This window comes from Centruroides vittatus, unplaced genomic scaffold (genome assembly GCF_030686945.1).
Source record: "Centruroides vittatus isolate TY-2023 unplaced genomic scaffold, ASM3068694v2 contig_3127, whole genome shotgun sequence".
Taxonomy (NCBI): Eukaryota; Metazoa; Arthropoda; class Arachnida; order Scorpiones; family Buthidae; genus Centruroides; species Centruroides vittatus.
Genome location: NW_027122015.1, coordinates 1 through 239,221, shown reverse-complemented (window position 1 = coordinate 239,221; position 239,221 = coordinate 1). Strand labels below are relative to the sequence as shown.

General features: G+C 29.4%; 6 protein-coding genes across 6 annotated transcripts; 2 read left to right on the top strand and 4 right to left on the bottom strand.

Annotated features, from left to right (window-relative positions):
- Positions 1 to 1,799: 1,799 nt before the first annotated feature.
- On the bottom strand, positions 1,800 to 10,701 carry LOC136973280 (uncharacterized). The gene is made up of 4 exons (XM_067267997.1): positions 10,618 to 10,701; positions 4,787 to 4,877; positions 4,297 to 4,472; positions 1,800 to 1,954 (listed from the first exon to the last, which is right to left on the bottom strand). Exons 1-4 carry the CDS (start codon positions 10,642 to 10,644, stop codon positions 1,832 to 1,834), a joined length of 417 nt encoding a protein of 138 aa, XP_067124098.1. The 5' UTR covers positions 10,645 to 10,701; the 3' UTR covers positions 1,800 to 1,831.
- A 6,220-nt stretch (positions 10,702 to 16,921) lies between these two features.
- LOC136973271 (protein GPR107) lies at positions 16,922 to 78,213 on the top strand. The gene is made up of 16 exons (XM_067267982.1): positions 16,922 to 17,069; positions 41,718 to 41,828; positions 43,442 to 43,492; positions 44,728 to 44,825; positions 46,011 to 46,177; positions 48,849 to 49,108; positions 51,298 to 51,408; positions 52,541 to 52,674; positions 57,360 to 57,435; positions 58,493 to 58,566; positions 58,643 to 58,760; positions 60,333 to 60,463; positions 63,878 to 63,971; positions 66,225 to 66,272; positions 73,787 to 73,944; positions 76,952 to 78,213. The coding sequence occupies exons 1-16, from the start codon at positions 16,989 to 16,991 to the stop codon at positions 77,064 to 77,066; spliced, it is 1,827 nt and encodes a 608-aa protein (XP_067124083.1). The 5' UTR covers positions 16,922 to 16,988; the 3' UTR covers positions 77,067 to 78,213.
- An 8,976-nt stretch (positions 78,214 to 87,189) lies between these two features.
- On the bottom strand, positions 87,190 to 114,632 carry LOC136973294 (frequenin-1-like). Its single transcript, XM_067268024.1, has 8 exons — positions 114,472 to 114,632; positions 103,222 to 103,246; positions 98,027 to 98,075; positions 97,867 to 97,956; positions 97,683 to 97,761; positions 89,195 to 89,283; positions 89,042 to 89,122; positions 87,190 to 87,799 (listed from the first exon to the last, which is right to left on the bottom strand). Exons 1-8 carry the CDS (start codon positions 114,533 to 114,535, stop codon positions 87,707 to 87,709), a joined length of 570 nt encoding a protein of 189 aa, XP_067124125.1. The 5' UTR covers positions 114,536 to 114,632; the 3' UTR covers positions 87,190 to 87,706.
- A 28,735-nt stretch (positions 114,633 to 143,367) lies between these two features.
- LOC136973293 (frequenin-2-like) lies at positions 143,368 to 203,903 on the bottom strand. Its single transcript, XM_067268023.1, has 8 exons — positions 203,641 to 203,903; positions 169,434 to 169,458; positions 160,612 to 160,660; positions 160,454 to 160,543; positions 159,510 to 159,588; positions 156,260 to 156,348; positions 144,591 to 144,668; positions 143,368 to 144,103 (listed from the first exon to the last, which is right to left on the bottom strand). Exons 1-8 carry the CDS (start codon positions 203,702 to 203,704, stop codon positions 144,011 to 144,013), a joined length of 567 nt encoding a protein of 188 aa, XP_067124124.1. The 5' UTR covers positions 203,705 to 203,903; the 3' UTR covers positions 143,368 to 144,010.
- Positions 203,904 to 222,610: 18,707 nt separating this feature from the next.
- Positions 222,611 to 226,009, top strand: Ttc19 (tetratricopeptide repeat domain 19). The gene is made up of 2 exons (XM_067267993.1): positions 222,611 to 222,817; positions 225,004 to 226,009. The coding sequence occupies exons 1-2, from the start codon at positions 222,669 to 222,671 to the stop codon at positions 225,884 to 225,886; spliced, it is 1,032 nt and encodes a 343-aa protein (XP_067124094.1). The 5' UTR covers positions 222,611 to 222,668; the 3' UTR covers positions 225,887 to 226,009.
- A 358-nt stretch (positions 226,010 to 226,367) lies between these two features.
- Positions 226,368 to 238,223, bottom strand: LOC136973277 (uncharacterized). Its single transcript, XM_067267991.1, has 5 exons — positions 238,173 to 238,223; positions 234,920 to 235,645; positions 231,037 to 231,151; positions 230,119 to 230,264; positions 226,368 to 227,018 (listed from the first exon to the last, which is right to left on the bottom strand). Exons 2-5 carry the CDS (start codon positions 235,564 to 235,566, stop codon positions 226,883 to 226,885), a joined length of 1,044 nt encoding a protein of 347 aa, XP_067124092.1. The 5' UTR covers positions 235,567 to 235,645; positions 238,173 to 238,223; the 3' UTR covers positions 226,368 to 226,882.
- Positions 238,224 to 239,221: the final 998 nt, after the last annotated feature.

The window sequence follows — 239,221 nt, the reverse complement described above, 5'->3', positions numbered from 1 at the left end:
ATACAGTGTGGTCGTAATTAAGTAATGTGTTCAAAGCTTTCTGTAGAAAGATTAAACGTATCTCAACCAAATTTGATATAAGATACATATTATTCTGAGTATGCGGTGTCAATTTTCGGAAAAAATTTTACTTTAAATCTGCCTTGTGGGCACTAAGAGAGCATTTTTATCAAGTTCATCGTGGGTTTGGCCGGACCCTTTTTGAGCTGATAGCACACCAACGAGATAGTGTCGCATGTCTCTGCATGTATAAACAAAACAAGACGTTGAAGATCTGCAAGTTTCATATAAAAAATGTATAAATGATATTTAAAACTTAACCTTTTTAAACGATTTTTTAAAAATAGTGTGGCATTCTATTAAAAATTTTAAACGAATTTCTACGAAAATAAAAAATTATTTGAATGTTGTTATTTTAATTATTTTGTATTCAGTAAATAATTTTATATAACAACTAGCAAATATTTATTGTGTCATCGTCACGATGCCGGGCTGCAATTTTTATATTTTTAATTTATTTATTGTAAAATATATGCTCTCCATCTCAAATTAGTAGTGGCTTGCCCCTGTATATCATACTTTTCCTTTAACAGTAGAGTCGTGCCGGTCATCTATCTAACACTTTTCAGGGGGAATTTTTGAATTGAAATAACGTAACTTCCGGTTTTCATTAGAAGTTCATTGGGGCTTCCTGTCCCTAATGTTTTCATATCTGATATCATCTTTCATCTAGCTAACTTTGTTCTCGAGATTATGGAAGGACAGACAAACGAACAACAGTGGGAATTTATAGGTTACAATTTTTTCGAATTGGAGCCCAACAACATTTAAGGTGAGAATCAAACAACAGAAGTTAATGACATATGAATGTATCGTGGAACACCGGTTGAGAACCATTAGAAGAGGCACGCTTTCTTTGATGATCTTTAAGATACAAACTGATAAGCTCATGGTGTTTAAAGTTTCAGAAATATGTTTAAAAAAAATTAAACAACTTACAACTAAACATAATAAATGTTTAACTTAAATGTCTTTGTCCCGCTGTTCCTGTTAAATATTCTTAATTGCATGATATTGTTTGAAGATATATTTTAAACATTTATGTAACTATAATCTATTTAATTTAAAAAATACAAATGTTTAATCAAATAATACTTAGTTACACTTACTTTCTCTTAAAAAAGTACAGTACATGGGATGATGGGGATGCCAGAGAGAAACATTTCATCGTACTTGCTTTAATTGGATTACTTGTTCTAACAATTGATGCTGATGCTTTCCACGATATAATTATAGTTGTTTATTTTATTTTTACATTAGATAGTATACAGCCAATTCTAATTTCATTTCTATATTTTAATTGCAGAAAGTGGCTTGAAATAAAATTTAACTCAATAAAATGCTTTTATTATTAACCAATTACTATTCACTTTCTTTTAGTACGTGGACGCTTATTGGTCAAATTCTAAGGACGTAAAAGTAACAAAGAATGTTATGAAGTGAATTTTTGTTTTTTTTTATATCATGAAAATGTTATAATATAAAAATATAATTGATGTAAAATATGTTTTTAAATTTACTTTTATTATAACAATGAGTTAAAGTGTCAATACTTCATCATAATTCAGTTCAAGTATATTAACTTATGTCACTTTTATACTTACTTAATCAATGAAGATGTGTCTATTATAGACTTAAATTTTTTCTATGTAAATGTTTTAAACGTATAACTTATCAAATTTAATAAAATCGATTTTAAACTATGGCATAAGAAGAAAATATAATTTACAACAGAGAAATATAATTAAAAAGTATGTAATAAAAAAATTTTTCATCCTAGTCGAATTGTTCCTGTTCGAAATCTGCAGATGATTGTCTTGATTTCGTCACCTTCTAACTCTAAAGTTGGGTGATATCTTATATGAAGTGTGTTGACGAATGTTCCCGAAGAACACTATAAACATAAAAAGAAGTATTTAAATTAATCATTATTAGAATTATTATTACGATCAAATAAACTTAGTTTATACATGATTTTCATTGTTCATTATATTTCTATCAAACGATTTTATTTTATTTACTTTTTAACGTTAAGCACTATGGCCTGCAGATGACCGTAAACTTGGTCAGTATTAGTGAGGACGTACATCAATGAAATCACTGGGCGTGACTTTGAGGTGAACCATATCCTGACTCGAGCTTCCCATGTAAATCAACCATACCAGACAGGATAATTTTCGAATTTAGAGGTTAGATTGAAACCTTTACTTTACTATATTCGTCCAAAGAAAGGAAATTGAACATACTTTTTTTAAATCTAAATAAAGTTCTCATGAAAATTTACTTGTTCTACTTCAAGGAAAAAAAGGAATTTGTTTTTTTTTAAGAATACAAATGTCCTTGTTTTAAGTACATGTCCTGTTTTAGATATATAGCTTATATACAAAGATGGTGTGTAAGGCAGACTTAAAAAATTCATCAATATCTAACAATGATTTATGAGATTATATGAGGGAATATTTAACAAATTATTGTATGATATACAAATTAGTTTGTCTGCCCAAAATCCAGTTTTGACGTCATTGTTCGGCACACCTACTGTACCATTATCAACTGTGATATCATCGACTAAAAATCATTGAATGATTCACTTTACAGTCTGAAAACTGTCTCCACTAATGTAATAACTTTTGACAGTACAGTATTCAACTTTTTTGAAGTTATCAATTTTAAACTTTTAAACGAAAGTTAAACAAATGTCCAATAAAAAGCAAAAATATTGAAATATAACTGAACAGAATACAATAGATTAAGTGCATTTTGTTGAAATATGCAAAAATAGCTTCAAGGCATTAAAGCGTCGAAAATTATTTAATTTAAAATGTGAAATCTGTTAATCATAAGATCATAACCACTAAATTAGATTTAATAGCTAAATTACTGATTATATACAGGTTTTTCTTAAATAATATTTCGCTTAAATTCTAGTATAAAAATGCGAATAATTTTGAACTTATTCATTCTGTGTCATACATTAAGTATTTTATAATGTGGGTTCTGTGTGAGGGTCACCCAGCACTGCGGTCGGAATTGTGCCGAAGTCGATCGGAAGATCAAGGATGAGGACCGAAATATCTGATAACCCAAACAACTAGACAATATTTGGTGCTTGTTATAGTGGTTGCTGAATACAATTAAATGCAACAGCCACGATAGAATTTGGCATAGGCTACTGCCCAAGGAGCCTGTTCGAAATCTGCAGATTCGTCCTCATTTGAAGTTCTGGAAATCTCCAGCACTCGTAAAAATCCAGGCATTAACAGCTAAGATTCAATACTGGCTCCAGAGACAAGAAACGGGAGCTAAACCGTCGCCTCGGGAATTTCAAAGAAAAAACTTTTTTCAAATGGCATTAGAAATTTAACACAATATCAAAACTCGTATAATTTGTATTTATTCCTTTTAAGTTAATGTAAACGTTCACAAACAGGAAGAACAATAACTACACAGTACATTCTGTTATGGCATAAGATTGATTACATTGCCTTAGGCAAAAACTCTGAACCTGCAGTGCGGGTTAAGTCAATGAGAACAATGCGTTAAATGTTATCAGGAAGACTAATAGCGTGTCTTTACGTTATTTCCTACATATCCATCTCAATCTCGTAAAAATTGCCATAGCCTTTACTCTAACAAACATTACGATCTTCATAGCAGCAACTTCCAACAATGATAAAGAATTTTATTCCATTTTTAAAATCTTATCTTAAATTTTTCTAATTTTCTTGAAATTTCCATTAGTCATCTTATCTTTCTTATGTTTTAAAATCACCGATTAAAATTCCTATACTTTGAATCCATTTTGAAATTCGTTAAATCCATTTTTATAAGTTCAAACTGTCCAACGTTTTCATGTTAGAACAATTTATAAATAAATTAATTACAGATATTGTAATATATAATTTATAGAAAAGGGTTTCAGGAGAACTTTTTACTGGTATGAGGAATAGGACGCTCATCGTCTCTGAATGCGTATCGTGTTATTCGATCTCACTGCAGATCAGGTTATATTGTCCTTTGTAATAGAGGAAAATGTGGCCATATTATATTGCTTCAATGTACTAGGATATAGGTTAACAAAGCAATCAATTCATCGTCAGTTGTATGAATTTAATGAATGTAAATAATATCAGAAAGAGGAGGTATTGCATGTGACTTAACACAAATCCTTACAAGTCATGTAACTTATAATCATCTTATTAAAAATTTCTTACGATTCATATTTTAAGTTCTCACCTGATGATTTACGCAGGTTTCGCAATCATCTAATGGCACTCGAAGAATATAAAATGTATCTCCAGTTCCTCTCAATCTGCAAGAACTTTTGGGAGGTCCAGCGTAGACAACTCCGTGAAAAGGTTTAGTGAAATTTAAATTTACTGAGATGACATCAGAGTCGCAAGAGAGTGAAACTATCAGAAAATAACGAATAATAGTAAATAAAAATTAAATGATAATTAATTTAGTTTTTCCAACTTCATAGCAGAAAGATAAATTGATAAATAATTAAAGAGGATTTGGGAAAGTGGGAAAGAATAGAAGATTGAACTGTACATAAAGAATTATTATAGGAAGATATGGAAAGAACGAAGACTTTGACCATCTTGTCCTAATAAGATGTTGGAATGATAGAAAGATGACGACGTTAAATTAAAATTTTAAAAATTCTTAATTTACGATTTTCTTAAACGATTAATTTAAATATTTTTTAAAAAATGTCACTTACCTCTCGTTTTATCGGATGCGAATTCACTCTTGTTATCAGAAAAAGATGTAACATTTTGTGAATTGCCTTTTGTTACTAGGAAAATTCCAATCTAAAACATTATAATTTATAAATTTTCTTAGAAATATCAAAAGAAATTCTCTATATATTCATAACATTAATTAAAGTTCATATAATAAATATATTCAAAAATTTCTAACAATTCGATTCCTAAATACACCATCATGGGCAATCGAGGTTCAAATCCCATTCAGAATCTGTTTATTTTGAATTTTAATTACATGTATATCCGAAAGTATAATGAACAATATATTTATTAAAAAGTAATTAAATTGTTTTAATACATGCTTAAACAGAACGTAAAACGAATGAATTTATATTCATACAACAGAACTCAAATTTCGAATAATTATTTATATCAAAAAAATTCAGCAACAAGTTGCGTAACTTTCCCGGCTGTTACGAGATTTTATTTAAAAAATAACTTAGATTTTTAATTATAATAAATAAAATTGTGTGTGGCGCCATCTGTTACAAGATTTTGTTACAAAAATCTTTTTATATTTTTAATTATTATCGAATAGTAAGAAGCGTAAATTTGAGGGTAGTGATGAGTTTCATAAAAAATTGTAAACGCTGATAAAGAATAACATCACTAAGTTCGACCTCTCTCTCGAGATATGACACATGACACACCTCCACCTCCTCACCCCTAGACCACGAAAATTTAATAGTATAAATACCCCTTATACAAGAGCAACATGCCAAATTTCGTTTCTTAATAATTAACTCATTCAGAGATATTAAACTAAACACACACACGGAAGTTTTAGCCTTATACCAAGATTTATTCACATACAGTATTATTGAAATCTGTGAGGACCAAGTTGTAACCTCTTCAAGTAAGTTGTTTTATGATTTTATTTTTGACTTTCCAAATGTATATTGATGGCTAAGAATTGATACCTCTTATCTGTAAACTTGAAAATTTACAAGAGAGAGAAAAACCTGATTTAAAAATTAAATTTTTTCAAAATAGACAAGCATTTTATTTATTTTTCTGCCTTTAAAAGTCTCAATAATGACAAAATATTGTTGGCTGTCTAATTTTTTAACATAATAATATAGTAGTTAGAAGTTCTCGCTGCGATACGAGGTATCACTTCTTAGCCATCGATATTTGTGTTATAAAAATGAAAACAAAGACAGTTTTTAACTCTAACGGCAACTTACCCAAAAGAGGAAAAATTTGAACTGTAATAATAATGATTAAATATGCATTTTATATTTAGAAGGCCGATGCTATTTTCGGCGGCGCACACTTCTATTTCGGCACAACGACGTCACAAGTGTCTCCTATCTCATTTACAAACTCTCGTGGATCTACAATTTCCACTTTCCCTGTTGGCAGTGGCTCTACTCATAATAAATCGTTCAAGCTGTATTTATTGATAAATAAATCGGTTTGCAGTAAGTTGGGTTCTTCGATATTATTTCATAAGATTGCCACAGACCGATTTTTTTCAGAAGTCACGTGATAAATGACTTCTCTCTCTCAATTATATGCCTTTGTGTCCTTATCTTATGTTTAGTACGTAATTTGTCTACAAGAACTTATTTTATTACTAGGACTTATTATACTGGTGACTTGGTTCTGCAATTCAAAAAAAAAAACATATCAGAAAAAACAGTCTTTATTTAAAAAAAATAATAAAACTAATGTTTTCTTGAATTGCAGAACCAAGTCACCAGTATAATAAGTCCTTGTAGACTTCTCTCTCTTGGAAGTCAGATTGAGAACGGTAAGCTGCTTTTTCAATTTTTTACTGTTTACGAGTGTAAAGTAGTCTATAAACGAAACAAAATCCCCAAAATAAACGTTCGAGAGCAAACGAAAGTCGGGTCCCCTCTCTTAAATTTACAACTACTTAATAAGTCCTGATAATGGCATAATTCCAAGATTTACTACAATTTTTGTTGTACAATTATATTTGTAATTTTCTCTTACTCTTTCCACTCTGTGGACACTAAGATCTTTAATAATACCCGTCGCGCGTTCGGCCAGATCCACAATGGGAGAGACCAGATGGTGAAGGACGGAACTCAATACATTCGGAACTCAGCAAATAATTATTAGACTATCAAAACCTTATGTTGCCGAGATAATTTATTGAAAACAAACTAACGTTTTCAGCCTATTCAATAGGCCATCCTCAGGTTAAGCCAGAAGATTGAAATTAAAGTACTTCAGTTTTTAATTTATCAATGCTTCTAATTTTTAAATAGCGTAAATTTTGATATTTTTTTAATTTCATCTGAAGTCTTCACACTTTTAGATTGTTGCTGGTAGTTGGAGCGGTATGAAAATACATAGATTATTTTTCATTTTTTCCTCTTTTGATGATCCCTTTGTTTTTTTTTAACGTAGTCTGTTCTTCAAAATTACTACATAAAAGTCGAAGGTTTTCTCATCCAATGAATTCTTCTCCTCTTTCAAAACGTCATTCGATTCTTTAGATTAACATTTTGTATCAGTGTGAGGACGATTTCGTAAAGTATAGATGTTTTTGCAGAATTCTTTTGATAAAACTCTGTTTTCTTCTCTGTTACTTCGTTTCCATTTCTTTTTGAATATAATCCGAAATATGTTATTTGCTGGGTGAATACAGCAATAGCGAAATAAAATATGATGACAAACAAATAGAAATAATCATCGGAATTAATTTGGATTCCTTAATGTTTTCAATTCTAGATCTTCGACGACAATTAAATTTTTATATATAAACTTTATCTGTTGCGTTCTAATTACTACTGTCATTGTTATTTTTTATTGATTGGAAGTTGCTAAATTTCTAATGTTGACAATAATGAAACATTCTGCGATTTTATTTTACCCTATTTTACTTGTTTTCAGTTTACACTTACCTGAACTAACTATTGTTTTCTAACCATTAAAAGCCTTATTTACAACCAAAGATCAACAATTCGAGTAAGGAGTTAACCCAGTGTTTTTTAATCTTGTTTTAATAGTGGCACTCCAACTTGATAATTCTTTTCTTGCGACATCCCTTCTACTTTATCAATGTAGTCATTGAGCTTTGCGTACTTTTAGTAATCAGATACACATAAGAAGTGTAATCGCGCTGCTCAGCGCTATACTTCGCGGCACTCCCGAACTGTCGTTGTGCCGCGGCACCCCGATTGAAAACCACTGACGAGGGTACGGCATGACACTGGACCACGTATCTAACACATGGGGTCAGCTTCCCATAAGTCTTCCCGGGAGGAATCTCCCCTACGTTGCCTTGCCGTTGCTAACGCTACAATCCTTTCCATAACAGAAGTCAGTCACAATTTTATTATCATTCGAAATGAAAAAAAATGTAGCAACGAGTTGCGTAGATAGATGGCTGTTATGAGATTTTATTTTAAAGATCACTTTTTAATTATTATTCATAATAAATAAATAAAATTATATGTGGCGCCATTTATTATGAGATTTTGTTATAAAAACTTTATATATTTTTAATTATTTTAAAATAGCAAAGGACTTAATTTTAAGCGGGAGATGAGTTTTATAAAGATCTGTAAATGCTAACAAGTAAAATCTTCATTAAGTCCAACCCCACACGAGATATGACACGTGACACCCTCTATCTCCCCTCCCTCTCGACCTATCATTACCAAAATTTAATAGCATCAATGCCCCTTATATACAAGCTACCGTGCCAAATTTCGTTTCTTAATATTCACCCCATCTTGAGATGTTAAACGAAATAGACGTCACACACACACACACACACACACTCATAAACACATATCCACAGAATTTTTTTACAGTTTTTGTTTTTAGTTTTTTGAGTTCGGGGGATCTCAAAACGTGGAGATTTGCAAAAAACTCGGAAAGTCAAACTTGACACGATTTCAATACTTTCCTTTGTTATGTATATATAACAGCCGGGAAAGTAAAATGAGTTTGTATAATCATTCTAATGAATTAAAATTCATTTGGAAATTATTAACAATATAAATAAATAACAGATTAGTCGATTGATGTGCCGCAAATAATATTTATTTATATTTATATAAACGGGACTTCATAGTATCGCATTTTTCAGAATACAATTAAATAACTGAAAGTACTAGGCTGACGTTAAATAACTGAAAATATTAGACTTAGCAATTAGTTAATAATCAACCAAACATGTTCAATTATTTTAATCTGTTACGCTTTATAATACGGATTTATCAAGTTTTACAGTTTTTCTATTTGATTTTTCTTGCTAACTGCCATTGATTACTATTGTTTTAAACCTAAAAGACTTTCTTCGTAACTTTTCATCTCGCTATTATAGTAACTACTATAAAATCTTACTGAAGCAGATATTCAGTTAATTCTAAAGACATTTGAGTGCTTTTGTTATTATTTTAATTATATCATAATTAATTATATTGTTTAAGAATAGCCAAATTAATAGAAATAAAATATATTTAAATAATTGAAATGCGACCTTTGACCTTTCTATATAGGCTACATTTTAATAAAATGTAATAACTTTAAACGATGTATTAACATTGAATTATTATAATAAAACAAATTAATGATACTTATTTTACGAATATTTGTTCATCAACATTAAAGTACAGTTCTTAGAATTAATTAATTTCAAAGGATAAATTGAATATTGCGACAATTAAACAAGAAACAGGATATTTGAGTAGAATGTCAGTTTCCTCTAACGAAGTACAGAATTAGGAGGAACTAAGTCAAAATTAAATATAATTAATTTATGTTTCTATTTTGTAAGTACATAGTCTAACATATATTTAAGAGTCAGAGCCTGAGAGGTGAAAAGAGGCTCGAGATAGTCATAGATATAGGGCTCATCCATTCCCCAAAAGTCAAATGTTATATAAATAAAAACAATAAAAATAATAATAAATTTTTACCAACTTATTAAAAGAAACGTTAATTTATATGTTATTTTACACCAAAAAGCAAATTTTAGGGTTCTCTCCCTCTTTGTCTGGGTCTGCACTAAAGGACCCCTCTGACTTTGCGATGAATTTTGACTGTTAAAAACAATATTCAGAAAAATAATCCTTATTTTTATTTTTAAATCCTTATATTCGATCAGTCTACCCTATATTTCAATAATCGATTTTTTTTAAAACAAGTTTGGTGAGTTTTCTAATCACGTTGATCTTTAGATATAAATAAAATTTTTAAATTATTTTTAATTTCCCGTTTTATAGTTTAAGTTAATAGGAATTCCAGCGTTCTTAGAAGAAGCTTTGGTATAAATTTAACAGTTATTTTATCCAGAAAAGGTGTTACACGAGTGCGACCTTTTCGATGATTTTACTTCACCTTGGCCCAAACCGGTCCACCTGCGCAGTATCTGGCCAGGTAGGTTTCTAGGAAATGTGAAGAGCTCAAAAATTCCTTTGTTTGAATGAAAAATCCAAGATTTTCTAATGAAGACAATTAAAAAATATCTGGATATATAAATCTATATTAAACTTATTTCTAAAGATAAATATACAACTAAACTTTCACCAGTGCAAATTTTCTTCACTATAAATATAAAATCAGTAAGAATTATTAAAAATTTTGATGTTTTAGACGCATTTTCTATGTGACACTTTTTTGACTATCAATTTTCTCATTCAGAAAAACGTTGTAGATAATCATCAATAATCAACTTTTTTTTTTATTTAAAAAAAAAAGAGAAAAGGACCAAGAAAGGTTAATAGCTGTTTATATTATTTAAGCGATGATTAATTATTAAAAAGGCAATTGCTTTATATGATGACACATAATTACTTACCAGTAGAAGAAAGTGAAGCTTCTCCATCTTGCCAGCTGACAGGAAATCTGAGAAAACGCGACATCTGGCGAGGGCTGCACATATTATCACTAGTTGACCCGTATACGAGAGAGTGTTTCCTGATCAGGGTTGAAAGTGCATTTTATAAACACATCACATACAGGTAGCAGACAAGAAGTCAAACCTGTTTTTTTTATTTATTAATTCAGTACAGAAAAAATTTAGTTATGATTGAAAATATTTACTGATTACCGACACTATAAGCAAACAGAATTTTCATAATTTTGATGGAATGGTTACAAAACATTAAAAAATTATATACCTATATTAAATAATACCAGGCCATTTTAGATGCAAAATTTAGATAAATAAAAAGTAGTTATTTAGATATATAATATCAGATATTTTTAGATGAGATTACATAAAAATATTTATTTTATTTAATGATGTTATCAAAAGAAAAAAAATGTAAGATAATATCATTAAAGAATTTCACTTTCTAAAAAATCAATAATGAGTGTAATTTTCGGAGAATTGTAGAATTATTTTTAAATATAGCTATTTTTATTGGATTAATGAATATAATTAACCAAACTAAAAGGTTTCTTTGGCTTTTACTAAAAATAAAATTAAAAAAAAAATTGCATAAAACTCAAGTAAAATGGAGAATAAATTATAATTTACATTCATTTTATTGTAGATAATGTACAGAAACAAATTTAAAATAGTTTTAACTCCATAAAAGTTTTGTGAAGGTTAAAAAAGTAACAATTTTTCTTGTTGAGTAATAAAATTGATTCAAGTTAAATGAGGTGTAAAATTACAATTTGTTAGTTTTTGCCAGAGAGAAATGAGATTTGCTATATTCTCCTGTATGAAGGCCTTCGGTTCTATTATAGTTGGTTAACAGGATCATTTAACCTTGGTCTTAGACACAGAAGTGTCTCTAAATTTATTTTGTATATAAAAGATAGGAAACAAAACTAATAAAATATCTTATGCTAAATGGCTAATTTTATTTGTGTTTTTAATTTTTAATAAAATTAATATTAATATAATTTGATGTATTTTAGGGAAAGATGGCGCCCAACATTTGTGACCAGTCCAGATCTCATTCAGGACCTACATATAGCTACTGTATGTAAGATCTAAGATCTCTACATACCATCATTATGAATAAGTTAGTCAAACCAATATTTCAGTCAAGTAATTAGTCAATGAATCAGTTAAATTCTAATTAAATTCTAATAAAATTTTTAGAATTATAGAAATATTAAAGACTACATAGATAGAAAATGTAGGAAAAAATTAAAAGGTAAAGCTAAAGCCAATCGTGATTCGATTTATATATCAGCAAACAAGAGCTACACATCAGGGTTTCACGCTACGAGGGTCCTCCCACCATTCTTAAAAAACTAATATGCACTGTACAGGCTATATGTGTATGAAATCATTTTATATCCCTAACAGACTGTGAGTGACTAATAATTAAACTATTTTCAGTAATTATGACCTGGATAATTAATTAATTATGCATTCATATAAAGTGAATTCAATTGAAAAAGTGTTACTGTATATTCTAAGAATGAATTATGTTTTACACGCAAAGTACATTTTCATTCTTTAATGCCATTTAGATGGTTACGTATAGAAGAATTTCTCTTTATTTGTGAAATTCTGAGATCGAATTCCAAACGAATTATCGTAGTTTTTATGGGTAGCTTCGAATAAGGACTTTATTCCCTGTTCCTCTGTATATTCCTATATTTCCTGCCCTCTTCCACTTTCACTTGAATTCATTTTGATTCGGATCCATCTCAACTGGAAAATAAATAAATAAATGGTTTGCCCATTAGTAAAACCGACTGCTCTTTTTTATTAAATTGGATTCACATTAACATCGCAGACCGGAACTATCACGATTAAGATCGGTTCGTTTCTTCTTATCTGGCCTGATACTGTTGAAGTGATAGCAATTAACGTCACACGTTACATACTTTGTTTCGTTTTTACGTTTACGCTCGCTTAGTACGATTAATTATATTTTACCTATTTTATTTCAATTACGACTGTCATCTTTTCTCGTAAGTTTTGTACATTTTTATACTTTATTATAAATTATAAAATGTCTTTATAAATGATAATAAATAATATGTAGCATATCACTTGAGAATAAGAATATTAGTTTTATGTTTGATATTGCAGTTGTCAATTCGTATATATTCTGTAACTAATACATTCATCCATCAAGTACATTTAATGGTATTTCTTCTATATCATTTATAAATAGGCTAATAACTATAGAACAAACAGATGTAAATAATTACAAAAGTAAATATAGTTATATTTAGCCTACACGACATATTGTAATATTGTAGCCATATTATAATAAATATATTAAACAGTTTTGAAATGAAATATTATTTAGCTATATCCGTTTTAAATTAAAATAATCCAGTAAAATAAACTTTTGAAACAATGTTTTGAAGATATTTTAACTGTAAACAAAAGCTTGACTGGTTAATAGCCTATGTATACTTTTGTACACATGATTACTTTATTCAGCAACAAAATGAGAAAAAATACTAATAAATATCACAGAATAATAATAAAGATTAAAATAAAGTAAAAGAAGAAATTTTGGACGTCCACATAATTAAAGAGCAGGACCCTACAATATTAAAGATAATATTTCGAGATATAAAAATGAATATTTAATATTATGCATGAGTTTAATAATAATAAATCAATTAATAATGAATTTTCACAGACGTTTAAAACAATGCAATTATTAAATGACTTAACTAGAACCTCCAGGAAGTAAGAAATATTAACTTAATAAGCAAATATTGAATTGGCCAATCGTGAACATACAAGGGGAAAGATCAAAAAATGGTTTAACATTGTTAATTAAGAAAATGATGGAAATACAACGTTGATGAAGAAAAATGCAAATTACATTCTAAAATTAGTAAAATTAAATGAAATATACAATTGCCTTAAATTAGAAAGATAATGATACTGCTGGTTTACTTTCTTCCACATGTTGAAATGAATAATAAGTTAAGTGAACTAAAAAAATAAAATAAAATAAATAAATAAATAGTAGATATTGGCAGTGTACTAGATGGTAATGGGTGATTTTAATGCTCGTATTAAAAAAAATAGACTCAATTTATTATGGTAGTAATAAAAATGCTTTAAACGAGAGATCTAATAAAGATCTGATTTTATTCTTCTGAACTGTGTTGTTTAATTCTGTTGATTCATAAACACAAGGTGAATTATTGTTTCGACACTAGGCGATATTCCATTTTATTTAGTTGATCAACTAAATAAAATGGAATATCATCTAGTGTTGAAACAATAACGCACCTCGTGTTTGTGAATCAATAAAGACCTGATATTGAATAACAGAGATAAATTGCTATTGCATTTGGCTTTAGAATTGAATGTATATATACTAAATGGTAGATGTAAAGATGATATTTCAGCTTTAACTCTACTTATATTTCTACTAAATGTAAATCAGGGATAGGTTATATGATCTGTACACAAAGCATATGATGGCATACAAAAGTTTAATCAACTAAAGCACTTATAGAAAAAGAATAAAAATGAACACGATAACTAGTACAATCAACTTTCGAGTATGGAATGTCAACAGAATTTTTTCATATCTCAGGATAATACAAATTGGAACTTAAATACTTTTCTCGAGTATTTAATGATTGAGACATGGCAAAAATTTTGAACAGAAATTAGACTTAATAAAACTTATATTAACTTTGAGGATCGATTTTAAAATATGCTTAGATGTCTTTTTTTTTTTTTTTTTTTTCAATCAAGAATCAAGAAATAATCTTAGTATTGTGTTTGTTAATTGATTAACAAGTTACTTTGTGAAGATTAGGAAATAATATTTTACAAAGTTAATCACATGGATTAATTATAATTATTGGCTGAACACTACTAATATTACAAATATTTATATAACTTTTTCATGTTATAAGTAATTGTAATGAATATAGTAATTATAAAGACTAAAATATAAAGTTGCTAAAAGAATATTAATTTAAATAATATTTTGTTTGTTATTAAACTAAAAAACAGGTGTTATAAAATATAATCTTATAATTTTATTCGTACCAAATTAATATGTCGCTAAGTATCTCTTTCTTATAACAAGACTTGCCTTAATACAATAAATATATTATCATTATTATTATTAATTCTAATTTATAAATTAGTTACAAAAAATTTAACTAATAGCATATACATTTTTTTCATTTTCATACACAAAGTTTAAAACTCCAGCGACGAGTTGCGTAACTTTTCCGGCAAAAATACTTAAAATTGCAGTGGCGCCATCTGTTATGATAATTCATCAAAAAATTCTTGTATTATTAATTATTATAAAATGGCAAAGAGCTTAACTGTTGAGGGTAGAGATGAGTTGAGCTACATTGTCGACTGCTGACACTACGTGAAAATCGGGTTTTACGCCGGCTTAGCAGACTGTTCTTTGAACAAATTGCCAGATAGATGATCAATATCCCCAAAAATTAGTTTCAAAATTTCCCCAAATTAATGAATTTATTGAACTGACTATATACACTTATTGACACAAAATTAGGCATCAAGAAGACGTTAAAATTGAATGAAAGTACGAAAAGTACGGACGTGATGACGATGGTAATAAGTCATTATAAAATCTTAGCAAAGAAATAATTTCCTGTGGAACAACGATAAGACCTTTAGTACTTTATATATCTCCACTTGCATGTACACTTGCGGCGATATGGTCGGGCATAAAAGCTTATAAGTAACGTATGTTATCCCGAGAGATTGGTTCACGTCGTTGCGACTGCCGCTTCAGATCACCGCTCTCGTAAATGGCCGAAGTTGGCATCCTACCTAGTGCCACAAATGCTTGAAAGGCGACATATCTGAAGGCCGGACAGGCTAATGAAGTATTAAAATGTGACAAAAACACCTTGGCTGTGTGTAGCTGAACACTATCTTACGGAAAATAGTTGTAGGCCTATGTAGCCCTGCTATGAAAGGCGAAATATGAGTGAGCAAGACTTTTTTGAATGCACTGCTGTGCTGCCAATATTCGTCGCATCACTACTATGGTGACCGTCATACGAGATGGGTCCTCAAAACAACAGGCCAGCAGTGGAGGAACTGTGCTGTTCCACAGTAAAGACATGATTGAAGCATTCACCAGCGTTCTTCCACACGCCAACACGCTGATTATCCATTCCCAAACAGATTCGTCTCTAAAGACGATACGCTGCCAGTCAATCAATACAATCTATTATAAAATTTCTGGCATTGCAGTGCGTAATCAGGTAGAATACAGAATTAAAAACAAGTTGAAAAACACGGTAAAAATGGACAAAAGCACAATAAGTTATGGAATAAAACAGTAAAAATATATAAGAATATTGTACAATATGATAAAAAACACAAGGACGATAAAGATAGAATCACAAAGATTATTGAGAATTGTTCATATTCCTGAGTTGCCTTCCTTTGATTTGATATGTATTTATGAGTTCTTCAAAAATACGATGTAAGTGTACAGTACTTTATCGTTAGACAAGAGTTGGAATTCGCCTGGCCAACTATTGTTGTAGGAGCTGAGTATAAGATTTAGCCTTAGCCTAACATCATTAATATAGGACGATAAAAAAAAAAGCAATGCCGCACACTGCTTTGAAATTAGTGCAAACTTTTACGACACGAATGAGGATTTCCTGCTGCAAAGACATTTAATTATACTTATATTATTATTATTAATTAATTAATTAATTAAAATAATATATATATGCTCCTTAATGAAAACCGAGTTACATAGTATATCCCTAGGTCAAAAATAAAATTTCTGGAACTACTATGATTTTTTGTACAGTACACCTATTCTAGGAAACGCGCTACGAATTCAAATAGATTCAAAATTTGTGCTTACTTCACACGTTCTTTAAATATATTTTCTTATCGGCCCCGGCGCCAGAAGAAAATGTAAATAGTTTTGTACATTTACCGGTACGATTGCAGTAGCACCAGTGTGAATCCAGCCTAATGCCGTATACAGAGTACCGCATAGAAAATCTAATTAAATTAACTCTAACGTCAAAATAATTAAGTTTATAAATTAAATAATTATTTGATTTATATACAGTTTTAATCTTCCAATTAAAAACAGAATTTAATGGATGTCAATCACTAGCAGAAGCAATAATTTTATTCCTCTTAGCGTTTGTTGCGGTAGTGCAACCAGAGCCTCCATTGAAGCGAAGTTAATGTAGTAGTGGCTCCATCTTACGGTTTTAGTACAAATTGAAGCGTTGCATGCTGGCAAGATGGCGACCTTCCTAGTTGTTTTGTTGCTCGGGATTCTGGCAACGAATATTGACGGAAGGAAGCACAATTTGACTTTAATCGTAAGTTTTATTGGCATTTAATAAAACGTAAGATCATAGTATACATATTTTTAAAACATTAGATACGTAATTTATTTTATATAATTGCAATTATGCATTTTCATAAACGTGAGTCATACTTTAGTAATAACACGAAGAAAAAGTGGAATGATTTAAATTTTAAATATAAATTTCCTAAATTTTAGTCAAATTATATACTTTCGGGATTGATAAATATTTAAAGATTCAGTAAATTTTAATTAAAATTTCGAAATTAAATAAATAAATTTTTTAATATGTGAAGCCATTTATTTACACAGATGTCATACATTTATTTGAAATGAATATTGTAATTAATACTGAATATAAATTAATGCAAGTTTAATTCATTTTATAATTCAGTTTTATTGATTGCTAATGTTGATAATTTAGAGGAAATCTGAGCAAGTTTATGTATTAAAGGAATACTTTTTATGTATTCCTTTATTAAAGTTCCTTTACATACACTTATGTATATGTAAAGGAAATAGCTTCATAATCAAAGGAAGTATTTCATAATTATAATAGAAAGTAAAGGTTGATAAAACCTCTCCCCCACTGTCTTTTCTTTTTTATCAAGTGTTGATGTTAAATCTTGTTTTCATTATAGATAATATCTTTAATACAACAGATTTATGTTAATACAAAATTTTTATGTACTGTTTTTAGGAAGGATGTTTTCATATACTGTATTGTTGTGTGCACACTGTTTTTTGTACAAATTTAAATATTTCTTTACGTTCTTGTGAACATTATCTGATATATTGACAGTTACAAATCATTACAGGAATAGCTCTTTCAAAACCTTTTTATTTCTAGTAAAATATAGTAATATTTACTTGCATGAACGAATGTTTTCATATCTATCGAGATCTGCTTCAGGTTTGATAATATTCTAGCAATGGAATACCTAGAGTTCAAAAATCAGGAATCCTTAACTGTTTTTTAGGACTGACTGTTATAAGACAGAGCTGATTTTAAATGTTTTCTTTCGCAGTACCTGAAACCAAATGTTCACATGTCAAATCTGGACATCAAGGAGACCTAAAGTTCGGCAAAGCTTAGCTCAGCTTTGCTATTTGTTGTAGCAAAGCCCATTTTTGAAATTAAATTGTATCTGTAATAATAATGGATACACAGTATGTCAGATATGTTTTCATTTATCTCTCATTAAAATGAGAACATTCAAATAAAAACTACTTGAGTGTTAAGCAATTGAATTATAAACAATTTTTAAATTAAGAGAATTATTAAAAGTAATAAAGGAAAATATTTTAAAATGATACAAATAAGTACAATAATTTCTAGCAAAAAAGTCTTTATAATTCAAAATGGACAAGACTAAAATAATCTTGAATTACAAAACAACAAAAAAACTTGGAATATACAAAATAACAGGAAAAATCAAAGATGATCTCTATAATCTAAAGATCTAAAGAAAATCTCTTGTGATGAAATGTGAATTCAACAACTGTGCAATAAGTTGAATGTACTTTAATGAATATTAAGGTGCCGTACATCCAATTAAATATATTGTAATGAATAAAAAATTGTCAAAAATTATCAAAACTACCTGTACATGTGAAAGATTGGACTGAGATTGAAGCAAGTTTTTATTTTTATGTATAATAATAAACATATTTTTTGAAATGGTATTGTAAGGAAAAGTTATATCATGTTGATACTGCATTATAGCTGTAGCAGAGACAAAAGCAGAAATTGAAATAAAATGTTGCAGATCACGTAAGTGTAAGGTGAAGAAATTCACCTCAAGGTGATTTGTGAGCCAGTCTGCAATTCTGGACTCTAGCTGAAACCTTAAATATGTTAATATAAGGAAAGAAAACATCTTTAGGTATTACCAAAATTTTTTAATAGTAAATAATTGATTTTTTCAAGTATTTTTATTAAACTTTGTATTTAAGCTTAATGATGGTTTATGAGAAACGATCAGTTAAAAAAAATTCTTTTTAATAATAAACAGAGATGGCTTTCTTTAAATTAATGTAAGTGGTATGATTTAATAATCTTATACTGAAGCTGCCCATAAATTTGTTTATATGCTATTATATTGATCAGTTTATACACAAAAGTCTGAATTTGATAATTTAATGAACAAATTTTTATCTTTATTGTAATACATCTATTTAAACTTGCAGCTGTTACATATGAGTATAAAGGTAATTGCTATGTGCATATAGCAGAAATATGAATTTAAAAAAATTATTGCAATAAAGAAGAGATGATTAATGTTATTTAGTAAATAGTATCTTTGAAGAATTATAGAATGTAATTATTTATAAAGTAATAATTATAGTAGAAAAATTAATACATTAATTATTAAAAATTCATGATGTGTTTGCTTACAAATTGTAATAGCATATCAAAAATTCCTTCTTAGTGTATATTCTCTTGACGTACCCTATTAAAACGCAATCAAAAACGCATCTAAAATAGTATAATAAAAGCCGAGTTCTTCACAGTAAGCCTTAATCCCGTCACTTTTCCCGCTGGGGAATATCGAAAAATCCCTTTTTAGTGTATATTCTGTTGACGTAACCTATTAAAACGCAATTAAAAACGCAAAAAACGCATGTAAAATAGTATAATAGAAGCCGAGTTCTTCACGGTAAGCCTTAATCCCGTCCATCTCCCCCCAGTGGGGGGAATTTCGACATGTATATTATATAAAAACACGTGCGTATTCGAATGCAACGTTGTGTCAAAATTTCAAAGGAATCGGTAGGAACAAACGAACGTTATATTTTATTTATATTAATATTTATATTAAGTAATAATTTTAATAAAATAGGAATAATTAATAGTTATTCTCCTAACCTCACTCAGACTCTATTACACTGTAAGACAACAACACCTTGATGCTGAGAACCTTTAACTTTAATCATAAACAAACGTTTTCGGCCCATTCCATGGCCATCGTCAGGCTAACAACATTCGAATACTGTTCCGAATAACCAATTCCAAATTTAAATAAAATACAAAAGAACTCACGCGCGATGCTAAACAACGTAAACTAAAACTAATATAAACAACATAGAAAAGAACAAACGAACGTTATATATTATTTATATAGATAGATAGAAAATGATCTGCTTCAGTCCATTCTCACAGAAAAGCATAATGCCTGACAGAAAAGCAAACTTAGTTCGTCGGAAGGTAGCGCCATCTGTTGGACATAAAAGCCTTAATTTATATATAAATATATTTTTGAAAGGGGGGAGATGGTGTAGGGGTATGAAAAATAGATAGTAGCCGATTCTCAGACCTACTGAATATGCATAATAAAATTATTGCAATAAAGAAGAGATGATTAATGTTATTTAGTAAATAGTATCTTTGAAGAATTATAGAATGTAATTATTTATAAAGTAATAATTATAGTAGAAAAATTAATACATTAATTATTAAAAATTCATGATGTGTTTGCTTACAAATTGTAATAGCATATACAACTAAAACTCAACATTATTAAATCTACACTTTATGGGATGAAATGATAAATACACTGGAGATTATAATGCAGGATTAGTTGGAAAGGATAGAGGAAGATATACAGGAATGGCATAAATTAATAATAAATTGAGTGATATTTATCCTACTTAGCTCACTGTTTGCTTACTACTAGTAACTTTGCTATTAGTATTAATTTTTATTCTGTTAGCACACTTGTATATGGATTCTATGGACTATAGAATTGCATTACCTCAAAATATAAATCAAAATGAGAAATTGCATGCCAAATATTCAAGTATTTGGTATATAATTTTGGACTTTGATTTTATATTATATAAGATACAAAATTATGTATTATAATGTTGTATAATAATAAACTGGGCTATATTTTATTTAAATTGATATATAGTCTTTCATATACAGCATGAAAATAAATCCAATTATATTTGATTTTAATGAAATTTTTTTTAAAAAACAACGGTAGCTATCAGTAATTGTTAAGTTAAAGAACAATACTACAGAGAGAGAAATATTTTTATAAATAAAATAGTAACTATATTAAAATATAGGGTTATAATTGTTAAGTTATTTTTAGTAGTTTTTTATCATTAATTTTTCTGGTTAAACATTTTAATCTCATTAAGATGTATAATATGCTAAGAATTGATTATAGCTAATATATATAATAAAGCATTTGTCATATGTGTGATAGATTGGCAGTTCCCAATCTTTTTTGGCTTGGCAGTCCATTTTTCTAAATTTATTTCACATGTTCATCAAACCTTGGTCAATTATACAGCACTGTACAATTACATGTACAAAAACAGTTGTTTTTTTAAATTGAATAGCTGTGGAAGAAGGATACAGATAAATATAATAAAAATATAATCATATTTTTATTTAAAACTAACAAGGAGACCCTACGGCTTTGGGGAAACGGATTTTGATGGTTTTCGGTGTGGAGGTAGTACACCGTGTGAGTGTACTACCTGTAAAATACTAAAGTGCAATACTCAAATGTAATCGAGAAAAATGAACTTAAAGTTTTTTCAGCACTTTATGTATAAGTTATGCGTATTATCGCTCGAGCACGCTGTGGCGTGAGTGGTAACGCTCCTGACTCGTGCGCTTTCGTTCTCGGGTTCAATTCTCTTGTGTATAATTTTTTTTATTCATAAATTCTTATAATGTATTTATTTTTTATTATTTATTTATTTTAATTTAATTTCTACTGTTCCAAGCCTAATATTTTTACTTCGAAAACCCACCTTTTTCAAGTTGAGAGAGAACTATTAACACTTATGCCGGGTTTGAACATGGGTCTAGAGTCTTTTTCACTCACTTTTTAACTCTTTGTTGACCAATTTCCATGACCCCTTGTTTACTTTTAGTTTGTAAAACGACCGAGGGCGATACTGGTCAATCAGGAATATTATTTTAAAAAATTCACCAAAAATCAAATCATTATATTCGTATGAAAGAAAATCGCGTACATTTATTAATATCTTTAGTTTTAAATACGACATTTTTCAATATATTTTATTAGAGAAATTAATAAGAAAATATATATATATATCTCAACTGACATTTAAACTTGATAATTTGTAACTTTTTGTCAAAATAACATTGTCTAGTTATTTTTAGCACTATGCTAGAAAGACATAGAATATTGTTATGTACAGCTCTATATAACAGTTCATTTCTGAATTTCCACACGAATAGACGTATTTATGCAGTGAAATTTATTTTGAAAAGTTATTTTATAATTACAAAAATGTCATCAAGAGAAGCAAGTTCTTCACGTTGTGACGAAAAAACTGTAGATGATCACTCTTTATACAGTGATGTATCGAAGCAGCGGCTAAAAGATGGAGTAGTATATTATGAGAGTTTACTTTTTGAAAATAATTTAATTGCAACAACATCTTCTGATACACTATCTGAAGATGCTATGCTGATAGGCACAGAATTATACAATAATACATTGGATGTGTTGAATGAAAAAACATTTATAATTGATAACGAATTGATTTCTGCTCAAGAAGAGTGTATAGAAGGAAATTTCGAAGCAGTTAAAGATGACTCATCTGATGACTATGTACCTGATGAAAAAAAATATAGAATGAAGGAATATATTTCACTGGAATATAAAATCAAAGTTTTAAAAGTAGCAAAAGCCCACCCTACGTGGAAACTACAAACTTTACAAAAAAAAACGGATGTAGTCATTTGAAAAAAATGGATCATTTAAAATTATGGGAAAAAGATATTGAACGTGGTGGAACTATTTTTGATAAATATCATTTGATTGATTCTTGGACGTATGACCGCTTTGTCGAAGCGAGACAAAATTATAAACAAGTGACCACAAGAAATTTACAGCAATGGGCTTTAGCTGCTGCTAATCAGTTTCCTGATTTGCAATTTAAAGCGTCAAACCAGTGGGTAGATAAATTCAAACGAAGACACCACATTTGTCAAAGAAAAATTACCAAATTTGTATCACAAAAAGAAGCATGTACCATGGAAGAAATCCTGGCCTCTGCAGAAACGTTTCGTATTCAAACAAAACGATTGATATCAAACTTTGATAGTGACTTCATCATCAATACAGATCAAACAGGTAAATAAAAATTTTAACTATAAATCAAGTACTTTATATTCCATTATTACGTTTAATCAAAGTAAAACATAAGACATTATAATTTTGTTACATTTTCAGGATGTCAATACCAATCAAATTTAAATAAAACATTAAAAGATTGAAACAGGAAATATATTAAAACAGTGTTTGTAAGAACACAAGACATGAACAAGGTTTCACACACATATACAGCACAATACGGTATAACATTATCCGGAAAATTATTACCATATGTTTATATTTGTTTACAAGAGCCTACAGGTAATTTTGGGCCAAGAATAAAGAGAAAGGTGGAAGAATATATAAAAAAATATACAAATGTTACTGTCACATCATCAAAATCAGGAAAACTGACCACTGATCTCTATACTAATTTTCTGACAAAATGTTTGATGCCATATGTTCAGAAGAATAAATTTCTTCTACTCATTGACTCATGGACAGGACAAACAAAAGCAGAATTGTATGATGAAGTATTCCAAGATGATGAAAAAATGCCTACATGCACAATTAAAATTATACCACCAAAATGTACTCCGTTAGTCCAACCATGTGATGTCTATTTTTATAGACAAATAAAAAATTTCATTAAACGATTACAAAATAACGCTGAACTACTGGACAAAAATTATGAAATTCATTCTCGAGAGGATTGCCTGAAAATACATTCGATTATCCATCATCAATTATCAGCACCAATATTTTGCGACATGATAAAATATGCTTGGTATGCCAGTGGACTCTGTGATATAAGAAAGTTTTTTACAAATGTAAATGAAGCGTGTTTCTCATCAGACCGTTTACAAATACCTTGCAATTGTAAAAAAGCAGCATTTATTTCTTGTTCTTGGTGTAGACGGAATTTTTGTTTTGATTGTTTTTACCATAAATATCATTCAGGATCATGTACTGTACCTGACAATGATATGTAATTATATAATATTGCTTCAATAAATTAAAATTATCAAGTTTAAATGTCAGTTGAGATATATATATATATTTTCTTATTAATTTCTCTAATAAAATATATTGAAAAATGTCGTATTTAAAACTAAAGATATTAATAAATGTACGCGATTTTCTTTCATACGAATATAATGATGATTGATTTTTGGTGAATTTTTTAAAATAATATTCCTGATTGACCAGTATCGCCCTCGGTCGTTTTACAAACTAAAAGTAAACAAGGGGTCATGGAAATTGGTCAACAAAGAGTTAAAAAGTGAGTGAAAAAGACTCTAGACCCATGTTCAAACCTGGCATAAGTGTTAATAGTTCTCTCTCAACTTGAAAAAGGTGGGTTTTCGAAGTAAAAATATTAGGCTTGGAACAGTAGAAATTAAATTAAAATAAATAAATAATAAAAAATAAATACATTATAAGAATTTATGAATAAAAAAAATTATACACAAGAGAATTGAACCCGAGAACGAAAGCGCACGAGTCAGGAGCGTTACCACTCACGCCACAGCGTGCTCGAGCGATAATACGCATAACTTATACATAAAGTGCTAAAAACACTTTAAGTTCATTTTTCTCGATTACATTTGAGTATTGCACTTTAGTATTTTACAGGTAGTACACTCACACGGTGTACTACCTCCACACCGAAAACCATCAAAATCCGTTTCCCCAAAGCCGTAGGGTCTCCTTGTAAGTATTGAGTACTGTGATGTTGCCAAAGGCCACAACGCAGAATCAAAACATTTTTATATAGTACATCTGCCATTATTAATTTTTTTTTCACATACTGCTAAACCATCAAGAGTGTACCCCTAGAGCGGGGATTCTCATTCTTTTTTTCATCATGATACACTTTTAATAATTTAAAAATTTGGTGGCACACAAACAGTGATTTTTAAACGCAATTGGTTATTTAGGTCACATTTTCTAAATGCCTTGGTAACTAACTACAAGCAGTTACTGGTAACACCAGTTTACAATTTCCAAACGTGCCCTAGGAAGGTAGAACTGATTGAATTACTTGTATGACATTGCTTATGTATGGTGGCACACTTCAAAAATTTTGCAGTGCAGTGGTTGAGAATCACTGCCCTAGAGGTATATGTACGTACCTCTGGTTGAGAATTTCTGTGATAATCATTATTTTAAAAGCTGGAATTTTAGAATAAAAATACAAATGTACATTTGTCTTTTTGAAGGCTGCAGATTATGCTGTAGCCTTTCTAATGCTTTTGTTCAAATAACTAAGAAAGTAACTTAAATGATGTATCAAACAATAAAATATATTTAGCTTTAAAGTATATGATGCATATTTTACATTAAGAAATAAAATGTAAATTAAAATGAATGTTTGGTGTCCCGGTGTTCAGTTGTGGGTTCATGCCCATGCTGCACCAGGATAGACTGATCACATGGAGTTTTCCAGTTTTTCTCCATGTATGTAATGCCTGAATAGTGGGCAGTTACCCTTAAAAAGACCTCCCAGATGGCATTTTTTGTTGTGTAACAACAAACATTCCAAGAAGGCAATGCGAAACCACTCTGGTTCTCAATTCCCAGGAATCACTATGGTGCAAAAACAAAAATGAGATCAGCCTGCATTGAGATGATCGCCAATGTCGGGTACTGGACATGACACATGAAAATAAAATAAAATAAATGCATAATAATGAAAATAAATACAAACTATATAAAGTACAGGATATAGTTTTTGTTGAGAGTGTATATTATTATAGTTACAAATACCTAAATTAATTTTATATAATATTTAAATCAATTAACAATTTACAGAAGTTGAACCATCACCAGTAGTATAATGATCCCTTCATTAACACATTCTGTAATTCCAATTAAAAATAATTTTCTAGTTTTATACTAAAAATATATATGTTATATATTACATTTTATCAATTTATATTTACATAACATAAAACTATGGAGTTATAATTACAGATTTCATGTACAGTATTTTTACTGTATAAATATGGATTTTGAATTTACAGGAAGGGAAACCAAAGTTCTGAATATTTGACATATTTCTTACCTTGCAGGGTTTTTTTTTGTTACTGTATTTCCTCAATTCTGTATTCTAAGACCATTTTTTAAAATCTATTTTTACATTTTCAAAATAGAAATGTCTTAGAATCAATGTTGTCTTACATTCAGTCCAAAAAAACAATCATAAGTCATTTTACAAGCATATCATATAATATCTTAAGCATTAACTCCACAAAACACACTTGAGGAGAAAAAAAAATCCATCAAACTTTTGACTTTCCAGAACAAGCATCAAAGTTTTTGTTTTTATCAGTCAATTTTCTTTTGATTTTGATTTTGATAATTTGATGTTCGGGATTAAATCCTATTGATTATACATCTAGATATACCAATTTCATTAAGTTGCCTGGTAAGACCCAAATGTCTTTTGCAAAAGATTTGGGTCTCACCAGGCAACTTAATGATTGGAGATGCCAACAATGTATGGCATCATAATCCAATTATAAAAGCCATTAGTCTAGTTGAAAATTTAGTTTTGTTTTGTTTTTGAGTAGATTTAGTTTAATTAAATTTGTGAGAATTCTAGATTCTCACAATTATCATCTATGCATAAAATTTCATGTTTTATAGAAATTTGTGCTTAACAGGAATGCACTGAAAGTTCAAACATATTTCTGAAAATTTTAAACATGATAGGATTATATTTGTGTGCTACAGTAATTTTATTTATATCTAATATATTGTAATTGTGTATGTAAATTCTATATTAATGCATGAAATGCTACCATTTGGACAAGTAAATGCCTTGATTTATCTAAAGATAATATATTGATTTTCTAAAAATTTTGTATAGATTATCATTTTAAATTTATATCTGTATTTAAGAAACATTCACTTTCAAGTCTGATAAACTATACTTATGACTAACTTGTACTGACTTCATGAACTTAGTACAAGTTATAATGTACTGTACTTACATTGTGTGATATGATTATCAAATCTGTAATAGCCAAATTTTATAACAGTAATTCTAGAATTATTGTTATTGATATCAAATTTGGCTGTTTTGGTGTTAAAGTGGCTCTACATGTTACATGTTTGGTATTCTTTGAATGCCAAATATTTGCTTTTCATAAAAGTATTTGCTGAAGTATTTGTCACTTGGTGACCACACATGATTATTTGTTGAGCAAAGGTTTGTTGTGGGAATGATGAATGTCTGAGATATAGAAAATGGACAATTCTCAAAAAATAATTTGTGCTGTTGCTTTTGCAGTTATGAGTAGTCCATGTCTCTAAAGAGTTAAAAAGTAGTCACTTAATTGCATCATTACTGATTTTAAAAATCAAAAAAATTTATGAAAGATTGGACTGACTCTTGTCTGAAACAGATTGCAAAGAATTAAAAGTAAATGTTAGCAAGTACTAAATGGGGTAGAAGGGAATATGCTAATGTAACATCATACTTGGAAAATATAAAGCAAAGGAGCTTGCACTCAATATCTTCATCTTGTCGGTCTTCTAGATGGGATGAAGCTATTGAGTGCAAACGATGTGATATTTTTGAGTGCAAGGTCTAGTGAGTGTGAAGAGATAGGATTCTTTTGGTGTTCTTGGTATGTCAGTTAGGTTGTTCAGATTCCAAGAGTTTTGTAAGTAATTTGAGTTATACTAAGTGCATACTTTTAAGTTAGATTTAAGTTCCCTAATTGTCAGAAAAGTTTTTTTTTTAAATTGGCTGCACTTCTATGTCCGACTGGAACTGTTGACCTTTCAAGGACTTCTTTAAGAGACGGAAGGCATGAAAATCGCATGGGGAGAGATCAGGACTGTAAGGTGGGTGCTCGAGTGTCTCCCACTTTAGTGTGCGTAACTTCTGTGTTACGACATTTGTGGTATGGGGACATGCGTTATCATGAAGCAGAATCACTCCATTTCACAATTTTCCTGGATGTTTCGCCTTAATTGCATGTCGTAATCTCTCCAGTATTTTGCAGTACCGTGTCCCAGTGATGAAGACACTTGGTTCCTTGAAATCAATAAGCAACGGGCCCTGGTGATCGAAGAACAGGGTAAACATCACTTTTTCAGCAGATGACTGGCTCTTGAACTTCTTGGGACGAGGGGACAAAGGATGACACCACTGCATGGTCGCTGCTTTTGACTCAGGTTCCTAGTGGTGGCAGCAGCTTTCATCGCCAGCAACAATGCGCTCAAGGAATGTGTTGCCTTCAACATTGAAATGCATCAGGTGCTTCAGGAAAACAGCCATCCGGTTTGACTGTTTCAGAATTTAATGTTTGGGGTATCCACTGGCTGCAAACCTTATGGTAGCCTAACTCCTTCCGGATTATGTGTTGCACGCTACTGAAGCTTTTGAAAGCGCACATATGGATATGCGATGATCTGCCCTAATCGCATCATCAGCTGCCCGCTTGTTGTTGTCTTATTGGACGTGGCTGGGCTCCCAGATCAACCTGCATCTTGAGTTGAATCGCGACCAGCTCTGAACTTTGCGCACCATTCCACTACAGTGGTTTTTGACAGGCATGCTTCTCCATACACATTCTTCATTTTTCAACGAATGTCTACTGGTGTGTTTCCTTCAGCAGCCAGAAAAAGAATCACAGCATGTTGGTCCTGTTTGGACGCATGTGGTATTAATGTAGTCATTGTTCACGTTTCAAATGTTTTCCACACAATAATCCCACGCCTCTCTGTCGGTGCTTATATACTCCACATCGGCAATGTGCTAATTTCCATATATATTGCAGCCACGTCCTTAAAAAGAAACTTTTTATTGCCCCTTATATAAGATAAGGACACAAAGGCATATAAAATTTGAGAACTAACTAATTTTTGATTTGTTTGTGTACTTTCAGTAGTAATATCATTACTAAATCTGTATAAAGTGCACTAAATATTGATTTTTTAAACAGTAATAATTCAAGTAATAAATACAAATAAAGTATAGTTTTTAAATAAATCTTTTACTACTATTTAAAGAATTATATTAATAAAACATAAGAGAACAATGAAATTATATAATTCAAGTGAATCAGCAGTAATGTTTATTTTCAATGACTTGTTCTTTGGCAAAAAGTACTTACAACAACAAGCAATTATTTATTGTGACATCATCAAATGCCAGGCTGCAATTTTTAATCATATTTTAAATTTATTTAATTTAAAATATATGCTCTCCATCTCAAATTAGTAGTGGCTTGCCTCTGTACATCACACTTTTCCTTTAACAATACAGTCGTTTCGGTCATCTAACACTTTTCGGGGAAAAAATTTTTGAATTGAAATAACGTGACTTCCGATTTGCGTTTAATATTTGTATATTATTAATCGTGACCTCCTGCCTCTAAAGTTTCCATATCTGGTCTCGTCTTTCACTATCTAACTCTGTTCTTGAGATTAAGGAAGGACAGACATACAGATGGATTTTATAGGTCTACAATTTTTCAAATTGCAGCCCAATAACAGCAAAACATTTATGATGATAAATTTTGAAAACATTATTTGCATATATTTTGTACAGGGTTCCCATGTACCAGTACCTGGAAAGTCAGGAAAAATCAGGGATTTTCATTAGTGTTTGAAAAAAGTCATGGAGAGTTGGGGAATTTGTCAAAAAGTTAGGGAATTTTCTTCCTTATCTGCCTTGTTGATTTTTTTGCTGTCAATGTGCTTGACTAAGTGTAGCTGTCTGTAGGCAGCAAGAAGTAATGTGGTGCAATAACTTATAAAAAAGGAGTGCAGGATATTTTTAGTATCCAAAATTTCTCCCAAGCATACACAAAATTTCCCCAAAAGTTTGCAAATTACAAAAAATTATAAATAAATTTAATTTAAATGGTATTATCATTTTTCATTTTAATAATTTTGATTGTGTAACAAAACAATTTATGATTTTTTTTTCTAGTTTATTAATATTTTACAAAGTTCAGGAAATTTATTAAGGGATAAATTTAATAAATATATACTTTTGTTCATGGATTATACAGGATTTATTAATGAATAATAAATAAATAATGACTTTTTTCTTTTTTTAAGCCATGTAATTTATGGTTGTGGATTAATAACAGAATAAACTAGTTTAATTTAATAAAACATTTTATTTTTAGTTTTAATAACTTGGCAATTATAAAAAATATATAACTGTTAATTAAAAAAAATAACTAACTAAAAAGTTGGAGAAGCAATAATATATGTGCATAATAAGTCAAATGCTGTTTTATTTTGTCAATGTGTCATACTGTAAGGGTCATGAGGGTCAGGGAATTTGTACAAAGTTGGTTGGGAAAAGTCATGGAATTTAAAACAAAAATTTGATTAGGAACCCTGATCATATCATCACTTAACATTTCTACTTGTCATTACTGTTAAAAGTATAGTATTAAAATTTAAATTTCTTTTCAAATTCTATTATTTCTCTTTATTATAAACTCTTTAGTAACAAAAACTTTTTCATCAGGTATATGTAAATTATCAGTTTTTCAGTTCATTATAATTTTCTAAATCAAATTTTTGCTGTTAAACTAAAAATGATATGGAGTGTGACAGTAGGGATACAGTGTATGCAGTGGACATAGTCCCATAGGCCATTAGTGTCCATGGAAGATCTAGATTCTCATACACCATTAAAGGCTATATAAAATTTAAATTTTAAAAGCACTTATACAACCAAAAATCCAGCTTGTGAAACATTACATTGGAGAAAAATGAATGTTTTCAATTGCTTTTAGCAATTATCCTCAAGTTAAAGAACTTATTCAGAAACTTATATCAGAATAGAACATATAATGGAATATAATAATTTAAAATATAAAATGTGTATGCCTGATGGCCATCAGATGTCATGTGTTTGAATTGGGATGTAATTATCTAGATGTAAAAGTAATATTAAGTATCCAATAATGACCTTCAAGCTGGGGATAATGTATTGTTATTCTTGTAGTTGATAAGTGTGTTGTTTCCATTGGCCTTATACATTTATAGCATTTTTAGATACTTAAGTATAGAAAGCTCCTGTGTCTGATAAGTGAGACAGGCATTATCAATGTTCACCTGCATATCCTCATCCAGGCACTACATCCTGGACTGTCCTATGCTGGACCTGCAACGCCAACACCTTAAAACTGTCATCATGCAGCATGGCCACAGCTGGCCACCCTGCCTTAGCCACCTCCTAGGTAATGAGGATATCCATAAAGTCTTCATAGACCTCATCAGTGCATACTTTAAAACCACTACTGTGCCAAACTATAGATAGCATCTGCAATGCTCCTTCTGCCTTTGGCCATAGTGCCTAACCATTTGTTAAACTATTTGTATTTGTATTATTGTTATTATTACTTATATTTTGTGTTATTGTATCTTATTTTCTCTTAATGTTTTCATTTTGCTTTTTAATATTTTGTATTGCTATTATTATTCCCTGTATTCTGATTTATTGTATCTAATTTCTTATTTATGTATCATTATGTATCTTTATTGTTGTATTATTATTTTCATACTTATTTTTATTTACTATATTCTGATTATTATATGTTATATTTCTTTTACTCTTATAGTAACACTCTGTATTTTAATATTTGTATTACTGTTATTATATATTGCATTTTATTCACTTTTAGTGTATCATTTGAATTTTAATATTGGTATTATTACTGTTATTACTCATATTTTGATGTATTGATTGTATTTACTTGGTTGTGCCCAGCGGTACCAAGTATGCACTGTATATTATGTGTGTTAAATAAAATGATTGATTGATTGATTGCATATCCTCATCCAAAGCATATATAGTTTGCCTTTTATTAATTGATATAAGATGTTCTTGCAGATGCTCTTTTAATGAATGTATTGTAGCCCCAGTGTATTGTAGGTTTTGGCCATCTATCTGTTGTCCTGAAGTGATATGGAGTATACTAATGAAGGAACATCTTATTATGAGGGTCTTTGGAGTTTCTAAGAAGCATATAGATGGTGGTGTTTCTTCTGTAGGCCAAGGAAAGATTGTTGTCTCCTGCCACTTCTTGGTATATAGCCATCAGGATTTTGTTATACTTCACAACCTTGAATTTATGTTCTGTCTTTTTTGTAGTTTGGTCTTGCTCCCCAGATTTGTTCACTATACTTTTTATTAATTTAGGCAGGTATCTGTGCTGGATAGCAAGTTGTTTTATGTACTGCAATTCATGAGATCTCTCCTTGAAAGTAGAAGAGTTTGCAAACACCCTTTTTACTAAGGCTCTAAAAGCTGTTACTTTATATTGGGAAGAATTATAAGAGGAGGATGGGATGAAAATTGGATTATACGTGAGTTTGCTGTAAACTGCAAACCTTCATACAATCCAGTTACGGTGGGTTTGTTTCATGAGCTGGATTTTTGGTTGTGTAAGTGTTTTGAATATTATCCAGTATTTAGTGCATTTATTATTTAGTAAATTTTAAATTCAGTAAAGAAGATTTCATGTTTGAAAACTGTCTTGTTCACAACTAGAAATGATAATATAAACTTGGAAATTTTTAATTTGTTTATTTTATTAATTAAAATTACAAAATGTTAATAATGAATAGTAGAATGTTTTATATTGTAAATAGATCTAAGGATGAATGGTTCAAGTAGCATTTCTACTTCTGTTGCATTCATTTTGCTTTGATCACTATTTCTGTGCTGCTTGCTTAGTTTAGTACTGTTGACTGCATTTTGTGATTCTAATATAACAGATTTTGGAAATGATAAATGTTTGTTTCAACACATCTGTTATAGTGGAATTACAGTATTTGTGAATATCAGACTGCAGCTGTTAGTATCAGGAATGCCTTTTGGACAGTGTGTCTGCAGTTATTCCTTATGAACTTGGTTGGAAATGTGTTTGTTTTCCTTACATTTAATACAGTTTGTTTCTCTCTCTTATCTTGCCTCATATAGTTTTTGAATTGAACATGACATTTTCAATGCAATAAACAACTAATATCAGAACATCCTTTATTAATTCATTATATTGAGATTCAATAGTATTTGTTTATCATAATCATTACTTAGCAAATGTTGAAAGTGTTTATCGACATTCAGATTATCACCTAAATTTTTGTGTCAATGTTATGTATATTGTTTACAAAATTCATGAAGATAGTGTTTTGTTTATAAATAAAATTATGATACGTCTGTAAACATAGTCAATATCTTCAGAACTAACTTACTCTTCATATGATGAATTGTTTTTCAGCATCATTTTTTACATTATTTTTGAAATAATTTTCAGAAATCTTTACAGTTTCAATCAGAACTTAAACTGATAAGGAAATTACCCTTTATTTGACTAAATTTTCTGAATGCTTAAAATCCAAATGCTTTCAAATTCTTGCTGGCTCATCTTCAGACAAACAAATTCTTTCCAATAATAAAAATTTTATACATTGTACATTCTAAAGCTTTTAGAATAATTTAAAAGTTAAGTATTTTTTTTTCTATATATTTTTTCAATGTTTTTAGTATGTGTAACAATTAATAATTTTTGTCTTTAGAAAAATTTTATAATGCTGAAGATGAGTTAGCAAATCTGGAAAGCATAAATTTTTTTATTAACTTTAATAATTTATTTGGATTATTTATACAATATTTTTATATTTAGATCAAAATCTACAAACAGATATTCTCCGGATACAATATCAATTACAGGATTGATAAAAGCTGTTCTGTCATATGTTATATATGAGGTGCAGTTAAAAAGTTCCAGGAATAGTGATGTGATGCTACAATAGCAAGGTTGCAGCCAAAGTTTTCATCTCCAAAACGTGAATGTCTAACGTTGAGTGCCACTATCTTGTAAGCGGCACTCAACGTTTGACATTCATGTTTTAGAGATGAAAACTTCAGCTGCAACCTAGCTAAGAAGCCACATGCTAAACTTGTGCAAACTAGAATGCATAACAGACATTGTTATTTAGTTTTCCACTAAATTTCGTGCCCTTATTGTATATACAGTGGTGCCTCATATAACGTACTTAATCCGTTCCAGGTGCACGTCCGTTAAGTGAAACGTCCGTTATACGAAACGCATTTTCCCATAGAAAAACATGTTAAAACATCTAATTCGTTCCGCAGCATAAAATAACCGTACTGTATCATTAAAAAAATGAAAATGGGGTGCGTTCTTTTATTCCTTCGCGTAACTCTGCGCGAGCGACATCTGTTTAAAAATTCCTGCGGAACGCGTTCCTAAATTCCGGTGGGAGTGCGCGCCGTCGAATGGCAAAAACGGCCGCTTGTAGCAGTAGTTTACGGTGGAAAGCAACATGGCGTCCTCCATGGCTCAGATAGTTTCGTTTCCGGGTTCATTATGTGGTTTTATGAATGAGAATTTAGAAATTGTGAAAGCGCAATTTAGCGCACGCGGTGATGTAAGTGTCTTTATGAATTTTTTTTTGAGGCTATTTTGAATGCTCTTTCAACAAATAATCCATTTTATGGTTAAATTTTACAATTGGGACCCTTCTTTTGCCTTTTAAAGCTCATATTTTAGAATTGTAGATTCCTCCATCACGACACTATCGATAGCACGGGCACCGCTATCTTTCTTTCTTTCACCATCGTTCCAAAATGCCTACAAACAGCAGCGCACTCCCGTAGTAGCGGAGACGCAGAGCGACTGCTATTAAAGAACGCACCCATGGAGCAGTCACCAATTATGCCGGAAAGTTCGTTGTTCGCAGCCAGTCCGTTGCTCGAGTCACGTAACGGCCAAACAGAAAGTCCGTTGTTCGCAACGTCCGTTATTCGAGGCGTATGTTATACGAGGCACCACTGTAGTTTGTTTCTTGCTATTTAGATTAGATCCATGTTTTGTCAATTTGTGATTTTCATTGCTTTGTAAAATGATTTTTTTTAAGGAACAGCATGTGTGCATGAAATTTTGTTTTAAAACTTGGAAAGTTTGAAACAAAACTGCAACAGAAAAAGTGACTACAGGAGACAAAACATGGATTTACAGCTATGACCCTGAAACCAAACAACATTTGACTCAGTAAAAAACTCATGACTTGTCCAAACCAAATGAAATGCAATCTCTCAAGAGCATGGTTGTTTTTTTTTTGATAGGGAGAGAATTATTCTTTGAGAATTTGTTTCACAAGGTCAAACTGTGAATTTAAAATTTTTATGTGGATGTTTCAAGGCACCTGTGTGATGAAAATGTCAGACAAAAAAGACCAGATGTTTGGAAAGCTTAAAACTAGTTGTTGCATTATGACAATATCTCTGCTCACACAGCTAGTTAACAGTTTCTTGCCAAAAATAAAATGGCCATGGTTTCCCACTCTCCTTTTTCACCAGATTTGGTGCCATATGATTTTTTATATTTCCACGGCTGGAAAAAGGTGCTGAAAGGACAGTGGTTTGACAACATTGATGACATTCAAACAGAATCTCAGTAAGTGCTTAATTAATAATGTCAGAAAAAGAATTCCAGGAAAGCTGGAAGAAGCTTGGAATCTACAGTATGTATAGCTGCAGAAGGAACTTATCTTGAAGGCAAAATTCTCAATAAATTAACATGTATGTCAGACATTTTTTATTGGACCAGTCCCGGAACTTTTTGACTGCACTTCATACATGTTAATTGATGTGATATTACACTGAAAAATATTGTCTGAATATTACAGCAGAACATTAAGAAATAATTAGATTTTCAAAATAGGCATTATAGAGAGAATATAACATAATTACATTAAGACAACCAAGGCCAAATTATTCCAATAACCAAGTGAAAATATAAGATAAACTTTTGGGACTAATTAATTACATTTGAAGTTCTGAAAAGTTAATCTGGCATTATTATTTGGTTATTACTTATGAATTAGTATGTTCTCCAGTTAAGAAAGAAAGAAAAAAATTATTATTCAATTTTAATTCTCATTTGTCAGTTTAGTAGTTTTGATTTCATTACTTAAAATCACATTTAAGTTAATAACATAATGAAATAGACTATGGATTAAAACAAAGGGAGGAAATGATAACTATTATAATATTTTTTTCATATCACTGTTTTATTTTGCATGGATGAAGCCATTTCTTGTATTTTTGTTTATAGTGAATATTAATCTAGTAGAATATTTCTATGACAACTTTTCTCAATGACGTTAATAAATGTGAATGTTTTTACAATCAATAATATAGCATTTTGCTCATGTGTTATGTAGTAACTATAGTAGGGAGACCAAAATGTATGTCATTCTTGATTGTTGTAGTGACATTCCATCTAGACTTAATATATTCAACAAAAGTTAAGCTATCTACATAGTAAAGACTTGGATTATAATGGCTAGTCTAGCATTCTTAAATTCTTCTTGTTATCTAATTACTATTTAGAAAACTGTGATAAAAAATCTTCATATAATATCTTCTAACTTGAAAGTCATTTAATAATTTTTAAAGTTTTATGTGATTTTTTACTTTAATTAATATAAAACAACATGTGCTTCAAATTAACATGCACATGATTGTAATGTCAAGCAGTGCTTGGTAAGTAATCAAAATGGCAAATATAGCCATGTATTGTTTTCCATATTCATATCCAATCTGTGTTACCAGAACTGTTCATATCCAGGGTTCCAGTAAATACTATTATACTCAATGAATAAGGTGACCAGACATCCCACTTTTGGTGGGACAGTCCCTATTTTTAACAATTTGTCCCTTGTCCTGCGGCATTTTAAAAAATCCCAACTTTTTGGAAGGATTAAATTTTTGTCAATTATGTGTAATAAACTTGCATCTTATGTTTAAGATTCAGTAAAGATCGTTTCGTATTGTGGCTGTATGCCATATTAGATATATATTTTGTCCCTTGTAGAAATTTCCTTCCCAACCCTTCTGGTGACTAATCCCTTTAGAACAAAAGAGATGAATGTGACCCTGAAAGCTGTATGTGTGAACAACAGGCATTCTTTGCTGGGACATTACAATGATATTGAACATTTTCATTCGGTCGTGTTAAAAGAAGAACTTAATTGGGAAGATGTGCAAAAATCATTCAATCACATTTGTCAATATTTTCCAGATAGCAATATTTCCGAAAATGATCTTTTTAACAAAGTATTATTATTAAAAAATATATTGATAAGGAAAAGGTTAAATCTTGGGCATCAGCAAAAATCTCAACAGAGAACAAATGGCTAGAAATATTTCATCATTTTGAAACAAACTATGTTCCATACAATAATGCATTAAAAATTGTGGAATACACACTGTCCTTACCAGGAACAAATGCCCCCACTGAATGCATTTTTTTTCTACCATGAATAAAGTGTGGACATCTGACAAATCACAATTAAGTGTTGAGACTATAAAAGCAATATTATGTGTAAAATATAATTTAACAAATTCTTGTGAAAAATTTTATGACATTTTAAACAACAGCAGCAATTTATTAAAAAAAATTCACTCAAATGAGAAATATGTAAAAGAATAGTTTTTTTAAAAATTTATAATAGTATATATATATATATATATATATTTATTAAATTTGTAAATTTTACATATGTTGAAATTTAAAAAAATACAATACAATTTATGTGTTTTTTTTAATGATAAAATTTTGTTGCTCTAGAACAATTTTTTTAAACAAGACAACCCCTCCCCTCCCTGTGAATTTTGTCTCACTTTTCCAATGTTAAAATCTGGTCACCTTATCAATGGACCATGAAAATATTTCACAGCCTGCTGTAACAGAAGAGTTCTACATTTAGGCCGCAACTCCACCTCCACTAACCGTAAAACCCCTTGCCGTAAAAGCTTTTAATCACATGACCTATTTGCGTTTGCGCTCGGATTGCGGTGGAGGTCCAGCTAGCGAAGCTTTTTACGGCGACGGTACTATTACGGTTGTATACATGATATATTGATATAAAGACAATGATTATATTCTACGAGTTTTTCTGTACCATAATTACAAATGTAGTAAAAGTAATATCTTTACTTTCATATATTGACTTTTATTATTGTATTATTAAGATAATATACAGCACTTATAAGCTTAGCTTTTTTATTATATACTCCTCTAAATTGAAGGATTTTCCTTTGGCCGTCCATATCGCGTGTTTTAGGCATTCATTATTGTAATCGGAATACCTCTTGTCGTAGATATATGAATACTTTCGGATGTTTTCGATAAATCTTTCCAGATCTTCTAGAGTAGCCACAAGAGAACATACACAAAAGCTTGTTTTCCGCCATTTTCGCATCGTCACAATGACCTAGATTTCACTGACTTTTGATTGGTGGATGGTACCGTTTTACGATCATATTTGCTTCGAAAGTTGAACGCTGCTCAACTCGCTTTTACGTTGGTTTTATGACCTGCTCAGGCACAAAATATCATGGTCACGTGATTAAAAGCTTTTACGGTGAGGGGTTTTATGGCTAGTGGAGTCGCGGCCTTATAATGTTCAAGCTGACACTCGGAATCTGTTAATAATTATATATTAACTATTCCTAAACAAGAAAATTTAAATAAGAATTGATCTTCAGAAAAATTTTTTTTGAAAATGCAATTAATAATTCAATTTTTTTTATTTTGTAAAAAACAATTTTTATACTTTTTTAGTACATATTATTGATATGATCATAGAATTAGCAGTTATTAAAGATTTTTTATAATAAATAACTTCATCAATTATTATTAAACTTATTTCTTTGAAATCAAACCAAAACAAAATTTGCTTATTTATTCAATAACATCCATCTTTTCATAGCTTATTTGTTATGCTATGGCTAATCCCATAAGTCAGATAATGCTAGAATTAACTGGCTAATGCAGACTTTATACAAGTCTTTAAGTAAGTTATTCATTTTGAACTCTATCTGTATAAAGTGCACTTTATTTGAATCACATGCTGACATTATTCAGAAAAAGATGATGAAGCAATGATAAAATTTAAAATTTGGGCTTTATTCACTCCATTTTGGATAAAGCAAGGAGAAAAGTTAGTGTTTCACTTTAGCCAGATAATATGTGACCTTCCCAATGCAAGTTGGATGGGCAAAAATGGAATTTTGTTTTTTAAATTAACTAGAATTTATTATTTTCCCATAAACCATTTTGCAATAAATCAGAAATACAAATAAACTAAACAAATTATTTATACATACATGCATATCAAAATAAAACAATGAAAATTGATAGCATTATTGAATGCAAGCAAAGTTTATTTGTTAATTCTTCAGTTTTTATAAGGATAGTTTCTGACCTAGTACATATTAGAATAATATCAGTATAATTCAATATTTGGGGGCGTCTGGTAGTTGAGTCTATGGGTGACTTTTTTTGTGCACTTTGTTAACTTGTAAGAACCGCAGTGTTGGCTATTTTTGTTCAATTAATTTTACTAAACAAAGTTTTATTTCAAATTCTATCTAATATTTTTGAAGAAATACTACTACGTACTAATTAAAATGCAATGTTTGCCGGTCAAAAGAGGGAGACCACCACTAAACTGTGCCAAACAGGGTAGTAAGAAAAACTTGTCTTCTCCATCCACTTCTAAACTTATAACGGATTATAACTTGCTTGGTGATAAAGTTTCACAAGAATCATCTTTGGCTGCTATTGATTTGTTTCAAGATATAACTCCCCATAGCCCTCAAAGACAATCAGGTTAGCCAAATATTTCTTTAAATAATCCAAACATTTTGCTGGACATCTCAACGACAGTCCTATGGGACAAAATTTCTGACTTAATTCTTTCTTCTAATGAAAAACTTTCAACCCAAATATCATCTATTAAGGAAGATCTGGACCTTATACATGAAAGTATCTGAGAAACCAAAGAGCAATATAAAGATATCCAAGGACAAATTAATAACCTAAAACAGCAAATTGAGACTTTAAAATCAGAAAAAGAAATGATGCAATACAAAATGGATGTTCTAATTAATGAATTTCATCGTAATAATATAATTCTTTATAATTATTCGACCTCAAGGAATATTTCAAAAGTAGAAATACATAATTTTATTACTACAGTATTGAATATACAAAATGCATCACATGAAGATATTTTGGAGATTACTCAACTGACTAAATCAATGAACCCAGTAAATAAGATTAACTTTACAAAACAATCAAATCCATGATAACTTTTTCACAAAATTCATAAAAATGAAACAACAAAACTTTCTGAATGAATGGACAGATATGCAAATCTTCCATGATCTAACAAAGGAAAACCAGAATTAGATGTAAATTATTACTCCCAATCTTTCATGATATTAGAAAACAAAACCAGCAAGTAAAATTACGCAACAATATGTTAATAATAGGTCGAGACAGACTGACATTCAGTGCTGTTTTGGGAAAACTGGTTCATGTAGAGACTTTTCTCCCTTTTTCCTTGCCAGGGACAACTACAAGTTGATGTCCATTAAGACAGAGTACATTCCATTAGAAGAAACCTATTTTAATTAATCAGCCCTTTGTGATCATAAACTGGAACTGCCAGGGACTTAAAACTAAAATACCAATACTCAATTTTTTACAATCTAAATTTAATCTAGATATTATTGGAATAACAGAGACATGGATGATATCTAACTTAGTATATAAATCAAATTTCTTTAACCATTTCATAATTGAAACAGCATTAGCATGTAAACCAACTGTGGTGGGTTATGTATTCTATTAAAAAAGAACCTTTGTACAATTATTTACACGGAAAAATCTGATAACTATATACTATTATTAATATCCATGAAAGAATCTATACTTGGAAATGAAGATAATAAATTAATTATAATAATGATTACCTATATTTCACCTGATTTCTTGGAAAAACTAAAAGTAATTTTTAACATTATTGATATCTGGCAACATATTACTCCATTTATTTTATTAGTGGGAGATTTTAATTCGCGTATTTCTAACTTGATGGATTCTTGGTATGATGGTCCTAATTCCCACATTTGGAACATTCGTCTTTCTAAAGATAAGTATACTAATAGACTTGGAATCAACTTAATCAAAATAATAACTGATAACAAATTATTCATTCTTAACAGATGTATTAAACCCAATTATCTGGCTAAATTTACCTGTCTGCAGCATAATAGAAAATCCACCATCAATCGATGGTGGGTTTTCCATTTCCATGGTGAATTTTCCATCAATTTGTTGGATTGATTTCCAGATATTTGTAAATGCAAATTCAAAAGAGTTTATTTCTAATTAAATTTTACATTGTTTATACTACAACACAAACATGATTACATTCAGCAATTTAATTACTTACATTCAATCTTCTGGTATGTCAAGGAAAAGAGAGCTTTTTCTTCTGGAAAAATCAGGAAAATTTGATTGCCACTTTCACTTGTCACTATGTAATAGTATGAAATTAGTTGTTTGAGTTTAGAAATTAAAATTTATTTTAAATTATATTAATTATTGTAATTATGAATGTAATCTTTGAATTAAACAAATATTTTGTTATTGTAGATGATATATTTCTTAAAGTATATTTATTTATCTTTTTTTTTCTTATAGAATGATAATAGAAGATATTTTACCATTAGTACTTTTGGCTTCTTTAAAGATGGTTCCTTGGAAGTTAAAGTGGACAAATTCATGATTCCTCCAACAAAGAATAAAGAAATAGTAATCTTTTAATATTATGTTATTTAATAGAATTTATAACATTACAGATATCTCTCAATTTACATGGTTTCAGTTTGATGTCTCTTCAAATATAATAAAATAACTTTTCAGTATTGTCTATTATGAATAAAAATCTTTGCAATATTCACTTATTCTTTGTAGAACATCATCTTGCAAATGTTTTTATTCTCAATCAGTCTTTTTTGAACAATATTTTAAACTCGGAGTTACGGGGAAAAAAATACCTTGGAACGTTATCATAAGGAATTCAAAAAGCATTTTTCTCTCTTTCTTTTATTGTATTTTCATGAGGAATGTAACTTAACTTTTTCATATTAAAATTTTTTCTTATGAGCGAAGATTGTAGAGTTGCGTAGCTTTTAGTCCTAATTTAAATGAATTAAATTTACATAGTAGCTACTGCAGTTGAATTATATCATAAATAATTTTTGTGTAGATAAAGGGATAGCTATATATTAAAATTTTAGATTTACTATTATGTAAATTAATAGAATTAATTACATGGTAATTGCTATGTTTTCATTATATTAGATTAAGTTTTATTGTTGCATTAACATTTTCTTGTACACAACCACTGCAAAAAGCTCTTCAATACAGTGCTGCAACATTGTAATCATTCTGATAAGGTTGATACTGAAAGTGACATATTAAATGTTTTGAAGATGATGATGATTAAAATCATTGCATAAAAATAATCTAATAATCTGTGAGGTAGATTTAGCTTAGCAATTTTAATTAGCAAGTTGGGTGAAGGGATTGAAGAACTCCCTATTTTATTAGATATTTCTGTTCTGGAATGTTGCAATAATGTTACAGGTTCTTAAGCAGTTAAAAAAGTCTTAAATTACTCTGAAAACAAACAAAGATCTCTATATAAAAATTTCTTAATTGTTCTAACTGATGCAGCTCCATATATGATTAAAGCATGTTGATGCTTACAAAAGCTGTTTCCAGAAATAATCTGTATAACTTGTGTCATTCATGCAGTTGATTGAGTAGTAGAATTAATTAGAAGTGCCTTTTTTCTAGTTGACAGGTATGTGTCTGAACTTAAAAAATATTTGTAAAAGCAGAAGAAAGGCTTTTGTTGAAATCATAAATGTTCCTCTTCCACTTGAACCTGTCATTATGTGATGAAAGGCATGATTACAGGTACCCTTTTATTACTGCGGCAATTTTAACAAAATTAAGCTTTTTATTTAGTCCTAGGAAGATATGCAAACTACTGAAAATATTAAAATTCTTTTCATAAATTTAGAATTACAACAACAGCAATCTTATCCAACTTCATCAATCCAACTTCAAAATTGGATTTCTTCAATTTACATAAAAACTACAAACTAATTCACATTTTAAAAAACTATTTTCTGTTTTTACTAACTTCTATAATTACTTAAATGTAAGATTATCATCAACTAAAATTCCTAGTCTTAGTGATTACATTAAGCAGCATTTACTAAATCTCTTCTTTACTTATATAGTTTATTATGAATAGTAAGAGTAATTTTTTAAAATTTAATATTAATTTATGATTTTGTTTTTTAAATGATATATTTTTCAATAGTTTTAAAATTATTATTTTATGTCTACAGTTTGGATTTACTTTAACAAGAACAGTTAGTGACAGTGTAACGCCATATTTGGTAAGAATATACATTATTTTATATATGGATAATTTCTCAATTTCTTATGGATTCTTTCTTTAGTATCACGGAATAAAATAATATCTGAAAAATAGATTCAGTTATATTTCTTCAGTGACATGACGTAGTAAAATCTCATGATCACTTTCAACTCAATTCTAGAAATGATGACCAAAAAAAAGTGTTATAAAATAAAATAGAAATAATAGAAGAGTCAAACAAAAAGTTGGAATTTAGTTTAAAAAGAAAAAAGAAAATAGTATAGAGAGGAAAACAGCAATAATCTTCATTGTTTAAATAAAAACATTTTTATAGAACATATTAAGATGTGTAATTATAAGATCATTAACAGGCATAAGAGATTACATACAGTATCATTAAACCTGAAATTCTGAGAAGTTCAAAAACCAATAACTTTTTTATGTAGGTTGTCTTCACTTCACATGGGTTATGGCATGTGACTTCCATTCAACCTGTGCTTTGCACTTATGCAGGCCTGTTGCATCAGTCATATCTTAGCACCTGTGCTTTTGTTCCTTGTTGATATTTTGTGATTTTAATATTACTGTGAAGGATGGTGAGAAGCAGAAAGAAGTTCATGTTATCATTGATAGTGTTATTGCAGAAGTTTAATCTCAGTATATCTATGATAAGATTCTGATCTTACTATTCTGATAACAAATAAACATTGTACTAAACCCAATAACATTAAGCCAATACATTGCCAACTGCTGTAAATAATCGGGCTAACTTTTGGATATAAACGATTAAAGATTAGAAATAAATTTGGCACTTGAGGTAGGCGTTAGGCACCATCTCTTATTAAAATTAATAATTATAATAATTTAAATAATTTTTTTAATAATTTTCTTCCGGTTTAATCTAAATTATTTAAATTATTATAATTATTAATTTTAATAAGAGATGGCGCCTAACGCCTACCTCAAGTGCCAAATTTATTTCTAATCTTTAATCGTTTATATCCAAAAGTTAGCTGATTATTTACGGCAGTTGGCGATGTATTGGCTATTCTGATAACTGAGAAATTGTTATTTCTGAAACATGTTATGTCCCCAAATGTTTTGAATAAGAGATTGTGTACCTCTATTACATTTAAAGAACATTTCAGATTTTTTAATTTGATCAAAAATAGTTTATAAATATTGTAAATTTCAAAAAAAAAAAAAATCTTATTTGTGTTTTAATAGTAATGTATTAATTATATTTTAATACAGGATACTCGTCAAGATCGATGCTTATTGAAAGAGGACGTTATGACTACAGATAATAGTATTGATCTTGTTAGTTTTATTATGGATTTTGCTAACAACAGGTATAGTTATTAATTTTTATTATATATGCAATATACAAAAATATTTTTTAAAGTTTTGTTTATTGAGGTGAATGAATGAGTAGCCTCTAATAAATGATTGGCACCGTAGAATTGTTAACTTTCTGAGTTGTTTAGCAGGGAAGTACAAGATATGGAAAGTTTAGACACTGGAGGCTCTGATTAACTATATATGAATTTTTGGTTTGGACTGGAAGTTACATTATTTCAGTTAAAAAATTATCTCCTGAACAGAGTTAGTTAGATGACCAGCATGATTCTATTGTTAACAGGAAAAGTATTGCATACAGAAGCAAGACACTACTAAAATTGAGAGCATTGTGATGAAAGATTACAGCCTGGTATTGTGACAATATCACAATAAATAACTGCTTATTGATAATACAAGTATGGAGAAAATAAAGTAAAAATTTTCTTAAAAAGAAAGAGATTTTTTTTTCAGTCAGAACATATATGATGGTAGAACAGAATAGTGTTTTCTCTGCTATTATTCTTTTGTCGTAAATATGCTAATTGAATTATGAAATACATGAAAATTAATTTTTAATTTTTTTTTGCCATAGCAATCACTTTTGTTTATAAATCTGCTTGTGTACTTCAATGAGAAGAGCATTCAGTTTGACTATTTCCATACATTCTTGATGATGAGTCATGATAACTCAAAAACATTTGAATTGTTGTTTCTAACTTTACATAATTGTTATTTATCAAAATATGTTTTCTTTTTACAGAAGTCAATTGCTCATGAATTAGTTAACATGAAATCTGTATTAAATACCTTTGTGTTTACTGAGAGTTATCTCTCTCTCTCTCTCTCTCTTTTCTTTCTTTCTTTCTCTCTCTCTCTCTTTTCTTTCTTTCTTTCTCTCTCTCTCTCTTTTCTTTCTTTTTTTTTTATTTTATTAAACAGTCAAGAGAATACACACTATTAATCTTTTAATATGAATGCTTGAATGTCAAAAGAGTAGAATGCTGCTGACTGATAAAATCTAGATTAAAATACAACAATTTTCGATAATATTTTTTGTTTCTCAATAATAAACCATTTCAAATTATAAGATATTTTAAACAGTTTTAAAATGTCTTATAATTGGCTTTAAAATGTTTAAATAATAACAAATTATAAATTTTTGAGATGATTATTAAAATTAAACATTTGAATTTCAGAGTTACAGTGAAGTGCAGCAAATTATTTTCTAATTTAGCAATTGATCATGATCCACATTTTTATAAGAACACATCTGAGGAGTCATCTCGAAAACGTCGTAGTATTGCAGAATTAACAAGTGATACCTATTTGTTATTAAGGAGGAGAAGATCCATTTTTAAAAGAGGTAATAAATAGAAACAAGGTTTGCTGTAAATTAATGAAAAATTTAATTTTATGAAATATAGTAGCATCTGCTTATTATATTGGTTGTTCAGAAAGTAATTTTGTTTGTTTTTTTTGTGGGGGGAAAAAACAATTTTCTTATAATATATAAATAGTTTATTGAATTATATATTGACCATTTTGGTCAAATACCTGTTGCCATCTGTCTGGTAGTAGCATGATTCCACATTCATAAAAGTTTTGATCTTTGCTTACAAAAAACTGATCAAAGTGATTTTTGACATCCTCATTTGAAGTAAATGTTTTACTGTTTAAAAAATTTTGTAAAGACCGGAACAAGTAATAATCCAAGGGTTCCAGATCTGCAAATATCGTGGGTGTGGTAATACATCCCATCCAAGCTGTAACAGTTTCTGAGGAGTTACCAAACTTGTGTGAAATTTAGCATTATCATGGTAAAACACTACACCTTTTTTTGTTGATCAATTCTGGCCTTTTCTGTTTGATGATATTACTCATTTTTATTCCAATTTGTTTACTCAATGGCAGTACACTTTTGAATCAATTGTAAAATTGTCTGGTGAGAGCTCAAAAAAAAATTTCTTTAAAATCCAACCAAAGAGAGCATCTCTCTTTAAGAACATGTGGAACCCATTTATCAAGCGTTGAAACGAAACCAATTCGTTTCAAGTAATGATGAATGATTCAATTCGACCAATTTAATCTCTTAGTGATTTCACGTGTTGTTATTCAGCAGTTTGCTTCAATCAGTACCTTAATTTTGTTTTCATTGGCTTCAACTGGCCATCCAGAACGTGGTGCATCTTCAATATTGAAATTGTCAGAATGAAATTTTGTGAACCAGTTTTGGCACTGTCTTTCTCTCAACACATCTTCTCTATACATGTACCACAGTTTTTTTCTTGCTTAAACAGCATTTCGATTTTTTGGTAATAAAAAAGCAAAATATGCCAAAAATGATGCTTTCGATTTTCCGTATTTGATGGGACACCGAAAAAAAAAAAAAAAAACAATTGTACAGAATCAAACAAAATTTTTACAAATAAGCTTTAAAATGTCAGCTGTCAAAATGTCTAATGAAAATGTAGTTTAAAATGAAATTAGCTGGTAAAAATACAACTAATTCCTCTAGTAATAAAAAAACAAAATTACTTTTCGAACAGCCCAATAATTGGGGATATTGTCATCAGTTATCTAATTTTAATAGACTTAGCATGTTTTAAAAAAAATATAAATTAAAATACACTTGTCAGGCTTGAATAAGAGGATAATATTTTTATGGGTTCTTAATGTAAATATTACTGACTTCACTATGAGTGGTCATGTGTTTTTCAAGGGATCAATGTTGGGAGATTTTTAATTCAATGATGAACCAGGACAGGAGAGAAGTATAAAGAACCACAAGTGAAAGAGGACATGATTAAAGAGGCTTCTTTGTGTTGGATGAATAGTTTTAACAAAGACTTTCTATGTTTGACTATAAACATTTATAAAACTTTGTTTATTGTAATCAGAGTTCAGTTACAGAGTTCAGTTCAGATATTGTCTTCAGATAAATGTGTGTTTATTTTTTGTGCTATCAGCCTCAACACATGGCTGATAAAACATGCAATTATCATCAATGATAAATTTTAACCATTTTAATTATTATTTTCTTATGGTACAGTAGTATAAATTGTTGGCATTTCTTCAATTACTGTATACGTAAGTTGTTAAAGATACTGTGAAAAAAATTTTATTGGATTCATTTCATTGTGTACTTGGTCCTTTGAAATTTTGTAATATTCTATTGTATTTTCAGTTATTTTAAATGATATAAGTATGGTATTATATATATATCAGTTGCTAGTAACATATAAGTTGCTAAATATATGCTAGTAACATTGATGATAATGTGATATTTAATTTGCTTATTTTCTTATAGTATTAGCCTATTAAAACTATTATAATAGCACTATTGAAAAAAATTTAGAATTTTTTTAAAAATTAGGATATTAAATTATCAGTTTTAAATTAATAACTAAAATAATTTTAGATTATAATAGCATTGCTGTGGTTTGTGATATTTTATTCAGTGTTGAACTAATTATAAGGAGTTTATTATGAGTGGATCTTATTAAACATTTAAAGATTATAATAAAACAATATAGTCACACACAATTAAATATTTATATACCTACAAAATTATCTGTTAGCTTAAGAATCAAAAAGTCAAATCAAATTGCAATAATTGATTTTTACATAATTTCTGTTTTACAGTATCATCATAAACTAAAATTGCATTTATTTTCTGAATGGATCTATGTTTAATTTTTTTTTAATAAAGTTAATTTGCATACAGAATATAATAATTCATTATTGTTGTGATATGTATGAAAATTTTAAAATTTCTGTAAAAGTTCTTTACTAATATCTGCCTCATTTTGATATTAAATTTGTTTGAAAGATTTTAAAATTATGAATAAATTATTATTATTTTTCATTCATCTGTATAAGCTTGTTATAGTTGCAAATTATTTTATTAAATTATATTAATTATTGATACACCAAAGTTAAATTTTTCTTATATTTATATATCATGCGTACAATTTGTTTTCAATATTTAATCAAAAACTTAGCTTTGCTAATTAAAATTTGTTATATTTATTTAGATGTTTTAACAGAAGAAATAGTAGAAGACTCAACTAAGCAAGGTACTAAAACTGAAACAGGTGAGAAAAGTACACAAGATGATAGTTCTAAAGGCACTATAGAAAAAACCAAGAACGAAAATTTGAATACAGCTGAAACTAAAGAAGATAAAAAGAGCACTACACAGGCTGAACCAGTTGTGGATACTTGTTCATCTAAAATCATCCCGTTGTATAAAAATCAAATTGATAAAGCTTCAGAGCAATTTTACACATTTGAGGTAGGAAATAATTTATAAAATTTAACAACCACAGTCAGTTTATTACATTTCAAAATGATTAAAACTGATATATTATTTTACATTATACAATATCTTCATTGAATTTTAAGCTATATGTCCATTAAGTATCAGATGACTGATTACATTTTATTAGGTTGTAAAGATGAAATTTAGACATTTTGAAAAAAAATTCATTGACAACATAATAATGATTTACAGTTTAGCTGGTAGGTAATCACCATCAATATCAATCTCATCTTGTCACCTTTGCTGCAAAATTTTAATCTTGTGAGCATAGAATGATGGGGTTTACTTAAGGTGGATGAGGCAGAACCTTCTAGCTCAGAATGGCCAGCTTTTCTAAGGTTATCTTTGCTCTGTGTGCTGGCAGCAGTATCAGACTTGATCAATTTTTGGAGAAAGTTCTTTGATCTTGATGTTCAAATGATTCAGTTGTGTACATTAGAGTTTTTACATGACAGCGATATTGGTTGGAGTAGCTCCGTCATGATGCCAAACAAATGGAGAGCATCTCCTTTTTCTTCACTATTAACTCTTTGACATTTGCAACAGCTGGTTGACTTTTGTTCATCCATGAACACTTAATAAATGCTTTACAAATGAGATCATGAGTTGCTTTGTGCCCACTTTTGAAGTGATAGAACAACAGCATATGAATGTGTTCTTTTGAGAATCATTGTCAGATATTACTGATGCATCTATTTTCAATGAAATATGTGAAATGCTTTTTGGTTACTCATATACCCACATTGAACATTCTAGAACTTTTTTCCAGTCATTTCTAGAAAAAATTGAAATGTCTAAATTTTACCTTTATTACCTGATGTATCTACTACTCAGATATATGGACTATTGTGTTACTCTAATACATTTAATTTAGGATAAATATAAATATTTTAAAAATTGTACATAGCAAATTCCTTTTTTGTTCTTTTCATTAGTCTAATGAATTTTTAATGGTGTATAAAAACACACATTGATTCTAAGTTTGTCATAGAAATTTTAAGGTAGTTTTAGTTCCTTTATACTGTACGCACACAATGGGAACATGCATGCCCACAGCCCTACCTCATTTACTGTCATATCCATTCCTGAAAATCAGATGTTTTTGACAGAGAGCCTGTTTCCCATTATTTCAAATGGAAAATAGGCTTCTGATAATATATAACAATTGTGTGTTACAAAATTTACTCAAAATTTCTAATTAATATTTTAAAACAACTAAAGCATAGTAAAATACCTATAAGTAAGAAACAGACTATCATATTAGGATGTGAGATGTTTTAAACCATCACTTACTGATTGCCAAACAATTATTGTTAATGAACATTTGCTTGTATGCAATATATAGTCCACCTTATTATATTAAAATATTACATGGTATTTACATCAAACTTATAAGTCATGGCAAATAATATAACAATAGAGAGATTTCTTATAAAAAATGCAAACAAAAATTTACAGTTAAATATGGAATAAATTGGAACACACTTTTAAAAATGTTTCTAACACTTCTAAAAATTGTTGAATTGATTGACTACTATTAATGATATCATAAAAGTATTATGGCTTTCTGGCTTTTCTTTTTTAATGGTGGTAATTATTACAAAAACTACATTTAATTTATTAACATTTAAGAAAAGTTATTGTAACATATTATAGAATTTGTTAATTGAAATCTGCAAATTCTTTTCAAATTTGATTCTTTTTATTAATGCATCATTTAAAATTTTGCATTAATAAAAAGAATCAAAAAGAATATTGACATTGTGGTATTTATTATTACCTTTTAACTTCATGCTTTCAAAAAGCACCATCCATTTGTTATGCAAGGTGTACTTTTCATTCAAATCATCTCTACCTCTGAGTAGCTGAATTGTGGAAGCATGCCACAATTCAGCTACTCAGAGGTAAATTTGTTATGTCATCAATCTGAATAGATTATAAATGTTATAAAAATTTTAAATTTTATCTCAAATTTTGTTAATAAACCAATATATGCTTTAATGTTTAAAAGCAATTATGTATTTAAGTAAGATAGTAAAAACGTGTGTTAACATGAAAGTAATTGATTTATTGAAATTTAATCTTTCATATAACTTTACTTATTATTTTTAAATTGATCTGAAAAAAATCATTAAACTGTGTTTATATCGTACTTTTTCCAGTTCAGAGTGACAATAAATGATGATAAATATGAAGGTCTTTATAGCTTGTATTTTCATAATTGTGCTAATGAAGGAGAGTTTAATGAAATTGTAACAGCTGTCAACCTTTCTGTAAGTGATCAATAATATTTTATATATTTAAACTTAATAATAATAATTTTTACTTGTTTTTATTGATTTATAAATTTGGAATTTTAGATATTTAAGATTTTCTAACTGAATTATGTTAAAAATCTTAAAAATATCAGAGATGCCAACCACTACAGATTTTTTATAGTTTCTATGGTAACCATATGTAAATTATGGATTTATAGATTAATCTGTAAAAGCTATAGAATGATCTTTTATACTTTTAAATAAGTGCACTAATGCACAAGATGTGTAAATGTTACTTAACACTTTGTCCTATAAAATCACTATATACTGAATCTCAAACCAGTTAGAGTATTCAATGACATGTTCAGAATGCTTCCAGTTCACAAATGGCTGATTAAGAATCTTGTATAAAAATTGTTCTTGTGCATGACAGAATTGCATAGTTCTAAAATCTGTCCAAAAAAATTTGCACTTGCTAAGGTGATGCTATTCTGACATTACAACTGAGCATATTGGAAAAACCCAAGCAAAGAAATCATGTAATGTATGCATAAGATAGACAAAATGACAAATTCTGTCAATAATACAAATTTTATTCTATCAAATTAGAAATACAGTATCAATTTAAATTTATTTTAAACATTTTTTATAAAATAATTTATTAATAAATATTCAAAATTTTATGAATGTTATGATAAAGTAATTTTTTTTTCTATGTAATTACTTAATATAATTAAATTTATAAAATTAATAACATTATATATAATTTGTTTTGGATGATACTTTGGAAACATTAGAACTTATTGTAGAATAAAATTAAGATAGTTTATGAATGTTTTAAAATTGTAGGGATGTCATATTGAAAGTGGGATAGATGGGGACTTTGCTCTCCACACCTTTTTCTCATCATGACACATGATCCTATGCTATTCTGACAGCTCTTTTCTCAGGTTGGCATCTAAGAAACAAGCTTGAAGGATAAATTATAAATCAGATAATTTTAATCAATTTATTATTTGATTAATCTAAATTGTCGGATTATTTTCAGGCTCTACAACCTGAAATTAATCAAATATTTTAGAATAATGATTGGTTACATAAGACTTTTAATATAAGAAAACTCATCATAAAAAAAATTTTTTTAAAGCTTTCTATTATTGAAGAAAATAATAATAATTATTTATCTGCTGGAGAAATACCTTTACCAAGATTATATTTCACAATGTCCTTTGTGTTCTTTTTGACTGGATGTGCTTGGATTTATGTACTTCGCATGAAGAAGTAAGTTTTCTGTTTTTTTTTTAAATGTATTTAAAAGTTAAACTTTTAAATGCAAATTTTCTAAGTATTTTGAATCTCTAGATATAATTATTATTTTATTGAAAATGCTTTTAATAGGATATTTATAATATTCATAATTTAAAGTATTTTTGTCTACTATCTCTTAAACTAATCATTATTTTTTATAATCTACAATGCTACTTTAATCAATTATTTTAAAAAAACAAAAAATTATCTTGGAGTTTATATATTTTAATTATTGAGTTAAATTAGAATCCTGAAATGTTAAAAGCACTCCCATCAAATTATTTTGTAATAAACTCTTATTTAAAGGAAGTATAAGTACATTACAAAATAGTTTAATAGAAGTTATAAAATGTTATTACCCTAAAATTTTTGGTCTCTGCAAGCTCATGAGAATGATCACTCAATATGAGGAAACTGAATGTCTTTAGAGATCATTCCAATTAAGGGCAAACTTATCACTCGTGTATAGTAAATAGGGACAACTTTATTTTGTAATATTGGCAAGTGCACTCATAAGAGGCAACTTGGACATTGTAATGGTCATTTTCTTTTTAAAACAGGCAAAAACATCTTATAACATTAATTTAGTTGGAAAGAAATGGCAGGAAAGGGTAAAGGAATGGAGTCTGTTGCATTCTGTACAAGTGGCAGGCAATACAACCACCATCAATGCAATGATTAGTTTTTATCACTCTAATATATATTGCAAAATAATGGTATATTGCATGTCCTTAAGGTTTTTCTTACCCAAAGGCATGTGATTTCTTTGACTTCTCAAAAATTTGTATTTATTTACTGTACATTTTTCTTTTATGATTTAAACAAAGACGGACTGTTTACAATAAGAATATTAAAACCAATTAACCATCATACGATATAAAAATTAGTGAAATCTTGACAATGTGTGAGCATGATTACCCAGATTTACATTCACAAAAGTGTACATAAGTAAGAATCACATGGCTTAGAAACACATTAAAATTCCACAAGATTTGTTTTAAAAAATATAATTTATGTCAAGTATAAAGAACTAAAGTTAAATAAAATTTGTAGCAAAGACTTATATGCACTGTATGAAAAAATTTTTTTAAAAAGTCAGCCAGAAGCTAGTTGCAGAAGTTAATAGAAATGTAAATAATATACAAATGTTGTTCACTAATTTTTTTTTCATTGCTGTAGTCAGAGACTAACTTCATATGCAGTTTTTAAATCTTCCACAAATGTAGCTGGTGAGTTAATTTAAATTTTCACACCTGAAGTAAGACTTATTTATTGTTTTTTGTTTTCGTATTATGAGATAGTAGTATTTTAAAATCACTTAAAATTGGACCATATAAATCATGATTACTCTATGTTTATTTTAATGTTTTGACAATTAGTACAGATGCGCATTCAGTTGTAGATCATTTTTAACATTATATGCTTTTGCATTTTTATTTTTCAAAATATTTTAAGAAAAAATTAAAACTAATAATATGTATACAAGGTGCATTCCATAAGTAATGCGACCAACTTTTTCATGACGCAACGATACGCCGTAGCTAGTTCTAACCTGCTGCACTAGGTGACAGGGGTGTTAGTTTCAAAACTCGCTCAGTCTCATTTGCCTCCAAGCTGCCAGCAGGTGAGGACATTCGTTTTTGTGAACCCCATTTTGAGTTAATGTAACACAGTGCAATGGATCATTTTGTGAAGCAATGTTACGCTATCAAATTTTGTGTTAAACTTGGGAAGTCTGCCACTGGAATCTTTACATTAATTTAGCAGGTTGTTGGGAGTGATTGCTTGTCCAAATTACAAGTTTTTCGATGGCACAAGTCGTTCAAGGATGGCCAAGAGGAGGTCAATGAACCCAGCAGTGGACGTCCATCATCCTTTTGAATTGATGAAAATGTGATGCCTGTGCATGATTGTTTGAACTCTGACCGACGATTGAGCCTTCAATTGATAGCAGACACTCTAAACATGACGAAAACAACCGTTTATTGCATTGTGACTGAAGATTTAAACATGAAAAAAGTGTATGCCAAACTGGTCCCAAAAGTGTTGACCGATGAACAAAAGAACATGTGAGTGCTCTGGTGCCAAGAGCTCTTGGAAATGTGTAAAAATGAATTTAATTTTTTAAACTCAGTTATCACTGGTGATGAGTCATGGTTTTTTGAGTATGACCCTGAGACAAAAAGGCAGAGTTTGGAGTGGCACACCCCAGTTGCCCCACCCCAAGAAGGTGCACATGAGCAAGTCTAGGATCAGAATCATTCTCGTTGTCTTCTTTGACATCAGAGGCATTATCCACCATGAATTTTTACCTGCTGGGACCACTGTGAATGCAGCTTTCTACTTGGAAGTGCTCAAAAGACTGAAAAGGAGGGTCACACACTGCCAAAGTGACATCAAGGACGCATAGAAACTTCATCATGACAATGTGCCAAGCCACAGCACCTTCGTTGTTAACGATTTCCTGGCCAGGACCCACACCTCATTGGTTCCCCAGCCTCCCTACAGTCCCGACCTGGCTTCCGCTGACTTTTTTTTTGTTTCCTCACTTAAAAGGGGTCATGAAAGGGAATCATTGGGACACGATTGAAAACATCAAGGCTGATGTTACATCAGCTCTAAAGGACATTCTAGAGAAGGCTTTCCAGAATGCCTTCCAGGCCTAGAAACACCGCCTTCACAAGTGTATCAACGCAGGAGGGTGCTATTTCAACGATTTTTGACTAATTGTAAGAATATGTTCAATAAATAATTTTTTATGAATTTGGTCACATTACTTATGGAATGCACCTTGTATGTGAAGAATTATTATAAAATGTATCATAGAAGAAAGCATTGCAAAATGCCAAGGATAGGCTGCTGATGAGGACTGATTGAGCCCTTAGTAGAATGTATCAATTGTCATTTTTAAATTTTAAAACATTTTGAGATTTTAAAAACAATGTGTTAGTTACATGATATGAATTTTGGAACAATCTGTAATGCTTGTATCTAACAACAGTAAAAATTTTTTTGAACTATTTTAACTCTTTCTGAAAATTGTGAAATTAATGTTTGCACTTTCAGTTTGAGATTGAGTTACCTTGAACTAGTATAAAATGAAAACAGTTTAGAAAATTACAAATAATTGTAATTTAAATGGTATCATTTTTCAATTTTCATTTTAATAGTTTTGATTTTGTAACAAAAAATTAACTTTCAATTAGATTTTCATTTAGTTTATTAGTTTTTTTAATAAGTTCAGGATATTTATTAAAGGATAAACTTAATAAATTTATATTTTTTGTAATAGATTACAAGATGTAGAATTTATTAATTAATGAATGATAAATAAATAAAACTATTTTTTCATACTTTTTAAATTCATGTAGCATTCTGATTGTGAATTAATAACAGGATGAATTGCTTCTATATAATAAAACATCTTATTGTTAACTTATAATAATTTAGCGATTCTAAAAAGATATCTTTCTCAAATTAACAATTTTAACTAATTAAAAAATTACTTTTACAAATGAAATTAATAATTTGTTTGAAAGAACATTCATTTAAAAACAGCTAAATAGATTAACTTGGAGAAAGTGTTTAGTAATTATTTTTTTAAATCACTCTGCTTGTTTATGATTTTTTATATTATCTACATACACTTTTAAATCAGGTAGTTGACCTGATGTTCATTACTAGTATATTATAAGTATCTCACATGAATGGATTATGACATGAAAGTAAATATATTCTGGGAAATCTCATTCTTGGCCTTTTCTGCCACTATTCTGACATACACACACACAACACAGTTTTTTCATGGCAGTTCACATATTGCCATTTTTGTTACCAATTTTAAATTGTTATTACTCTTTTTTTAAACTCACAAAAAATAAAAAATGACAAAATTGACAGTGGGAACACTGATCAATGAATAATGTTGCAAGCTTCAGCATGTGTAGTGTCATAGCAGTTGGGTGTAACTTATGGCAGAGTATAGAGAGAGAAAGTTGGTGTATTATTATAAGAATAGCCATAACCAGCAGTTGCTTGCCAAGAAACAGGGAAACCCAATTGACCCTGGACTTGGAACAACAAGGTATATTTTCATCTCAGTGGAACAGTGAACACCTGTAACTCATATCTGGGCCATGAAAAATATTCATGTTTTGTTTGGCCCAGATATGACCATTATGGCAAGTTTACTAAGTTAGTTGGGCATGGATTCACAACCACATTTATTCCTGGATCATTCTTTAAAGAAGCTAATCCCAAGGGATTCATACCATTCTCAGTGATGGCCAAGAGATGCTCACCAATTGATTTGACTGATTTTTGGTTGAGAACAGTTTTATGTGTGGTTTATTGAAAACATGTAAATTTGCTGAGATTTCTGTAAAACATAAGTGTCTTGTAAAAATAAAATATTTGATGCTTGCAGTGCCAAAAGTACTTTAGTGGCAAGTTTTTGAACTAATTTTTTTTATGGAAATGATGTCTGCATGCCTTGAAATTTTATGATGCCAAATTTAGTTACATTTGGACTGCTAAATACCATTCTAGACAGTGTTGAATAGGTGTACTTTAATTATAACACTCAGTATATGTATTAATCTAATATCAGTAATATTAATCAGTATATTTTTTAATCTAATTATTTTTCTTTATTTTAGGCAAGAATCTTTCAAAATCCACTATTTAATGGGCTTGCTTGTTTTTGTGAAATCATTATCATTAGTTTTTCATGGAGTAAGTAGTATTATTTTTTAAATTTTATTGTATTTGCACAAGTTAAGTTTTAAGATTTTAAGACAATTTTATGTTTAAATGAAAAGTAAAAATGAACTTTTTGGCAAGTTTTGAAAAATTCTTCTATTATTAATATTTAATAAAAATAACTTTTGTGTATAAAGAAATTATATCAAAAACATATGGAAGAATGTAATAAAAGAAAAATAATTATTTTGAAAAACCTATTTTATTAATATGAAGTTTTATTGTTATATGTAATGGTAATTGACATTTGTAGATATTGTATTTAGTTTATTAAACTTTAATTTGTTTTCTTTAATAAGTTTTTAAGAATACAAATGAAACTTCATTATATTTACAGTACAGTCAAACCTGTTTTTATGTGGTCTTTTTTTTGTGCGATTTTTTTTTGTGTGGTATAGTTGGCGACTAGTCTTGTGCGATTTGTCGTGTCTCACGTTGACTTATTATAGCTAAATAAACTTATTATAGCATAAATGAACTTATTATAGTAATATTGCATGAATATGCGAAAAATGAAATAATTTATTTTTTAAGTCAACAAAACACTACCTGGACAAAAATATGTAAAACAGACGATAGACGAGACGATGCAGTCAAGTGCTGACATCTGTTGTCAATAAATTCTATTTCGTACGGTTTTGAGTTATTTTCTATGGGAGACTTTTTTTATGTGGTCCCTATTGACTGCATAAAAAAATATATTTTTAATTGTGTTGCGAAAACTATTTTTTATAGCCACCAATGAAGTTTCGTGCGATTTTTTTTTTTTTATGCGGTCCCTATCCACCGCATAAAAACAGGTTTGACTGTATTTTCAATTAATTCATCATTGCATAATTTGTATATCTTGTACATTATATATTTACTTCTTACTATTTTTGATATAAACCTTTTAAGTATGGTTTATTGGTTTTTTTTTTTATTAAATAATTGAAATATTTAAGATTTTCAACACACACAAACTGTGATTTAGATAATTAATCGTTTGAACATTTTATTTATTAACAACAATCATTTTGATCTTTTGCAGATAAATTATCATTTTATAGCAAAAGACGGTTCTCCAATGGAAGCTTGGGCTGTCTTGTACTATATTACACATCTGTAAGTAAATTGAAAAACATAGTAGTAAAATTGAATGATTAGTGAGTTAGAAACAAGTATTTTAAATATTTTTCAGTTTGAAAGGAGCACTTTTATTTATAACAATTGTATTGATTGGAACTGGTTGGGCTTTTATCAAGCATATTCTTAGTGACAAAGATAAGAAAATTTTTATGATTGTCATTCCATTACAGGTTTGTGTAATTTAGTATTAAGTGAATTAGAGTATTAAATTTTAAGGACTTAATTAAGTAATCTTGAGTTTCATGGATAATAACAAACAAATATAATTCAATATTTGTTAAATTTTGAATATTTATTTTTTTAAATTTAATATATTTGTGTTAGTAATATAGATGAAACACATTTTTCAAATAAAAATCTGACTTAAACATTATGAAAGTTTAAAAATAATTTTAAAAATTTACAAGAAAATATATTTAATTTTTAAAACTTATGTTTTAAAACCCCCCAAAAATTTAATATCTGATATAAATGGATTATTGATCTCCCTGAGAAAAAAAGAAAAAGGAAACAAACCATAAGAGAACTTCTAAAGCTACAAGACACTATGGATTTAAATTACTCATAAGAATTCCAAATATGGTGTTAAAATCAAATATATTTGAACATACAAAAAGAAATTATAAATTCTGTAAAGTTACAATTTATTTTGAGCTAAAGTTTGTTTCAATACATGATATGGTTCAATATAATTGTTACTTATGTCTCTGTCAATTTCAATTAACAAAGAAAAATATAGGAATTAGATTTGAAATTGATATTTTTTAGTAACTGTTTGTGTTAGACAAACAGATAGACAACCAAGCCTGAATTGTAAAAATAATCAAATGATGCCATCTTATACAACATAATCTGATGTTATCTTTGCTGTCTGTCCTAAGTTTAAATTATTTTGTATTTGTTATGAGAATTAGTCAGGTTCTAGCCTAAAAGTTAATTCAGCATTATTGTTTGGTTAACATTTTGTTAACTTTTATTTAATTTATTATGACCGAAAAAATTACAAAATTTGTTTAATAATTTACTATGAATATTGGAAAATTATAAACAAGATGAGTGTATGAATGATAATGGTGATTTGATGATAGTGATATTAGATCCACTACTTTGAATTTAAAAAGTTTTATTAATTTTTCAATAGATTTGATAGAAATAAGCATTTGTAAAATAAACAAACTATGAAAAGTTAAATATTATTTATTTTGCTGATTTAATCTGTATAAATTTTAGTTAAAGTAAATAAGTTTACTACATAGTAAATCCCCTCTGTTAACTAAAACTAATAGCAGGTGAAAGTTGTCAGAGTTAGGAGGGTGTTTTCTCTGATGATGTAAAGAGAATGTGGATATACAGTACAGCAATTTATTATTACAGGGAATGAACTCAGAAAATTTCATGACCATATAGTATACAGTAATGTACAATCTTTAATAACTTACTGACTACAATAATATAATGCCCAGTATTTTCATAGTTTAATAACTAATTACAATGTGTTGGAAAGTTTTTAATTTTAATTGCTGTAAAATTTAAATTTTAGTACCAAACACCATAATTGAATCAATAATTCATAAATTTTGAATAAAATGTATTATTACATTATTATCATTATAACATGAAGTGAGATTTGTATTGGGTGTTAATATCATGATTTATAATATTTATAGAGAATTTCTTTTGTGACTGTTTATATCTAAAAATAAATTTTTCTAATAAAGTGCATTGATTTTTATTGAATCTAGGTTTTAGCAAATGTAGCTGAGATTATTATGGAAGAAAGTGAAGAGGGTGAAACTCAACATACTACCTGGAGAGAAGTGTTCATACTAGTAGATTTACTCTGTTGTGGAGCAATCCTGTTTCCAGTTGTTTGGTATTAATTAGTTAATTAGTAAATTTTTTGATTATTAAATTAGTGAGATGATTATTAAACATAGTTTATTAAGAAATTTATATAATAAATAATATATAACTTGCATTAAAGAATGAAAATCTGCTCAAGACTAAAACATGTCTTGAGTAGTTAAACTTGGTGATCATATATAGCTTTTACAAATTTTAATAAAAAGATTTGGTCATTGGTGCTGTAATAAGTGAACATGTGGATTAAGCACAATTAATGATTAAAATTTTATTATGACGAGTTTGTATTTTTATTTTTTTTACTATTGCTAATGTTATTTGTCTACTTGCTTATTGATTTGAAAACTTTCATGATTAAGTATATTTTATACATATACAGTGATCTCTCAATTATATGATTTTTAAAAAGACCAATGATAAAGATAGTACAAGTGAAATCAAGTTGTACAAAAGAGAGATTGACCAACTTGAATGAAAAATGTTAAATATATAACTAACCCTTTCAGTATTGATTAACACAGTTAAGAGCATTATTTTGTTTAAATTTCAAAATGCAAAGTTAAATCTGGTAACATTGCTACCTATGCCACCCAGAAATTAATGTGCATATCCAAGTTTTGCTGCAAAAGTGGGACTATGGGGCCAAAGCACAGTATTCTTCTTTGTTAAAATCTCCATAGAGTAGAAACTGGTATGGGGATTTCGAAAATTTTGTTGGCCAAATTTTGACAAATTGATCTTCCCTGACATGTATTCTATCTAACTCTGTCAATTTGTCAAAATTTGAAAAATATGCATTTAAATAATTGTGCCCTGACACAAAATTCATACCAAAGTTAATAGTCAATACAAACCTGGCAACTACTTTAGGAGAATGCAACAATAGTCTGGACATACAGGACACTGATTGCTAAAGGGTTATGACATTACCACTTGTTTTAGCTAAATGTATAGCTATCAGCCATTCTTTCTCAAAACAGATAATATGTTGGGTATGATAATTCTTTCTGCTTTCTTATTTTCCTGGCCACCTGTTTTGACCTATGGCGAAGTGACCCCACTGTGTTCTTGTGATTGACAATCACAGAGGTAAAGTGAAGGAAAAATACATTAGTCTGAAACATTTGTAGGGTGTAAAACTGAGAGTTGTTCAAATGAGAGAATTTAGACACTATCTCCCACAGGTTCCAGGACAGTATAAAATGTCTCATAGCAGAGTCTTTTAAGAGGTGTATAAGTGAAAGGTCACTGTATTTAATTTATTCTGGAAATATTTCATATTGTTTAAATGATTAAAATAACACATATGCCTCTGAAAACTACTGCATGTTCAGAAGTAATTATTTAATAAAAAATAGTTTAATGTTACACAGCTTCATTAAATAGATAGATAGGTAAACATTTCATGTAAATTTCATATGAAGTAACATATTTTACGTTATGTTAGGTTATGTAGTTGATGACCATTTTCACACAAACAAAGCACAGATTTCTTCATCTTCTTTGTAGGCTAAAAAATGATGTAGCTACCTTGCCAGATATGCATATTTTAATTTCATATGAAGTTTGTTACTTCATACAAAATATTAATCTATGTTTATACATCCACAAAATTTTAGTTATATCTCTGGTTGCACCCTGTATATTAAGTGATGATCTATAAACTGTCTTAAGTGTTTATCTTTGGTATTTATTTTTTAATTTGATTTTAGGTTGAGATTTATTTAATTACTGAATATATTAGAAAAGTTAGCTGTATGAATATTGTTTCCTCATGAGGCTATCATCTGTGTAAAGAGCATATATTTTGATATTGCAAAGAGATTACTTTTTATGTCTTAAGTAATGCAACATGTCTTCTTTACTGAAATATATTTCATTATCTCAATATAAATGCCATTTTAGAAAAATAAATCTTATATCAAATTTTATTAGTGGTAGAATGAGATAAAATATAAGTAGAATAAGTCTCTTCTAATCTTGGCTTTTATCCAGTGTGTAGAAGCTGTTCATGTGAGCTGATTATTATAATAAAAATTAATATTTTAGTATTGTTTGAAATTTTTATATTCCAAATTGTAAATCAGTAAAATTTACAGCAAATATATTTTCACGCAATGTTAGGCTTTGGTTTTAGTGAACCAGTTGTTAAAATTAACCAATACACCATGTAAGGCAAAACAGCATATTAGTTGCAGTTGTGCATTTTATGAAGAAAACATTAGCAAGTTTCATTCTCATCTTTACTAGTTTCATAAACTAAAGACTAAACAATTTTTATAATCTCAGAAATATTCTAAAATGAATTTTACAAATATTTAAAACTGTTGAACTTCAATAAAAATAAAAAATTTAAATATGTATCATAAATTTAGTAATAACATGTTTGCTTTAGATATGAATAGAAATATTGTTCTATTTGTGTATTTATTTTCTGGTTATAGCAAATGATGTATTAATGCAACACAAGTAACATACACAGCAATTATTTAACTTATTTTCATTGAATGTATGATGTATATATGATAGTCAAAAATAAACAAAACTTTTAATATAACTGTCATTATGTTAATAGTACAAATATTTATAGATCATATTCAAAAGAAGAAAAACCTTCTACAGCCAAATATTTCTTTAAAATACATACCATTTGTTAAAGCAGTTTTGCATCCCATTTTGTGTTACCCACTTGAGGGCAATTGTTGCAGTATTTTTTATTTCTTCTGCTGATTTGAATCTGCAACTCTTCAATAGAGCTTTCATTTTGAAACATTAAAGTGTGATAATGAGATCCAGTGAGCAAGGAAGATATGAAAATACAGGTATCTGGTGTTTTGCAACAGGTTTGCTAACTAGAAGCATGTGATGTGTCAGGATGTTGTGATGGAGAACCTGGCATTTTTACTTGCCTGAGTTAAGGCCATTTTTGTCTTACTGCATTATGGAGGCAATCAAGAGTATCACTATAGTACTCTTTATAACTGGATCTACTGTTGGGAACAAACACAATGCACTAGGGCTTTCACATCAAAAAGCCACAAGCATAACTTTCTCTTAGATCTGTTGAGATGCTGATGTATATCTACATACTTTAAAATACAGTATCATAGCATTAATCTGACAAATACAGATATTTATTGTGTGCTGAATAAATACTGTCATGTCTAAGAAAATGTTCTAATGTGCATGTTCAAAAGTTTAGTTTATTTTTGACTCTGTTAAGTATGTTTAAATAGTAATATTATTCATGGTTTATGCTTAAAGAAGGAAAAAATATGTTTAGTTTAATTGATTTCTTTAACTGCAGTTAAAACAGATTTTATTACATCAATAATTTTATCAAATGAAAATTATGAAACTTCATATAAAATTGAAAATTTTCATAATTATATATTAAGATTTCATAAAAAGTTTGTCATTTTAGGTCAATACGTCATTTACAAGAAGCATCGCAAACTGATGGTAAAGCAGCCATCAATTTAGAAAAACTAAAACTCTTCCGACATTTTTATGTAATGGTAAGAATCGACTTACATTGTTAATTAAATATGTTGAATTAGAAGTGTTTAAATTACTTATTTCAAATAATAATGTACATTACATTTATTATAGTGTAAAAGAATTAAACAGTAAATTGATTTGGCTTTATGTATGAATTAATTTCAAATTTTTCAGCCATAGAAAAGATTAAAGCATAATAATTAAAATAAAATTAGCAATGTTAAAAAATTGTGTTTTGAAGTTACCTTTTATAGAGATGTAATATATAAAAGTGAAATGAAATCTTATTTTTAAGGAGTCAGATGTTTTATATGCAAACATGGTTGGAATTAACATAATTCTAAAAATGTTAGCATGAGAAAGTTCAGGGAAAAGTCTCTCCATATAAATTCTTGTTTGGTAGAATGTCGTAATTGAAAAGTAATATAAGGCTACAATAAAACATTGATAACTAAGAATATAACACAAGTATATTTTGGATAGCTTTAAATATAACATACATTTCTCAAATGACTATATAAGTAATTAGTATGTCCATGTGGAAGACACTACAGAAGAATATGACATTAAATAGGAGAGATTAATTTTCAGAATAAAGATGCCCAAAACAGAAAACAGGATATGGGCTAATACTGTATATTTATTTCATTTCAATTAAAACTACTATTTATTCAATTTCTGAATTTAAATTTTTGTTACATACTCAAACAAATACTGTTTAAATAAAAAACATTTTTGTTAAGAGTTTGATATTAAAGAATAGGGTATTATTAGTGCTTGTGTATTAAATTAATGTTCATTTAGTTAAAAGATTAAGTCTTTGTATTTCAGAGAAATAATAAATAATTCAAATTCAATTACAAAAATGATACAGTATATTTGCATAACTTATTCTTAAATACTTAATAAATAAATGTCAAAATTTTATAGACAATCGAAATTGACTTGCCTGATTTTATGTGGTATGACACAAAGTGATAAGTGTGGTTCTTTCATGATAACACTTACTGCATATTCTGGAACAGTTTGGTTTGAATTTATTCAGCAAGTGGTGCCTGTAAGATTTGAAAATTTCTTTTAGACTGTTAATTAATGTCATTGAATATTCAAGAAAAGAAATACAATGTTATCATTAACACCTTGATATGTGTTACAAAAACCCTTGAAATAGCTTATGGAAATTCTAGAATAAGTGAAAAATTATTTGTATTTTAGAAAAAGTGTGATTGTTTTGAATTTGCAGTTGACAATTACTTGTATATTTGGAGTAGGCATACTTCATATTTTGCTTTTCATTATGATGTTCCATAGCATGCATTACTATACCTAATAAAAGTATGGCCAAGCAGTTAAGATATCAACCTACAGCTTTGAGGAATGAATCTTGATGGGTTGAAAAATTCCAGAAATATTTTGAGGGATAGTCTGTCCCTGATATATTAATGTTAGGCCCTGAAAAATTCTAAACAGATTCTAAAATCTTGAAAAATAGCTTTTTCTTTTAAGAAGGCTTTTGTGAGAAAATACTTGATTACTACTATTTCCTACAAATAAATCTTCATTTCCATTATCTGAAATTTGGATATGAAAAAGTTTGTAATCCCAATCTGGAACAAAGAATTAAGGGAGAGAAGGCTATCCAGACATCATGGTTTACCTGCAGATTCTATTTAGAAGCAATATAAAATTACTTTATCTGTTTTAGTAAAAGCTTTCCTGTTGACAAAATGTTTTCATTGCTCTCTGTTAACCTTATACACAGACCTCTCTTTCTTTCTAAGTGATTAGTAGTTGTTGACATGCCAGAAAAAGTGAGAAATATGATTAATGTGATGAAATATTGAGAAATATGCAGTAACAGTAAAATATGTTACATAAAATTAGCATAATTTGTTTCAGAAATTGACAGAGAAGTCAAATATCAAAGATTGACTTTCCAGCATAGCAAGAAAACATGATGTAGCATATAAATCTGGGTTTAGTTATTAATATTGTATATTGTTACACATTGATGGGATTCTATAATATTTCAAAATTGTTTTTTAACTGAAATAGATGGAGACTTTATATAAAATGTCCTGTGTAAGAAAGAAATATGAAAAATTACCAAAAACTTATTCATATATTGAATATTTTCATTATTCTCTACAACTTAGTTATTATTATTTATAAAATATTGTTTTACTGATAAATTTTAGGAATAAATACATTAATAATTGTAACTTTGTAGAAATAAAATTCTTTTTATTAAAACAAATAATTTTTTTCAGATTGTATGCTATATATATTTCACAAGAATTATTGTGTATCTTTTAAAGGTAATTTTTTTAAATATATAATAATAAGTAAATTTTACTTTTTATAATTACATATTTATGAGGGTTGTTTGGGAAATAAGGCTATTCCAATTTGACTACAAAAGACAAAAAAACATTTTGGGCATTCTTTTATTATCAAAGTTTGCTCATGTATTTACCTAGTTTTCAATGTTTTCACCTCAAGATTGATAAACTTTTTGTATCATTATACAAATCTTTTTATCCCTTCATCAAAGAAGTTTTCTGTAAAATACTTGACTAAGCTTGCATGGTTAATCATCTTTTCTTTGCTCTATTCCCGCTAAAAGTGCAGAAACACAGGGAATTTGGCACTAGGTTAAGACTAAAAGTTGGTTGATGAAATATTTTTATTTAGAATTGTCTAGCAAAGGGCTTATTTGAGCAGCAATATGTGGTCATGAATTGTTATGAAGTAAACTCTGTAGGCATTATTTGCTTTGAATAGTCTATTGTAATTTTTTCAAGATCTTGTGACTTCATTTACATTTATTATTGTCCTGTGATTTAAGAATTAAGTCTAAAAACACTGACCTTATCTCTCAAGAGTGAAGATTTTTGATTGTCATTTTCTGATGTGATTGCAAGTGTTTGATAAATTTTGAAATATAATATGTCGGATGATTCATTCTTAACATCTAGGACAATGTACTGATAAAACTTAATATATTTTTTTTTCATCCATGCTGACTGTCTGCATAATTGGAACTTTTCAAACTCTTCATATTTTCATTATATAATTGATTTTGTAATTTTCAATATCTAATAACTATTTAAAATAAATTCTTAACAATTGTTTAACTTGTTTATTTTTTTTAAACTATAATTAAGTAGTCTATTTATATAGAAATCAGCCTATTTTTAATCTCTTTAACATTTTTTTGAAGTTAGAAGTTCTGTTTCTTATATTATAATAATTTTATTTTTTTATAAAAGTGCAAATACCAAAAATAATATTGATTTTTGCTTTAATTATAAAATAATAACATTAATTATCAAAAGTAACTGAAAAATAAGGTTTTAAGTATGCAGTTTATTTTTCTCAGTAATTGTTATGTTTGTTCATAAAAAAATCTTAAACAAAATAATAACTGTTTTATTAAGTGAATAGTTTCAATAAATTAATTTTATCTTTAAGCTCAATAAATCTTTATTATCTTAATTTGATAAATTATGTAATCAGATTTAATTATAATTGGATGAAATAAAATTTTACAATTCTATTTAAATCCTTAAAAAATGCAAAGCCACTTTCTTCATAAAACAATTTTCTAGATGCAAGGTTGTCTTTGACTTTTTACACAACTCATCTCTTTTATATATGATACTTCAATAACCCTAAATTGCTTTTTATATGCCAAATTTGTGCTTTAGGACACAGTTGCAAGGTCCATACAGACCTGGAAAGTCAAAGAATAAGATTTTTTAGCAGAAAAAGTCAGGGAAATACTGCAAAATTCATCTGTTGCTCTTGCTGTTTTTGATCAGAACACATCTTTAATCATCTTTGGTTTGGTAAAGGGAGGTCTACAAAAACTGAAGTGACCAAACAAATGGCAAGAATTTGTCGTGCTTATATCTGTAAACTATAAATGATGATTTAATGATTTAAATTTTGTTGGATAGAAGGTTTACATTTGTATTTAAAATGGTGAGTAATGGGGTGTGCAGCTTTGTGCAGGAGGGGTAGCGGTTGTGCATGAACACTGAAAATGCCGACATGATGTGGCATTTGGACAGTAAACCTTCAGATGGCAAAGAGATAGGATGTCAAAATCGGTGTTGATTTGTACAGAATGACATGATCTACAATATTATTTAGCAATAATAACCAACAAAATAGAATTTGTAAAATTATAAGCCAATAAGTGTGTGAGTCAAATAAAATTTTTATAATGTTGAAGAAATTGCAAAGGAAATACAAACAGAAATGTAAGAAACATATATCATTGGAAGGAAAAATTGAAAAGGAATCAGAAAAGCCCAGAATGACTAATGCTCAATGATGCAGATTGTATAGAGAGTGTAAGAAAACCAAGCGCATCGACTCCAATCCAAATATTTTGAGTGCACCTCCACCTGAACCAATAGATATTGACTGGTGGTAATCACAGAATGTCATTACCACAGTCAATATCTATCGGTTCACATCATCTTGGTGCAATAGATATTGACTTGGAATGTGATTACCACCAAGACTATTCGTTTACATCTTATCCTTCCTCTAATAACACAAAGATGGATTCACACTTTAAAATGATTGTGATTGTACACAACCTCCCATTGTTTTTGACCTGCACAAAGTTTGATTAACCCATGCAGTTAGTTGATGCTGTGGAAAAATTGAAAAGGAATCAGAAAAGCCCAGAATGACTAATGCTCAATGGTGCAGATTGTATAGAGAGTGTAAGAAAACCAAGTGCATCGACTCCAATCCAAATATTTTGAGTGCACCTCCACCTGAACCGATAGATATTGACTTGGAATGTGATTACCACCAAGACTATTCGTTTACATCTTATCCTTTCTCTAATAACACCAAGATGGATTCACACTTTAAAATGATTGCGATTGTACACAACTCCCATTGTTTTTGACCTGCACAAAGTTTGATTAACCCATGCAGTTAGTTGATGCTGTGGGGGGAGACAAAGAACTGTCAGTCAGTTTAACGATACTATGTAAAGGACATTTTGAACTGCATGTTGGACCTCATGCAATTTATGTATTTATATTCATTGTATTCTTCGCTGCAGGCCAATACAGTATGTGGAGATAATAATCCTGCCAATATTGACTGATTGATGATTTGTTATATGTCTTTTCTCTAACTGCAAATTTTTGTCTTTGGATGGCTCGTGGAATTTGACAAGAATACCAAAAAATTGCCATAGAGTTAAAAATCAGGTCTTCAGAAACACCATTGACAATGACCCGCTTTCCTGCCAAAATTCTGCTGCTCCCACTATAAATTTCAGGGAGGGATGGGGAAGAAATGTAGATTTTGAATGGATCTGTACTGGACCATGGCTACTTTGCATGATTCTGAAGTGATTCAGTTGCCTTAGTCACTGCTCATGTGCAGTAAAATTGCCTTTCAGTTAGAACTGCATTTGAGTACTTTAGTGACAAAGTGGGACAATGTATATTTTTGTGTAGTGATTCTGTTGCAGACAATTGTCATGTACACTTGGAATTATGGATGTTGCATGCCATCATATTTTTACCCATCATCCTTAGCACTACGTACGATGTGGTGTGGAAATTTCGAACAGATGCAAAAAATAGCAAATATTAGATTATTTTATTATGTATTTAATTTTTTAAAGATTTATATTTTTAAATTTAAAGTTGAAAGTTATTGCTGCCATCTTAAAAAATACCTGTACTTCATTGCAAATTGTCTTCCATTTTGCACGAAGTGTGAAGGTATATAGAACAATGATTGCATTGCTCTATGAATCATCGGGTGACGGCAATATGATCATGCTAAGTGAGAGCCAGCATTTCTTCTGTTTAAATTATTTTGAATTTACTGCTTCTTCACTTTAAGAAAATTTGATTTTATGACGCAATGCAAATCTTTTTCTTATTTAAATAAAATTTATGAATTAATTTAAATTAAATAATTTTTTATATTATGTAGAAATGACATAACTAATTATGTAATTGATTTTACATGAACTTTTTGTTTTTTGTAAGTGAATAAAGTGTTTTTTTAATAAAAAAAATTATATAACTGAGTTCAAGATGGGCTTAAATAGACTTGGCTGAATATTACGTAGTGGAAAGGGGAAATGCAGAGACATTAATAAGTCAGGGAATAATGTCATAATTGGCCAGGGAATCATAGTTGGAATTACTTGTATGGACATGTAATTGACAAAACAAAAATTTTGAGTTATCACATGGTGATGCTCTCTGTTGGTTTTGGTGGTGGTAAAATTATCACCACCAATAAAATCATTTATGATAATTAATGTTTATTGTCTGTTTTATATCTAAACTCATTCTTAATCCTTTTTGTAACTGCACTATCACAATAACATAACTGTAACCATTTAATTAATGGTTACAGGTTTGTTGTTCTAAATTCATTTTCATTTTATAACTTTAAATTTAGCAATAAAGAAATATTAGAAATAATTTTCTACGTAGTATAGGGTGTCAGTAATGGTTTGTAATAGTATGGTAGTTAATAAAATTGAATATACTAATAATAATTTTTAAAGTTGAAAACATTATTCTTACACTAAGACACTCCATTTAGGGGCTGTCCATAAATTACGTAAGGACAATTTTGGCCATTCGAGACCTCCACCCACCCCTGTGTAAGAAAACGTATTATTTTTTATGATTCCCTCCCCTTCCCTATCTTACGTAAAATTTAAGCATGATTTTATGGAAAGATTTTAACAAAAAAATTTTTTTTACGAAACCCTAAAAACCTTACGGTCCAAAATATATAATTATTAATTAGTTAATTAATACGTACTATTATTTATAAAAGACTTTATGTGAACAAATTTAAAAATATAAAAATTTAATGAATTCGAATGAACAATTTATTTTAAGAATTTTGAGAACTAGAAGAAGAACAACTATTTTTTAATTATTAACAATCTTTTTATTATTATTATTATTATCATTAATCAACATTATAATATTCATTTTTATATTAATTTTAATTTTCACAAATGGACGCACAAAACTTTGACAGATTGGCTAGCTAGTGCACATGTAAACAGAAACGTCATACAAAATAAAACACAAGAGTATAGAAACCACATTCCATTGCCATATTAATTACATCTTGGCTAAGGCCAAGAAAATAAACTACATGCTGCTAAAATGTGCTAGGTGCACCTGAGGACTAAATCATAAAGCTTGTAAAACTCTATATAATTGTGTAATACAACCAATGCTACTTTACGTGACCCACTCTCTTCAAAGACAGTTTGCCATCAGAATTTCAAAAGTACTGCAGAACTGTTTCTACTAATGCCTCTCTGATACAAGTGGAGCTCCTTCCTTTGCCACTATGTATTGTAGAAAAAATTCTAAACTACTACATCAGAACTACTAACATCAAGGCTCAACAACAGTCTCTACTCCTATCTATGGCTGTACATATGCTACCACATTGCAAATACCCTACTATCTCTGATCATCACCCTGTAAACAAGGTTATCCCCAAAGTATATTTGCTGTCATCTGCTTCCTCCATGGATAACCATGCAGACTTTAATATCTACACAGATGGGTCTAAAAGCTCCTTCATATTGGTTCAAGTATCATCTTCCAAACTGACATATTTTGCCCAAAATATGTTAGAAGATACAGATACCCCCACATACCTTCATCTATCAAGCTGAAGAAGATGCTGACTACCAAGCTGTTCAGTGGGCCACTCACTACCAAACAAAACTCTGTCTTTCAACCTTTACAGTGATTCTGTCTGTCCTAAAAGCTCTATTAAATCCCAATTGCAATAGCAATAAAATCACATATATTCAGCACCATATTAAAAATCTTGTAAATAAGATAATTTTTGATTTTGATTTGATATGATTGATTTGATTTCAACTAAATAAAGGTGGAAAAAAGCCAAGTGGTTGTTATTAACACAAATTTGTGTTTGATACTTCGAAGATAATTTTTATATTTATTCCTGGCCATACTGGCATACAAGAAAATGAAAAAGCTGACTTTGAGGCTAAGTCAGCTGCAAAGGACACTGACTTGAACTACACTCACATTCCTCTCCCAGGTAGCAAGCCTTAAAAATTATATTCATGACAATGCTATGCAAAAGTGGAATCAACAATGGTTGAGCAGTAAAATGGTAGAATAACAAGACTATATTTTCCTAGTGTTGAATGCAGGTTCTCATCACCATTTAAAGACTTAACGTTTGCTACTGCTCAACTTCTTACTGAGCATGGTAATTTTAGAAGCTACCTGGCAATGTATAACCGGGCAGAAAGTTCCTCTTGCTTTTGCTTTAAAGAAAACCTAGACACCATCGACAATATGATCTATCATTGTCCAATTTATGATCAACATAGACTTATTCTGAAATTAGAAATCTTTACGCTTGGTTTCAGGTAGCTGTGTCCACTTGATAAGCTTGTTCAGAAACCACTGTTTGATGCTTTTTACAATTATGTTCAAAAACATGGAAGAAAAGACTATTTATAATTTGTAATATCTAGTTTTGCATTTTAGTTTTCACAAAAAGCTGAATACTGATTTTATGTTTACTTTGTATTATGTATTTTGGTTTATGTATTCTTAGTGTTATACACTCATAGGAGTGGTGCACTTATTCTAATAAAATATAAAAAAAGAAAGAGAAATCACCACACAGCTTTTCTTCCATGATAAAAAATGTGTAGATAATGAGTCTGCTAGTGTTATTATTCTATCACGTCATACGAGATGGCATTAGTACAACGAGCATTCTTAATTAAAACCACCAAATTAAAGCCAAATTCAAAACTCCACCACTCAACGAGATCAAAAAATAAGAATATTATGTAAGATGAGATTTATTACCTCCCTACCCAAGTCGTAAGAAATCCTTGACTCTCCCACCCATCCCAAAACCCCTTATGTAATTTATGGATGGCCCCTTATGAAAATATTTTTTGCTCATCTTCATTGTTCAAGATCATTGTCATATATTTTAAATATGAATATGATGATCTCATCATAATTCAGAATTGAAATCATCTGTTTGAATAAAATTGGCAAAATATTAAATAGATTATATTTTTGATTAATTGTTGTATTGTTACAAAAAGTATTGCAAAATATGTTTGGTAGCATATAAGGTAATTGTCTTTAAAAGTAGGGTGCATTGTAAATCTGAAGTATTGCAATTTATCTACTTTGATGATTTTTCCAAAAGCCCTTGAGACATAGTCAGTAAACTATTATGTAAAATGCAAATTTTAATGTTTTTATATTTAATGGAATTTATTATTTACAAGAACAAAATTTTATATAAATACCATATTTAATAATGAAAACAACTGTATGATGATTTATTTTATTTTTTGTTCTATAATTAGATTATTATTTTACACACAATTTTATTATAATTAAAAAATTATGATATGTTGATTAATCTTTTTAAATAATAAAGAACCTGTGAACATGTTTATTTCAGTTTTTTGTATATTATAAATTGGTAAAATATTTCTACTATATTTTTAAAATTAATAAAAGATTTATTAATTATTGAATTAACTACTGAAGATATTTGGTCTGACAGTTTCATTTTTTCAGATGTTTTTAAATTCATTAGAAAGAGGCAAAACTATATTAAAATTAAGGTTTATATTTAACATGATTATTATGTTTATAGTACTTATGTTTATTAATTTACTGTTATGATTATTAAAGGAATAATTTTTATATGATGGGTCATCTACTGACATTTATTAAGTAATAAAAAGTATGTAAAATATTCATAAATGTTTTTACTGTAGATTACAGTGCCTTTTCAATACGAATGGCTAGATGAACTTTTCCGTGAAGTTGCCACATTAATTTTCTTTGTTCTCACTGGATATAACTTTCGACCAACAACCAGTAATCCTTACTTCCGTCTTTCTCAAAATGATTATGAAATACAAATGGATGAAGTGTAAGTTATGAAATTTTTAAATATGTAAAAAGACTGTTAAAATTATAGTATATATTAATATATGTCATAAAAAATTTAATCTTAATAATCATTATTGATTTATATAATTTGTTTAGATACTTATTTGTTTTTTTCTCAATATTTTTGAAATTTTTATATATTGTAAAATGTATTTATTAATAAACAGACCTTTTCTTTTTCATAAAAAAAGAATAAATACATACACAACTTTTTACATGGATATTTTATAATTGCATACTGTTGTAAAATAACTTTTCTAATAAGTATTCCCTTTCTCACTATGTTTATAAATCTTTATATTAATGTGTGTATGTTATCAACATGGCCTCACATGTTTATTACATGTTATCAATTTTTCAATATACAGTAAATATTTATTTGTTTCAAGAGGATTGCTTCTTTCTAATAAAGAGGATACAAATAATCAAAAATATGTTATGGAAATATAAAATATATATTAAATGTTTTTACATATTTTTCTTAAATTTTTTTTGTACTTTGATTCACATGCTATTTACTATTATATGATTATAATGATAACAAATATCTGGCTAAAAAGCTAGTTTTAGTAAATTTATTTTTTTACTTTTCCGACTGTTATATACAGTAGAGTCAGTCCCTCTAGTCCAAACCAGTTGAGACTGAGCCCTGTTCAGATTAGCAGATTTTTGGCTTAGCCGAATAATTGAAATACACCGGAACCTTGATTAACGAGCATCTCTCATAACAAGTAATTCGCATAATGAGCAAAGCAAATTATAAAAAAATAACCAGCTTAATGAGCGACGTTTTGCATAACAAGTGGTGATGAGAGGGGAAGTCCTGGATTCTACGTCAGTTTGTGTTCAGACATATTACATATAAACATCAACAGCCATAGCCTGTTATATAATAAACATGCCAAACAATATGCCAAATTCTTGGGCTTTGTAAATGCTATAATTAAATATTAGAAAGTACTGTATTTTGGTTTTTTTTTTCCTGCAAATCAAATTCACATTCCAGGTTGGTTCATTCCATGCCAGAAGAAAGGATGAAGATGATTTGTGCTCCTTAACAATGTATATTGTATAATTTTCTTTGAATAAACGTTATACATAAAATATTTTAGTATTTTTTTTCGGCACGAAATGCAGTTTGTTGTGCATTATTATGTTTTACATTAATTTATATGGGAAAAATTGTTTTGTTTAACGAGTGTTTCACTTTACGAGTAACATTCTGGAACAAATTATGCTCATTAAGTGAGGTTCCACTGTAATGCAGAAGCAAGTAGTAAAATAGGTCTGATTTATATAGATCCAACACCATCATCAGACATCATGACATGAATGCCCCACCCTTTATTTTATCTGACTTATACTTAGTAGAGGGCACAAACAGTTAACAAAAACAAGTTTTGTAATTTTGAAATAGCAGCCTGCCTTCATTGTTTACCTTAAAATTATTTTAACTGTAAAAAACGTTTTTAATACACAGTCCAGGATTCCAATCAGTTGAGTGATGCTAACTGTGTAAGTTAGCATGCTTAATTGTGGATGTTGAATGTACTCTTCACTCTATGTTATTTTAGTTTAGTTTTAGTCTGCTGCTACAATGGCCACGAAATGAAAACACACAACATGTACAGTACATTGAAAGATAAGTTGGACATTTCGAAAAGGCTGGACAAGGGTAAAAGTGCAATGAAATTGGCAGTAGAGTTTGGAGTGGGCAAGGCCACAATAACCGACTGGGAGGAAAAAACTGTATAAAGATAAAACAGTTTTGTGTCTCAACTTCAGAAAAATCAGTTGAAAATCAACAAACAGCAAGGCTCTCAACGTTTGACAAGCTTGGTGAAGCCTTATTCACGTGTTTCACTCAGGAAAGAGAAAGGCGAACACCCCTACCTGGACCGCTTGTTAGAGAAAATTTCCTTTCCACATGTTCAGATTAGTGGGGCTCTACTGTATGACAAAGGGAAAGTATAGAGATTAGTGAAAAAATGACCCCCAAATATTTTTTACATTTTTGGACCTGGGACCTTGAAATGTCAAAAAATGCAAAATAAATTTGAGTTTTTTTTCGGTATGTATGTATGTTAGTGTATGTTTGTAGGAGGTACAATTTTGTTCACCCTTTTCAAAGCTTAATAACTCGTATGCTTTTTGTCAAAATATTTTGAAATTTTGCAGGAAGGTTTGTGTATTGGAAAATTGGTGCTATTAAATTTTAGTGGTTAAAGGTTGAGGGGATGGGGAGATAGAGGTTGTGTCATATCTTGAGTAGGGTGAGACTTAATGATGATTTTAGTCGTTATTAGCATTTATAATTTTTGATAAAACCCATCCCTACCCTCAAAATTAAGCTTTTTGCTATTTTATAATAGTTAAATATATAAATGTTTCTTTTTAATAAAATATCATAACAGATGACACCATCAAACTTTTAAATATTGCTGGGAAAGTGTTACTGGAGCAACTCATTACTGGATTTTTAAATTTTGAGAAACACTGATTTTTTTGTGACACAGTTCATATATTTTTAGTTTAAACATACAGTAACCTATTGTTAACTTTGATGACTTATTATATGAAAATGTGTGTGTGTGCAACCTTAGCAAAAAACTTTACTTACACTAAATTTACAGTACACACAGCAAGTGTAGTGTGCATTAGTTTTGATTTTAGGTATTTCTACCACAGATACATAAGACAGATACAAAGTTGTTAATTTATGATGCAAGAAAAAGCATAGAAACTATTCATTTTAATTACATCTATAAAATCATATTTTTAAAATTAATTAGTCATTTAAGTATCTAATTGATATCTGTTAAATGCTAGTTAGCCTCTAACCATTAAGTGGATATTAAAAAATACATATGACAAAAAAGACTGTTTTCATTTTTTGTCATGTCCAATCACAGGAAGAAGTCTTCCACTGCAGAGATGACATTTTATTACTACCTGTTAATTATAGATAGAATTAATTTTATTTTCAGAATCACTCAAACAGGATTAACAGAAGGAGTTGTGAAGACCCGCTCTCGTGGCAATAATGCAGAAGAGTCAATAACTACAACGACCAAGAGAGAGAGTAGTCACGAATATGACTGATTAACATTTTTTTTAATTTAAAGTTAAAAACTGTACATATGTATCATGTTATCTTACTCGCTATCATATTTTGGTTTATTATAAATTTTTTTTAAATTTAAATAGTACTTTTAGATATCTTCCATATTGTAAATTAAATAGTAAAGAATTAATTCAGATATCTTGCTCTCACTAAATATTACTGTATTAGTAACACAATTTCACTGTAAATTATTTATAAGTATAAAATATCTTTTTCTTGTTTTTATGTTTTTAGGACCAAATGAACTTATAAGATAACAGCGATATAGAATAAACATGTGATAGTGAATACATTCAATTTAATTTCAGAATTTATATAGTAACCAAATTCATTTTTTAATGGTAACTGGTAAATGTATATCTATAATATTTTTAAAAGATATTTTCCATTTAAGAATACATTTATCTTTTTTTCCCTTTAACTTCAAATGCTGATCTATAATTTAAAATGCTGGCTATGATAAGTTAATGATATGAAAATATTTCTTAATTTTGTCGAACTTTGTCATTGATGTTTATATTTCATGAAAAGTTTATTTTGTAATTAGAACATTCGGAAACTAAAATCTTAAGTATAAGTTTTCTTATTACACTCATAATTTTTATTATTATTTTCAGGTGTTTAATGTAAAATTACACTTTGCTAAATTATTCTTTAAGCATTTTAATTTGTGTTACTTTATTGTAAATTAATTTCATTTGATTGTCATCTCCTCTAACCATTTTTAATATAAATTTACTTGGAGTGTAAACTTGTAAAATGGATTTGTAAGCTTAAATGTGTTTTAAAAGCAGAAATTAATGATTTCATAAAAAATGGTTTAATGATGAAAACTTGAGGAAGAGTAAAAAATTGTGTAATTTAAAATATTGGATAATGTGTCATGATGATATCTATCATGAATTGGAAAGCATCATCATAGAAATATACTAACATGCACAATTGTCAGAATTAAATTTGTCTTTCTTTATTTGATAATTTCTTTATAAATTTTTAATATTAAATTACTCTGTTGTAAGTATCTCTTTCATTTTACTCAAACTGTGCAATAGTAAATCTATGTACAATTCTTATATAGTATTACTAAAATTTGAGTAAGAATAAAATGGAATTCATAATGTTTCACCTTGATAAAACTTCTCTTCTGATATATTCACACCATCCTGAATTGAAATAAATTTTTATTCTGTTACACTCTTACAGATTATATTTATTATATATGATACAGGCTTATAATGCTGATAAATTAATAACAGTAAACTCTGTTATAAACATGCACCTCTGCAAAAAATTAATGGTATGTTTATATGTACAAGCATTTCATTTAGATTTTTATCAATACTTTTTGGATCAGAGAATTGAAGAAAGTATTGAAACTAAGATCAACTTTTTGTTATAAGATATGTTTATTTATATGAATTGTCTGAAAAACAGTAGTTACATTTCACCATAAATGAATAAAAAAAAAAAAAAGGTTTTTCCCATTTTTTCAATATTTTAATATCCTGTAATTCTATTTACTTTATTCTTGAATACACATTGTGTAGTGAATGAATATTGCATAAGTAATGAATTTTGTTCAAATTCCTAATAAGCACAAGGATTTGATGTCTGGATTTTTTTTCCTTCGAAAACAAAAGATTACTTGTAATTGGGTTGTAATTTGAAAAAATTGTAGACCTATAATCCCTCTGCTGTCTGTCCTGATTCTCGAGAACAGAGTTAGTTAGATGAAATCAGAGACCAGTTATGGAAACCTTGTGGTCAGGAGGGTGCAGTTAATTATATACAAACTTATCTGATTCAAACTGGAAGTCATGTTATTTCAATTCCAAAATTTCCCTGAAAAACTGTTAGATGACCAGAACGACTCTATTGTTAAAGGAAAAGTATGATGTACAGGAGCAAGCCACTACTAATTTGAAGTGAGAGCATACATTTTAAATTAAATTAATTAAAAATATGATTAAAGATTGCAACCCCACATTGTGACAATGTCACAATAAATAATTGCTCATGTGATGATCCTATTTATTTTCTCCAATTTAATCGATTGAAATATTTTACTCTTCTTCATACATTTTGTATACTTAACTATTTATAGACTCAATAATGAAGATTTAACAAGGATAAATCGTAATTGAGAAATGCAATATTATGATAAGATGTGAAAATATTGGATTTGACAAACTTGTAGTAATTAAGTGGAAGTTAAACCAAACAATAATGACTGCATTCAGCAGACTCAACACTTCAGTAGGAAAGTATTGTGAAAACACTGTACAAATGTTCCTAAACATCCTTTACAAAAGTACTACTACAAAACGTGTTGACTGACTTCGTTTACACTATCTTCGGATAGCTATAACTAATAGCTGCATCCACACAATAAATGAAGTAAATATTATTTATTAATACACTCATACTTATCAGCTACTATACACTAAAAACAGATATTTGCAAAAGTAAGAGGTTTAAAAATGAATCTACTCCAATCAAAAACTTAAAACACATTTAACTATATTGTCAAATGTTTTCAAGTTTATGGAAATGAGCAGAAGCTACTATAACGCCACTATTCTCTGGCATAACTTAATTCATCGTTCAGCATGTACTGTACAGTACCTCTGCTCTACTAGATCTATTGAGTGTGCCGAAGGTTGCCAACATGTTCGTATGTTTGTGGGTAAGTTTTATACTATACAAACAAAATGGAACCATAACAGGCAAAGAGTAAATGGAACCTTGATATATTTACATCACTGCAATGATTATAAATTTCGAACATTTTAAATATAGTATAATTTTCAAATAGTTTTCTCTTTAATCAAACTTTATCATTTGTTTTCTAGTTTGCATCTGTAAATTGGATTCTCTATTATTAGACTTAAGATGCACCCTATTCAAGTTCATAATTGACGTTTAGTAATAACTTTCATACGGTAAATACTAATTATTGTCATCTGCAGTGTGTTCTTGCTTTGTGCAGGAGTTTTGTGTTGGCATATAATGCGTAAAACGAAATTTGTCTTCATCCTATGTAGTCTCAGATGATTGTCTAGAGCAGTGATTCTCAAACTTTTTCGATCCACCGCCCCCTTGTCCGTAAAGTTATACACAACGCCCCCTAACTCATTTTCTCTTGTGTGAGAAAGGATTGGAAATATTCTTAGGAAAACTTTTCTATGAATCTCACACTTTGTGCCCTTACCGTACATTGTTCTCAACATCTGGAAACCATTAAACGCAATGTTTCCTCTTATCCGTTTAACAGAGGAAAGGGAACGGCTGTCAGTGACCCCAACTTTTGCCTTTGGTCACCGTTCAGTACCCTGCCTCCAGCGCCCCCTAGATTTATTCACCGCCCACAAGGGGGCGTTATCGCCCACTTTGAGAAACGCTGGAGTCTAGACTCTAGACCATTGTTTATCAAACTTTTTGCTTATTCTACCTAACATACTTGATTCCGCGACCCAAATGTTTATAATATAAAATTTTTTTAGAAAATCTGATAAACTGGGGTCACTGTATATTATATACCGTATTGCCGGATATCCGAAGCAAAAGATTAAAATGTGCTTAAATGTCTTAAATTATATTTTTGCTATGAGTAACATTTTAATCCGATGTTTCTGAATATGCGAGCAAAGTTTTATTATAGCGAGTTTCATTACTTGAGAAAGATACACGCTAACCAGCCCATTCATTACAGCGAGTAGCATTTGGCAGTTGTGTGTGAGAATCTCAGGAGCTGGAGAAGTAGGGTTTACTGACAGTTTTGGTGGCATTAGGAATGTGCCAAACGCGTGGATTTGTGACGCGTAGTTTGAATTTTGTAATGGCGGAAAGTGTAGCGAAAAGGACGAGGAAACAAATAATTTGAAATTTATCGAAGAAGTTAGAAAATACAAATGTCTTTATGACAAAAAATGTAAAGAATTCAAAGATACATCATTGAAACACACAATATGGACGGCGATTGGCGTGAAATTTGGATTGAATGATAAGAAAGTTTGATATACTGCATTGAACTCCTAAAATGGAATCGTTTAATTATAAAATAGGATATATTTTAAATAGGAAACGAAGCAGAACAGAAGTGAAAGGCACTCTCGATCGCTACAATAAGTAGAAAGCTCGTATTTTAAAACAATTTCTATCAAATCATCTTATAAGAAACTGCCAGTCTAAGTGCTTGCATTGATCCGTCATATCATATATCATATTCTCATAACGTGAAAAGCCGCAGTATATCGCTTAGTCCTTGTAAATTACATATTGATGATGATAGAACACAACGGAGAGCTTGCCCACCAATGGCCAAGTGAATAACCTTACCGAATATTGGTAAGTTGGTTCCGGGTTCTTGCGTGACTAACGGACTAGTCGCGTGGATTTTTTCGAGTTTTCTTCGAGTCTACCATCTAAATAGAGGCCAGTTTTCAGTTTCGCATAGAAAGTTCTCCCGATAGGTGGATCTCCTGACATTACATTGCATTATCCCATCAAATCCATCCAATTCAAGGGAGAGATTGTTACGTATTATCATTTCCGTATCAACTATTGTCGATATCCAAAAAAGATACTTGTGTAGTCACACTCAGAATAATAATTTTTATTTACGAGTTTTGAATCGGTATGCAAAAAAAAAAAAATAAATAAATAAAACAAGATGATTATTATTTCTCAGCAATAGATATCATTTATATTCCTTTTTATACAAATTATCAGTTTTAAGAACATCATATTTTAAAAATAATTTAAGCCTGTGAGAACTTTTCAATATTCCATTAATTACATCTTCGTTCACACGATTATAGTGTGAAAACCTGATTTTCACATAAAATTTCAAAGTGAGATAAGCAATTTTTTAAACTTCACTCTCTAAGCATCAAAAATTTCTTACTCATTGTGGCCAAGCCGGACACAATGGACGTGAAAGGTGCAATTGTATGGTGAGAAATGAGGTCTTAATATCACGGCTGATTTAGTTACAATCCTCCAAGGTGTTTATATCAAATGATCAGAGAGTGAGTCCCCACCATCCACCCCATCTCCTGAGAGCAAACCCTTTATCCCCGAGGACGCCGTTCCCTATTGGGAATTGTTGGCTTGGAAAAACAGCAAAAACAAGCGAAAATTAAGAGTTTCGAATTCATAGACGCGATTAGATAGGTATGATTAAAAGTGGGGAGTAACAGTAGGCGATAATAGAGGCTTTTATAGGCAGGAAACACGAAATTACAACAATAAATCGATCCTAACATACAAATGAATAGATTGCATATCCACCTGTCTCTGATGAAATCGAAAATTAGAAAATAGCGATTAATTAACGACTAATGAGGAAAATAACGTCTAGAAGGAAAAATAGCGAAAATAAAGGCATTAGATCGATAAGAATCAAGCAGATTTACAAACACTTAAACTACACTCGCTAGGTAGAATGATGAGAAGGAAAATAAAGCGATTTATCTGCTCTGGATGTAAGCAGAAATTTAAAAACGGAGATGAAACACAAAGTAAAAATTAACCTGAGCAAGGCTCAGGATCTCTTTCACGAATTATATCAAAATTTTAATTCGATCAAAGCTGAGACACGCCATTCTGAGTTGGATTAATGTGGCGTGCAATTGTGACTGATTTGAAATCCTTTTCATTCGCTTTAATTTGCAAATATAACATTTCTAAAATAAATTTTTGTGCGCAACTTGGCATCGTGAAAATTGGATTGTACGCACTATCACATTATAGGCAAGATGGTGTGTAAAACTATTCCATTAATGATTCGCTTATTTATCCTCAGGACGGCTTGTGTAGTTGCCTTTACCAAAATATGGTATCGGTTATGAAATTGCTTCATTGAATTAAATGAAAACTTTAAGAGGGAAATGTGTTTGTGAAGGTGAGAATAGAGGCTAGATATGACAGGAAACTTCCGAACTGTTTTGCTATAATGAAAAGCTAATTTACTTGATTTTACATAAAAATCAACATTTTGCAATTCTTTAAACACGTTACTAAGTTGCTTTGAAATTAATCTTCCTTTCGCAATAAGAATTTCCTTTCGTTGATTAAATAAAAAAAGATAAATTTGAATATTGAAAAACAGAAAATTGAAAGTTTGAAAAGGTGACAGTTCAAAATGTCACCTTTCTAGGGTCGATTTACACAACAGTGACGTACCGGCAGAGTGGCCGTTTGATGCAGTAATCATCGATAAATATCACATATAACCAATCTGTGTTTCATCTACGACACGTGATCTCTATTCTGTCAATTTATACAAGTGTCGTAGATGAAACTCTGATTGGCTATGTGTGATATTTATCGACTGCATCAGTCACTGTGCCGGCACGTCACTGTTGTGTGTAAATTGACCCTTAGGGGAAAAATATCCTAAAACTTTTCAAAAATGGAATAATTGTTTCCATCGTGGATAACGTTCGAAATATTTCGCAATGCCATTAATAGAAAAACCGCTTTCCATTAATGGAAACAATGCGAATTTGTTATTGATAGGTAGAAAATGCTTTTAGGTTTTAAAGGAATTGTTATTAGGCAAGAACAGTACAACTGCAGTGTACTGTTCTTCCCTAATAACAATTATGATTCTCTAAGAAATTTGAACAACAACCATTAACAATCTGATTTATAACTTGTCCTAATTCATGCAGCTTTAATGCAATATTGTTTTACTACAACTACACGAATACTGTAATTAATAAACTAAGTATTTCTCACATTTTCTCAATATAAAATTGTAGGAATGACGTCAAAATATGTACTACGCTGAAAAGAAGAATTCATTTTAATTCTGATGCGTTGTCAATTCAAATGAATGAACAATAATTGAAAAGAAATTATGAAATTTCCAATTCATAAAAATATTCGCAACCTTCGTTTAACTTCGATTAATGAAAATAGCGACGAACATCCTTTCAAATGCCATTAAATAATTTCATATTAAAAGTAATTTTTTAAGTTAAATTTTCAGTAAAAAATCGAAATTAAATGGTAACGACAGAGAAAAAATAGACATAATTTATGTATAAAGGACAATTAATTTGTTAAAAAAGTTTAAATCATAATTACAGCCTTAAACTAATAATTATAATTGCTAAAATAGTGTTCGAGTTAAATAAAATTCATCTAATTTCACTCATTTTGATATTGTAATCGACTACATTCGAAGGTGTGTGAAGAAACTGAACGGTTTGAAACCGACTAAGGTTTATTTATAGTGTATAATTTACACCGGATTTATACTGTCACTTGATACTGAAATCATTGTAAATTGTCTTCTCGATTTAACCAGGAATTCTCGTCCAGTTTCTTGTTAAATCATCATGATGAATTAATGCATTATTCCTTAATAATAATAATTTCTCAAGTCCCTTGTAATTAGGAAGGATCCACGGTCCCATTTTACTAGATTTGGTTTGTTTTGGTGGTTATAATTTTTATACAGTAGATTTTAAATACCATTAGTAATACAAAGAAGGTTAACGTTACCTTAGGTGCCAAGATGGCGGCTCGTCTTTGATTCCAGCAAGGAAACAGTGGGACGCACGTTCTACCTATTTTAATAAATTACTGTAATTATTAGCAACCAAATTGTTAGGTTAGGTTAGAAAGTGCATCCCACTGTTTCCTTGCTGGAATCAGAGACGAGCCGCCATCTTGGCACCTAAGGTAACATTAACCAAAAAGAAATTAAATTAAAATGTTATAGGTAAAAAAAGAATTACATGTTAATGTGGCTTCATCTTCTGTTCAAAAATGGAATTTCATAGAATGTGTGTGTATCCTCTTGTTCCGTCATCTGAAATGGAAACTGGATATAACATTTTTATAACCGATTTCTAGTCATCACGCTATGATTTGAACGAACAACTGGAATCATTGTTGATAGCGAAGGAAGATAAATTGCCTTAGCGTGTGAAAATCCTGCGGAATTTTCTAAAATACCTACTTGTCAACAAGATTGTGTCAAAGTACAAGTATCGTGACGAATTAGCTTTAATAACTAACTCAAACTCAGCCTTCTTACTAAATATACTAGTTACATCTAATACACCTTATTGCTGAGAACATACATTTATTACGTATAACTAACGTTTTCGGCCCACTTTATGGGCCATCCTCAGGTTACAGTTGTTCGATTCTAATACAAAATCGAACACGTTCAAAATTAAACTAAATTAGAACATACATTTTAAATTTAAACAAATAGAACAAGTATAACACCAAATAATAAATAAGAAAATCCAAATAAAACACAGATGTAAATTTATTTTCATTTACATTTGTGTTTTATTTGGATTTTCTTATTTATTATTTGGTGTTATACTTGTTCTATTTGTTTAAATTTAAAATGTATGTTCTAATTTAGTTTAATTTTGAACGTGTTCGATTTTGTATTAGAATCGAACAACTGTAACCTGAGGATGGCCCATAAAGTGGGCCGAAAACGTTAGTTATACGTAATAAATGTATGTTCTCAGCAATAAGGTGTATTAGATGTAACTAGAATATTTACTTTGGAAAGATTTCGCCTCACTTATTCACGAAAGTTCAGTTTTTAATTTTAAATTCCAAAACCGAATTCAATTTAATTATTATATTTTGATATCACGAAATATCACACCGATTATATTGTTCGATATATGGCTATTTCCGTCAAGGACGTTTTTACAATATATCGAAAAAGCACCTGATTATACGAAATTCAATAGCTAACAACAGTGGATTAAAGTATCGTGATGTCGACGTGTGTACACGCATAAAACATTATACATAAATCTAAAAATAATGGATTTCGTTATAATTTAGTTGAAATGTGTTGCCTCGTGAGTATGCTTATTTTTTAATTTAAAAAAAACCATTAGTATATGCTAAAAATACAATAACTTGGATAAATAGCAAGATTTTTAGAAATTATTCTTGTTAATTATCTACTAATCTGTCGATTGTCACTTTTTTTTTTTTTTTTTTTGAGAGAGAATCAACAGATTAATCTCTCGTCTTTGTTGTCTCTAAACTAGGTAAAGTGCTACTTTTGTGAAAAATGCACAAAGGAGTTGATTGTCCTTATGGACATTCGTGCTAGAATCTTGTGTATAATTATCCAAAAATGTAAGAACTATAAGGACCAAGAAAGAATAGATTTTTAGATAATTAGGAACACCATATATATATATATATATATATTATATATTATAAATTCATAACTAATAAGTTCATTTCTTCATTATTGTATAGTTCGTTATAATTAATAACTAACCAGTGTCAGTGTGTGTTCACTTTTCATTTGTTCTTCAGCTTTTTTCTCCCCTCTGCCCTGTGGACACTAAGAGGGCCTTTTTTCAGGCACATTATGTTGGGCTTACAGTGGGCGGTAAGAGACAACACCCTACATATCCGAGACAAACCACCCCCGAAAAATTCCTGGGGTTGGGCCCTTCCGGATTCATTACCATATCCTTCAGAGCGATGGAACCTTAACCGCTCGCCATACGGCCATCTTGTTCTTAAATTAGCATAATGAAGTAATGTTTATTACTCGCTATATTGAACTAATTCATAAGAATGAACTAATATGGCTGATAATGACCAATCGGTGTAAGTAGTGCATTCGTTTATGGACTAATGAAGGACCGAGATTTGTTCATTTTTATTGAAGACTTAAAATTCTTTTTAAAAACTAGTTTATAATTCTTACAAATTGAAATGCTGTGCTTTGAATTTATGCAACAAACTTTACGCAATGAAGGAAGAGAAATAAAAGTTGTACGTGATTTTTTTTTCGATTAAAGTATCAAAGTTTCATGGCGACGCGAATTAGTTTTATTTGAAATCTAAAAAATTCCATTGGGGAATTATTTCTCTTTAACGGTTCTTTTCTACTAAATTGTTCTTGATGACTGACCGTCTCGGGAGAATTACTGTTATGGTTTAGTTGTTATGACGACAAACCTCCAAAATGGCGGTCGATTTTTTTACAACTGCTTTTTTTGAGAATCAATCGAATGGTCTACAGCGTTTTTTCGGTATCATCGATTGTCGATTCGGCAAACGAGATAAAAACGTCACAGACACTTTGTTTTTTTCTTTTATTTCTTATAAAGGTTACACCGGAGGAATAAAACACCACAATCTGACGTCACAATGGGCCGGATGGAAGCGTCGAGCCCACTTTGCTTAAGAGGTGAGTGGGATTAAAGCGCCGATTTAATTTACATAATTTAATGACCGATAAAACTAAAAAGGATATTCGAAAAAATAATGTTAAAATGGAAGATGATTCGAAGCAATTATTTTTTTGAATTTCATCCAAATTGTATTTGACTTTTTTTTTGGCTTGACTTTTTTTTTAGAGCGGAAGAATCAAAAAAAAAATATCCGTTCTGTAATCTGTACCGATGTACAATACAATTGGAGTATTGAAGACAAATTAACGTCGACCATCGACGTCATCTTTTTAAAATACAACAAAATGCAAAAATGTCTCTAATTTTAAGCGAGTCCGGATCAAGGCACACGTTCCAGATTGCGAGTGCTAATATACATATTTTTTTCTTGTTTTTTTTTTTTAGATGGCGGTGCTTAATGTGGATCAAGGTGCGTAGAGGGAAAGTGCTCGAACTATTTTTGGATCTTGTTTAGAACCTTCCTTGAATTCGTCCATGGACAGTTTGTTGTCTTGGTTCTGTTTAAAAAATTGGCAAAAGTTATATTGTTTACAGAACTTTAATCTTACTGTTGATCCTCGATATAACGGTTATCGGGATGTAATAATGGATAATTACAGCGTGTTCTATGACATCCGTGCAATTACCGTATTTGAGAAAAAAGTAGGGTGAATGCCCTCTAGATAGCGCGTTTACGTTCCTGCCAGTAGTGTAGTGTACTTGTTCCCCGTATTTACGACAATACAGACTGTCTCCTATTATATCGGATATAACGAACACTTTATATTAATAGAGGGGAGGCGATGGTCGCTAGTCCGTTTTTTCGAGGGTCAACAGTATACAGTTTTCACGATGTAGCGCTCATACGCTACAAAATGCAATAGAGTATGGTTAACTTTACATATACAATAAAACTGTTAATTATCAATTTAAAACGATAACTCGAATCAGGTGAAAGATGATAGAAAGTGACGATAGTTAATAGAAATTTAATGTAAAGTGTACATAATTTATAGGCCTATTCATTTAATATATAGTGAAAAACAGGAATTAAGATTCAGGTTACATTAAAATACACAATTAATTTCTATATTTAACTGATTTTCGTTATACAATAAATGTATCTGACTTTAATCTTTCAAATTTTATTATTATTGTGTATCACTTTGCATTAAATAAACTTTATTTTTAAACTTTAAACGGCAATTTATTACTTTACCCATTGCACCACATTGTCTATGAATTTATGAATTGTGATTCAAGATGCGAATTTGACTATCTTTACATTTTCAGGAAAATGTTGGAATAATTGTTAACATATATAAGTATATAGTATTGATAACACAGTTTATAAATGGAGAGAGTTATTATAGCAGTAAAGATGCAAGAGGCGTGTATCTGATGAATCGAGTAATATTGGTTAAATTAGCTCGGAATTATTGAGTATTTATTGAAAGAGTTTTCAATTTAACACGAGAATCGTCAGTAGAAGACTTTTTAAATTTGTAAAGACTTCATTTTTCGTATAATTGCAACTATCATTGTTACCTCGCATTTATCATACACGGTATTTTCAATGGTGCTATCATAATGTAGTTTGTGAAGTTTTTTACTGCATTTTTACCATATCAAGAAAATGAGAACTGATACTACTTTTTTAATCCTTCTGTATTGAAAAAAAGGGGGTTAGAGATGATAATTTTATGGGTTTTTAATCAATTAATATCAAATTATTATGGAACTAAAAGAAAGAAATTCACCTTGTCTAACTGTTCGAAAATTTTGTCTACTCTTTCCTTAGGAGTCAATTCCTCCTCTTCCTCTTCCTTTGGTTGACTACCCTTTAATGCATAAAACGAACAAATAAGTAACGTTTATTTCCATAAAATGGCAGTAAAAAATGACAAACTCACCAGCATCTGATAGATAGCATCGACGATATTATACATTTCTTCTCTAGTTATGTAGCCATCGTTATCCACATCGTACAACTTAAAAGCCCCTGAAATATCATTAATAATTATTCATATTGAAGACGATAAATAAGGCAATGATTAATCGATACGAGTTACAAACAATACAATATATATATATATATATGATTTCTAGGTATTAATTATACGGGATGATCCAGTCTCCATACAAACCACCTAAAGGGAAATACGCTTGTAATGAATATGTCTACTGTACATATTCATTACAGCAGAAGTGATAACTGGATACTTTCCAGCCATTCATGGCAATACATGTCCGCATAAGTGAACCCTTTGCCTCTGCTTGAAGACTTGAATCATCCTCTATATTCATGTTACGTAGATTATGTATATATATATATATATAATTTACATATTTATGGAAATTAGGAAAGATGTACATATTTAATTAAATACGTACATTTCTCAAATAGCTTCTATGGGTATGAAACTTATACATAGCTTGTTGGTGCGAGTATTATATCTTTTTTTCTGAGTAGCTTCAAGGATTTTCCTTTGAAGATCATATTTAGGCCTGTAATCATTTACTTGTTACAATAAAGAAATTGATATTCCAAAAGTGTCATCAAAAGAGAAACTCTAGAACAATTTTTCCCCCCCTCCAATTGGATTTTCGAGAATATATTTTTCTTTTAAAGGTCACGATTTGATTTGTTTCTTGTTTCCTAAAAAGTTTTGGGATCATCTCTCGCTTCTCTATTATTTATCTCTGAAAGTCTTGCTAAGTTGTTCCTGAAATTTCTCCAGATATGCACGTAACCGTGGAAATTAATAATGTTAGCCAATCACTGAACTGGTTACAAAGTAAAAATCACTTCCTCCTCCTCTTCCATCATTCTTCACCTTCGGGAAACAGCCGTAGGATTTGGGGCTCATCACCCAAACTAGGTGTTACAACCAATATTGTCATTCACATACAAAAAAAAAAAAGAAAGCATAAGCAAACGTTATCTTTTTAAAAAATGTAACCTAGATATTTAACGTTCAGGTTTCATTTTTAAAGCTGCGTTTATGCAGATGCGAAAAGAGGGGAAACAGGCAAAAGAGAACTTGTAGAATCAGAATTTCCATTTGTGATGCAGTTTTCGCAGAAGAGAAAAATGGAGTTCTCGCGCGTTAGAAGCGAGAAATGAAATTCACAGTTTTCCTCGTCCTGGAAAGTTCAGTCTGTTGGAAGTATCACATTTTTCTCCCCTTTCCTGAGCTGGTGCACGCTTTTCCACTCAATAACGATAAAATGGTGACAATGGATCACGCCAGCAACTGTCGAATGTGAAGAAAATGGCCGGAGAAGCTGCAAAAAGCATAGGGAAGCCATAAATAAAACGAAAAAAAATGTTTATAGAGTAGTTTCGTTTTATTTTTCTTTAACTTTTTCCCGCTTTTGCACGAATGCTATTAGAGTACTTTGCGAGTACTAAACGCGTGACTGTTTCTCATGGTTTTCTCCCCCCTCTCCTGTTTCACTTCTCTCATCTGCATAAACAAAGCTTAAAACACAATCTCTCTGCGTTTTGGTAGATTTTTTCAATTAACGTCTATAGGCTTGGCCGAGACGCTACCCATTTTATTGTAATGTTTTTGCATTATTATTATTTTTCTACCACAAATTTTGCACGCTCAAGTTACGAGAGAAGCGTCACACATTTCCTTCTACATTTCTTGGCAATGTCCAGCAGCTTCTTCGTTTTTTATTAATTTTGAGATGCTCTATTACTTTGTAATTTAAATTGTGCTGCTACCTATCAACTGATGCAAAGATAAGATTCTTTGCATCAATCTATATCTAGCTTCTGCTATGTTTTTGTTTACATTGTATTTATTAGTTTCGTTTTCGCGTATTATTTGTGTCTTTCGGAGAAGGATGACACCCCACATTTAAAACCTTATAAACTATTCAAGTATACAAATAGGTAAAAAATGTAATGTAAATATTTAAATAGCATAATTTAATAATCGATAACAGATTTGTATTTTTTATTACTTAAATGGGCAATTTTTACTAAATTGCAAGTTGTCATGCATGTGTAAAATTAGATCTTTCTATATTTTTACTGTTTAAAACAAGCAGGAAATGGGAAAACAATTACTTTCGTCTATAAATTTGCTCGTATTAATAAAATTTTTAAATATAAAATATATATAAATCCACAGCCGATACAGGTATTAAAACGAGAAAAAATAATACACTGTTTTCCTATTTTTACTTCGAGTGAATGTATTTTTAGTAAAACACAATCGAAAGCAAAGAGAAATAATTGATTTCTGAAGCAAATGTTTTGGTTTCTTTTGAAAGATTTGATTGATTAAGTTTTAACGTAAAAATACATTATACATTTTCAACAATGAGTACAAGAGATTTTATCAATCAGCTCTTCAGACAGATTCAAAAAAATGAGTACAAGAAAATCAATTATTTCTTCTTCTTATATTAATCCATCATATATTTTTTTCGTATAAAACGAAGCATTTTCTTCAACGTCTGATGTTTCGAAAGAGCCAATCAAAAATCAATAAACTAGAAACTGATTCTGAATTTTACTTTTAAAAAATCCAAAAGCTGACGTTTTAACTAAATCAAAATTTAATTTTTGCGTAGTTGAATCATTTAACACATTTTAAACATTTAATCACGTTTAAAAAACGTAAAACAAATATCATTAAAATGAAGCAAATATTTTCTACGGGAGTTAAATCTCGATTTAGCATACATTTTGTTCGCCTGCGAAATCAGCACTAATTCGGGTGTAGCAATATCTTGCGGATCCCTGTGCATAAATACGAAGTGTCAAGATTCGTTTACAAGTTTTTACTAACGCTATACAAAGGTGACGTTATTTAGGAAAGCGCTATATTAAGGTTTGCAATTTTGTAACAGCAGCGATGTAATTTACAGCCGCTCCTTCGAGTAATGAGAAGAGGATACAATTGTCAATTTAATCAAGTTCTAATTTAGTTACGAGTTAATTTATAGGCAGACGGAATTAAGAAGCTGATGATTAAGCTATATAACATAAAAATAGTAAAATTTCCAATAGATGATTTTCAACTATTCAACGATTTTTCGAATATTTTTAGATTTTTTATAACATTTTACTATTGTAAATTATTACTTAAAGTAAAATAAATATCAAAAATAGAATTTATAATGCGAAAAATCGAAAATCTTTCTTGCATACGTAATTACAGTAGATGGACGTTTCTAGGAGTGATTGAAAAATCTATATACAGGTACAAAAATAAAAAATGTTCGAATAATCTAATAAATATTCATAATTATATATATTCTATGAAGAAATAGACAAATAAATTAATAAAATTGTTTGTTGTAAATTATTATATTACCAATACTACGAGTTCATTCATTAACGATGAAAGAAAAGTTTTTAATTTGTGCTACTATGAACTAAAATGTGAGGTTTTTTACAATAATAGATTCATTTTTGACAACAATATTTATATTTTTATTGATTCTGTAGATAAGTTCTATAAGAAATAATTGGTGAAAAAATCAGTTTGAGAAGAACTCTATATTCTAGGACTCAGAAAAACCTCCTCTCTGCTAGTCTCCGCATATAAAACGCCTCTAGTGGTCTCTAGATAGAAAACCACTCTCCCAAATACTTGCTATATATCTACATTATAAATACGATATACAACAATACAACTAACTTGTTGTATTCTTGCTGTACCACTTATACTTAGTTATAAACTAAATAATGCACAAACCGAAATATCTGGAACTTTGAAATTTTTGAAGCAGTTTAAGTCTAGTTTATAAGACTAAAAATTCTATTTAAATAATTACACACACACACACAAAGCATACAAATTTATTAGGGTATACTATAGATTACTCCCTATGGAATTTCGTGTGTTTGGGTATATATCTGAACTCAGGGGACCGAGACGAGTTCAACGATACTCTACTTTTGGACCGGAGACGAAAAATAAAAAAGTTATCATACTTCTTTCCGGCGATCGCGCGATGATAGGGAGTCGCGTCGCTCTCCTCTAAGTCGGCCTCGCTATCGCGATCGGGAGTCCCGTCGCTTGCCGTTAAAATTGCCTTTAGTAGACGTTTCCCCCTTTTTTACCTTGTTCAAGAACTACCGTGAATCGATCACTAGTTTAGCACCTGGCGGCGTGTGGTGGCGCCCATACGAGAGGTCAGTCGGGCCGCCATGTTCGCTGCCATAAGTAACATTAACCGAAATGGCGATCGCGCGATTATCGGAAGTCGCGTCGCTCTCTCCGCTCTCGTATCGCGTGTTTAACGCTCCGGGAGATGACCGTAGTCCGACGTCACGGTTTGCAGACTTTACCGCAAGATGGCAATACTAGCAACTACGGTGCCGTCTGCATGAGAGCATTAAAAAAGTATGGTAACTTAAAAAGTGTGATAACTTTTTTATTTTTCGTCTCCGGTCCAAAAATGGGTACCATTGAACTCGTCTCGGTCCCCTGAGTTCAAATATATAATCAAAGTCCTGAAATTTCATAGGGAGTAATCTATAGTACACCCATTTATTAAGTTAATAATAACTAACTTAACACGAATTTATTATTTCTTTTCTCAATTAAAAAGTTAGGAAATGTTCAAATTAATTCTAATGCAGCTTTGTTAATACATTATTAATTAATCGTTCACAAGAAACTGATAAATTTGAAATAAATTCATTTGTGTCTATAAAATATATAATACTGAAGTTGCACGAAACATTTTACTGCCAGCTGCAGGAACAATTGTTACATACACAATATGTACAGTACGTGGAATAACTATACTGAAAGCGACCAAAATTATACTGAGATGATACTAATGACACTGCATATTACTACTGACTACTTTCAGATATGATTTTAATGGCTTTGACAGCCAGAAGGCCGAGATGCTAAAAGCACCAAATGCTCGCTTTAGAAGACTTTAACCAAAGTCTGGGATCGAGTAAAAAAATTTTCACAGACGATCTGTTCGGGTTACGTTGGGTCCCTTATCTTCCCAGCTAGCCGCTTCCCATTGTCAGTTTGAATGGTCGGTTAGATGAAATAAGACAACGCAACACGAGGACATCTCCAGGGAGAACTTTCTGTGAGAAACATTAGACACGTGAAGAAAACAGAAAACTCCATGCAGCCAGTCGTTAGTAAAGCGTAAACTCCTGATCAAGCAACTAAAATTCAGTGGTTTTATCATTGAGCCACTGACGTGCATTTGATGGGCATGAAGAAAGGTTGAATGAAAAAAGATACCTAAAACTATTGAGAAGCGATACTACTGATAATGATGGCACTACATATAAATTATCCTCTAAAACAAAATAAGAGTATTTAAACTCTTGTTTTATTTCCCTATTATGGAAATCATCTTAACGTAAGATAAGTTTTTAAACTCTCCCCATCTTACGGGCACTAAAAGGGTCTTTTTTTTATCATGCCCATTGTGGGCATTAGGAAAAGCTCTTAGTTACAGGTTTTATTCGCATTTCCATTATGGACCAGACCCATAATTGAGGCGATGAAGGGCGGAGCCCAACACTCACGCAATAGATCGTCTATTGGGCGGGAATCTCACAAATTTTCAAATTCGAATCCAGATCCTTAGAGATAGGAGTTGACGTCTCTAGTACCTCGATTATCCATAATGATGATCCTCAATTTTCTGCTCTTATCTAACAAGATAAATATTGAGTATTAGTAGCCTATGTACTGTACGTCATAATTACACACTACTAATTTGAAGCATTAACTCTTCAAAATTCTGAGTGAGAAGACATAATGTTTGTTTTAAATAATATTAATAGCCACAGATTTTTATTTTACTTGAAAAGTGTCTTCCCATTCTAGTCAATAATGTTGATAACCTTTGTTAATAACAAGATTCTGTTCCATTACAAGGAAAAAGCTATTCGAGAAAGTAATTCCCACGTGGAAAATCAATAAGAGCTACATTAATGGAAGATACTGTTGATCTCCTATCTACAACTACTTGCCAAAGCAATAAAATAAACACATAAATCCAATAATTTCGTCGCGATTCAATAGTAATAATTTTTTTCTAGATTTTAATATATTTTTCAGCAAAAATCAACATTGAAATGCTTAAATTTTATTAAAGACAATTCGTTCCGCTGCTTAGTTAAGCTACAGTGTGGTCGAAAAGTTGGTTAGCCATTATAAAGGATTAAGAGTTACGGTAGTGACACCCTGCCAAGTAAAAAGTCGCTGACCGACTACAGCCTATATACAGGAATCGGAGTTGCTTATTTTCGATTTCTCTGCTTCCCAAACGTCTGAATATCTCGTTCGAAAGATGATAATTTTCTTAGATAGGTAATTTTAGGAATTTCTATAAAGTCGTTGCCTAAATATAAGCAATCTAAAAGTGCAAATATCGCCAAAAAAATGCTCTATTTTCTTAATCCTGCACCGAAGATGCTCCTACAGAAGAAAAACTAATAAGTTTAGAAAGCTTAAATTTTAAACTTGATCCTTCTTCGTTATCAGTGAGGTGCTGGTGAAACTTCCGAATCGATAGGTCAAAGTTCACGGGGTTTTCTCCATAGAGCTATTTTGCTTTTATGTAAGGATAAAATTGCACCTAAATGAATAATTTTTATTCAAAATGTTATCCAGAATAACAAAAGCTGAAATTTACGCCAATTGAAACTTTTTATATGCCATATCGAAAGCGTTTTTTGGGTGGCCGTCGCCGAGCACAGACCGAATTGATTGTGTTATTACATAAAGACAGTCATCGCCTTAGGTCTTGATGTAATAACACAATTATTAACCAGGAAACTATTGAATTCCAAACAAAAACATCTGAGAGGTTAAAAAAATTGCGTCAAGCAGGAAATTATTTCAAATTTTTATCTTGAGAAATTTTTTCTTTCTTTTTGATAAAGATAAACTTGGCACTTCGAATCTGTACCCATAACATTTTTACGTGTATTATTATTTTCTACATTTCTAAGCGCGAAGCTCATCTTTATCAAAGAAAAATTCAAGAAAAATAATTGACTGTAGTGATGTCGGACCTCCTCGTCCTCCCTCACTTGCGGTTTTGTCGGAAAGGGTGCAATCTACCTGAACGCGGAAATAGAGGGTTGTATAAAGGAATAATAAATATAGACAAAGAACCATAAAAAGAAGAGAGAAAAAGACGGGAAGAGGGACAGAGAGAGGAGGTCAGGACACGGGAGAGAAAGGAAGGGTGAAGCGGTGGTCCCTGAGAGTGAAATAAAGTTTTTTTGTGTAGAAGTATTGGAGTGTTTTAATTTTGTGTGACGAACCGACGGGGCGGAATCCGCCGACTCAGAACGGGTTCCCTACATTGACTGTCGTCTAAATTGACAATTTCCTGCTTGGCGAAATTTTTTAAAATCTCAAATGTTTTTGTTTGGATTAAAAATTACAATTTATTCAATTGTATTCTTATAACTCTTTTCTTTTACAAAATCAGTAGGAATTTGTTCCAAATTCAGTTTACGACTTTATTTGCATTCATATGAGAACACAGAATTAATCACGGCTAACTGTATTGGGTCATCACGTTGTCACACATCTACATTATTTTTTAAAAATTTTAAACAATGCGTAAACAACATTAGTTTTAAGTATAGAGAAATTTTAAAAGATTCCCTAAAATCGTCTTCTAAAACATCTTGTTTCTCTAATATTTTAATAAAATATATCCAATATGTCATTGAGTTGCAATTTGGAAATCATGTTATCTCAATTCAAACATTTTCCTCTAAAAGGTGTTATATGGATCACCGGCACGACTCTATTGTTCTATTGTAAAAGGAAAAGTATGATGTACAGGGGCAAGACGCTACTAATTTGAGGTGGCGAGAATATATTTTAAATTAAACAAATTATACATTGCAGCCAGATGTCACAATAAATAATTGCTCATTTCTATTGCATTTTTTTTACATCAGGAGAACTGTAAAAAGAAAATCTGATGAAGACAAGCTGAGAACAATCAAGTACATTCGATTCTACCAGAGTTTGGTTAATTATTAGATTTTTAAGTACTCTTACAAGAGCGTGACACTCATCCCACTACATATCTTCAAAGCTCTAAGAATTAATTGAAGCACAAGTAGCAATTGTTCCATGTAACTAACGATAACTGTTGCTGGAGCATTAACGATTACACTTAAAATTCTAACGTATGAGTTTAACTAAAATATTGGTTCCAATAAGTATAATTAACGAACTTTCAATACGAGTTTATCAAACCAAATACTACTTGCTACGGATCCACACTTGAAACGAATGAAATTTGATATGAATAATCAAATTTTCAGAATAAAAATAGAAAATTTCACAAAAGTTTTAAATATTTCTGTAATTCTCCTGGGTTTATTTAAAAATTTATGTATAAATATTCACTCACAGACCAACTTTTCATCCAAATTTCCTCTTGACGTCACGGAAAGTGCTCGGATAAATTCTTCAAATTCGATGGTTCCATCCTTTGATAACGAAAATTATTATTTTATATGTATAATAATTTTTGAAAATATGGATTTTCATTAAGATTTTTCTTATAAAAATGGTGAAAAATAAATTTAATTTACTTTATTCTCGTCAAATACTCTGAAGACCAAGCGAGCAAACTTGGACGGATCTCCTTGAGGAAAGAACTGTTTATAGATCCGAAGGAAGCCCTGAAAATGAATTATCCATGATTCATGCTATACTTAACATGCGAAGAAATTAAACAAAATATTAATTTACCTGTTCCGTAAGTTGGCCATTTGGGCAATCTTTGATGAATCCTTTGTGCCTGAAAAAAATACACAATTCATTTCGCAGCAATTTTTCTACAGATATAAAAAAAACCTGTTACCAGAAATTAAATATTTTTTAATACTAATTATACCCAAAAATCTTGAATAATCTGATTAAAGTATGCTGAACTTAGTCCCTTAGGTTAATACGCAAAATGTCTTAGCAATGTTTTAAATTGACTTATTCTCTAAGAACAATATAAGTCTCCTAAAGGTTAATTTAAATCATTAATTGATCAAAAAATGTTTTTCACTCGCATCATTAAAGATAATTGCTTCAAAGCTCGATCTCTTTGCAAATCCTGACAAAAGTTACCTAGAAGTTCGAAATTCTCATACATCTCTTGAAAATTAAATTAATTCTTAACGTTGCTCTAGTTAAATCTTGATTTGTATAATTCATCAAACTTTAAAAATTAATGAAAAAAAATATTCAAACTCTAATGAATTCCAAGCATCAGAGTTTGAGACTTGGGGAATTCTTGCAAAATTGCATTAAAAAAAGTTCCAAGTTCTGATACATAACTTGGAACGTCTCCAACAGGAACCCGAGTCTGACCAACACTTTTTCTGCATAATGCTGATTTGGCGAACACTGATTTACAGATGTGAGGCATTAAAAAAGAAAAGATGTGCGAAAGGGTTGAATGCTCCAAAAACTGGTGCTTAAAGGGACAAGGATAAAATAATATGGACCCGATAAAGTAACAAAGGAATTGAAGCGGTTCAAAATTTGAGAGCAGAGATGATAGTTCAGGGAAAATGGAAAATAGAAGAGCAAAAGAGATATTGCATAAAGACGGGACTATCTGAGCAAACAATATACAGAAAAACTTGAAGAGAAATTGTTTATTGCCTGCAATCTTGTGAATGTAAGATGCTACAATAATGATGTTTTACTATAATGGAATACAAGAGATTTCTGTAAGAAGAATGAAAAATTTCCACGTTCTACAAATTCAGCATTGAAAAAGAAAGATTCCTGTAAATCCTTCACAGGACTTTTGTAATAATAAAAATAAACTAATAGTATAAAATAAAACGAGACGACGTTTCTGAACAGTTATTTGCAAAAAATAAATATGCCATGTGTTTAACAGTCTTGTGCCATTATTTGCAAAAGAATTGAATTGTACAGCAAATAAAACATTGCGAATAATTACAAATAATTATGTATAAATGATCATTTCTTTTTATAATTTTAACCATTTACGCTTTAGCTTAATTTCTTATTTTATTGCAAATTGTTCTTAATTGTAATGCTAATTTACTTTATTATTCGCATCAATCGTGAATAAAATATTGACATTTTATAAAATTCTACAATTACTAAATTTAATTCATTTTTTTATTTACTCATATCTTGCAGAAACTTTTATATTATATATATTTAAATTATATTGTTTGCTGTTTTTTTACACCGCAAGAATTTCATGAATTTTTTATCGTTCAATTTTCAAGAATAGAATAATAATAGTCTTTTGTTTCGTGAGAGATTTGCTGACGAAAATCTGAAATCAATTTTCGGTTTGTCTGCAAGTTATCACGGAAATAAGTCTTTCAGACAAAATTATTACGTAGAATTTATTTCGTGCGCTCTATCAATCAATGCTTAAAGATTTTGTTTTCATTGTTAACGTTCACTCGTTAATTTCAGTTAAAATAATGGTACAAGGTTAATGATTTTAAGGCTAATTAATTCCTCATTTCCTCGTTTTTATTGATGGTTTACCTAAAACAGTCCTCAGTTCGATAAAAAAAATTACCTAAAATAGTTCAAGATTTAGCCGAAAAAAAATTGTAATTTTGAAAAAAATTCGAATTCCTAATAAAAATTTTCGAATAAAAGCTCAATTTTAAATCTAAAACTAATAAAAAATTCATTTAAAATTTGAACTGTGTAGCATATTCTCAAAGGAATGAAGAATTAAGAGAGAATTAGAAAATTAAAATAATTACATCTTGTACTTTCGAGAAATCTGATAATATTAATTTTAAAGGAGACTATAATTATGACATACAGCTAACGCTACTACTAAATATTCTTATTTAAGTATACATTATACATCTATAAATAGGTAGGATTAAAATACTCATTTCATTTTCCCTCAAGTCGCCTAGTATTAAACTATACTTTGGCTTTTTCGAACGGATAAAACCTACAAAAAGTATTATTTCTAGAAAACTGAAAAAAAATGAATTGTCTTACATGTTTTTTAAATCTTAATTCATCATTTATTAAAATTTAGTAGCCAATTCATTATTTATAGAATTTTTAAATTTATTCTAATTAGCGAGGTTGAGGCCGAAGTTTTCAACGCGAAAACGTGTACGCCGGACGTTCAGCGCCGCCTTCCTGTAAGCCTAGAAGTTTGACACTAGCGTTTGAAACGTCGAGCATGATTCCACTGACGTTCCAAACACTAGTGTCAAACTTCTAGGCTTACAGGAAGGCGGCGCTGAACGTCCGGCGTACACGTTTTCGCGTTGAAAACTTCGGCCACAACCTCGCTATTAACAAATGATTTTCGGCAGAGATTCTCAACCTGTAAACTGCAGGTCCCGGACGGGTTCTGCGATATTCACATTAAATGTGTTAAAATAAAATTTAATTAAAAGTAGTTTTATTTAATTGTCATTCTCTAAAAATTCCATAGTCAACAATAATAAATGTTAACTTAGTCCTCAACATTTATTTACAGCAAAAAGGAGACTCAGAAAGATTAGAAACCATTGGCTGAAAGTACTTCCTGTACAACATATGTGTAATATATAACTACTATTTTAAGTAGTTTACATGACATTTTATGAAAATTGATTTATAGTCTATAAACAAGTAATTTCCAGGTGTAAAGTAAATATAGAATCATTAACAATGGGAACTCAGCCGAACACACTCAAGTGAGAACTTGTCTATGTTATGCCCACGCTGGTAAGTTTTCATTAGTAAATCACTTGGCTGATTTCATTTGTGGACACACTTATAAGTGAGAACTCGGCATGGGTGCATTCATAGAGACCGAAAACTCGCCTACGAGGAATATCTGCAAGTGAAAATTGGCACATGAAAATAATGCCAGAAATGTTTAATATCTCAATAATTACATGTTCATTCTAAGAAATTTCACTCAAAAATAAGAAAAAAATATTCGGATTTCTATTTTATATTGAACACCTTTTTAATAAAGTCGTTATTTATTAAAAATAGGCTTACTTTTATTCAAGATAAAGCTCTTTAATACTGGTAATTCGCCATCCTAAGCTCATATTTTATAGCCCATTTACAAGTAAAATGAAATTTCGATAGAATTTGATACGTGAAATTTTACACCAAAATTTTTATTTTAGTTATTGGCGAATGTTATAAATTATTTTGAAACTAAATTCTGTTATTTTTTAACGTTACACAACTTACATTAATTAAGTTATACCTTTAAATCTAATTAATTAAACGAAATTTTAGTAATTAAGTAACCGCATCCAATAACACGATCAGACTATTTTATAACTTTGGAACTAGCAAATAATTTACTGCTTTTTAGGTAAATGAATTAATTTACGCCGTTTTGCTTCGAGGAAGGAAAAATGGCAACAATTTTAATGAATATAAGGTAAATTATCCGCTTCCCTAATTGAAAATAGCATAATTTGCCTGCTTTTTCTCAACGATAAAGGATGAGTTATCTTAGGAAAACAGTAATAAGTATTGTTGCCTTTTTTTAAGATAAGTTATCTCTATTTTTCAGGCAAATAATAGCTTTATTTCTCTTCATAAGAGAGTGCAAAGTAACATATACTCTTTTCACGGCTATATTAAATAGCGTACACAATGTTTTTAATTAGGCAACTCGAATGGTTTTAATTAACCGAAATTAGGTGGCTTTACACCTTTTTACTCGGGCACTTTCGCGGCTTTTCTCAGTCAAAATGACCTATTTTAGTTGATAAAATTATCAAAAAGGTATGTAACTTAACATTTTAATAAATAAAGGCGATTACCTCTGCTCTGACGAAAAATAAGAGTACTTACATCATACTTATCATAAAGCAATTGATGGTGTTTTTCATTTAATTAAGCAATTCATGTTCCAATTTTATAAACCTTGAATTAATAGTCCGCTTATATAATATACTTTTGTTTGTTAAAACGTAAACAGGGAAAATGCTTGTAATATTCGAATTACGTTGAAACGTATTAAAATGTCAATAAAGCTTTACGGACAGTATGAACAAAAAATAATCAAGTGTACAGTCCGATCGATAGTAGCTATAACTGGAAATTCTATTTGTAATCATTATACAATGAGGAAGCAAAGGTTTAATTATATTGAAGACGATTATAACACACTCAAAATTGCAGTAAACATGATTAATTTAGCATCTCAAAGCTTTATTAAGATACTCCAAGTTTATATTAATAACAATATACAATCCTAAGATATCTCCATTTGTAATGAAGTCCTATCGCAAAAGGAAGGTTTGGCAAAGTAGCAATGCCCGTCTCTAAAGATAATTGCCTTGATAATTATTAAATTCTTAAAACTGTCGGCTATTATTTAATCAAATTATCATAAATCTGTCTTAGTACATCATACACAACTTTAATATTATTAGATTATTTTAGTAAATTAGTAGATTATTAATAAAATGTATGAAGCAATCAAAGGATTGTTCGTAAATCTCTCTATTATTATTTTAATTTTTAATCTAACAATAACCGAATTATAATTTTTTAAAGTAAATAACAAAGAAACTAATATAAAATTCCATTTTTTTTGACGATTTAAATTAATATTTAATCATCTTTAGACATTCATTTCACTTAATTTGCATAAGAACAGAATCAGCAAGCGAAACAGAAATGCGATTTACATTAAAATTTAAACAAAAATAATAATAAAACAAACATTAAACACGCCATTTAACGGATATAAAAATAAAAATTAAATTAAATCGGGTGTTAATACCACTAAAACATGAATTTATCTTCGAAATTTGAATTTTAGTAAAGGTAATTTACATATATTTTTTTTTTTTTGAAATGAAAAACTATTGTAATTTAATTATTTAATGTTTTAAACGAGGTAGAAAGATGCATTTCACCTTTAAATTTAGTAAAAATAGTGTTTAAAATATACTCACCACTGCCTGATCTCTTTCTCGGTAACTATAAAAAGAAAACTTCATTTTAAACAAAGAAGATCGATGCACTCAGAATTAATATCAGCTGCAGTAGACAGGAACAGCCTCTGGTTAACTCTACCTTTTGTTACGAAGTACATCTGACAGAATCAACTAACGAAGATAAGTCTTGCCTCATAACAACTTTAAGTAATATTCTAAACGCAAAAATCGATAGATAAAGAAAAAAAGGAGTGGGATGCATCTACCTTGAACAGAATCAATCTAGAATTGTAACGTTTTAATTACATTTACGTTTTTAAAACCGTGTAATTAAACATTTCTTCGCATTATAAAGGCCAACGTTTAATACTGTGTAATGTACAATTAACGGTTTTATTTTTGAATTTCATATTAACGGTCGAATTGTTTGTTAGAGAAACGTTACAGGCAGTGTTGCTATAGTAACCAGGTGAAGGGTCAACTAGAAGAGGCTACGCCCGTCTCTGCTACTGAATCAGTAAACTGTAGAAAATTATTATAATAAAATACTAGAATATATGCAAATTTTAAAAGTAATGTTTAAAGTTCGAAGCTTGTTGCGGTTTATTAATTAAACGCTATTTTATTCTACGTAACACTTAAATTAGTACGAATTAAGAGGAGTATTAATTGCTTTAATCTAATGTATTTTTATAAAAATTTCGATGTAAAAATTTATAAAATGGAAAAGAAATTTTAGTTGATTATTTTACTGTAATTGTTTAGTAAATTGAAAAATCGAACAGTGTAAAGGTATTAGAATGCATACATAGAATTATGGTAATTAGATTAGTTACACTTGGATTTTATTCCCTTCTTTTCCATCTTGGCAAATTACATTGTTCCAAACAGTTAAGGTGTGATAATTCATAAAACCATTAAAAATATTACTTTTATATATATATATGAGTAGAAGTGTTTATAGATTTTATTCTGTTACTTTAAACGTACAAAATTAAGGAAGAGGTTCAAAATTTGAATCGAATCTCTTCGTTACTTAAGAAAATACACGAAAAAGAAATCTGATATTTGTTATAAGTGAGTATTTTTATGAAATTTCGTTTCAAATGCGGATAATCTTACTACAAATCTGTGCCAAATACGAGTGTTTATTGAAGAATTCTGTGTTACGTACGAGAATTCCATGCCGGATATGAATATTTATAACGGAAAAAACATGTTAAAAATGACGTTGAAACTTTGCAAAACGATATCTTTCTACGTACAAGAAGGATTTATATCATTAATTCTACGAAGACATTTCATTTAGATTATAAGTTCTTGTTCTGTAATGTCATATAAGATATGATTTTGGAATGTTTATTATTTTACATCCTTCTAAAAGTTAAACTTGACAATATAGAAGTATGAAGGTCTACTTTGATTCATACAAAAAAATAAGGATTTTATTTAGGTGATACTTAAAACAGAATCTTTAGAATTAATGAAATTCCCTATTTAAAGATCTCTCTTTAAAAGTTGTAAATATAACTCAGTTGCATTTTCCTTAAGAGAAACAATTAGAAAAAAAGGGAAAAATATAATGATAAAATTTGGATACTAGCTGGGTTATGAAATAGGAAAATGATAAATGACAAAATTACTTTTATTGCCACACACCTCTTTATATATGAACCGTATTTCTCATTTAAAAGAAATTTAACCTTTAACCTTTTCGTTTAACCTTTCTACAGTTGTTCGATTTCAGCGAATTGTAAAAATTCGTAATGAATGAAACCAAATTAAATTATAATGGAAATAAGCTTCGTTTTCTCATATTCGAATATAGAAATAGCGGGTGACCCAAAAGCATACATCATTTTAGTCTTTACAATGGTTTATCACTTATAAACTTTACAAAGCTTGCTGGAATGAAATCTTGTTTAATATACAAATTTACAACGCTTTGACGGATTATTCGGAGATTTACACGGTTAACTGATTCTTGGGCCGCACTACATAAATATTGTTTCGATTCTAACCAAAATTTGTGTGTGAAAATATATGAAATTCATACAATATCAGATTTACAGGTTTAAATTAAAGATTAAATTAAAATATTTATTTTATTTTAGTAATTTTTAATTAAATTTATCATTTTGAACGACTTGCACAAAACTATTATCTTCAGCATTTTATTGAAATTTCAATTACAAAATTACAATTTTCTTAAATAAAATTCCTTTTAAATCTTAAATTAAAAACAAAGTAAAGGTGGAATTTAACGTGAGCTTTGTTAATTTCCTGTAGGAAATGCTCTAAGGTGTATCACCTTTAGGGAATTAACTAAAGTTCTTTGTAAGTGATGCTCCAAGATAATTTCGTTAATTCTTTGGAGCATCACGAAGTAATTAAACGTTTAGTGAGTGACAGATGCATTTTCGAGCATAAATAAATCAAGAATTTTGAGCATTAAAAATAACGTCAGCATTACATAAACCAACTTGCCTACATACAGTATTATCTAATTTGACGATATTTAATAAGACAAACTGTAGGTGGTCTGCTCTTTAATCTTGATCATTGATCTGCCTCTTTCTTCTATCGCTAAATAAGAAAGAAGCAGATCGTTAATCTGCTCTTTTCTTTCGTTAAAGAAATTTATAGGATCATTTATGTTATTTATCCTTATCGTGATATTTATACAAAGGAAAACATAATAATCCCGAAAGAAGCGATATTATCTTTACACATTATTTGCCGTATTATTCACTGCAAAAATGTAGCCGGTAACTGTTTAAATCGGTATTTTTTAATAAAAATTTTTTTATAACAACTTGATTAATAATAAAATTTAATTTACACGGATATACTTAAAATATATCCATGTATGTTATTGTTTCATGTTATGATAACGTCCATTTATTTCGCACAATATAGTGTAAGTAACGCAGAATTCCTCTTCTTCGACTTAACTGTTTAGTAGAAAGCGGTCGTAAAGTGAGCCATGGTACTTCTATTAAATCTGGTGTCGTACATCGAAATTGCGTAGGCCTACACGGAAATTGCATTTTTAAACTATCCACGAACGTAATCTCAATAATATTAAGCTAAGGAAATGGCATGGCTCGCTTTACGACGGTATTCTAGAAACACATTAAGTAGTAAACGCAAGGGTCTACTGCTTTATTTAAATATTTTAACATCTATTTTGACAAATAAAACTTTTTTTTTTGTATAAATTCGCATAAAAATGTTTACTTTCCGAAAATCAATCTTAAATAATAAAGAACAATAAGACTTTGAATGAATTACAACTATATATAAACTATCCTTAAATTTTCTAAAATAATAAAACTTCGTTAGATTTTCATTTCCTTATTTTTGAAGATTTTTTTTTATTTGTTTATTTTAAGTGAGAAGAGAAATCAAGCTGTCAATCCAAAGACAGTTTTAGGGTCTTAGGACTGACAGTTTGATTTCTCTTATGTCATTCTCGTCACAAGATTTATCAAAATAGATTTCTCAATAGATGAAATGATATAAAAAAAGATTTGAATTTTTAAAATGCTCAAGAAATTTTTAACTCTTTCCTCCTAAGAGACACTAAAATTTCTATTAACTAATTAAATCTTGCAACGAGTTACCAGAAACAGGGCCATATTTACATGTAAACTAAACAAGCTGTAGTTTAGGGCCTCTCGATTTTTAAATTTGTTGTTTATTAGATGGAAGGGTCTCTCTTATATGTTACACTTCAGGACCGCAATGGGTCTAAATCCGCTTTGACTATTTCCATTTTCTTATAAGATTTCATCTATATAAAACACGGAGTATGCATTATTCATATACCTTAACATTTTCTCTAATACTTATCACAAAGATGAGATTAAGATTTATCACAAAGGAATATTTTTATCATATTTTAAAGAATAGAAGTGAAATTTAATACATTATTTAAAGAAAAACACGAAAATCTCTTATTACAAGAAGTGAAAGAAGGATAAAATTAAGAAAGTAAAGCATTGTTTACAGTGAACTTTCGATTTAGTGAACTCTCAAAGGGCTGAAATGAATTGTTCACTATACCAGGAGCAAGAGTTCAGTATATACATAAAGAATAGCGAGGACAAATAAAATTTTCCACTAAATCAAAACTTCATTATATTGAGTGGCCAATATATCAAGAGTTTACTTTATCTCGAGATTTCCAGTCGCGATAACTTTTAATGTTATCACGTTGATTACATAATTATTCACGTAAGATAAATTCCTCAATCAATCGAGACAACTTGATGAGTGAAGTGTAACAGTATAATTTGTTATGCCTTGGATATATTTTGGAGATTAGAGTAAAATCTAATTAAGAAATCAAAAAAGAATTACGTAATTTCTTTGTAAAAGAATTTATTTTTAGTTACGACGACAATTTCAACGATCTGTAAAAGTTTATTACAATTAAGATAGCGTTCATGGACGTATTGTTTTCCACATCCAGAACTCGTTTACAATTACAAACAAACTTGAATAAAAGCTGAAATTGTTGCAATTTCTATCCTTTCAATGTTTCATGTTTCAATCAGTTTATCAAGAACAAATTCACTAAAACAGAACTTGAAACTTTCAGTAACCAATTACAGAATATCTTAAATTTTCAAGAATATTTACATTCTCGAAATCTGGATAGATTATTATTATTATTGAAGCAATAAATCCATTCTTTAATGTTTCCACTTCGAACTAATTGTAATTTATTATTAATTATGAAATGAGAAAATTATAAGTTTATACACAGAGAGGCGGTGTTTGAAGGACTTGTATGAGAGTTGAAAAATAGAATTACTGTAATTGGATAGTTTCAATATTTTAAGATACGAATCGTTAAATTTACATTGATTCTTATTATTTTATATAATAATTGTATCTTAAGTATAAATGCTTATAAACTCGTAACACGTATGTATCAAGGTTTATCTGTACAACATGGCTTCCATATTAACAAAATTCTAGTTAAAATTAGAACTTTTAACTTGAATTTTTATATTCTATGGCTTCATAGGTATCAACCAATCTACTAAGTTCATATGTATTAAACTGTAATAAACTCTTATAGATATAATGGCATTAAAAATAGATAGATTAAAAAGTTTACAGGTATGTTTAATATTTATCTTAAAGAATCTATACACAGTATTCTTCCTGTGTCCCAAGATTACCACACGTCAATCCTATATCTCGAGGACACGGGCCATCCTCCTCCCATGGGCAGCCATATTTCTTCTTATAATGAATATAGTTAAACAAGTTTAAGTATATATTTTAAAATTATAGCTTTCTACGAATAATTTTAAAATTTGACAACCTTTAACTCATATTTATTGTCAATTATCTGTTCCAGTGTTAATATAAATTCTATGCCTACAAAATTCACATGAGAATGTACTTTATATTTTTAATTTTATTATTTTCTATTTAAACTGTCGTTTTAATCTCACTTATAAATTTAAATATTTAAAAAATAAACACTTTTTATACTAAATAAGTATTGATTCTTATATTGATCGACAGGGATGCAGTTTGCAAAAAACCTATAAAATCGAATATTTGCGCTGTTTACTTCATACATTTCTCCATAAACATTTACATATTAAATGTAAAATTGCGTATTTTATACGAATAAAAGGAAGCAATTTAACTAGATTAATATTACAGTATTATTATAGAGTTATAACTATACTTTAAAGAATCGAGTGTCAAATTTATTTGATAATTCACTCCAGTATATTTTTGATTAATTTTAAATAATTAAATTTACTATAATGGTAGAAAGTTATAAAATATTAACCGTGTTTCTATTTTAATCCTAATTATTAGAAACAAAAATGTGGTTTATGTGCAGCAAAGTCTGGAAATTTCATCGTTAGTCAGAATTTTTATGTTGGAATTAAATTCATTATTTATGTATTCAGAAATAAATGAAAATATGTCAAATATTAAACATTTTACTCAAATATTTGTTTAAAAAAAATCAGTTTTTGATTCGTAAATTTCGTGCTTAAAGTGAACAAAGTAATAATCTTTTTCATTTACTTCAAAGTCAAAAGTTCATTTTATGAAATAAAATATATTTTAATTATAAACTGAATTTTAAAAAAATCACACAGTTTTTATTTAATTTTAAAAATGTATAAATAAAAATAAGTATATTTTTAATAAATTTAATTTTGTGAAGTACTTTGCTAACTCAATACCGCAACTTGTAGTTGGTAAACAGTGATTTAAATAATGGTATTAAAGCGGATTTACTAAGCTGTACTCAGAAAATGTAGTGAGGTTGTCTGTCTACCCACCAGAAATTTCTTGAACGAAACACACGCAGTGGCCCAAAATCAGTTAAACATGTTCTATTTTTGTATGTTCAAGTACACTTATGAATATAAATGGTGAACTGAGTTTATGCATTGAACAAGAAGGATAATATTTTGAATAACTTTTCGTAAGGTTTGTAAACAATAAAACATTAAAATAAATTGCAATTTAGTCTTTACAATGGTTGAACTGATTTTTGCCCACCCTACACACAGAATTTCAATATTTCTCATATCTTAAATCAATTGTTTTCAATTTTTAATCTTAAAATCTTGGTGGAAGTATTCAAAATTTATTTATTAATAAAGATAAAACTGAAGTAAATTAATAATTTAGTTTAAAAATACTTAGATTTATGCAAATTAACGATTTTTATACTGAATGGGATTTTTTTTTAACATTTCAATGATTCCATTCGATTTCAAAGAGCATTTTTCATATGTTTACATCCATTTTGTTTCTTAATTTACCATAAATTATGCGTAATGAAAATACAAAAGTTAGTCAATCCGGTACCTACGGGATCACAGTGGTTCCGGATTAACGACAAAATTCTATGTTATAGGTGATCTGAACGTTGCAGATCACCTATAACTTATAGAATATAATCAGTCTGAAGATGATGCAGTGCATGACTGTAATGTTTGATTGAAAAATCTGAAGAAAAACATTAGTGAACACAATCAACACAATGATTCATGTGCATATAATACAGTAGTTACATGTACGCGAATGATTCCGCCAGCTTTATTTCTTCCCGTGGTCTTTAGCGCACCCGAATCAAGACCTGATTCAGGAGGTGTGCCCGGGAGTCTCCACAAAATTAAAATAATAAAAAAAAGATACACGAAAGCAAGTAGAAAGAAATGATTCAAGAAACGAAATACAATAGACTTTTTCTCACAAATACCGTGTAATTTTAAAATAGAGAATGCTATAATAGAATTTGCACAGGCGTTAGTCGTTACGGGAGTCCCCACAAAGAATTCCATTCCTGGTGCAAACAATATTAACAGGTCGTATCACCATTAGATATTCTGGATGATCGGGTGCCGGATTAACGAACTTCTACCGTATTTAAATAGATATTTTACTTCGTATTTTATTTCAAAGATTTTTTTTCGTAGATAAGATCAGTAAGATCTTATTTTAATACAGAAATCGATCATTAATTTGCATAAATTCAGCTTTTTTCTAAATCATAAAATTGATTTTTCTTTCTCTGTAGTACATTTTAAATAAATATAATATTGTTTCACTTAAATTTTAAGTCCTCCTTTTTGATAACCATTATAACAACATTGTAAAAACAACTAAACATAACTTGGGCCACCCGGTACTTTTAAAGAATTAATGAAAAACAATAAAAGTTGATCCTACATTTTAAAACACAGTGTATAAAATAAATCTATATTAATACAATTATTCAAATTACTGTAGTACGTAAGTTAAGACTGTACTTCAATTCATTGACGAAGCACAGTTTTAACTTATGCAACATATAATATATATTATTATTCATTGACTTACGTAGCGTATGTAATAATAGTAATAATAACCATCACGAGTTTGAAATTAAATGAAAATTTCTATAATATTTTGAGTAAATTGAGTTAACATCAACAATTCAAATATTTAAATATAAGTCAAGAGAGGGATTTAGAATGTGAATTATTGTTAATAATAAACAATTTCACAATGTTTAATTACATAAATTAAACATGTTTTAAGCAAAAATTGATGCTGTTTAACGTCCAGAATTGAACAATCTTTTAAATCAATAAGACTAATATGGTGTAGAAATCGATTGAAAGCACGTTCGAATTTCATACACAAAAGATACAAAATAGATATTTTAAATATTATAAGTAAAAATTTTATTATTTTCCTTATTCAAGTAAGTATTTTATTACATGATTTCAATGTTAATTACGAACGTTGCTTGAAAGGAAACCTTAAAGATGCATTAAATTACAATTGGTTCGAATGTAAACAAAGAGTAAAACTCTCACAATTAGAGTGAATTTACAGCTATTTATCATTGAATTTTATGCATTTATATTTAGATAAATGCTATAAGAAGATTAAGATAGATGTTTAATAGCGTTTATATAATTTAAAACAATGGAAGAAAATTGAAAATAAAATCCTCCTTACAACGGACTCGCCTACAAATGCAAATCAGTTATGAAGTGTTTCGTTTTGTAGTGGATTTAAGTCCTGTACAAATGATTTTGTTTCAATTACTATTAGGAAAAATAGTAAAATCAGTTATTTCTGTGCTAATAAAATATTTATATCCGATGAATAAACATCGTATATTTATCTTCTACGGCTCTAGAATAATGCATAAACTGGTCATTAATATTTAAACTTGCAAATACTAAGACACTACAAGGTGACATTCTAATTAATAAAACCAACTTTTTAAACGTTTAAACTTAAATTTTTTATAATATTTAGCGTACAAAATAAAGTATAAACATACTTTCATTAAAAAATTAATATTTATAACACTAAATCAACAACATTATTTAGCTTTTCAACCTTTCCTGTCCTGATCTGCCCTTTAACGTTTCTCTCCCGTTATCGAGGATTTCTCGATCTACCAGTTGAGATTACAATTTTAGATTTGAAACAATGTTTTAAGAAAAATCTCTGAAATATATGCCGAAAATATACATAAAATTGGATATTTTCTGGAAGGAAAAAACTATTCGTGAATTTTCAACAGCTTAAAATCTGAATAATCCATTTTATCAGTAGTAAATTGAAGCCCTACTTTCATCAAATATACATACAAGCAACTAACTGTATTTGTTGGACATCTGTTCGAATACCACGCAACGACATACATTGCTTAGTATTGATTCCAACAAATTACGTTTAAATATTGTAAATTTGCAGTAGTAGAAGTTGGCTTATGTAATTATTTAAGGTCTTTGCAATTTGTGGAACAATTCGTTCATCTAACAGAGAAATTCGGAGAGAACTTAAGAATTATAAACGTATCCTCCCTTCTATACCGAATCCTTAGGCCATCATTAAAGTATCCAACCTCATTTTACAAAAAAGCAAAACTCTTCAGATAACGTTTAAAAGATAAATATTGGAAAGAAACGTTGTTAATGGAGATAAAAAGCTTTTGAAAGTAATAAAATTGATGCGAAATGCCAACATAAAAGATAAATTTATTAAGTTTTATGGAAATACACATTTATAATCGCTAAAGAACGATTTTGATTTGTAAAAACGTTTCTCAAAAGCTCCACCTTCGGTTCAGAAATAATTAAAATTTTTTAAACTTTTCTGGCGACATTTAAAACGTCATTAGATGTTATTCATAAGCTTTCTTTCAATAATAAATGTTTTAAAACACGCCCGACAGCTTTTATCTTTACTAAAAACGTTTTTAAACGTATCTCAAGATCTTTGACATCTCTAAAAAAAGACGTTTATAAATGGTTCTCAAAAGCTTTAACTTTACTAAAATCGTTTTCAAACACTTCTCAAGAGCTTAACCTTCATTAAAAACGTTTCTCAAGAGCATTATCTCCATTAGAAACATTCTAAAACACACTCGAGAACTTTTTATCTAGTGAAAATACATTTTCAACACTTTTATTTTTACTAGAAACGTTATTAAACGTTTCTCAACAGCTTTATCTTTACTTAAAAAGCTGTTATTTTGCAGTTTTATAATTATTTTTACCCATATAAATGGTCAAAAAAATTTAATTTTTAGCACCATTTCAAGTTTTAAAATTATTTTAACACCAATCTAAACAAAAAATGTAAACAACGTCTGAAAAAAAAATATTATTTTTATAAATAAATGAATGGAATAAAACGTATCAAATATTAAATCTTACTGCCCGGAAAATTATTTGAATATTCTAACCGTTGAATAAACAATAATTATTTATAAGAAAATTAAATTTAAAAATAATGATAAACTTACAAAATAATAAAAAAAAAGTTTAAAATTCTGTAATCCTTTTTTACTTTCGAGTATAAAATAAAACGAAAATGACAAATGTTTATTGGAGAAACGTGGGTTAATAATTGAGTTTTCACCTTTAAGTTTTAAAGATCTATTAAAAAAATAGTTTAAATTTGTTTTTTTTTAAAGAATCATCTTTAAATTTATGTATTTTTTACGATTTTTAGAGGATTTATTTATTATTATTTATTTATCGAAGATAAAATAAGTGTTAAAAATATTCACTTTATGACTTTTTTGAATATTTTAAAGATGTATTTTGAATTTTTAGATGATTTATCTTTAAATTTTTGTACTTTTTTTTCAAGATTTTTAGTTATTTAAAATTTATTCACGTATCTTTTAAAAAGATTTGTTGAAGTTTTTGAACATTTACTTCGAATATGTTAAAGTTTTTTTTTTTTAATTTTAAAGATTTATTTTTTTTTAGGTTTCTTTGATACATTTTAAACTTTTTGAGGAGTTTAAAAGTTTTAATTCATTATTTAAATTCAGCAATTAAATTTAGAATTAAAAAAATGAGAGAGAAATAAAAGTATTTTACGTAACCTTTAAAATACCTTCGAGACACGAACAGAATTAAATCATCTTATTTTAAATAATCGAGTAATTTTAGAGATAAAAAAAAACATATTTAAGACGTTTATGGATTGTTTATATTAAAGTTTAAAGGTAAAAAAAAACTCTGAAAAAAATCCAGCAGAAAAGCAAGATTCATTCACCTGTCAAATGCAGAAGAGAAATCACCTGATAGACTCTTATCGTTGCATTATTGCTAAGTGAAAAGTTACTTTAGATATGATTTATAGATAAAATATGAACACGTTTCGAAAAAAAATCAAAGGAAAATAAAGTGATAACTTTTATAAAACTCGAAAAAAGTAAGAAAATAGTAAATAAGTAAGATAATAACTTACAGTAAGTGTCTTCCACCAACTTGTTGACGGTCTCCTTCTTCAGCTTGCTTCCACCTTTCCCCATAACACAAAATAAAAAAGAAGTTTTCTGCAGATCCTATTTGACTCTTCTTCCTCGTAGACTTGTTTGCCTTCAGTATGTTACCATGGTAACTGCTTAACTCACCCTGGTGGATAGAATTGGTGGCTTTTCCATCCTTACCATGTTAGTATCAATTGTGATAAATGGGGAAATTTTAGTTAGGTTTCCTTTTTAGTTAAACATTCATTAATTTAATGTGATAAATATTTTAACAGAGCGATAAAAAATTTGAAAAAAAAGGTTTTATTAATTTAGCAGGTGTTAAAGGAGATAAATTAAGAAGAGTGATCATTAATTTTAAATTGGTAAAGTATTCATGTATTGATATAATGATTAGTGCCTTTTGGGTATAAATATAAAATAATTATTAATTTTAATACTATACAATATAATCTTTCATACGATATTTTATCGTAAAATGTGGTTAAGTTCAGAAATTTGCAAAGGTTGTCCTTCTTGCAGGGTTCTGTGCTGCATAATAGTTATTGAACCCTGTTGAGAATGTTATTGAATCCTTTGCGACTGCTTTAGAGAATCATCGGGTGAGTGGATGTCGGGTTTGTTGGCCCTCACCCTTCAACTTCGGTCGGCAGCGTCACAATAGGTGTTTCAAGTATTAGTATTGGATTATCTCATCACAATCCACTAAGAATATACTTATTATAAAGGTATCTTTCTTAATATTTTTGAACTTTTATGAATTGTAACAATAAATCGCCATTGTGAAAGTTATTCTTCCCAAATTTGGACTAAATATTGAAAGAAAGTCACCAACAAAAGACCTAAAAAAAACCGAAGGTAGATGAGGAGACAGAATAAGGAACACAGTGGGGAAGACGTTCAGTCGTAAAGAAAGTCACAGTATGCCGTAATCATGAATATCAATCGACTTTTATCATCAGAATCAGTCGATCCGAAAACACTACATAAAATTAATTTAAAATAATCGACCTATTGTAATCAAACTTCGGCTATTGTTATCAATTGTGAAAATTACACTTGAGGAAAACGATACAATTTTTAAAGAATTCGAACTACCATAAATGTACAGTACCTTTGCTTCGAAACTTACTTTTAACCGAATACTTTATGTTTTTTATAACAAGAATTTATAGAAAATATGCGAGTAGATCTTTTCCTGAAGCATACCCTTTATCTTTACAAAACATATTGTTGCAGTGAGTGGAGATAAACATGTTCGCCTATTGCGATTTCTCTAGTAGGACTGCAGACCTATAAATTCTTACTATCGTCCGTCTGTCCGTCTTTCGTTAATCTCGAGGACAGAGTTAGATAAAAATCGAGACCATATACGGAAAGCTTAGGGACAGGAGGCCTGGGTTAATTTTTAAATTAGAACATGATTAAAAATTGCAACCCGATGCTACAGTAGTTAAGATTTTTTTAACTTTGTGATCAAATGAGTTAAGAAGACTGCATAAAGTGCTCTTTAAACAAATCTCTTTGGATTATGGCAGAAGCGAAAAAAACGCATAGAGATTTCTCTTCAAAAAAGCAAAGAATTTTACAGTGCTACGATAAGTTGCCCAAAACAAGTCAATGTAGTGTTGGGCATTTAAAACTTTCATAACCACTCCTGCGTTAGATCATAAAGAAAACAGATCAAACAGAAATTTCTTTACTGCTCTAATGAGAACACGGATCAGAAGACAGAGCGATCTGGAAAGGAGAGTCAAGCTGAGTCAGCATTAAAAATTTGGTTTAGTAATGTTCTTGAAAGAATGCTCCAGTTAATGGATCTATTTTACGTCAAAAAGCAGAATTAGCAAAAACTATGGGCAAAGATTTCATTGCAACTGATGAGTTCAACAGGTGGAAAAAGCGAGAAAATACCATATATAAACATCTTCATGGTAAAGGGGAAAAAGTGCCGATTTATTTTCAACTAACGAGTGGTTAATATTTAGCAAAAATTATTGCTAAATATTCTCCAGAATATTTATAATACAAACGAAAATGATTTCGATTTTCATGCAATGCCTGAGCGTACTTATTTTATTTTATTTTATTTTTTAATGAAAATGAAATTTTCGAAAGAACGAGCGACAGTTCTTTGTTACGTTAATACGACAAGACCTTCTGGTGACTGGAAAATATAAAAATCTTCAGTGTTTTAAAGGTGTCAAAAGTTTTCCTGTTGATTAATGTTTGGATGACAAATGTAATTTTTAACAATTTTGTTAATTAAGTGGGATCGTAATTAGAGCGAAAAATCGTCTTGTTAATAAACAACTCCGTGACACACAATTTTTCATTATAAACATCAAAATGATCTTACCCTCGTTAATTCAGTCATGTGGCTAAGGTATCATATCAATTTTAAAAACTTATTACCGCAGGCAAATTAATGAGCAAATTACAGCTGAACTTGATAAAATTCAAGATAAATCTCACGCAAGCTCAATTGCAAAAAAAATTTCCTTCTTGATGCATTGCATTTGCTAGAAGTGTCATGGAAGCAAGTTTCAGATAAAATCATCGAAAGCTGCTTACGAAAAAACGAATTTTCTAAAATAATGAAACACGTCTTTTGAAGAACCTGACCTTACAGCTGAAATCTGCAAAAAAGTTTCAGGCAGTATGTCTAAAGACGAATTTGAAAATTGGGTGAATATATAGATAGCAATTTGAGTTCTCTAACGGGATCTAGCATATGAGGTTTGCATGGGCCGACCACTCGAGCCTGACTGGAAATCGTCCCATAATAAAAAGGGAGGACTTCATAGTATTAACTCAGCTATATATATAAAATACAATGTCTGCCTGTTCCCCATAAACTTCTAAACTCTTTGACTGATCTGGAACAAATTTTTTATAGTTATTTTCTAGGACCGTGTTTTTTTAAAACTCTTTTCGCCCTGTGGGCACTAAGAGGGCTTCTTATAGCAAGCCCATTATGGGTTCGGGCAGGCCCACAATGGGGCGGCCGGCGGTGAGGGACGGGGACCGACATATCCGGACGGACCACCCCCTAAAAATTCCTGGGGATTTTTCGACCCGTCCGGATTCGATTCCGGGTCCCCCAGGGCGGCAGGCTGCTAACCTTGACCGCTCGGCCATCCGGCCGCTTCTAGGACCGTATCTGAATGCCATCAGTTTAATTCTAACCAACCTGTATATTCGAATATTTAAGTTCTCAACGAATAACCACTCATTGAAAACTTAGTTATTCGAATTCTATTTATCATACAGGTGCAGAAAATCATTCTGTCTGAAGCAGGAATTTCGGCATTTCGGCAACTTAAGAAGAGCAAGACAGAAGGCTGCCGCTTCCTTGCTCTGTATTCAAATAAATCTCCATCTTTATACAAATCTGCTAGTAATTTAGTATTCGTTAATTTATTAGATACATCGAGATGTTTTGTGAATTATTACTAATTCGTAAGCAAATGTGGTCAGTTTTACAAACTCCAATTTATACTGTTTATGTTATGAAATCAAATGATATCTAGCAAGATATTTCATTCTTTATATAGAGAACCACGAAAATGATTCTTGGAATAGCTCTTTAAGATTTTTTCATAAAATGTGTTTCATTATTTCATTGAAAGACATCCAGAAGTGTAGTTCATTCATTGAAAAATTATTGTGTACCAGTCGTTTTCTTCATTCCTTGTTTGTGTAACTCGTTTTTAATTACTACCTGCAAAAAAATAAATTTTGTTTACAATTTCCATTCGATAAATTCATGCTTCGTAATAATATCAAAATTTTGAGTTTCGGGGAACAGGAGGAGAAAGACAGACAGCTTTACACAATGGAATGGGCTTAGGTTTTCCTTTTATCTTACGTCCTATCATGAAAGTCTCTATTGCATTTTTAGAAACAATGTAAAAGAGATCAGCCACCTTGCATATTAAATTTAAAAATTTAATATTTTGATTTTAATTACCGATACAAAATATAATTCATCTCACATCTAAGATGATTTAATCAAATACAGTATTTCCTTGTGAAATTTCTAATTTAAGATTTAAATTATTATTTATTATTTGAAGACAGCAAATTTAGACTGCGGTGACAATACCCAAAATACAGTAATAAAAACATTTATAAATTTAAATTAGGTTAATCGGGTTAATATTTACGACTAGAAAGTTACTTTTTTAATATTTTTTTAATTAAAAATTTCATATAAAGTAGTCATAAATATACAATGATTATAATTAAAGTTGTCTTATTCAGAGGACTCCAACCAATATGGCAATTGACACTAAAATGTGTGTACACGCTATTGAAAGGACGCAGAAAAGGATTTTGTAGAGAAAAATTTTAGTTCCAAAATTGTCCGTTACAGGATAAATGGCGCTGCAAAACAAAACAGAAACACAATGATAAAGCATTAAATAAATAAACAACAACTAACCCGTTATACATTAAAGTAAGACACCAACCAATGCTGAATTATCGGGCTAGAAACGGCTATAGCAATATTAATAATTTTAAGATAATTTGGTACTAGAGTTAGGCGTTAGGCGTTTCTAGCCCGATAACTCGGCATTGGTTGGTGTCTTACTTTAAGATAAAGCATTAATTCGTTGGTATGGGAACATACCAGTACTTGCTGTACAGATTGTTCAGCGATACAGGGAATATTGTTCAATGTATTTCCCATTGTTAGTTATTGAAGACTCATCTGTGCCTGGTTGAACTAAGGATCTAGTTGTTTCAAATCGCGTTATCATTCTTCTGACAGTCTGTAGAGACATTGAATCGCGGCAATATTCACAAACGCAGCCGCAGCATTATCCTGATTTTCGTAAAAAAAGCTTTAAAATTAATGTACGCTTCGGCAAAGTAATGGCTGTTGTAGCGGTATCTGATTAGAATGGCATGCACTAGTTGTCAGCATATTTATATCCAGTCTCGGCTGCATTCCACATGTCTATTTCTTTGCTTACAGAGCCATTTACCATATAGCGTACGATTTTGAACTAAAAAACTTTTAAACAAAATCCTTTTCCGCATCCTTTGAATAGCAATAACACAAATTTTGGCGTCAATCGGCTCGTTTGCTGGAGCTACAGAGTTCACTGAATAGGGCAACTTTAATTATGATCATCCTGTTAAACTTAATGCATTTAATGCAATGCGGTTAAGTACTCCATTATGTGTGTACTTAACCGCATATCACTTAATATATGATGGGAAGTTGCCTCACAGAGAATATACCTAAGAATATTTATTTTGAAGTTTACTCCAAAGAAATTTAAGGTTTAAATTTATTAATAGAAATAAAAATAGTTGTTTTCTCTAATTATTTACTTTTGTTAATTTATAAGCAATTATTATTTTATCTCTCATTTTTTTTAATTTTTAATAACAAGAAATATTTCAGTTTATTTTTAAATTCCTTTATAAAAATTCTTCTTTGTTTCTTTATATAAAGAATTGATACAATTAAAAAGTAGGGAATGTAAATTATCCGACTCTTACAACGGAAAAAATATAAACGTTTTTTAAATTAATTTAGAAATATTTCTGTATTGGATATAACGAAATTATCTGTATTTTTTCATACTAAATAAATTAATTGATATTACATTATAAAACGAAAATTTTGATGGAAATTTCGTTTCTGAATATTCCTTATATATATATATATTTTAAATTTTATTAATTATACTTAAAATATTTTGTTTAATTATTAAAAATCGATTGAAAAAGTTAATTATTATATAAATGATGTAAACTCTACAATTTAAATACTGTTGACCCGCGATTTGACCTTTTCCGATATGGCATATTTTAGAAACGAAGCAAATTTGTTTATTTCGAGGCATCTGTCATGGTGGAAGTACTCTTGACTCTCGATATAACGGATTAACGAGATAAACGATGATCCTTAACGTTAATTATCTGTTATATGCGATGCCCAGGTTAACTACAAAACGAATTGAGTATAAGGGAAACGAATACAGTACTACATTTCTGAGCAGGAACGTAAACATGATATATAGAAACTGGTATGCTACATAGCTTTACTAAAATGAATTGTCACGCTCAACAATGTCACGCGCGATGAAATTCTAATGGCTAGCTCTCAGATGTTCGAGATTCTTTACGTGTTAAAAGATTAGTTCACACCAAGCGCGATTCTCTAGCGAAAAACGGAAAGTGAAGCAAATTTCAAGTCATTAGAGACGTCGTTTCCGGCGATTGTTTCTGTTTAGTGAATCACGCTGGCAGTCCAACGTCTCGAACTTTTTCGCTAGCGTAAATATTCCAACCAATCAGAACGGCGAATTTGTTGACGTAGAGAGAGAGGGGGGAGGAATGAAGACGGCAGCAAAGAAGATCGCAAGTGCAACTTACGAGAAGGAATAATTTTTGGATGAAATAAGCAATGCTCCATCTTTGGTGTTTTCCTCTGTTTTTAATAAATAAATAATTGCAAGATAATAGTATTATTACCAACTCGCTGGATACCAATTATATTATAGCCATCTTGTTGGAATAACGTTTACTTACGTTCGCAATTGTTTGGGACCATTTTCCCTCCTTTCATTCCGCGAAATGCGAATTCTCACTTGTGAACTAAGCGGGAAAAAAAATCACTTTTCGTATTTTGCTTTTCCTAGTGAATGTCTGCGCGAACTAACCTTTAACAGTTACTGAATTATATCGTATCTAGGGATTGCAATCCAGCAGTGTTTTCAATCCAGCTGGATTTTTGCTGGACCAACATCGTTCCAGCTGGATCCAGCGCGGATGTATTTTCGGTGCAATAAAGTGTTATCTATCTATCTATCTATCCAGCAATTTATGGCTTTTTTTTTAAAGAAATAAAACATTTTTTTAAAATACTTAAGAAACTTATATTATTTAGACTGGTCACTATAAATCAGTAAAACTTCTTACACATTTAGGTAGTAAACTTAACTTTGGTTTGGTTTGATATAGAGATAATTAACTTTAAATGTTTAATTGTTCCTGAAACCGTGTTTTTACTGTGTATTGAGTATTGAACACAAGACAGTGTTATTTATTAAACACGGCTTTTTCCAAGTGTTTAATAAATAACACAGTCTTGTGTTCAATACTCAATTTAAATGTTTAGTTAGATTATAATTATAAAGTAATATTTAAGTTAAATAATAGCAAAGGTAATACTACTAATTAATTTATATTAATATATTATAATAATGTAAGGACGGATAATCAGTGGCTAAGTGGCTATCAGTCTAACCAGTTTTCTTATATAGGGTCTATATATCAGTCTGTAGTTATTTATAAGTAATTTAATTATTAGTGTTAGTAAAGTAGTGAGTAAGTAATTAGTTATTATTATCACAATCACGAATCACATACATTCATATCATCATATATCTAAGATACTGATACTCATTAATTTAATTAACTATTTAACTAACTAGGTAGTCTCAGTTTCTCACTAATTTTCACAATAAAATTGCCTAGCCTAGCCCACTAACCACTTATAGAATAAAAGTTAAAAACTCTTATTTAATAGAATTAGAGTAGAAGTTATAAAATATTAGTCTTGTCTTGAATAAAATATTTTAAAGGCTTAAATAAAATTAAATCAATCACTTTTGTTATTTTTTTGACTTTTCTGGAAGTAGGATCTCAAGAAACAAATGGTATTGATGATGTTGTCTCCCAACCTACTTCTTAATGAATTGCATATATACCCCGCTGCGGAGAAGGCCCTTTCTGCCTCTACGCTAGTTGGTTCCAGGGTCATCAAATAATCATAACTCGTTCCGTCACGTGATTCATTGAATACCATAGTACTTGTCATACCTGGTGTCAATATTATTCCTATCGTTTTTAACAATTTTTTACTTTTTCGAATAATTCCTTTCTGTATTTAATTATCTGTACTTCTTGTTTCTCTTCGTATATTATCTCCTTATTCCTATTTTCCTTATATTTTTCGTGCCATGTTTAACAAACTTTTTGGATAGCCACACATAATGAACGTTTTATGTACTACCACCACTCTTTCTTCTATTTGCCATTGTTCTTTAGTTGTTTTTATGTCAATATTTTTGTCAATACTTTAGTCAGTATATATATATATATTTCCTTAACATATAATGGCATATAATGGTCTGATTTATAATTAACCACAAACTGTTATTGCTTTGATAGTGATATTATTAAGAAACTGTTCATTTTACAAGAAAAATATTTGAAAATTCTAATTGACTAATTGATGAATAGGAGTTGATAACACACGATCTCTGATGGGAATTCAATGGCGATAGAAATATTTAATGTTACATAATTTTACATAATAAAAGTACTGTACATAAGAAGTCTACACAAAAACAGCAAAATCAAGATTTTTTTAGTCGTGTCACTATCAAAGCAAAGCCGCAATATGGTACACTACATCGTTTAGTATATTTTCGAACTTTCCATTGGTTCTCATGATATTTATATCTAAAAATGAGTTTATTTTCTTCTTCTATCTCTCATTCTAAATTACTTAATGTATTAACTTTTTCTAATATCTGTGAACTATTTAATTTCTTTTGGTCAATGTAGTATCAATGCATCATTTACGTATCTTCTATAATATGTAACACGTAGTATTTCTATTGTTTGTTTATTTCTTTCATTCTTATTTGACCAATACAAAACTCCACCGGCAGTCCTTCCTTTTGCGTATAACTTTTCTTCCCATTTAAAGTTATTTTTATTTAATGTAAATAAAACTAATTCTATTATTCATCCCTAACATTTTTCCTGGGTCAATACTCTTTTAATATCTCTTCTCTGGATAGACGGGTAAATATTTTTGCTGTATAATGATGCGATTATATTGGACTGGCGTAGTATATTGACGAATTTATTAAAAAATCATATAACTTTATGTGTAAGTTTATATTAGAAATTTTCAATCGGAAACATAAGTATATTAAATTATCTATTAACAGTTTAACTTCAGCATCTAGTTTATTTACACCGTAAAGAAAATTTCCATTCCAAGAAAAGGTAACTCTCAAATAACTGATTTTATTTATCACTATCGAAAGGTTGACCGTCCATATAAATCTTCTCTCTTTATAATCTTTTCGCATTGTTCATAAATATCATAATTTTATTAATTGCTGTATTTATAATCAATCGTAGAGTTTTCAAATAAGTATGTAATATATTAATTAATATGCCTTTGTGTCCTTAACTTAATTTAAACTTATCTCGTCTACTAGTACTTTATCAATTAACAGGACTTATTATACTGGATTTATGGATGCAGCATCCATAAATCCAGTATAATAAGTCCTGTTAATTGATAAAGTACTAGTAAACGAGATAAGTTTAAATATAATATATTAATTTCTCTCTGTAGCACAATCTTCGCTGGAGCAAGAAAGACCAAGTCGTCGACGTACAGAATGTAATGATATGAGTTATCAAAAATTTGATTTTTGTCTGTTGATGCCATTATTGTGTCTTCAGTTATTTGACAGCTTTTTAATTTTTTTTCAAATTTATTTAAATCTCTTATAGAGTAAGGTGATAACTCCAAATTATTTTAAAAAATTCTTTCGCATTACATAAAGTATAGTTTCTCATATCTATTTAACGGTTTAAATTTAACTAGATTTTTATAGGTTTTCAGCCTTGCTGTATTTGGTATTTCGAGAACTTTTTTTTTATCTTGTATATCTACATATTTCCTTTTTTCATTTACATTTATTAAGTATGTTAATTGTCTTTCTATCTTTTTTTATTGAGACATCTGCCAACCTTTTATGTTCCCGTATCTACAGGGATTATTTCTTTTATTATATTCTTCAAGTGTAATATCGCAGTCTGTTTTGTCTTATGTTTTAAGGCAACTCAAATCATTCTTTTTTAAAAAGTAGTCTTACTTCTTCTATTCTTATTTTATACTTCAGATAGGAATTAAAGTTGCGATAGTTCTATCATAATGCTAAGCTGTATCATTGATAGTTGTTCTGCTAACACAAAAAGAAAGAAAAATAAAATGTTTTCCATTTCCAAAAAGTGATAATATCACCAGTGTTAGTTTAAAAAATGAATTTATATTCAGTTTGTTTATGTGAAAAGTATAAATATTTTAGTTTTATATTATATTTGTTTTATTAAATATTAATGAAATAACTTATAAACTATAGATGATACGTACAGTTAAAAGAATTCTGTTACAAATTTATATTATATTTTATATAATATATATATATATATATATATACAACTAAAATAAGCATTTCTATTAATATTTCACAATTTCAGTACAGTAAGAATTTTAAAAATCGTCCGTTTTCTAAACTGTTCCGTCGTCGCACATCATGATATCATGCGTGAGTCAATGACAGAGTACCGTGAACAATGGGACCTTACTTGGAAAATTGGCGTTAGTACAGATGGATAAGCAAACCAATATCGTAGGCCGTTTTAAATAAAACGGACTAAGTCTCTTTAGTATCGCAGACGTAATAACAATAGCTGTATATCGCTGCCTAATGGACATTAGACACTAATTAGTCGCAGTCTGATAATTCCGTATTTCCATTCATAAAGAAACGGAATAAATGGATTTGATCGTTTGTTTCCAAAATTCATTATATCGGAGTTCGTAAAATCGAGGGTAACAGTAATTGGGAATATAAGACTACGATTGTTAGCGTGAGAGATGTTCGTTATGCAGTGTATCTGTTTTTTAGTTTTTATTCGTGTACGGTAGCGCGAAGGAGGGTCGGAAGGTCTTTTATGGTAAATTGGACTCTATTTAGATGTTACTAATGTGAAGAAAACCCGGAAAACTCCACGTGGCCTCTCCGGCACAAACTCACAACCAACTACCAATGTTCACTGTTCAGTGGTTTTATCTACTCGGTCACTTGTCAAATTAAACATTAAAGTGCATAATTAACAAAGAGACATTTGCATATGTTAGTGTAAATGAACTTCATGTACTAAGTTTGGGAGTATTTTGTGGAAAATTTTGATAATTTTTAGAGATAAGAAATCAGTTTAAACTTAGAAATAATTACATCAATTTGTGAATAATTCAAACTGTTGTTTGAAAGATTCATTTAGAAACGTGATCTTTCATCTTCCTAAATATATCTTTCAAAGTAATTGTTTCATACATATTAACCTGTTGTATTTTATATAGGCCTATGAAATCATATATTACTCAGGAACAACTCAAGTTTTTCATTAAATTAATTAATGCATTTGTCAATTGAGTAAATGAAAAAATTTTATGGGTTTTCAGTATGTTCGTAACTACTTTTTAAAAAATCTTTTTTAAAAATCTTTCATATATGTCAAATTGAATATTAAATATTAATACTACCGCAAATTTATGTGATAACAGATCCTTGAAAAGATTTTTCGAATACTGTATTTCAAACATAGAGACCAAACTAAGCAGTTTCGATTATTTAATTATTGAAAATGTGAACATTATTGACAATATTATATACATAAAATTTCTAAACTTGAACTGGTTTGAACACATAGTAGAAAAACAAACAATACGTGGACAAAGATCATGTTAGATTATAACCTCAAGGGTAAACGAAAAGAAGGAAAGATGGAAAGACAAGAACTTAAAACATGGAGGATAAAATATAAACTTAAGATGGACCTAATTTTTTGATAACGAACGTACCGTTCGTTTCGTCCGTTCGTAAATTTCGTCAGGAATCGTAGATTAGCATTACTAACAAAAAGCTAATTTTATCACACTATTAAAATCTTGAAACTTGGGATCCTCTTCGTGCATTTCATTAATTATTTTGACCCATTTGTCAATTACATTGATTTTTTCATTTCTTAAAGTGTTTGGTTATTATTGTCTTAACTAGAACCCATTGATCGGATTGCCGAATTTCATTTGTTTCTGTTCGTGTAATATGTTTCTTAAATTTGCAGAAATATATTTCTTAACCAAAGCATTTTTCTCAGCTGTAACCATTCAAATTTAAGCGGAATGTACTGTACGTTTTCTAACAAATCAAGTTTTCATAATTCAATATATTTGTACAATGCATTTTATATACAAACTAGAAATCGAAGTTTTTTAATTTAAAAACAGGGACAAAAGTAAAAATTTTACTAAAACGGCGAGAATGTCTGGACAGAGGGGGAAAACAGCATTCATGGTCAACCTAAGTGAACTTCAATATACTCACGCTCAGCATTGAATCGATATAAACCCGAAATAAAAACGACTTAAGAACTTTAATAATTATTTATTAAATAAGAAAATAAGTCCCAGATTTGTTTAAAATATATATACAGTATTTTTACTGTAGATTATTTCTAACAGTAGATGATGAAAAAAACTTAGTTTCCTCAATGCTTCGATAGCTGATGACGCAAGACGGTTACAATAATTAATTATTAATGGATAAATACTGCAGTGGAACATTTATAGCAATTATTATAAATAATTGGCATACTTTATGCATATGTTTATGCTAACAATAGCCATAAATTGAGAGATTATCACTCTGTATTTAACTAGTATTCATTATTTCGTGCTCTGAAAATTATTTAGTGTGAAATTTAATTTGTACCTGCTAACAAACTTTGAATTTATTATACATATTATATATATATATATATATACATCTAAACAATATAAAGAAAAAAGTAAAACAATGTGAAATTGTCATGTAATTTTAAAAAATTGTCTTCTTTCCCCGAAAATCCAATTACATGAAAGAATGAAGAGCCGTTCTAAACACTAGCTCACATTTACGTACAACGAATAGTAAAAACAACTGAAAAACGTATAAACGGGGTTTGACTGTAACTTCTAAGTTTCTTCTTTTTCTCTTATTTAAAACATGCAGAAGTTTATATTGAAGGTTAGATATTGAGTTCGCATTTCACTTAAATCGAATATACTTATAATTAAATTATGAAATTTTATTTAACATTATAAAATTAAGTATTTCAATTGTTTCTTTTAGAACTTAAAGCCTTTTTTGAAGATCAAAATTGAAAAAGATTGTTTTTTTTAAATTTAAAATATAACATATTACACATTAATTTCATCTGTCGATACGATGTTGCTTTCAAAACATATTTTATGTTATAAAAATAAAGTTTTTAATAAAACATAACAGAAAAATCATCTATAATCGATAAATACTTTCGATTATCCAATAAGTGAAAGTTAAGAAAAAGTAATAAGTAAGATCAATTACAGATGGCGCCAGTCTCTACATTTAAGAGACTGGCGCCATCTGTAATCGATAATTTTGTTACAAGTGATAATGATCTATAAATAAGTTTTATGGACGAGTTTTAATCTCAAGGTTAAATACACTTTAATTCAGAATTATTCTCGATACGTTGCATCTTTGGCATAAAATGCTGGCTAAATTAAATAGTCGATTTTGGGTGGTCGAAATTTATTCCCTAGATTAGCGCAGAAATAAAATGGCCGACCGGTCTCGATTCCCATGTGATAACTTTTATTTAAACTATTTAAACGAAGTTTATTGTAATATTGGCAGAATATTTTTAAAAACGATTAAATTTTATAAAGTCACATAGCGGTTTTAAATTTCAAGATGGATCTCGATTTAAAGGCTGTTTTGCGTTAGATATCAGAGTTCAGTGAATCTTACTTTATATAACATCATTAATCATTTCACTTATATTAATATATTTAGATAATAGCTACAAAATCTACTAGTATATATCCCCACTTTAATCCGTTCCACGCTTTCTCTCACTCATTTCTCCTTTCTCCGTTTTGTATATATCACTGCTGTTGATAACGCGATTCAATAGTAAGAATTTTTCGGCTAACTGGCCAATAGCCTTCTGCCTAGTTAAAATATCTCGTGCATTGGGTTGAAATATCTTATTCTTTAGGTTAGTGAGAAGGTTGAATTTATTCCACAGATAGTTATTTTGTAGTTTAAACCGTAACTCGTGTAACCGACTCGGAATTCCACATACAAATAATGTGAATAAAAAACATGTTTTCCAAATTAGTTATAGAAAAATAATTCATATTTTGATGCAACATTTAATCAATATCTTAATATAGACAATGAATTTGTATTTTTCCAAAGAAAATACAATTTCATTGTCATTTCAATATCTTATCAAGATTATCAACAGAATAATATGGCATTCCTGGTGATAACCATGGATCACCAGAAACGCCATTTTATCACCAGGATTTCGAAGAGGTTTGCTTTGTGAAACCCAAGAGTGGAACAAATGTGAAACAAAATTGGGTCATTACCTGGACCCAATTTTACCTCTTGGGTCCAGGTGTATTCTGCAAAATTGAGTTCGTTTACGCCCCACAGACCTGACGTCCCTGATTGGCATGCATTATATCACATGATTTTCTTTATTATTTTTTTTTTAAACCTGTATTTAAGTTTATCGTTATGGTTTTACGTTCAATTCAGTATATCATCATTCTTTTGTTAATCATATTTTACACATTTATTCTAGTTAAAGTACATTAATTCTATTAATTCGTTTCTTTTAAAAATAGTTATTCGATATCTAAAACTATGGCGCAGACAAATTGTTTTAAAGGCAATTATGTCCACTACATGGCACGTGGAAAAAATAATTTATCTCTAGTCTCGAATGTCTATGAGAAAACCGTATAACATTCCATACATTATCTATTTATTTAAATTAGAGTTGCCCCAATCTCCTTCATTAATGAAACAAATGATATCGATAACTAACAGCATCATAATTTTTTTTTAAAATTAAAAATTAAATGTATTTATTAATCGATGAAATGAATTAAGTAATTATTTAATTAACATTTATTAATTTATGTTTTATTAATTCGTATCGCGAACGTGCTTAATTTACTTTCTTTACTTTTAATTTCATTTATTGATATCAGATGGCGTTATATGTAAAGATAAAAAAAAATGTTTCTGTTGATATAAACGTAAGAAAAATAAAATAAAATAAATAAAAATATAATTTAAAATGTAATAGAATTTTAATATTTTTTAAAATTCAAATTTAATTTAAAAAATTAATTTTTCTCGTAACAGTCACTACATTACTTTTTGCTATAGTACTTTTATAGTACCTTACTTCGCTTTAAATGGTAAAAAAAAAAAACTAAAATTATATAGAATTATAGATGAATAAATAAGCAAAATATATTACAATAAAGCACGAAAACAAATAAATTAATGAAAAATATATTTTCACGAATTTATGTGCCTTCAAAATATCATAATTTACGTCTCTCATATGTGAAATTTGGTTTAATCCTTCCATTTTAATATAATAAACGATTATATTGATTCCATGACTGGCACATTTATAACATAATTTCATTATTACGCAACAAACAAGAAAGTACAAGAGGAGACTGCAGAATCAGCAAGCAATTCATAATTTAAACAAGTAAAAAAAGTAATAATAATAATAATAATAATATTTAAATATTACAATTATCATCAATAATCTTTAACAATAACTTATATTTAAATAACTCAAATTTCGAGAAATAAGAACTTTAGCAAATGTCTTAAGCAGATTTTACTAATTGTAATGGAGACAATTGGTACTTCGTGCACATGACATTTTCCGGTTGTAAATTATACATTACAAATTTTCTACCATTTATATCCCAAATATAAATAGATAAAATGTTATACAAAATTTACTTATGAGAATTTTAATAAGTTTATTTAGCATGTTGAAAATTGATTGTTAATTAGTATGTTGTAAATTAGCATGTTGTAAATTAGCATGTTGAAATTAGATTTAGCATGTTGAAAATTGCTGCCCTTACATTTTCAACATAAGGGCAGCAATTTTCAACATGCTAAATCTTTAATGACTGTTGAATATAATTTTTATATCCTCATAAGATAAATTCGATACTACTAAAATTGAGGACATTCTTGGCCAAAAATTCCAATAAAGAATGCGTGTGCAAGTTAGTAATTACAAACAATTGAAGATACGAACACGCGCATACACACAGGCAGAGCATTCTCTATTTTTCTCTATTACTAAAGGAACCAGATCCTGAAATGTTAAAAGCTGGGGAGTTTCGACGTGACATCAGATGAGTCACGTGATCGATTCCGGTCGACGATCGCCGGTTTTCTAGCTTTATGACATTATCGGTGACAGATGTTACGAACAAGCAATGAACGTTTTACTTATCCATACACGCTTGTTTACAAAATAACGACCTACAGCGATAGCCAATGAACAATCATGGCTCCGAGTTTGCTTTAGCCTCAATTTTTTTAATTCATATAATTATAAAATCCCATCAACTCCCTTTTCTAAATGATCTACACTACTTAAATATAAACATTTTAACGCTTTAACTTGTATCTGATTCATCTTTGACTTAAAATTTTTGAATCTATTTATGAAAATCGGGACTGTCTGCCTAATTCGGGAGGTATGGTCACCTTATGTATTACCCTTCAGTTCGGCCTAGACGATGGTTATATGGAACAGTAGCAGTCAAGAATGTTTGGAAAAGAAATGTTTCCAATTTGGATTTCAAATCAATTTGATGCACAACCTACAGTTTTACAGTCGAAATCCAGGAAAATCCAATACGTCTTCACTGAGACACAATGGTGCAAACAAAATTCGTTCAATATAACAGGGATTTTTGGGTAAAGCCTGATGTGCCGATTTAAGAAATCCAAGAGATTCCTTAAATTGTAGGAGATAGCTAAGATATTTTTCGTTGCTTCTTCCACATAATTGCTTGAATGCGAATTTAGCAAAGTAATTTCTTTAATGAAAAATCCCAGCAAGCATATCCCAGAAAGAGGAGATTTTCGTCTGCCATTGTCCAATTTGGAACCAGACGTAAAAAAACTTGTGTAAGAACATCAAGCCCAAAATTCGTATTAAAAATGAGAAAAAAAATTTTAAATTTATTGCTAAATCTCCTTATTAATCACATCTGATAGATATTTATGAGCCCACGGCCGAATTAAGATTGAGAATGACTAGTCTGGTACATCGCTGTTTTAGGGACCTCAGATACTCACAGCTCTGTCTCAACCCAATATCAACAGGCGTAGGCACTTGTGCATATATATTTTGCCCCTTACTTAGGCTTTTATATGTGCTAGGACATGGGCAAGCTGGATAAGTTTGTCTTGATCTTCCTGTAATCAATATTATGCAGGATCCTAAATATACAGTATCGTGTGATATGGATTTTACTATTTTCTATTAAACGAGCATGGCAAGTGCAATTTTGCCTAGAGCCTCGCATAATCTAAACTCACAATTTATCTTAAAAATAATCTACATTCAAATTCCTTATCAGAATAAAAAAAAAAAAAAAACTTTTCTAAAAATATGATTTATTAAAAATTTATATTCAAGTGATGTGTTAGAACTAACCAAGTTACATCTTTATTTTTTAAATATTATTTCACGCTTTACATTTTAAAAATGTGAAAGTTTTCGCGTGTTTTAATAAGAATTTGAGTGAAATTGAATTTAATTAATTTAAAAATAAAACTAGGTTTTGTTGTCTCGTTAATATGTCAGAGTTTTTTTTTTTGAAGCTTTTCACGTCGATTTAGTGAAATTTGTAGACAGAAGAGATTATTTAGGAATTTTTAGCGAGTGATAATCAGACGTTTGAAGACTCCGTAATGAAAACTTCACTCACAACAGAATCGTTTTCTGTTTTTTATAATGTTTTAAACATTTTACAACTAGCTATGAAGACTGTGTAAAGAAAAATCAAGGACATTTTAATGTTTTTTTAGTGTGTTTTTGATGTCGGTTCTGGTAATTACCTGTGTTGTTTTTTTATTGCTAAGCATTGTCTTTTTTATTTATTTTTTAAATATGTATTGTTCGAATAAGGAAACATTTTTGCTGAAAAGTTCACTCATCACATTAGAAAAGTCTCTCAATAATAAATATAAAGAACATTCACGAATTATTACGTTTTCGGCCCGTTTTTTAAAAACAATTTTCTAGATCAAACATGGAAAATTGCTTGATTTAGAAAGGTAAACAAACCTAAATACAAACATTATTATACAAACATATAAATAATAAAATAGATAAGAAAAAGTATGTATTATTTAATTTATTTTTTTATTTTTAGCTAGTTTTTATTTATTTATATCGGCTCTTCTCCTTGTAGATAATTGTTTTTAAGAGTATAGTTCAAATCTATGGTAATTCGAGTAATAATTTTACGTAAATTATTTCCATATTTTAAACAAAAAACTAAAAATGGATTTTATACTGTTATTTTTTAAGAACATTTTTGGAATTTTTCCAGGAATAAATGCATTTTCTAGAGGTGTGTGTACGTATTTTTAAAATTCTATAATCAATAAGAGTAGTAAAGTAAGAAGATTAACCTCTTGTCGTCGTCAGATATTTTTGATTGATTTTAAGCTTTTTACATTATTTAAAATTTATTTATAATTTATAAATTAATATATTAATTAAATTTTCATTCTACATTAATTTACTTTCTAAAGTTTGATTTACATTTACCGCAATTTAAATCGATGGGGAATAACAAAATTGAGAAACTCTGTTAGTTATTTAGCTTGATAATTCAAGCAATTTCGTGGCTGATGTCGATTATATACGTTAATTACCAACAAAATTAATACAGGAAACGATTTAGATGTTAAACTTTTAAATATTAAAATACAGAAAATCATTCTACAATGAAATATCCAATATGAAATAAGATACTTAAATATGAAATTTTATATCAGTAGGTGCTGCTTATTGTAATCACTTTGAGATTAGCCTATACTGATAACAATAACCGAATGATAGCGTTATGCAGTGAAAAAACTAGAACACAATTGGTCATAACTGTAGTTTTATTGATTCGGATAATTTAAAAACATGTTAAAAGAATAGAAAGTTTTTAAAAATAAATTTAATAATAAGTTAATTTTAAAGTTTTCTAATTATAATAGTAATTAATTGAATAGTTGCATCCAGTATTATTTTCCAGCTATTTTTTTGGCAAAATTTCATTTAAAAAGTGTGTTGAGTTTCATAAACATTATGAATATAACGTCTGAAATGTATGCCACGATGAAATACTCATAGACCTTCTCGCAGAGGCCGGATGGCCGAGCGGTCAAGGTTAGCAGCCTACCGCCCTTGGAGACCCGGGATCGAATCCGGATGGGTCGAAAAATTCCCAGGAATTTTTCGGGGGGTGGTCCGTTCAGATATGTCGGTCCCCGTCCCTCACCACCCGGCCACCCCGTTGTGGGCCTGGCCGAATCCATAATGGGCTTGCTATAAGAAGCTCTCTTAGTGTCCACAGGGCGGAAAGAGTTACAAAAAGAAGATCTTCTCGCATCTGAGCATTTGTTGGAGAATCTAAACTATCTTCATGTTGATTTTCTTTAACTTAACCAGATAATTTTCCAGAATCTTTATCAGTAACAATCTGGCACATTTCTGACAATCCCATTATAGCGAACAATCGGAATTTCCGATTGCCAACCAATTTTTTAAAGTTTTCTTTTAACATATCTTTCAAAATGTTATTTATGATCGCTTCTTTAATAGATACAAATGAATTTTTCAGATGTTCCCTTGCTTATTTTTAAACCACCTTTTTTTAGAACAATTCTCGACAGTTTTCTCACTTGATTCCACATTGCCAAAAAAATATGTACGTCAATTAAGGGACATACAGAAAGGAATATAATGTTTTTAAATGACGCATTGCTAACATTTGAATATGCTGTTTACCAACAAAATAATCTCCCGTTTCAAGTTTATATTCTACTTATAATCAGTTTTTAGTGTTCCAGCTATTTTTTTTTTTTTTGGCAAAATTTTATTTAAAAAGTGTGTTGAGTTTCATAAGCATTATGAATATAACGTCTGAATATAATGACTGCAAATGTCTATCTGGGTTTAGTCCACCCAGACAGACATTTGCAGTATCCTTCAGTAAACGTTTAACATCCAGAATTTTTACCTTTTTTCAATCGAGGGAGTTAGTGCAACAGCGATCTAATCCTCTTCAACTTGCAAATATAGTATTGGTGTCATTCTGTTGCTTTTCATGTTAACTATCTTCCTACGAAATGCTTTATACTAATTCACCTTCTATACTTTATTTTGGAACCAGTAATCTTTTCTCTGAAATGAATTCTCCTTTTGCTAGAATGCAACATTGGTCAAACCTCAAGAATCAATGAGAAACCAATACTAAGATCACACGTAACAACAAAGATGGACGACGTTAGTTGTATTACAAAACTTGTTTTTCCTCATTTGCAGGTAAGGATTTTCCTTGAGGATTTCTTCATCCAGGTTTTAAAGGTTTATTAAGGTTATAAAACTTATGAAGGTTACAAATGCCACTACATCTTAATTCTTTCAGGATTTTTATGCGAAATGTTAGATCAATCAAAAATAAGTACCTCTCATTTCCCACTATTCTTAGTGAGTTTTATAACTTATACATACTCACTGAAAGTTGGATTACCCCAAAAACACATGATTTAGAAAATTTTATAAATCAATTAGGATTTTCTCATCTTTCGCTTTGCCGTGAAAACCAACGGGGTGGCGATATCTTAATTATTTTTACCCTTCGTCCCAAATAATAAAAGTATTCGAATAGCGTGATTCTATTTTGATAGTTAAAATTCCTAAATTTTATCTTATTATAATTTCCTTTTATGCCTCTCACCCTAAACGTGAATGTGTATTTCAAATTAAACATCGCTTCCTGAAAACAGTACGTTATGCTTCACAGTTTAAATTGATTCTGTATGGAGATTTTAATGTGTCTAATATTTCTTGGTCATCCATCGAGCCAACTTTATTATTATTATATCCCTGCCAAAACTTTTTTATTAATGACGTTAATTTTTATGATTTTACTGAAAGTATTCATTTTCTGACACGCCTTTTCGATAAATTGTAACTTTAACGCTTACCCAACGGAAGTGTTTATATCTGAATACTGTGCAATCTTTCTTGAAGTTTTAGATTGCGTTAGCATCAAACACTCACAGAGGTTTACGAGAATCCCTTTATGGCATCATTTTAATTTTAAACAAGCCGCTAAACACATTTGCTCCGTTGGTCGAATCTTCTAAATTACCTCAAACCATTATTGATTTAATATATGATGTTTTTTTTATTCTGCTATCACTAAGTTTTCACAATATCAAAAGGCTGATACTTCCTCATACAAATGGTTCCTTCACCATTTAAAAAATTAAGAAATATTACTAGAAAGCAATGGACCAAGTGGAAACGCAGTGGAAATCCGTGCCCCCGTGCGTTTTGAAAATTCATTCCAAAATTTTCTAAAAAAACTCTAAATAAATCAACTTCCTTTCCTAATAATATGATATTTGATGCCTATAAATATATTAAAACGAAATTTTTCCAAATTACATCCGAGGCAGACTATTTTCCTCTTATGCCACACAACCATACCTATCAACACAATTATTTTTTCGGAAGTAAAGCATGCCATAGATAAGTTGGTCCTCCAATTTCAGTCCTGACTCCATTCCCTTAATTTCCTACATAAAACTAGAACCGATTACCGCTGTAATTTTATCAAAAATTTTTTTCTAAAGTACTCCAATATAGTCTCGTAGCGAGACAATGATATTCCTCTACCATTATACCAATAAAAAAAGAAAAAAAAAACCCCAAAAAATCTTTCCGACCCATTTCTTTATCTGTTGCAACTCTTAAAATCTTCGAAACACGTCTCTTTAATTAATAAAACTTATGTTCTGATAACTTTACCGATATTCAACAAAGATCGATTCTAAGTAGCCTTTTCTTTTCTGCATATATTAACAAGTTGTTTATCAATTTAATTTCTTCCATTATTGCCTATGCAGTCGATATAAAGTTGTTAAATCATGATCCCACTGCTCTGCAATTCGATCTACACCTCTTATCCGCTGTCTTTAGTAAAGTTAATCTTAGAATTAAGGTACAAAAATCTGTAATAATTCTCCTTTTAAAATATTTCAACGGTCTAATTTCACAATTTTGGCTAAATTTAAGAATCCAAAGAAGAAACATTCGTAACACTACTGCTCTTAATTTCCGTTCGTCATTGTCACATAGATCTTTCTTTCATGGAATAGCTGATAACGTGGGCCCGATGGAATAAAAAATTCGATTATTATAATCGAGCGTGCCAATATTTTTTACATAACTCTTAAATCTTTATGTATATATATCTTAATTATAATTATTCTTTTTAATTATTTTATTATTTTATCTTTTATCCCCGCTATTTTGCTTTTTACAATTACACTTTTATTAATTAAAGCTTAATAACGCCTGTGCTTTTTGTCAAAAATTTCTGAAATTTTGCCGGGAGTTTTGTTTATTAGGCAATTAATGCTATTAAATTTTGGTGGTTAAAGGTCGATGGGTGGGGAGATAAAGGGGTTGTGTTTATCTCCAGTAGGGTCGGACTTAATGACGATTTTTCTCGTTATTAGCATTTACAATTTTTTACAAAACCCATCCCTATCCCCAAAATTAAGCTTTTTGATATATACTAATTAAAAATATAAAAATTTTTTAATAAATTATAACAAATGGTGCCACACACGTAGTTTTAAATGTTGCCGGGTAAGTTAAGCAACCCGCTGCTGGATTTTAAATATATATATAAATTATTTTCTTTAAATTTGAGCTGTTGCAATCTCCTTTACTATCAAAACTCATGATATGAATAACTAATAGCATTATATTCGGCCCATGAAAAAGACTTTTGTATGGTACTTTAGCATGGTATATCAGAGGCGCATTGATTAGTATGTTATCTAGCTTCCAGTAGAGTCTTCAAGTACACGGACACACCTAGGAGTATAGCAAGAATACCTGTTTAAAATCAAGATAGAATGTTATCGTGCTTTTATATAAAGACAGAATGGCATATGCCTTTCCTTAAACGTAGTCCTCTAAATTTTTAAGTTATTTTGGATCTATTTACAAGAAAATATTACACAAAAACCTATTTTTGGCATTCCCCAACGATAACTGAATTCCATAGAATAAGATAAAATAACACATTATTCCATAATTTAGCATGGATCAAAGAGTTACTTTCTAGTTTTTATCTACATTGGTAGAACCCCATTGAGAATCGACCTTATAACTTTAAAGTGCTGGATATAGCGCCATCATTTTTTCGCCTCGAAATTGGCACTAAATCGAGTGTGGTGTTAAATCGAAATACTTATTATAATAAGAATTAAATAAAGTAATGGGATTTACATGTACAATACGTTTGAAGTTCAAATCGTTTGTATTAAAAAGTTGTACATTTGGTGAAATGTACAGATGCTGAAAAATTATATGGAATAGAATTCTCTTATTTCACTTTGGAAATTCATTATTGGGCGTTCAGTATCATAAAAATTACCAATTAATGGAATAAAAACATGGTAAATTTCGTGTAAAACGTTTCATATCGTCACAATTTTTTGTCTTCATAAAATCTCTGAAAAATAATCCTTTATAAGAGCTGTTCTTTTTGATAGAAATGGCTACAACGAGTGTAATTTGTAATAGAATATTCAAGACGTAATTGACGTCTCGTAACATAAGGTAATGACATTAAAATATATTATTAACACTAGATGATATCATATTAATAATAATGTGATGATAATATAAATGCTAATGATATTATAACTAGCAATTTCCTTGGAATGTAAGCATGATGTTATTGATTATGACAAGCAGCCGTTCTCTATGGAAGCTGATGGGTTAGGAGTGTCTTTTTGTTGGATGTACAAGGATGATTCTCGTTAATATAACACTGTTATCAAATTACCAAAATAAATAATTTTTGTACTAGAATTACGTCTTGTTTTTGGTATAATATTTTATATATTCTGAATTATAAACTATTCTGTCTGACATGAATTATTGTTTTTTAGTACACACAGTAATCTATAAGTCAAGCACAACTTTAATAATGCGTATCCCAATAAATTCTGATCCTAAACACACAGAAATATTTAAAACGACACAGGAATCTTTCTTGAAGTACAGATGTCTTATGCAAAGTTTAGTTAAAATTCCTGCTACTATTTATGCTCATAACTAATGAAATGGGCTTCCTTCTGTTTCTGTACACCACCTTCTTTTCATTAGTCATTTTTATCTTGCATTATGATCATTCCAATCTCTAAACAATAATAACTATTATAGAAACTGTAACTAAAATCTGCACAGTGTTTTTAATTCAAGAAAAAAAAAATCCATTTTATTCTGCTATCTCTATGAACCTCAGATGTTTAAGGCCAAAATTATGCCTTATCTATTTAAAAATATTTACGGTTTTAAGTGCTATTTTAAAAAAATTAAAAAGATAAACATAATTTTTATAACAATAATTATAATTTCAATACTACTAAACTGCTGCACTATTGAAATTTTTAAAAATATGTCTTGTTTAGAATAAATATGCTTTCAAAGTTGTGTTTGATGTCGAACATCTATCCAAACGCGTCACGTAACCTGGCATTCGAGCACCATATAACACTTAAATGCCCCAGAGACATTATAAATTTATATATTTCCGATTTCCAATATAGTATTTCTAAACCTGAATTTTCGTCGGAGTTTAGAATGTAACTTTCTAAGATTATGTTCTTTTAAGGCAATTTCTTTTAGAGTAAGAAATTTAAAGTTTTACGTAATTCTCACTTAATGGATGATATTTAATGGATTAATATTTTACACAATTAATTTTAATTACCTTATTAGCGAGGAGTTGTGTAAGGCTCCATATTAATCGATAAAAACCACCAACATCGGAACTTTTGGAACTGATGTTTCTGCGATTTCGATGAATTTTCTCCAATTCAAGCAGTTGATTGTTTTGTGTCTTTGGGTCGTAAGCAAAGTAAGCTTCATCTCTAATTATGATCATGTTTAAAGTCCTAGTCCTTGTCTGCCATCTCAATAAAATCTCGATCAAGTACTTGGAGGACCCCAAATGCATCATAGTTTTGAAGCCTCCCTATTCTAAGTAATGCTATCGAATCAGTTTATTACTTAATAAAAACTGATTAATTAATTTTCATATTTGATGGCATGATTCTGATTAATAAAATGTAGTGGATTTTACCGTTTTGAATGAGTCCTTACTGTTGATTCTAATAACCGGTGATTGGTTATTAGAATCAACAGTAATAACATTCTAATAACCTGTGATCGATGAATAACAAACAATAATATAACATCAATATTTACTTGATAACGTTTCGTTTCCGAAAAGAGACACTAAAAAAGCACTGACCAACGCCTCTTTTACGAGCTGCTAACTTTCAGTTTTTAAATTTTCGACAACAATCGAATGTATATGTACGTTATCATTCTTGATACTAAGTACAGTACATCTGTTATCGTTCATAAGGATAAATGATGATCTTTCGAATGTTGCAATTCGGTCAAGACCTTATGGACGACCACTTCTTGCACAGTTTCCAACAATTTCTCGCTCTTCATGGAACCATTACACCGCAATAAATCTGATTTTACTAATGCTTTATCTCCATAAGCTGCATGCACATTTTTAAGTTACAGTTGCATTTTTTTCAGCTTTAAAACAAAACTTTACTGTTACTCTTTGCTCTGTTCTTGAATTAATAAGAAAAGGTCTAATTTGAACTTATATTTTGTATAGAACCGTTTTGTGCAAACCGATGAAACGTTTACAGAAGCAATTCATACTTGCTACTATACATTCAAATACAGGAACGAATATGATATTTATATTTATTTATAAATAAATAGTTATTTCTTAATTCATTCCATATTTGAATTTCAAGACGAGGCCTCGAATGATTTACTCATAAATTGGACAAGCTACGTCTTAAGGCTAAGGGCCTCATACTCTAACTTAACTATAACTGAGACTACAGTATTACTTACAGCTTCATGCTATGACAATACTTTGGACTTCACGCTCTGAGAATACAGCTTAGGGCCTCTAGCTATGAGGTCTATAAGGGCCTCATGTTATGAGACTACAGCTTTAGAGTCGCATGCTTTTGTTATTTGTAGCGTAAAAAATAAGTAAGGAAAAGTGAGCATAAAATACCAATGATTTCCATCTTTCTGATAAAATAAAAATTAATATAGTAATTTATAATTTAATCATAATATAGAAATTTAAATTAAAGGTTGAAGAGCTTCAATACATATATTCTAAATTTAACTTAAAAAATTACGTTATTATATAAAAAAACACTGAAAATTAAGCTACATAATAATTATTAACAGTAATATTTTATTTATAATCGTAAATAAATCAGTTTAATTATATATTATAGTTATTATTTCGTAACTATATTATTAATGTAATTTTGATCCTCCCAACAGGTAGATCGCGATCGCACATCCTTCTTTAAAATATGGAAAAAAATGTTTTTACATTTTTAAGATTATTAACTTTTAAACGTTTAAATGTAAGGCTGACATGCATTTTTATCTTTTAAAATCAATAATATCAGGGGCACAGCTATAATTACTTTAAGAACAGTTCGACAACATACATCATGATTAGGGAGTTGAACAGTAGCTGTAGTTATATCCTTTAACGTTTATTAAGTTAATATATCACTGTCAATTAACAAAAAATACTCTTAAGGAAGATCTGGAAGTTGTAAATACTTTAATGGAAAAAATTTGATCTTATAAGGAATCACCGTTTTAAGAGGAAAATATTAAAAAGTATTTAGATACAAAAAAAATCTTATTTTAATTCTACAAAAATTTAGCAATTAATTCAAATACCTCTTCCCTATTCACACTATTTTAAACTTTTAGGCGATTCTTCTGAGAACCAAGAAAAACGAGTAAAATTTGTATAATTAACACTTAAGTTTCTTAATTATGTAAATTAATTTACGTAATTAAATAACGTTATGAATTTAAGTTAATAACCATAACATTCTAATAAATAAATTTATAAATATATTATTTAATTTTATATAAATTAAAATAAAAATTACTGTTTTTTGAAAGTTTGCAAATCACACTAAATTTTTATGGAAATTAATTTATGATGTTCGTTAAATTCTCTAGTGTTTTTAGAATGAAATGTTATGTGGAGCGACATAATTTAATAAATTCTTTTCACATTGATTCTCAATTTAAAAAATATATTAAAAAAAAAACTTAGTTTCCTTTTATATAATGAGATCGCAAGTTTCATTGTCGACAATGATAAAGATGATTCTGACAGGAAATAATTAGAATAGAAGGAAATGTAGCAGATCTTATTAACAAATGAGTACAACACTTCCGTTAAGAGCTAAACATTTGTTCGATCGATCGCATCATATCCACCAACTAAAACAAAACTTTTTAAAAAGTTTCACTTAAAAACAAAATTAAAAACTTTAAAAAAAAAAAAAAATTACGAATTCTTTTCTAGATCCATTCTAAACAAGAATTTTGTAGCTATAATTAATGAGAATTGTCACCTTTTTGCGACACTTCTTCGTATTCTTTCCCGTTTTAATTTTATGAATTTAATAAAATATAACATTTTTAATGTTATAAATTAATCTAAATATATTTTTCTTTAGTTTAAAATTTGTTGTAAACGATAAACTACGAGAAGTATTAAAAAATCGTGGCATGCAAAACGGTTAAAACAGAAAGTCATGTCAAGTATACTGTACGAGGAATGCAGTAGGCTTATTGCTTTGTGTGAAATATGTTAGCGTTGGCATATACATTGTATTTTGTATTTGTATGTGTCTTGTATTAAATATGTACTGTATTTTCTTGGCTTGAATGGAAAGAGTTTTAAAAAATCCACTCGGTCATTGGTAGGCACAGAATTTGTCGTATTAGATTCTCAACTATCAACGCTAGAATCTGATGAAATAAAACTATATAATTCAAACTACTGTAGGAAATTAAAATTATATTAGTAATAAATCTGTACGTCAAAGTTCGAAAATTAAATTTAAAATATTTCTATAGGTTTAATTATGTACACTATGTGGACCAAAAGTCTGCAATTTTTCAAAAAAAGTTAGAAATTTGTGAAAGTATGTCGTTGTAATTTGCATATTAAACAAAAAGAATTTCGTGTGAAAAAAGTAATAAAGTATTTGAATAAGAGAGAAATTCAGTTTTTACAACGGTTTTTAGGCTGCCCTGTACCTTCGTCTATTTTGAAAAATGGTGTATTTAAACGGAAAGAGTCGGAGAATTCCAAATTCACCAAACTGTACGAAAATCTGACTAAAAAAATAGCATATTTTTCATCCGCAATTTCTGTCGTGATACGGGACACTTAAGGTTTTTGTTTAGTGTCATATTATTTAGAAACAAGTTCACTATTTAATACGCCTAGACATCGACGATTTCCGACCGAACTAGAGAAAAGAACGTCGTATCTAGAATAAGGACGTCAGGAAGGACATTTACCCCTTCTGAGATTTGCTTTTTTCTTTTTTCGAATATTAATTTTACAAAAAAGACATTCTGTAAGAGTAAATTCGTTTAATAAGTCGTAATTACAATTCGCGCGCAACAAGATGGCCTCTGCAGTTTCCCTTAAAACTCTCGCGTAAGAACTTTACTATTGGAAGACTGCACATCTTTAAGTGTAATAGAATTTTTACTTTGTATGTATACATGTATTTATCTACTCTCAATTGTATATTTTTCTCTGACACAAAATCCTGCGAGTGTTCGCGCTTCGAATTTGTTAAAATCGTCGAATGTTTCATGTAACAGACACTACCTTTTTTTTAAATATCTCCTATCTATTTGAGAAATATTGATCCAGTATTCTTTAATTTCATTCAGGACACTTTATTTTGAGGATCGAGATTTTATTAAATATATTATTTATCACACATTCTATACAGAAGCGATATACTAAAGTAACATAAAGATATTTGCACATGTTTCGGAAAAGGTTGTGGATTTTTCTGTCCGGATATAAACGGGACCAACAATTTTCAGATCTAAAACGAATCAGAATTTTTAACAGAACATCGACTAAACAACATATATTGTGATGTCACGTCGTGTCGTGGCTGGCAACATTGCAGGGGTTTCTTTGAAAACATTTTATGAAGGTTGCCAACTCATCCCAAATTCTTCATAATTCATATTTATTCCCTATTAAAAATGATGTTATTTATGTATTTAATTGAAAATTTAACTCTCTTAACGCACGAGTTAAATTTTCCATTATTTTAAAACATTTTCTTAGATTTTATTCTCTTCAGATGACAAATGTAATCTTTCATGGATCAAGTTGGCAACTCTCATCCTGATGTCACCGCGATTTGAAAGTGCTTTATTATTTTATAATTTTTTTTAATTTTTTTTTACGAAAAAGACAATCGTCTACGGTGCACGAGTGAATGTAGGAAAGAGAAACGAAAAATGAGATCCTTGATATGTGGAACTATTTCGGATGATCTGAATTTCTTAAGGAGCATACAGAGTCAATGCTTGTACGATTTTGGGATCTTGTCTCGAACCTTCTTTAAATTCTTCCAAAGATAGCTGATTGTCATGATTCTGGAACAAAATGTTATAAAAAAATAAAAATGTATAGAATTAATTAATTAAAATTTTAAATTGTTAAATAGAATCTTTCTTATTTTAACAATCGCTCTCCTTTTGAGTTTGGATAAGAAAATAATTCCTCTATTTTCAACTTTCTACTCTACAGTTTTAAATCTTTAATATATTTATTATAAAAGAATTTATAAAGATTACTTTTTAAAATAAAACTCTATGTATATTTAATATCTTAAGCCATTTATGTAGAGTTGAATAGAAGAGAATGTCATTTGCATCCCGTTTTATGTCGTAATTTGCAGAATGAGATATGAAAAAAAAGTAGCCAATATTTTCTTTGTTAAGAAAAAATGAGGCAATTTGAGCGTCGAGCACGTTTAAACACACCTTTATTGAGTTGTCTGATGTAAAAGAAGGAAAAAGCAAGAATAAAGTTGGATCAATAATCTACAGGTTGTAGCAATGAACAGAGTTAGAAACTCACCTTATCCAATTGCTCGAAAATCCGGTCCACTCTCCTCTTTGGATCGTCTTCTTCATCCTCTATTTTCTCTTGATTTCCCTAGAGATTGAAAAGTTTATAAATAAAAGTCAGCAATAGCTAATGAAGGATTCCACGCAACATGTTGTCTCTCTGAAAATAAAAGTACACGTGATTCGTCAAGTTATTCTTTAACTTATTCTTTCATTAATATAATATTATTTATTTATAATGAATAATAAACATTTCTGGCATATACGAAATAATTTAAATCTTAAATTATGCAACATGTATGACAAGACATTACTTCTTAACGTGCCAGAAACCATGTTACCACCGCGATAAAAACAACAAAAATACAATATTTAATCATTTTAACGTTTCGATTTATCTTAAAATAGCGTCAATTACTTTAAAATATAATCTTCTTTAATTAAATTTCAACTAAATGGATGTAACTTGATATTTCAAGGTTGCTGTGTGGAGGTTTGATGGCACAAAAATGCATGAATAAAACATGGATAAACAATTTCGAATTTCTAAAGAGTTTGACGAAGTTTCCCAACCTTTTGTTGCTGACAATCCTCTTTTCGTGTACACGAACGTGAATAGATTTGATGGTCTCCACAGCATTACTTCTGGATTTCAAGGGATACTTACTTGTTAGTTGGAAACACTGTCGTGAATCGTGTTATTCTATCTGTAATTCATTTATAACGAAAAACAGATTCACATTTGATTTAAGAAAGTTTTTTGAGTGTCTATAATAAGAGTGGGAAAATTTTTTCTTTGCAGAACACCAAGAAATACATTGTTAACTATGAGGGCGGCATTGGAGAAAGCATACATATAACCTGCATACGTATGTATATCGTATGTATGTATAATTAGTACCTTCTCTATATACAGTATCTATAATTTGATTTTAAAATTACATTGATCAATACAACTATAATAGTTATGTTTCTGAGCAGTGAACAAAACTGTACATTTATTATATTTAAGGAAAATACAAAATTATTTTCTCTTCAGTGTTGCCAATGTTTATGTAATAAAATTGTCCCCCTTCAAAATTAATCGAAAAAACTACTTCTAGGTTATTAACCTTTCATAAATAAATAAAAAATTCCATAAAATTAATACAGTAATTTATTACATTTTCGTCAACTTGTTTTCTGTTCGTTTTATCTGTAAAATTAAAATACATATTATAGAAAATTTTAGTTCATACATACAAGAGATGGATTTTAAAAAAATGAGTCTATTTTCTTTTGGTTGTGATCAATATTAATATTCTGGCGGGCTACAGAATCATCTTATGTACCATAGTTTTACAATCTACGATAAGAATCGCACTTCTCTTTGTAAATAGATTTCAGTAAGTTGCCACAGATCTAATGGAAAGTGACGAGAAATAGCAACAAATGATTCAGTTCCATAACATTCAAAAGTTATTTTCAATTAATGATATAAGAAATTTGCATTACTCGAATTAATTAAATTTCTTTGACAGAGCTATTTTTTTCGAGAGAAAGTACTCCAATATAAATAATAAAATATAATTTAATATATTATTGAATGAAAACTACTATTTACTTTTTTATACTTAAATCAGAACTTAAAGATCCGATAAATCCTATCAAAAACTGATTTAATAGAGGATCATTTTAAATAGAAGAAAAGCAAACTAAGGATGCGTAAACTAAAATTCCGGAATGTAAAAATAAATTTCTTTTTGAAGTTGTAAAGTTATAAAATGCACGTAAAATAAATTAAAGAAAACATATTTGAGCAGTCTGTCACTTTAACAAAATCGAATGTTCTCAATGATATTTCTATGTAATTTATTTTCACACGTTTCGAAAAGTTCTAGAAGTCCTTCTTTGTAAATTGTCAGTGCTTGTTTTAAATTGTTTTATGAAGTTCTGCGGCAGAATTGCTTTCAACCCTCCGTCATACACTTTTTCCTTTAACTGGTACCAAAACAGTTTAAATGGTCAAGGCAGCAATCGTCTCTCGAGGATAGTGGGACATTGCCATATCTGGAGAAAACACGTAATCTGCATTCGGATAGTGCTTCTTCAAGAACGAGATTAGTCTCTTGATTCACACCTACTTTACACTTTTGTGTTAATGCAAAGTTTATACGGTGAAATAAAGGTCCGAGATCACCCTGCCACCCGTATCAAAATAGCCCACCAGTGACAGAATGGTTAAAACACTGAACACCGGTAGTTGGTCGCAGGTTCACATCTGACCAGCAGCCTAGTCTCGTAGAGTTTTTCGGATTTTTTTCACATATCTAACGCCTAAATAGGAGCCAGTTTTACGTAGAAAGCCTTTCCGGCGGATCTCCTCTCTCGGTAAATCGCCCATGTGTTGCTTTGCGGTGTCCCACCAAAACCGTCATAGCAAAACCGTCACCGTGAACTTTGAGTGACATTCGAACTTCACTCCTGGCATAATGTCCTTTCTTTTTGTTTCCGCGTATTCAGAGTCATCCAGTGTAAAATAAGACTCGAAATCTATAGCAATGTATAAGTGTTTTGGGTCGCAGATTTCCTTCCTTCAACCATCGAAGTAACCTTGTTTGATTTTCTAACTGCTTCACAATGTACTTGGGTGCAGAAAACCTTTTCCTAATAATAACATTTCTTTTCTTTAATATTTCATACACGTGCGTGAAAGATTTTAAACTTTCGACACAGCTTACGGAGAGATTGGCCTTTCTGACCAACAGCTTCCACTACCTTTAGCTCTAGATAACGTTTTCTTCTCTTAATTATATGATATATCGAGACTTATGGAATAAAAGATGGAGAGAGTTAGATCCCGAAACCTATAGGAGCCACTGTATTGGATATTTGATTCGAGTTCTACATCATTATTCAATGTTCCGTGTCATCGAACGATTGAAGTAATGTTGTATGAAACAAAACATGTTTATTAATTGGAAAAATATAAAGAATTTGCAAAAATTCGTTATAAAATTAGACGAATAATTTTAATATATTAAAAAAAAGTTTCGAAGGTGAAGGAGATGGAGTTACAGCACCCCGACCGTACAATGCATTTATATACATACATGATTTAACTGTACATTTGATTACACTTGTTTTGTTTCGGAGTGGGGAGGATAGTAAGGATGAGGAATTCCCCTAGAATATTACTAAGGTATGTCCTCAAATTTTTAGTTTTCTATCTTAATTAGAAGTGAAATAAATTCGAGTTCCAAGATTTGAGGACACGATACAAAGCAAGTTAAATAGAAGTGTTTAATAATTTAAAAAAAGTGTTCATTTTCAACATTACTATAACATAACAATTCATTATTTTTTAATTATTGCTGAAAGAAAATCATGATAAAGTTGCAACGTAATGTTGAAAATCTTCAATAAATTTTCAACATTTATCTAAAATTTTTCTGCATAAGTACTTTTATCCATTTTTGTATCATACGAAATATGAAAAGCAAAAAAGAAAAAGGAAAGAAAAACTAAATAAATTATTCACTTTTGGATAAAAGAGATCTTAAAAATGAACTAAGATTTAAATTAATTATTAAAGTTACTTTCAAATAAATTGACTGTAAAGAACGAATTTTTTCGATCGATTCCATTGGGAATTCTTGATTTCTCAAGTGGTCAATTCATTTCCGAAAGAAATCATTGAAAATACAATCAAAAATATATTCGTACTGTACGTAATAATTCCAGAAATAAAATATAATGCAATAATTTTTAAATGTTAATTTTAAAAAATTACAATTTTAAAGAAAATTACATTTTCCGTGACAGTAAATGTATGACTCCATGAGCAGTTATCATAAACGATAAGAAAAGCAGAATCGTTTGTAATTTGTAGGGAAGGTTTTTACTAAACAAAGCACTCCATTTGTGCTATGTTCTACAACAAAGATCAATACAAACACTGTATCTCGATGTATTCCTGGAAACATCATTCTGTTCGAAACGTTGATGTAATAAATTTAAGAGCACCCCATATTTTCGGCCGTTGCTTAGCAGTACATGCATAATTTTTGCTGTTTTGTGCTATGTACAGTTGTCCACATGCATTCAATGAGCTATATAAAATCTGGTTCTATCTCTGCGTTCTTCAGAACTCAAAACAATGACAAGTAAGACGTTAGACTGCTGGTACACGAACAGATCCTCCAGAAAATACGCGACAATGACTATGCGGTAGATTTATTGGAAATTGTGCAAACGAGTATTGTTAGAATGCTGCCCAACACTATGATGAAACAATTCCGCAGAGTCAAGACAGAGCAACGGTAGCCCACAAATGAGCTAATTCTAAACAAAATCAAATTTTGCATCGCGTTGTCATGAAAAACCGACATGGTACACTTTTGACAGTAGAATTACGCAGCAAGAACGTCAAGATACAGGACGTTTTATGCATCGACACATCTGCTAGAAACAAGCTACATGACATGAAGTATTACTTGTTCAAAAGTAATTTGAAATCCATGTTAACGTCAGTACAACATAGAAGCGGTTTGCACAGGCCAAGGGGCATCTGACAGGACAATAGAGAGTGATTTGATCTGACGAATCGCTCTCCCCATTCCTATATAAAAGTATCGGGTGAAGAGTCATCAGACGACCCAAAGAAGGACTTGCCCAAAACTGCACAAAGCAAAAATTCAAGTTCCAGTTACAGTGCAAGTGTGGGGGTTTCGAGTATTCTGGCATTGGAATTTAATTCCACATGATAGGATTGTCAATGCACAATGCTGCCAGGCAATTTTGTGCCAGCATTTTTGTCTTCTATAGCCGGCCATCTCTGCAGGGAAATGCGATCTTCCAACAGGCATTCGCCAAGTCGCATGCTGCACATTCCACCACTGTTTGGCATTGCCAAAATCGGATCCAAATTCTGGAACGTGTTCCAAAAGTTTTAATCTGAAGCTAATCGAGGACCTGTGGCGTGTCCTCAAGAAAGAAGCACGAAATCAGTGGTCCCGAACAAACGATCAGCTGATGACGGTATTTCAAAAAGCGTAAACCGACATTCCACAAAACCTTTGTCGTGCCTATGGCACATCGATGCCTAGACGAGACCCAATATGCATTATACAAAAGAAAGACCTACGAAGTGCTGGTTGTACGCGAATGCAGGATGCGTATAAATTTATTGCCTCCCGTTTTGAGCAGAATGATGTTATCGTAATACATCGAGATACCTATTGCAGTGTTTGTATTGATTGTTGTTGTAGAGCATACCTGGAGTACTGTTTATTAAACAAAGTTTCCTTACAAATTGCAAATGATTCTGCTTTTCTTACCACTTATGCCAAATGTGCACTGTCACGAATAAAGAAGGTATGACATTTACTTTAAAATATGTTTAAAAATTATATACCGATTAAATTACTTTTGAGAAAAAATAATTTCAAACTTTTATTATGTTTTGAAGTGTATTCGGGTAGGATTTTTAGTAAATGGAATTTTTTGATCAAAATATTTAGATACTATCAAAGGTATTCCATTGAGACTTCTTTCTGGAATATCGTTTTGAAAACTTGATAGAAAGACTTTTTATTATTACTCCACTAGAAAACCCAACTTATTTACTAAAAATCCTAACAATCCTTCCAAACTAAATAAACTGAATATAAAAATATCGAATATAAAAACACAATAAAATACAAAGTTCGAACCCTATTTTTCATCAAGAGTTTAAGGGCACAATAAATATAAAATAGACCCCGATTTACGATCGCTTTCCTACAATACCTATAACTATTTTTACGACTGATATAAACTTTCTATTGTGATTGTATGAAATGACGTATTTTTAGATATCTGTTTGTGATACTGTACAGTTAAAACGATATTTTCTGAAGCAATTTTAATTTATGAAAGCTTTACGGGTAGTGGCGTTACAACGGTTTGTTTAAACATTGTCTTTTCTACGAACCGATTAGGTTTACAGAAAAGACAATGGATGTAAAAATAGGAGTGTACTGTATTACTCAAATATGATTTTCATAATGTATTTATACGATTTTTTGGACCGTATATTGATTTTCTAGACAGAAATAGTACTTAATATAATTCCTTATTTTCGTGGAATCAGTCAAATTAGTGTTATTATTTTATTGTACTCGGAAGAATGTTTTCTTTAACGTTTAATTAACAACTAGTTTCGTTAGATCTGATTAATTTTATATTTTAGTGGCGGTTTAACCGGCATGCTGGTCTACCCCGTTTTTATGCAGTCACTCCGCGACAATACAGTATATTTCTATATACTGTATCAATACTTCAGAATGGATTTTCCATCATTTATTACAATAATCTTCTAAAGCAAAATATTTTTATAAGAAGACCGGGTAGATAAGCAATGTTTACTATTCTGAGGATTTTGGGATCGAGTCTGGTTTGAAATGTCAGAAATTTTCAGGAGTAAGTCGGGCTACTCCATCCTATCTCTCATCATTCTTCCCTTCATCTGATAGTGGCGTATCCAGGATCCAGGATTGTACCTTTTATAGAATGTTACTGAATTACCTTTATTACATAACTTTTCAAATCATTCTTTTTTCATTGAGCTGCAATTTCAAAAACTGTAGACTTATAAATTCCCATTGTCGTCTGTCTATCCATCTTTCCTTAATCTCTGAGTTAGATGAAAGACGAGACCAAACATGGAAATTTTAGGGAAAGGAAGACCTGATTAACTTCCGATGCAAACCGAAAGTCATATTTCAATTCAAAAATTTTTTCCCCGAAAGGTGTTAGATAGATGACTGGAGCGACTCTATTCTTAAAGGAAAAGTATGATGTACAGGGGCAACACTATTATTTGAGAAAAGCATATATTTTAATAAATTAAAAATATGATTAAAAATTGCAGCCCGCATTGTGACGATGTCACAACAATTTTAAAAAGGTTAAGTGAAGATAGAATATGAATAATTGATAATTTTGAATTGATAGATTGATTGTAAATATTACAAATTCGGCATGATTTATGCTCGATGTGATTCTAAAAGGAGGAACAAAAGTTATAAAGTTATCATATTTCTTATTTTCACTAGAAATGATCGAAATTGCAATTATTTTTAGTCTGTGCTCCACACTTTTCGACAAGCGATTCCGAGTAATATCAGTTTAAAAAACATTTCTTCTTTTATTCGTGTAAGGTTACTTTTTGCAATTGAAGTCGTGCGATATGCTTTATTATATTTATTTTTTAAAGTAACAAAAGTGATTTCTTTGGTATCAAGGGGGTGCTGCAACAACATAAGCACCCCCTAGATACTCCCATGCTCGCCATTCTGTCGTTTCCGCTGTGGACATAATCGATGAGTATGAACAAAGATCCCCTTAGTGTCTACGTGGTAAGAAATGTTAAAATATTAATCAAATTTTTAAATTAAAACAAGTAACATTAAATCTTCGTTAAGAATACACAGGATTGTCCTGTCTTTTTTATCAAATAATTGTATCAAAATTAGTAAAGTTTTAATCAATTCCGTAATTTTGTAAAAGAAAGTCCCAGTGTATGATTCATATTTCCAATTGTACTTCGAACACCCAAAACACAGCTGAGTTTTGGGCCTAAATGAGCCATAAAATTAAAAAGAAAATACTAAAATAAAGCTCATTATAATTTATTAAATTAATTAATCATTTCTCTATATCTACAGATTTGTTAAATTCATTTCTCTTTATTCCCTGCAGTAAAGCCTGTTTAAAAGGATCTTCTATAAAACAAAAAATTAATCTCGGAACGAAAGAATTTTCTTTGTAAAATACTAAAGTCAGAAACCTGTCTAACGCGGAAATTGAAGACATTTTGAATACCAATTACTTAATAAAAAAATTAAAATCATAAGCTCTATAAAACAGAAATCTGTCGAAACAGAAGATTCTGGCCAGTACATTCGCATTTTTGTAAGGCAAAATATTATACTTACACAATAAAATCTATTAGATTAAAACTGATTTAAACTAAATTTGTTTACTGTAATATTTTATACAATTTCTTTGCATTTTATTGACCTATTTGTACTATAGAAAAACCACGCGTTATCGTTGATCGATAGATAATTATTAACCCGCATTGTATACAAATAAATATTAAATTAAATTGATGATTTCCTTCATAAATTAAACATTTCAAATGTTACAAATTGTATAAAAATATTTCATTTAACTATGATTTATACTAAATTTAAATAGGCCTAAATCTGAAAAAAATATATATGAAATAAAGTAATCAGTAAATGAACTCATTCGATAAAAATCTCTTGGATTTATAATTAAACTTGTCAGAAAAATTTCTTGACTGTTCTTTAATAAAGAAAATAAGTTAAATTTTTAAGATGTAAATAAATTATATATTAAGTCGGTTCTCAAGAGGATTTTAATCGATCTTATAACAGTTAAGCTTGCTATAAAAATGATACTTTTAAAGAAAGACGAATAAAATTATATTTCTTGATAGTTTTTATGCAGAATTATACTTAAAGTATGAACTGATGCTTTTAAAAAACTGTTCAGGAAATCATTTATTTGAAAATTTTTATAGGCCTATAATACATACCTGATAATTTTTGAATTAATTAACAATATATCTGTTTTTAATTGCTAATAATTGTGTATAGATGGAGTAATGCTATAATTTAGTAAATATTATTTATATTCATAAATGGTATTCACTTGTTGTGTGGGCGCAGCCATCTTTGATTAGTTACAGCAACGAAGGGAAGCGTTAGTGAAGTCTGCTACTAAATGTAACGTCAATACACTCAACATGTTACGAAGTATTTCTGTAGAAGACGTTCAGTAGGAAAATACTCAATTGCTCCGCAACTGTTTGTTGGGTCTGCTGAATGTGACAGAATCGTGAACTATTGTAAATGTTCTTAAATTTAAAATATATCTCGATTTTTGGCACATCCTGGGACATTTTTAACGATTCCTATAAAGGTGATTTTTAATATGTATTATATTGCGATAAAATGACACTGAAAATAATGTGATAGAGAATAAAAATGGTGTCGAGAATGTAAAGAATAGTGGAAACGTCTAAAAAGAGCGTTTATGTAGAATGTATTATTTTATAGACATTTCATTTCGTAAAACTACGCGAAGCCTTATAAATTGCACCTGTTTTCACTTATTACAGTATGCAAGATAATGAAATGTATGTAAATTAATAAGAATTGAAAACTTCCAGATGGCACTAATCAAGCTATGAATGATGGTGTAAATTATACACATAAAATTCTTACAAAATATGCAAAATACAGCAAGTTACGTATTCTTATGAAAAATATATGAACAAATCAGTTTGAAAACTTAAAGAAAACATTCAGAGGATTCGAAAGTATTGAACACAATAAACGAAATAAGTATAAAAATAAAATAACATTTCGAAGACGAATCTTTTGTAATCTCTCATAGAAGAACCTTTCATATGATCTTTCAAAATCTACCATAAACAAACTTTTCATAAGCTACCATAGCCAAGCGGTTATCGCGGCAGTCTACTGCTCGAGATCGATCCGAATGGGTCAAAAAAACCACAGGAATTTTTCGGGGTAGTCCACTCGGATATGTCAGCCTCCATCCCTCACTATTCAGCTGCCTCATTGTAAGTCTGGATTCGGCCGGGATGGTGAAGATGACTCATAAAAATATGAAATTATCATTTTCTAAATACAAATAGTCTAATATTTTCGAACCAACTAAAAAACTTGCTGAGTGAAAAAGATGAAACCACATGAAACTAATTTCATTAGTAAAGAATTGAGCATGTCTTCCACGTGAATCTATTAGTTTCTGCTGATTTCATGTTTCAATAATGAAAGCTATTTAAAACTTACTAAAAAAAATAAATTAGCAAATCTTATAACCTATTAAAATTTTAAATATATAACGTATTTTTAAAGAATTTCATGTTTAAAAATACTTATAAAATCTAACTGAACCAATCCAAGTTTACATTGTTTATTATAAATAATACAAAGAGGGTGTAAAACGTGGGTAACGAGTTTCTATACATAACGTGACAACTCGGATATTTTCAGAAATTTGATACATGAGATGAGATAATGAACTTGATGGCAAAATTTTATCAAAGTTAATGGCTTTCAACATTAAGAAGAAATAAAATTACAAATTTCCAGTATAGATTATTTTTATGGTAAATTACAATGAATAAATTATAACTATATTATAATCTAGCACCGTACTGTACTTTTGAAATCAAACTATCATAATAATTTTAATTAATATTAATAGCTTAATTAAATAACAAAGTTCTGATTAAATATAATTTGAAGATGAAAAATGATGTCATCTTTAAAAGTGAATAGTACTTTAAGCCCTAAAAACTAATTACAATAATCTAAATTTGTAAATACAGTTTTAAAAATAATATTCAGAGTGACATAACACCACACTCGTGCTAGTTATATATACGTTTCTTCTCTATTCTCTGCAGAAATTTTAAGTTTTTCTTTGTTCTTCTGGACATCTTCCATCTTGCTGGTAGGAAGTTGTTAAAACAGTCTTTGATAGTTCTTTTTAGGTCTTCGACAGTTATAAGTGGGAGTTGAAATATCTTTATAACAATATCCTTAGGGAATTGTCACATATAGCCACTTCAAAGTTCCCTCGCCATCGAGATTTAAAAGGTCCTTATCTACGCCTAGGATCTTTTAGATTTCGAAAGAAGCTTGGGCCACTTACTCTTAAAAGACCTCTTAGGATACTAACAAAACAAAACATTATAAATAATAAAATTTGACAAAAATAAAAGTTTAATTCAGAAAAATGCAAAGAATAATTTACGTTTTGATGCTCCCACGAACGTGGTTACGGGCCAAAATGACCTTGCTTGTCCTCCTGTTAAAGAACCACTCTGTGATCCTTATAGAAAATGACATATTTTCTAACTGAGAAACTAAGGACGCAATTTCATGCATAAAGATTTTATGACCATTCTGTATAATTAATAAATAGTTTTAAAAGTTAATATGAATTTTAATTAATTTTTCCGTTAAAATTTGAATTCATATTCGTTATGAAAAAATCAACATAAATCCGTATACGTGAATTGATCAGATTCAAATTGGCGTCAATAATAATATAATTTTAAAATAAAAAATAATTTTTTTGTGTGAAATTTGATGGATAAGTATTACAGAAATCTTGATAAAAATTCTTTCATTCTCATAATAATGTGCGCTACTTTTACAGATGGTTTTATGCAATGGTGACTTTATGTTGTGGGAGGCCTAGATAAGTGTAGACTTGCAAAGATTTTTTTATATCATTTTATATCATTTAAAGAACATTTCTTGTATTAGATACTACAAGATCTAAGATCCTAGTATAGTATTAGAGTAAAATGATATCACAAACATATATTTATACATATTTGAGGTCCGTGAAATCACGAGACATTGGGAGAATTTGCTTTAATCAATTATGACATATTAGAACATATAAAACAATCTAAAATACTTGGTTTTAAATTTGCTTCTGAAATTCTGGAGTATATTCATCGGTAAAGAGGCTTCGGAATTTCAGGAACATAATTTAGAATGAATCATCCAGATGAGCTTCATCGATACGGATAATTCATTTGCTTAATAATACATATCAGAAATCAGTTAAAAGACATACCAACATCTCATAAATGGCGTCCACAATACTGTACATCTCTTCCCTAGTGATATATCCGTCGTTGTCGACGTCGTATAACTTGAAAGCCCCTGAAATAATTTTCATTTATTAAATTTGACAAGATCTATACCAATTTCATTAGGTAATTTATAGTAAATATCGTGATAAAGTATCGTTGAGAAAATATTTACAACGATCTGAGTAAAATTTATAAAATAATTTACATAAATTCTCTATTTATAGTGGCGGTTTTTTAAGTTTTGTGAGATCTTAAGCAAGTGTAACAGAGTTACGAGGTTCCTTTTATACAAATTTACATTATTTAAATTGATATTGTTCTTTGATATTGTATAAAGTGTTGATACCCGAGCCTAAGCATAAACTTCTGCTTGTCTGAGGGCCTTAAAAGTTCGAGGGTTTTAGGCAAAAGCTCAGTTTGTTCGTGCTTAAGCAAACAGATATTTAAATCAGTAAGAGAAAAATTATTTACATTCAAAAGAAAACATTATTTTAAATATGATACATAAAATGAGTTACCATTTTAAATATTTTTATAGTCAAGTAAAAGTCATTACTATTTTCTATTCAATAAGTGCAAGATCGCAACAAATTAAGTGAGAAATATAAGTGATGAGGCAATAATAATAATATTTTTCACTTTTTATAAACAATTAATTTATAATTTATATATTTCTTAAATTCTTGTGGGAAAATTGAAGGATAAGAAAGGTACAAGTCCAAGGGCATATACTATTCTGCTACATAGAGTGCAATATTGCCAGATTTTCCAGCAGGTTTTCCTGCTCAATGCACTCTTATTGTCTCCAATGCACCAAGAAAAACAAGATGTATTGAACCTTATTTTTCTTTTTATTACAATTAAATAGGTAAAAAAAACTTCTAGCAAATGTTTTTTTCCTAAGTACTCTTACCGAAGAAATAACTAAAGCCATTAAGAGGGCCTATTTATTTGTATTCAATACAGTATTATTAAGGTATTTTATTTTTTGCAATTATTTTCTCTTTATAGCCAAAATTAGATAGCTCATTATAATGTCGACCAGTTTGACGCACGAAACTTGCGGATTTCATTGATTTGTTAATTCTTTGGAAGAATCGTAATAACAAAGAAACACATATCGTGAATAAAAGTTTGTAGTGTTGAATTAATCCACCAAAAGTGTATTAATATTGTTCGAAACTCTTGCAACAATAAAAATATATGTCCAAAGACTTTGCATAGTTACAACTGAGCCGACATTTGACCTAATGGACAAATTTTATGGGATAGAAATCCTATATGCGAGCTCTGACTGTGAGCCGAAAGGGAAAATCCAATGTTAAGTTCTCTGGATTTCTCTTGTTTATCTCGAAACATAGGTTTACGGATTTATATCTTTCTTGAACCAGTCTCTTCAATGTAATTATCACATAATTTATATAATTATAATAAATAAGCCAATTTAATTTACGATAATTTAAGTTCTTTGACGACTAATCTTTCCTAATTTGAGTATAGAAAGAACTAACAAGAGCTTTTTCTAAAAGACCATCACAGTAGGTCCAAGTGATGAGGGAAAGTATCACTGTTAGGGGATGTCTACGGCTCCGAAAGTAGATAAACTTGGCTCTTGTAAGATTTGGAAGATAAGAGAAAACTTGCTTAACTTTTTAGTCTAGTCAAGTTAAGAAAAAATTTCGAGGATAGGTACGAGCTGCCCACTGCGTGAAACCCTCTATTTAGAGGATGTGACACAAAAGTTTTTTCTTACTTATTTTTTATTTATTCGCATTTTAAAAAAAATTGAAAACTTCAAAGAATTTCTCTAATGAAAATTCCGTTTTTATTTTAACGAAGCGTAAAGAGTTTTTTGAATAAAATAAAAAAGTCATTAATGAGCATCTAAAAACGATGTATACAAGTGCAAAAAGAGTTCAGAATATAAAAATTTTTCAACAGTTTTTTTCCAACTTTCAATTGTTAGCGAGCAACTATTTTATAAATCTATTAATTAACTTTAAATCGATGTTTTCATCGTTTTCCTTTTACAAAGCATTAAACTCGAACATTCAACTGATCTTCATATCTAAATAGAATTGTCAGTTAATAATAAGTTTTCGATGTAATCTGTTTTTATACTTGATTACATTATAGATAAAGAACAAAAGACATCAATATTTCTTCTCGTTCATTCTACAGAAAGAACAAAGAAAACTTCAAACAATAGACAATTTGAAAGGAAACTTTTTGTGATGGTGCTTCAAGTACTTGGATAATTTGTTTAATGTGGTCCTTAATTTGAAAAATTCTAAGTGCTGAACAATAGGATTTATATTGTTTCATCTATTGACTCATTCTTATAATAAATTGTTTAAGTTTTTTATCTTTAACATTCTTTCAATGAATTGTATTGTATGTAAAGAAACGTTTGATATTACAAATAAATTTAAAAAAAAAGATTTTTGGCAATTTCAGCAAATTTTAACACAGAATTATTTTTAAAATTAAAATATATTTTTTTTTCAGAATTGGGAATACTTGTTGAGAAAATCAATACTTGTGTACGAGGACATTAGGAAACATATCCATCACATTGTTTTCCCAAAATATTTCAGCATGATATAAAATAAATGGCAATTTTACTAAGAGAACTTTCCCTGGAGGAGAGTGCAATGTGGAGCTTTTTTAGTAGTCAGCCAGCTGTAACTCTGAAAACATTTGAATTGAAATATGGATAGATAAATCACTAGAGAAGTGTGGAAGTTGAAAAACTTGAAACAAAAAATGGATAGAATAGAAATTGATATGTATTATAATTGGGCATGTTTTGGTGCACCACATTTCATAAAGTTGAGGGAAAACTAAGGAGGAAGATATGCTTGGATGACGTGAAGAAAAAGAGATCTCACTATGGAAAGAAAAATGTTAGGAAAGTAACATGTTGCTTACTAATACATGGGCTGAGGAAAAAGAAAGATATATATATAGATATATAAATTATAAATACACAAAATAAAAATGTTTATAAAGATTCTTAAGCGGAACATACAGTAATTCAGATGAAATTCTAAAAGATAGACAGTATAATAATATTAATGAATTTATTTGAATCTCGGTTATCCTTGAAAATCCTTTGCAGAAACCATGAAAAAATAAAATTTTCTATTATAATTTTCTGGAAAATTACATAAAAATACAGCTTTTCTTTGTTTTTATTTACATTATTCTATATTTCAAAACTCAACTTACATACAAGCTTCTCTTCCAAATTTCCTCTTGAAGTCACTGATAAAGCTCGAATGAATTCTTCAAATTCGATGGCTCCATCCTTGTTAACAAGGAAAAAAATAAATTTAAATTACAAATATTAATAAATATATTTAATTAAATATTTAAAATAATAAAAAATGTACAGTTAAAAAATAATTTAAATTAGTAATGACGTTAGGTTAATTTTTAAATCAATAAAATGTGGTAGTAATCATCTGATTCGATAAAGATTAAAAAGTGACAAGATGTTTTTGAGGGATTGTAGACATGGTCTGTCATAATCGTAATTTCTTAACATAAATCGCATAGTCGTGTATTCTAATACATACAAGGGGGCCCAATCGATATATAAAATAAATAAATAAATTGTAATTGTGTACCTGTAGTTGTGAAGGATGTTCTTTTCTAAGAAAACACGAGTTCATTTGTATTTGGTCTTCAATTATAATATTTTTGCTAAAATAATTTATCTTCTTTTTTATTTTCTGATATTTTATCGATTTGCTAGAACATAATCTTTTATCTTCATTTATCATATAACTAAAAGACCTTTATATAAAACTCAATAACAATAAATAAATCAAGCAATCAAGCAATTTTAACCATAAAATATAAAAAATATTTTATTCTGAAGACAGAAATCCGATGATTCGATTCTTTTTTCAAGATAATTTACAAAGAAGCTTCGAGATAACTTAAAATAAAAAATATTTTTTCGATTTTCTCTGGAGAGACATCTGATAAGATTTCTCTTGTAAATCTATAAGAGTCTTTATCAAACAGTTTCTTTTCAACAGATAAATAAACCGATTATTATTTTATCTTAAATTAAATTTTATTCATTAATCTTAAAATAATTTTTCAAATTATTATTGATCTTTAAGGAATTTCATTAGATAAAACACATTAATTCAAATTCTCACCTTGTTTTCATCGAAAACACGAAAGACCAAGGAGGCAAATTTGGAAGGATCACCTTGAGGGAAGAACTGTTTGTAGATCCTTTGGAAACCCTAAACAAAGACAAATGCGGGTAACCTACAGCAGGAATTTAATAAAATATACAATTTTAAAATCTTACCTGTTCTGTAAGAAGGCCATTAGGGCAATCTTTCAAGAATCCTTTGTACCTGCAACAATACAAATTCACCATTTTCATCGACGTTAATCATTTCAATTCGAATCAAAGATGAGACACTGAATAAAAAGACTATAACAAATTGTCAGGACCGTTACATAAAGTAACATAAATTACAATTGAAATTAATTATTATTTATTTATTTTTCATTGAAAAAAATAATTATTTTCTATATGAACTTTTAAGATATTGATATAATTTTACTATATGTTTCAATTTTTATAAAAATAAAATTTAAAAAACTCCAGGACGTGAATATATTATAAAAATTAAAAAATTGAAACCAAAACGAAGACATTTTAAAAAACATTTTGATGTCTTCAACACGTCCATTCCAACCGTGGTAACACAATTGACATTACTTTACTGGCTCTTCTCCGTCTGCACGTATGTAAATTGTTTAAAAGTCCCTCCAGCATCGAATACTTGCGAAGATTTTTTTTTGTAAAAAATAAAATTTGAAAAATTCAGGGAGAGAATAATACTTTACTTAACACAATTAATGATTTAAGAGTAATTTAAATATATTTTTACTGTATAACCATTGTCTTCCAAGAACACGAACGAATTGCACAAATGCATTGATTACTTTCATTTCTTGTTTAATTATAGTGATTAACTCGTTAATTAGGTTACTTTTAAATATTAAACCAAAAATTTTATTAAGTTTAAATATAAAATTTCATATATTTTCAAGTTTTTGAAGAGGAAGCTTAGAAAAATGTTTTAGTACAGCAGACATGATAGAATTTGATGCAGATAAAATAACCAGCGAGTTGTACGATGTAGAGTACTCCAATCCAATGGAAGATAGTTGTTTTTAACATACACAAATTCCTTAAGCCAATTTATAAAATCTCATAATCACATTGCCTGTGACTTCGTTCTACAATGATTAGAACTATGCTTTACGTTTTTAATACATATCCTTCTGTTTCTATACCATTATTTTTAAAATTTCAATATGTATACGGGTTCAAACAGGCTAAACAAGGCACAAATAGGTATATTGAAAAAGTGTTTCTGTCTTGTTTAGCCTGTATGAAAGAAAGCCCACTGAGGAGAAAAATAATGTAATTTCCGAAATGCATCTGGGTAAAATAAATTGTTGATTGGCTGGTATTTTTGGAGTCTGTAGATGTAATAAATCCTAGAATATAACGGTTACATATTGAGATCCTACATAATATTTTCCACATTCCTTGCCAAGTTTCTCTTTGCCTAGTTGTCGAATACAAACACTTTTATTTATATAAAATTCAATTTGTAACTTGCGTGTCCTTCATGCAAGCTTGTGAAAGAGTAGTAAACTGTTTCTTGAAGTTTCAATACATTGTTGTTTCCACTCTAAATCAAATATTTTTCAAAATTTTTGAAAATCCAAATTTTTTATCATGAAGTAATTTTTCCATATTTTGCTTCAGATTGAAGTAAAGTATTCGAATCTTCGTACTTAAGGTACGGCCACTGGTAATTATGGTAAATTCAATATTTTTCATAGTTTACATATATAATTATATAAAGCTTCTGTAAAGTATTTTCATTGTATTAGGGGCTTCTAAATATTGACTAAATTTTAATTTGTTAATAATGTAATTAGCAGTGATGGCAATTCATCTCTTTTGATTCGTTTGATTCTTTTCATTCATAGCAATTCATTTCTCATTAATTATTTTTTAAACTATGATAAACTTTCAGAATAATTGTTCACGGCCAATAATAAATTATATAAGATTAAGTACTTTAATTTATCTGGATGGCCGAGGCGATAATAGCACCAGCCTCCGCTCTGGGAACTTGGGATCGAGTTTGGTATCAGAATCTTAAAAATTCATAATCATGCTCAATTTCAAGAATTCATGCTGTTGTTAACGAAGATGGTAAAGGATTATGCCCATTACGGATAGGATCAGACCTGCCCGTAATGGACATACGTTAATTATGGCTGGCTGTATAAGCTACAATGTGGTACTGTCAGTTAAAATTTTGTGAAGAATTCCGTATAAGATTATTACAAGATAATAAAAATAAATGATAATTAAATGGCAGTATAAATTAATTTCATTTCGTATTACGAATCCCATAAAAATTCAAATCAAATCGAAGAAATGTAATAATAAATTTATATTGATTTTTATCTACAATTTTTATCCATTTTATTTAATGTTAATACACCATAATCCATTAGAACGAAATAAAGTTATTACAATTTTTATAGTTTGTCCCAATAAATTAAGATAATACAATAATAATAATAATAATAATAATTGTCAAAATCTACTTTTAAAAATTCAAAATTATCGTATGAAATCTTTAGTATATTTATTCTATGTAATTGTCTGCATGTAATACCCGAAAAAATACAAATAAAAATAAATATTCTTCAAGCCTGAGAGGTTGTTATCCATAATAAATACTACAGAAAGGATAATCAGATTAGAGACATATCTTATGATCTTTCTTTTGTTGAATTATTTCTAGTAGTCCCAAAGAGAATATTAGATTGCTGTAATAGAATCTCTATAGTCAGCGTTGTGTAATATCAATCATAATACTGATTAAATACTTTTATATACTGACAAAGACAGTTTTTAAGATCAATCTGTCACAGTATTTACACGAAACAATCCATTTAAATTCAATTCACAAAAGCATGCATTATAAGAAATCGATGATTAAAGTTTGATAAAATTACTGTAATTAATGAATATTACTGTTATGAAACTTTTCAAATGAGCAATTTTACTTAATATAATTAAATTATTTATTCATATTTCATCAATTATTTTAATTAATATCGTAATTTACAGTTAGATTATTGGAATTAAATCTTTATTAAATATGATATCTACCTAAGTCATATTTCAAAATTGCTGTATAATTAATTAGAAAAATTGAATTTCAGTTGATAAAAATTGAAAATAATTCCTCAAAATTTAATATTTTAAATGCGAAATACTTACATTACTCAATATTTCAATATATTTTTGTAAAAGTAATTTATATTTTTGATCGAAATATAATTTTTAAATAAGTAATTTTACATTAAAAATTTCCCTGTTTTTAATATAAGAATAATTAAAATAAATTATAATCAGTAACAGTTTTAGGCATAGGTAAGTAAGGATTTTGTGTAGGGCCTCAGACACGCGAGTAACGTAATGTAATATAAACCTATACAAACGAGCCTCTCAAGTCCATTTGTAGTGTCTCGCATAATATAAAATAAACAATGATTTACGCAAATAAATGAAATGAAAACTTAATAATAATAAAGAGAAAAATTAAATTTTATTAAGATTTACATGCTTAAAATTAAATTCGTAAATTTAATTCATTTACAGATACAATTAATAACAAACATTTACAGATTAAACGAATTAATTAATTATACTATTTAATAAATTTAGGAAACTAATATTCTATTAAAATTTAACTTAAGGGTATTAAAGTCTTGTTTACATTTAGCCTGTAAATTAATAAATCTTATAATATACAAGCTTTGAATAAGTTCAATCGTTAGAATTAGTTTTTTTTTTTACTACCGAAATAATCAATTTAATGAAATAAATTGACAAAAATGTATATAGTTTTTCATACAAAATTCATAATATTTTCTATATATTAGAGAATAATACACATTTTACAATATATTATTTATAAGAATAGGGAAAAAAGTATAAATTATTCAAAAATTTTTATCGATTCCAAGTGTTTCTGGTAAAATTGGATAAATTCCGAAACATCTTTTACTATATAAAGACATTTCACAGCTTATCAGTTCCTTCATTTAATATGAAATGGTATTATTAATAATACACTTTTATCTAACTCAAAATTCACTAAATATTTGTAAACTAATTCTACAGAAATTTTATATAATTTAACTTCTACATTTTTGTATTAGAAATTTTTGAAGAGACTCTCGCTGTTCTAACCCAAATCTTATTTAAGATTTGGGTTAGAACAGCGAGTTAAGTTGAATTACAGCTCTTCATTACTTTTAAATTTTAAAAATAATGCATAAATTATTCTTTAATTATCTAATGGTATATTTTTATATATATTTTAGCTATAAAAATACAGTCGAGCCTGCAATAACCGTGTTTCTGTCAGTGGCCGTTGTTCAGAGGGTCGAGTGTATTTGAATAATGAAGTAAAAATGGCTAAATTTTACTTAATTATGATTCATTTCCAATTTATATATTCGAAAAATGTACACGAAGGCTCGTAAATGAGTTTAACAAAGCGAATTCCGGGTACAAAGAGAACTCCAAAACGTATTCTTTTAAGTAAAAAAAAACTAAAATGAAAGCGATAAATTAAAATATCTTTACATAAATGATGAAAAATCAATTTTTTATGGCTTTCGAAGAGAGATGAGATTTGAAATTATGAGTATTTTGGGTTTATCTCGCCTCACTTAAGCTCTGTGCAAATATTTCTTCTGACATACGGAGATTATTGTAATTTTCATATGAAAATTCTATCAATTTTTACAAGGTATTTTTTTCTAAAATTAAAATAAATAATCTTTATTTTAAAATTTATGAATATAAAGTAGATTAAAATGCGATTATTTTCAGGAAAATCTCTGTAATCTGATTAAGTTTGAATTAAAATGAAAGGTCGTTAATTTAACAACATGTTTGCAATTTTAGTTTTTAGTAAAAAAAAGAAAAAAAATCAAATGAAGTATATAAATATATAAATAAAAATTAATCTATCTTCAAATTATACTTCCAATACCAATTTTGAAATAATTAAATAAAGCGATAAAAATTTAAATAATTATAAAGCATGAAATCGTGTATAAAAATTTTATAGTTATATAAAAAAAAACTTCAGGCTTAATTGTGGCTTAATTTTGTTAAATTATATTTAAATAATAATTTTTACATTATTAAATATTATAAGAAGGCAAAACCGGGTTAGAGGCGAGTTTTAAAAAATCGTAAATGTCAATATAAAATAAAATTATCATTAATTTGAGTCTGATCCCGTTCGAGATATGACTCCATATTCCCTCCCGCTTGACTTATAATCTGCAAAATTTAATATCATCAATGCCCATATATAAGTATAATCCTGCCAAATTTTTAAATATTTAGTTCATCCAGTCCTGAGACATAATGTAAAATATAAGCCAAGACAATTTTGTAAACATTTGTTTGTACATTTTTGGAATCCTTGAGTATCGTAACAAACCAGGAGAGGTCAAAATTTTACCGATCGCCATACTTTCCCTATGGTATATTCTAAAACGGCCGGAAAAGTGATACATGAATGAAATTTAACAAAAACAGGTTTTTTCACCATTTATGTTAAGAAATTCTAAGAAATTTTCATATCATGTTTCACATAAAATACTAAAATTGGGACTATTCAATCTCCTAATTTAAGCCAAATGGCATCGGTTTGGCATTGTGGAGTTTTCGGATTTTCTTTGCGTGTCTAACATATAAATAGACCAGTTTTCCACAGAAAGTTCTCCCGGGAGGCAACTCTTTGGTACAGCTTATCCTCGCATTTCCTTGTCTTATTTCATTCATCCGACCAACCAAGCGAAATTTTCCTATTGATCCTCTATCCTACTCTAGAAAATTATACTTTAGACTGATATAAATACGAATAATATAAGATAATACTGCTATAGATTTATATTTTAATATGCTGTTCAGATACCAGGAGAGGACAGAGAAAATAAGAAAAAGATTTGAAAATTCGAACTAAAATTGGATTTTCGTAAATTCTCATCACTTTTAGTAAACAAATAAAAATTTTGCTAAATTAACTTTCTTACAGACCGAAAATAGAAGTTTCGGTAAAGAATTTTTCGATTTAAATGCAGATGACTGACAAAACCGATGATGCTGCACGATTTGCAAAGCGTTATCCATTCACATGTATGATGATAAGAGGTTATAAGCAGATAATACTACAACACCCGATTTAATGTTAAATCATCAATCTTGTTATTGTCGTATTACTTTGGGATTGTTGTTAACACGAAAAGCAACGACGTATTACACAAGAGTAAAGATATATATTAAATAGAAAGAAAGAAAAATATTTCTGCTGTCATAAGTATTAAAATAAGTATAGATACTTTGATTAATTTTCAGTGAATATTTTGACTCAAATCTTCTCTTTAGCCGTTTAATAATATAATATCTCTCAAATACTACTTCATATACACTACTGTTAATATTTATTATACCAGCAGATCTATTCTGTACTTCTTGTACTTTAATAAATTATGAACTTTTCAATACAGAATATCATATACCAATGATATTTGCATACTTTTTAATATATCAAGAAGTATGTATCCTTTGGTACCTGTCTTGTACTCGTATCCTTTATGATAGCCTTACAAGATATTTTGCTTTGTTTATTATAAATCAATACTTCCACTTTGAATAAATATAAATGCTATAATACTGAAGCAAAACAATATTATTTAATAAGAAAAATTAAAACAAAATTAAACACATAATATTAAATTAAAGTGAATATCATTTACATAATTTACTTATTAATAATTTTATTTAAGAAAAATTTATTTAAAATTCGTTTGTCAATAGGTAAAAAAAAGAAAAAATATTTCTTTAAAATCGGCATTTATGGTATTTTTATATTATAAATGAATTAAATGAACATTTCAAAATGTCATTATTTACTTATTTTCGAGAGAAATTTAACTTAATTATTCAGTTTACTCCATTAAAAAGACTTGAAAATTATTTATTATATTTTGTTTTTCATAAAATTAACTAAATTTTCCAGACTTTATACAAAAGTTGTTTAAAAATTTATAATTCATAATATATGTAATAAAATACTTATAGAAATGGTTTTTAGGCAAGATATATTCGAATACATTCATTTAAAAACAAATATTAAAAATTAATTTTATATGATGAATGAAGTTTAGAAATAAAAAAAGATCATTTTATTTTACCATAAAGTATATATTTTATATTTAAAAAGTTATCAATGATTCAATGATCAAAGTTATCAAATCAAGTTATGATAATGATAATAAAGTTTGCTTGGCCTTTTCTTACAAAAAGCATTAGAAGGAGGAGACCAGGAGAGTTTTAAGTGTAGAGGAAGAAGGATTGTTTAGTAGAGAAAGTTTTCTTTCTACTTCACCTATCCTCTCTCTCTTATTCTATAATAGGAGGGAGAGAGAGAGAGAGAGAGAGAGAGAGAAGAGTAGAAAAAGTATCTTCTAAAGAATCCATCTCCTGTATATATAGCAAACCTAAGATGATAAGAAAATTTTTATTAACTTTTTCTATAGAAGAGAATGCTCATATTCTTCCTATTCTCTTTTCTTTCTCTTGTATAGAAAAAAGAGCATCCTCTTCTATACAACAGAATTCTCCTTCTACGAGAAAAATAATATATATTTAATCATATAAACCATAAGATTACTCCTATAATTGTTTTTAAAAGTATGAGAAGTTATATACATATTAGTTAAAAGTTATAACTTCTTCCCATTCTTCATACAAATAATGAGTAATGGAAGGGTCCCACGTTACAGGAGAGCCCATGGTATTTTCCATATCAAATGGCATTTAAAGGGCCTTAAGTATACTTTAAAAAAATACATATTCTCGTATTAAAAAATATATAAATAAATTTTGAAAAAGCATCCGAAATTACTTTTATTACTCCATTAAAATGTAAATACAAATATTATTTTATTCTAGTTTTTAAAATTAATTATTTTATTAGCTGAAATTCTTTGTTAAATATTAAACTTATCACTCGATCTAGGTCATCTAGACACTAAAAATTATATAAATAGTTATAAAAATTGTAACTTATATGATTTTTTCTAATTACTTATGTGACTTTAGTGTCTCGATGATTTTACTGCTATCTTTACGTATCACCATAATTATGCTTGTACTTTTTAATGGAGGTAAAGCTCTGAGAGAGACTGTGCGGATCCCTTTCAGTTTTCCTCGAGTTCTTTTGAACATCTTCCATATTGACAGTTGGAAGTCGTTAAAGTAGTCTCCGATAGTAAGTTTTAGAACTTCAACAGTTAAAATGAAGAAAAGAGAAAAGGAATTCTCTCTTTAACAATGCCCCAAAGTGAACTGTCACATGTCTAGACTTTGAGGAGTCCATACTATCGGATCCACATTTGATTTATCGTTCACTGTAATTACTTCTGTTCGATTGACTGAGTTAGCGCACATTTCTACGTAAATTCGGTATCATTCTTTAGAATTTATCATCGAGAAAGAAGTGATGTCAGATAGCACCATCTCATCAAACAAACAGATCATTTGTTATAAAGATTTTCTTAACTGAGAAATCAATCTGTTGTGTAGGAAATTTATGGAAACTTTGTAGAGTAATATAAAAAACATCAAAGTAATAAGAAAAAGCATTGTTTTTAAAATAAATACGAATATTAATTCAATTTTAAGCTAATTAAAACTAGGTCTAACCTCGAAATGATGAAGCAAACACCTCCATAGAGAATGGAAGAAAGATAGATCTAATCTCAAGATGACCTCTGCTCGAAACAATATTTAAAACCTCAAGAACATATTTATATTACTATTAAGATAATTGTTTAATTATGAATAAATTTTCAGACTCAGAAGGCTAAGTTTGCACAGTGACTAATTTGAATATCCCATTTACAGCGGCTCATTACAGATAATAAATCCTTCTCATAAATGAATCAAAGCGAATAAATATTTCAAATAACAGAAAATATACAAGTACTTACCACTGTCGGACCTCTTTTTCGGTAACTAGAATTAAAACACAAAAGAAAAATTCTAAATTAATGATATTCAACAGATGAAATTTAATTTTCTTAATTTTAAATTTATTTAATTTGTTAATATAAACTGATGTGTATACATTAAACGATTTATAATTACTCATAAAATTAACACTAATTAACAAATGAAAATTCAGTGTGTTGAAATTTTATTCATAATTAATTTACACATAAAATGTCAAAGAAAAATTATTTATTTAAGAATTTAAAAAAAAAAATAATTTATCTTTAATAATTATTTCTCAATCTTTTGTTAAAAGTATTGAGAAATAATCAAAAAATTATATGAAATTCAATATCAAATTTCAGTTTTCTTTCATTTTCTTTATCTTTAAAATGCAAAAAACATTGATAGAAAAGCATTTTAACGGTTTAAAAAAGGTTTTAATAGCTTAAAACCAGAATTTTAGCAGTTAAAAATGATTTGTAGCTGTTAAGAAAGGATTTTAATGGTTAAAAAGAGACTGTATTAGTTAAAGTAAAGGATTTTTGAATTAAAAATGATTTTAATACTTTAACAAAAGGATTTTTATAGTTGAAAAAGGATTTTAATGGGTAAAAAAAGAAATATTTGAAGCCATCAGGAAGCATTGCCAAATGATAATGGAGCCAATTTCAACATTTCTAATGGCTAAAGCATACTCACTTTTTTTCTTTTTTAAAGAAAAAAAAAGTCTTAATTTCTAACATTACTTTTGTTAGAAAAATAGTTTTATCCCCCCAAAAATTAGCCAATAAATAAAATCTATTTTCTCACCTATCTCAAGTGGTTATAGCATTATCTGAAAACAGTTATAACTCTCGGGGGATGACTTGTTTTATCTTACTTATACTTCTTCAAAGATATTGATTTCAGACAGAAAGAAAATATTTAAAAATACAAAATATTAAAATAATTTATTAAAGGTTATTTAGATTAATATTGATTTATATTCCATCGATTTAGTGGCAAGAAATGGATAGTCCCAAAGAGAATTGATGAGTATTACACGGGATAATTTGATTCATGAGCTTCTTGATAATATTTTATGTGGGTTTTTCTTTTAATTTTTAAGAGAAAATTAAAAAGTTTAGTTTCTTTTTATCATACAAAAGAATTTGATATTTTGTGTGTATTAATTTTTATGTATTTGAATTTATATCATGCAGAAAAATTTATTTCCCATTTTTCAAGAAGAAAAAGATGAAAATTACAGAATAATCGGACGAATGAATATTTTATTTATTAATCCTAAAAAAGCAATAAATATATTCATTTATACAATGTTTCCTTTATGAATAATCATAGAAAAATCAATAAAACAATGATTTTATCGCAAAAATGAATAGGTTCTTCACTTTCTCAACATTTTATTCCAAAAAGTTGGTTCTTTAAAAGAAGTTTTTAGAAGATATAAATGCAAATTAGTGAATATTTTAACGTTAATTTAAATAGAAGTAGAATTTTAGGTTAATGTTACCTATGGTTCCAAGATGGCGGCTCGTCTCTGATTCCAGCAAATAGAAGAAGGGAAACAGTGAGGACGTACGTACTAACCTAACCTAACCTATTCTAATAAATTACCATAATTATTACCAACAAAATTATTAGAATAGGTTAGGTTAGAACGTGCGTCTCCACTGTTTCCTTGCTGGAATCAGACGAGCCGCCATCTTGGAACCATAGGTAACATTAACCGAATTTTATAATAAGATTCTTATATAAAATTTAAATATAAATTTTTAGGTTAAAACTTGATGCAGTTTGATGCATTAAAACCTTGATTTAAGCATAATTTTTAAAAAATTCAGCATTAAATTAAAAAATTTTTTAGACAAAATAAATCATAGGTTTTTCTATACTGTTACGGTCTTCTATACTCCACACATTTCCATAACTTGGTACATAAATTTTCAACAAAATTCAAGAGTTAATTACATAAATTATATGAGAAATGCGCTAGCTAACCTAACTTAAATTCAATTATTATATATTAGAAAATAGGAAATATGAAGTTGAAATCATGCGAATACAGGAAAATTGAATGCTAAACTAAACACTACATCTGATAGTACAGGCGAAAAAATCAAGGAAGAGACCTAAAAAAAGTTAGATGTATAAGATCAAAGAGGATAGAAGGCAAAAAACTTGGACAGAAACCTTGACGTGGACAAACATAGATGACAAAACAAGGAACAGGAAAAAATAGAACGAGTTCATTCGGTCTTCTGTCACTAGATATGAAGGAAAAAGAAGATAAAGAAGAAACTTTCTCCATACAAACGGAAGAAGAAGAAAGTTGAAGCCATTTTTCTAAACAGTATCATTGAAAGTATAACATGATAAGATGTTGAAGCTGTTTTTAAGAGAATGTAAGTACTTCAGAAAAAATATATAAAATTTTAAAAATTTAACAATTAAACTTTTAAAATATTTGTAGTTAGAAGGCATTCATCCTTTTCTTAACACTACATAAACACATAGAAAAGTCGATTTTAATGCTCCTACCTCATAAAATTCTCATAAATTTTCAGGTAATTTACGTGTTTAGAGGGGAAGAACCATAATGGGAAGGTCAACTCTCCTCTGTTTTATGTTCTCAAGGTATTACAAAAAAAGCAAACTAAAGAATCCAATTTATTTATTCTGGTACGTCCTTTAACTATGAATATTTTTCAAAGAATTTACCATTGTAGTTTATTATCAGACAAATTTTAAAAAACTAAACAAAAATTGCTGAAGCACTAGTTTACAATAAGATAACTTTATTACAATTGTAAGAATGTTTTTATATGCTTGCATCATTAAAATTTTCCAAGAAAATACACGAATTTATTCTAGTCAAATTGGTTTTTATATCATTATATGATTATATTTCCTTTGAATGAAGATCAAATTATACAAATGATAATGTAATTCGATATTGTTGATGACTTCTTCAATTACTATTTTGATTAAAATAGAAAACCAATGTTAATTTATTAAAGAATTCTCCTTATCAGGAAAAACTTTCGTGCTAACAAATGAAATATCTGGAAGAACAAGTTCTTTATTAAATCATTTAATGCATTAGTTTGTATATTTCTCATTAAAATTACAATTTGTTTTCATTTCGTTTAAACAATATCAAATATATTTACTTTTCTGCTATTTCCGATCCATTTATAAATAAATAATACGAGTATAATAACATATATGTATATATACACATAATAATTTAATTAAATATTATAATTAAAACTGATCTTTAAACTCTTATTTATTTTGGGTGGCCCAAAGGATGCCCACGTGGAGGAACCAAAAGGAGCAATTGCCATTCTTAAATTTATTTTAATAGTCCGCGCGCGACGAGATGGCCCCTTTAATGTCGTAAGCAGGATCTATGTAGCCTACTGTTTGGAAGATTCCACATTTTTTAAAGTAAGTTAATTAGAGTTTACTCGTGCTCATAAAGATGTAAAGAAACAAACCTGTTTAAAAAACATGGTTTTGGAGAGTTAACCAAGATTGTTACTCGGATCTGTAGTTGCTGAAGTATCCCATCTCGAACAGTTTTTCTAAACTTTATTAGGAAAAAAAACACTTGGGAAAGTGGTCAAAGTTAGACCTCCATTTCGTTTCTAACCTGTATTTTTTTATTTAAAAATTATTTTCATTTGAATTCCAACAAAACGAATTCTTTGACATGTTTTCTAACATTCTGCATGGCTTAGTTTAATTTATAAAGCACCAGACTTCCAAATAAAGTATCCATGAAAATGTGACAAAAATGCCACAGGATAAAAGTGTTACCTAAATCAGATCCATTTTAAAAATAAACTGAAAATTACAGGTAAACACAAAGTAAAGGAAAGCACGAAAATGTTTTATTAAGCTATGTATATGTATGACACTACGTATAAAACTACTAAAATAATTAGAAATAAACTAGTTTGTCTCCACCGCTGTGGTTAGTGAAGCACACTAACACCGTGGTCACAAACATCACAAACGTCTTCTATCTCTTGGGAATTCGACGTGGGAGGAAAAAGTCGGTTGCCTTTTTGTCTCGTCATTTGAAATGCCTACATAAAAACATCTCAGAATTTAGTAAAAGCACATGAGTCCGACTTAGAGAAGACGGAAGTGTCTTACTTAAGCGATTTGTTATTGATATTTTCAAGACTCAAAAATAAAGTTAATGAGATAATCATACAAGAAAGCAAAAAGTACTACTCTCTTTAAATAACGGAAACAACTATTTCACAAGCACATATAATACGGTAATTCGCACGAACATTAAAAATAGCAGGCAGACAAGATACACCACATGATCCAGTGTTGCCTATCAAACATATAATTTTCCCTTTTATTACTTCCCGTTCCATATTGTGCCACTATGCGGCAACACTTAAAAAATGGTACAGGGGTCCGACGATATAACATACACGCACACTTTGGCCACTTTCTTCTATTGAAACTCGTACTTTAAAATAGTTAACTGACCACCTTTATTTTATAGTATATAAATTTCCTTCCACTAAATTATCAATTATTACATATTTTTTTTATAAGTAAGTAAAAGGAAGCTTAGTTATTTTTAGAGAGAAAAATCATTCAATTGATAGTAATTCAATAAAAGTAAATTTATTTTGTATGCAGAACTGAATTAGATCCAATAAATCAATAAATTTTTTATATAAAGTAAATATTTATTAGCACTTTCTTTATTAAAATGCTCTCTATGTAAAAACGCAATAGAGATTAGAATTATTAATTTATTAATTAATAAAACAAATTGATACATTTTTATTGCTTTCAGAAGATATTTATAATTGAACTGGGCTCCATCTCACCTCTGTGTACCAGTTATTAATGGTGATATTTACAGAAGATTTTAAAAAATGATTTATATATCAATACAAAAGAAATAATAAGAAAATATATATATAAAAAAGAAATAAAGTATTTTTAAAATGAATTTAAAATATTAAAATGACTAGCTTTTCGATAAATAATTATAAAAATATTTTAATTTTATTCTTATAAATTCTTGGATAATTTAATTTGAAATATCATTTTATAAAAGCGGGTATTTGAAACACTTATCTGTAATTCTTACGACATTTTTTGAAAGGAAAAAGTTCTGAAGTATTTCTTTAACATTCTCTACAACATCTGTAATTTCGATCACTTTCTGCATGAAAGAAAACAGGAAGAAGTTTCCTTTCAGGTAGCTCTTATCGTTTATGTCATAAATCCTTCCAATCAAACTACTTTCTATTTTTTCCAACTTTCTTCTTCTGACATCGTCATTTCTTTAACCCTTTCAATGTTATCGTATGATACAAACGAGCATTAGTGACTAAACATTTTTAAAGCAGCAATAGTATTAAACTGATGATTAATAGTTTATCTTCATTCCTTTCGTGTTTAGATTTTCTGTCATATATCCTTATTTTCTCCAAAATTTTCTTTCAACTTCGATTGAAACTTTCTATTTTTCTTTTATTTTTTTCCGACACCACCACCACCACCACCATCATCATCATCATCGTTTCTTTGATCCTTCGAATGTCATTAAATGTCACAAACGATCTTTAGCGATGAAGGTAATCCTTTCTTAAGCAGCCAGAATACCAAATTAATTCATTTCCTGTTTCTTTTTACGTTCGATTTCCTATTTTTATTTTATCCTTCAAGATTTTCTTTCTGTTTTCGTAAAGAAAGCTTGCTTAATTTCAATCGAAACTGCTTTGTGTTTTCTTTGTGTTTACTGTTGGAACACCATAAAAATTTTCGGAAAAAAATAGTAAAATATAAAATAACATAATCAACTAAACCAATTTTTAATTTAACAGTGATATTTCAAGATACTTTATATGTTTTAAGTGTTATAAAAATAGCAATAAAACTATCCACTAAAAAGTTCGAAAGCCCTTAGAGAATATGTGCTCAATTATTGCAATTGTGATACGTAGTCTTATCTAAAATACTTTATTTTATAAAGGGTTTTTCTATCTTCTTACTGTCTAAACACATTAGATAGCTTTAGTATTTGGAATTTATGGAAAGATTACTTTAATATTTTCATAATTCTTAACCTGAATTTTGTAAGCCTTAGTTCTTGGTCCCATTATTCTGTTCTTGATCCTTACTCCTATTTTTTAAGACATTACTAATTCAAAGAAAATTCAATTTTCTATCATTTTAAACGGTTATATTCGCATTATTTTCGAATAATTTAATGAAAGTTGGATAAAAAAACGTTTCGAGGTATTGAGAAATTGTTAATTAATTACGACTATTCTCAATTGTCGGTAGTGTTTGACGATTAATGACTATTCTTTTTTGGACATCTTTCAAGGAAATGGAAGTAGCAAGTTCATCAAATCAATGCGATGAACTCGTGTTTCGAAGGTGACATAAGTGTAATTAATGAGTATTCTTTGACTTGAGATAGTTAATATCGCTATATAAAAAATTACAGGAACAACATCTCCTATATATCTATTATAATAAATATTTTCCTTTTTTCAGACATGATAAATAATTAAATAAATTAAATGAAATTGGTGTTTTACGTTAGTATAAATGGCATAAATAATATATTTCAAAATTTCTTAATTTACATGTGAATAATTATTAAACTGTTAAGAATATTTTTACTAATTTACAATAAAATATATTATATTTTTTTAATGTAAATGCATAAATTAAAGGTATCTTTTTATATTAAAACAAAATAAAAGTAATCCAAACTTATATTCCTTCGATAGAATGCCAAACATTGATTAGGGTCGGAAGTAACGTTAGATAAATAAACTATAGAACAAGGCCTCTCGCTTTTTAAACTATTATTAAGAGTAGAAGGACCTGTAAAAAACCCAATTATGGTCCTGACACTAATCATTCGTTTTAACAAAATCAATAATTGTATTACATGTATGCGATAAATTACATTTAGTCTCGAGTAGAAATTATATCCAGAAAATATTTTTTATATGAAGTGTATTGTGTAAAATTTACGTTACAATATACAGAAATATATTCTTTTATTTGCAGTAAAAAAATCATGATCTGATACGTAATTCCAGCTGAGTAAAGAATGGGAAACTTCCATGATTTTCATGATAAAAGATTCCTTATCCCTCATTCAAAACAGATAAATCTTCAGTGAACTGAATCTAATCCATCCTATAAGGTACAACTCATTCAGGTAGAAACAAATAGCTCTGAAGAAATATTTTTATATTAAACGATAATAATTTTGAGTTGCAATGACATGAAAGTTTTGTGCATTAAAAACAAAAAAAAAAATATTTCAAATTGTAAATAATAAAAGTTACAATAAGAGCACTTTTTATAATCTTAACAGAACTATTAAATTTAAGAGTTCAGAGTTACATGCTCATGCCAGTAACGTCATATTATATATATATATATAGTAGATATAATTTTTTTCAAATAAGTTATATAAAACGACACAAAGAAAGAATTTCTACGTTAAACAGTATAAAATACCCTCTTAACGTAAAAATCCTCTCGGATCATGGAGATAAACATCCTCTTGGAGGATCCTCATCATCTTAGTTCTTAAACTATTAAAAATGAAAGGAAAATTCAAATATAAAATTGTAAAAAGTGACTATTTATAAATTACATAAGTGTAAATTTGGAAAACAACTTATCTAAACTAATTCCTCAGCATCCAGTCGCCCGATTGTGGACCTGATCGAAGTCACAAAAGACATATAAAAAAGACCCTCAAAGAATTAAACATAAAAATAATAATAATAATTTTATAACATTCTGTAACTTCTTAATGAATTTTACTACTATTTTCGAAGAACGAAATGTCTAAATTTCATTCATTGAAAATAGTAGAAAAATTCATTAAATTGTGTGTAACTCAATACATCAAGCTGATCATTATCGAATACAATGCAATAAATTGAACGTGTAGTATTTATACACGATCTTGTTTGTGTATTTTTTTTTTTGTAAAGAATTTTAAGCTCAAGATTAATTTTTTGACATCCAAACGTAATGAAAAATTCCATTTATAAGTTATCATTTGCAGCTACTGTATATATACTTTAAGTACACAATATGCTAGAGACTACACGTATAGAATAGAGATTACTCAATAATTCTCAAGTAGCGTTATATTGAGTTGTTCTTTTCTTCGGAGGCAGAGGAGAATCTCCATGACATGTCTAGCAATCGATTTTTCGTTTCTGCCTGCATTTGACATATTTCCAATTCATCATCTGGTAAGACTCCTTGATACAGAAAAGCACTTCGCAATTCATTCAGCAAAGTTAGAAAAATTGCCTTTCTTTCATTCGTAATAGTGAATGTTGTTTGATTCAGTTATAGAAATAATTGTTTTACTTAATATCGATAAATAAGATAAGTGTGCCAAATGTGGGCACGTTGATGAATGTTCATTAATTTGACTAACTTACTTATCTTGCTTTAATTTTGCACGTAGCAGAGCTGGAAAGTTTTTAATGATATTGGCCATATTACGAACCCACCTTCTTAGTTTTTGAAGCGTAAATAACACATAAGCCTGATGAAATTTTCAAATCTTGTCATAGGGTTTAAAACTGCTATTACAGATCGTTTCGTATATCTTGGTCGGACAATGAGAGGTACTCTGTTACGGCTCTGAAAGTTTTATAAAGATCAAGAGTCCCTTTTTTTCGCACAGTAATCTTGTCACAGATTCGTCGAACTATCTGTTCCCTTCATTAAATAAACAGACTGGTCCCCTACTGCATATTTTTACAGATGGACAAGATTCGTGAAACAAACTGTAAATAAGGGAAATGTCCAAAATATCAGTTTTGATAATCTAGAACATTTAAAGAATAAATAGCGAAGCGAACTTACTATAATTTCATACAGGGTGTTCGGAAAATCACTGCACACTTTTCTAATATTTTCCAATTATTTCGAAGGACGTTTGGCCCCCACGCTTACCAGATCTAAATCCAACAGACTTTTATCTATGAGGAGTAGCAAAATCTGCAGTGTATCGAGATCCTCCGCGCACGCTGAATGACTTGAAAGCAATGATAATGGCATTCATTCATTTAGTCTTTCAAGCGAGCAACTGATAGCGGTGTTTAGAAACAAAACAAGGATCTAAGCCTGTATTGATGCTTACGGGGGGAGTCACTTCCAACATTGGTTTATAATTGCAATTCATATTTATATCCTGTATTCTATATTGAAACATGTCTGTTAATAAATGTATAAGTGCACAGTGATTTTCCGAACACCCTGTAGTATACCTGTCAAAAAAACTTTTCCTGTATTTGAATCATGGTCATTGTGGAAACTTTTCTTAGGAATACGCATTGATAGGTGGCTATCATCTAGAGAATGCGGCTGTCAAAAACGGAGAAACAGTCTTGTGGCCTTATTAGAAACGTCCGTATTTTGCGCACTTACCTTATATTCTATAAAAACACCCAGATTATCCTTGAAAGCCATCACCACCACGTAAACGTTGCATTTGCAGTGGCTTCAAGAACTATCAGAATGTATATTTAATGACAATTGAAGACACGTACAGACAGAGGCGTCCGCAATGTGGAGAAAACGGAGTGCCCTTCCCTAGAATCGAGTAAAACATTTTACAAATTATAATCGTAAAAGTGACAGATATGTAACCTTACATCCTGAAACGTGGGATGCTTTGATGCAATACTATATTCTATAATCTACATATGGAAATAAAATAATTAAATAAAAATTGTCTTCAAGCTTTGCCCTCATGGAAAAATTTTCTGTGGATGTCCATGCATCGAGTTCCTCTTTGAAGCTTTTTAAGAAAGATCGGAATATCTTTTAGAAAGGAACAATCACTATAACTCAGATTCTTCTTCATAAATATATTTTTAGTAGTTTGTGAACAAAATACGGATTTCGACAAATATATTTATTCCCCATCTGTTATTAATTTTGTTTTTAAATATTCTTAGATATTTATCAACGAAATAAGGGATCCGATGCACGACAAGTAGGTTCGAATCCCATATTTAAAAATATTCTTCCCCCATAAAATGATGCTTTGTTAAAGAAATCTGTAACACAAAATTTCGAATTTCTGAAATATTCAGCAATCAAAACGTTTTCGTATATAAAAATTACGTAAAAAATACTTTATCGATTGAAATTTTTTAATTAAAATTTTAAAAAATCGAATTTTAAAATTTGAAAAAAAATTCAGAGTACGAGTAATAAGCATATTCTTTATATGAATTCATTTAATTTTTTATTATTGATTAATTAATTAATTGATAATATGTAACGCCAAAATTAAACTTAATTTAAATTTTAATTATATTATAAATAATATTAATACATAAAACTTAATAAAATTTTGGGTTAATGTTACCTATGGTTCCAAGATGGCGGCTCGTCTCTGATTCCAGCAAATAGAAGAAAGGAAACAGTGGGGACGCACGTTCTAACTTAACCTAACCTATTCTAATAATTTTGTTGGTAATAATTATGGTAATTTATTAGAATAGGTTAGGTTAGGTTAGAACGTGCGTCCTCACTGTTTCCTTTCTTCTATTTGCTGGAATCAGAGACGAGCCGCCATCTTGGAACCATAGGTATCATTAACCAAATTTTGAATTGTTTTAAATAAAAATATCAACTAAAACTTTAAAATTTTATACAAATATTATCAAGTAGTTAGTATTTATTGGATAATTAAGTCTAGATTTGAGTTTTAATTTTTAATACAAAGTTTATAAATATACATATACACGCGTGTGTATTTCGGTACGGTATTTTTAATTGTAAATAAAAAAATATGGAGTGAATCCACGACAAATATACAGTATTTTCTCGCAAGACACTGACTTTACATGGAAATACTTTTATCTGTTTATGAAAAAAATTTAAAATTCGAATCAACGACAAACATAATTACTATCCGATGTTAATTATTTTATATACACGATATTATTTTTTTAGTGTTTCACCAACAAAAGTTAAAGATTCAAACTTACAGCAAATATATTTCTTTGCGTGACAGTGCTTTTTATATGGAGATATTTTCTATTGTTTAGCAACAAACTAGAGGGTCCGAATCCACAAGAAATATATTTTTGTATATCATATTGATTTTTTTAAATCTTGAAATGATTTGTTTATCAACAAAATGTGGCATCAGACTGCACGGCAGTATTTTTTATATGATGAATATTTCCATATAAAAAAATCTATTTATCTACCAAAAAAATATCCGAACCAATGACAAACATAACCTCTATCGATTACTTTTTTATATATAAAGCGTAATTTGCTTTTTTATGAACAAAGATCCGAACCCTTGACAATTATGTTTTCCCACTTTATGCTGATTTTTTTCCCATGAGAAAGCTATTTTTAGTTGTTTATCAACAAAATCGTTCACGCACACGAAACAAAATTACAGTTTACGCAAAACTTTCTCCGCTTTACAGCATGTTAAACAAGAAACAAACCACTTATTAAGCAATCGATTTTTAGAAAAATGAAAATTTCTTTCAATGAATGAAATGATTATAAACGTATAATTCTAATTAAGTTGAATAAATAAGCTATAATTAATTCATGTTAAATTTCCTTTCGTTTAATTTTTGATTAAAATTAATTTTGTTTATTTTTTCCCCAAAAATTTTGAATTTTAAAATTAGATTTATTAATTAAACTTCAAAACTTAAAGTTATATATTTTTTAAATAAAAATGTATGTTTAAATTACAGTAGAGCGTCGATAAGTGGAACCAATTGGGGACTGGGGTCCTTCCAGTTAATGATTTGTTCCAGTTTCCGACTTTGTACGAAAAAATACATTAACCTGTCCGATGTTCAAATTTTTCTCCGTTGCGTATCGCTTCCTGTTGAATTTTTCTCCGTTGCGTGTCGCTTCGTGTTGAATTTTCGTCGATTTTAAGCCTAACGAAAATTTTTATAATAATCATCGAGGCTATCGTATCGTTAAAAATTATTTCTGCATTTTGTACAAACAAAATAAATATATTAAAGAATATAAAAAACATGAAAATTATACTTTAGAAGTAAATTTAGTATCAAAAACATTCGATTCAGCACGACACAGTCGACTGAAAATCGTTCCACTTTCCGGCCATTCCACTTACCGACGTTCCACTTATCGACGCTCTACTGTACTTTAAAATTCTAATGATTATATTTAAAAATATTACTCGAAAAAAATGAATAATTTAAAGTTTCTTTATAAAGATATATTTTATAAATTAAATCTGTAAATATTGAAAAATATATTTTGAAACTTACTTGGAAGTTTAAATTAAATAATAAATATTATTTTTACTTAAATTTAATATTTGAAATTCATTAAATATCAAAATCGTTTTAAACATAATGTGTTCATACAGTAATGTTGTGTAAAGTATAGTACCTCCGAGTAACTGTTATGTACAGTAATTTGAAACAGAAGTATTTGGTTGATTTGCATAGTAATCACACAGTACTTCTACGGTACGGTGAAAATAACTACTTATCTATAGTATGAGTATATTTGTGTGTGAATAGATCTGGAACACTGTATCTGTACAGTACAGTCAGATAAGTATGTAACTGTACTGTGTACTGTATTAAGAAAATAAACACAATTATCTGTATTGGATTTATTTTTATATAAGTACTGTATATGAAATTGTACATACAGTATTCGCACAATAGTGTATAGATGAGTACGTAACCGTAGTGTAGAGTAATTCTGCAAAAGTAAAGATTGTTGTACTCATACACAATACAATGTACCATAGATGAGCATAGTTACGCAGTCACACACTATCTGTGTTGATCGGTAGACTACAGATGCCTAATTATAAATATTTGTATTTAGTATCTATAATGACAATTAGTATCTAAACAATGCAATAGAGTTTGGGACAATTGGTGCGAGATTTATAACTGGAAAATAAAGTTTTGTATAAATGAAACCGAATCTATTGAATATTTCAAGTCATAAAATATGGGATAGAGAGAGAGTACATAGCTATATCCATCTATATGTGCTCGTTATATCTAAGCATCCAAAATGATACACAGTATGTACCTATTACAGACGAGTACATATTCTCTCATAGTACATCTGTATTATGTACGTCTTATAAAGTTGAACAGATTATTTTTTAGTTGAGGGAATATATAAATTATTAATACAGTGGTGACACATATTTCGAATGTAATTCGTTTCAAGAGAACATTCGAAATCCGAATCAATTTTCTCCATAAATATAATGGAAAGTGAATTAATCCGTTTCCAGACCTTAAATAACACCCATTTCGATAAAATTAAACAGCAAATACACGTAATTTATGGTAAAAATAGCACAGTTAAATGCTCTAAATACTAAATTAAAACATGAAACAATAAATAAAATACGTAGCGGCCGGATGGCCGAGCGGTCTAGGTTAGCAGCCTGCCGCCCTTGGGCAGCCGGGCTCGAATCCGGACGGGTCGAAAAATCCCCAGGAATTTTTCGGGGGGGTGGTCCGTCCGGATATGTCGGTCCCCGTTCCTCACCACCCGGCTGCCCCATTGTGGGCCTGGCCGAACCCATAATGGGCTTGCTATAAGAGGCCCACAGGGCGGAAAGAGTTATAAATAAAATAAAATAATTAAATACAGTACAGTATAATAAAATGAAAATCGCATTTACTGAACTTTAGTGAGGAGTGGTGATGTCCTGTATGGCGCGTAGAGAGGAAGATAACGGCAACTGTTTGGAAAGTTACTATGTCCTATAAAAACATTAAATAACTGTATTTCTAGTGTTCTCTCTTCCTCTTCTTCCAAATAGTAACCATTATTTTCCTCTCTTCTAGCCATACGGGGCATCACTACTTTTCACTTTATTTTTACGTATTTTATTCATTGTTTCATGTTTTAATTTAGTATTTATGGGATGTAATCACTTTCCATAAACGAATTAAATAATTATAAATAATCAAATACTTCTGATATTCTCTCTGTCTTCTGCATAGTAGCACTATTAGTTGAGAGTTTTGGTTCATTTTACTTTTTTTTACGAAGAACTTTTCCAATATAGTTTGGTGTTGGCGACTTCTCTCGATGTTCCTAAAGTATGCCATCACATCTTCATTGAACAAATTAATACTCTTATCACAATTCCGTAACCGCATTTGCTACTTTCAAACATGGCCGCCCGATCAGCCATACATTTATCGCTGTCGTGCTTTGAGATACATTTTTTTTTTTTGTTTGTTTGTTTACTTCAATCATAAATGCTACAACCTCCCTCTTTGGCTTCGTTGCTTCCACATTTTCTTGGATGCCATTATTCATAGGTAAGGATTACATATACTGTATATTATAACCAAACACATCAAAAACGGACCGAAAAAAAGCACTGAAAACACGAGTTGTAACACAAGAGATGCTTTCACAACGAAAGCTAAAGACGTCTTGGGCACACAACGTACTTGTGATGGCGCTAACGCAGCGAGCGCATTTTTTTTTCACTGATCACGAGTTCGTACGTAGAAGCATGGTTCGAACTCCGGATCGCGTTTATAATTCACCGGTAACCGAGCGGATAAAACCACTAAACACTGATAGTTGGTCGTGGGTTCGAGCTCACCAACGGGCAGTTTTCCCGCTTTTCTTCACGTTTTTAACACCTAAACAAGGGCACTTTCCCATGCCTTTCCTGTGTGCAGATACCATAAATCATCGAATTTCTCTCAAATTTAGCGTTCGAACTCTGAAATATTCGAAGGTACGAAGTACTATTGTATATTTATTTATATAATAGAATCAATCTTCATAAATTATATAATTTGTTTAATTGATAAACAAGATTATATTATGTTTTATAGCTATTTAACTAACCTAAAAACCGAATTTCTATAGTTAATTAAATTGAAAAAAAGACTACAGAGAAATAAATAAATATTTTTTATGACCTTTTTTTAATGAGAAAAATTTTAAAAAAGTGAATCAGAAGTAACTTTTGGATTTAATTTTACGAAACTTTTATTAATTATAATTAAACGATTTGAATATTTTCAAGCGAAAATGTAATTTTTTAATGTGTAATATTAAATTTTTCCAATAAATGATAAAATATAATACCCAAGGAGCATTATTAATCAAAGTGTAATTTGCTCAGCAAATAAATTGGATTCATGCAAATATTTTCCTTTTTTTAAATCGAATTAATCTTTCCACAAACTTTGACAACTTAAACATAATTTTAATGTAATTTTTCCGTAGGAAAAGTAAACAAAATATTTGATAAATGGTATAATTAATTACCATTAAAATCGTGCCTTTAACAAGTATAATGATAAATTTTAACCGGTAAATTAATGAAATTCTATGATAATATCTCCGTTATTATTTAATGGAATTTTTAATTTTTTTTTTAAACTTAATTTACTCTTTTAAAATGTAGATGAAGTGGATCATTCATCAACTTTATCCAGCATCCACTTCATCCAAAACACAAAAATAAAATAATTTAAATGGCAATTAATGATTTAACAACATTTTAAAAAGAAATAACTAATTACTTTTTGTTTTTTAAATAATAATTTATCAAATAAATTGTGTTTTAATTTAAAAAAATAGAATTTATTTTAAATTATTTATAACAGTGTGGTTGAAAAGCCAATTAACCATTATTAAGTCTTATTCAAATGCTCTTGCATTCGAGTGATTCATGTGATAGTTAACCAAATGAATCACTCGAATGCAAGAGTATTGGGCCATTTTTCGGCCACTCTGTGTTTATTATTCGAATTAATTAATTTATTAATGAGACTACAGACAAACGTTGAAGAATTTATTGATTTTAAAAATAAGTAAATTTAATGAATAAATAAATTAGAATTTAAATAATTAAATTTCTAAATTATTTACACTTCATTTAAAAGGAAATTTTATAATTTATGATAGAACGTAATCTAATCATTATAATTATATTTACTGAAAATTTTGTTTAATTTAAAAAATATATATTCAGAAATTATTAGAGAAAGTTTAATAAAATATTTAAATACGTTAAATGCTTTTACACGTTAAATAAAATGTGAAATATTTACATCAAAGATGTAAACAAAACTTGAGAAGTAAACAAATGTAAATTTAGTCACTAAATTTGTAATTTCAATATGTTTATAAATATTTGGCCCTTGTAGTTTATATTAATGAATTAAAAACTAGCGGTATATATTAATATATTAGAGCGTCTGTCATTATATTCATACATTAGAGCCCTGTAGTTTGCATTGGCATAATTAAAGCTCAGAAAGGATTGTAGTTTGTAATGATAATTAAGATCTAAACCGTGCCAACATATAAAGAAATTAAGATTTGTTGCATGGGTTTCTTCGATCTTTTATAAGTCCAAATGTATTTCTATCATTTTGAATAGAATTCGAACACGTATTTATGATTTGTATCTATGGCACTATTAAGACAAGAGAAGCGACCTTCCTAATATTTCCAAACGCCACGAACCCTTAAATAGTGGTCCCTTAATATAGCGACCAACCGATACAGTGAACAATTTTGTTTTCCTTGCTTTAAACGTATATTGCACTCTTGATATAGTGAATAATGCAGTTCAGGCCTTTCAGAATTCGCTATATCGAAAGTTATTGTTTAATATACACTTTAATCTTATAATTTTTCCAATAATATCTAAATATAAATAAATTAATAAGCATTTATATTGTTGTTTTAATTTAAATTTTAAATATTTTCTAAGAAAAATAATTTTTTAAGCACTCATTTACATTGCCTATCGCAAAATTCTGGTTGAATTAATAAAATTACATTGAATGGATTTTTATAAAAATCGATACTGAACTTCCATCAGTTCATTTTATCAATAATAACCGAGCTTTTTTTATTTTTTCTTATCATACTTTCTGCAAATTTTGAAATTAAAAAAATTCTTATTTAATATTTTATTTGATTTTTTTACGCAAAAATCACATTGTTTATTTCGAAAATTTAAAATTTTAAGTAAAAATTTTGATTAGAATGCGTGTAAAACATTTAATATTTGTGTATAAATTCAATAATAACAATTTAGAATTAATAATATCGTTGATAATCTTTGAATTTTCTAGACGTATACAACAACTTTTAGTAAAAATTAATACAATTAAACCATTGTAAAACTAAATTTGTTTCTGATTTAATAATTTGACACACAAAGTTTAGAAAAATGATTCCAAATAAGATTATTTTTGTTTAATACACAAATTGAATTCGAGTTTACATAAAAATTAAACGCAGTTAACTAACCTTTGGCCACTTGTATATTATGTTCTGCTCATTTTTGAAAACTTTTTATTGTTTTGTTCTGTTTTCGTATTGTTTTTAATCGTTCTTTTTCGCTGTATCTCTCTGTTTTTTTTACAATTATTCTTTTACAAATTTTCTGTTATTTTTCATTGTTCTTTTGAAAATTCTCCACTATTTCTTATACTTATTTTTTAAATCCTTATCGTTTCCAACACTCTTTTGAATATCGTTTACTTCGTTTTTAATTTACATCATTTTTCATTATTCTTCTACAAAATTGACGTGAATAGTTTTTTAAATATTCTTAATTATTCTGCACTATTTTTCTCAAAACATTCATCAATTTTTCTTTTTTCTTTAGTTTTTTGCAAATTTTTTAATATCCTGTATGAATTTCTCAAATATTCCATAAAAATATGATATTCTTTTACAAATTTTGTAACATTTTTGTATTGTTCATCACAACGTTCTTCAAATCCTTCATCATTTTGAATGATTCTTACCAAATTCATTTCACTAGCCAGAAATTTTCTGTCAAATTGCACCGTTCTTTTGCAAATTCTTTGGTATTTTTGATTTTTAAATAACAATATCATCATCGATCTTATAATTTAATAAATATTATCACGATTAATAATGTATTATTATTATCGTTTTTCTAATGTGTCATTGCAATTATTTTAAATTTATAACGACTTACAACAAGAAAGCGGTTTTTACAACAAATTTTCTTTGAAGAACGGGTTTTATTTCATTAAAAACAACGTATATTTTTCATCGAATTTATAATTTGTTCTGCTCTAGTTTCTCATAATAGAATTTAACTTGAAACCGAACAATAAATCTATTCTTTTCAACATATTCTTTAGTAAGATGCCTTAAAAAATAAGCTTTAAATCTAATTTCTTTACTCTTTATCTGTATATTCTATCAAAAGACATTATTGAATCTAAATTAATTTTATATCACGTTGTAAATTTAACGAATTTAGACAATTTCTTTCAGTTTACAATACGAATTTATTATTGAATTCATTAAAAAAAATCAAGTTTGTTGTAAAGGAAACTTTGAATTAACTCTTTCTTTTCCATTGTAAATTTATAATTTTATATTCTTTTCTATTTTTAATTACTAAAAATAACAGAATTTTTAATGTAATTCATATTTTTTGTCTTTCAAATTTATGGAACAACGTAAGATTTTCGAGTTTGTAAAAATTTTTCAGTAAATTTATAGAAATTTTTAGTGGAAGATTGAAGAATTTTTTTATGAATTATTTATTTATTTTTCTGCGAATAAATTGTGTAAATTTATAGCGAATTTTTAATGAAGTATCTTATTAACTAGTTGATTGTATTCTGTTCCTAATGGTTTCTTTATTATTAATTATAATTATTTTTATTTATTTGTATTTTATACACATCTTATATAAACTAGTCTACTCAAAACACAATAAAAATTTTTTAAAAATTTGATTAAAAGAAGAAGATTTTAAAAATTTCTAAATACCTGTTGATACCTTCAATGGATGCAATAATCATTACTACTATTCTTATGTTGATTAATTAAAACATTTAATAGATTTTTTTAAATATTGTTCTAGATGTTTTTAACAAAAAAACCTTCCTTATTTAATTTTTTTTTTAAATTTTGTTTAAACTCGTGATATTTTTTAGAAGTTTCTTTTATTTCTTACTTGGAAATACTTTAGTAACTAGTTTTGGTTTGATCATTTGAAATAAATCAATATTTGATGCGAAGAAAATTTAAGCTACAAAAAGTAGAGAAAAATTACTTTTAGAATCTGAAGAAAAGAAAAAAAAATAGTCTCGAATGTGTAGAAAAAAGAACTTCATAAATATGATTAAGATTTGATTCCTGATAAATGCAAGAGTAGAACCAGAAGAAAAACATCATTTTCAGTATAAAATTTTAAAGGAAATGTAAAAGATTAATCAAGGTTATGTTAGAAGAGAAAATATTTTAAAAAATTAGCCAATTCTCTACAAATCTAACTATAAATAACTGAATTTCAATACAAAAAAGAGAAATAAATAAATGAAGGAAGTAAATTTTAATCCATGCAGATTTGTAATAATTTTATAATTTAAAGTATATAAAAATAAGATTCAGATATGCATTAAGCAGAAACATATTTGACGATATTTCAGAAAATTATTATAGACAAATTTAAAATTTCACTAAAAAGAAGAAAAGTAGCGAAATTACGCGTATGCCTTATAGAACTAAACAAAATTTAAATTATTGTTTTGATAATTATAACAAGCTCTTAAAATGGCAAATTTCACAGATAATTTAGTGAAATATCTTGAATACCAGGAAATAAAAAGATAAATAAAGATATTTTGATGTTCATTGACTTCAAGAAAAATAAGAGTAATCTGCGCTATCGTCTATCGAGCACAATGCAAATATGCTTTATCTTATTGGAATCAGGTAAATAAATAGACTGATTTTGAGATATGAGGCCAAAAATATCAGATAAAAGGCTCTTTTGATTTTTTTTAAAAAAGGTTTCCTGGTAAATCAATGTCTGCTCTTCATCCTATCAAGATGTAAATTTCATATATGCTGATTTATCCATTACAGCGAAAAGTTGGGTTTCATACGAAAATTGTTCTTTTTTGCTTATTTCAAATATTTCTTATAAGGCACTTATAAAGTTTTCTATAAAAAGTTGCCTTATATAGGTCTATACACAATAAAATTCTGCTTTAAGACTGGCATGGCTGTGTGGAATATATTTAAGTGCCACACTTTCGTAGCGATCTCTGTATGGTATTACATAGTTAAAACTATTTCCGGGACTTAAAACATTAAGGCTATACTCGCATTACGATGATTTTTTAGAAACCAATTTGGTTGTAAAAATATGCTATTGTTTTATATACAATTATCTATATCAATTATATAATAACTTTAGAAACCTCTTTGTGGTTTAAATCAAAGACATAAGTAAGAAACCTCTTTGTGGTTTAAATCAAAGACATATTTTGATGATTCTTAATCTATCTGATAATATCTGAAATATGTTTCAGCTTCCTAGATTTGAAAGTTTAATATGAAAATTAGATAGAAAACAATTTTTTTTGATGATTCATTTATGTTATGCAGGGTAATCTGGTATAAAGAATATAATTTTAAAACACTTCAAGTTAGGTATTCCCCCAGGTCCTGCATTCTGAATCATAATGGCGAAGAGATGACACCGAACGAGATGGCAAGTGCAGACTCCTGGTAGGATCACCCAAAGCGTAAATGCCATTTCACTCGGGCATATGAACAAATGTAGAGAGAAGTGACGAGCTATTTGCATTAATACGTCAGAAACCGCTGCGCTACAATGTGTATTATGACGTGTACTTAAAAATTGTTTTATATCCGAAAATTTGAATTCTTGAGTATACAAATTTGAAATTTAAGTAATTTTATAAAATAAATGTTCTAAGATTATATATATATTTTTTCTTAAATTTGACATACTGCAACGTATAATTGATTGCTACAAAGATACATTCCTCTTTCTTCAACTCCTATTCCTCTTTCTTGACAGTTAAAGATGCTGGATAGCCTTACACAAAAATAAAACTCGAGTAGTGTACAGAAGGAGGCTTTATTTACTATCTTTACGGTTAGCTGTCATTTTTAGAATAGTTTTGCCAACTATTGTTTTGAAAAGTTCGATATAAAGTTCCGGTAAAGTGTGTATATATATATATATATATATCAGTTTAAAATTAAACTGTAAATCGAAGAGGATGATATGAAATTACCTTTCTACTCGAATTACTTCAAAAATAATCAATCTTTCTTAAAATAGAAACAATTCTAACAATGATATAAAAGTATTATAATCGTAATCATAATAGCTTTTATTTTTTTTTTTGTGAAAGAATTTACGTTACTGACATTCTTAGTAATATTTCTCTGCAAAAATTTCATTTGAGTTACATTATTTTTTTCAGTTTTATGAGAATATTTTTGCTTATACAGTATTTAATTCACAATAGTAAAATTTCATTGCCAATCTTCTCGTAAAAGATTATTTTTATGATTAAATTCTTTATTGTAATTATCTAAAATTTCATAATAAATCGATTAGCATTTTTATAGTTTTTTTTAAACAAGAAAATCGATAGATTTATTTTTCTAACTCTGAATTCTTTTTATTATATTTTTAATGGTATTGTTTCCTATCTAGAATATAAAATTTTCTCGAGATAATAAAGAAAATAATTGTTTTTCTGGAAGATCTGTAACTGAAAGCAATTTGTAAATATTTTAGATTTATCTCAGATTTTACGAATGAAAATCTGAGATGAACAATTTAAACAACATAAAAATGTCAAGTGAATAATTCGAATTGGAATGGATTAGTGGTATAAGGCAACGCAACACACGGACGATCTGCAAAAGGACCTCCCAGAAGGACTTTTGTGGGAAACTAGCCCCAACTTTAGTGTTAGACACGCGGGAAAAACCCGGAAAACTCCCCGTTGGTGAGGCGCAAATCCACAATTAACTACCAATGTTCAGGGATTTTATCCAGTGCCGTAACTAGGCAGGTGTAACAGGTGCACCCGCACAGGGTCCACTTGAAAGGAGGGCCCAAAATGTATGTATTTGTTTTATTAATTTCCCAAACCTAATTAGTTAAGGGGCCTAAGTGCAATTTCTTGCACAGGGCACAGGAATGGCTAGTTACGGCACCGGTTTTATCCATTCGGGCACTGGTGGGCTGGTGGATAATTTGGTTACAATAAAAATTTGAGATAGATAACTGAAATCAAATAAAAATGTAAGATGCATGGTTGTAAGTATGAATACTCGAATGAAAATTTGACGTAAATAGTGTAGTGTACATCAAATAAAACCGATAATAAAGACTATTTAAATTAGATTAAATGAAAATCTAAGATGGACAATTTACACCAAACGAAAATTTAATGTGAAAACGATTATAAGATGATCAATTTAGATCAAATCCGTTCTTAAGGTAAACAAATGAAAACGTTTGTAAGAAGGAAAAATTAGACGGAAGGAAAAATTAGACGGAATGAAACTGCAGTTTAAATCAAATGCCAACAAATTGGATCGAATGAAATTGTAAGAGGATAAATTACATTGAATGAAATTGTAAAATGAGCGATTTAGATTGAATGAGAATGAATCACATCTAATTACTAAAGGTAATTTTTTTTTCAAGGATTCTACGGGATAAAAAAAAATTGGAGAATTTATTATCAAAATCGAAGAGCAGCCATAAAAATTCAACTTTCCGTAAATATATTGGGTGGGGAAAGGAAAAGATCAAAGAAGGGCGTTGTGAACTCGCTTAAGTTAGTGACGTCGGGAATAATGACTGGGGTGTGGTTGAAAAAGGGGTTTTGAGGTGGAGTCTAGGGTTCGTTTCTACAATGATCTGAAAAAACTATTTAAGATATAATGGAATGAAAACGGAAATTTATACATGCGATATTGCACTATGATAAGTAATTCTGCTTTATTGAGAAAACTGAAACTTATGAGAACAATATAAATATATTTTGCAATTAAAATGAATGATAATTATATGAAGATGCTCATTTTATTATTGCTTTCAGGAAGATTTTGTATCTTTTAAATGTTTAATGATATTATCCACATTTTGTATCCTTAAACTATACAAAGTTAACTTAATTTTTAAATTTTTTATTTAAATATTCGAATTTTTTTTAATATATTATTTTAACTAATATCTTCTCCCCTCTTCTCTTTCAAAATAATTATAAATCTTACATTAATGTCAGGAAAATAATTTTATATTTAATATAATTATATTATTTACAAATGTTCCTATTGAATAAGAGATAAGTTAAATATATATATATATATATATCTTTATTAATTTTTTATACTAAAAACAATAAACGTACAATAATTTGTATTCGTTTAACATTCAATCTTTCTTACAGAAGAAGATAAAAAAATTAATTATTCATTAATGTTTCGGTTAGAAAATTTCTAAAAACGCTGATAGAACCATCAAAAGGATAAATGATAGCTACAAACAATTAGAGACAAACAGCATGCTGCTTCTATCATAAAAAAGTGTTCTTTTTAGATCCTTTGCAGATGAAAAACGATGGAAATTGGATTTCCAAAAACCAGATAAATGCAAACGATAGAGATAATGGAAACGATAACGAGCTACAGACGTTTTTACTTCACTCAAATTACATTTTGATCATTGCATCACTGTTAAATCCTTCTTTCAATTTTCCATGACTCAGCAATCGAAAGAAGAAATAAAAATAAAAAAATAGTAGTAGATATATCATAAACCAATCGTTCTCTATCCGCTTTACTAGCGAATGTATTGGAAGAATGTGACATTATCCAGAAACACTGTTCACGACCCTCAAGAGTGGTGATCTACTAGTTGGAAATGCTCTTACTACACTCCTCCATTCTATCCTATTAATCTGGGAAGCTTTTTCTTACTATTATTACTGATTTAATAAAAATTATTGTTATCTCTATTTTGAAAGATTTTGTATATTCTGTCACACTAGTTTCCCGTTGGAAAAGGACAAAATCCTCCAAAAATAGAGTGAAAGAATTTTCTTTAGTTATTAACAGTGAGAAAAGGCTTTCTTAAATTAATAAGACAGGGTGAAAGGAGGAGATACGTGTTATTCTATTCCGATAGTTGGACACTTATTCATTGTGATTTAAAAAAACACTTGTATCCACAATACTAATCTGGGAAGATTCTTACCCTGTATCTGATTTTGTGAGGCTCTTCATTGTCCCGCTGCTTTAGGAACTTGCTCACTGTTTCACTCGCTTAGAAATGCTTCCATCCATTCTATCATACTAGTCTGAGAAGCTATCTCTTCTGTTTCATTGGTTTGGAAAAGCTCTAACGCTATCCTAAGCTCTTTAATCTTTTATCTAAATATAATATAAATAGCAACCCAAGCAACTTAATCACTGCGTATCTTAGTATAGTCTTAATTAAGAGGAGTAAGAAAATTTTGAAAAAATGCGAAAATCTCGGAAAGAGAAGAGTCTAAATTAAAACTTAACGAGCCAGCTTGGTCTTTCAGGTTGGCAATTACCCGAGTAACTGCTTATAATTCCGTAAATCCTCTCAACTACATCGCTAGCAAACGTCTCCTTGCAGACTTATTCGTTAAGCTGGAAGCCAACTCGATCGATATTTCCCTTTATGAATGTTCCCGTTATTCTCGCTCCCCCAGGGTACGATTCTGTTGCTATGGCAATGATGGCCAATGCACATTCGATTCGACAATGGCATCCCGGGATTAGCCGTTCCCTAGTCATGGGGATTAGTAAGATGATGTCGACAATGAACTTGATGAAAGAGAAGCTTAACATGATCATTGAAGCTTCGACTAGGGAGGTCTGATACTACAATCATGTGTTTAGTTTAGTTAAAAATTGGAGAAGGCGCTGATGAAAGATTAATAACTAAGTCAAAACTATTCAATAACTGACGAGGAAGTAATATCGTGGCTCAATTAAGACGTTACAATCTCGCTGTAATTCACCATTTTGATGGAAAATGAGCCACGTTTATGGCCTTCCTTGTTGTAGAATTCGTTTAAGAGATTCTAATTCCCTCATCTGTTAACATCTACCGAGATTGAAGGCGAGATAACTACAAGAAGTTACCCTGAATTCCTAATGATTTGATGTCTTTTCTAACATGAAGCAGTTATTAACTTTAATGTGCTTTTCCAGCTATTATGACTTTATCAAATTCAGTGCTGCTTTCCTTCAATATAACTTTTTTCCTTCTCACGTCATCTGGTGATTTTGTTATTTTTTGTTTTTAAGTGACATTCTTGTTTTCCTATCCCAATCTTTTAATATTCGTTCTTTTCCATTATTTATCTTGAAAATCTTGGCTTTTTTTTTTACATTTTTAAAATCATGTTTAAGCTTGTAAAAAGTCAGGGAGAGCAGAAGTTATAATAAAACACTTTGTAATATAATCCTAGCAAGAATTTTATGCAAATTAAAACGCATTTCCTGATATAAAATAAATATTTGCACATATACCATTAAAAATGCCCTTTAAGAAAAAGCTTTTTATTTTAAACAAAACCAGGAATATTTTACGTAATTTTTATAATATAATTTTGCTTAAAATGTTGAAAAACTGCCACTAGTTTACCTATAATTTTGCTTAGAAATGATGTGAATCAAGATACATCTACCTGACTACGATTTAAGGATTTAGAAATAAGTTGGATAAATTCATACTTAGTGGTTTTTTTTTCTTGCATAGATGAACAGGATCAAGGGCTAATAATCTGCTAAAAACAACGAGAAATGTACAAGGTGACGTATGGTTTTGGTATAAAATCGATTGAAACGAAACCTTCGAAGTTCATCACTTATCCTCTTCGAATGATCTCTTCGATCGATCGAGCAGTGAACAGTAATAAGAGTAGCAACACCTGTTCACTTCCTTCTCCCATGAAAGATATGTAATTAATAACAATTGGTCGTATTCTACGTACAATTCAAATAATCATTATTCAATTCCTCTCGGCAAAATATTCTAAATAAATGCTTGCCGAGCAGTTTTATTTAGAAGTTGAAGAAGCAAATTCTGCGTATGTGGCGAAGAAATTCACCTTTCTTGTACTAGCTGATTATCTTTATCTCCTTATATTAAAAATTTCAACAATCTATAAAAAAGATGCGAAAATATTCCAAAAAATAAATGATGTAAAAATTCGAAAAAAAATTTCTAACGTTACTTAACGTAAAATGATGAATCGATTTTGCATGAAAGAGATGTTTTTTCGTTCAAAACTTGTCTTGAATCGATGAAAAATTGTGTAAAATCCTTGTAAAATTCACACAGAATCACAGATGGATTAGTTATCATCACAAATATCACGTTTAAATCAAACAGAAACCAATAGGAAAGTCAGTTATTTCCAATAGAAAAGATGAATTGACATCATCCGTGACCCGAATGCAGAGGAATTACGTTAGTTACAAGAATGAAAATTACTTTAATAGCTAGAGCTGTAAGTAATTTAAAGGTCTGATTGTATTTTATGAAATTTATCCAAACATAGAATTAGTTAAAATAATATTTGTTGGATGCAACCTCTCTCACGTTTCGGATCGAACGTTTTCAATCTGCTCTTTCATAGTCACCAGTCACGTAAGAGTAAGCATCTACGTGCAAATGTCACGAAATGGAAAAATAGTCTCTTCTATACTTTCTCTGATTTTAATAGGTTGGCCACACTTTGTTTCCCATTCAAAAAATATTCCATGCAGGAGACCAAAGACTATCGTAAACAAAATGCATAATACTTGACCGATCGTTAATCCATCCAACTTGTATGCAAATTAAATGCAAATTTTCTAAATCTACTTTAAAATAAGTTTTTCTTTACATAATTTGCATAAAATTACTCTTCATCATTCTAATAAATATATTTATTTATTTTAGATTTTAAGAGAAAAAAACAACATCGTTTTTTCCTTTCGTAAAATTCGAAGTACGTTTAAAACTTGAACTTTAATTACGAATATAATGGATTAATTTTCATAAAAATGATAATAATATTCATTTAATGCAAATTTCCTAATGGAATTTTCAAACAAAATTGAGGATTTCGTGATTTATAGACGGATTATCGATTAGGTTTACCTTTATTTAGAATACGCGAAATAAATTACTCTTAAATTCGAATTATTCTTCAAAAAAATAAATTTAAAGTTCCATTAATTAATCCGACAATAATTATAAATTTTATTTATATAATAGCTAGTAAACACTGGTCAAAACTAGTTGGAAACAGCTGTATTTCATAACTCAGATGCTTTAGTTGTATTCAAACAGGATTCTACATTGCTTAACAAGAGGTGACGTCGAATTGTCAAGTGATTTACGTATTATAAATCTGAGGAAAAGTGAATGAATTATTAAATCAAGTTAGAAAACTGAAGATTTGCATCAATATATTACAAATTCTGCACATTAATATTGAACACGGAGGATCTCATTTTGAATAATTTTGATAAACTTTGTTAGTAGAGATTACATTAAAAGTGTTTTACCTTAAAATGAAAGTGTGTTTGGTCCCCGTATAATCACTCAATACTAATAAAAAGATATAAACCTTCTAAATTCGACATTAAAGATTAACAATTAACACTGTTTTAGAGTTAACATTAACAAATATTGTCAGCAACGCCATATCTGATGATGTTAACTATAAATTTACGTATTTAATATTATTACAACAACTAATATTAACATATTTTAATATTTTAAACGGTATATTCCAGGGCTGGCCAAACTTTCTGGCGACAGGAGCCACGTATTGCCTATCAGAAATACGAGCGCAGAATTCTCCATTGAAGCTGTATGTTGTATAAGTTACATTAATATATGTACAGTATATAGGCTGCAGTAAGAATCTAGAAAAGCCAAAGTTTGGTCACTATGGGTATATTCAATGATAAAGAACCCGCTATTCAACCAATATCTGCATTGATCGTTAAGAAAAAGACAAAAACTTAGCTTACGAACTTAGTAAAAAATTTTATCAAAAATATTCAAGGAGAGAAAATGAAAATATGAATTACTCTGAATTCTTTTGAAGCAGCAAAGAATCATTATTCGTAGTACATTAGCGAATGACTTCAGGAAATGGAGATTGTTTTCTTTGTCAACTTGATGAGCCGAACGTGATTAGCAAAAACTCTTTTAGTAGAATACAAGATGACGATAAGAACTGAAGGACAATTAAAATAACCGAGTAAAGTTCTCTAGTCTTTCGAGATAAGATAGTTTTCAAGCCGTTCTTACTTATCAACAGCTATCAAAAATTAAATACCCAGAAAATTAACGATAGAATCATTCTCTGCTTTAAAGATAAAATATTAATTGGTTAAAAAATATTACTCCAACTTTTTAAGCCAATCAATAATGTTTCTTCGTTCATATAAACCATATCTGAGGGAAAAATAATCCTAAAAAACTCTTAAAATTAAGTGTTTTAGATCGTTTTTCTGTTTTAATTGACTGGCCTATTTCTATATTAATACAAAGTAAGAATAAATAATAGAATAATACTTCAAATAGGAATTACTATACAGTATATCCATATTTTTTATTTAACAAATCAATACTCAAAGAGTGCTTTACTTAATTAATATATCTTTAAATTTTAGTTATTATTATATATTATTATTTTAATTGTTTTTTTAAATATAATGCAAAGAAATTTGTCCATCGACCCCCGAGGATCCCTTGTAATTTATCGACCCAACATACAAAATCGATTGATTCTTCAGGAATCACCAGGTTAAAAACCCCCCAGTTCTAAAAGATAATGGAATAAAAAAATATACTGTATTTAACCTTACAGTTAAAACTCATTTATATAATCCAAAAAAATATATACAAATTCATCACTTAATTTCCAAAAAAACAAGAGAAAAACCTCATGTATTTAGTTAAGGAGAGTGAAAGCAAACTTTCTGATTCATTTCCTGAATAGTACAACTATCAAATAACTCTGTACGTTTCGATCTGTGACCAATGACATTCGTTAATTGCCTAGAACCTATCACGTACAGTACATTTCCCACCTGAAATATCACAAAGTGATGTGTGCTTATCACACGGTTGTGACCATTTCAAATGCACAAATCATTTTTGTGGTAATATTTAGAAAAATATGTAAATGTCATTTACATATTCATTTTTACATTGTTTTATTAGAAGACGTACACAGAAAAAGTACTGCTATCATTTAAACAATAAGTATTGGAAAAATACTTAGTGTCATTTGCATACTTTTACAATCCGTTAATGAGGATGGCATTAAAAATTTTCTTTTATTCTAAAATAATTTTTTTTTTTTTTTTGTTTTCGTCTGAAACCAAATAATAAAATTAATCTTTGAAGGATTTCAGAATTTTTTCCAGTAACTTTTTTCAAAAATTTACAAGAAAAACAACGATTCGAATGAAAATTATAAAGAACAAAAGAGCAATTTCTAGTAAAGAATGAACAAAAAAAAAGTAATTTATCTTCGATTTTTAAATTTTAATTATTAATAAAATAATCTAAAAATACATTTAAAAATTTCTCAAATAGCATCTTAAATGTAAACAATAGTGTTTTTATATCTCTATATATATTTTCTCAAACGTTTTTGTGTGTTTAAAATAATAACCAGACACGCAGACCCTAGATACAGGAGGCAAGCAGATCATTTTCCTCGGGGTCCAGACACAGTAGATTCCAAAATTTACTCTTTTATATAAAAGTACGTGACATAGAAGTGCCGAATGAAATAAATAAGAGCTTAAGTGGTGAAGAGAAATCTGCTTGTATTTATCTTATTCTCCTGACTCGGAAGAGGGTAAAAGATTGGGTATCTTGCCTTCTCACTATCTCTATTTGCGTGGAGAATATTTATTTATTCCTCCAAAATACTCCTACAAATTTATTTGAACATTGTATTAATATATAAATAACTTCATTATAAATAATTATTGATCAGTCAAACAATGTTTTCGTTAATCACTTTATCATTTGACACTAATTTAATTCAATTTATAAAGAAAATCGTGAAAGCTTTCATAATTAAATCTTACATATTTATCTTTAATAAAACGTGTAAAATCGTGATTAATTTTTGTAAGTAAATCATAATTAAACAAATTTGAATAAATTAAATAATAATTTAAAAATAAATTTAAGAATTATTCTTATTTTTAATTGTAAAATACAAAGATTTCTCTTATCTTTGTATACGCAAAGTATTGACGTTGACTATGCACTTGGAAGTAAAGTATTGACATTTTAAAGTACAACATTTATAAAATCTCTATAAATATATGAAATTTTTCATTTTTATTTAATTATTCTTATTTTTTTCTTTGCAAAATATAAACATTTCTGTTATATTTTTACTAGCGGGTGGGCCCGGCATTGCTCGGGCAAAATTAACGATAGTGAAGATTAAGATTATTACATTATAGTAAACTTTACCCGTTTTCACAGAATGCAAGAATTGGAATCTTTTGTTTCCAGACTAATTAGAGAATTTTTAGATGGGTCTAAAAATATGTTCGATTTCCCGCAAAAACGAAAAAAACTGCATCTGTGTCTTGCACGTCGCTTTCTCTTGTTACGTAACACTTTTATTGTTGACAATTCCATTGTTACGTAACACTTCCATTGTTGACAATTCCATTGTTATGTAACACTTCCATTGTTATGTAACACTTCCATTGTTGACACGTCCATTGTTACTTAACACTTCCATTGTTACGTAACACTTCCATTGTTGATGGAAGTGTTAAGCCTTATTCCTGTCCCTCTCCCCCGTGAAGAGGAATTTCGAAAAATCCCTTCTTAGTGTGCGTTCTCGTGACGTATCCTAACTGTGTACCAAATTTGAACGTTCAACTCCTAACCGTTTGGGCTCTGCGCTTATTATTATTATTATTATTATTATCAATTCGTCTCGATTATATATATAGATATATGCAAAGTATCGACACTAAACGTACACTCGAAGGGAAGTATTGACACTTTTAAGTTAATATATTTCAAAAACAATTATTTTTGTCGTAAATTTTATTCGTAAAAGTCAAAAATAAATGTAAAATAAGTAAATATTATTTAATGACATTAATAAGAGTGTTTTTTTCATCAAAATTCGTTTTTCTGAAAGCTCAAATAATAATCGATTGTAGAGAGAAGCAATTAATGAGTAACGATTCCATGACTTGGAAATTTCCTTACTAGTTCCAAAAAAAGAAAAAAAATACCTTATTCTAATGAAATAAAAAAAAATTAAGTTTTCTTCAGTTTGTAAATATTTATTAAACATTTTTAAAAAAAACTTATAAAGATTAATTATTATTAAATTATTTACGTTTGAAAAATTCACTAATTAAACTAGAATTTTCAAAAAATTTTCTATCTAAAAAAGAAATTAAAAATTAAAAAAATAGAAGAATAATTACTGAAGTAAGTCAGCAACTTCTCAACCTCTATGCTTCTTGCATTATAAACGAATCGCTTAAGGGTCCGAGAACTACTGATTGAGAAATCGAAAAACTAAACGATGCATCCATAACTCAAAAGTATAAAAATTATATATTTTTCTCGGAGGGGGGGAATAAAAAGTTACGATTTATATTCAGCCGCATTTCTTTTTATTTTCAATTTTTTTTTTTTTTTTCTAAATTTATTCCAAAATGCACCTTCAAATTCCTTTGGGAGGTGATAATTCATACTCCAATGACTAAAGTTTTTGAAGTTTGCTTTCAACGCGAATATCAAAAAAACATATCGAAATTTATATTCAAAAATCGTTCACTCACTTCTAATAGATCAATATAAGATGTTTTGTTAATAAATTTATATAATTTAAGAGTTGGTTCTGATTGAACGACTTACTTCGAAGTTTTTAGAAGATAACCCCCTCCAAATTCGGTAGCGTTGAAAAATCCCCTTCACTAACATTATATAAAGAGTATAAAACTTCAAAGGAAATCGAATGGTCTGATTATATGCTTTAAAATAATTCTATTTTTATTCGCTCTCATCCATCACTTTTTTCCTTCTCTTGTGGATCGAATTCATAATCTGCGATCACTTTTCTATCGTTTTTTTTTTTTTGGAATATTCTATCGAAACTTATCAATGTTTGGTTATAAAAATCAAGATAAAGCTTTAATTTTCTCAAATCCGATAGAGAATCAGAAGAAACTCATAAAAAAAAGAAGGGACGTTTCGGGATTAATTTCGGGTTCTCTTCGAACAAATCCAACTAAGCCAATAACCCAATCGAAATGAAATTCCACTTGACAACTTGTAAAAATGATATTAAATGAATAAATTTCAGTATAAGAGTGATATTTTGCTTTAAAAAAAGAGGAATATTTGAGGGTCGGTTTCGTGCCCTCCTTGAGGTAAACCCAACAAATCCAACTCGACCACTCAACAACGATCCAATTAGAAATAAATTGCAATTGCTTCATTCTAGCCAATTCTAGCCGAATGTATAAAAAACAAACATTTGAGGATCAATTTAGGGTCCTTCTCGTGGTAAGCCGTACAAACTCCAATTGGCCATTTAACGATAATCCAATTGGAATTTCATTCCGATTAAAAAAAACGGTATTAAGTGAAATGAATTTCAATATTCCAAGAATTTTCTTCAAGAAAAATTATTTTAAAATAATGAAATTAATTATTTATCAATAAATAAAATTAACTGAAAAGATCAAATTCGTTTGTGAATACAATTAAATTTGAGTCCGGTTCAAAATCCCAACAGGTTAAAATCCCTACACGAACAAAATATCGAAAAAATAGAAGACTGAATATTGTCATTGTTTTTATATATTATTGTTCCAGTGAAAAATTTGAAAGGAAATTTTTATAAATAAATTTCTACGGATCTCGGGGGACTTTATGTCGAGTTTTGTAGTACAGTTTAAGCAAAAATAACATGAAAAATTGAACTCAATAAATGTTTAACGGTCGTTTTCTGCGCCAAACAAACTTAGCTTTACAATAATTGCTTATACAGTGTTATGTATTGATGTATTATCAACTAATATAATATTCTGTCCGTACATCAACCGCTTTTTATTTGTGAAACGTGCGCTTCAACCACATTGGAATTTAAATTTTTCTTAGAACAATCCGTAAACTGATTATAATTTTTGAGTTTAAATTCATTTATATTCGAGAAAATGAATTACTTCCGTGCTACGAGCCAGTAAAAATTGACGGGTTTCATTACTTTTTTAAATTCGAAATTGGTATAATTTCAATAGAAAACCAAATGAAACATTAATTAACGAATCTTTTGAATGCGCCTTGATGCTGGCTCATCACACAGACATTTGCAAAAATTTGATAATCATTGATTTTATAGCGTGTCGAGTTTTTGTTTGACGAGATATTCACGGAATTTGGATCGGATCCCATAAAATTTAATCGTAACAACAATTTGTTGCATCTCTTTTAATATTTTCCAAGCTCAAAATTGTTGAAAATGTAAATTCGGGAGAGATAAGAATAAAACTTAAATCAAAGAATATCATGAAAAAATGTAAATTTTTTTCCTCTGAATTGATAGGAATCTATCAGAGAAATGTCAATTTTTTACAACCAAAAAAAGAAATTATTAAGATATGATCGCCGAACACGTTATTCGCATTAAGGTTACATTTTGAATGGAAGCGCACTGATTGTTGTTAGAAATACCAATTAGGAAAAGTCACGCTACACTGATTTTCCCAAAATCTGGAGGAACGAACTGAAAATATCCGTTTGTAAAACGCACTTTGGAAATAAATAAAAAAATCATAAATATCTCAACTATTGTCTGAAATTCAGAAGATGAATAATGCATCCTCGATAGTAAACGATGCAAAAAATGACTTTCCACGTTTCTACTCTGTCATTCCAGCATTTTACAATAAAATTGGTACCTTTGAAGCTTTACTTTTCTTTCCTTCTCCCCATCTTCTGCTCGAGTATCCTTTCACTTTTTTAATTTTTCCTCTTCTTCACTTAACAATCGACAACCCCTCTACTACAATATCGGTTCTTCTTTGAGGAGAGTCGACAAAGTAGGACCCATTTTGATATCTGAGTCGACAATGAAATGACGTCATCATCATTCCGTTACCTTAGGACTAATATTAGGGTTAGGTGAGGTAATTCGGGCTTCACCTGAGAGCAAAAAGAGGAGGGATTTCCGTGTACTCGGGGAAAGGGGTGTAAAAAAGAATGGCACTTACAGTAGGTTTCCTTGGCAAGTCTGGTCGCTATTTCGGCCTTCAGCTTACTGTTTCTTTTCCCCATCTACAATGTGGCGAAGAGACTGAATACAGAGAGAATCCACTCGCATACCTTCGTCGAGCAACCACTCGATGTATCGCTCTCAACACATGTCCTCCTACCTCCAAATGTGTGCTGCCATCTGTATGTGGCTCGTATAACTAATACCTTGGTTATTTGTAAATTATCCGCTTCGGTGACCAAAGAAAAAGCGTTTTTGTGGCAAAGATGGACGACGGTTGAGGCGAGTGATGCGTGAAGGTCAACTCTTTATCGATTTAAATTCTACTTTTCGCCATCTTCGCGCATTTTTCGAATGGTTTCGCCAATTGCCTTCGACATTTTAATCAGTTTTAAATGTTCAAAAATGTTTCTTATATCCCCGACTTTTATGCCAAATTAAGAAAAATAAAAAAACAATCAATTAGACGTATTAAAAATTTTCTAAATATATTAGATATTTCTGACGCTATTAATAGAAATTAAATTTATAAATTATTGAAAATGTTTACAAAATGTTAAATATATTTCGTGTTAAATATTTGCAAATTAAAATTTAATTAATTTTGAATGTAATAAAATTCGTTTTAATTAAAACTCTTCCTTTAACAACTTGAAAATATATGAATAGTTTTCATTGATTAAAAATGAAAAGTAAAAGTTTCAGTGTTATTGCTTTAATTATGTTAAGCAGACCCATGCAAACGGACATTGTTGGACACTCTATCTGGACCGGTGCTGACCAAATGACTCTTTTGACCAACTCCATCTGGCCCACTTTTGTAGGTTATATTAAGTAGGCCTGGGCCCAGATAGAAGAAGCCAGTACGACCGTATGGTCCGGGCCCTAGGCACAAAAGAGTCCCCAATTTTTTTTCATGTGAAGTATATATTAAATGTTTCATACTAATGTTTAATTGACGCTTTTGTAATCTTAAAAATGGTTAATTATCTGTTATAATTAGTGTACATTAATATGCTAACTCACTCGAACATAAATAGCAATACTATCGTAAAATTCAAGTATATAAACTACATTACTTGAAGCAGAATTAATAATAGTACAGAAAGAAAGAAGTAATGTAATCCATTGGGATCTGAACTCCCGTCCATTAGCAACTCTTATTGGAAGCGATGGACTGTAAACACTCAATATAGTAAATTCTCAAAGGAATGTGATAAATCATTCACTATATTGAGTTCACTCACTATATGCGTAAACGCTAGTGCCAACAAAGATGTTTACTATATCGAGTAGCCACTGTATATATTTTTCTGTTCTATTCGAACTTATATTTCTGTAATTAAATATATATAAGATTAAGGTTTTCAATTTAAATGTTAGTTTTTCTTATTAAGAAAATAAGATTGTTTACTTAAAAAAAATAAATAAAATTAGGAATCATACTAGAAGAAAGGGGTCCTACTAATAACTGAAATTACTAATTTGAATATTATTTGTTATCAACATGTATTTGACTCTTGGAATTTGAATCCATGTCCATTAAAAGCTCTCACTCGATACGATTAATACACTTTATGTATGAGAGATCTTTGTGGTTTATAAAGTGAACTTACACATCTGAATTTTGTTTATTTATAAGCGAAGTTAAAGATAATTAATTATATCATAATTGTAAATTCGTATTTTATTAAATTAAATAGAAACTGCCTTAATTACAACTGTTAAGATTACACAAGATATTTTTAATGTGATTAAGAATTTAATCGAATGTCTTAATATGAAAATTTATCAAAATTAACGAGCGTTGGATATAAATTTAAATAATCTAGATTAATTACATTGTATCATATTATCGTAAATTACAAAATAACGTGAATAAATATAAACTCCGGCTTATTGTTCTATTAAAGTTAGATAATAGAAATTCGAAAATATAAATGACTTTGACCTTTTAATTATTCGCTTCAACTTCATTTTTATATTGATTACTCATCCATAGCTGCTCCTGCATTAACTAGTAATTTCATTAGCATATTTGGATGATTTAATTAAGTAGTAATTAATTTTAAAAAATAAAATTTTATCTTTGTAGTTTATTTTTATTTCTATATAAAAGTGTTCCCCTGAAAATTAACGAACCGAAACTCAAAGGTAGATCAAAAGATGAGAGATGGAGGAGCGCATGAAAAAGGATGCTGTGAGATGTGGAGTCGGAGATTAAGACTCAATAAAGAAATACAGAAAAAAGAAAAAGAGTGACAAAGGCATCATCATCAGTTGGTTTGCATAAACCATGCAGGACCACAAAAGCAAGTTATGATGATATAACAGCGTAACAACAGAAGAAATACAAAATATCCAGAGAAATTATTCTATTTATTGGCTGTTTTATTAATTTAAGATGATATTTATTAAGAGAATGTAACAAAGTAACAAATAGAAGTACTAAAATATCTAGAAAATTAAATTACTTATTATACTCCTTAATAGTTTGAGATGATAATGAGGAAGATGGAAATAATATATAAAATGAATAAAAATCAAAAAAATTATAATATTACATTTATTAAACAATTCTTTCTATGATTAAAATACGAGCAATGATCAATGTATAAGCATTTCACATATACGTTGTTGCGATCTTAATTATATTGCAAAATTATGTGATAATATATAAGTAAAATACCAAATTAATTAAGTAATATAATAGAAATAATATAAATCATTTTATTTTTTATTCTTTGAAAATAATCTTTTTTTTATCATATTTTCAGTTATATTTGTTCAGCTTGCCTAAATATTAATTAATATGTTGATGTGTTTTCAATTCTAGTCAAATAAAAAATACATAACCTTATATTCGATATACATTTTTAATTGTTATAGTTTATGTGTTATTAATATTCATAGTTAGAGTCGTTGAAAGGTGTAAAAAGGCTAAAAAAAAATGTATTTTTTTAAATCTTCTAACATAAAAATGGTAGACTTGCTATAAATTAAATTAATTTTATACCAAGATCATGTAGAAAATTTCAGTTTTAAATGGTTCATATTATTAATGAGAAATGAAATGTCGGAAATAAGGGCAAAACTTGCGATATTTTAGAGCTTAAAACTCAAACGAAAGCATAATTCGCTATAGTTTACCGCTGTAGGATCTTACAGTAGTTGATCCTACAACGAAATGAAGATTCGCCGATAGTTTACAGTACAATGCAAGGCCGAGCTTCATAATTTGAGGAATCCAATGCAAAATGGAAATACAGGGCCTTCCCTTCAGAAATATAAAACAATAACAACAACAGCAATAACAATAATACACGGAAAGATCAAAACGTAACACTAATTTTTGCGAATAATTTAATAGCTAGGCAAAATGTGAAATATGAAAAAAGAAGTTTTATGCAATAGCGTGCCATCATTGAAAGCGGTGGAAGCGCCGCTTCCCTTGTATTTTCTAAAATATAAATACATATCGTGCGATTATTTTCATATTTTAACGTACTTTGAATTACTTAAAATTAATATTTTATTATAACCGCATTATGTATCTTATTACAAATTTCTATACTACATGTGAAAAAAAAACGATAAGATTGCTATTGTATATTCGAATATCAGTGGCGGAATGGAAGCGCTGTACTGTCAGCTTCCACGGTGAAAATATTTGAATGATGTAAAGCAGCCAGATTATAGGCATTTGTGCATGCGCTTTACAGAGCACCAACTGATAGGAATTTTTTATTCTGCTCTCCATCTTGTATTACTTATAGATTTCAATGTTAAACTAGTGATATTACGATTTAGTATGTCCCATCTATAAGGGAATGCAGAAAAAAGTGTACAATTCTTGTACAATGTTAAAAAAATAACTGTTACTTGGCAGCATCATTTACAACTAAATTTAATGAATAAGATGCACAAGATACAAAAAAGCTCCAGAATTTATTTTCCTTAAATTTACGATTTATTTATCCGTTGTCATAAAAATTTGTCTTTCCACTTCTTTTCCAAGACTACTAATATTCAAGTACAAAGTAATCGATTTCAACTTATTTATACTTAAGAAGTAGTTAAATAATTAAGAGATTGGGACATAAATAAAACCCTGCCAAAAGAGCCGGAATTTTACTTAGAAGCTTAACTGAACCAATCTCTAGCCGAGTACAGTGGGGACTGATTTCTTGGTAATATTACATTTAATATTATCAAGAAATTTAAATACAAGTAAAGAATAAAGACAAAAACTTTTATCAAAGCAAGAATTTTTATTTAGAAGGCATAGGGAATCTGTCGAATTTAATAACGGAGGTAATTATATTGAACTCATTTATTTATTAAGTACGTCAGGTAATCTATTAAAAATATATTTAGAGAAGTCTACGGTTTTTACTGGCATATCGAACAAAGCCCATTGCCCCTGGAAGTCGGTTCTTACAGAAACACAGCTTCCGTATCATCAAATGTCACGGCACGCCATTGGTTTTATGTCTTGGCTGTTAAGAACTAGTCAACATAAGAGCTTTATCTCTCGCATCTCGGAAGCAATTTTAGTATTATATTTATAGTAGATAGTATTATAATTTTTTATCACTTTTTAGTGTGTTACAAATTGTTCATAAGACTCCGTTTTCTAGGCTTTTAGCCTGCTAACACATTGCCAAAGTAGAGTCGTTTCTTTCGTAACAAACGTCCCAACAGAGACAATACAAATGTCAAACTGCTTCACCGACGATGCTCGTCTCTGTGTCGAAAATTCTGTTCGTGACAAAATCGCTCAACTTGGCTGGGAGGTGCTCGGCACCGAACCTTCGAACTTTCATCTCTTCAGTCCAGTGAAAAAATTCCTGTGTGGGCAATCGGATGACGAAACGAAATCGGTCGGGCGCAGTTGGCTACACGCCCAGAAAACGAATTTTATGAACAAGGTATACTAAAATAGGTGCCAAGATCAGAGAAATGTCTCGAGGGACAGAACTCTTATGTTGAAAAATAAATAAGACACGTAACTTCTTTGTTCGTATTTTGCCTAGCTATTAAACTAATCGTAAAAACTTCCTGTGCGTTACTTTCTGACCTTTCCTCGTACTTTTAAATATTTACGAAAGCACGTATCCGTGAAGACTACAATGAAACAAAGGTCGTGCTCTATTACACAGTCAATAATTCCTATAATATAAGAACCTTTAATATTATATAACATTTTACAGATATCTCCTATGATAATTTATCAATCATTCTGTAATTTTTAATTTCAAAAATGCTTAATTTATATTGGATAATAAACCTTAATTTATTTATTAGTATTCGACTTTTGTTGCTTATTTTATTATAAAAACTGTATATAATGATATCATTAATATCGTAAATTGATATTACGTGCTTATTCTTTCTTTGCTTATTATAGCAAAGAAAGAGTATATTACTCTATAGGAAGGGAGAAAAGGAGAGATCGGCACAATACTTAAGATGCTTACTTGGAAGAAGGGAAAAGTCAATCTCCAAGTCAATTAATTTACTTATGGCATATTATTTTGTTTATTCGATGTAATAATAAATATTAAATAAAAATATTTAAAATATTATTGTAATGAAATTACTATACCCCTAATATGTATAGTATTATAAACTTGAATTCAAGCTATTATATGTAATATATAATATATACCGGCCGATAGTAATTAAAGTACCCTATTCAACACTGGAGAGATATTTAGCAGTCTAAATGCAACCAAATTTAGTATGGCGACATTTTAGGACGTGCAAAAGACATCTCCGTAAAAAATTAGTATCAAAACTCTCACTCTGTTTTAGCACTGCAAGCAACAAACCAGTGGCGTGCCGTCATTGGAAGCGATGGAAGCGCCGATTCCACCTTCCAACGACCTTCCCTTGTATTTTATAAAATATAAATTTTCATATTTTAACGTACTTTGCATTAATTAAAATTAATATTTTATTATAACTGCATTATGTATCTTTTACAAATTTCTATACTACATGTGAAAAAACGATAAGATTGCTATTGTGTATTCGAATAATTCAGTGGCGAAGGAATGTCGAAACCGGGTCAGTTTCCAATCAGCCAGATTATATAGGCATTGGCACATGCGGTTTACAGAGCACCAACCTCACCCGGGTTTAGCCGGTAGAAGCAACACACGCATAAAGCATCTAATTTTATATCCCGGACCGGTTCTGAGCTGTTAGCCGCCTGCCTGTCAACTTCCGAGCAGCCAGATTATAGGCATTGGCGCATGCGCTTTACAGAGCACCAACGTCACCAGTTTAGCTGGTGGATGCTTCACACATAAAGCTTCTAATTTTATATCCCGGACTGGTTGTGGGCTGTTAGCCCCTGCCTGCTAGATATTCGGCCGCCCTCGCCCGATTATGTGAATCGTGAGTAGACTAGATCAACGGCGGGAAACCCGCGGCCCGCGGGCCTGCTACGGCTGGCGAAAAGTTTCTATCCGGTCCGCGAGATCTGTAATAGATTATTAAATTGGAAAAATAACTAATTAATAGTTATTTTTCCAATTCTTTGTAATTTTCGAAAACGATAAGAGAAATAAATGTAGTAATGAACTTTTTATTTATTTATTTCATATTTGCAGACTAAAAAATTACGAGTCACAAGAAGGCGTCAATTAACTACTACGGCCCGCGGAAAAAAACGTAAAATTTATTCTGGCCCATGTTATAAAAAAGGTTGCCCACCCTAGACTAGATTTATAACTTAACCCAACCGATAGGAGTTTACTGGCATGTTTTTATGATAGTTCTGTATAGTTGACAGGAGTTTAAAAAAAAAATCCATTAAAATATTTGATATATTTATTCTGCGTTTATTCTGCTCTCCCATCTTATACTACTTACGGATTTCAATGTTAAACCGGCGATATTACGATTTAGTATGTCCCATCTGTAAGGGGACGCAGAAAAAACGTGTACAATTCTAGTAGTGCTAAAAAATTAACTGTTACTTTGGCAGCATCATTTACAACCAAATTTAATGAATGAGACGTACAATGGTACAAAAAAAGCTCTAGAATTTATTTTCCTTAAATTTACGATTTATGTATCGGTTGTCATAGAAATTTCTTTCCACTTCTTTCCCAAGACTACAGATATTCGAGTACAAAGTAACCGGTTTCAACTTATTTCTACTTAAGAAGTAATTAAATAATTAAGCGATTAGGGAATTAGAAACATATATAAAACCCTGATGAAAGAGCCGAAATTTTACTTAAACAGAAGCTTAACCGAACCAATCTCTTCGTAATATTAGATGTAATAAAGACAGAAATTTTTCCAGTTCAACGAGAGTGACCGAAAAGTTGTAAATTTTGGAAATTTCCGTGAACACTTGGTCCTAAAACGAATTAGTTAGAAAACAAACGACGGACAATCTGTTAAGTTTAACATATTTAGATTTTTACAGCTATGGCGAGAAACGTTTAAAATCTACAACAACCCTGTGGCGTCCTTTGATATATACTAGTGATGCGACAAAAGAGGCATTTGACATTGACCGGTATCGACACCCTCGGGATTTGGCACGCACACACCTACCTGGACAGTCTCTGATTCCATTCATTAGCCACTCGTAGGGAGCTATTTCACTAAGTAGATTGTTTTAAGATTTAAAAAGTAAAGAATATTTTGTTGTTTTTATGTACGTTTCTTCACAAAGTTATATTTAATTATAAGTTTCTTTAAAAGCATATTCATACAATTGAAGAATTTTTTGTACTAGGTATGTATATTCGTCACACATTTTGTTTTACCAAGTAAGTTTTTCTAATAATTTTAATTTTAGCCCTTATATCGTGGCTAGTGATTCAAAAATTTATTTTAAAAAAGTTTTGGTTCAAGACCATATAATGAAAAAGAAAACATTATTAAAAGAGAAAAACCAACGCCTAAATTAAATATAAATACGTCAACAAAAAAATTTCGACATTTTGACGATAAAATTTATGACGAATGACGATTCTTTCGTAAAATTGAAGCAATTTGGAAATCAAAGAGGAATAGAATTTAACTTTGGTAGACAATATAAAATAAATATTGAAAATTATAACAAGATAATTACGATTAATAGATATATCTAAATTAATAGATGTTATATGTTTTTTCTCAAAGCAAGAATTGGCATTTAGAAGGCATAGGGAATTTATTGAATCTAATAAGAAAGTTCGATATAATTACCTCTGTTATTTATTAAGTACGTCAGATAATCTATTAAAAATACATTTAAAGAAGTATACGGTTTTTACTGGCTTATCGAACAAACGAATACGAATGGGCCCTGACGCGCAATTAATTGATTGCCCCTGTAAGTCGGCTTCTTACAGAAACACAGCTTTCCTATCATCAAATGTCACGGCACGCCACTGCAACAAACATTTGTATAAGACACTTGTGCTTTGCAGGGACCTCGTGATGCAGGAGATTCTGCTCAATGTGGTCTTATTGATTTTATTCTTATAGTATAAATTCGCTAATCCGACCTTTGAAGTGGTCGATAATCCAAATTGTGTGGTGATAATCCGGCATCCTAGTAAGTACTCCGCCCGTCGCAATTTGTTTAGACAAGTGATGCGTTAATGACCCAGGCATTAACATGTTCATTAATACTTTTGCAGGTTTTTCAATTCATTTTTGCACAATATAGTCATGAATTGTATCTTCAGATTGACTGAAGAGCATGCGTAAACAAATCGTAAACATATAGCAGTAGCTGTTAAAACGTACAGCAAAGTCTGCAACGTTCAGATCACATGTAACTTATCGAATTTTCTAAAACAAAAACGCCCGATAATTTGGACTCTGGACTCGTAGTTGCCGGATTAACGAACTTCCATTGCATATTTTTATAAATTTCGGAGAGGGATAGTCCCGACATTTGAAATTGATCACGATTACTATATTAGGCATTCTAAGCCAGTGTTTCTCCCTTTGGTCCCTTTTGAGTTTAAATTAATATTTTTCTGTGATCCCTATAATAAATAGCTCAAGGAAAAATTTTAAAATGAACATTAAAATAGATTTTTAATTTAAAATAATTACAACATAATTGTTATGAACTACATACAAATGTACTTTATACATTCAATTTTGAAAATAAAACATGTAATAAATTGACATTTAGACAACTTTATTCACCTCAGTCTATGTTCATATCATTGTTGCCAGACATGTGACAACTAAAATCAGTAGAATTAATCATAAATTTTCGTGTAAATTCAGTGGATTTGAATTGAAATTCAAACCCTTAAATATTAGTCTACATATTTTCCACCTGATTCAAGTCTGAAGAACAAAGCAAGCCAATCTAAAACTGGAAGTCGGTTACTTAATTAAAAACCACTCGAAAGTGGTTTTTGCAGTGTGCACAGCTGCACAGTTACTTTTCCACTTTTCAGTCCAGTTCATTCTTTCTTTGGCTCACTGAAATCTTTTTATTTCATGCTGTTTATTTAGCTTTAGAGATAGTTTTAACTTCGTGTGAACAAGGAGATATCTTGATTTTACGATTCTGCCAACTGAAGATCTTGAAGTATCAACATCTGATCTCAGTTCTGTTTGTTCAATTGTCGTCTTATTACTTAAAATCTGGTTTATTACCAACCCATTCAGTCGTGCAGTAATTGGGCTGCAATTTAAAAAAATTATAAACCAATAAATTCCCATTGTCGTCCGTCCGTTGTCTGCCCTTCCTAAATCTCGAGAACGGAATTAGATAGATGAAAGCCGAAACCAGGTGTGGAAAGATTAGGGGAAGGAGACCCAGATTAACTATATATGAACTTCGGATACAAGCCAAAGGTCATGTTATTTTATTTCAAAAAGTTTCCCCTGAAAGGAGTTAGATGACCGGCATGACTATTGCTAACAGGAAAAGTATGATGTCCAGGAGCAAAACACTACTAAAATTGAGAGCATTGTGACGATGTCACAATAAATAATAGTTTACCTAGATGACATTTCTTGGCCATGAAAAGCTGATGTTTCTCTTTTCAAAATCTGTTAATTAAGGCATACTTCCCCATTTTGTTGGCACTTCAGCAAGCAAAATTTGCACTTGAGTACAAACCCGCTATTAATTGCAATTTGAAAATACAGTATAAATACATTCCATCCCAACCAGCCAAACATTAATATTTAACTTTTCATAATTTGTTGTTTCCATAAATTTTGATTACTAGCAAATCTATTGAGAAATGAAGAAAACGTTTTTAAATTCAAAATACTGGATTTAATATCAAACACCATCATCGTCATCATCATACATCTCTGAAATGTAGTTCATCTTGTTTATAATTTCTCAATATTCATAGAAAATTATCCAACAATCAAAATTTGTGATTACTTTGTTTCACTTATTATAAATGAAATAAAAGTAAATACAGTTAACCAAATTTCAATGCTAAATTAACTTTTTGGCAAGAACTTGGCTAATTAATATAATTTGAACTAAAGATAGACAGCTAAGATGCCTTTCTTTCATAACTAAAAGTATCTTTTCGGTACAAAATATTACAGAAATTTGCATAATATGTTGCACAATTAGAAGAAATTACTGCATGTAGCTAATGACAATCTTGTAGCGAGTATTTGGGAAGAAGTAAAATTCTTTTCTTTGTACATTCGTAGAGTTTAATTGCTTCTAGAACGATTGTCATTTCACTTATAAGTTTCCAACGGTTACTGTGTAAACAATCCCACAAGGCATCTAACAGCTTGCCGAAGCCTTATTTGTCGCTGCCGCCATTTGACAGCCAATAAAGTGATAGTATTTATCTAATGTCAGAACAGTAGAAACTATTCCATACTCAAAAGTCTGCCGGCGTGATGGTAATTGGCTGATGTATTAGCGTTATGGCTTCCAATGGAATAAGGTTCTATATTTTTGTTGCCGAACATTCGCCGCTGCCGCTGGAAACTTGTAAGTGGAATAAGTTTCAGATATACAAATTTCTCTAATGTAAAATGATTCAAGTTTAAATAAAACCGTAAAAAAATATTTTGTATTGCAATTTATAGAAAACATAGCGTAAATTCTCCCTATATATTTGAGATTTCGTAATAGATTTATAAAGTTTTCTTATGATTATGTATAAATTTATAAATTTTGTAAATAAACCAAATGACACATTTATGCAAATCATTTATACTTTACAACTTAAGAGTTAAGAAGTTATCAATAGGGCCTAATGTAGTACGAACGACAGGTAAGAGTTTTTCAAAAATATGACCACACATCAGCCATTATCGAACTTGAAAGTTTCTTATCAATTCTTCATAAATGGATTTCGATTTATCAATTTTCATTATAAATACAGGCCTTACTTTAAATACTGTAGAACAATGGCATCCAAACACTGCCCTGGGCCAAATCCTGACCACGAACATCACTTATGATAAAATAGGCTTATTTTTTGTATATATGGAATATATCAATACAAAACAGTGGCTCGTCAACTTAAGACTTGACTGTTTGTGAAATTTTGTCCTCCAATCAAAAAGTTTGGGCACCACTGCTGTAAAGGAACGAGTTTGATGGTTGATGTATTTTGCTAATTTTTGGAAAACGCTGTTCCTATTACCTTATTCATTAACTTTTTACATAATTTAAATAACTGTCAGCCAGTTTTAATTAGCTATAATGAAATGAATACATCAGAGAATGTGAATGTAAAATAATACAGCGGATCAGAAAATGGTAAATAATGTCCAAGTAAAAAAGCTAACCTTAATCTAGATGATCGCCATCACTTGAGAGTAATTTAATTTCAATGCTTCATTAATGCTATTATGTAGCCAAGAACGAATTAATAACAAAATTTCATTAACTAAATGACCTAATTGAAGGTAACTGCGGTTCCAATTAATGTTTGATTATCTTCAACTCTCAAATAAATGAAAAAATTAATTAGTTAGCGAGTTGGATAGTTAGAAATGTTAAAATACTCCTTTTAAAAAGTTAGTAGAGCCAAGAATTAGGCGCGTATTAAACAAATTATTCTGGAAATATTCAAAAAACAGAGCTTCCATAAATATCCATAAAAATAAAACTAGCATAATCAAGATTTCATTTCTAAAAATCATTTTCTAAATTGTCGGGTATAAAAATATTAATCTGAGGTAAAGGTCAAGATTGTGGAATTCGTTTGCAAAATAACATTTGCAGGTGACGATTGAGAGAAGATTTAGAAGAGAAAAATATACAAATAATAGAGAGGTTGAGGCGCACGTATCAGCGCAAAACGTGAACGGCGGACGGATAAGCGCCGCCATCTGGCAATTCTATACGGTCGCTTCGTCTAGAATGGCGAGTAGAAGATAGGTTAAACTCAGGGCCGGATTATCGAATAGGCAAAGTAGACAAATGTCTAGGGCCCGTAATTCGGAGGGGCCCGGCTTCAGTGCAGAAGATTTCTCTGTTTCAAAACGAGTTAAAATTATTTAAGAAATTCGATAGGACAGAAAAGGCTGTATTTAAGAATTCCTACTAAGCTCCGCCGGACTAGCCATTACCTAAAATAATAATAATAAAAAAAAAGGTCAACAGCAACCCGTGCGTCAGAAGTAATGTACGCTATGAGATCTCTCGCACCATCTAGAAATATTCCTGATATATGGTTATGATTTATTTTCTAAATCTAAACTTATACGTCGCGACATCGCATATTCGGTATAGCGTTCAAGTTGCTCGAGTGCGAAGATATTACAATTGAATAGTGTTTTATAAAAGATTAAAAAAGGTGACACTACGGTGTGACTTGGGCGTCCACTCAAGTCAGACCGTAGGGTGACACCACGATATCCGCACCGGGTGTCATCCATGCTAGCTAATGTCACATTATATAAGATTTGTTTAAAAGCAACTTATTTAAATGGGGCCCCAATTTAAATTTTGTCTAGGGCCCGCTAGAAACTTAATCCGGCCCTGGTTAAACTTCTTCATTTGTTTTGTGTATGCGGTTAAAATTATGACCCATTTTATTAAAATGATGATTATTTAAGCATTTACGAATAATATTGTAAAGAAACAGACGATTTTAATCCAGAAATTATTTAATTATTCAATTTTTTAGCAAGTGATGCGAAGTATCGATAAAATTTTTATAGCCGTGTTCATAAAATAGCTTATCATAGTTTTCTTTTCAGAATGATCAAGCCAGTTTGCGAAGATCTGAAACAGAAGAGAAATTTACACAACGTAATCAACTTCTACAAGAAATAAAAGAGTTAAAATATGAAGCCCAGATAACATCTGAGAAATCGCCACCGCAAGCCATTACTGGGCAGCAAGTCAGGGATGCAGCGATGACATCTTTAAGAGTATCATCTCCTGAGTTTCCATCTGGTAAATATATAAACTTAAAAATTCTTTATATTATAATTATTACAAGAATTGTATAATAATTATACATTTCTAATTACTTTTAGATGAAGATACCAATGTTACAAAAAAAAGAAAACAAAACTTTCTTGTCATACAAAGCAAACAAGACCAAGAGCATCAGTTGAAATAAGAAGAATTAAATTTAAATAAAGAACGACTGAAACTGGAACAAGAAAAATTAGATTTGGAAAAAGCAAAATTTGATTTAGAGAGAAGAGAGAGAGAGAGAGAGAGAGAGAGAAGCAAGACTGAAGCAGGATAGAGAGGAAAGAAAAGTGTTTGTAGAAATACTTTTGAAAACTTTGAATAAAAATTAAATGAATAAATAAAGAATTTTTTCATTACATTCTAAATATTTGTCCAATTTGGGGGTAAACAATTAAAATAATCTGCACTACCGTATAAGCATGTGTGACAGTTTGTAAATAGTGCACACACAATATACAGGTTACCAACAGGCTGAAGAAACAATTTCAATTTTTTTTTTTTTTTTTAAATCAAGAAACGCAAATATCTGAATTATTTCTCAAATACCCATTCCACACACACTCTTACTGAATTCATCCTGGATTTAAATACTTCTTGCTCGGGCGTTAAGCTAGCACCTCGGAATGGTGTAATGAGGTGTTGACGCAAAGGATAACCATAATCTCTATATAAAACAAATTGGGTCCTCCCGTTCTCAGAACAAGGAATCGCAGCCAAATGCTCTAGCAAATTAGGTTCTCTTAACATTCCACTGTCGTGACGTCTTCCTTCTATTGGTCCAAATAAGTTAGCAACCATACTATCGGGTGTAACCACTGATTGAAATTTCAAACAATGTATACGTTTAGGGCTACCGAATACCACCCTTTAATGTGTTTTTGGTCGACAAATGGGACGTGCCGTTCCATGTATGAACCCCCAACAATTTGTCAAAGGAGCACCTTTTGCTGTTATTACTTGCCTAAATAATTTTAATTTTTCTCTTGTTAGTTTTATTTCGTTGATATTCGATAACAACTTGGAATGGCTATTGAAAAAGATATTTAGTGTTTCACGAACAAATCGTGAAAGTTCATTTTTCGATCTCCCCAACAAAACAGAAATATCATTGAGTCTATTAGGATAAACTGATCTTTATAATAAAATACATAATGCATCAATTCCAAGTTAGCGTGATCCATTTTCACAAATGATTACAGATGTAAGGCGTAAAGCAGAATAGAGGTGAAACAAATCATCTCTTGAAAATCTGTTAAAATTAAAAATTTTATAAGTATTATTCCATTTTTTAAGTATTTACTTTAATTTATAAACATATCACTTACCGAAAATAAAACAAGCAATCAGAATCAGTCATTTTATTTAAATTTATTCTTGCTTTTGTCACAGGTATATCTTCAGTGATATGATATAATAAAATGGCTTCTTCATCACTTTCATACTGATCCAACAAGAGTAATACCTCATCACTAGACTACAAATATAATTTTAATTAAATGCTTGCTGTGAGAAAATAAAAAAAAGAAAATAGAAAAAGTGAACACAGCCTTAGAGTTTCTGTGGTCACTTCACATTACATTAAAAAATATTAAATAATTTTTGGATTAAAATCGTCTGTTTCTTTACAATGTTATTCACAAATGCTTAAATAATCGTTATTTTAATAAAATAGTTCATAATTTTAACCCCAAACACACACAACACAAAAAAAAAAAATGAATAAGTTTACGCCGATCGTATACTCACCATCAGTAGTGATATTCGAAATATTTAACAAAGGGTTCGCTAGCAGAAAATTTTTCCCTGACAATCACCGACAAACGAAATGGAAGTTTTGGCTAGAAATACATACAATACCTTTTCTTGCGATATATCTAATAATCAGTGGCGTATTTGGAAGGTAACGAGCCCTGGGCGAAAACTAGGTAACAATAGTATATTAATGTTGCCAACCTTTTTTTTTTAGGCAGAGAAATTTTTCACCCCGAATCGCACTACTCATAGCAGACAGATGTCATCATCTCTCGTAATACAATATCCTTTTTATTTCGCTGTCCATAGCCCGACACGTGTTCCACAGCCATCTTGTATTATCTCGCGCGCATGGAATTGTGGGATTTCTCTTATGACTGGATCTAGTTTCAAGAACTCTCTTGAATCGATCGCGATTAAACCTCGTTTCGGTCGAGAGAGATCGCACCAAGGCATAGTCCCCGACCTTGCTCACAATCTAGATTGAAATGCTGAAATGCTCGGTGCGAACGGGTATAAGGCTCTAGTTTAGTAGTGTTACAGAGTATAATACGTATATTTTAATATATTTTTTAAAAGAAACGAAACCACTGAGAAATGTTTCGTGTGTTTAACAAAGTTCGGAAAACTGAAAATTTTAACAACGGGTTCGGCCGAACCTGTGCGAACCCGCTGAATATCACCACTGCTCACCATCCTAGACGAAGCGAACGCCATTATCGACCGTTTAGAATTGCCAAATCACGTGGAATCTTGTCTCTCATCACATCGATCACGATAGGCATAACGACCGAGATGAATGCAGGGCCGGATTTACATAAGGGCATTTGGGCCGGTGCCCAGGGCCCCCACAAAACTATGTTTAAACAATTTTTTTTCTATTACCGCAACAGCTTAGTGTGGCCTAATCATGAGAGCCACGGGCAGAGAAAACCAAACCCGGGAAAAAACCTATGAAACAGCGGAAAATTTCGGGAAAAAAATTTTGCATATGTATTTTTCAATTAAATTAAAATAAATAGTTTTACACAGTAAAATATATGTATGTTTACAATAACCTTATTTTTAAATGAAATTTACAACTTCCTAGTTGAAATCTAGTTGATAGTACAGTATTTTGTGTAAATTTTCTAAATTATCAAATTTGCCTACTCTTAAAGGGTTTTTAATCTTATTTTACGGTTATTACTTATGGTTAATGTTACTTATGGCAGCGAACATGGCGGCCCGACTGACCTCTCGTATGGGCCCCACCGTATTTGTTCTCACGGGCCTCTGATTGTTAAATCCGGCCCTGGATGAATGGAAGGTCAGGTTTCAAGTCTGGAATGAATCTTTAAAATTTTTCATTGAGATTTGACGTGGGTAAGTCGGCCCTCGCCATTTTCAGTCTTTTATGTCATAATCGTAGTTCAACTCAGTAACTTTGAAATTATGCAACTCGAAATCGGCAAATCCAATACCCTCCAAATTTGATCTTTAAATTCTTCTCCAGACTTTGATAGTTTTCTGCTTCAAAAGTATTCATTAATATCTCAAACAGGGAGTTATAGGGTTTCGAGAGATATAGTCAGTGGTGATATTCAGCGGGTTCGCACAGGTTCGGCCGAACCCGTTGTTAAAATTTTCAGTTTTCCGAACGGGTTCGCCCGAACCTGTTGGTAAAATTTTCAGTTTCCCGAACCTTGTTAAACACACGTAACATTTCTCAGTGGTTTCGTTTCTTTTAAAAAATATATTAAAATATACGTATTATACTCTGTAACACTACTAAACTAGAGCCTTATACCCGTTCGCACCGAGCATTTCAGCATTTCAATCTAGATTGTGAGCAAGGTCGGGGACTATGCCTTGGTGCGATCTCTCTCGACCGAAACGAGGTTTCATCGCGATCGATTCAAGAGAGTTCTTGAAACTAGATCCAGTCATAAGAGAGATCCCACAATCTCACGCGCGCGAGATAATACAAGATGGCTATGGAATACGTGTCGGGTTATGGACAGCGAAATAAAAAGGATATTGTATTTCGAGAGATGATGACATCTGTCTATTATCAGCAGTGCCATTCGGGGTGAAAAATTTCTCTGCCTGAAAAAAAAGGTCGACAGCACTAATATACTATTGTTACCTGGTCTACGCCCAGGGCCCCTTACGTTCCAAATACGCCACTGATTATTAGATATATCGCAAGAAAAGGTATTGTATTTATTTCTAGCCAAAACTTCCATTTCGTTTGTCGGTGATTGTTAGGGAAAAATTTTCTGCTAGCGAACCCTTTGTTAAATATTTCGAACATCACCACTGGATATAGTTATAGAATATAAAGATAAAATCTGAAGGGAATTAATTACACCTGCTTATGAAACGAGACTCCAACTGAATTTTGTTTGTAAAACAAGAATTTAAGTTATTGTTCATTTAAGAAGGTTTTATTTGTTCGGAAAATAGATTGTTTTGGTTATATACGATCTCTAATTAATAAACGCTAATTTGGGTGCTGGAGAGACGCAGTTACGCCAAAATCACGTGACAACTTCAGCCAATTATCGCGATTATTCCTTCCAACTTCAAACGCATCTTCCGCAGCGATCTGAAAGAGGCTAGCTAGCTCACGAATGTGAATGTCGTGCCATCTTCTACCCGGTTTGCAACCATTCTATAGAAACAGGACAAGATGGCATCTAACACTGTTAGTGCTAACGTGAAATAGCGATGTATAATCAAATTTCTCCTCAATGAAAAAGTCAAGCCGGCTGACATTCATCACAGACCCTCAGTACAGTTTGGCAAATTGACTATATCACGTATCTTTGATTGATGCAGCAAATTTTATGAAGGCAGAGAGATGATGCCTTTCTCATACTCATGTAGAACCGCAGTGACTAACAGGAACAGTCGCCGTACGGAGGAGTTCATACTAGCCAACCGGCGTGTGAACTTGCGTGATTTATCACGTGAAAAAGCTGCACGGCTCCGTTCACAAAAATAGACCTTGAAAAAAATCACCAATGGCATCAAAGTTTTGCACGATAACGCACGGCTCCACACAGTGCATCCGACTGTCTCCACAGTGATCATCCGCCCTAGTCCTGATTTAGCCTCTTGTAACTTTTATTTGATGATCAGTTGAAGGAGTTGATAGATGGAATGAAATTACAATCCGACGAAGTGCTCCAACTGGCTTTTATTTTAATTTTATTTATTTTTTAACTCTTTCCGCCCTGTGAGCACTAAGAGGGCCTCTTTTTAGCAAGCCCATTACGGGTTCGGCCAAGCTCACAGTGGGACGGCCGGGTGGTGAGGGACTGCTGGACAATGATCAAGACAAACTTTCATGATGATGATCAACAAGATGCTCGAACGTTGGAAAAAATATATTTATGTGCAGAGGAATTATCTGGAGAGAAACTCAATAATGTCGTGCTTTATATATTGGTGTAAAAAGAATCCAGTCCAGGCCAACCTCGAACCATCCTCATAATTCAACACAAGAAAATATTTATTTAAATTAAAATTTAAATGTTAATGTTTTAGATCTAAAAGTTTTTACTCTATACTATCAAGGTACTTGATGTATTACTAAATCAAATTTAATCAAAGTTACGTACTCTATCTCCAGGTCACATAGAACTGTACGTCGCCATGTCATATTGATGCTATTAAAATTCCATCTCATTTAGAAAAGTAATAAAAGTATTATTTAAAATCATAAAAATTTACTAAATAAAGATAATAATATTTGATAATATATATGATGATATTTTGGCTAATGAATTACATTAAAAAGCTGGCCACAGTCACGAAATGGCGGTGTCGCTACTTCCGTCATCTGCTAACGTCGTTTATTGCCGCTGTCGATCGTGTGAATGGCATCCAGATTTTTGGCAATTTCCGCGAAAAGTATAGGAAACCGTTTGACATTCAGATGTTTTAATTGCTATTTTAAGTCTCCCAGATACTTTAAACTTGCAATTCGACGATTTCCTACTTCAGAGAACAGAGTTAAGAGAATAAGGTAGGAAATTTTTAAAAAATGCTTATGATTTGTCATTGAAACGTGGAGTACATCATTCCACTTAAATGCATTACGAAGTATATTTTGTTACCAAATTTCTATTTATTCATTAAGCATAACAATGATCTCTCTCATTTTAAGAATGTGTACAGCAGGACCTCGATTTTACCCTCAAATTGTTCTCTAGAAAACGTCAAAGTGAGCCGCCATATATCTGATAAACTTTCATAATTTGATATTGCGTTCCTGCAATTAAGTTTAATTATTCAATATCACGTAGGGATTGACATTTTAAAAAAAAATCAAACATGGCATTTCAAGTAGAGGTATACCAGTCGTTTCATGCCAGGGTTAAATATCATGATTTATCCCTTGTTTTAATGGATATAGCCTATCCAAATCATTTTACAAAAATTTCTGTAGTAAGTCACATACTAACATGCATAACTTCTTACAGTTATCCAGAGTCCCATCATTCTCTGCACAAATTTTTCCTATATTCTTCTTTCCATCGTCTTCCATATTGATAATTGAAAATCACAGACTCCCAATAAATGTTTTAGGATTTTAATAGTTGTTAGTAGTAGTGGTTGAAAAATTTTCTGTTCACGTCTTGAAGAAGCTGCTGTTATTAAACCTGGGAGCTTAGTCATAATTACTTTCGATATTTGAAGGTAATTGGGAGCTCGTGTGATGTGTCTAAAGTCGTACCGCATATAAATGTGTAGTTTATTAGGTGCTACGTGCAGTTTGATGTTCAAATACATGGGAGCTTGTTGCCGTTGGCTACCGAAATTTGGTATTATCGATAGTAGTTAAGACTAGGTCCTCTGGACTTTGAGGAGCCTTTCCACACTTTACCGGTGTCTGTAGGATATAAAATAATAAACAGAAGGCACAATCTTGTACGTTGAATTTTGTAACCGTTTCGTTCGTACGTAAAATATTTTGCAACAGCAACGATAAATACTATTTCATATTTTCTTTAATGAAAACAAACTAAAATAGTTTTATTTCAAAATTTTTTTGTTTTAGATGCATATATGAAATAAATAATTTCAAACTTTATATAATTATTTTTATTTAAAAAAAATACTACCTAAAATGTTTAACAAATAAATATTAGCGTAGCATTTCCCAAACTGATATCTGGAGGTCAGTTTCGGATGATCTGTGAAATATTCAGAAAGTATCTAGTAATATGTATGTATTTATTTTTCTAAAAATGATAATAGAACTGTAATAAGTTTTATATTAACTGTATCAAAATAAGTAATGTGTTATGCATATAAATCACCTTCTTCACAGAATACAATCAATTCCCAATATTAATTCATGAATACACTTATGATTACATACTTGAATAACAGAAAGCAGCTTGCAGGATGAAACAAAATTTGCTACTAAAATTTTATGTATCCAACTCTGGGTTAAAACTTGACCCCTTGTTGCCTAGAGCAACAGTCGGCAACTGGTGGTCCGCAAGAAAATTTGGGTGGTCCTTGGAGAAATTTGGACATTGATCTACAGAAGGTTATGCAAAGTACTATGAAAGAAATGCAAAATGCTTAGTTACTTTTTTCACTTATTGGGGGTTTTTTATTCGAATCTAAAACCAAATACGAAGCGACTGCTATCAATAAATAATGAACAATAAACAATATTGTGAGTGCGATTGTCGTCCTTCGTGGAAAAGCGCTAAGAATCCATAAACTTGTTTCAAACAAGCAGCAATGAACTTTAGGCTTGCATTAATTTGTTATAATTAAACATGAAAGTTTCATATTAATATAGTAAAATTGAACTTTTATGATCATTATTCTACAGATTTTGTATTGTTTAAAAAAATTCATGATAGTGGTCAGCGGGGGTTCAAAATTGCGAGTTTAGTGGTCCGTGAGGTCAGAAAGGTTGCCGACCGCTGACCTAGAGAACAAAAATACACATCAATCTAGCTCCACAAGAGATTGATATAGCTAATGTCTGCAGTTTGAATGATATGATGATAAAAAAACTTGCCAATGAATAGAATTCTTAAAATTATGGTGATAAACAAATTAAATTCAATATTCTGTTATATACTTTGTATAAATATCACAAAGTTTAGTGTAGGTAATAATTTTTATATATAAAATACTTTGTATATAAATTATTATAATTATAATTGATTACTTTTTACTTTTTAGTCTATATGCTGGTATCTTAACTTGGTTAGGGCTAAAGAAAGAGGAGGAAGAAGAGGATCCATTAATTACCATAATCAAAATGGGTATCTTGTCTCTACAGAAAGAAGAATATAATAATGCAGAGAGTACATTACATTTAGCTCTGAAGATGGCTCAGGAAAGGGCTAATACAGAAGCTGAAACGTATATATATGATATTTTAGCTAATGTTGCCTTTCAAAAAGAGGACTATGCAAAAGCTGAGAAGTTATTCCTTGAAGTAACCAGGAGAATGTTAACTCAAGGAAAAGCCGATGATGATGATGCCATAATAGAAATCTCTCTTAAATTGTCTAAAATTTATAGTAAGTTGAAACAATATGATAAGGCAGAGACTGGGTTTAAATTTTGTATACACACACAACAAAAGAAATTAAATCTCATGAAACTGGATGACACATTGACAGAAGAACAACAAAATACATTAGTGTTATGGGCCATGGGTATAGACTGGTACGCACGACATCTAATGGACAGAGGCTATTTGCAGGATGCCCAGAAATATTTTGAGAAAGCATTGGCTGTATCAGAAAGAATTAACGGTGCTTCTCATCCTCAAACTTTAGTTCTCCTTAACGACATTGGAAGTGTTGCCAGTCTCAGAAAAGATTTTGATTCTGCTGTAGAAATGTTTAAAACAGCTATAGAAAGAAGTAAAGAAAATGGAACACCAGATTTGCCTTCATTTTACTGTAATTTAGGAACCACATATATTCGGAAAGGAGAACCTGTTCTAGCAAGATCAGCCTGCCATACAGCATTGAAATTAGCAAAGAAATTCAAGAATAAATTAGCTTCTGAAGATGCAAAGGAATGTTTGCAAGAATTAGAAAACATTGTTTGAAGAAGTGTTTAATAGTTCTTGCTATAAGAAAAAAAGTGTTATGAATTGTGATTAGTATTGAAAATGCACAGGAAGCTCCTACAATTTTGTAAATCAAAAAGAAATAAATTTATTTATACATTATTTTTCATTAGTAAAATCCTATTTTGCTTTTGAATATTTTATTGTATTGTTAAACCGATTTAAAACAAAAGCTGTAAACTTTAAACAACAAAAATTATTATTGGTTGTAGCTGAAGAAATATATATATTTTTAATTGTTATTACAGTAGTATTGTAGTTAATTGTTATTACAACAGCATAAACATATTCCTACATTAGAACAAAATTTTTAAGACCAAAAAACTTGTGCTTTTATATAAAATTAATTATATTTCATATTTTCAAATAGTAATTATCCTTCCATCTATATTCATAAAAATATATTTTTAAAATATTCAGGGAGGGAAGGCCATACTGAGATAAATTACAATTTTGTAAATTTAGCATTCAAATTTAATTCTCTACCATCTTTTTATTTATACTTAGATCCTTGAAAGACAAAATATAAATTTATTACATTCACTTTCTTTACTTAATGAGAAATCAAAATGATTCTTTGAATTAAATTTTAGGGAGGCCAGACTAGATAGAGCATTAGGCTATATTACATTTAGTATTTGTGAAAATTTATATGACAATTTGAAATAGTAAATGCAACTTGAATTTGTATAAAAATATTCTCTCCTTTTAACTTAACAATTTTATTGCCTAACTAGAAATATTTTGAAATATTCTATCACATTAAAATATTTAATAAACTGCTTTAAAATCTTATATTTAATGAAAGAATTAAATATGAAATTTTAAAACAATAATTTCCCAGATTGCATATTCATTTAAAGGTACTGTACTGTACATCTAATCAATGTTCTCAAAACTAAATTAACATGCTATCCTATGTAATCAACTAAGGAGTAATTTAGGGATGGATTATGTAGTACACAAATATTTTTTTTATATTTCTTGGGCATGAGATGATAAACTGTCACCAGATTCTAGATACTTCAATTTGTTCCAGATTGCCTTGCACATGTTGGCAAGTCTAAAATCCAGACGTCCCATCTTCGTAAGAGAAAATGCATACTGTGTCCTAAGGGAGAAAAAAAATTCAAAACTTTAATAAATAAAATTTTCCATATTTTATAAAGAAATTCTTAAATGCATTTATTCTAATATTGTATAAAATTTTTTGATTAATATTGGTAAAATCCTGCTTTATTGGCATTTCATTAAATTACAGGAATTTATACTAGTTACACAAGTGGAAGTTTATAAAGCAAAAAATATAGAAAAAACAATGAATTTATTGCATTTTAATTAAATATAAGTATGATAACATACATCCAGAAATATAATGTTACCGAATTGGCAAGGTAGCATATATCGATTGACCACTGGTTTTCTGGTCCAGCACCTCTTTAATACTGACAAAATTACAAGAGAGGATGCTTGAGAATTCTTGTGTCTACACCAAGGGATACATATCTACTACATGTAGTGTGTTTTCACTAAGATTATCTACACTACAGTTGTTGATTCTATTTTGTTTATTTTACTTATATGTCATAGCTAGGATTAAATGTAAGAAAAGGTATGAGTCAGCTAGACATTTCATTTCTCAGTCAACATAGAATCACATTATTTTAAAGGTGGAAAGTTCAATGCAGTTAACTGAGATAACTGACATTAGAATAAAAAAGGGAAAGGATAATCAATTTAACACAAATTATACACAAATACATTTATAATTTAATTCAAAGGACAATACTGAACAAACAAATTTTACTCTTTATCAAGAGATCTTAATTGAAGAATAAGTATTTTGCACAACAATTCTTTCTCAATCTAAGAAAATCTCTCTAATCCAAAATCTTTGGTCAAATCTTTTGACAAAATTTTTAGTTAAATAAAACAAGCCACACAAAACAAAATTTGTAAAAATGAGGATAACAACAGTGTCAGTATTGTTTGCATCTTAAATACTGTATGCATGCACTGAAATCTTAGCAGATTGCCACTTGTGTATATATGCTGCTGTTTTTTGTTGTCATGCTGCATGTGTGCATCTACCCTAACAGTTGACTCCACACCATCAAACTCATATTTAATCACAATTTTATTGTGTTTAAGTTGTTAATTCATCAAAATGTGTAACTTTCCAATAAATCTGGCAATCTCCTTAATCTGATACTGTTCTAGTCCCATATGTTGGATTACTGATTGTGTTGTGTATGTACTTGTAAAATATACAAAATTTCTGCAAGTTTATTTATAATAATACCGAGGAAATGAAGTGTAAAGCTGCATTTAGCAATCTGTTAATTTCAAGATTTTTAATGCAATTTTTTTAAACTCAGATAAACATATCAACAAAATACATTTACCATTATAATTTAACACCATACAGATTGTACTGTAATATTATATATTGGGTATAATAAATTCTCATTCAGATTTTGATGATATAACCTGAAAACAGTCAAGTACCTGTACCAAAACTTGCATAATGTATATCGGATTGAGGAAAGCTCATTTTCCTGATTGAACACACACGTAGTCTTATGAATAAATATGAGAATTGTTTTATCATCACTCGTCTGAATTGGATCTGTTAGTCACACTTCTCAAACTAGTCCACATGACAGACAGGTAATGTTTCTTTCAATGCATTAGAGACTGATACCACATTTTTGCTATATTGTAGTATTATTGCATAAGAATGCCAGAATACCTACAAAACAATATCTTTGCATTTAAGTACATATATGATGTAAGGGTTTGAAATAATTATAAAGTCTTTATAACAATGTGCTTATGGAAATATATTATTATTTAATATGTTTTCTGGTGCTTTCTGTAGATTGATAGCTGATTGCTTGTAGAGAGTTACTTAGGCATTGCTTCATAGTAATACTGCTTTGAGTAACATTAGTACAATGATATATTTTTCTATGTGTATATACATACACTTTCAACTCTGATTATAAATAACATTATAATTTAATTATAAGCTGAAAATAAGTTTATAGCATTTTGTCATAATATGAATAATGTAATTTAGTTCATTACATATGTTAATATTTAAAATAAATTTTATTTTAATGTTCGCCTATATCAATTAAATACCATATTATTGATAACATCTGGATTTGTCATTTCAGGCAATAGTGACAATTTGACAATTTACTGTAGTGAATGCTTATGTAGCATAAAAACTCACACAATGTTTATACCCTGTTTGCACTGAGTATTTCAATCTAGATTGTGATCAAGGTAGGTGACTGTGCCGTGGTGGAACCTCTCGACTGTTTCAATCTCGACTGAAATGAGGTTCAATTGCAATTGACTCGAGAGTTCTTGAAATTAGATCCAGTCATAAAAGAGTTCCCATAAACCTCTGCACATGAGAAAATATAAGATGGCTGCAGAACACGTGTCAGGCTATCAACAGAGAAATAAAAAAGATATTTGGAGAGACGATGACATCTGTCTATTATTAGATATATGGCAAGAAAAAGTATTTATTTCTAATCAAAACTTCCATTTTGTTTGTTGATGTTCATGACTAACCATGTAGTTATGCCAGTTTTATCATCGCGTGTAATAGCTGGGTTCTTCTCAAGCGGACTGCCTGTGCGAACAGCTCAACGTTCGACTGGCAACAGTTACAATCGAGATTGTGGGTATATTGAGGTCAAAGTGAGTCGTGGATTGTGTGCGAACGTAGTATTAGGGGCATTGTCATAAGATTCTGTTTATAAGAACTGATTGATATAAACACATAGATGACCAAGATATTGTCCATCTTCTAACAACTAATTTACATAATTGCAAATAGAAAGTATTTTAAATTAGTATTGTTCATGATTTTAAGGACAGAGACACTTTTATTTATGATAAAGTTCTATTCAAGTAATCAGTTTCTAAGAGTTATTAAATATCAGAAATAACTGTATCAACTACACATGACCATTAGTCATCATTATGACTCTGAATGGAAGCTGCAACTTATAGATAGATATAATTGAAAGATATTTTCACTTTTAATCCTAGAAAAAAAAAATGTATGTATACATTAAAAGAATACTTGAAATTACTAAATGTATCAATAGAAAAATATTAGTCACAAGATGAAGAGTGATATTAACACAATCTACAAAGTCATACACAAGAAACAAATATAAAATTACCTAATAATTCTTTTAGCTTCTGTATAATATCCCTGTTGAACTAAACTCATAGCAAAATATATTTTACATCTGGCAATTGTTAGAGGATCCCCTAATTTCAGTGCTAGCTTGAATTGCTGTAATGATATATTCTCTGCTTGTTTTGCCTATATAAAAATAAATATAGAAATCTTTAAAAGAAAAATATTTTTTAATTTCCAATTTTTTTGTCAACATTTTTTGATAACTGGATAAGACTGACTTCAATATATTTTCTAGATCCAAAATGTCTCATACTAATTACACGTTTTGAACATAAATACAAAAATAATATTTGTAACATTTTTATAGTTTAAATTTTTGCAAAATTTTCTAGCCAGAGAGAATTTTAAAAGCAATTTTATAAGAGATAATGCACCTCTTATTGGACTGGAATGATATACACTTCAATCAAAAGCCTTAAAATTATTTTCTAGTAAGGGTTAATTTGAAAAAGTTTTTTGACTAATGTTTTTGATCTGCAATTGGAGATCTTCAGGTCTTGATTCTATATTCGGTGACAGAATGCTTAAATCAAACAATGATGTTTTTTGAAAAAATTAAACAAAAAAAATTCTCGACATATATAAAATAGAAATAAAAGTAACAATAAATATAAAATTACAAAATATACAATTAAAATAAATATTTAAAGACTATATAACTGTTAATTTTTATAAGCAGATCAGATTGGGTACTTTCAGTGGAACACCCTGTACTGTACATACTGAGTAATCAAATGAAACATTATTTAAATGGAAATAAAAATATATAAGTATATAATATGGCAAAAGTAGTAGTATCAATTATTCTCACTTTTTTAACTTCAGAAAAGGCAATTATTTGCTGATTTCTTTGCAATTAATACAATAAATCATTACTAAAAATTACGATACTTACACAATATAAAAAGTAATCACCCAATGACGAATATGCACCACCAAGTGTTGAAAGCCAAGACATGGCATTTTCCACCTCACATTTTTCATTAACAAGTAAACTTATTCTTTTATTCCTAAATATAAAATAATAATTAGAATATTCTCTTAAAATCAAACGGAAGACACAAGTTGTCTTTCTTCAACAAACAAAATTTTTAGTGAATATTATACATTTTAAAATATTTTAAGCACAAACAATAAACTTTTAAAAAATAAACAGAAGTTTAATAAAAATTAATACATGAATAAATTACAGAGACAATTACAATTTTCTCTGCAATTTATTCAAGTGTCCAAAAAGTCTGAAATTATTAAAGAATTATTTCAAACGACACGTGACACTTATTAAGTAGATCCTCCGTATGTTTCAGATTCCAGGCATCTTTGAAGACTAAGAAGAGCACTAAGATTTTTTCTTTATTTCATGGAGCAATGACATTTTCACCTATGTTCCAGTGAGCACAAAGAAATACAGTATACTGTATTTCTTTGTGCTTGTATACTTACATATGTAACTGTGTCTGGAAGTTGAAGGAAACATACTGAGTTTTGAAAATGTGCATTGTTTATTTTTTAAAAAAGAAACTTCTACAATTTTGAGTTTTCAGACAAACTGTATTTTCCACAAAACATCACAAATGAGTTCATCAAATAACTTTATTCTTGAAAATTTACACTATCAATTTTTATTAGTTTTAAGTGTTTTAAGATTTGATATAGAATTACTTTAACAAAAAGAAGTGATGATTGTATTTGTAAAAGTAATAATAATCATTAGAAGAATAAAAGGCTATGGAGTAGAGGACACAACTGCTGACACCAATTCCTCAATTTTTAAACTCTAATTTCTTTAATAAAGCTCAATATGTATTCAAATAGTAAACTTACTAAAACAGTAAATGTGTATTATAAGACTTTCATTATCATCTCATAAATCATCAGACTACCTTTTATACTTAAATGTAGGTTTTAGTCTAAATCTATAGTTTAAATGTAATTTTATATTGAGGACTGGAATCAAAGTTGGTACATTTTTCCAACTTTTGACCCCTATTCCATGAAAATTACTTCTTACTCCAACTGAACAACCTGGAAGAATATACCATTGAAGATGATGCAAATATATATAATTTTTAAACTTTAATAAATGGAAAAATTAATTAGAAAATATAGCATTTATCACATTATAAACTATATCTAATTCAAATGACTTTTCTCGAAGTAAGCTTTTTTAGAAAATTTTAATGTTTTTCTCCTAAACACCCATAAAAGATCATCAAGAAACTTATAATTGCTAAGAATGAAAGATATTCATTTCTCACTACTCTTGAGAAAGGACATATAATCTAAAAGTACTAGAGTTTTATATGAAAAACTTCATAGAAAATTAAGGGAAGCAGTTTGAATAGGATTTATATTTGAGGAGCTTCCTTTACACATTTTATTTTCATTTAAGATATGTTCTTTGTTTGCATTTTTCTACATGCAAAACATCAATATTTCTATCCTGTAGCTATCAAAATATACACAACAAAGTTAGCATCTGGGATTAATCATTGTCAAACATTTAATTACACTGAATTTATTATGAACAACATATACAACAACCAGATTCAATAAGTATTGCAAAACAGTCATAAGTTGATATAAAGTACTTTGGCTAGAGAAAGGCTGTTATATCATCATCTCGTAAATTTAATAATTAGAAATAAATTAATTTCATTTCTAATTATTATTAAATTTAACTGAGTAGTGTAACTGACAATGCATATGCACAGTAAGCAGGAGTTGCAGGTTTGACTCCTACTCTGGGCCAATCTTTTCTTCAGAATATTCTAAATTTATTCATTTCCAAATATTAAATTAGCCATAATATAGCCCAAAATTGTATGATTTGAATTTACAAAGCAATTTCCTTCTAAAAAATTAAAAAAAAATGAAATAAAAAAATAATAATAATCTAATTATAACTTTATTTTTAAAAGTCAAATAAATTTATTTGCAACTTGAATATTAATTAAAAACAGTCGGTCTTAATGGAAGTATTCAAAATACATCTTCTGTTCTAAAAAATATTGTAAATAAAATGAAGAAATTACATTTATTAACTAGAAGATAGTTTTATTTTATCATTAAAATATAAAACAGAAATTTCTCTAGTTAATGGATGTTTGGTTGATCAGTCAGTACACAACATAAAAATGGTTTGTCTTATACAGGGTGTTACAAAAGTGGTTCTTCCTGGAAATGGGTGATAGAACTCATTGAGATAAGCAAAAAGTGTAGAGTAACATATTTGCAAATTTGCAATAGTCACCAAAATATTCAATGTTAAAGTTTTGCCAAACAATGCTAGAATGAGCCACCATTACAGACCTGCCAACTGTTGACCTATGACTGAAAATGGAAGAACAGATTGAAAAGCAATAATAAAAAGCATTGCAGTTACTTTTTCTATTCTAAACTGGCAAAACTGAGATTTAAAATAACCTGAAGACATCGTTTTACTGAAAGTTTCATGTGAAATAAAGTAGGAACTATTGCATTTTTTTCATTTTAAAACATTTTTTGGTTCAGTAAATAATGAAATACCAACAATCGCCTTAAAAATCGGGCTATAAATTGGCTGATTAAATGACTGATATAAAGTAATTTGTTACTAGAGGTAGACATTAGGTGCCATCTCTTAACTAAGTTAATAACTATAATTTAAGTAAATATTAAATAAATTTAGAACTCTCTGGAATAAAAGAACTGACCTGGGGCAGGGCTTGAACCCGCAACCTCCACTTGCCATGTGGTGCACTTGCCAGTTCAATTTATAGCCTGATTTTTAAGGCGATCATTGGTATTTCATTGTATACTCATCAGGCTTAGTGGTGATTGTTTATATCATATACATACCTCGCCAGGTAGTATGTTAGCTGGCTGAGTGCCGTTGTGTTGTTGTTCTTAGGCCATGGACATAGGAGTCGTCCCCAGCCAGTACCATATTTAACCAAGTAAGGTTATATCTAAATTAATATACTTCTAGAATCGAAGACTTGCACGGGATCCAGGTGGCGTAACTGGCAAGCGCGCTGCACAGCAAACAGAGGTTGCAGGTTCAAGCCCTGCCCAGGGTCAGTTCTTTTATTCCAGAGGTTCTAAATTTATTTAATATTTACTTAAAGTATAATTATTAACTTAGTTAAGAGATGGCACCTAACGTCTACCTCTAGTATCAAATTACTTTATATCAATCATTTAATTAGCCAATTTATAGCCAGATTTTTAAGGTTGGTATTTCATTATATACTCGTCGGGCTTAGTGATGTTTGTTTATATTATATATATACCTCGGTTCAGTAAATGTTTATATTTAAAATGATAGTTTAAATAGCAATAACTATAACACAGTTCCTGAAAAAAGTGGGTTCAAATTTGCAGCTTTAACCTTAAATATTTCAGTAACTATTGCAAATTTGCATATATGTTACTCTACATTTTTTGCTTCTCTTGGCAAGTTCTATCACCCATTTCCAGGAAGAATACTTTTTTGCAATATCCTGTATATTTGGCAATGGATATTTTACTGTATGTGATATTTCATATCTAAAAAGTAATCAAGTCTTAAATATTCCATTTACCTACAGAGAAAAAAAAAATTACTCTAAAAATTCCAAATTTAAAATTATTTGAATGATAATGAATTCCAACTTCAAATAGTCTTGTGAAATTAATTGTTATAGATTAGTTACAATAATTCTTAAAATGAATTTTTATTGTTTAGTAGTAAAAAATATATTATAGCATAGTTTAATTATTATTAGGTTAAAAGTAAATTAATAATGAATACATACCATAATTTATCCATTAAGCAATATTTTGGCCAAGAAATAAGAACAGATACTTTCACTATTTCAATAGTATTTTGACAAATATCACATATCTTCTGAAACAACTGGTTACGTGAATGCTTTTCACTATAAAAATGATACAAATTGTTCACAACTGCTGCACGAAATGCAGGAGACCTTTCTAGTTCTATCACAAGATAAGAAAACAACTGGATATCCATTTTTAACTTGAAATGAATATATTCTTTTATTGTACAAATGCCACAAAAACTTTCTGTATTCTCTATACATAGATGACATTTTCTTCTTTTAATTTTATTAATGCAATCAGGACAAATATATAATTTTCTTAAAATATTTTCAATCTGTAAATCTTTTGTTTTCACATCAGTTTTGGAGAAAATATGACATTTGTCATCTTTAATTTCTTCAATAAATTTAGATATGTGAAATTCAAAAGTGCAATCATTATTATTTTCAATCAGTGTGGATTCAGTATTTTCATTTTTTATTGTAATTACATTATTCTTGAAGCCATCCAGTTCACAAGTGCACCATGTAAAATAAGCCTCAGATATTATAAATTCATTTGATTTATTATGATTATCTGATAAAAAGGGAGTAAATTTTGCAAACCTTCGTAAAAGCATTAAGTATAAAATAAGTCTACATTCAGAGTAATCATAAATAATTATTTACAGCTCTACACCAAAGGCTCTTCTTGTATCGCTAAAAAACAAAATAAAAAATTTTATAAAATATTTAATAAATAATTGAAATGCTAAACAAAACTGTTTTATTTTATTAATATAATAGGAAAACTATAGTTTATCTATGTACCAAATAAACAGAGATTATTTTAGTAAAGAACAATAACCAAAATGTCTCACTGAGATTACATTACATTAAAAAGTCATTACAAAACATTAACTTATTGTTGTAACTTTGAAATGTTTTTGAAGGCCATGAAACATACACAAAGTTTTATAACATTATTTATGTTTATTTTACTACTATAAACACTAGCAAGTGATTGATCACTTAATTTTCATCTACTACTAAATTTCATACTTTTGTCTTAATAAATTCTTTTAGAATCTATATACAGTTGTGTATTTTCAATTAATATCAAATGCTTAATCTCTAACCTCATAGTATCTGCTTCCTTATTTGGCTTACAATAAAATGAATACACTTGCAGGTGAAAGTATTTTCATTGCATCAAACACCATTCTGTTTATTCCACCTAATTTATATGACATTACTGGAAACATAATGAATCAATAATCATTGAATCAAATAATCCAATCTATCTATAATCTATTCACCCTTGCTTTGTATGGAATATAAATAAAATCTTTCTACAGGTATCCCTTGATTAATGTGATTAATTAATCCCTCAATGTTACTGCATATATCGAAATTGTGTTAATCAAATATTATAATCAATGCAAAAATATATAATTTGTCCGTGAATGCTCACTATATTAATAAATTTTCTTATATGGAACTGTACTCTTTTAGGACAAAATAAAAAATGAATGCAAAGTAAATATTTAATAAATGGTTGTACTTGCATTAGTTACTGTTGTTAGAGAAAAAGTTATCAAGAATCCTGTGAACAGTATTAGTTTTTATCTTATCAACATAAATTCTACTATAACAAGCAAAATGACTTTCTAGGCCTTGGCAATGAGCATGTTTTGATCAATGGGGTGTAGAATTTATAAATAATGTAATTTGTAAAGTTGGTAGAACAAGTGGAGCTTGTAATACATCTATTTTTAATACTGGCAGGGAAGTAACTGGCTGGCTCTCATCTTCTGGGAGTACAGCATCATCATGAAAGGAATATCATCACCTTGTGAGCAACTTTGAGTCAAAAAACACTCCTCAGCATTTGCATGTATTTTGCTTGGTAAATTTCAAGCCATTACTTAAAATTCTTGGCGCATATATATATATATATATATAAAGGATTGTCGCAATTTATTTTGCAGAGTTAATCAAAAGATACCTGTATAGCATTCCACTCCCTTCATAACATTGGCCAAACCATTTATACTAAAGTCAAGAACACACTACAAAATCTGTAGTAGTTTGTCATTGATAACAATGACAAATAATTCTAATTTTTTTTAATATGCACTGTAACATATATGGTATTAATATACATACATACATTATTTAAGAACTGCATTCAGGAAAATCTGTATAATTCAGATGTGGACACTGACCACTGGAGGAAATCTCCAGTGGTCAGTGCCCACTAATCTGCAGTATATATAATTACATCATCTACTATATTATCTATGAAATAATCCACTTCCTATGTTTTGTTCTCTTCCTCAATAATGTGGATAGCTGTTTGCCAGTTTTGGTTATTACCAAAGTAACCAAAACTGGTTAATTAGTAGCACATCAGATGCATATTTGATACAGTGACCTTCTCCGTCAAAACCCTCAACATGTGCCAATTTGATTTAGACATTGTATGTGTATTTGCCAGTCATCTTACAATTGAATACATAAAAACAGCTATCTGGAACTATTTCAATGACTTATAATCATCACTAATAAGTCTTGCAAATATATAACTAGGTTTATTCAATGTTACAACTCAAAAACCTTTTTCTGATCCATCAATTAGTTATTTCGGTTAAATTTACCTAAGGTGGCAAAATGGAGGCTCGTCTCTGATTCTGGCAAACAGAAGAAACAGTGGGGATGCACGTTCTAACCTAACCTATTCTAATAAATTACCATAATTATTGCCAACCAAATTATTAGAATAGGTTAAGTTAGAACGTGCATCCACACTGTTTCTTCTGTTTGCTGGAATCAGAGACAAGCTGCCATCTTGGCTACCTAAGGTAACATTAACCGGTAAATTTAACTGTTTTTTCATAAAACAAATGCTTTCAGCTGTTTTTACCAGCCATATTCAAATGTTATAAGATCTTCATACCAAGAAGTAAAGATAGGAAGCAAAATGAGGTTACATTTAGGCACTTAGCTGTTATATACATGTATAAATAAATAACCTAAAGGTAAACTTCAATCGAAAGTGTATCCTGTTTAATCAATAAGATTGGTTCTAGAAAGTTAATTATGAAAATGAAGAAATGCTGCATCACAGTTTTGAATAGATATTTACCAAAACATTTTGACGCATTTTCCTCATCTATTTGACACCAAAACTTATCAAATTTGGTATTAAAATTAAAGCGGCAAAAACTTCGAGAATTTCACTCACCTCACGTCTACAACTTTCATTGAAGTGGCGCCCCCTATTTCAATGAAATTTTCGTTAATTTACTTACTTCAGAAACCAAAATTTAAATTTAATCGATTATTTTATAAAATTAAATATATTATTTTTTCGACTAACAATTAATTACCAATCGACGAGTCGGGATATCATAAAAATTTAGCCATTCTTGACAGTGGGGTGGGTCTTACCGACCTGTTCGCCGAGAAACAGGATGGTACGACTCCGTCCTACCATAGCCCGTTATAGAGGGCTCTAGTCCGATCTAGATTTCAAGTTTTCAAATTTTTGATAGTTTGAAAACTTGAAGTATACAGAAATTTTCTTAATTTAGCTACTATTTTCTAATGAAAATATAAAACATTTAACAGTATTCTATGTGCAGTGTTTATTCTAGAGTTTTAATTATATTTTCCGTTCCATAAAATATTATCTTGAAATTATTAACATAATGAGTTAAGTAATGCAATCTTTTGTATAATATTGAGAAATAAAATTATTCTGAAAAATTTCTCCTTTGTTTAGTCTCTTTTCCTAATATGAAAAATAAGCTTTTCTCAAAGTATGGATAAATGTTATTATGTAAAATTTGGATAAAATGCAAAGTCAGCATTCTATGCAAAGTTATCTATTAATATATAAAATCAAACACTAGAAAATTTAATTTTATTATATAAAAATATTCATTACATACTGAAAGAATAATTTCAGATAATGTATTCTACAGGGTGGGCCAACGAAAACGAAACGGCACAGTGTTCGTGTTCGTCCAAGCAAATCGCTCGGACAGGTCGATTTTATTTTCGAGGGGACATCTTATGCAATAAAGTTTTTACGAATCTGAATATTAACTAAACAAACATTTTTTTTCGAAATAAATCTTTGTTTAGACAATACAAAATAAATGAGTTTTTAAAATTTTTGTTGTATTCAGAATCGCAAAAACTTTATTGCAAAAGATGTCCCCTCGAAAATAAAATCGACCTGTCCGAGCGATTTTCTTGGACGAATACGAACACTCTGCCGTTTCGTTT

Coding starts and splice junctions, on each gene's coding strand:
- LOC136973277 (XM_067267991.1), bottom strand. CDS start 235,566: ATGCTTTTACGAAGGTTTGCAAAATTTACTCCCTTTTTATCAGATAAT. Junction 230,265..231,036: donor GTGATTACTTTTTATATTGT/GTAAGTATCGTA, acceptor ATTTTTATATAG/GCAAAACAAGCAGAGAATAT. Junction 227,019..230,118: donor GAAGCTAAAAGAATTATTAG/GTAATTTTATAT, acceptor TTTCTCCCTTAG/GACACAGTATGCATTTTCTC.
- LOC136973294 (XM_067268024.1), bottom strand. CDS start 114,535: ATGGGGAAAGGTGGAAGCAAGCTGAAGAAGGAGACCGTCAACAAGTTG. Junction 89,284..97,682: donor TTTGGATGAAAAGTTGGTCT/GTGAGTGAATAT, acceptor ATGATATTTCAG/GGGCTTTTAAGTTGTACGAT. Junction 87,800..89,041: donor TTTTCGAACAGTTAGACAAG/GTGAATTTCTTT, acceptor TTTTTTAAACAG/AACCAAGACAACAAACTGTC.
- LOC136973280 (XM_067267997.1), bottom strand. CDS start 10,644: ATGGAGAAGCTTCACTTTCTTCTACTG. Junction 4,473..4,786: donor CGCATCCGATAAAACGAGAG/GTAAGTGACATT, acceptor ATTTTCTGATAG/TTTCACTCTCTTGCGACTCT. Junction 1,955..4,296: donor AAACCTGCGTAAATCATCAG/GTGAGAACTTAA, acceptor TTATGTTTATAG/TGTTCTTCGGGAACATTCGT.
- LOC136973271 (XM_067267982.1), top strand. CDS start 16,989: ATGGCGACCTTCCTAGTTGTTTTGTTGCTCGGGATTCTGGCAACGAAT. Junction 41,829..43,441: donor CAACAAAGAATAAAGAAATA/GTAATCTTTTAA, acceptor TTATGTCTACAG/TTTGGATTTACTTTAACAAG. Junction 43,493..44,727: donor ACAGTGTAACGCCATATTTG/GTAAGAATATAC, acceptor ATTTTAATACAG/GATACTCGTCAAGATCGATG.
- LOC136973293 (XM_067268023.1), bottom strand. CDS start 203,704: ATGGGGAAAAGAAACAGTAAGCTGAAGGCCGAAATAGCGACCAGACTT. Junction 169,459..203,640: donor ACTTGCCAAGGAAACCTACT/GTAAGTGCCATT, acceptor TTTTAATTCTAG/TTACCGAAAAAGAGGTCCGA. Junction 160,544..160,611: donor ATGGCCTTCTTACAGAACAG/GTAAGATTTTAA, acceptor GTCTTTGTTTAG/GGTTTCCAAAGGATCTACAA.
- Ttc19 (XM_067267993.1), top strand. CDS start 222,669: ATGGCATCCAGATTTTTGGCAATTTCCGCGAAAAGTATAGGAAACCGT. Junction 222,818..225,003: donor AACAGAGTTAAGAGAATAAG/GTAGGAAATTTT, acceptor TTTACTTTTTAG/TCTATATGCTGGTATCTTAA.